Source organism: Heterocephalus glaber, unplaced genomic scaffold, assembly GCF_053883595.1.
Source record: "Heterocephalus glaber isolate CG9 unplaced genomic scaffold, H.glaber_assembly_v1.0 deba00001733, whole genome shotgun sequence".
Classification (NCBI taxonomy): domain Eukaryota; kingdom Metazoa; phylum Chordata; class Mammalia; order Rodentia; family Bathyergidae; genus Heterocephalus; species Heterocephalus glaber.
Genome location: NW_028258444.1, coordinates 18,665,372 through 18,945,715, shown reverse-complemented (window position 1 = coordinate 18,945,715; position 280,344 = coordinate 18,665,372). Strand labels below are relative to the sequence as shown.

The window sequence follows — 280,344 nt, the reverse complement described above, 5'->3', positions numbered from 1 at the left end:
GGACACCCCCAAGACCACATAAACATACCTGTTACCAGGCTGGGTCTGAGAGGTTCCCAAAGCTGAAATAAGGAATTTAACCCTTTTTTGCGGGGGTGAGGGGTTGAAACAGGGTTTCACTATGTAGTTCAGGCTGGCCTTGAACTCACTATGTAGCCCAGGTGGGCCTCAAACTCATGATGATCCTCCTGCCTCAGGCTACTGCATGCTGGGATTACAGGCATGCATGACCACTGCCTTTAACCCACCTTTTTGTAGCAGGTTTGCTGACTTCTGTCACAGAAAAAGAATTTTCAGGACATATCAGTAAGAAGCACAAGATGGGTTTATTAGAGATTTAAGATGTACTCAAGAATGAAATGTGGGCACCCAGAGAAATGAGATATCTTACAGTTTGGAACTGGGAATATTTGTACCTCTCTTTAAAAGGGTGGGAAGCCTGGAAAAAGATGGCCCACCTTGCCCCAGAAGCGTACTAGTCTGTTCTGCTGGTATGGGTGTGTGTGTGTGTGTGTGTGTGTGTGTGTGTGTGTGTGTTTAAATAGGTAATTTGAACATTCTTTGGAGCTGGGTGTGGTGGCACATGCCTGTGATTCCAGCACTTGTTAGGCTGAGGCAGGAGGATCACCTGAGTTCAATGCCACCCTTGGCTACATAGTGAATTCAAGGCTAGCTTAAACTAACTACATAATGAGATCCTGTCTCAAAAAAAAAAACATTTCTCTGGATTTGCTCAATCTGCTCCTTTATTTTAGGATCAGGTTTCTGCTCTTTCTCAAGCCAATTTATGAACTTTTAGTATTCCTGAAGAGTTTTGGGTGTGATGGGTCTGGTAGAGAAGTATCTCCTCAACAGTTCCAACCAGGGAGGTTCACTTGAGATTCAGGCAGCCCGAAGAAGAGACAGAGTGGTGAAAATAACTGAGTTTGCCTTTATTCTTAGCGGCTCAGCTCAGCCGTGGACTCATGGCTGTCCTCAGGCCCCTGGCCGGCTCATGCTCACAGCAGCCCTCAGCCACTTAGTCTCCCTTGGCCCTCATGGCAGTCAACATTTATACCAAAATACACAAAGGTGGCCCTGTGCCAGGAATGATCTTGGCTATATGTTATCACACTGGCAGACATCAACCTTGGCTACAGAAGTTATTTACCCTGGGGCACTGGGAGATGCATCTGCACTGAAACCTTGCACTTAAAGTCCACTGCCAATCACCCTACTACACAGTCTGAGCCAAAATGTAGCCATTTAGGCTTCATTTCTCCCTACAGAAAGAAGCCTAAATTCAGCTAAAGGAATGTTGATGTGAATCCCCTTGGATAACTTTGGGTGGGTCCCAGAGGTTTGCAGTCTTCTTAAAAGTATAATTTGTAGGGGCCAGGGATTTAGCTTAGTGGTTTTGCCGCCTGCTGCCCAAGCATAAGGACCTGAGTTCGAGCCCGTGTACCAAAAAAAAAAAGTACAATTTGTAGTTATGATTTCCTTGTCTCCTTTCTACCTTTTTTTTTGTTTCTTCTATCCTACCTCATATCCAGCCCGACATCATAATATGATAATATGCCTCTTTCTTTAGGGCCCACATGCTGCTCTCTCTGCATGTGTACTTTTAAATATTCTGCCTAACAAACTTCTTTAAGCTGACATATCTTGGAAATTATTTTTCTGTGATGGGAGTCAGCAAACCTACAGCCTAGCCCAGGCATAGAGTGAGTTAAGGTCCTTGTCTCCTCTTTGGGGGACCCCCTGAAACACCATCTTGGGACATTTCCAGCCAACAGAGAATTCTTCAGTAATCATAAAAGGGCCTCTGGACAAAGTAGAAGGTGGAGCACTGTCAGGAAAACATATTCTCTGAGTAAAGATTAAGCCAAAGGTGTGCCTGTAAAACCAGGTGTGAAAACATCGGAAAGATGGAAGACAGTACCTCAAAGAACATCTCAGACAGACAGAAGCACTCCTAAGGGTCTTCATGGCATTTGTTCAGACCACACTGTTGAACAATAGGGCTTCTAAGGATTTTAAGGATATTAGTCTGCTGCAGCCTCACTGGAGGAACCAAGATAGAGAAGGCTTTGTCTTAAAGAGACTTAGCAGTGTAATTTTTGTCTAATGGAATGACCCTACAACTAGATTCACAGGAAAATCCACAGAATTTTAAAGATGACTATATTAGTGAAAGGAGTGGAAACTGTACAAAATCAAGACTCCTGAACTTCTCTGTGCAGGAAGTGGGCTGAGAGTGTTCAGTTGCAAATACAAGTTATTTCCTATGGAAAAGAAAAGGTGACTCTGGGAGACAAAACCAAGAGGCCTGCTTGGGATGGTGGTGCGTGCTGTAATCCTAGGACTCTAGGAGACAGAGGCAGAAAAATTGTAAGCTCGAGCCCAGCCTGGGCAATTTAGCAGCTTGGTAAGACCCTGTCCCCCCAAAAAATTTTTTAAAGAGCTGAGTGACACAGTGTGTGATGGGTCCAAGAGAAAGATTCCAGATTCTTGTGTACATCAAGATAAGAATTGCAGGAATAGGCTCGGGGATTTAGCTCAGTGGTGCCACCACCTGCCTCAATAGCACAAGGTCCTGTGTTTGATCCCCGGTACCAAAAAGAAAAAAAAAAAAATTGCAGGAACACACTCCATGGTAAAAGGAAAAGCAGCTACATTTACTGAAGTTACTGGGGAATGTGTATTCAGGACATGCGGGTTTGTACCACCAGAAATAAAAAGGTAGTGCTCCCCGTACCAAAAAAACCCAAAAGGTAGCGTGAATGGGAAAAAAGTGGTGCTAAGGTTATGTCCGAGGCACAAGCACCACCTGCTACCCTGGGGCTGTTCTCCAGGATTCATAAACTTCACATCAATCACAATTAGAGATATAAACTTTAAGGAAAGGAAGACATTTTGTTGGGCACTTTATTGGAAAGGGGTGGGAGAGGACAAGACAGACAGCAACCCTGAGAAGTAGGGTTCTGGAAAGATGGGGGAACCGAGGGCCTTCACCCTCAGCCCTTTTTATTAGGGTGCAGCAAGACCCTCCCCCTCAGAGTGTGTGACAATTGGCTATTTTAGGCCCTCAGGTCCCACCCCAGGTACAGTCCTCTATGTGCAAATTGCTAGTGAGTTTCATTTGGTTTTCCTTTGTCCTGTCAGGAGAATTTATGGGTTTGTTAAGAGGACTTTGCATTCCAGGTTGAGTTAGCAATTAAGTAATTAAAAGGATATATATATATATATATGAGAAGCGCTATCTTATAAGTGGCTGCCCCTTGTCTCCTTTGTAAGGCGGGGAGGGGCAGCTAGGCTAACTTGGTTTGGGTACCTGCCTGGCTAATCAGTTTTTTCTGGTCTTGTTCATTGTTTCCCCAATGAAGTTTTAACTCTCTCTGGTCTGGATTAGCCAGAAAGCCCAATGAGATCTTTTCCTCTTTACAGACTCCTTTCCCCTACACCAGGACAGCAAGGGAATAGGAAGAAAAAGATAAATCAGGCTTTTGGATTTAAAAGATGTGCACCCCACCCCAGGTGCCTCTCATTGGCTCTCTCTGAATCTGAGCCAAAGAAATCATTGACAGAGGGCCAGGGATTTAGCTCAGTGGTTCTCCTGCCTGCCTCCCAAGTGCCAGGTCCAGAGTTCGATCCCCAGTACCAAAAAAAAAGAGAGAGAGAGAGAGAGAAATGATTGACAGGGTGCTGAGTCATCTCGGGGACATCCAGTACACACGACTCCCCACAATCCACTCTGTAATTACGTGCATGATATCCAATCCCTACGTATGACCCTTTAATGAAGTTCGAGTGGAGGAAAAGGTTACTGTAGGTCAGGCCACCGGATCTAACACACATGTGCTCTGGCCTGGAGCATTACAGATTTCTTGGGTCTCTGTTATTATTTCTGCTTCTCTTAGGACAAGGGGAGGAGGATTGCCCCTGGGGTGTTGCCCAAATTCAGGTGGATGGAGGGGGAGTGGATTGGCCCCGCAGCCCCAGATGTGCTACCTGTACTATGAGGATACAGCTCAGTGCAAAGGCCCTGGGATTCCCCAGTGGCAGGTGGGGGTAAAGTTAGGGGCCATGGATCATTGCCAGGGAGCAGTTTGGGCCCTAACTGAAGAACTGGCAACATGTGCCCAGCTAGAGTTCAAACCGCTGTAATTAGGGAGTGCACTGGGCCTCTCATTCCCTCCCTTGGAGCTGGAGAATCTACTGGAGTTGTCCCATCATCTAGCTCTATGTGATGAGAGCAAGCATAAAAACTTCCCTTAAGTTCTGATGTCTTCAGATTGAACATGGCCTTACTCAAACCAACCGGAGGAAGTGTGATTTAGAGGTGACCTCAAGCCTGAGGCTGATGCTATAATGGGATCAGACTTTGGGGGTTCTTGAGAGGAAGCAAGTATATTTTGCCAGAGGCCAGAAGGCAGACCGGAGCAATTTTAAATGACCACAAAGTCTTTGACCAATAGGAGGTGATGAAAGTAATATTGTGTGAATCTCAAGGGTTTTCTGGCCTAGCAATCCTAGCAATCAGAAGTGCTGGGGGCCTCTGACTGGCCCTGTCTGGTTCAGGAGCTCTCCCCTGGGCCAATCGCTGTGGTACTGGGGTGAAATGCATGGACCTGACTAGGCACGGGTTAAGCATTCATCATCAGAGCCTCACTCCTTGTCCCAGGGAGTGGGGTGGTGAGGGACATTTCCTCAAAGGAAAGTCAGAGTACAGTTCCCAGAAAAAGGTGGATGCTAGGAAGCTGAAACAACACATGTGCACCAGCAAGACAGAGACCCTGTCCTCAAGGAAGCTGAGTGCTATAGAGATGACAAGAAGTACCCGGAAGGTGGAAAGTGCTACGGTAGTGCAGTTGGATGGGGAAGATGTTCAGAAAGGCTACCCAGAGACCCCAGGCGGAGGCTTAAAGGGTGAGCAGATTTAAGCTGGGTGTAGTGGTGAAAGCCTGTAACAGCCATGAGCCCTAACTTCTCAGGAAGTTTTGGTGTCCCCCTCCCATTGTTAGCCCACCTCCCTCGCTTCCTTGCCCCATCTCTTAGCAACCACTAATTGATATCCTGCCTCCAGAAATTTGTCTTTTTGAATATTTCATATAAATGGAATCATGCAACATGTAGTTTTTGGTAACTGGTTTGTGTTACTTAGCATAATGTTTTCAAGAGTCATCCATATTGTAGCATGTAGTGTCACTGTTTCATGCCTTTTTGTTGCCAAATAATATTCTACTATATGCATATATCACATTTTATTTATCATTTGATAAACCTTTGTGTTTTTTCACTTTTTTCTGTGTGAATAATGCTGCTATAAGCATTCTTGTACAATTTGTGTGTGTGTGGATGTTTTGGCTTCTCTTGAAATTCTGTTCTCATGCCAGGATAGACTTGTTGGATCATACATACTGTGTTCAACTTTTTTTTTTTTTTAATTTTTTTTTTGGTACTGGGGATCGAACTCGGGACCTTGCACTTGCGAGGCAGGCGCAGGAACCACTGAGCTAAATCCCCGGCACAACTTTTTATATTTTTAAAAAAACTTTATTTCAATGTAATACTAGTAGACAGTAATAAAAAAAAAATTTTTTTAAAACAGTCATATGACTCCTATGTAACTTTTTGAAGTATAACCAAATTATTTCCCAAAAGGGCCACACCATTTTAGATTTCTACCAGCAGTGTATGAGGATTCCAATTTCTTCACACCCTGGCCAACTTGTGATTGTCTTTTTATTGTCGCCAACTCTGAAGATGTGAAGCGGTAACTCTCTGTGGTTTTGCTTTTAGATCCCTGACAATTCATGTTTCCTATCTTTTCATTTGCATAAGTAACTTTTTTTTCACAGATTACTTTTTGGTTACAAAGGGGAAATTTATAACATTACAGCAGAAAAAAAAAACTGGTAGATTTGACATTAATCATAAATTAAAGTTCACATCCCAAGGCACAAATTGACACTATGAGCCTTCTGAGCAAACTACTTATAAAATAGCTTCATTAAAAAATGCAAAGCCTGGGGCCGGGGATTTAGCTCATAGTGGTTCCGCCGCCTGCCTCGAAAGCACAAGGACCTGAGTTCAATCCCAGTACCAAAAAAAAAAAAAAGTAAAGCCCGAGTCTCATCATGAGGAAACATTATATAAAATTGAATTAAATGATATTCTGCAAACTAACTAGTTTGTATTCCTCAAAGGGTTTATGAAATGTAGGCTTCTAAACTACATCCAAAGGCAGCTATACCAACTGCTATGTTTGAGTAACATTAAAATCTTAATTTGTTTAATGTTGATTATATATACACAAATATATATATATATTTTTTGGTACCAGGGATCGAACTCGGGTCCTTGCACTTGTGCAGCAGGCAGCGAAACCACTTAGCTAAATCCCTGGCCCCACATATACATTTTATGTTTGCTTATCTATAGGAAAAAATCCCAGATGGACATACATGAAAATGTTAATTATGGTTATCTCCAGTTAGTGGGTAAGACTAAGTCATTTCTTTGGCCTACCTAGATTTACTAATTTTTCTATACTGCAAAAATACATAACTTGTATAATAAAAATACTGCAAAAGGAAGTTCAAAAGGTAAACAATAGGCCAGGGATTTAGCTCAGTGATTCTGCCACCTGCCTTGAAAGCGCAAGGTTCCAAGTTCAATCCCTTGTACGAAAGGAAAAAAAAAAAAGGTAAACAATAAAGAAAAAAAAGGAAGAAAGAAGAGAGGGAGGGAAGGAGAAAAGGAAAACTACAAAACTGGCAATTAGTGGGCCAGGGATTTAGCTCAGTGGCACTGCGCCTGCCTCGCAAGTACAAGGTCCTGAGTTTGATCCTTGGTATGGAAAAAAAAAGAGAGAGAAAAAAAAAACTAGCAATTAGTGGATCATCCTCTTGGTGCATTAGTGTCCTCTCCTGAATATTACTATCTTTTTTCCCTTTTGTAAAACTGTATATTTAATTTATTTTAAAATTAATTTAATTTAATTTTTGAGACAGGGTCTTAGTAGACCAAAACCTCTGAGTTCAAGAGATCCTCCTGCTTTAGCCTCATGAGCTGGGACTACAGATGCATCCTCCTGCACCTGGATAAACTGTACTTTGAGAACATATTTCTTCTTTGTATTTAGGAAAAGTATCCATTCATTTAGGTGGCATTTATTTAGTTGCCAGGCACTATGCCAGATGCCGGGGATATGAAGACTGGACAGGGTCATGCTCTTCAGTGAGTTCACAATAAACAAAAAACTTCAATATTGTGTAATAAAAGTAATGACAGAGCCAGACATGGTGGTGCAGGCCTGTAATCACAGAACTCAGGAGGCTGAGGCAGGAGGATTACTGCAAGTTCAAGGCCAGCCTGGGCTACATAAGCAAAACTCTGTCTCCTAGAGGTTTTTTGGGGGGGAGGGGTGGTTTTTTGAGGCAGGGTTTCCCTTTGTAATTCAGGCTGGGCCTGAACTCACTATGTAGCCCAGGCTAGTCTCAAACTCTCAGTGATCCTCCTGCCTCAGCCTCCCAAGTGCTGGGATTACAGGCATGTGCCACCATGCCTGGGTAGCCTGTCTCAAAAAGACAAACAAATAGGAGATTTGTTTAGTGAGATTTAGCTCAGTGGCACCGCACCTGCCTTGCAAGCACAAGGTCCTGAGTTCAATCCCCGGTACCAGAAAAAAATAAAATAAAATAAAACTGTAGAAAGTACTAACAGGTACATATCTAGGTAGAAGGAGTGTGCTATGGTTTGGCTATGATTTGTGTCCCCCAAAGGTTCATGCTCCAGCAGGTGGCTCTCCAGTGTGGTGGACTTCAGGTAGAAGGACCAGTTAAGAGGTGAGACCTAGTTAAAGGTAATTATGTCAGGGGCACCACCCTCAGAAGGGACTAATACAAGGCCCCCACTTTGATCCCTGGTACCAAAAAAAAAGAGCTGTCTCAAGGAGGAGCCGGAAGTATCATAGTGCCAGATTTAGTGACTAGGTAGATGAGGACACATTGTGATTTTGGTACCAGGGATCAAACTCGGGTCCTTGTCCTTGTGGGGCAGGCAGCAGAACCACTGAGCTAAATCCCTGGCTCCATGTGATGTTTTTGTTTGTTTGTTTGTTTTTGGTACCAGGGATCGAACTCCGGTCCTTGCGCTTGCGCAGCAGGCGGCGAAACCACTGAGCTAAATCCCGGGCCCCCCATGTGATGTTTTAACAAGCCTGCCTATCCAGTGGATGGCACTTGGTAGCAGCATTCACTGACTTTTGATCATACCCCTTAAAGACATCTCATAAATAGGCTCAAAAACATTCATAAAAGGACTGGGGATGTAGCTCAGCAGTGCCACACGTACCTGGCAACCACAAGGTCCTGAAGTCAATCCTCAATACAAAATAAATAAATAAATAAATAAAACAAAAAAAAAATCCATAAAAATTCACAGAGATTAAATCTTTGATGAATTAAGAACTTAATTAAATGGAGCACTTAATCATTTGGTGACATGGTTCCTAATATCTTCTTTATAATAACTTGTACTGGGTTCTTATCTCTATATACATTATAGAATGTTTGGAAAATACATGTTTGAAGAAGGAAACAAAAGCACAGTCAGAGAATAAATTCAGGAAAGACTAAAAACACAAGGAGAGAGATATAGAAATCAGGGTATGAACCACACACACACTCCTCACTTTTCTCACTATCCCCCCAATTTGTCCTGATTTGGCTGTATCTGTAACTGTGAGCTGATCGATATTCACCATTTACATTCTCAGGACTTTGACCACTGAATCATGCTATATACAGAGATTACTTTTCCTTTTCTAACACTTTGCTTCCCTAGAAGTTAATTGCTCAGTTGTTTGTTCATTTGCTCAATTTTCTATGATTTCATTCATGACTCAGTACTTAACTCTCCCATAAGTGAATGCATAGCCCCTCCACGTGCTCAGACCTCTCCACATGCTCAGGTGTCTATCAATTCCATTGCACTGATGTAGGGAGACCAGGCCACAGCAAAGTGGCTGGAGCACTTGGACACAGCTACCAACTGAGGAGACTTATTAACCACAGGGACAGAACAGCAGCACCTGAGGCTGACACAGGATCAAGCCAAGCCCTGCATCCGGTACCACTCCTCTGATACCAGAACACAGCAAACCTGGGACCTGATAGCAACCATCTAGCAGGAGATCAAGTGGGACCACCTGGCTCAGTTCTCAAAGAAGACACAAAGGACAGCAGCAACTGACTTTGGGCCACTGCCCTCTTCCTCTTGCAGTGGTCTGTTCTGCTTGCTTCTCTTTTTCCTTCCAAGCACCCTTTTCTCCTTGAGCGCTTCTTTTGGGCTTCTCCTTTTTCTTTTTCTTTTTTTTTTTTTGGTACTGGGGATCGAACTTGGGTCCTTGCACTTGCGCAGCAGGTGGTGAAACCACTGAGCTAAATCCCCGGCCCCTTTTTCTTTTCATTTCTGCCCTAAAATAAATGCTAATCTTTCACGTTCATGAATAGCCTAGACCAGTTCACTAGTCGGGACAAATAAGAACCTGGAAAACACTGCTGCCCCCACTCAGTAACACTAACACCCCCTCTCTCTGCTGGAGTCTCGTCTGCTCTGACCTGCACTGGTCACCCTGAAGATCTGCTGAGGAATTGTCCAGGCCGCTTCCTTCATCTCCATCCTGGGGATCCCTTCATCACTCTCCTCTGCCAGCAACCTGCTTTTTAGATTCCATGAACCTCCTCTCTCAGTTGTCTACCTCATTTCAATGGAGCACATTCTCCAGTCGCTTCCTAAGAAAGAGCTTATGGAAGATGATGTCTGTGGCTCCTTGCATGTCTGGAAATATATTCAGTCTGTCTTCACACTTAATCATTTGGTTGTGTGTACAATGAAAGATTGAAAATCATTTCAGAATTTTCAGGGTACTGTCCCTTTGTCTTTCAGCTGCCAGTGTGACTGGTAAGAAATCCATATGACTTCTGATCCTTGGTATAAAATCTGGTGGGTTGTCGGGGTTTTTTGGTAATTTTTTTTTTTTTTTTTTTGGTACCGGGGATCGAACTCGGGACCTTGCACTTGCAAGGCAGGCACTGGAACCACTGAGCTAAATCCCCAGCCTGGTAATTTTTTTTTTTTGAAACAAGGTCTCACTATGTAGTACAGCCTGGCCTCAAACTCACAGAAATCCTCCTACCTCAGCCTCTCCAGTGCTGGGATCACAGGCATATATTACCACACCTGGCCTGATGGGTAGTTCTTTGAGATATAATTTGATCATTCTTTTTACCTTCCTTTTTCTGGAACTCCTATTGCTTGAATGTCTGGTCTCCAACACTGGCCTCTGTCTTCTGTATACTATTTTCCATCTTTTGCTATTTTTGTTCTACTTTATGGAAGACTGCCTCTATCTTACCTAAATGTTCTATGTAGTGTGTTTTGTTTTGTTTTGTTTTGTTTTGTTGGTACCAGGGATTGAAAGGACCTTGTGCTTTCCAGGCAGGTACAGCTACACTGAGCTACATCCCTGGCCCCTGTAATGTTTAATTCATATACAATTTTTGTTGGAAATTAAACCCATGTCCTCATACATGCTAAGCATGTACTCTATCACTGAGCTACACCCCAGCCTGTTAAAATTTTAATGTCCAAGAGGTTTTTAATTGTTACTTTTTAAATGTTCTTTTATTCCCCAGGATTATGTTATGAAAGTTTCCAAACATAGAAAAGTTGTATGTTTCCAAACATATAGAAACATAGAGCCAGGAGTGGTGGTGCGCACCTGGTAATCCCAGTACACTGAAAGACTGAGGCAGAAGGATCACAAGTTCAAGCTCAGCCTATGGACAACTTAGTGACTTAGTGAAAACCTGTCTCAAAAAATTAAAAGAGGGCTGGGGATGTAGCTCAGTACAATGGCCCAGGGATCAATACTCAGTATTGCCAAAAGAAAAAAAAAGTAAATACCCATTTAACCATCATCTACCAGTGTGATGGTGAACCTTTTAGAGCTTTCAGTGATACAAACAGCCTGCTCCAGCACGTGTGCCATAGGTTTGCCACACTATTCTTTTGTATAGCATGTTTCACAGATGCAATATCTGTTGGGAAAATATTAATTTTTTAGAGTTTTTGCTTTTGTTGTTGTTATTTTGGGGTTTTTTGTTTTGTTTTTGAGACAGTATCTCCCTATATAGTTCAGAATGGCCTTGAACTCACTATGTAGCACAGGCTGGCCTCAAACTCACGGCAATCCTCCTGCCCCAGAGTGCTGAGATTACAGGTGTGCACCACCACACCTGGCTTTGATTTGCTTATTTCTGAATTCTGGGGGCTCTACTTTAGAGACAATCCTCAAATGCGTGCTGATCTAGCGTCAGCTGCTCCACTTTACAGATGATACAATAGGAAACACATTCCCATCTCGGTAGTCTTCCTGCCAAAAACCAAACCTGGATTGGACTAAACCTCTAGAGCTAAACAACAGCTTATATTTAACAGAAAGTAAATAAATTCATTCAATGATTCCCATGATCCAAAATATAGGAAACTCTAGAGGATAAAATATCTGTTTTCTTCAACAAAGAAGTGTGTTTATTCATTTATTTACTTTTACAGTACTGAGAATTAAACCCAGGGCCTATGCCCTGAACTACATCCCCAGCCCTTCCTTCTTCGTTTTGTTTGTTTGTTTGTTTGTTTGTTTGAGACAGGGTCTCACTATGTAGTTCAGGCTAACCTTGAACTCACTGTGTACCCCAGGCTGGCCTCCAACTGGTGGCCATCCTCCTGCCTCAGCCTAACAAGTGCTGGGAATACACTCCATTTATCCAAGCATGGTGGTGACACCTGTAATCCCAGCAGTAGGAAGGCTAAGGTAAGAGGCTGGCCAGGCTGGCTGCATAATGAGTTTAAGGCCAGGATGAACTAGATAGTGAGATCCCCATCTCAAAAAAAAAAAAAAGATTGGGCATGGTGGCAAACACCTGTAATCCCAGCCCTAGGCAGGCTGAGGCAGGAGGTTGGTCAGGAGTTCAAGGCCAGGCTAGACTACATAGCAAGACCCTGTCTCAAAAAACAAACAAAAAAAAGAAAGAAAGAAAGGGAGGGAGGGAGGGAGAGAGAGAGGGAGAGAGAAAGAAGAAAGAAAGAAAGAGAAAGAAAAGAAAGAAAGAAAGGAAGGAAGGAAGGAAGGAAGAAAAAAAGGATACATTCCATTTGGCATGGATTCATATGGTTTATGTCACTGAACAGGGGCTGAGGAGGTTCCCACGGAGATATGGAACCTAAACCTACCCTACTAGTAGAATTAAATTGGAGGTTCTCTGACTCTCTGACTTGAGGGGAAAGAAATTTCAAGCCACATAAATTGGAGGCATAATGCAATTTATTAGACAGCAAGTTAAAAGTGCACATTCAGAGAACTAGAGTGCCAACCTTCAACAGAGAGAGGCCCTTATAATCTGGAACTGGATGTTTTTACGGGGTCTTGGGGGTGTCTTCAAGATGTGTGATCTGGAATGTGTATTCCTATTCTGTGACATTACGCATCTGGTGGACTGTGTTAAAATACAAACCATTAAGATGTGTTTGAAGTTGAGCTAGGTTGCCCATTAATGTTGCTGCTTCCTTGAAGATATATGAGTTCTGTGATAGGAAGTGCAATTTACAGGTGAAAAGCATAGGCCCAGAGCCCAATTTGTAGGCTGATTGTGTCTTTAAGAGCCTTAGGAATTTTCTTTCTTGAGTGAATTTCTTGGAAGGGAAAAAGGCTTATGTAACTGATGTGTCCTGCAGCTGTGGTTTTTCTTAAAAGTACAATTTAAAAATTCTGATTTTCCGTGTCTCCTTTCTATTTAACTTTGTTTCTTCTATCCTACCTCAGTTTCTAGTCATTCCATGCATAGTTATTACTCAATGCCCAGATGTAGGAATACCTTCCAGGAGTACGCTTCACCACTACCACGTGACTCACCTGGTATTGTAACCTGTATGTATACATCCAGAGTCAAACATGTCACAAACATGTCCTCTCACACCTAGCCCTGGAAATTCGTGGAAGTACAGGAGCACCAAGGTTTGAAAATACACAAAGTCAGAAACTGGTCTGAAGAAAATTTTCTAATCATCAGCCATGCAAAAATATAAACAAAGGATTCCATTTCATATTAACACCAGTCAAAACAAGCTTGTCCTTTGGGCAATATACTCATATACACAGCATATATAATTATAAATGCACCATGCATTCTTTTTTATAGGAATTGTACAAAATATCAGAATTTCTATGTTTAATTTTTTGATGACTCACCATGAATTACTGGTAATCAATGCATATAATGAAAAAATCCACCATTCATGGGCTGGGGATTTAGCTCAGTGGTTCCGCTGCCTGCCTCACAACCGCAAGGTCCCTATTTCGATCCCTGGTACCAAAAGAAAAAAAAAATCCACCATTCATAATGCAATTTTCTTCTTTTTTTTTTTCTGGCCTCAAACTCCCAGTGATTCTCCTGCCTCAGCCTCCGGTGTGCTGGATTATAGGTGTTCACTACCACACCTGGCTATATAACGCAATTTTCAAATAAACTGGCTTATGAATATTGTCACTTTGAAGAGTATGTGTAAGGTTAGGCCCTGCACAAGAAAAATTGAAATGTTCTAAAATCTTACAACTCAGATGAAAGTTGTCTGTTTGCTTGTTTGTGTTTCCAAATCTGGGAATTGAACCCAGGGCCTAGTATATGCTAGGCAAGCATTCTTCTACTGAGCTACACTTTGGTCCAATGAAAGAATTGGGGGTGGGGCACACTGTGTGGATCAGAGGGACACTTTGTCACTTAACTACCCCCCTCAGCCTTTTCTTTTTGTTGTGTTTTTTGTTTGTTTGCTTTGTTTTTTTGAGACAGGGTCTCACTATATAGTTCAGGCTGGCCTCAAACTCACAGCAATCTTCCTCCTTCAGCCTCCCAAGTACTGGGACTATAGGAATATGCCACTGTACCTATTTTGTTTTGTTTTGTTTCCCCCTGGGACAGGGTCTCACTAAGTTGTCCAGGTTGACCTCAAACTTGCAATCCTCCTGCCTCCGCCTTCCAAGTAGCTGGTATTACAGGCATGTGCCAGCACACCTAACCCAATGAAATAAATTTGATCCAGGTTTTTCCCTTTTTCAAGTATCAAATTTTTCATGACATTGCCAATAATAACTCATGAACCCGAAACTTTCTTTAAACTATTGAATTAAAAAAAGACAAGTTTTAGGAGCCAGGGATTTAGTTCAGCTGCCGCCTGCCTCACAAGCACAAGGTCCTCAGTTCAATCCCCAGTACGGAAAAAAAACAAAAACAAAACAAGTTTGATCCACCATGGTAAGACTAAATTGTCTTTCTAGTCTCTTTCTCTAAAGAGTATTATCAAACACAGAAGTAATCAAACAGCCAAAAAAAGTAAGAAAAAACTAATATTTAAGTATGACTGGCATTTAATTAATCAAACTACTGTATTGTTGGAACTGTTTTGTTCCATGTCAGTTTTTTTAAATTTGCAGTTGTGATTTGTCATCATAAATAAATATTCTTTCATACCTATTTTTATATTTCTATTTGTGTGTTTGAAGACATCCTTTTCTCACCCTGCCCCCAACCCTGGAAATTGCCTAAGGATTAGGTTCTGCAAAAGCTGGCTGACTGAAGGGAAGAGCAAGCTCTTGTGTTTCTATAGCTGTCTGAGGTGTTGGAGCTGGTTACTCAGACCCTCAGCCCAGAAGCTAAATATTGTCAGGTCCCCTGGGCTGATAGGTGGGTACAGGTTAGAAAATCACCTCTTTATACAGTCATTTCGGAGGCATTTTAGATTGCCAGTAACATTGCCAGCCCTGTACGAATCTTTGCTTCCAGAGGAACCCCCAATGATCAGGAGAAGCATGCTAATTGCCATTTGGGCCTGTGACACACCTATCTTTTTTCTGATGAAGTGTTTTGAGAAGTCAAGTCATGCCCATGTCCTTAATTAAATTACTTTTTTTTTTTTTTTTTTGGTACTGGGGATCAAACTCGGGACCTTGCACTTGCAAGGCACAGTGGCAGAACCACTCAGCTAAATCCCCGGCCCTGAAATTAAATTCCTTGCTGATACGTAAAGAAAAAATACAGGTATAGTGGTGCAGGTCTGTAATCCCAGTACCACAGGAGGCTAAGCCAAGAAGATATCAAGTTCAAGCAACTTAGCAAGATCCTGTCTCAAAAGAAAAAAAGAGGGATATAGCTCAGTGTAAAGGCCCTGAGTTCAATTCCCAGTATCACAAAAAAGAAAAATGAGCCAGGTGTGGTGGCACATACCTGAAAACACTCAGGAGGCAGAGGCAGGAGGATCACCATGAATTTGGGGCCAGCCTGGCTTACATAGTGAGTTCGAAGCCAGCCTGAACTACTTAGCAAGACCCTATCTCAAAAAAACAAAAAATAGAAACAAAAAAAGTGATTGCTTAAACAAAAAAGTGTTTAGAAAAGTGAGGTGATTCCAGCTCTTTGAGAACTGAGGGCAATCAAGTGTTTGTGCTAGTGTCATCTAGTGACAAAAAGGGGTAAGCTCAGCTCACCAAAATCAAAAACTGCAGTGAAACGCTGCTTTTTTTCCCCTTCCCTTTTGGGGAAGTTGTGCAGAATACTGTGGTTTATTCATTGCACTGTGACCTTTAGTCATTGACTTATGTCCTTGACTCTTATAAGAAAATAGTGAGGGCTGGGGATTTAGCTCAGTGGTTCTGCCACCTGCCTCACAAGCACAAGGTCCCGAGTTCAATCTCTGGTCCCCCCCCAAAAAAAGTGAAACTGTAGATTAAAGATGAAAGTGCAAGTAAGAGATAGGGTCTATTTAACCCCTGATGGCCTATCTATAAGATTTATGCTTTTTTTAAGCAAACATTTATTGGTACATTTTAGATATACACCATAACATTCATGATATGGAATTTGTACCTGTACATGATATATCTTGCTTTTTTCCCCTCCCCCTTCTACCCCGTTCCCTTCCTTATATACAAAAGTTTTGTTGCCATTTTTCCTTCTATTTTTTTTTCTTGTTCCTTCTTTCCTTTTCCCCCTCTCCCTCCTTTGTTCCCCTTCTCATTTGAACATTTTCTTCCAATTTCCCAATATCTATTATACATTATAGTCCTTATTTCCACTTTGTTTCTCACACCAGTCAAACAATGCAGTATTTACACATACATGTCCAATTTATTTCGCTTAAAAGTATGGTCTCAAGGTGCATTCATTTAGCTATAAATGTCTCAAGGTTATCCTTCTTTATGGCAGAGTAGTACAGTACTTGATTGTATAAAAAAAACCCCACATCTTTATCCATTCATCAGTTGATGGGCATTCCAGCTGTTTTCAAGATTTAGCTATTGTAAATTGTGTCACTATAAACATGGGTGTGCATATATTGCTGTGCTATGATGCTTTTAATTCTTTCAGGAAGATACCAAGGAGGTGAATAGCTAGGTCAAATGGAACCTCTAGTTTTAGCTTTTTGAGAAATCTCCACACTGATTTCCACATTGGTTGCACCAGTCTACACTCCCATTAGCAGTGTAGAAGGTTCTTTTTCCCCACAACCCCACCACTATTTGTTGTTGATTTCGTGATAACAGCTGTTCTTTCTGGAGTGAAATGAAATCTCAGGATTGTTTTAATTTGCATCTCTCAAATGATCAGTGATGCTGAACATTTTTTCATGTATTTATTTTTTGTCTCTATTTCATCTGAGAGGTATCTATCCATTTCAGATGCCCATTTTTGAGCTGGGTCTTTAAATGTGAGGGGTCTGAGTTTCTTTAGTTCTTTATATATTCTAGATAGTAGTCCTTTGTCTGAGGAACAGCTGCAAAATTTTTTTCCCACACTGTGGGTTGTCTCTTCAAGTCATGCTTTAGACCCTTGTAAATTTAGCAAATTGCTTGCCTTATGTAGCAAAAGGTCTCTTTAAGATGGGCTGGCCATGTGGGGAGGGGTCAGCACAACTCGCCCACCCCTTGCTAACCCTGTTGGAGATCCCAGGCCATGCTGGTTTCTAACCTGAACGTGCTGCCTAGACTGACTCCTCGGTTTCTCTCCTTACCAGTTTCCCCCCCTAATCTCTGGCTCAGCCCACATCTTACATACATCCATTCCAGAATGTCTCTTTCAGTTCAGCTTCTCTCTCCCTCCCATTTTAATTTTTTCCAAGCAGACCTGGCTTTAGTCATCTATTTGCATCCTCTATTTTTACCTAAGAAATACTGGTCGAGAGTCTTTATGCCTAGCATTACCGTAAGCACAGAAAATCGCAGGGTGAGAATAATGTTGCCAGCACTATCCGGAGCCAAATTGCCCGCGTTCAGATCCTATTACTATCCTCTCTGTGCCACTTTGGGCAACTTACTAACTTCGTTATGTCCCCAAGGAATTCATCTATATAAAAGGAATCTTAATGATGGTCCTTTCCTTACCAGGTTCGTTTGAGGATTAATTAATACATATAAAGGGCTTACAAGGGTGCCCGTAAGCACTCTTCAAGTAAGGTTCTTAGGGCATAGTCCTTCCTCCCAAGAACAGTCTGCAGTTACCACATCCACCTGTCCCTCTGCCAGGCAGGGCTGTCTCAGTCTTCTAGCGAAACAAGTGACCCACCCTTGAACCAGGTGCAAGTTCCTGTATCCTTGATTTACTAGATAACCACAAACAAGTCATTTCTCTTCTCCGGGTCTCATTTTACGCATTCAGGGAAGGGTGAGATCTAAATCGATTTCCAAGATCCCAACAAGCTACTTGTTCTGGTCCAGCGGCCCATTTCAAACCAAGCGTGGCAAGCCACTTAACCTCTCAGCGTTTGCCTCCTCCTCTTGAGAGGTGGATGATACCGCTAACTCCCTCCTAGAGTGGTGGTCAGGGTTCAACAAGATAACGCAGGCCAGGCCGTCAAGCATAATGTCAGGTACACAGCAGCGGTTCAAGCACAGATTTGCACGCCCACCCACCACAGTACAGTTACCCAACCTCCCTCGCCGCTTGGCGCAGGCGCGCTGGCGCTGCGACCGCCCCAGGTTCTCGGCTTCCGGTTCCGCCGGGACCCAAAGGCCGGACTGAGGCAAATGGCGGCGTGCGCGAAACTGGCCGGAGGGGACGGTGAGGAGGCCAGGAAAGAGGAGGAGCCGCAAGTTCTGGAACCTGGGGCTGCCCCGTTCGGAAATTTCCCTCATTATTCCCGCTTCCACCCTCCGGAACAACGGCTCCGCCTCCTGCCCCCGGAGCTCCTTCAGCGGCTCTTTCCTCCCAAGGGTTCTGAGACGAGGCCGATCTTGGGGCTCGACGTGGGGTGTAACTCCGGGGTGAGTGGTGGGAGAGGGATCCGAACCCGGGAACCCAGAGGTTGGCTGCCCCCACGCCCACTGTGGTTCTGGCCCAGGCGTGGCATTACACCATTAAAAGTTGCCAAAAATGGGCTTAAAGCACACTAATGGCCGATCCTGTGCTCGTACGTATCTATCTATCTATCTATCTATCTCTCAGTCTCTCACTATCATCTTCATTAGGAATTCTGAGGAAGAATCCTTCCGGACTGTGTCCCAAATTTCCACCCTCTCGGTCAGACCCCCGGGCAAGAATGGCCACCATATTTGTGTTTCCGGCACTTCATGGACTTGATGGCAAATGGGCCTCGGGGACACGTTTGGAATCGTAAAGTTGGGGTTGGTTTTACTGGGAGAGATGAGCCAAGGGTGACAGAATCATGCTTGGAATTAAGACTTAATGTGTGCCATCCATGTACAGTCCCGGATGGACCGTGGGCCAAGTGCACGTGTTTTTAAAAAGCAGTGCGCTGACAACGGAGAACAGCGGAGAGGAATGGGAAAGAGAAAACAGCATTCTGCAGACTTTGCCACTCTTTTTGCTACAAAGTACTTTTTAAGCATATAATGATTGTTGGCAAACTACATGCAAAATAAGAAAATGTCTCTCACTTATTTGTAGCCACAGGATTTCCTAAGGAAGAAGGCAGTCTTACCCTGTGATTGGAAATTCTTCAAAAAGTTTTGCCCTCATTAGCCCAGGCCTGGTGGCACTTGCCTGTAATTCCAGAACTCTGAGAGGCTGGCCCAGGAGGATCACACGTTCGAGCCCAGCCTGAGCAATTTTGCAACTTAGACTCTGTCTCAAAAAACAAAAACAAGGGCTGGGGATTTAGCTCAGTGCTTCTGGCACCTGCCTCACAACCACAAGGTCCCAAGTTCAATCCCTGGAACCGGAGGAAAAAACAAAAAGCTGGGGATATATCTCAGTGCAAAGACCCTGGGTTCGATATCCAGTAACACACAGACACCGGTGCACAAAAAGCACTCTCACTTCACATCCTCATCACTGCAGAGTAGGAGCTGGAGGGAGTGTGAAGAATTTTAGTGTGTTGATGGCCTTTAGCAGAAGAGCCTGGTGGAGGATTGAAGACCTGGAAGATCACAGCTAATAGGGGGAGGAGAACATTAGGATACAGCTTAAAGACTGGAATTAGCAGATGGGTAGGTGTCCAGGTGTACCCCCAAAACATTTCTCCACCTTGATGACAAAGGAAATCAGTAGGAGAAAGCAATGGAAAAGCTTTTGGGAGAAGAAGGTACTGGGGATTGAACTCCAGGGCATTCACACTGAGCTACAACCCAGCCCCTTTTTACTTTTTATTTTGAGGCAGGCTCTTGCTAAACTGCCCAGCCTGGGCTCAAATGTGGAATCCTCTTGCCTCAGCCTCCCATAGTGCAGGGATTACAGGCATGCACCGCCATGCCTAGGTGCGACTGTACATTCTAAGGAACTTTCTGTTTTTCCACTTGAAAAAATTATACCTGATAAAGCAAAAAAATTCAAAATACAAGCATATATAGTTGCTCTTCCATATCCTAGGGTTCTTTATCTGTGGGTTCAACTAACTGTGGGTTGAAACTGTTTGAAAAAAATTGTGACTGTATTGAACATGTATCAGCTTTTTTCTTGTCATTAGTCCCTAAACAATATAGTCAGTACTATTTACATAGCATTTACTTGGTAGTAGGTATTATAAATAATCTAGAGATATTATTAGATACATTAGAAAGTACAGCCGGGGGTTTAGCACAGTGGTTCCGGCGCCTGCCTTCCAAGCTCAGGGTCCCGAGTTTGATCCCTGGTACCAAAAAAAAAAAAAGAAGATTCATCAGAAAGTATATTAGGTACATACGGGTTATTTGCAAATACTACACCATTTTATTTAAGGGACTTGAGCATGCTTGGGTTTTGTTATTCTCAGGAGTTCTGAAACCAGTTCCTTGTGGATAACAAGGGATGACTAGTAAAAAATTTTAAGTCTCTATTCATTCCCAATTCTAAATCCTCCTTGTGCCCCAGTGTGGCACCAATGTATATGATTACTTAGGTTTCCATCCTGTGTATACCCAGCATGTATGTATATGTAAGTATTCTCCCTCTTAGTTTTACAAATAAGAGCACATAATTTTGGACCTTTTCATTTCATTGGAGAACGTTCATGTCACTATTTTTTTTTTTTTTTTTGGTACCAGGGATTGAACTCGGGTCCTTGCACTTGCGCAGCAGGCTGCGAAACCACTGGGCTCAATCCCCGGCCCGTGTCACTATTTATTTTTTTATGGTGTAGAGACTGAACCCAAGTCCTTGGGCATGGTAGCCAAACTTTGTGCCACCGATCTCTATCCCAGCCCTGTGGCATGTTTTTTAAACAGCTTCATAATATTATATTGTATAGATGTGCCATATTTTGTTTATGTTTTATTTTTTGAGACAGTGTTTCACTATGTAATCCAGGCTGGCCTAAAATTTTCATAAGTTTTCCTGCCACAGCCTCCCCGATCCTGGGATTACAGGAGTGTGCAGCCATGCCTGATTGATATGCTATAATTTATGAGTGCCTGTTTTTTTTTAATCTTTAAAAACTCAGGTGGGCCAGGGATTTAGCTCAGTGGTTCCGCCGCCTGCCCTGCAAGCGCAAGGACCAGAATACGATCCCCAGTACCAAAAAAAAGAAAAACTCTTAGGCCCTGCAAATCTGGATCTTGGCAAAATGAGCCCTCAAATCTGTCTTAAACTTCCAGGAGACTCCAGGATTAGAAAATATAGAATGTCAAAAATGAACAGATGTGGTATATGAGGGACTGTGTGATAAAATGACTAGTCAAATGTGGGAGCACACCCAAGGTCAGAGAGCAGTAGGAAAACAAGAAATACATGGAGAGGTAGGGAGAAAATTAAGCTGCATAGTATGGAGCCTTGCTACTCAGTGTGATTTTTTTTTTTTTTTTTTTAAACTACAACATTGTCATGAATTGGCATATCAGAAATACAGAAGACCGGGGATTTAGCTCAGTAGTTCCAGCACCTGCCATGGAGCGCAAGGTCCCAAGTTAGATCCCCAGTACCAAAAAAAAAGAAAAAAAGAAATACAGTCTCAACTCTCACCACTATCTACTCAATCAGCATCTGTACTGAAGATGATCCCAGGCCGGGGATTTGGCTCAGTGGTTCCACTGCCTGCCTCACAAGCATGAGGTCCTGAGTTCAATCCCCGGTACCAGGAAAAAAAAAAAAGAAAGAAATAGTGATTGTAACCTAAAGATGATCCCTAGGGGATTTATATGCCCAATTTGAGAAGCCTGGTATAGAAGAATGTCATGTCTTTCTGTGTACTGACCATGTGGCATTGGACAAGTGAGTCACTAGCCTCTGAATCAATTTTTAAAATACAGTTTGTTAAAAATAAATAAATAAAATAAAATAATAAAATAAAATACAGTTTGTTTTAACTATTCAACACATACAGAAAAATAAGCATATGTCTATGACATAATTATTATAAAGCAAATACTTTCACGAACACTGCCCAGGTCAAGAATAAAATACTTGTTAGTACTCCAATAGCCCCTCATATACCTTTTCCTTTTCAAAAAACCTCCTCTTCATCCAGAGGTAAAAACTGGCCATAGTGTTTTCTGCCTTTTTTAAATAGCTTACTATTTTTCTATCCTTAATGTGGTTTGATTTTACCTATTTTAGACTTCATATAAGTGGAAGCTTGGCATATATTTTCTATTATAGCTTGCTTTTTTTTTTTTAACCAGCAGTATACGTTTGTGAGAATAATCCATGTTGTTGCACTGAGTTTTCTTTTCTCTCTCTCTTTTTTTTTCCTTGAGACAGGTTCTCGCTATGTGGTTCAGGCTGGCCCCGAACTATCAAGCCCAGACTGGCCTCTCTAGATGATCCTCCTGCCTCAGCCTCCTGGGTACTGGGATTACAGAGTTAGTTTTAAGGGTCATAGGAATCAAAATAAAAAAGCATATGATGATGGTTAAGAGTCAAAAAGATGCTAAGATGATAAAAATCATAAATCATTGGATTTGGCTAAAAAGAAGTTCAGAAGTGACTTAATTAGCGATAGCTGTAGAAGTAGACTAAGTCTCAGAAGGAACTGGTAAAATATAAGATAATGAAATTGAAAGCCATAGGATAAAGGCTGATTGAAAACTTTTTGGAATCCAGACTTTCCCAGCTACAGGATAAGAAACAGATTTTCCTAAGTGGTGTAAAATTCCTCACCTACCTGTTGAGGGACACTGATTATGTTTCTGGATCACTTTCCTTCTCCCTTGAGTCTGAGGTACCCAGAAAAAGATAATGAGTTTACTAGCATATTACTTGGGCTGGAAAATAGTGCTTGAGGCTTCTTTGCTGAGTCAGGAAAATGTAGGGAAGATGCATTATAGCCTGTGGCCCCTGGAGGGCGCTGAAATTCTGCTCGTGAAAAACCACAATTCCCCTGGCTTAAAGTTTAGGAGTTTCACATTCCATAAAACCAAAGGTTAAGTGGCAGGCTCAGAGAATGTGAGATAGCTTTCTCTTCCATTCACTGGTTGAGAGCTCCAATGACAAAGCTCTTTTGGATTCCTCTAGGATCTGAGTGTGGCTCTATACAAACACTTCCTTTCCCTACATGATGGGAAGACCTGCTCAGATGCCTCCAGAGAACTCCGTTTCCTCTGCTGTGACATAGATCCAGGCCTGGTGAAACGAGCTGAAAAAGAATGTCCGTTTCCTGATGCCTTGACCTTTATCACCTTGGACTTCATGAATCACAGGACCCGGAAGGTTCTCTTGAGCTCTTTCTTAAACCAGTTTGAATGTTCAGTTTTTGACATTGGCTTCTGCATGTCGATAACTATGTGGATTCATCTGAATCATGGGGACCAAGGCTTGTGGGAATTCTTAGCCCATCTTTCCTCTCTCTGCTGCTACCTCCTTGTGGAGCCTCAGCCTTGGAAGTGTTACCGGGCAGCTGCAAGGCGTCTCCGAAAGCTGGGACTCCATGATTTTGACCACTTCCGCTCACTCGCCATCCAAGGTGACATGGCCAATCAAATTGTACAGATCTTGACCCAGGACCATGGCATGGAATTAGTGTGCTGCTTTGGCAATACCAGTTGGGACCGAAGCCTTTTGCTCTTCAAGGCAAAACATACCATAGAGAATTATCCAATCCCTGAATCACTGATAGAAGAAGAGAAAGAAAGGAACAGATTAAGATTCTGGAGGCAGTGAGATGACAGGGCAGGAAAACCAGGAAAGAGAAATTAAAATGGTTTTTTGTTTATTTGTTTGGTACCGGAGATTGAACCCCAGACCTTTCACTTGCAAGGCAGGTGGTGGAACCACTGATAAAATGGTGGTTTTTTTGGTACCGGGGATTGAACTTGGGTCCTTGGGCTTGCACAGCAGGCGGCGAAACCACTGAGTTAAATCCCCGGCCCGATAAAATGGTTTTATACTGAGAATTATGTTCACTGTCTTGCAACAGTCAGGTATCTTAAAAATATCACAGAAGCTTTTGGCAAAATATCCAAGGCTTGCAACAGAAAGAATACCTAGTCCCCATTGAGACAATCCCTGAGGAGGACGAATTGTTTTGTGGTGCTAGGGATTGGAACCCAGGGCCTTGGGCATGCTAAACACATGCTTTACTGTTGAGCCACATATCCAGCCTTTAGGAGTTATTTATTTTTGTTTTTGTCTTTTGAGACAGGGTCTTACTTTGTAGTGCAGGCTGGCCTTAAACTCACTATGTAACCCAGGCTGGCCTGAAACTCATGGGCATCCTCCTGCCTCACCTTCCCCAGAGCTGGGACTTCAGGTGTGCATCATCACACCTGGAACTTTAGGGGATATTATAAAGATGAAGGTAGCCTTAGAGTGTGTCAGCTCCCTAGGCTCCTTAAATCTGATCTTGTTTCCCCAGGTGTTTTCTGGACTTTGGGCCTACCTTTGGGCAAAACCTCACAGTCCAGTCTAAAATGAAGAGTCATGGACCAGGCTAAAGGAAGTGGTTACTAGGAAAAGCACCATCTTTCTAGAACACGTCAATTCTCTAATATGCCCAGGCTGGGCATAGCACTTAGAAATACTAGAAAAGATGTATTAAGTAGCATTTAAAAGATGTTTAAAAGCTTTAAATTATGAACCCATGGTGATGATTCAGGTCTGAGGTTTAGGAATCTATTTTGTTGCATTCTTTTATTGTGGTAAAAGATACATAACAAAACTTAACATTCTAACAATTTTTTTTTTTTTTGGTACCGGGGATCGAACTGTGATCCTTGCACTTGCAGGGCAGGCGGTGGAACCACTGAGCTAAATCCTCAGCCCCAATTCTAACAATTTTCAAGTGTACAGTTCTGTGGCATTAATTACATTCAGGTTGAGGATTCTGTGTTTGTTTGTTTGGTACCAGGGATCGAACTCGGGTCTTTGTGTTTGCAAGGCAGGCAACCGAACTACTGAGCTAAATCCCCAGTCTCTGAGGATTCTGTTTTAAACAGTTACCTTGGGATTCTGATGTAACCAGAAATGGGTAACACTTTGAATGCTTGGGGGGTTTTTTGGTTTCTGTCTAGGCTTCTACATATTTTTCCTGGGGTCAGTTCTTCCACTCATGCCTTTAACAACTGCTTACATACTAACGCTCCTAAATATATTGGTAGCCCTGGTCCATGATTCCAGACTAATTAATATTTTTCCTATCTTGAAATAATCCCCCTAAATAGTTCTTTGGCATATCAAATTCATCGTATCCCAAAAGCAAACTCATCCTCTTTCCAAACCTAATACTATTGGTGGCATTCATTGATTGCCCAAGCTAAAAAACTTGTGTTGACTCTTCCTTCATATCCCCCACATTGAAATAGTCGCAAATTCACCAAATTTATTCCATCTATGTGGCTGGTTTCTGTGTTAAGCCACCTACTTCCCCATTCCCTACCATGTAGCCACAGTTTATTCATCTGTACAACTCAAATAACAACTTTTCGTTTCCTATGCCCAAGTGAGATAAGAGACATGAAGGCATTTTGCAGAATATTTTGTTAAATAAAAGTAAGGCACTATTAACTTCTGATAACACCCTGTAAGCATGCTGCAGATATTTATGCCTATGAGACCAAAGGCTTATGGGGAAAAAAACTCATAGAAAACATGCATCTTACTATTCTGTGTTTTTCAGAAGTAGTGTTGAGAGGGAGGGATATGGAACTAATGGAGATGAAGCCAGTTTTTAATGGTCTCACAGTGATCACCAGTGATTACGGAGATGAACTTACCCATTCTCTGTAGACTTTACTTTAGGAAACCCTTTGCAACTTTATTTCCCTGCTAGGTGCTCTTTCCTATTACCCTTTGCCAAAGAAGGGCAAGGAAATGTCTATGGGACTGTGGTAGAAGGAGTAATAGAACCCTAAGATGTCTGTACCAATCCCTGAACGTTATCTTACGTAGCAGAAGGAACTGCAATCCTGCTAACACCTTGATTTTAGATTTCTGGCCTCCAGCACTGTAAGAGAATAAACTTGTGCTGATTTAAACCATGGAATCTGTCATGATTTGTTACAGCAATAAAAGGAAACTAATACAGGGACTCTGACTACAAGAAGGCTGGCTTTCAAGGCCAACTGACACCTGTCCCAAACAACTTAATGGCAGAAAATGGCCCCAGGGAGCTGGGCGTGGTGGTGCACTCCTGGAATCCCAGCACTTGGGAGTCTGAGGCAGGAGGATGGCTTTGAGTTTGAGGCCAGCCTGGACTACATGGTGAGACCCTGTCTCAACAAAACAAACAAAACAAAAAAGGCCCCTCTGCATGGTTAGTTGAAACTTAAACCACAAAAAGATTTGGGAGATGCTTGTTCTCTAGTAACTGACTCGTTCCCTAGTAACTGACTATTGACTGAGCAATTACCTGACTTGTTAGGACAAACTGTTGTATTTCAAATCTGCAGCAGTTTAGAAGAAAATGTGTAATTAGTACTCATAAAGATGAAGACCTGGTACCAAGAAGACAGTGATTGCATAGGGGTGTATGAGAGCCCTTGGAGATGGTGAGAATACCTTCAGCTGCAAGAAAAGATCATCTTATTTATCCTCAAATCAGCCTAACTTAAGAGTCAACCGCAAGCGTGATGAGCCTTCTTGATGAATAAGAAATAGAGAATGACCCTGGGTATACTTTAACATTTAAAAAAATATATTCTATGTAATCTAGAATCTCTAAAATACTATCATTTCAACATGCAGTCAATATAAAAATGAGATACTTTTTTGTATACTAAGTCTTCAAAGTCTCTCCATTGGACCAGCTATATACTTCAGATATTCATTAGCTATATGTAGCTAATCCATACAATTTCATGGCAAATTAAGTATTATGAGTCAGGTGCCATGGTGCATGCCTGTAATCCCAGCTACTTGGAAGGCTAAGGCAGGAAGATCCACGTTCCAAGCCGGCCTGGACAATTTAGCAAGACCCTATCTCAGAATTTTTTAAAAAGCTCGGGATCTAGTTCAGTGATGGTGTTCAATTCCCAGAACCACCAAAGTAAAGAATTGTAGCCAGGCACAATGGCACACACTTGTAATACTAGCTACATGGGAGGCTGAGGCAGGAGGATGACAAGTTCCAAGCCAGCAACTCAGGAAGACTGTCTCAAAAATGTGATTATAAAAAGGGCTGGGGATATAGCTCAGTTAAGGCCATGAGTTCAATTCCCAGTACCATCACCACCACCACCAAAAAAAAGTACTGTGTCTAATTTCTTTGATAGGCTTAGCATGCTTTTAGCTGCTACCAGAGTAGGAGAGAAAAGTAGATTAACCCCAGGGGCTGGGGATTTAGCTCAGTGCCGCCATGCCTGCCTTGCAAGTGCAAGGTCTTGAGTTCAATCCCCAGTACCAGGGGAAAAAAACCAACCCAGACTTCTAAAGATTAAATGCCATTCATTCAGCAAATAGGTTAAAGTTGAGAGGAGAGGCACACACAAGATAACAAGTGATCATAAGAGGTTTGGAAAAGGAAAAGTCTATTGGCATGGAAGACTATGGAGGATGTCACACAAGTTTGTCTGCAAGAAATATAGTGTGGAACAACAGACAGGAAAGAGCATTCTCTGGAGAAAAGGACACACAGGCCCTAGTGTTTCCACATTTAGACAGATGGGCTGGTGTGGGTTGTGGCTGTCATTCTGGACAGGAAGTAATGGTGATCTTTGGCACTTAATTGGATTCGGGGTGGAATATTTATAAGTAAAGAGAAAACATACTAGAAAATAAAAGCAATTTTAAAAATTGAAATACTTCACAAAACATTTAAAACCATAAAGGAAAAAAATAATTTGACTAAGGTAAAAAGGAAAGAAATGTCCAATAAAGTTGCATGACAAACTACTAACTAGGAAAACTTTGCAGTGCATATGACAAAGAGCTAACTTTATTATAAAATACTCAAAAAATCTATCAGAGAAGACATTCATAGAAAGTAATGGCAGATAAGCACCTGAAAACTTGTTTAATCTTGTTAATTACATGCAAATAAAAACAATGATTGAGGCTAGAGAATCACCATGAGTTCAAGACAACACTGAACTACAATGAGACCTTGCCTCAAAAAAATTTTTTTGTCTTAATCATTTAGATCTCTATAATAGTCACAGATTTTTTTAAACAGTGTTGATGAAAATGTAGAAAAATCTTCCACTAAGAATCTGACAAGTCACTTTAGCTGATTCCCCCTTACTCCAGTATTTCCTCTGCTTGACTATAAATTCCCACTTGTCCTTGTATTCAGAATAGAACCTAATTCTGTACTTAGTTCTCTTTTCTTCCATTGCACTAGTTCTTGAATAAAATCTGTTTTATCGCTTAAAAAAGTTAGTATGACCATTTTGGAAGGCAATTTTCCAGTATTTATAAAAATGAATATTGAATATTGTACATTCCCAGAAATTTCATCATTAGAGATCTGTCCTGCAGATGTACTCACACACATATCCAAGGATATATGTGCAGGGTTAATCCATTACATTGAGTTGGTTAAAGTGAAAACCTGGAAACAACCTAAATGGTCATCAGTAGGAAATAATGTGGGACAATTGAAATGAATTACTATGCAGTCGTTAAAGAGAACAAAGTAAATCTAAATATGCTAATATGAAAAAGTCTCCAAGTGTTTTGTTTGGGGGTTTTTTGGGGGGAAGGGTACAGGGGATCAAACTCGGGACTGTGCACTTGCGAGGCAGGCGCAGGAACGAACCACTGAGCTAAATCCCTGGCCCAAGATACTTTAAGTGTAAGAAGTAGGGTCCAGAGTACTATGCATAGTAAGATCCTGCTTTTCTATCTTTTTAAAAGAATATAGGGCCGGGGATTTAGCTCAGTGGTTTCGCCACCTGCTGTATAAGTGCAAGGACCCGAGTTCGATCCGCGGTACCAAAAAACAGAAATAAAAGAATATACACATATAAGGTAATAAAACAGAAAGAAAAAAGTACCAGTATAAGCATATTTAATCACATAGAAAAATTAAGCAAAAGATTAAAATGGCTCATTGCTGAGCTGGGAAATGCACCAAATAATTGCTTCTGTGCTAATTTTTAATCATACATACTACTTTTTAAGAACTAATTGTAGGGCTAGGGATTTAGCTCAGTGGTGCTGCTGTCTGCCTTGGAAGTACAAGGTCCCAAGTTCAATCCCCAGTACCAAAAAAAGAAAAAACTAATTGTAAGGGCCAGGGATGTCGCTCTGGCACTGCGCCTGCCTGGCAAGCACAAGGTCATTCGTTCAATCCCTGGTATGGAAAAAAAAAAAAACTAACTGTAAATAATTTTAATTAAATAGTATCTTTCTAAAAATAACTTTTTCTTGTATCAGGAATCGAACTCAGGACCTTGCGCTTGCAGGGCAGGCATGGTGCCACTGAGCTAAATCCTCAGCCCTGTCTAGAAATAACTTTTTTTTTTTTGGTACCAGGGATCGAACTCGGGTCCTTCCGCTTTCAAGGCAGGCGGTGGAACCACTGAGCTAAATCCCCAGCCCTAGAAATGACTTTATAAAATAACTCATCCTCTACTGCCCCACCCATCTATCTGCCTATTTTTTTTCCCTGGTGGCATGGCCAAAATTCCTGGAAGAGTTTTGTTTTTTGGGTTTGTTTTGTTTGTTTTTGTTTTTTGAGACAGGGTCTTGCTCTGTAGTTGAGGCTGTCCTTAAGCTCACTATGTACCCAAGGCTGGCCTCGAACTCGCAGTAATCCTCCTGCCTCAGCCACCCAAGTGCTGGGATTACAGGCCTGCGCCACCATGCCCAGCTTCTGGAAGAGTTTTAAACACTTCCTGTCTCTATGCTTGCTTTGGTCTTTCTCAGTGTGCATGTCTGTAATCCTAGCACTTGGGAGGCTGGGGCAGGAAGATTGCCTCGAGTTTGAGGCCACCCTGGGCTACATAGTGAGTTCAAGGCCAGTCTGAAGTACATGCATAGACCCTGTCTCAAAAAAAAAAAAAAAAAGAAATTCTGGTTTTGCCAAAGTCCTCATTAACATGTGGCAGTAGGTAGCAAGGATGTCTCTGTCCTGATTCAACTGACCTCAGCAACAGTAGGAACTACTTGGTCTTTTTTTTTTCCTTTGTCGGGCCCTGGTGCCAGTGCCATCCCGTTTTCCATCTCTGGAGACCCCTATCTAATGTTGGTATTCCTTGAGATTCTGTTCCAGCCCTTCTCCTCTTGCATGATCTTTTCCATCCCATGGCTTCAGTGATCCCCAATGTTTTGATGACTCACAAATCTCTTTAGTACAGATCCTGCCTCTGAGCTTCAGAATTATTTATCCAGCAGCCTACAAGAGTGCTTCCCAGCCTTTTCTATATCATGGCACACACAGAAAATGATGGGAAGCCGGGTGTGATGGTGCACGCCTGTAATCTCCACACTTGGGAGGCTGAAGCAAAAGAATCACCAAGAGTTCGAAGCCCACCTGGGCTGCATAGTGAGTTCAAGGCCAGCCTAGACTACAAAGTGAGACCTTGTCTCAAAAAAGCAAACTGGAAATTATGGGGGGTTTTTTGTTTAGGTTTTGGTTTTTAGTTTTTGAGACAGGGGTCTCACTGTGTAGTTAAGGCTGGCCTTGAGCTATGTAGCCCATGCTGGCCTCCAACTCACAGTAATCTTCCTGCCTCAGCCTCCCCAATGCTGGGATTACAGGTATGCACCACCATGCCTGACCATAGAAAATGATGAGGTTTTTCTACATTGAATGATGCAATCCAGCATATGCAAGACTGCTTTGTCTTCAGGAGACTTGGCTACCCTAAGAATTCAGAAGATCAATATATAGCACATCTACAACCTCTTCCTGAGGCAAAATAGTTGAGAAGCTCTGACCTCTTGGTTGGGAGTAGACATATCATCTCCTAAACTTCCTCTTCTCCAGTGTTTCTGGTTTAGTCAGTTGCCTTGCCACCTGCAAATTACCCATTCCAGAGGTCTTGGTTTAGCTGTCTTGCTTCCCTCTACTTCTAATACCAATGTCTGTTGACTCTACTGCTATTTACTTCTTGAAGTTATCTCCTATACATCACCTCTTTGGTGTTCTTAGACCAGATCACATCATTTCTCATTTTTCTCCTCAATTACTATAGAAACTTTCTGTGTGGTGTCTCTGATTTCAATCTTGCTTTCTCTTTTGCACACTGCAACCATAGTGATCTTTCTAAAATGCAAATCTGATTATGTCACCCCCTGCTTAAAACAACTCAAAGGCACTGGTTGTTTTTAGGATAAAGTGTGATCTTTGCAGTGCTTACCTGTCCAATTTCATTGCATCTCCTACCCTCTAAGAATTTCTTTATTACTTACCTAGTTCTGTATGCATAGCAAGTGGCATACAGTAAAGGCTTAATAAAAATATTTTTGAATACAGGCATGAAGAAAAAAGAAGCTCAAGGACTTGAGCAGGTCCATTCTATGTCAGGTAAGAAGTTTCAAAGCACATTATTGGTGTCCTGTCAGAATCCAAGGAATGTGATTGTCCCATGTAGAATTAAGCAGCGGTAGCAAAGATCTACACCTATTCAGTAAATGAACCAAATATTAACCAGCTCCTTCCCTTATTTCTACCCCCAGTACTAGGAACTGAACTCAGGGGCCCTGAACTACATTCCAGCCCTTTGTATTTTTTTATTTTGAGACAGGATCTTGCTAAGTTGCCCAGGCTAATCAGCTCCTTTCTTCCTCTTACCAAGCAGGAAGGATATCAAAATTGTGCTTGGGAGTCAATCCAACCTAGAGAAGAGCCAGATTAAAATGTTAGAGAGACCATTTGCCAGCTCCTGATCTAAGGAGTGGCTAAATAGCTGTGTCAACCCCAAGGGGTAAAGTGCCTTAACACTGAATGAATAACCACACAGTACTTGAACCCAAGAACCCCATTTCAAATTGCTGATGTGAGCAGTGAGGGGGTAGTTCTCTGAGATCATCTAGAGTTAGACCACACCACTGATCTGGTTTATTACCAACAGCTTACAGCTCCAGACACCTAAGAAGCCTAGCTTGTTTTATAACAACTTGAGGAAAGGACAATATTTGATTAGTATATAACACGAGTAGAGAACCAACTTTGGAATTCTAATTTTTAATAAGTGAATAACAGCACTGAGAATGAAAATGTTTTAAACGTCATGGAAGACAAAAGAATTATGGAGCAGTCAATAGTAGCTAATCGTTTACCTCCTGTCACCGAGAATGAAGTTTGTGACGCATAGATGTACTAGTTACTTTTCTCTCATTGCTGAGACAAAATACCCAACACCCAAGTTAAAGGAGGAAAGGTTTATTTGGCTTACAGTTTATAGAAGTTTCAGTCCATAATTGCCTGGCTCCAAGCCAGGGTGGCAGAGGAGCAACAATTCATGGCAGCTGAAGACAGCAAAAAGCTATAAGAGACCTTAACAGCATCTTTCTGCCCCTTTTATCTCATCCAGACTACTGGGATGAAGGTGGTGCCAAACCAATCACTCACATGTTCAGTAATCACATGCCCTTAATCCCAGCATCACACAGTCCAGATTGAGCCACCTCTGAAAAAGAAAGCTCCACCTCATCCACATGCAGCTTTGAGAGAACATCTAAACACAAGCCATAACATTCCGCCCTTGGCCCTCCAAAGACTCATGCACATCCCTTTATGCAAAAAAGCATTTAGTCCATCTCCAGGAGTTGCCAAAGTCCTAACAGGTTTCAGCCTTGCTGAAAAGTCTAAGTCCTAAGTCTCCTCCGAGATGTTTTTTTTTTTTTTGGTACCAGGGATCAAACTCAGGACCTTGTGCTTGTGATCAGGCATGGAGCCACTGAGCTAAATCCCTGGCCCTCCTCTGAGATTTATGGGAAATTCTTAGCTGCAAGCCCCTGTACAAATGAAAAGAAAGTTAAACACTTCCAACATTCAATGGCACAAGATAGACATTTCCATTCCAAAAATTACAGACAGCAGTATACAAAGGAATGGGAACAAAGCAAATCCAAAATCCAGCAGGGCAAACATTAAATCCCACAGTTCCACTTCCACTATCCCTGGCTATCTGGGGCAAGTTATGAACTCCAAAGGGCTTGGGTGGCTCTGCCCCTGCGGCACTGTTGATGGTTGTAGCTCCCAAGAAAGCCCCACCTCATCTGCATGAGGCTTTGGGGGGACATCTAAACACAAGCCATAACAATAGAGAATCTACAAAATTTGAACACCTAAACTATCAAGTGTGTAAAACCCTGTAAGGAGGGAAATTACTTCCTCTGAAAAGTGCAGATGTTCAAGCTGTGATCATTAAACAAGGGCATACATCTGAATGAATAGTAAAAGTCATGTCGATGTTCTGTTTCCAAAAATTCAGTTATTTGTAAGCATCCAAAAATAGTTTTAATTGCCTGACAGACTTAAGGTTTTTCTCTCAAAGACTTAGAAAGGACTATGTCCAATTTTTGTTATCCCAGGACTAGTCCACTGATCCCTATTTAATAAATATTGGATGGGCCAGGGATTTAGCTCAGTGGTTTCGCCACCTGCTGCACAAGCTGCAAGGACCCCAATTCAATCCCTGGTACCAAAAATAAATAAATAAATAAATAAATAAATAAATAAATAAATAAATATTGGATGACTGAGTAAGAGTCAATGCTGTAAGGTCCCAAAGATGCCATTATATATCATCAAAAAATAAGGTGAAAATGTTTGTCCATAAAAAGATTTGCACAAGAATATCTATAGCAGTTTTATTCACAATAGCCCCAGCCAGGTATGGTGGCATACGCTTGTATTCCCAGCACCCAGGAGGCTAAGGCCAGCCTGGACTATATAGTGAGACCCTGTCTCACAAAAAAGAATAAATAAATAAAGCTCCAATCTGGAAACACCCAAATATCTATCAACTGGAGAGTAAATAAGTTGTGATACAATCATACAATGAAATATCACATAATAAAAAAATAGACTACTAAGCCAGGCATAGTGGTACAAATTTTTGTAAAATAAAATTTTTTTAAAGCAAAAAATTGAGCTGGGCATAGAGGCACACAGCTGTAATCCCAGCATTCTGAAAGATCCAATTTCAAGCCCAGCCTGTACAACTTAGCAAGACACTTCCTCAAACTACAAAAATTCAGAAAAGAGATAGCGATGTAGCTCAGTGTGAAGGTTCTGGGTTCATTCTGTACTGGAAAAAAAAATTTTTTTTGAGAGTTGGCAAGAGTAAATGTCATACCATCTTTTAGGCTCCAACAACTGTCCTCAGACACTGTTTTTATCAAGTTATCCCTGGGCTCAAGAACCCAAAATAACTTTTCTCCTCTGTCAAATCTGTATCATTCTGATCTCCATACAAAACCTTCTGCATTAACTTGTCACTTTCCACCCTACTAATTTAACCTGAACACTGGCCCATGCTGACAATTTGCTCTTTTCTGATTCTCCTCTGTCTTTATCTTGCCTGAATCCTGCTCAAATTTCTTCACATCCCACTTTAAATAAAAAGCCTCTTTCAGAGAGGAACTCTTCATCCTAACCAGTGTGACCATCCAATGTTCCCTCACTGTGTATGTTCCTTCATTGGACTATATTGGATGCTTTAAGTCACATCCTGTGTATACCTACAAGAGAAGCAATTTTAATAAAATAAGCAGACAAGTGTCTAGGTCTCCTTTGTATTTCCTTGTAGAACTTAGTTCAGAACCTGCATATGTGGGCCAATCAGTACAATTTGAGTTGTGAAGATTATAATACATCCCGACAAACAGATGTTTAAAGACCAATGAGAATGGTATTGAGAGGGCTCAGAAGTCTCTGCAGGGGCCTGGGTGGGTTGTTGAGCTTGTTTCCTCTTCACACAGATGGCTAGAACTGGTCTCCCCAGAGATAGCAAGTGGCCAAAATGCTATATTCTTTTTTGTATACTGCCTACCCCTCTTTTAAACCAATGAAGAATAAAAGGGGCAACACTGCTCTCTGACAGGCAGCGCCTGTTCCTAGCGCCCAGTTCTCCAGGAAAGATCGTGGAAGAAGAAAGCAGGAGCATTCAAGGCCAAGGAGGGACTTAAGTGTAAACCCATGGACTTACACTCAACACATACGCAGAAAGACAAATTACAAACACCAACGCTCACAACCAAATATACACGTGCAAGTCTAGCCCCACAGAAGCGGACGCGCACGCCCGTGGGCTCGGGTATTACCTAGTTTGCTCTGGACGCCCCGCTCACCCACCCCCTTGAACCAGCCCGGAGTCCCCTACCAAGACATTGGTAAGGTTTACCAAGCCGGGCTGCGGAGACTGTTTCTCCATTGGGGGTGGGGAGGCCCTTCCTACCCGGGCGGAAGCGGCGCGCGCCAGCCCGGCAGACTTAGCTCTCGTCCTGGGACCATCTGGCGGGGAGCTGGGAGGAGCGTGCAGCCAGAATGGATGAGGATTGGTTGTGCTGGAGGAGGAAGGCGGGGTCTTGGCGAGGGGCGGGACTCACTGGCCCCTTTAAAGCCTTGACATCAAGAGGCGGCTCCGGTTCCCCCCTTTCTCTGCCCCCCGCCCCCGAGCCGCGGCCATGGACCCGGCAGATCTGGCTTGCCCTGGCCCAGCTCAACACCTGATTTCGGTGAGTTCCAGGCCTACTTGGGATTTAAAGGGCCGTAAGGTGGTAGGGGGCTCTGTAAGCTCCGGTCGAGGGGCTGGGGAGTGTGCAGAGTACGGCTCTTCTGGCAACCTTGGGTCGTAGGGGGCGCCACGGCTTCCTGCCCTCCTCTCGCCGCCTGCCCCTCCCTCCCGCCGCACTGTCCCAGGGGGTCAGGCTGCGACTCTGTCCACCCTACCCCACCCCCTCCCGCCCCCTGCGCCATCCTCGCGCACACTCCGTGGCCCCGGAAGGGAAACTTTCCGGATTGGGGGATGTTCCGGTGGCCGGCCTCCCTCCCTCTCTGAAAGCATTGACCTTGTCCCAGCTGCGCATCCCACCCCACCCGAATCCCACAGTCTGGTGTTGCGCCGCGGTGCAGGGTTGGGGGGCGCTCTCCCCCAAGCGCAGGCGCAGAAACGAGCCTGGGGCTGCTCTTCTCACTCCTTCAGTCCCTGTGGCCTAGGGCGGTAGGGCGTGGGGGAGGCGCGAGGAGGCGGGGAGACCCAGTCTCTGGGAACAGCCCTTCTGAGGCTTTGAGGGGCTGCGAGAAGAAGATAGAAGCCTGGCCGAGTGCACCCTGAAGAGAGGCTGAGGGAGAGAGAGGGGTTGGGCAGGGAGTAGGGACCGGGCAGTGCCTGCGGAAAAGGTTCTCCGTGTCCTGACTGCGGTGCCAGAAGAATGCAGAGAATCTGTCTGTACCCGCCACTCCCCTGGTTTAGCCTTCCTAGGAAAGCGGCTGTTGTACCCTAGCTTCTCTTTATGCTAGACCGAAAGTCGCTCAGTCTCTCCAGTCCTGGCACTGCCCCAAGGGCACAGAGAGCCCTTTCCTCCCATAGGCCTGATTTTCCAGGCGGCTCAGTCCTGGATCAACTGAGCCCGCCCAGCAGCTGCTTTTTAAAGGCCTGCCTTCCTGAGGGGCCAGGGAGCTTAAAGGCGTCCCCTCTGTTCCCTCCTTGCCGCTCCGCCCCTCCGCCATGGGTCCTCCTGTCTAAGCGCACTTGTCAGCCAGAGGAAGTAGTTGGAAGAAGAGACCAGGAACAAGGGTGGTCCTTGGGGAACAGTGGAGAGAGGAGTCCATATCTAACCACTGTGTGGTCAGTACTTTTGTGGAAAATGAATGTAACCCACCTGCCTTGTCGCAGACTTATCCTGAAGACATCTTCCCGGTTGGCTCTCAGAGACCCCTTGTGTGGCCAGAAGAGCAACAAAATTCACTTCTCAAATTGGCCTCTTCCCAAACACACACTTCTAAGAACAAACTGGGATCACTGGGTTCTTAGCCTAGAGAAACCCCATCTTCCTGTCTGAAGAGAGTATTCCTATATAGTTCAAATTTGTTCTCAAAATCAGGTCCATGTGTGAGGTGGCTTCAGCCTTCCAACGTCCTTCTCCACTCATGCCTCTGAAGAGAGAGAACCTAGAGAGGTGACGTCGTGGGCTGCAGAGGAGTAGGTACTTCATGGCAGGCAGGTAGAAACCTATGCCCTGAGAGTTAGAAACTCAGCCCTGATCTTCCTAGTCTGCTGTGTGACCTTAGCCAAGATAGTTTGCCTCTCGGAGGCTCAGTCTCTTTCCCCTTTAAAATTTAGTGGGACTAGAAAGGTCTAAAATTCCCTTTCACTTTTTTATATTGGATGGTTCCACTGGTGGGTCACTAGAAGGGAGAACGGTCCTTTGGCAGGGTGGCTCCATGTAGAGAGCTAAGGAGGTAGTTGTCACAGTTACTTAGGATTAAAGAAGCAGACTCCCTCATCCTGCCTGGCTGTTCTCAAAACAGTCATTGTTCTGCACACTCCTGGTGCCTTGGGATATGAACTCCTGCTGGCATGGGTTTGGCCCACCCATCAAGACCTCTGGTGAGACATCCTGGCTGGGCCACTCTTTGAGTTGGGCCTTTGGGGAGGGGTTGAGAATAGAGGAGGCAGCCAAGGGCCAGCAGGATTCCCAGGAGACAGCTTGCATCCCAGCTGTTGGGACTTGTTTTAGGTTCTGGGCCAGGGAGCACAGCGTACTCAGCTACTCTGTGGGAAGAGGGCAAGGAGGGCCCCACTGCTGTTTCCCATCCCACTCCCTGGCCCTTCCTACCTGGCTCTGGACTCAGAACCCCAGCCCCTAGGCAGGGAGCTAAGGAATCATCCCACTGCCCTCATCCAGCCAAGGAGCATCGAAGAGAAGCTGTCCTGACCCCACCTTTCCCAGCCTCTTTGTTCCTGGGGATAGGACTTTCTCAAAGTCAATCTCTCCAGGTTGAGACTTGCTCCCCAGCCCAAGAGGCAAAAGGCCTCCTGTTCTTCTTGTTTGTTTTCATCTTTGGTCTCCCAGGTAAAGAGGAATGTTAAAGGAGAAGTGGTGGTTAAAGAGGCCCTGGGACTGGCTGGGTATGAGGCACATTCTCCTGCACTGCTTTTCCCTCTGCCTACTCTCCTGGGCCTGGGAACCCTCTGCCCAGGACACTGTTGGTGAAGTTGCCACAGGAGGCATTTATGTTAGACCCCAAAGAAACCTTCCTCACTGCTGTGCGCCCTTGGAATGGATAATGAAAGCTCCCACGGAGGTCATTTTCCCAGAAAGTGGCTCATAGTGGAATCCCTGTCGGTGAAGGATGCAGCTGTTGCTAGGCAGAGACTGCTGTTCCTTCTTGGGGTGTGGCTGTAGGCTAGCCAGCCAGAGGCTCCGTTAGAAGTAGGAGGAGAAAGGACTCTTGCCTCATAGTCAGAGTGGGGTTACTGGCATTCTGGGGTGACCAGAGCTGCCTCTCTCAGAACAAATGTCCATTCTCACTCCTGCTTCCCCCAGTCTCTTCCCCAAGTCACTGTTACTACCACAATCTGCTTTGACAGCCCTCATCCGAACCTGGCAGGCGACTCCAGCCTGTCTGGCTACACTAATGGATGATTGGATTTTCTATACTTGGAGTTTGGGATTTCTGATTGAACATGCAAATTTATGTAAATCGACCTGAGATCTGCCACCACATCAAAACAGCACAGAGCTTCCACAGGCTGGAAGAAATCCTAGAGACACTCTAGTCCAATGCCCTTACATTAAAAGTGGGGAAACTTGGGCCGGGGATTTAGCTCAGTGGTTACAGCGCCTGCCTTGAAAGCTCAAGGTCCCGAGTTCGATCCCTGGTGACAAAAAAAAAAAAAAAAAAAAAAAAAAAAAATGGGGAAACTGAAGTCCAGAGCGGGAAGTGATTCATATGGTGGTATCAGAGGCAGGACTGTTGACTCTGGTCTGTTAAGTTTTATGTTAGCATTCTGCCTTTATTTTTCATTCATGTGGGACCCTGGTTGTATTTAAAGCAGAGAAGGCCAGTTGTTGAACCTAGATTCCAGAGAGGGGCCCTAGAGGGTTAGAGTATTATCCCAAGGTCTCCCAGGAATGCTAGTCTGATTTCTATAATGCTGAAGAAAACTTCAAATCTCCCTTAATATTTCCCCTTTGACACCATCCTGGAGGATAAGGTCATTAGTTACTGTCTGGATTGGTAAGGGTTTCCTTGGAGTTTAGATTGTATCTGCCACAGTGCTCAGCGCATGGTAGTCTGGGGGTGAATATGAAATACCTCCATCTTTACCATTCCCTCCTAGTTTGAGTCTCTGCTTTTCCCTCTGTGGCTACAGTGGGAAAAGATCTTTGATCTTCTATGACTTTGCCCTTCCCACCCTGCCCATTTAGAGTAAATAGGTCAAGTGGGCCTTCTATGCAAGTTTCTACAAGGACCAGAGAGGTCTTGGTGTAGGGAGCCCCTCATTATTTTAGGACTGGTGCCAAGGATGAGTGGGGGCTATAGAGATGAGCTTGGGGTTCAAGAACAGTCTCCCCGACCCCCCTCTTTTTCAGGGCTGATTGTTAAATTTAGGGCATAATGCATGATAGGCAAGCCACTGAGCTACATCCCCACTTCTTGACCTGTTCTTGGTCTGATCCCTCTGCCCAGCTGCCAGATATCCCCCACTCCCTCTTCACAGACTCTGCCTGTAGCTTGGGGCTGTTTGAACCCTCACTTACCCTCTGGTGCCAGAGTGTACTGTAGAGATGGTGGAGATGCTTAGGCAGCCTTTGGCCTGCTGTGCTGTACCCTGGGAAGCTGATGCAAAGGCTCAAGAACAGAAGCAGAAGCACTGACTCTCAGCCAGAGCTACGTACCAGACCCTGCTACTACAGCCTGGGGAGGGCCTTGGGACATGTATCTGGTGTCTTTCCTCATCTTCTCCCCAAACTCAGGTCTGGAATGAATACCCCTATATTCAGCATCTTCCCAAAACACAGCTGGTGTGGAGCAGGCACCCCTAGTTCCCCCCTGCTCAGCAGCCCTTGGCAGCTAGGTCCTTAGCTCCATGTGAGGTGAGATCCTTTTCCCTGGGCCTCAGTTTCCCAGCCAGTGCTCATGGATTAATAATACATCATCATTGGGGTGTGGCACCTGCTCCATAATTACTGTTTTCCCAGCTCTGGGAGTTACACAGATGAAAGAGCCCTGTGGAGGCCAGGCTGTTATTAAGGTGAATTATCATTGCTGTTATTACTGATTTCTAAAAACCCAGCTGCTGAGAGGAACCCAGTCAGGCACACCACCCTGAACTGTGTGCTGGTCCTTGAACTCTGCGAGTTCTCTAATACTCACTAAGCTTTAAAAAATAAGTAGAAATAAATATAATTATAGCAATTTAAAAAGCAGGGAAGACCCCGTTCTGCTGTTCCTGCTGTTGACTGCAGGGCTTGACTGGGAGGTGTTTCTGAGAACCTGAATTTGTTTCTGCCCCTGACCTTCTGGGTAGAAGATTGATGATGTTTTTCCTAGAAAGGACTGTGAGGAACCCTGTAACTTCTGGGGTCTGGGCTTGGAGTTCTCAGCAGTTGAGTTCCCAGGGGCTGATTCACCTCATTCCCAGCTAGCTTGATGTGGGGGCCATAATTGGACCTTTTGTGCAGGGATCTGCACAACCCCAGAACCTGTATACAGCAGCTCCAGGCACTTCCAGGAGTCATTCACCCACCTTACCCCCAACTATCCCAAACTCTTCTCTTGCCCACCCTCCTACCTCTGCCTCCGTCCTGATCAGACTTTTCCCCCTTCCTGGGAGTCTAGAATGGACCCAGCTCTTATGTAGGCAGAAGTAGCCCTGACTACCTTCTGAATAGTGATGCTAGTGTCCCAAAATCACAGCCTGGAGGTACAGGGCCTCTCTCCTAGCCTTGGGGAGGAAAGAGGGTGAAGGCAGTGGCATCCTGTGATGAGTCCCCAAATTTATCCAGCCAGACCTCTTTACCTGTTCCCTTGTCCGGTAGCTTGGTCCCTACCTCGTCATACAAGAAGAGGATGGATGACCACAGCTGGGAGGAACTTTAGAAAGTGAAGGGGTCTCTCTTGGCCTTTTAAATTATTTATTTATTTATTTATTTACTTTTGTTTTTTGAGAAAGGGTCTCACTATGTGTTTCAGGCTGGCCTTGAACTCACTATGTAGCCCAGGCTGGCCTCAAACTCATGCCCCTGCTTCGGTCTTCATGCCCAACTTTGTGCTTTTTTTTTTTTTTTTGGTACCGGGGATCGAACTCAGGTCCTTGGGCTTGTGCAGCAGGCGGCGAAACCACTGAGCTAAATCCCCGGCCCTGTGCTTTTTTTTTGAGGCAGGGTCTCACTGTCTGGTTCACGCTGGCCTTGAGTTTACTATGTAGCTCAGGTTTGCACCAATCCTATCTCAGTCTCTGGAGTGCTGGGATCACAGGTGTGTGCCACCACACCCAGCTTGTGCTTTTTTTTTTTTTAAGAGCACTAATCTCATTCATGATAGCACCACCCCCACAATCTAATCACCTCTCAAAGACCCTGACCTCCAAATTAAATCACCTTAGGAGTTAAGATTTCAGTGTATAAATGAGGGGCATTTGACACTAGACCCCATTTGACCCCAGCGCATTCGCGGAATTCATTCACCTTCCTATGCTGGTTTTCAGTCAGATGCCAGGATTTAGACCCCCAACCAGCCTCTGTGGTCGGGCCATTCATTCAGCCAGCAGATATTTTTAGAACTTACTGCGTGTCAGGAGCTGTGCTAGTCTCTGAGGATATACAGGTGATCAGGAAAGCCCACATTTATCAATAGTTACAGAATTATAGCTGTGATAAGGGTTGCAAAGAAAAGAAACGTGGAATCTTGATTTGATCATTGTACATTGTAAGCATGTACTGAAGTATATAATACTGTGCCACATAAGTCTGTTCAAATTTGTGTCAATTAAAAAAGAAAAGAAAGTCACATGCCAAAAGAGCAATATTTGGTGCGTTAGAGGGGGCACGTCCTGAAGAACATGGGATGGGCCACTACAGAAGGCAGGAGCTGGGCCAAGACTGCCAGTTTAGTACCATGTGACTAGAGTGCTGGGTTTCTCTACTTAAGTGGCTTTTCTTCTCCTTACTCCCCCAGTCCGTGGGATGTACTGAGCCCCTTGAATCTTACTGTGTCCAACACAGAGATTCCCTCCTGTGTCCTTTCCACCCAACCCTGTTGCCTTCTGTTTTCCCAATTCTGGGCCCATGTTTCCTAAAGCTGAAACTTGCTTTCCACTACAGGCTGAGGGGGAGTTGGGGGGTGTCTGCTTCACATTTCCTCTGTAGACAGCACCTCACTTCCTGTGGTCCCACCCCCCCCAGAAGGCCAAAGCTCTTGGCTTTGCTGTTCCTTCCTCTCTCCTCCTCTCCCTTCCCCCACTGCTTTCCTAGGAAGCCTGCAGACCTTAGAAAAAGGCTACATCAAAGCTCCTTGCCCCCCCCACCCTCCTCCAGGAGGGGACCTAACTTCTCAGCTGCAATCCTTTTCTACCCATATCATTCTTCTTTTATATGCCATAAGGGTAGAAAGGCACAGAGTGGGCACACCCCATTTTACAGATAGTAAAACTGAGGCCAAGGGAGGTCTAGACTTTTTTCAGCTTCACGTAGGGTCATGCTGAGTCAGAACTGGAGCCCAGAAAGCCTGACACCCATGTGTAGGCACAAATGAGAGCAGAGCCCAATGGGAGTTTGTGGGTAATAGAGCCAAACAAGCAGTTTAGAAGGTGAGCTAAAAAAAAAAAAAAAAAAAGGGTGAGCTTTGGGCTACAGCTAGATGGCACCAACTGGGTCAGCACTGCAGCTGCCTGGGTGCAGAAGGTGTCTGGGTGGACAGAGCCTGTTTGTAGAAAGAGGCTAAAGTGTGAACCCAGGAGTGGAGGGGGTTACTGAGCAGGGGAGTGGGAGTCTGGGAAGATATCTGCCCAGCTGTGCTGGGGCTATGGGTGCCATCTGAGAGCCCATGGGCCCTGTGGCCTCCCAGGCCCTTTCATCGCCTCCTGTAGCCTCACTGCCTCAGGGCTGCCTGTGGGACCTGGCATATGTCTCAGATTGTGCCCTGAGTGTTCAGTAGATGGTGACTCCCTTCTTTGGCCTAGTGATAGGAGAAGACTTAGGAACTGACCTGGGCCAGAGGAGCAGGAAACCCTCACCTTCAGGTGCCCTTAGATACAGCTGCACTGAGTCATTCTGTTTATATATACATGCGAGGTTTTTCCTCCACTCCCTGCTTCCTGTAACGATTTCCTTTCTTTTCACTTGTGTCTAAATCCAGCCTGTCTATAAGGGCTCAGTTCACCACACATTCTGAAAGATCATTCCAGCTGTAGCTTAATATTTCTCTCCTGATTTTTAAATTCTCTAGAAGACTTTGCTGGTGGAACCTCCTTTGCAGTGCAACTATTTACCTATATGTCTTTTTAAAATTTTTTATCATTTTATTTTTGAGGCAAAGTCTCACTCTACCCCAGGCTGGCCTCAGCCTCTCCAAGTGCTGGGATCACAGACATGCATAATCATGCCCTGCTGTGTCTTTTTTTAACTGACAAATAAAAATTGTGTGCATTTATAGTATACAGTATATTGGGGTGTTCTGTTTTGTTTTATTGGTACTAGGGATTGAACCCAGGGCCTTCATACTAAGCTACATACCCAGCTCTTTTTTTGGTTTTATTTTTTATTTTGAGATGGGGTCTCACTAACTCACTAAGTAGCCCAGGCTGGTTTCAAGTTTGTGCATGATGTTTTGATATATGCATAGATTGTGGAATGGCTAAATCAAGATAATTAACATGTATTACTGCATATTATTTTGTGATGAGAACACTTAACATCTATTTTCTTAGCTGACTTCAAGTACTGTATATAATATTTTTAACTATATCTACCATGATATGTAGTAGATCTCTTGAAAGCCCAGGGACATAGCTCAGTGGTAGAGCACTTGCTAGCGTGCATGAGGCTCTGGGTTCAATCCCGAGTACCACAGAAAAAGAAAATAAAAAATAATAGATCTCTTAAACTTACTCCTTCTGGGAGGAGGTTTGGGGGGGGCGGATAAAATAAAATTTAATTTAAAATTTTTTTTTAACTTTTAAATGAATAAAAAAACCTTACTCCTCCTAACTGAAATTTTGTATCCTTTGATTAATACCTCTCCCACCTTCAAACCCTAGCCTCTGGTACCTCCCAGTTTCCTGTCTGCTTCTATGAGTTCCGTTTTTTTCAGATTCCACATAAGTGAGTTCATACAGTGCAGTGCTGCCTTGGTTCCTGAACTTCATTTGTTTTACCACTTTGGAGAAGATGGCCGTGGTCATGTTCATGTAAGGAAGATGGCCGCAGTTGTGTTTGTCACCTGATGTGGAGTTTGTGAATGGAAGTAAAATTTTGTTGAATGCTTTTTTGGGAACCGAATTGTTTGTGAACAGAAGGATTCGTGAACAGAGGTATCACACTGTATTTTGTCTTGGTGTATCTCACCTAGTTCACTTAATGTCCTCCAGGTTCATCAGTGTGGTGGTAAATGACAAGATTTCCTTAATTTTATTTTATTTATTTATTTTTTTGCTTCCTTCCTTTTAATTCTAAATAGTGGGCCCGGGATTTAGCTCAGTGCCACTGCACCTGTCTCTCAAGCTCAAGGTCCCAAGTTTGATCCCCAGTACCAAAAAAAAAACAAAACTAAAAATAAAGTCTGAATAGTATTCCACTGTGTATATGTGCCACTTTTTCTTTATGTATTCATCTATTAGACTGATTCCAGGGCTGGGGATTTAGCTCAGTGGTTCCGTCACCTGCCTCGCAAGTGCAATGACCCGGGTTCAATCCCCAGTACCACAGAAAAACCAAAAATGACTGATTCCATATCTCAGCTCTTGTGAATAAAGCTGTAATTAATACAGGATATCTCTCTAGCACACTGATTTCCTTTCTTTTGGCTGTATACCCAGCAGCAGAAGAACTGTTAGGTCATATGGTAAATGTATTTTTAATTTTTTGAGGACCTTCTATACTGTTTCCAGGAATGGTTGTACTAATTTACATTCCCACAAGCAGTGTGCAAGAGTTCCCTTTTCTTCACATCCTGACCAACATTTGTTATCTTTTATCTTTTGGGGGGGGTACTGGGGATCAAACTCGGGACCTTGCACTTGCCAGGCAGGTGGCATCCCTGGTGCAACATTCATCCTTAACATTCTTTATTGAAGAGACTGTCTTTTTCTCCATTGTGTGTTTTTGACATTTTTGTCAAAGTCCAGTTGTCCATAAATGTGTTTATTTATTTCTGGGCTCTCTATTCTGTTTCGTTGGTTTAGTGTCTGTTTTTATGCCAATATCATGCCGTTTTGATCACTGTAGTTTTGGAATAGATTTTTCACATCAGGTTGTGTGATGCCTCCAGATTTGTTCTTTTTGCATCAAGATTGTTTTGTCTATTAAAAGTCTTCCATGGTGTCAAGCAAATTTATGATTTTTTTTTCTATTTCTTTAAGGAATGTCATTGGTATTTTGATAAGGATTACATTGAATCTATGGATTACTTTGGGTAGTGTGGACATTTTAACAATACTAATTTAAACCATGAGCACAGCATATTTTTATTATTTATTTATATCTTCATGTTCTTTCACCAGTGTTTTGTAGTTTTCAATGTAGAGATCTTTTATCTTATTGGTTAAATTTATTATTGAGTATTTTACTTTTTTTTTCCCCCTGGTACCAGGGCTCAAACTCAAGACCTTGAACTTGCAAGGCAGGCATGGAGCCACTGAGCTAATTCCTGGCCCACGTATTTTACTATTTTATAGTTATTATAAATGGAATTTTTTCTTAACTTTTTTCTGATAATTCATGATAACTCCATAGAAGTGCTACTGATTTTTGTACCTGCATGTTTTATGTGCCCTACTAGACTGAAAGCTTTGAAATTTCACAGGAACTGACCCATCTCTGAATTAATTGCCTTTCCCAATAGGTAATTTTGTGCCCCATAATGACTGATCTGTCCAGAAATGTCTGTTTCTACCACAATAGGTTAATCTTCTTTCTTTCTTTCTTTCTTTCCTTCTTTCTTTCTTTCTTTTTTTTTGCCTTTTGAGATAGGGACTTGCTATGTATTTCAGGCTGGCCTTGAACTTACTATGTAGCCTAGGCTAGCCTCGAACTAATGATGATCCTCCTGCCTCAGCTTCCGAAGTGCTGTAATTTCAGGCCCACACCACTATCCCCAGTTTTAGGTTAGTCCTATTTGCCAGAGGGAGTCACTGAGGCCTGGGGGTGGGTTGAGAGCTTTGAAAAGGCCATCTCAATATCAGGGACAAATCTTAAAAATGTCCCTTGGTCACCCTCAGTATGTTTGTCATGTGGGTCCCCACAGCCATTTGACTTGGGGATATTTGGAGGTCTTTAAAAGGAACCTAGGGCTGGGAATTTAGCTCAGTGGTTCTGCTGCCAGCCTCGCCAACACAGGGTCCCAAGTTCGAGCCCCGGTATAAAATGAAATGAAATGAAATGAAATGAAATAAAAATAAATATACCTGTTGGGCTGGGGATTTAGCTCAGTGGTGACACACCTGCCTGGCAAGCACGAAGTCCTGAGGTTTGATCCCCGGTACCAAAAAAAAAAAAAAATTAAAAGGAACCAGTTAGGTCCATTGTACATTCTTTTTATTTTTTGTCTTTTTGAGGCAGAGTCTTGCTGTGTAGTCTAGGCTGGGCTTGAACTTGGGACTCTCCTCCTGCTTCAGCCTCCTGAATGCTGGGATTACAGAAGATGTGCATTACCACACCTGGCCCAATGTACATTCTTGCTTGTTTTTTCTTTCTGGTCTAGTTCTGCCAGCAATGAAAGGAGATCACCAATCCCTGCAGGTCAAGGGAAAGGATTTTCAGGTTCTTGGGGCCACAGTGGCACGAGAATACTATATCCTGGTAGAGGATGTGGAAGATCTGGACATACAGAAATGCCTTTCCTCCCCAGTGAGCCCCCCTCACTGAGCATAGGAATTTCATCCTCCTCACAAGGGACTGTTGGAGCACAGGGCGCATTACATTTTGAAATACATAGCCTGCAGGAGTCACTTTAAGAAGAGAGAGCAAGCCAGGCACAATGACACACACGTATATACCCAGCTACTCGGGAGGCTGAGGAAGGAGAATTGCAAGTTCAAGGCCAGCTCAGGAAACTTAGTGACCTCCCTGTCTCAAAATTAAAATTTTTTAAAGGGGTAGAGGGATCGATACCGGCTGCGTCAGTCGAGGAAAGCTTCTCAGAAGACTTGGTCTTGGGCAGTTCATGTTGAGGGCATTAATCTGTCCTCAAAACCATAAGAAGTCATGAGAAAGACACAGATTTAGTCTTAGAAGATTACTCTGATGAAGCTCCTTGGAAAAGTGGTTTTGTCAGGGAAAATACATGACATAAGCCTGTGCCAGAAAGTAGGAAAGAAGCCATTTTAAAAAGACACAGGAAGCTGGGGATTTAGCTCAGTGGTGCTGCCACCTGCCTCACAAGTGTAAGGTCCCAAGTTCAATCTCCAGTACCAAAAAAAAAAAAATGACATAGGAGCCCATCTGAAAGGATTCTCAATGGCCAAAGCTGGAGTGTGAGCATTAATAATAATGAGGTTATAACCCAAAGAATAAAATAAATATTAGTCCATAGTAATAGAAGTTACAGATAAATAAATGGGGATGAAGGGGTAATTCTTCCTTGCAGAAAACTTCCAATTAATAAATGTAGAAGGAACAAGGGAAACTGAAGATTATCATTGCCATAGTAATCCTGCAAGTGACATCTACTGAATCTTAAAATCAGTAGGTGAAAACTTAAGGGGAAATAAGACAGTTGCAAAACCTCAAAAGTATTGCCTTCCAAAATATATATTAATGACAACAGAAAAAATAGTAACTGCACAGTAGAGAACTCACAAGTAAACACCACATAGCCACATGATCAAGGTTAAAACATGACTGTAACAAGACATCTGGACCTGTGTACCCCCATATAGTGCACTGAGAAAGGCACCCTGGTGGTATTCATCCCAAACCATGATCTCAGGCTGATCAAAGAGAACTTCAAACCCAGGTTGGGGAACTTTTTCCAAAATGCTGATCAGTCCCTTCAAAAGTGCCCAGGTCATAGAAGAGGAAGAAAGATTCAAGAGACAGTCACGAATTGTAGAAGACTAAGCATACCTGGTAATAAGTGCAATGTGGGATCCTGAATTGGATCTGAGAACAGAACATCATTAGGACAACTGGTAAGATCTGAATAAATTCCATGGTTTCATCTTCTAAATGTGGAAGTGAGAACATGCTACTGTGTCTATTAAAGTATGTAAATAGACATAAAGTAATACATGTGCACACAGAAGAGGAAGTGGAAGAGTGTTGAGGAGAGCCTAGGAAACCAGGAAAAAGCTGTCTAGGAGGAAGGGATCACCCTCAAGAAGTGAACCTACAACCCACAGAATGGGGGACAATATTTGCAAATCATACATGTATCCAGAATATGTGAAGAATTCTTATAACTGGGTAATAAAGAAAACACCCCAATTAAAAATTGTCAAAAAAACTCAAGACAGTTCTCCAAGGGAGATAGACAGATAGCCAGTAAGCACACAAAGGGTGTTCAGTATCATGTCACCAGGGAAATACAAATTTAAACCACAGTGAAATACCATGTTACACTTAGAAAGTTGCCTCGAATCAGAAAACTGGATAAAAAGTGGCAAGAATGTAAAGTTAGAATTCTCATATACTGCTAGTGAGATTATGAGGCTGCAGCCTGGCAGTTCCTCTCTCTTAAATCTGGTTGTATGCAAAGTAAAAATGAGGCACAAAAGACCACCTATGCTGAGCACAGTGATGTTTGTCCTAATTGCTACTCTGGAAGTTGAGGCAGGAGGATCTCAAGTTCAAGCTTAGCCTGGACTACATAGCAAGACCTTGTCTCAGAAAAACAACAAAACAAACAAAAATTAAAGCTATACCTCAGCAGTAGAATGCTCCTGGTTTGGTTTTGTTTTGTTTTTTGGTACCAGGGATCAAACTCGGGACCTTGTGCTTGCAAGGCAGGCAGAGGAACCACTGAGCTAAATCCCCAGCCCCAGAATGCTCCTGGTTCGATCCCCAGTAACCCCTGCCCCCAAGAGACCACCTATTATATCATTCCCTTCATATAAAATATGAACTAGAGAAAGAAATTTATATAGAGAGAAAATAGTGGCTGCCTAGGGCTAGGCAGAGGGGGTGTTGCTAAAGGGAGGGGCAATAAAGGTAAATAAAAATGTTCTAAAATTGACTGATGCTGATTGCACATATCTCTGAATATACTAAAAACCACTGAACTGGACACTAAGTAGGTGAACTCTATGCCATGTGGGTTGTGATTCAAAACTTGAAAAAAGCATGGGGGAAGTGATTACCAGAGGCACTTACACATGGGAAGGCAGTGAAGACTGAAAAGCACTGTTTAGATCTAGGCTTGTGGTTAACGCTAAGTTGGATGGGGCTGAGGAAGGAATGAGAAGGTAGCTTTTTTTTTCTTTCTGAGAAGTTTGGCTTTGAAGGACTGTCTGGAGAAATGTCAAGAGAAGATCATTTTGTTTGTTTGTTTGTTTGTTTTTGAGACAGGGTCTTGCTATGTAGTTCAGGTGGGCCTTGACCTCACTATGCAGTCCAGGCTGGCCTCAAACTTGCTGCAATCCTCCTGCCTCAGCCTCCCAAATGCTGGGATTACACTTGTATGCTAACACACCTGGTGAGAAGATTGTTTTTGTTTTTGTTTTTTTCTGGTACTGGGGATCAAACTCAGGACCTTGAGCTTGCCAGGCAGACACCGGCACCACTGAGCTAAATCTCCTGAGAGAAGATTGTTGTTTTTGTTTTGCTACGGGGAAAGAACTCAGGACCTTGGGAAAGAACTCAGGACCTTGCGCTTGCGCTTGCGGTGCCACTGAGCTAAATCCCTGGTCCAGAAGATTGTTTTTTTAAAATGAAAGATAGGCATGGGCATGGTGGTGCACACCAGTAATCTCAGCACTCTGTGCATTCCAGGTTAGCCTGGGCTACAAAGCAAGAGACCCTGTTCAAAAAAAAAAAAATTTTTTTTTTAAAAATGAAAGATGCCCAAGAAAAACGAGAGAGAAAGAAAGAAAGAGAAAAAGAAAGAAAGAAAGAATAGCTAGATGCCTGAGAAATTTTAAAGATGAATGAGAGGGGGCTGGAGGCATAGCTCACTAACACCATGCCTTCCTGGCAAGCGCAAGGTCCTGAGGTCAATCCCCGGTACTGGGAAAAAAAAAAAGATGAATGAAAGGGCTAGAGTCTAGCCCAGTGGCAAAGCACATGCTTAGTGTGTTTGATCCCCAGAACACACACACGAAAAAAAGCCCAGTGTGATAGCCCACACCCACTCAGGAAGCTGAAGCAAAAGGATGGCAAGTTTGAGGCCAGTTTGGACAACTTAGTGAGACTTCCTCTCATAGAGTGGAAAGGGCTGGGCCGAGCTCCTCAGGAGTGCTAGGCCTCGGGCTCAGTTCCCAGCACTGGAGGGGTGGGAATGGGAAAGGCCCTTTAGAAGGTCAGTAGCAAAGACAGAAATGGGTTCTGGCTGGGGCAGGGAGACTGACCTGGGCTGAGGAGAGGCCGCCAAGGAGATGAGCTGGGAGGATTCGGAGGTGGCTGGGAAGTGGTGGCAGGAGATCTTAGGGGATTTCCCTCTGCTGGCTTTAACCTTTGGAGAGAACGGGAGGCTAGGAAATACCATAGGCCAGAAGTTTAAGGAGAGCAGAGAGGGAACAATTCATCAGTCCTGGCCGTGAGAGCAACCCCAACAGTGAGCCTCAGGGCGAAGCCTGGCAGGGCTGTCATGTGGCTGGGATGGCTTTCCTTTGGTAGGGGCGGAGCGAGTAGGGACTAGTGTAACAGAAGCCTGGGGACGTGGGCCCTTCCCATTCCCGTTTCCTGTGGAAAGGAGCATTGACCTAGAATGCTCCAATCGAGGGATCGCATCCAGTGCAGTGGCCACTAGCTACACGTGGCCATCTAAAATTACATGCCAAGCTCAGTTCTTGGGTCGGACGAGCCATATTTCAAGTACCCAGTAGCCACATGGGACTAGTAGCTGCTACAGCAGACAGCACAAGCAAAAACTCATCACAGAAGCTCTGTGGCAGCACAGCCCTAGAAAGGTGATGCTCTGACTTCTTGATCTGAGGAGCCCTCTGTACTCAAACATCAAGACCCTGAAGAGCTTTTGTTTACGATATGTGTGTTCATGGTGGGGGTGCTGGGGATTGAACCCAGGGCCTCATGCATGCTAGGCAAGCACTCTGCTGCTGAGCCAATCCCCAACCTTCTCTGTTTTTATTTTGAGACAGGCTCTCTTTGAGTTGCCCAGACTAGCCTCGAACTTGCAATCTTCCTGCCTTGGTCTCCTGAGCAGCTGGAATTACAGACACATAACACCATTCCTGGCTCTCCGTGTTCTACCTATTTGTATTTACTGTAGTATAAATAGGAACTGAGGGTTTTAAATGTTTATTTCATTCGTTTTGAAAAACAATAAATCCATTACATGTTAACTTATTTTATGGAAAATAATTATGTAGGGCCGGGGATTTATCTCAGCGGTTTCGCCTCGTGCTGCACAAGCACAAGGACCTGAGTTTGATCCCCAGTACCAAAAAGAAAGAAAAGAAAATAATTATGTATTTTCTAAGACAAAAAAGTCGCTGTTCTTTTAAGACAGGGTCTTACTGTGTAGCCCAGGCTGATCTTGAACTCACTATGGACTCCAGGTTGGCCTCAAACTCATGTCAATCCTCCTGCCTCAGCCTTCTGAGCACTGGGATTACAGGTGTGCGTCACCACACCTAGCATTGTTCTGCTTTTTTTTTTTTTAAGCAAAACATTTATTGATACATTTTAGATGTACATTATGATCACATTCATCATAGAGAAGTTGTACTTGTACATGATATATCTTCTTTTTTCCCATTCCTCCCTCCCTTCAACTCCTCTTCCCCTCATTATTTATAAAAGCTTTATTTCCATTTTTTCTTTCTATCTTTTTTTCTTGTCCCTTCTTTCCTTTCCCCCTCCCCCTCCCTTGTTCTCCTTCTCATTTGAACATTTCTTGAACATTTCCCAATATCTATTGTGAATTTTGGTACTTTTTTCCACTTTTGGTTTCTCACACCAGTGAAACAATGCAGTATTAACACATAATGTATCCGATTTATTTCACTTAAAAGTATGGTCTCAAGGTGCATCCATTTAGCTATAAATGTCTCAAGGTTATCCTTTATGGGGCAGAGTAGTACAGTACTTGATTAGTAGTACAGTACTTGATTGTATAAAAAAATCCCCATATCTTTATCCATTCATCAGTTGATGGACATTCTGGCTGTTTTCAAGATTTAGCTATTATAAATTGTATCACTGTAAACATGGGTGTGCATATATCACTGTGATATGATGCCTTTAATTCTTTCAGGAAGATACTAAGGAGGGGAATAGCTAGGTCAAATGGAACCTCTAGTTTTAGCTTTTTGAGAAATCTCCACACCGATTTCCACATTGGTTGCACCAGTCTACACTCCCATCAGCAGTGTAGAGGGTTCCTTTTCCCCTACAGCCCCTCCAGCATTTGTTACTGATTGAATTCTTGATAACAGCCATTCTTTCTAGAGTGAGATGGAATCTTTTGTTTTAATTTGCATCTCTCGAATGACCAATGATGTTGAACATTCTTTCATGTATTTATATGCCATTTCTACTTCATCTGAGAAGTGTCTGTTCATTTCAGATGCCCATTTTTGGATTGGGTCTTTAAATTTGGGGGGTCTGATATTTTATTTTTTTATATATTCTTTTTTTTTGGTACTGGGGATCGAACTCAGGACCTTGCACTTTCGAGGCAGGTGGCAGAACCACTTAGCTAAATCCCCGACCCTATATATTCTAGATATTAGTTCTTTGTCTGAGGAACAGCTGGAAAAATCTTTTTCCCATACTGTGGATTGTCTCTTCACTCTGTTGGTGGTTTCTTTTGCTGTGCAAAGCTTTTTAATAAGATGAGGTCCCAGTTGTTGATTCTTCATTGTATTTGCTGTGCAATCAGTTCATAAAGTCTTTGCCTACATCAGTGTCTTTAAAAGTCCTATCTATTCTATCTTCCAGCATATTTAGTGTTTCTGTTTTAATATTTAGATCTTTTGGGCCGGGGATTTAGCTCAGTGGTTCCGCTGCCTGCCTTGAAAGCGCAAGGACAGGAATTCGATCCCCAGTACCAAAAATATATATATATTTAGATCTTTTTCCATTTTGATTTGAGTTTAGTGCATGGTGAAAGATATGGGTCTAGTTTTAATCTTCAGCAAGTGGAAATCCAGTTTTCCCAGCAACATTTATTAAAGAGGCTTTCTTCCAGTGAAGGTGTTTGGCTCCTTTGTCAAAGATTAGGTGGCTAAGTGTACTTAGAGTTGTTTCTGCATCTTCTAATCTGTTCTGTTGATCCTGGGGTCTCTTTTTTTGCCAGTACCATGCTGTTTTTACCACAGTAGCTTTGTAATATAATTTTAAGTCAGGGATTGTGATACCCACTGCCTTGCCTTTGTTGCCCAGCATTGCTTTTGCTATTCTAGGTCTCTTCTGGTTCCAAATGAATTTTAGGAATGTTTTCTCTAAATCTGTGAAATATACTATTGGTATTTTGATTGGGATTACATTAAATCTGTTAACAGTTTTGGAAAGTATGGCCATTTTCATTATATAGGTTGTTCCTACCCAAGAACAAGGAATATCGTTCCATTTTCTGATATCCTCTTTGATCTCCTTTTTCAGACTACTCTAGTTTTCCATATAAAGATCTTTTACTTCCTTCATTAGATTGATTCCTAGGTATTTCATTGTTCTTCATTTTTGTAAATGTCTTGTGTCTGCCTTAGTAGAAGACAGTGGGGTTCTCATATTTGCTCCTTGATTTAGTCTGTTATGATCTCACACAATATAGTCTCATATGCTCATGAGAGAATGAGAGTAATAAAGGCAGACAGTGTTTTGACCTTACGGACTCCTTAAGGTCACTCTTTGAGAACCACCATTCTAGAACAGTCTCTACTTGCTGCAAAGCACTTGTTCCAGAGAGACTGAGTGATTTGCCTGAAGTCACATAGCAAGTAAGTACATTGCAGCGTTAGGCTACACTCCAAGATGGGACTGTGGCTTCTGGCCTGAGGCTGGGACTGTGGCTTCTGGCCTGAAGCTTGTCCCATTCCCTTGGCTGGTCTAGGATGGACTGGCCTTTTGGGAGTGAGGCCTAGGCTGCTAGTTGCAGAGCCCCTGGTGTGTGGTCCTATAAATAAACCCATTGTGTCTGAATCCCTGGCCCCTACCCACAGTAACTGCTATTTTTGTTGTCGCTTGTGCTGCAGACAGGGAAGAGGAGGCCTGGAGGGAGCAGGGGTGAGGAAGGTTGAAATCTGGGAGCCTTTGGGTTGATCACTGCACTGCCCTTCCTCCTGCCCCGCCTGGAAGGGCAGGGCCTGATTCTGTTCCAGTTCATTCTGAAGCCTCTACCCCATGGTGTGGAGGTTCTGGGAGTGCCTGCGAAGGGCTTGTTGCAGGGGATACAGTGGCACCTTCTCCCAGGACGGATGCCTCAGGATGGCTGCTACATCTCCTTGGGTGCCAGTTGTCAGGAGGAGAGAAGGGAATTCCTGTGTACCCCCTTTCCCTATTGGGAAGGAGACCAGTTGGAATTCCTAGGGCTGAAAGACGCTTTAACCAGGGATTAAGTGACCACTCTGATCGGAGTGCCCTGAGAGCCAGTCCTCAGTCCTCACCTCACCCCCCACCCCACGGCAGCACAGAGTTGTCCTGGCTGGGAAGGGGCTGTGCGATGTGGGCAAGAGGTTGCTGTTTACAAGTGGACTCTTGGGTGTGACTGGCTGGGACCATGAAAGGGATTCCAGGAGACAGCTGGGAGGAGCGCAGAGGGGACCAGTTGATGTTAGGGTGACTCTGTTACTCCGGTGCACTTCCCCATGTCCACCTCTTGCAGCTGCCCATCCCTCCCTCTGGCCCCTGCCACTCTCCCTGGAGAATTCTGGAGGGGACAGCTGGGGAGTGAGGGGTTCCTCAGACCAGAAGGCCTTGATGGGGGGCTGGGGCACCAGGGCTTAAGACCAGGCTCTTTGCCACCTCTGTGGCCGCTGCTCCCAGGCTGGACTCTGAGTTCAAGGAGGGGCTTTGTCTGTGCCCTGGGTGGAGGGGGTTGGCAACTGCAGGATCTGTCCTTTCTTCCACTGACTTAAAGGCCAGAATGGCCAGATCTCTTTTGAGGCCCTAAATGTTCCTGTCTCTTCCTGGCTTTAAAGGGGGAGGCAGGGCTGGGGCTGGGGGTGTAGCTCAGGGGCAAATCCCCAATACACCAAAAAGGGGGCAAGGAATGAAGCAGGGCCCTATGTGACTAAGCCAGAGATAGCAGTCACCCAGATCCACTTGGCAATGTCCCCAGGTTAACACCCAGAGACTCCTGAGCAGCAGTTTTCCTTTCCCTGTCCCTAGCTGCCCAACACCCAACACCTCTCCCACCCCACCCCGCCCTCTAAAGAGAGCAGCCCAAGAGCACTCTATCTTCCTCCCTCCCCTTGCCTCTCTACCCTCAGCTCTGAAGTCTCCCTCTGAATCAGGCCTCTGTGTGTAGGGAGGGGCCTCCTACTTGAAGTTTTGGCAGGAAAAGCTCCCAGCTCAAGTTTGACTTCCCAACCCTTGCAGCCTGGACTCATCATGTGTTCCAGACCCACATCCTGGGTGCATCGTGGGACTACATGGAGGAAGGTTTGAAAGCAGGGCCATCCTGACAGACTTGTCAGGGTCTCCCAGACTCCGCTCCGGGTAGGGGTGAGCGCAGAGCTGTGCATGCTAGGTCATGGATCCTGAGGGAGGAGGGGGTGATTTGTTCCCAGGGGAACACTGACATGGACAACCACAGGAAAACTGACTTAGGCTGGCCCTTTCTCCCAAGATATAGACAAAAGACCCAGATTTCCAAGGGCCAAGTTCCTGGTTAGGCTCTGGTTTAGAGCTAGAGGTCATTTCGTGTCTCTGCATCCTGGTATTCCCTGGAAGAGGGTAAAAACACAAGTTTCTTTGAAAAACTTACTTTCTTTCTTTCTTTCGTTTTCTTCCTTCCTTCCTTCCTTTCTTCCCTCTGTCCCTCCTTCCTTCCATCTTTCCTTCCTCCCTTTCTGTCTCTTGGAGTCTCTAATTTGCCCTGGCTGGTCACAAACTCACCATCCTCCTGCCTCAGCCTCCTGCTTAGCTAGGATTACAGGTTTATGCAGCTGTCCATGGGTTTTATTAGAAATCTGAAACTCAGACTCTGAATCCCGCTCATAGAAGTGCACTCCTCCCAGTACAAGGTTTAAATTTGAGTCTGTCTTTGGTGACTCCTCACTGGTCTAGGCTGCAGCCTCCTGCCTCTGCTTATGGGAGCCCTGCAGACATGGAGAAGGCCCTCCGTCCTGAGTAGGCCCAGAGTATGGCACAAAGGCAAAAAGGGTTCTTCCACAGGGGGCTGAGTCACAGCCTTCCTTCATCCAGCATTTCCGGAGCCTCTGCTCGGCTCCAGCTGCGGCTTACAGAGCTGTGCCTGACATTGATGTCACCCTCAGGAGGGTCTCCCACAGATCACAGCAGGACCTGGCTGCCCTGCTCTGCAGTCTGTAGGGGTTCAGATTTGGAGGGTGGCAGTGGTTGGCTTGTGTCTCCGACCTCCTTAGGATGTAAAACAGCATGCACATGCACAAAGTCCATAGCCAGTCCTCATAGTATGGCCTCGCTCCTGACCTGGGGTGTTTTTTAAATTGTTTTAGAGAAGATACTGTACTAAACCACCTTCATCCTTTGCTTACATTTTGTCTTTGCATGAAGAACACAAAACCCTAGCTTTCGCTTTATCCTTCTCTGGATCCTAGACACTGCCCTATTTATCCTGTTCCCTTCCTTAGCCTTCCTTAGCCTTCCCAGCTTTCTCACCCTTCACAGTGCACACATGCACACACCAGGCCCTGGAGAAATAATGGTGCAAGGCTGGGGGGAAAGCTACTGATCACTGGGGCCAGGCCTCTCCTGGGACCATGGGAGTTCCAGCTGGAGCAGGAGGGAGCTGTGTAGGGACCAGAGTTGAGGCGTTAGGGTGAAACTAGTCAGATGGTGGAGGTAACCTAAGGCCTTTTATTAACTTAACTCCTGTTTGTGTCTGGAAAGGAGAATATTTCTTCAATTTCTTTTCCTTTTATTCCAGGCCTATACATTTCTAAATATATCAAACATGATAGCGTCATGAACAAACTAAGTTATACTCAATACATTTGTAATGCTGTTAAAACAACAAAGGATTGCTGGGCATAGAAGCATGGTGGCGTGGTCACGCATACTGTAATCCCAGCACTTGGGAGGCTGAAGCAGGAGGATCGCCACTTTAGGGGCCAACCTGGACTACATAGCAAGACCCTGTCTCCAAAAAAAAAAAAAAAATCAAAGATTTTAAGATGGGTGTAGTGGGCCAGGAATTTAGCTCAGTGGTGCCGCTGCCTGCCTCACAAGCACAAGGTCCCAAGTTCAATCCCTGGTACCAAAAAAAAAAAAAAAAAAGGATGGGTGTAATGACACACACCTGAAATCCTAGCTCTCAGGAGGGTGAGTCAGGAAGATTGCCAGGAGTTCAGGGCCAGCCTGAACTACATAGCAAGACCTAGCTCAAAAAAAAAAAGAAAAACAAAAGAACAAAGGATTTTAGATTGTTGTGGAGTGTTAAAAATAAGTATCACACAGTTTTTTCTTTTCTGTGTTTTCAGAAGCCCCTTTCCCACTGTGGTACACACACACACACACACACACACACTCAGAAGAAAAAGTTTTCTCCTCTTTGCCTGTGACTCTGGCCTCAAAGCCTCCAGCCGATTCCTTTCTCAGGTAAAGACAGCACAGGCACTAGGGGAGGTACAGGAGGCCTCCGGGGGCAAGGCCAGGCCAGCAGCACCTGAGGGATGACTCTGAGTCTACTCTCTCATTTCGTCCTCCACTTACCCTTTGGACCAAGTATTCTTACCCTATTTTACAAGCAGAAAAAAGAGAGATTCTCAGGCTGGGGATTTAGCTCAGTGGGTCCACCGCCTGCCTCGAAAGCGCAAGGACCCGAGTTCAATCCTTGATAACAAAAAAAAAAAGAGAGAGAGAGAGATGTTCTCTAGAGTCAGGATTTTAAGTCAGATTCATTAACTCCAAAGCTCTAGGAATCTGTACACCAGGTTCTGTCTACTGGGGCCCTGGGTCTGTGTGATGCTTACGTGTTAGTTGTTCCATGGAGCTGATGGTGCACCTTGATTATTTGGGGGCACTTTTGTTGCTGTTGTTCTTGTTGTTTTGCTTGTTGTTTGTCTTCATAGGTTATTTATTGTTTTGTTGTGTTGTGTTTTGTTATGATGCTGGAGATCAAACCCAGGACTTTGCACATGCTAGGCAAGCACTGTACCACTGAGCTACACCCCATTTCAACTAGGATGTCTGTCCAGTGTCCAGTGTGCACCAGCTGTATGATTTGGGCAATAGCCTTTGCCTCCAGAGCCTGCTTCCTCTTTAGGCCAGTGCCCTCCTCCCAAGTCATTAGGAGAATCAGGTCCAGTGATGCAGAAGAAAGTTCCAGCCCTATGCAGCACACAGGATACACTAAGTGTATGCCAGCGTGACTTCCTGTTCCCCAGTTTCCTCATCTGAAACATAGGACTGGATTATAGCATTTCCCTCCCTCTGTGGTCATGAGGGTTCAAGAAGGCAGCATGTGTTTGGAAGGCGGTGAAGCACCAAGTGTGACCGTTAGACTCACCTGTATAATGGCTCTTTCCTCTGCCCTGAGTGCTCTTCCTACCTGGATCTCACCTAGACTTCTCTTTGCTCTCTGCCTGGTCGCCATCTCTCAGTGCCTTGTCATGCCCAGTGTTGTTTATCATCTGCCCTCAGCCAGGAAAGTGGCAGCTTCATAAAGGCAGGGCTTTGGGGCTTGTCCTTCCCCATGCCCAGCGCCTGGCACACAGCAGAAGCAGAACAGATGCTTGAGGAGTACATGGCTGACATCATCTCCCTGTTTCTCCACAGGCAAGGTGACCATTCCGGCTGCTAGAGTGAGCATCCCAGTCTGAGTAGGGGACTGAGACAGGTGAGGGGCTCTACGGTTTGTGCATGCTGATGACAGAGAGAGGGGGTGCGTGGGAGAGGCATCCTTGGGCCCTACTGTGGAGAACAGGAGCATGGTTCAGGTACCAGAGATGAGCTGCCAGGTCCCCCCTGTGTGGTCCTAAAGCTCTAAGCCACTTTGTTGAGGCTTCAGGGGGGCAAGGAAGAGGCAGTGGAGTAGTCAGGGGTGCGTGGGTTGTCCAGCCTTTTACAATAAGGGTTTCCCTTTTGCTGGAAACCTCTGCAGTATTTGTACAGAAGGAAGTGACCACTTTGCTCTAGCAGAGAAGTGGGAACTCAAATAGAAGATAAAGACATATCAGTTGCAGAAAGTAACAATGGCACGCATCTGGTGGGGCAGAAGGATGGCAAGCGCAATGCAGTGAGGACCCCACTGTGTCTATGTGATCAGTGACAGACTAGTCACTTTCTCATTGGTCTGGCTCCTACATGCCAGGAATACACCAAGAGTGTGGGTCTGCACAGGGAAATGAGTACAATGTCCCTGTCCTTGGGGGTGGGCAGCCTGATGGAGGAGACCATTACAGAACTGCAGGAGAGCTGGAGTGTGGGCCCTGAGGAGTGAACAGGAAGGGAGGGTGGTGCCAGTGGCCCCTGAAGAGAGGCCAGTGTGAACAAGAAGGCTGGCACGCAGGGACCTCGATGGTGGTGTGCCCCCCGTCCCGCACCCGTCCGGGTGTCTAGGACAGCTGAAGCTAGAAGAGGGGAGTGTTGGAAGCACACAGGACACAGCCCACTGTCCAGTGTGGGAGGAGGAGATAAGAGCCAGGGAGAGGGGCAAGTGAAATGAGAGCCAGCACTGGGGTGGGCCCTGTGCCTTTGCAGCGTCACAGTGACACTCTGCAGCCTACTTCTCAGGGTGTTGCCCACAGGTGTTCACGTGTGACTCACAGTGACCTGTCAGGAAAGAAGGTCCATTTTCAGAATTGGGAAGCCAGCAGTCAGTTAGTTGACCAAGTGAGTGAACAAGCTAAGCAAGCTTTCACGTGTTTCCCAGCTCCCCCTGCAGAGCCAGTGAGAGCCTTTTGGCTCTGAAGCTAGGATTTGTCTGCGGGCCATTGCCTTACGCATGCCTGCCCCAGGCAAGGGACCACTGACCTTCAGGACAAAATCCTAGTCATCTTGCTACCTTAGATCGCTATTATTGTTACTAGTAGGAATCACGGTCATGTGTTTTTGAATAGGGTGTTTTGTTTTGCTTTGCAGTGCTGGGGATTGAACCCAGGGCCTTTGTGCTGAGCTACATCTGCAGACTTTTCTCTTTTTTTGATTCAGTGTCTCACTAAGTTACTAAGTTGCCCAGGCTGAGCTTGAATTTGCAGTCTTCCTTCCCCAGCCTCCCAGAATGCTGGGATTACAGGAGGGTTTGTTTTTTTGGTTTTTGTTTTCAAATCCCTTTTACAGATCTAATTTTTGTTTGCCAGCACTGAATGAGACTAGGAGATACTGGCGTTATTTCGTAAATGGGGACAGTGCAAACATGTACTAAAAAAAGTTTTAAATTAAAAAAAAAAAAAATAGTTTTTCATGTATTTCTAGTCTGGTCACCTCAAGAACACAGATACATATGTTCTTGCGTACATAATAATACAAGTATAGGGCCAGGTATTTAACTCAGTGGTTCCACCACCTGCCTCACAAGCGCAAAGTCCCAAGTTTGGTCCCTGGTACCCCCCCCCAAAAATTAATAATAATAATAATAATACAGGTGTAGATATGTCTTGCAAGTTGCACTTAGCAACCAAACATACTTCTCTCTAAACAAGGTATATCATGATGTTTTTTAAAAACTGAGTAATCATTTGTACCATACCATTTTTACTGCCTTTAACACTCTCCATTTTATGACTATGTACACTTTTCCTAAAGATTATTTTCCCTAGACACCCAGTGGAGCGGATTCAGACAGAATAGGATATTATGACTACCTTCTGTTTGCATGTAGTCTTTTCTTACCTGTAAAGATGAAAAGGCATGTCCTAGTCAGAGAAAATATAAATGTTTTCTATATAAAACCCTATACAAAAATGTAATTGTAAAATAAAAATGTTGCACTTTGAAAAAAAAGTTGGGGAGTTAGATCCCTGGTACCAAACAAAAAAAAAGTTGGGGCCACTGCAGCACAGGGAGGGTGATTTGCTGGCCAATTTCAGGCTGACCCCTGCAGAGTTCAGGGTCTAGCTGCCCTGTGACAGGGCGTGTGCAAATGTGGGGGTTTATAAATGAACAGGCTCTGTTCCCACCATGGGAAGAGTGAGCCAGAGACTGAGTCCAGCCCTGAGTGTTACAGTGTCCGTGGCCCATGATCACACCAGTCTAAACTCTGAGCACACTGAAGAGCCTCGTCTCTGTCCTCTCTCCTCCTCTGCCCTGGCGTAGCCTGTTGGGACTTCTCTCTTTCAGTCCCAGGACCTGATGGCAGAGGCCATGGACCAGACACCTGGGGGTCCTGGATACCCAGTGCCGGGAGAAGGTGCTGATGGCAGCATGGAGCCTGGGAGCTGCCAGGAGCTTCTGCATCGACTGCGGGAGCTGGAGGTGTGTGTGGCAGGACGCAGGGCTTTGGGTGGGGGTGGGCCATCCTCCCAGCCCCTCGGCTAGGAGGAGACTGAGCATTCCTTTAGCACAGCTCTTCCAGGAAGCCTTCTGCTTGCTCTTAGCCCTCTAGACTGAGGACAAGAAGCATGCACAGGGTATGCTGTCCTAACCCTAAATAGCTCTCTTCTCCCCTTCATGCTCTTACTGACTCTAGGGAAGAGGTGGTAACAGAGGCCACAGGAGGAAGGGGTTAGATGACCTAGGGCCCAGGCATTGAAGGACAAGGCAGGGATTGTCAAACAAAAGCCCTTTGCCACATTCTTAAGACCCTGTCCTCAGCCAGGTGTGGTGGCACCTACCTGTAATCTCAGCACTTGGGAGGCTGAGGCAGGATGATTGCCATGAGTTTGAAGCCAGCCTGGACTACACAGTGAGACCCTGTCTCAAAAAACTAAAAAAAAAAAAAAAAAAAAACCCAAAAAACACTTAAAGAAAAAAAGACTGTCTTCTCTCCAGCTTCCTGTGCCCAAGGAAAAAAATAAAGGTGCTTTTTGGTGCCTCCCATTGGTGTCCTCCCGGCCACTGTGTCTCTCCAGCCCCCAGCCTCACTGCCTGAGGTTGAGGTTTATAGGAAACCTGTTCATCTCAGCTCTGCACTCGGACTGCCCTTGGTCCCTGTCTGCAGATGGCCTCTGACGGGCTGTAGTGAATAGACTCCTTGCCTCCTCTTCCCCAGAAGGAATTTGCCCTGGAGGAAGAATGGTCCCAAAGCCTTCCTCTTACCCTCATCCTCCTTCACCCCCGCAGGCAGAGAACTCGGCACTTGCCCAGGCCAATGAGAACCAGAGGGAGACTTACGAGCGCTGTCTGGACGAGGTCTGTGGGGTCTGTAGCAGGACTGCACAAGGGAGGGGAGGGGGACATTGCTTGTCAGCTTAGCCTTTGACTTTCTGTCCCCAGGTTGCCAACCACGTGGTGCAGGCACTGCTGAACCAGAAGGTGAGTGGCCACAGGAGACGCTGTCACCCTAAACCCAGCCACCCTGGGGAGAGGCCCTGGGTACAGTCAGGAAGGCCCTTCCTGAGGACCCCACCGAGGAAGTAAACCGTGCAGCAAACAGAAAACGTGCCATCCCTGTGCTCATTTCCCTCTCCCTCTCCCTGCCCTCCTCCCCTTCTCTTCCTCACCTCCCGGGGGACGGCACAGGACCTGCGGGAAGAGTGCATCAAGCTGAAAAAGAGAGTGTTTGACCTGGAACGGCAGAACCAGATGCTGAGTGCCCTGTTCCAGCAGAAACTCCAGCTCACGGCGGCGGGCTCCCTGCCCCAGGTAGGCACACACTCTTCTTCCTCCCTCAGTGCGCTTCCTGGCCCCCGGGTCATCACACTCTGCCTGCCTCAGGAAGGAGGCCGTCAGCTGCACCCCCTCCGTGCTGCGGGGCTGTGGCCATGCCGGGAAGGCCTGCCCAGCCTCATAGGGTTGCACTTTACTTGGGTTGAAGAAGACGTGAGTCCTCACAAATGTGGCTGTTCCGTCACCTCCCAGGTGGCCACCCAGCTGGATAGCATCCTTTGTTGTTGACAGAGCTTTCAAGTGCTCCTGCCCTGTGTGGGGCAATGGATGGAGGCTGCAAATGCAATTATTTCAGGCTCCCAAGAGCCTCTTTGGCCACTGCCATGGCCTCTTCCTGGCCAGGGCCAGGGGTGGGGCCTTGCACACAGCAGCCCAGGGCTTGGTGTCACAGAAAGATCAAGAAAGATGCTTCATCCCCATAACTCTGTGGGCACAGAGACCCACACACACCCACCAAGGGCACACATGCGTGTTCACAGATGCATGTCTCTGCTGCTAGCCCTGACACACACCTTCCCCAGGAGCAGCAGGAGGCTCCTGGGACTGAGGTAAGATGTCACTTGAGGATACTCTGTCAGGACTCCCAAAGACGGGGTGAGGCACAGGGGTGGGAGGATCAGAAGCAGTTCTGGGTGGCCAAAGGGAACAGCAAGCTGGGGTCAGCAGGCCCCTCCTCCCATTTTGACAAGAAGAAAAGCGCTTTCTGTGGGAGGAGAGGTGTTGGCTCTCTGTCTGAATTTGTGTCTGTTGGATGCAAACCAGGCAGCTCTTGGCCCACAAGCCCTGAGCAGAGAATCCCTCTGCTCACTGGGAGGCATGACCCTTGCAGAGGAGCCCCTCTTACCCAGACAGTGCAAACTGGGTCCCAGTTGGTAGTGTACATAGCAGACACCTCTCTTCTTGCTGGAGGGTCACATGGGATCCTCTGAGGCCTAGGCACACCATTCCAGCTCACCATTTCTCAGTGACTACTGGTGACAGAGGAGAGAGCAGCCTTAAGTCATTTATTTTTTTACCTAAATGAATTTTGGGATGCCTTGGTATTTGGGACCACAGATTTACCTTCCCCAGGAGTAACATGATGTAATGGAAAGAGCATGAGTCTTGGCCTCAGATAAACTAGGGTTAGAGTGCTGGCTTAGCCACTTCTTAGCTAAGTGCAGCCTTGGGTGAATTGCCTAACTTTACAAACTATAGGGTTGTGGTTTTCTTATAAATGGAGAAAAAATACTTATATTGCAGATTGTTGTAAGGATTAAATCAGATAATATATAGGTTCAGCCGTCATAGTCAATAAATGGCAGCGATTTATCATTATTAATGTGGTTCCCAATCTGTGCCATGCTGGGATGAAAGCTCCTTGAGTAAATGCTAATTCTTATTGTAAGCAGTGCCTTTGCCAACATGTGTGGAATTGGACTGAATTGCAGGGCCCTTGGGGCTGTGGTTTGTGCAGGTTGACCTAATGCTGGGAGGCTGGGACTGCTGAGAGCCACGTCTACCGACAGCCATGCCACAGAGCCACATGCGACAGTGCTGTCTGTCCAGGCGCTGGGGAAACAAGCCCTCGGGTTCCTGTAAGGAGATGACAGTGATTCCCTTTGGAAAGAACTGCATAGGCAAGGCTCCATGGGCAGGGAAGCCTAAGGAGCACCAAGCTGTTTGGCTTGGCTTGGTGGGATCAAGAGATCCATGATCACTGTCCAGTGAGTGACAAAAGCTGAAGACGGCACCAAGAGGAAGAATTGGTACTGGCAAGAGAGAACCTGAAGGCCAGGCTTTAGGTTTCACAGAGAAATCCAGAGTTATTTATGGGGGCGATGGCAGGGTTGGAAGCTTTTGAGCACAGAGGTGCTTTAGAAAAAAGGAAAGGGGGCTAGGGCTGTAGCTCAGTGGTAGAGTGCCTACTGTGTGTGAGGCACTGGGTTCAAACTCCAGTACAACAGAAAGCAAAAGAAAAAGATGCTTTAGGCTGCCTCGTGTGTGGAAGGTGGAAAGGCCCCCAAAGCAGGTCAAGGCGATCGACGAGAATGCCAAGCAGCGTCTAGGACATTTCTTTCTTTCTTTCTTTCTTTCTTTTTTTTGGTACCGGGGATGGAACTCGGGTCCTTGCGCTTGCACAGCAGGCAGCGAAACCACTGAGCCAAATCCCCGGCCCAAGCAGCATCTAGACCAGAAGCAGGCATGCTCATGTAGAAGGAGCTGGCTACAGATGGCCAGAGGTGAGGCCAAGAGACACTGCAGAGACAGGTTTATAGTTGTGGTGAGTGAGGGCAAGGGAACGAGTAAAGTGATAATACTGGGAGAAGGAAATCACTTTCTCAACAACCAGAAATTGCCTGTGATTAAACCCTACTTTTACACTCCTCAGAGTAGACCTTTCACATGAGACCGGTTTGGGGAGGCCAAAATGATGGCTGTCCGCCATCTCTTCCCTAAGACCCTCTGGACATCAGTCTCAGGCTTCCTTGGATCACAGGCGGTCAGGACAGAAAGGGACCTTCATGGTGGTCCCCTTTGTAGTAGGACAGGAGGCCTTTCAGTAAACAAAGTGGTGCTGGAGCCAAGGAGGTGCCCCACATTACAGCTGCACTGCCCACGGCCCCAGGGTCCTCCCTTCCTCAGTCCGGTCCCTCCTCAACACTCTGGGCTTGTGCTGTGGTCTCCTGAGGCTCTTCTTTCTCACCAGCATGTGGAGTAGTTGCAAGAGCCAAACCATGGGGCAGAAGACATTCCTGGAGGGCACACCTGGGCGGGATGGCCTGGCTTCACGAGGGGCCAGACAGCAACCCCACTAACTCTCCTTTTCCTCTGCAGCTCCCGCTCACTCCACTCCAGCCGCCCTCAGAGCCACCGGCCTCCCCCTCCCTGGGTACCGCTGAGGGACCGTCCACCTCACTGCCTCTGGGGCACTGTGCTGGGCAGAGAGAGGTAGGAGGGCTGGGCACAGTGCTCTGCGGCCTTGCTGGCCAGGGGCCAGTCAGCTGGTGCTCCAGTGCTGGTTCCTGTTGAGCCTCACGGGAACTGCTGCTTCCCACATAGAGACTCCTGTCCAGCCCTCAGCTGTCAGCCTCATACCGGGAAAAACAGATCCCCACCCCTGGCTGCTGGCCTTGGAGCAAATGCATTAGTAATGCAGTGAGAGCCACAGTTAACACTTGCCGAACTCTTACTTCATGCCAGGCATTGTGCGGGGCACTCTGGGGCTCTTTCATCTTATTTTATGAGGTTCAGTTTCATTACTGTCTCATTTTACAGATGGCATCGTGAGACTTAGAGGTCAAATCACTTACCAAAAGTCAGGTAGCTCGGTGGAACTGGGACCTGAACATACACAGTCTGACCCAGAGTGGATGTGGTTAAGCACTGTCCCATCCTCGAGAAGGGGCTCAGTAGTGGCAGGGAAGGGACTGCAGAGTCATCTCCAGTCCCCTCCTCCCGCTGGGGACCAGGTCAGCAGGGAAGGCCCGGGTTTGTCTTCCGTGCCTGACTTGGGTCTTGGCCACGTCATGTACCTTCTTGGCACACTGTTCTTTCCAGGGCCTGAAAAGTGAACAGGCCTCCCCTCTGGGGCAAGCAGAGAGGTCGGAGTTGTAGCTGGTCAGCCGTGCCAATCCAGACAGCTGTGGAGATAACCAAGAAGGAGACATAGGGTGCCCACCCTGTCCCAAGTGTACCAGAGACAAGAGCTGGGCACACTAGGGCTCAGCAACCCTTGAGGAAGCTGAGCCCTCATAGCCTAAGAGCTGTGAATTCCTTTTGGAGACACAGACGCACACAGCCAGGTCAGCCCTGGTCCTAGCTGGTGCTCAGTTGTGCCCAACCCAGGACCTGCACCTGGAGTCGGATGCCAGCTGCACACGGTCTCCTCCTCATCTCTCTTCTCCCCCACCCAGGTGTGTTGGGAGCAGCAGCTGCGGCCAGGAGGCCCAGGCCCCCCAGCTGCCCCACCCCCAGCACTGGACGCCCTGTCCCCCTTCCTTCGGAAGAAAGCCCAGATTCTGGAGGTGCTTCGAGCCCTGGAAGAGACGGACCCCTTGCTCCTGTGCTCACCTGCCACCCCCTGGCGGCCTCCAGGCCAGGGTCCTGGCTCCCCTGAACCCATCAATGGCGAGCTATGTGGCCCTCCCAAGCCTGAACCCTCACCGTGGGCCCCCTACCTGCTAGTTGGCCCTGGTAGTCTGGGAGGCCTGGTGCACTGGGAGCACGTTTTGGGGGGTCCAGGGGAGGAAGGGAGTGCTAGGCGCCCTTATAGGGCCCCACTGCAGGCCCAGGGCACCAACCCCAACCCACATTGTGCACCAGGCAGCAGCTCCTCCTCCTCTTCTGATGAGGCAGGTGACCCCAATGAAGCACCCAGCCCCGACACCCTGCTGGGTGCCCTGGCCCGAAAGCAGTTGAACCTGGGCCAGCTCCTTGAGGACACAGAGACTTATCTACAGGCCTTCCTGGCCGGGGCTGCAGGCCCACTCAATGGGGACCACCCAGGGCCCAGGCAGCCGTCCTCCCCAGACCAGGGGCCCCTGCAGCTGTCCAAGTGTAAAGGCCTCCCAAAGTCAGCTTGGGGTGGGGGTACCCCAGAGGCCCACAGACTGGGCTTTGGTGCTACCTCAGAGGGCCAGGGGCCCCTCCCCTTCCTCAGCATGTTTGTGGGTACAGAGGATGCCCCGTTGGGCTCGCAGCCTGGCCACCCCCACTCCTCATCTCAGGTGAAAAGCAAGCTCCAAATGGGGCCCCCTTCTCCTGGGGAAGCCCAGGGACCCCTGCTGCCCTCCCCTGCCAAAAGTCTCAAGTTCCTCAAGCTGCCTCCAGCCTCAGAAAAAGTCCCCAGTCCAGGTGGCCCCCAGCTCAGCCCCCAACTCCCCCGAAACTCAAGAATCCCCTGTCGCAACAGTGGCTCCGATGGCAGCCCCTCCCCACTGCTGGCCCGCAGAGGTCTGGGTGGAGGAGAGCTGTCCCCAGAGGGGGCACAGGGTCTGCCCACCAGCCCTTCACCCTGCTCCACTGTCCTGGACTCTGTACAGCTCAGACCTCCCCAGTCAGCCTTTTCCACAACACCGTCCCCAGGGCCAGTGGTGTCTCCCTGCTATGAGAACATCCTGGACCTCTCCCGGAGCACCTTTAAAGGGTCCTCCCCAGAGCCACCCCCCTCCCCACTGCAGGTGCCCACTTACCCACAGCTGTCTCTGGAGGTCCCACAGGCCCCTGAGGTCCTCAGAAGCCCTAGAGTTCCCCCCACCCCTTGCCTCTCAGAATCCTGCCCCTATGGGGCCCCCCAGGAGAAAGGTTCTGATAAGGCAGGCTCAGAGTCTCCCCACCCTGGCCGCAGGACCCCAGGCAGCTCATCCAGGAAGCCTGGCCAGGGATCAGGGCGGCGACCTGGGGATCCTGGCTTCACAGCCCTGCGGGACAGACTGGCAGCCCTGGGGAAGCTAAAAACAGGCCCTGAGGGGCCCTTGGGTCCAGAGAAAAGTGGGGTGCCAGCCAGGCCTGGCACGGAGAAGGCCCGGGGGCCAGGGAGGTCAGGAGAGAGCACTGGAGACACGGTTCCCCCCACCACTCAACCCCTTGAGCAGCCAGAGGCTAAGGGGCCTCTTCAGGGGGTAGTGGCCTTAGGCACAAGCAGCCTGAAGCAGCAGGAACCTGGACTTGGGGATCCTGGGGCCCGAGTCTACTCCTCCCACTCCATGGGTGCCCGTGTGGATCTAGAGCCTGTCTCACCTAGGAGCTGCCTCACCAAAGTGGAGCTGGCCAAGAGTCGGCTGGCAGGAGCCCTGTGTCCCCAGGTGCCCCGCACCCCTGCAAAAGTGCCCACCTCAGCCCCTAGCCTTGGCAAACCCAGCAAAAGTCCTCACAGCAGCCCTACAAAGCTGCCTTCCAAGTCACCCACCAAGGTGGTACCCCGACCTGGCCCTCCCCCAGTCCCCAAGGAGCCCCCCAAGCCTGACAAGGGGAAGGGCTCGTCTTGGGCAGACTGTAGCAGTGTCACAGGCCAGCCCACATCCCCGATACCAGGCCCTCCCAACCCAAGCCAGGTCCCTGAGGGCTTGGCCCCACACTCGGCCATCGAGGAGAAGGTGATGAAGGGCATTGAGGAGAATGTGCTGCGGCTCCAGGGGCAGGAACGGGCGCTGGGCTCCGAAGCCAAGCACCGCAGCACCAGCAGCATTGCTAGCTGGTTTGGCCTTAAGAAGAGTAAGCTGCCAGCCCTGAACCGCCGCACAGAGGCCACGAAAAGCAAGGATGGGCCCAGTGGGGGCTCACCCCTCCGGAAGGAGGGCAAGGTGGAAGCCCGAAAGCTGGAGCCTGAGAGCCTCAACATCTCCAAGCTGATGGCTAAGGCAGAAGACCTACGCCGGGCGCTGGAAGAGGAGAAGGCCTACCTGAGCAGAGGAACCCGCCCACGGCCTGGGGGCTCAGCTACAGGGCCCAGCCAGGGTCTGGGACAGGTGCAGGGCCAGCTGGTTGGCATGTACCAAGGTGCGGACACCTTCATGCAACAGCTGCTCAACAGGTGAGGGCTCAGAACCAGTCAGCAGGTGCCCAGTAGACTGGGCACAGAGCTGCTTCTGCACTGGGACTTCCTTTCTGGAAGCTTGGGCTTCCCAGAGGTCAGAGCGGATAGAAGGTCTCCAAAACATCTACAGGTTATCGACTTTGCCTGTAGGAAAGATCAGAGCTTGAATCAGCTTTACTCCCTCTGTCACTGGCTGGCTGTCATTAGCCTTGCCCAGCCCAGCTGCCTTTTGAGAAGAGTTAATAGTCCCTGTTTCACGGGATTGTCTTGTGTCAGCTGAGGTGGCCTAAGGTAACTCAATATGGTAGTTAAGTGAATGCTAGATCTTAACTATGGGCTGGTGAGGGTCTTCTCCGGGAAGGGACAAGGAGTACCCTTTTCCCATCTTTCAGCACCTGCCGTAAGGGGAGCCATGTTTTGGAGGAAGAACCCACTTATCTTGGGGTTGCTCTTTCCAGCCCCATGAGGCAGAAAATCCAAAGGAATTGGGCCCTGGGTTGGGCACGAGGTTTGGACAGCAAGTGCGATCAGAGGGGAGGCAGGGTGTGTTGGGAACAGGCGAGGCTGTGACCTGGTCTGCTGGTGAACCAGAGCCCGCTGACCCTGGGTCTTTGGAGGAGGTCTCTCACCTTCTCCCCTGCCGTTGCCAGTGTCAGGAAGTGGTGGTGGGAGTGGCTGTCACCGCCATGTCCCACTCCCCCAGGTGCCTGGCAGTGAGTGCACCATTGAAGGGTGCAAGGCTGGTGCATTCGCCCGTTTCTCATTTCTGTACTAAAATACCCAAGGTAGGCTACTTTATTTTATTAATTTTTTTTGGTACTGGGATTGAACTCCAGACCTTGCACTTTCGAAGCAGGTGCCTGAACCACTGAGCTAAATCCCCAGCCCCAGGCTACTTTGTAAAGGAATGAGGTTTATCTTGGCACATGGCTCTAGAAGTGCAACCTCTAGGGGCCACATCTGGTGATGGCCTCCCTTCCTGCTGCAGTCAGTCCTGAGGTGGCACAGGGTGTTATATACTAAGAAACAAGGAGTCTGCGTGTACAGGTGGCGCTGCTGGTATTTCTCCCTTTTGTTTTGTTTTGTGAGGCAGGAGCTTGCTATGTAGCGAGCAATCCTCCTGCTTTAGCCTCCCGAGTGCTGGGGTTATAGGTGTGCACTACCTCTTCTTGATAAAGAATTCAGTCTTGGGGGCTCTACCCTAATGACCATATCCAATCTTAGTCACCCCCAGGGGTTCATTCTAAGCACCATAGTCAGGTTTACTGCACAGTGATGATGGAATTGAACCACCCGAAGCCTTGAGCAATACTCGGACCCTAGCAGCTGACATATTTCCTGAGCACCGACCTCCCTCACCTCCATCTGCACTATCGTCCCCAGGGTGGATGGTAAGGAGCTGCCACCAAAGAGCTGGCGGGAGGCCAAGCCTGAGTATGGGGATTTCCAGCCAGTGTCCTCGGACCCCAAGAGCCCCTGGCCAGCCTGTGGCCCCCGAAATGGCCTGGTGGGCCCACCTCAGGGCTGCAGAAAATCACCTGGAAAGGTAAGTTCTTGGGACAGGAGCCCAGTAGAAGGGTTTGGCTCTCTGGAGGGCTCCCCTTCCCCAGGATCCAGAAGCCACAGGATGCTGTGTGGGACCGGGGAGGGGAGAGCAGCTTCCTGAGGGCCCAGTGCTTCTGTTCATGATCCCATACTCAACTCCCCAGGGCACAGTGGTGGGGGCTTTGGAGGGATGGAAATGGACATCCAGGTCTTCTGTACCCACACAGCCCAGCAGCGAACCGGGGAGGCAGGAAGAGATGCCCTTGGAGGACAGCCTGGCCGAGCCAGTGCCCACCTCACACTTCACAGGTCTGCAGGGTCGGCCTGAAGACGAGAACTGCCCCTCATCCCTCCCTCGTTACTCTTGCCTGTCACCACGGCAGGTGCCAGGCTCTGAGTGCCATCTTGGTGTCCAGCTCTGGGCACTGATGCTGCACAAGAAGAACCCCCTCCCTCCCCTCAAGGATACCTGGCTCCCAGGCCAGGATGAGGGGAGTAGCTGGGCAGGTTGTGTGGGATGTGGTTGTGGGACCAAGAGAGACTCTTAGGCTTGGGGGCCCTGGACTGTGCTGTGCCTTCACCTCATACCCACCATGTGTCCTCTCCCTAGCCTGTGGCTCCTTGACTCGAACCCTGGACAGTGGCATTGGAACCTTCCCACCCCCAGACCACGGCAGCAGTGGAACCCCCAGCAAGAATCTTCCCAAGGCCAAGCCACCACGGCTGGAGCCTCCACCAGGGTTGCCCCCAGCCCGGCCCCCAGCCCTTACCAAAGTTCCCCGTCGCGCCCATACCCTGGAGAGGGAGGTACCAGGCATAGAGGAGCTGCTGGTGAGCGGGCGGCATCCCAGCATGCCAGCCTTCCCCGCACTGCTCACCTCTACTCCCAGCCACCGAGGCCATCCACCCTGTCCTGATGGTGAGTGTCCTGTCCTTGGGGAGGGGTCCCCAGGAGTGGGCTCCAGGCTGGGCCGCTCCACCCACTGCCCTTTGTTCCTGGGCAGATCCCTGTGAAGATCCAGGCCCTTCCCCTCCCGTCCAGCTGGCCAAGAACTGGACGTTCCCCAACACCAGGGCGGCCAGCAGCTCCTCTGACCCTTTCCTGTGCCCACCCCAACAACTGGAGGAGCTGCCCAGGACCCCCATGGTGAGCCTTGAAGAAAGGGGAAAAAGGGAAAAGAACCAGGGAGCAGGAGGGCTGGACGTGGGTTTCTTGGGTGAGGTGTAGCCTGTGTCGTGCTTAGCCCTGGAGGCCCAGCCCTGGGATCCCCCTCTGGGCAGCCCGCCGGCCCCTCTTGAGGAGAGGACTTCTGTCACCCCCTGGCACCATGGTAGCCCTGGATGTAGTCACACATGCAGCACCCTCCCTCTGGAGTTTGCCCCACCTCCGTGGACCCCAGCGGCACCCTCAGCCTGGGCCGAGAGGTGGGAGCAGTGGCCTCCCAGCAGTCCCTTCTTTCCAGGCCCTGCCTGTGGACCAGAAGCGGAGCCTGGAGCCCAGCCGCCCACCCGCTGCACCCCAAGGCCCAGGATTTGGGGGCAGTCGCACCCCCAGCACGTCGGACGTGGGCGAGGAGGGCAGAACGGCCAGTGGGGGTGCTCCAGGGCTGGAGGCCTCCGAGTCCCTCAGCGACTCACTCTATGATTCGCTCTCCTCCTGTGGGAGTCAGGGCTGAGGGGCAGCACGCACCACGACCCCCTCGGAGGCTGGGGGCACAGACTGGCCTGTTCTCTTCGTGTCCCGCCCCTCCGTGCCAGCGGGGCCTTCGTTGGAGGGACCAGGGAAGCAGCTGGATACAAAGATGACGGGAGTCCCTGGCACACCCCACTGCCCGCCGCTGCTGTGGATGGGATGACTGCACTCAGCTCAGGGAGGGATCCCATCCTTGGTCCTTCGCTCACCCGGAGTAAGGCTCTTCCTCTAAGGGACTTGGGGGTCAGGGCCATGTGTCCCAGCCCCCCCAGCTCCCGCATCAGGCTGAGCCATCTTGTGGTGCTGGGCTTCCTGCCCACCAGCTGTGCCATCTCTGCCCAACTTGGCTGCTCCCCTGTCCCAGAGCCCCCATGGGGCCATTCTGGAGGCCCCATGTTGGCAGACTTTGAGGGTGAGGGGGCAAGTTGCCTTCTCTCTCTGCCCTGGTCCTCCCTGCTGTCTGAATGGTGCTGCCCTCCCCTGCCCCATGTCTTTGGGGTGTGTTGTCTGTCTTTTTTTGGTTTTTAGTATTTTTGTTTTGTTTTTTTATATAAAAGCGCCTGGCCCAGTCCCTACCCCCCAACCTGAACTGCGGTTAATTTATCTGGCTGCTCTGCTTCTGCCGTAACCCTAATAAAACATGGGGGCCCCTCCCTACTCTGCCTTGGCTTGTTGTGTGTAAGGACATGGGTAGACAGGTGAGTGGGTACTTCGTGGATGCCAGGTTGAGGGGCCCCTGCCCTTGTGAGGCAGCCCCCCACACACACACCAGGGGAGCTGGCTAGAGCCACCCTCAGGCATAACTGAAGGCTAGGGAAATGAGGCCTGCTTAGGCCTGAAACTGTACTGTCCCTGGGGGTAGGAAGATTTCCCCCGGGCTACCCTGGGTGGGCAGAAGGCTGGGCAGTCCCTTGGGGTGGGAGGAGGAGCGAATGACTGAGGGCATCATTCAGGCTCCTAGGTATGGGAAGGGGTACACAAGCCAGTTCAGAGCTTCTGGGCCTAGAGGCCAGGTAGAGATAACTGTGGTCACTTGTGGTCACACAACTTGCTGCCACCTTCTAATCTCTCAGATTGAGGGAAGAGGATCAGAGGAAAGCCCAGTTTGTACCTTAGATTCCAACAAGAGCACAGCTCTAAAAACTGTCAGTTTAGGAAGGGGGCAGCAGAAATGAGGCCCTGGGGAAGGGTCCGGGCTTCCAAGAGCTATTTCAGATTCCCTGTGGACTTCCCATTGGGCATGAAGCTAGGCAAGGACCCACAAGTGAGCCAGGGCAACCAGGTCATTGACATTGGCCAGCCAATGAGGAAAACACTGACTTTGGTCCCAAGCAACCTAATGGAGCCGACACTGGCCACCTCCCCACAATAGCTTTGAAGGCTGCCTGGCAGCACACACACTTGGAACAGTGAACTTGTAGCTGGGACTCTGGACAGTTTGTGTGTGGGAGGTGGGAATCTTGTAGGAGACGTGCCCTGTTATGTTGGCACTACAGGTTTCAGAGCTGATGGCCAGGGATGTAACTCAGTGGTGCTGATACCTGCCTCACAAGCACAAGGCCCTGAGTTCGATCCCCAGTACAAAACAAAAAAACAACAACAAAAAACAGCTGGGGTCAGAGCTGCCTGGGCAGGGACCATTGCCAGGCACTTTCCAAACTCAGTAGTAGGGCTGGGGATGAGCTCAGTGGTAGAGCACTTAGCTCACATCCTCACTCCCCTGGATTCAATCCCTAGCACCGAAGGGAAAAACAGCAAAATCTCAGTTGTACTACTGGACGCTAGTCTCGAACTCTGACAAACCAAAGAAGGTGGAGGGTAGGGAGGGGGACAGTGCCTCCCTTAACACCAGCTCCTTTAGCAGTGTCTCTCCAGGCTTCCTCATTAAAACAAACACCAGGGGCAGGGATTTAGCTCAGTGGCACCGCACCTGCCTTGCAAGCACAAGGTCATGAGATCGATCCTCGGTACCAAAAAAGCCCCTGCCACACCGGCCTGCAGTTCCTACCCCCACCATAGCCTGGCCAGGCAGGCCCTGTCACTGTCCCCAAATGAAGACTGCAAAGGTGGGGCCTGTGCCGTGCCAGAGCCTGGTGGGAGTGGGGCCTTACCGGGCTTGTAGCTTTGCTCTCTTCTGCCTACACTTCTGCCTGCACTACTGTGAATCAGTCCTAGTAGGCAGGGCTGTAGAGCACCAGACGAAATCAAAAGTCTTTGCCAGTCTGGTTTCATTCAGAAAGCTGCAGCTCCTCTCCAGACTCATTTTTCTCTTTATAGCAAGTCAGGTTAGGCCAACTAGCCATCAGCCAGACTTTCTCCTCAGCATTCTGCTCTTCCTACCAGCTCTGTCCTCTCTTTTAACTAAAGGAATCACTGAAATTAACTTCGAGAAGGATCAAGTCTGATGTCTTTTTTTTTTTTAAGTGAGGATCCTTTTTTTCTTTTTTTTCCTCCTCCTATTCCCAGGCTCCTCTCCCACTGTCTCTGCTTTTATAAGCATAAGAGTAATGTCACCAAAATGCAACTTTCTGCCTCTTTGCATGTGAGTTCAGAGAAGTCTGCATCCTCCTGCCAACTATTTCTTGGCTTGTTCCCTGGGACAGTGTGGGCTGATCGGAGAAAGGTCACTTGTCAGGCACCAGGCAAGGCAGGTAGCACTTGCCACACCTGGTGCCTCCTTCCAAGTACTGAGGTTACAGGTGTGTGCCACCATACACAGCTTGAGTGAACATTTCTTGAGCATGATCTTGGAATGAGGAAGAACTTTTAAAAATTATATACAGGGCAACCCATTTGGATCCCTGCCTGTGTCTGAAGAGCTATTCCTATTTGCCATTTCTATTCCCCAATAAAATTTCCTACTTTTTTTTTTGGTACCAGGAATTGAACTTGGGACCTTGTGCTTGTGCAGCAGGTGCTGAAACCACTGAGCTAAATCCCTTGCCAAAATTTCCTACTCAAAAAAATAAAATAAAATAAAATAAAATAACATACAGCTGGGTTTGGTGTCACTTGCTTGTAATCCCAGCACTTGGGAGGCTGAGGCAGGAGGATCACAGCAAGTTTGAGACCATCCTGGGCTAGTGAGTTCAAGGCCAACCTGAACTACATAGTGAAACCTTGTCTCAAAAAAACAAAACAAGAGCCAGGGATTTAGCTCAGTGGCACCTGGCCTGCCTTGCAAGCACAAGGTCCTGGATTCAATCCCCAGTACCAAAAAAATAAAAACATAAAAATTCACATAGACTTTGATTAAACAAGACTATTCTATAGTTAATATTCTACTCTTTCTCCTTAGCGCTTAATAATGAATCTTGGACAGGAGGCTGAGAAAGGACTACCAGCCTGAACAATCTAGTGAGACCTTGTCTCAAAAAACAAACATAATAATAATAATTATAATATATCTTGGAGATGTTTCCACAGGTCATGACTCTCCGTAATTGTGCATGCCATTCCATTGTATGGGTGTGTGACATATTTATTTGTTTTTCTATGACAACACGTCAGTGACCATCACATATGTATCTTTGGCTATTTGTGTATTTGCATAAGATAAATTCCTAGAAATGGAATTTCTGGATATAGAGTATGCTTAATTTACATTTTTATAAAAATTACGTTCGGGGATTTAGCTCAGTGGTTCCGTCGCCTGCCTTGAAAGCGCAAGGACCTGAGTTCGATCCCCAGTACCAAAAAAATAAATAAATAAATAAAAATAAAAATTAATAAACCACTCCAGCCAACATATACGTATATCTCCCCACACCTTCCACTTCATTAAGTATTATCAAACTTTGTAATTTGTACCCAATCTGGTAAGAGGAAACAATCACCTAGTGCCTGACAGCCTGCTGTAGGAACTGCAGCTTGTACTCGTGGCAGTGAGAACAGACTGAAAGAGCAAGTGCGGAGCTGGACAGAAGCCACTTGTCTCGGTGAGAGATGCCATGACCTGGCCAGCTGGGAACGAGAGAGACAGTGGGATGCTGTGTGATCAGTGGGACTACAGGAGGAGCCAGCTGCCACCTTACAGGCTTTGGAACAACTGGAAGGTGGAGGTGTGGCCAGGCTGTATGGGAAACTGGGCAGAACAGACTTGGGACAGGAGTGTCAGGAGTTCAGAGTCAGACGTGTTAAATTTGAGATGCTGTTGGACAACATCCAAGGGAAAACATGGAGTACACAGTTGGTTACCGAAGTCCAGAGTTTAGAGAAGAGTCCTGGGCTAGAGACGCAGCGTAGTAAGTCATCAGCAGGTGGATGCTGTTTAAAGCCGGAGGAACACATGAGGTCACCAAAGGAGGGAGAGGAGGGAAGATCCTCCACTCTGGCAGTCAGAGGCAATGGAGACCCGGAAGGTGGCAGCAAGAGAATGTGGGATCCTGGATGTAAATCAAGGAAACATTTCAAGGAGGAATCAGTAAATCAGCCATCAAATGCTGCAGATGTGTCTGGTGAAACAAGGACTGAAAATTGCCTCTCACATTTACCATAGGGTCGGTGGTGACCCGAACAAGAACAATGATGGGGAAAAAAAAGAAAAATGATGAAAAGTGGGGCTCCAGAACATTCAAAATCACAACAGAAGGGAGATGACACCAGCAAGGCATTGAAAGAAACAGGACAAAGTGGAGGGATTGGGGGACAGGGCCAGACTCTCACAGCAAGCAAAGCCCAGTGAGAAGGCAAGAGAGGGTGGAGAGCAGGTGGAGGTGTTTGTGGTCTGAGTAGCAGAGGAGACTTTCTCATCCGTACAGCTGACTAAAATGAGGCAGAGGCGAAAGGTGCCAAAGAGACAGAGCCTCTGGTGCTGGAGGATCAACTGCAGGAAGCCACAGGCACCAGCAGCAACGCAGGCATGAAAGGAGAGGATGAAGGGAGATGATCTCTGACAGATGGAGGTCAGTCATGCAGAAGATGAGGGAATAGGGCGGAGGGCAGCTGGGGACTGAAGAGAGCAAAAGCCAACAGGAATCAGGTTGCAGTTGTGGACACGTGGAGACCAGGCTGGTAGCACTGCGGCACTCGCTTGCTTGCTTGCTTGCTTGCTTTTTTCTTTCTTTTCTGTAACAGGGATCAAACTAAGGGCTTTACACTTGCCGTGCAGGTGTGGTGCCACTGAGCTACATCCCCGGCCCACTGGGGCCTTTTCTAAGGCAGAACTTCCAGGAGTTACTTTAAAATATCAAATATAAGGGCCAGTGATGTAGCTCAGTGGTGCTGCGCCTGCCTCGAAAGCACAAGGTCCTGACTGAGTTCAATCCCCAGTGCTGCAAAAAAAAAAAACGGAAAAAAGGCAAATAGAAGTTTACCACATAGATTCTGTTTTTTTATTCTTTAAACTACAAATAAATACATACATACATACATAAATACATAAATTCAATTTCTAAGTAGTTGGGGAAACTGCCATCAGACGGTGCAAGGAAGCAGCACCTATGTGAGACGTTGGCTGGGCTGCACCGCCACCCTGTGGTGGGAAAGGGACATGCAGGGTGCTCTCCCTTCACTTATGTCCAAAGCACGAGATGCTGATGCTGGCCACCATCTCCCCACATACAGCACAGGCCTTTGACCAAGTGCAGAGAGTATTGATTACATGGCCTTGGACATAAACTCTCCCCTGTACCATCTGATTTCCCCGGAACTAGCCCTTCTAGGCCTGCCCACCAACCTGAAATCATGGGGGACACTTTTCCTCCAAGCCAGCCTCAGGTAGAGGGAGCTGGCCAGGCAGCAGAAAGGGCTCTGGGCCTGGTTTCCCTCTCTCTTCCCTACTCTTCTGAAGCCAGGACGTTTTGCAGCTCAGCTTCCTCTCCATGCCATGCTTCTCCTTTCATCCCTTCATTTCCCTATCCAATTGTGTTTGCTTCTACAGCAAGCACTCACCTGAGCCAGACACCAGGGGCCAGAGGTGAACACGTTCCCCAGTATCAGTGAGTGACACTGTTCTGGGCTGGGAGAGTGAAGGAGGGCACTGCAGTGCTGCAAGGGAGATGTGCGGGTGAGCAAGGCCCTGGCAGGGGCTTCTCTCAATAGGCACATAGGCTCAGTGAGCGTCCTAGACAGATTAAAAAGATTTCTGTGTGCTCCTTTATGAGGCTGCTCCTGGGGCTCCCAAGAGAACCTCAGTTCCTTGGTTTTTTGTTTTGTTTTTTCCCCCAGTGCTAGGAATCAAACTCAGGATATTGTACTTGCTAGGCAGGTGTGGCACCACTGAGCTATATCCCCAACATAGTTCCTTGGTTTTTTGAAAACTGTGAAATACCCAGGCATGGTGGCGCACACCTGTAATCCCAGCACTCAAGAGGCTGAGACAGGAGGATTGCCATGCATTCAAGGCCAGAATGGGTTACATAGTGAGTTCAAGGCCAGCCTGAACTACAAAATGAGACCATCTAAAAAAAAAAATCATAAATAATCTCTAGGGAGTCATCTATATTGCTGCATTCATTCCTTACAGTCAGAGTGTTCTGGGGCCAGGGATTTAGCTCAGTGGTGCTGCACTTGCCTGGCAAGCATAAGGTCCTGAGTTCAATTCCTGGTATGAGGAAAAACAAAACAAAAAAGTACAGTGTTCTGTTCTGAATTACACAATTTGTTTATTCACCTATTGATTTTGCAGTACCAGGCATTGAACTCAGGACCTTGTGTTTACAAGGCAGGCATGGCACCACTGAGCTAAATCCCTGGCTGTTTATTCACCTATTGAAGGATGGTTTCCAGTTTTACACTATTACAAATAAAACTTCTCAGAATGTTGATGTACAGCTTCTGTATGAAAACACATCTTTATTTCTCTAGGATAAATACCCAGTAGTGCAATTGCTGGGTTGAATGGTTGATGAATGTTGAATTTTATAAGAAACTGGCAAAGTGTTTTTGCCTTCTATCAGCGATATATGAAAGACTCAGGCGCTCTGCACTCTTACCAGTGTTCAGCTTTAGCACTACAGTGGACCCTTGACTTACAAACTCGATCAGTTCCCTAGGGCTAGTTGTAACTAAGTCAATACAGCTGAGATCTGGATGTTTACCTGGGTACACACTATAGATAACAAGAAGCAGGTGAATCTTCCATTAACCTAATTAGCCCAAGTTGTTCGTATGTCATGCTGTCAAAACTTGAGGGTCCACTGTATTTGGCATGTGTGTGGCACTGGGGGTTGAGCACAGGGCCTTTGCACTGAGCTCTATCCAAGCCTGTTTTCATTTTGAGTTTGTTATTTGTATTTTTTTTGGCAAAGAGTTCAATAAAGTAACTGACTTGTTATTGTGGCTCTAAAATGTGCCAAATCCATCCCCCATGCTTCTTCTATCCTAACTTTTTAGATTCATAACCTGGTGGCTCCGGGAATCAGAATTGGTGTCCCACAGCACAGATGTCAACATGTCCAATTCCAAAACTATCATCCCACTGCCAGTCCTGGCCCTCCCCCGTGACAGAACTAACACTTAGGGATTTTGTTATGTGCTAAGCACTCTTCTACATTCTTTACATATATCAATTGATTTAATCTTCACAGTAGTTCTAGGTGGCCATTACATCTACCATTACTACCTCCATCTGACACATGGAAAAATGTGGCCCAGGGAGGTTGATATGGCCATCCAGGCCACCCGAGAGCCACCTTTGATCTCTTGTCTCTCTCACCTCCCCACATATAATTAATCAGCTAGGCCTGGAGATTTTGCCTCTGGAATACTTCAATCCATTGTCTTTTCTCTCTTATTCTGTGACTACCACTCTATTTCAGATCTTATCTCTTGCCTAATCATCAAGCTTTTTAAATCTTCTTCTTCTTGTTTGCTTGCTTGCTTGCTTGCTTTTGTTTTGTTTGAGACAGGGTCTTAGTATGTAGTTCAGGCTAGCCTTGTACTCACTCTGTGGCCCAAGCTGGCCTCGAACTCGAGGCAGTCCTCCTCCCTCATCCTCCTGAGTGCTGGAATTATAGACATTTGCCACCACACCTGGCTAACCTTCTATTTTAGAAGATTTTAAGCATTCTGGGCCGAGACTGAGCCCAGTGGTAGAGCATTTACCTAGCATACATGAGGCCATTTAGTCCCCAGGACCACAAGGAAAAAATTCAAATGTGAAAGTAGAGAATAGTATAATGAGTATGTTCTTTACCTGGTTACTATCACTATAAACTCATGACTTCATTTTATCTAAGCCTTCCACTTCAGTCTCTGCCACCACCCAGCTGCATTATTTTGAAGCAAATCTCTGCCATGATGTGTTATGCTTCAGTTGCGCTACATCTTCAGCCCTTCTTGAATTTTATTTTCAGACAAGCTCTTGGTAAATTGCCCAGGCTGGTATAGAACTTGTGATCCTCCTGCCTCAGCTTCCCGAGTAGCTGAGATTCCAGGCATGCATCCCTATGCCTGGTTTATTTCCTTTTTGTGTGTGTGGTGCTGGGAATAAAACCTAGGGTCCCACACATGCTAGACAAGTGTTTTCACCCTGAGCTGTACTCCCTATCCCTTCCTTTTCTCTTTTTTAAAAACACAATAAACAGGCCGGGGATTTAGCTCAGTGGTGCCGCTGCCTGCCCCGCAACCACAAGGACCCCAGTTCGATCCCTGGTACCAAAAGAAAACAGTAGGTCAGGGATTCAGGAGCGGATTCACCTGGTGCTTCTGGTTTAGTCTCAGGAGATGTCAGTTCCCTGAAGTTCAGTCCTGGAGTATCTGGTCCTGGTTGGGGCTCAGATCCTCTCTTGGAGGCTCTCACAGCCTTGCACAGCCTGGGAACCTGTGCCCAATTGCTGCCACAGCCGGCATCCACACAGCCAAGCAGGAAAATGCAAGCATTTCTCCAGGATTCCTGCAACCACACAGGCCAGCCTGTTCCAACATGGAAGAAAAGTCACAAGAGTGCAAATGGGGTATACTTGGTGTTTTGAATTGGTGTTCCAATTGCCCCAATTGTGCCTGTCTGTCTCTGTCTCTTTCTCTCTCCTCTCCTGCCCACCTTTTTTAATAGTTGATTTATATGAATCAAGATCCAAACAAAATCTACTTTATTGTAGTTCTTGATATGGCTTATAAGTGTTTTTTAATCTCTAGGTTCCTTTTCTTCTTGTTTATGGTTTTGTTATTTGCCATTTTTTTCTTTGCCACTAAAAAAAAGAAAGAAAGAAAGAGAAAGCAAGTTGTTTGTCCTTTTATTAATTTATTTAAAGTAAAACCCTGGATTGTAGGTAACTTGTCCCATGAGTGTTCTGCATGAGAAGCAAACATTTCTAATCAACTTTAACTAGATAAGTGAGTGATGTTTTGCAATACAGTGTCTGGGCAATGTTGGGCGTGAGCCCAAACATCACAAAGTGGTGCTCTCCCCTCCCCCTCTCCCAAGGATTCTGTTGAGCCAATAGAGAGCAGTGATTCCCTTAGTAATACTGAAAATCAACCTACACAGTAACCCTCTTCTCTCTTGTCTTGTTGGGAGCAATGTTACATAGTTCTAGGGAAAAGTTATTTGGTTGGCCTGGTTCTCTTGCCTGCAGCCCAGCTACAGAATGACTCCAGTTTGGCCTCCGGTCACAGCTGAGACTTCGGTGATCCAGCGGTGCTGTGATTCTCCAGGGCAAGAAACATCCTGGGAGAACAAACATCTGCTCAGTTCCTCATTGTTCTTGGACTGATTAACATCTTGTTTGCCGGAGATGTACTGAACTCTCTGCAAGCCTTCCGTTACACCTTGTTTATCCCAATGTGAACTGTTGAACTCTCTGTAAGTCCTTTGTTGCATTTGTTTCTCCAGATGTACTGAATTCTCTGCAAATCATTTGTTACAAGGTAATGAATAAAAGGTGTGGTGGGCTGGGGGCTTTGTCTTTGCTGCCCAGAGAGAGCAGCACTGATCAGACCCAAAGCTCAGCTTCTTCTCAGTCTCATTTGTCTACTTTTTCTGTAATTCGCTGTGTGCTGCCGTGGCTCGCAGGAGACCAGAACTCACTGCAGAAGTTCTGGTAACGTCTCCTTCCCCTGTTCCCTACATTGTCTCCTTCATACCAGCCATGGTTTTCAAAGGTAAGTGCACGTTAATTTATTTTTCTTTATATTTTGTATTATATTACATATTATAATCATTTTTATATGAACGTTTTTGGGGTGGTGGAATGAATCATTTGAGTTTTCATTTTTTCTTCTTTTTTTTTTTTCTTTTTGAGACAGGGTTTCCCAATGTAGTTCAGGCTGCCCTTGAACTCATTATGTAGTTCAGGCTGGTCTCAAATTTGCGGTAATCCTGCTGCCTCAGCCCCTGAATGCTGGGATTACTGGTGTGCACCACCCAGCCCAGCACGACTTTCCATTATTTCTTATGGGGAAATTTGCTTTGATATACAAGTGCTTTGGATTATAAGCATGTTTCCAGAATTAATTATGCTAGCAAACCAAGGTTTTACTTTATTTATTTATTTAGGTACCAGGGATCGAACTCCGGTCCTTGTGCTTGTGCAGCAGGCAGCGAAACCACTGAGCTAAATCCCCGGCCCTTATATTTATTTATTTATTGTACTAGGGATTGAATCCAGGGGCACTCTACCACTGAGTAACACCCCCCAGCCCCTTTAAAAAAATTTTTTTATTTAGATCATTTGTTCTCACTGATTACTAATCATACTATAGAGAAAGCAATATTAAAATATATCATCCTTAGTAAACTAATCTGCATTTGGAAAGTGTGATTATTACAAGTAAAATATAGTATTTAGAGCTTTCATTTTAAAATACAGGGGCTGGGATTTAGCTCTCGCACCGCACCTGCCTCGAAGCCTGCCTCGAAATCGCAAGGTCCTGAGTTCGACCTCTGGTACCAAAAAGAAACAACAAACAAACAAAATTTTTTTTTCAGTACTGGGGATCAAACTTAGCACCTTGTGCTTTCGAAGCAGGAGCAGTGCCCCTGAGCTAAATCCCTGGCCTAAAAATACAAATTTTATGAAAATTTTAAGCATTTGTAGAATGGCAATTATAAAAGTTAATGTTGAAAAAATTCTTTTTGGATTATATATCTTAAAATATTGTGAAAAAAAATTTTTTTTTTTTTGGTATCAGGGATCGAATTCGGGTCCTTGCACTTGCGAGGCAGGCGATGGAACCACTGGGCTAAATCCCCGGCCCGAAAAAATACTTTTTATGTGAAAAATACTTTTTATTCTGAAAACAGTGTCAGGAAAGAATACCTGAATTTCTTTCAAACCGCTACTTCTAGTTTCTAATTGCTGTTTTGGTAATAACAAGAAAACACATTTACAATTTAACACTGCAATTAGATGTCAAGTAAGGACAGAATAAATTGCATATCATTAGGTTGAATATTATATACTTTTAAAAACACAAGATTCTTTTATTTAGTCTTTAAAAAAAAATTTTTTTTTATGTGTGTAGTACTGAGGATTGAACCCAGAACCTCATGCATGCCAGGCAAGTACTTTACCACCGAGCAATATCCCCAGCTCATTTACTCTTTTGATAAATTGAACTATACACATAAGCCTTGTAAGATTCTAAAATGATTTGGAAACATTTTTCATCTACCCCTGAAAATACATTCTAATGCCTTTACCAACAGTCCCTGTAACCAAATTAGTGTTTTGTGGCCTTAATGTATTAGTTACTTTTCTCTTGTTGCTGAGACAAAATACCTGACATCCAAAGTTGGAAGGGAAGAGGTTTATTAGGCTTACAGTTCATAGAGGCTTCAGTCCATAATCAGCTGTCTCTAAGGCTGGAATGGGAAACAGGCACTGCAGGGGAGAAACAACATGGTGCACAACGCAGCAAAGGTAACAAAAGGGTTGACCGGCATCTTTCGGCCCCTTTTGTCTTATTCAGACTACTTAGGGTAGGTAGCACTCACACCCTTAATCCTCGTGCTTTTGAGCCTTGCATTGCATCATGAATCAGTTCCAGCTTCACACACTCTAGATCAAGCCTATGCCCACATGAGACTTTGGGGGGGCATCTAGACCCAAACCATAACAATAGTTTATACCATTTAATATATTTGAAGGTGTAATAAAGTAGTTCCAACTTTCCTTTTTTTTCCATTTGTTTATCTGAAATCACAGTTCTGCACAGTGGACATGTTTTCTCTCTGTTAAACCACAAGGTAATGCACTCTTCACAAAATATATGCTGGCAGATGAGTAGAACTGGCTTCCAAAATTCATATTGAACAAATATCCACATCCGAACATTGTCTCTTTCTGGCAGCTACTCCATAACTTGGTCGTGTAAAAAACGTACATAAAACCTGTCCGAAAGTTCTCAAATGTCAAAAAAAAGTCCAACGGTTTTAGTAAGAGGTAGAGTAAAGCCAGCAATATCCCAAAGACTCCATCTAGTTACATTACCCAACTCCTCATAACTTAGAAGTTAATGAAACCAAACTCATATGGGAACAAAATTTGGTAATAAGACATAATTCTTCTAGAAGCATTTAAAAGGCACAATGAAAGAAGGCACCAATAAAATAAGTCATTTTAAGCCCACAAAGAGGAATTTCAGAATGAAGTAGTAATTCCAATAATCCAAAGTACTTCTCAGAAGCTCAAATGATCCAGTGTACGATTCAAGAAAATTAAGATGTGATAAAGTGACTGAGAATGAAAGGTATAGTATAAAAGAACAGAAGGTTCGGCTAGAATACCAGTAACCCAGTGCACTGAATCTTTGAGCACCTTTCTCTTACAAAAATCTGATTTACAATGCTTTTGTTTGCATACATAAAAGTTGTTAGGGCCGAGGATTTAGCTCAGTGGTTCTGCCACAAAAGCGCAAGGTTGTGAGTTCCATTCCCAGTATCAAAAAAAAAGTTGTTAGCAGCCCAGTTCCAAGAGAAATCCCTGTATGCTGCATAACATCCTACACAGTGACCCTCCTTCTTGTCTCCCTCATACCAGCCATGGCTTTCAAAGGTAAGTGCAAGTTAATTTATTTTTCTTTATATTTTGTATTTTCTTTATTATTTTGTATTATGTTACATATTATAATCATTTTTATATGAATGCTTTTGGGGTGGTGGAATGAATCATCTGAGTTTCCATTATTTCTTCTTTTTTTTTTCTTTTTGAGACAGGGTTTCCCTGTGTAGTTCAGGCTGGCCTCAAGTTTGCAGCAGTCCTGCTGCCTCAGCCCCTGAATGCTGGGATTACTGGTGTGCACCACCCAGCCCAGCACGACTTTCCATTATTTCTTATGGGGAAATTTGCTTTGATATACAAGTGCTTTGGATTATAAGCACTTCTCAAGTGGTTGCAAAAGAGCCTTCCATATATTTTTATTCTCAGTATCAAACTTGTTACACACTGAGAAGGAGCTACTTCCACGCCCTCCAGACTCTGCGAGGCTGCCATGGTGCACTGTGGGAGCCACTCCAGAAACAATTGTGCACACATCCATGAGAGTGGCTGTGGACACCTGACCCTGTATTTCTGCAGCTTGGATTTTCAACATATTCTTTAGGTATGGAGTTTATCTGGATAGGAACATTTCCAGAATGAAGATAAGACCCTTCTCCCGCTAATCTTGTTGCATGGACACACTGGGAGGTTGATGCATCCTCACCACTTGCAGTTCCCGGAGAACTGTGCAGTTGATAACAATTGGCTTGCGTGGGCCTTGAATTCTTCTTTAATCCAGATTTCTTTGCTTCAGGGCTCTGTCTCCTCTCATGACTGCACACAGACAGAGGCCGTGCACGCAGCGCCAAGTCCTTCTGCCACAGCCCCATCCTCCAGCTTCTGCAGCTCCAGCCTGGTTGGCCTAGGAATTGTTTTAAAATTTGAGAAGAGGTCTTGCGAGCTGGGCTCAGACTTGCACTCCTCTCGCCTCAGCTTCCCAGGGAGCTGCGATTACAAACGTGTTGCTGCTACTTTCCTTCTCTGTCTGTTCCCTTTTCTCTCTTTCAATCCCCTCCTTTCTTTTCTTTTCTACCAGTGCTGGTGATTGAGCTTAGGGCTTCATACATGCTAGGCCAAGTCCTCTACAACTGATCTAGACCCATAGCCTTAAAACTCTTCTTAAATTGATAAATTTGTATTTATTGTGTACAACATGATGTTTTAAAGTATATATACATAGACTGCAAACTGACATTTGCATTACATCACATATTTGTTTTGTTTTGTTGTGCTGGAGATTGACCTCAGGGTCTGTCATGCTGTGTAAGTCTGTTACCACTGAGCCACACCTCCAGCTCCTCTATTTGTTGTTTTTTTGTTTTGTTTTATGAGACAAGGTCTTGCTATGTAGTTCAGGCTGGCCTTGAATTCATGAAGATCCTCTTGCCTCAGTCTCTTGAGTGCTGGGACAGGTATTTGTACCACCATACCAGCTTTTTTCCTTTTCTTTCTTTCTTTTTTTTTTTTTTGGTACCGGGGATCGAACTTGGGACCTTGCGCTTGCGAGGCAGGCGCCGGAACCACTGAGCTAAATCCCTGGCCCCTTTTTTTTGAGACACTCTCTCACTATGTACAGCAGTTCAGGCTGAACTTGAACTCACTGTGTGGCTCAGGCTGCCTCAAACACACAGAAATCCTCCTGAGTGCTGGAATTACAGGCGTGTAATTCCACATGCCCAGAAGGAGACAGACTGATGGAAAAGGAAAAAGTTTATTCCAAGTTAGCTCTGAAGAAGATGGAGGGACTATTATTACAAATCTCCATCTCACCTTGGTCAGGTATGCAAGATCTTTTATTGTAAGTAAGTGAGGGAAGGAATCTAAGGAGACAGTAGACAAGGATAAGTCGTTTCATCTTTGGTCATTCTCAGTTCCCTACCACCCTTATCAAAACAGGAATTTGACCTCCAGGGCTGGCATCTGCACATCCCTTTCACACTGATATCACTTGTTTCGTGACAGGGCGTCATGAGCTGAGGAGAAGCATGAAGAAGCTTACAGAAACACATTATCTTTTTTAAAAGTTCTAGTTTTCTTTTTTTTTCTTGGTACTGGGATCAAACTCAGGACCTTGCGCTTTCGAGGCAGGTGTCGGCACCACTGAGCTAAATCCCCAGGCCAAAACTCCTAGTTTTTAAAGATTCATTTTACCCTCTCAATTACAATATGGCATTAATGGCCGTTGATTTCCATCACCTAGCTTTGTTATTTCATCAGAGATTTATAAAAGTGATAAATTAACCCCATAATTATTCCATTCATTTTTTTATTACCATACTTATTATTATCCTGAAGTAGTTAGCACAGAAAAGAAAGGGTAAATGTTTCTTTCTCTATATTAGAAATATTTAGGGATGGCCAGTTTCTAGCATCCTCCAAAGGTCACCAATTAGATATTTTTAAAATATAATCACAGGGCCAGGGATTTAGCCCAGTGGTGCCACCGCCTGCCCTGCAAGCACAAGGACCCAAGTTTGATCCCCAGTACCAAAAAAAAAAAGTTAAGTAAAATTTAATCACAGATTATAAAACATTTGATTCCAATTTGTTGCAGTTATAATTGTTATTGATGCTCACATTATCCCATCTCTAGCCAGGAGCAACCTCTAAGGCAGCCCCAGGCTCCTCTTGAACCATCCCAAGTCCCTGACAGTTTGCTTTCTGGCTATTACTATGTTCCAGGCTCATTTTATACATTTCCTGCAGATTCTCAGCACTATTTCTCCAAGGCGCTCTGGTTCCTTTTAGTAGGACCTGACAGACTGTAGTCTGGCATTATCAAGTAATTGCCTTTCTCCTGGCTCCTTCCCTATTTTTTTTTTTTTTTTGGTACCGGGGATTGAACTCGGTTCCTTGCACTTGCGCAGCAGGCGGCAAAACCACTGAGCTAAATCCCCCGGCCAGCCCTCCTTCCCTATTCTGCAGTCACCAGTGTGTATGACCCAAATCTCATCACTCCCTTGCCCGAGGTCCTTCAAGGCCCTGTGTCACCCTTAGCACCACATCCCTCAGTAGCTGTTCACCAACTGACCCCTCCTTCCATTTCCTATTAGTCTCAACCCAGCAAAACTTAGCATTTGCAAATTTGTGTCCCCCACTCTGGGTCATGCTCCTTGTTTCAGGCTAATTCCTCAGCCAGAAACCTCCAGTCCCACTGCCTTCCCTAATTTCATCTCTTTGACCCAACTTTATCGTAGCTCAGGTATCATCTGCAGAGTGCTTTTTGTGGCCCACTAGGCCAGGATGCACCCTCTGTGCTGTTATCTCAGGCTACTGTCCTTGACCCCTGCTCACTTGTAGCTACCAAGCAGGAACTTTGTCAACCATCTTGTCCCCACCACACGATCACTGTGTTAGGTGGGAGAAGATACTGGCTCTTTTCCACTGTGGAGTAGGGTGAAGCTGTTACCCTCTTCAGCAGGTAATTGGTGAGGGAAGAGCGCTGACTCTGCTACACTGGATGAGTATCTGAGATGGGGGAGATTTTGCTCAAACCTTTTCCTTCTCCACTGCAGTTACAGCCACAGGCACTATATAGGTCAGGATGGAAAGGATGACACCAATTCAGGACCCACCTAGGCAAATGATGAGGAGCAGGGGCCTGGAGACTGATTAGATTCTTCCTGGATAGAGATCTGCTGCTGCTGCTTGCCGTGAAGGAACTGGTCTTATGTAGTAAATCTTAGGTTCTGGAACAGTATCTTCTTAGGTTATTGGGACTACTAAACAAAGTCAATCTCACTTTGCACAGTGCGACATTTATAAGCATTCAAAACATGTGCCTTGTGCCTGCCCCAAGAACAAGGATAAAACTGGGCTTTAAAGTCTTTTAATACAAGCCTTCCCTCAAAGTCAACAAAAGAGAAAAAACAGCTAAAGTTATACTTTCCAAGTTGAGGGGAAAATGGTTCTCCTTGGTTGGCACAGGGACATGTAGAGGTCGAACAGGTCAACTCGGAGAAACCTGGAAAACCAGTCAGAAGAACAAATCCCAACAGGAAGGTCTTTGTCTGTAATGATCCTGGCAACTGGAAGGCAAATGTGCCAGAGCTGAATCACCTGATAGTAGGGCTGACTGGCTTATAGTCTCACATGTAAACTCTACAAGGACGATTTTTATTCACTGATGCACCTAAAATAGAGCCTGGCCATAGTTGAAAAACATTTGCAGAACAAGTGGTATGATCTGCCTTTCTTCCACCGGCATCCCCAAATTCCAAATCTGACCACACCCCTGAGCCACCTGCATGTGCCGCTACAGAAGACAACCTGGAGTGGTGGTGACTATGGTGCGTGTGCCACAGGAGGCTGCATCATTCAACCCTCTCAAAGTTTCGCCATCACTGCCCTAGAGTAAAGGTGGGGAGACTGGAAGGCGGCTCGGGGCGGTACGGAACGGAGAACAAGCCCAACCTTTCCATGTACTGGGGCGGAGTGGGGACCTTGTTTCTGTCTACGTCTAGAGCAGACCCAGATTCCAGTCCCACTCGCAGCCCACTAGCAAGCCCCATACCCAGCGGTGTCCTTGATTGATCACACACAAACATCAGGAAAGGTTAAGGAATTTTCTTTATTTTTTACAAATTAAGTCTATGTAGATATATATTTTTGAATCAAAAACACCTTTGTCTTCACAGTATGAGTTAGAGAATGCAGCCTGAGCTGAAACCAAGGAACTAGAAAAGAAAGTGGAAATTACAGTGATACTTGTATTAAAAACCTGTTAGGCATTTACTTTTAAAGTACTTTCTTTGTATGTTGTCATTCTTGGCACTGTTTCTAAAGAAAAACTCCATTATTCCAAGCAAAAAAGCACAAGAGGTGGAGTTTGGCTTCAAGAGGTGGATTTCAGATTCTCAGGCTTGGCAAAGAATCACCAAATTTAAGAAGAGTTGCTAATGGGGGAAGTCCCTTTAGTAAGGTCTCAAGCCAGAGGACAGAGGCAGCAGCTAAGCCAAAGAGCAGCATCCTCAGGGTAAGTGAGCCATTCTGGGTGGTGTGCCACTCCAGGAAGTTTCATGGGATGGCTTAGCAACACAGCACGCTACAATCAGCAGCCACTGTGTCAAACTGTGCGCTGGATGTGAACAGGGAGATTCACAAATAGCATCCCGCTGATAATGCACTTTCAATGGCTTGGCCCCCTTGCATTAAAACCCATGAGTAGCCAGGGCCATGACCACTTTTGATGCTGCCCTTCTGTGTAAGCTGACTGTGGCAGCCCACAGGAAAGGAACTGGTGATCCACCATTAGGACTGCTCATCCACACCTATAACCATAAAGCTGCAGGGAACTGGAACTCTTGCAAGTTTGGTCACCTGACTCCTACCTGCAGATTTCTGGAAACAGGTGAGCAGACCAAAAATTAAAGTGCATCTATAAAATGAACATTTATCTACTCCCCTGAACCTCTGGCCTAACACTCCCAAAGTGTCCAGGGAAAAGTGCACTGAAGGGCTCTTAAGATGCTGCCTCCCAAATCATCAGAGCACTGTTTTACTTATCTGTACTAGGACACTCAGTTGAGGGGATCTGTCCTCCACTGACCCCCAAAGTCTTTAGATTTGTCTGGCAGGATTCAGAGACTCAACCATTCCCCTTCCTTATCCTTCCTCTCTTGGGACCTTTAGTCACAGCCACCTGGTGGAGGCCATTCAGTAATTAAGGTGACAACCAATTTTTAAAACAAGAATACAGAAAGGGTCAATTTGGGAATTCTGTGTTGTCTTGTCTTGCCATATATACTCAGCCTTTTCATAAATGCCTGATGAGACTTAAAGTCTTCCCTTTCTGCTGAAATCCTCCCACCCTGTGGATGGAAAGCAGACAGATTCCCTGAGGGTCAGGCAGGGGTGGGAAAGAGAATGCACAGAAGCCTACATTCCCTTTGTGATGGCAAGGCAGAAGGCATTTGCCTGACAAGCTTGTAAAGCTCAGAGGAAGCAAAGCATCCATCAAAGGGGCTCTTTGCTTTCTTTGTAGGGCTGTTAGCTCAAATATGAGCCTGAGTTAACTACAGGGCCAGCGAAACTCTTCCTAGTAGAAAACACACTGCCCAGAGTCTATAGGAACTGTGTGCAAACCAAACAATGTTGAGGAAGGGTGAGCTGAGGTGGCTCTAGCAAACAATTTGGGGTCCGCTGGGTGAGGTTCGGTGGGAACATGGACTCCTGGAGTTTTCTCTCTCTGCTGGCCCCACTCCTCACTGAGGTGGCCTGGCTGCCAGAGCACAACAAGAGCCTATAGATGGGCTGACAAATGGGAGGAAGAACCCCAGGAATACGAAGCCAAACTCCAAACTATATTCTGCTAATCAGTTTTTTGATCAAAAAATTCGAAATAGAGAAAACCACAAAGTACAAAAGCTTTTCTGATGCCTTTCATTATCATAGAACACGCCACCTTGTAATGTGTGCAAAGAGGAAAGGAGGGGTGGAGGGAGAGAAGCCAAATTGAGAAAGGCTGGATGTTCATCTCACTTCTTCTCTTTCTTCTTGTCCTGTAAATGGAGAAAAATCACCCAATTATTTCCTTGCATCTGATATGTAAGCTCAAACTCCTAAATGATACTCTGGTTAGGGTCTAGAACCTGGTCATCAACAATGAGAAATGCCCTCAGCTCAGCAAGAACTGAACCTCAACCAGCTTCCACGGGTGGCCCTTCCCCAAAGCAGCTGACAGACTGAGGAGAAAAAAAAGATTAAGCAGTTGTCCCAGCCTCACGTCAGGAGGACCTGCTTGGGCTGCCTGACCACCTTTGGCTACTCGGTCACCACAGCTCAGATCCCAGAAGTCTCATAGCCAAACTAAGGGCATGGCCACCAACTTTCCATCAGAACCGGGAAGTGATCCATGGCGGAGGGTGAGCACGAATCCTCAGCATAAACTGACATTTAGAAACAGTCCCGTCCAGGGGATGTGTCAGTCTTAGGCAGAAAGAGCTGTGCTGCTCCAATGGAAACTAGGGCACCTGCTTGGTCCTCGGTCCAACTGCGGCACAGCCCAGACAGAAGCACCAATCCTATCTGGTCAGCTGCCTCTCCTACCACTGTGCTGCCTCAAGTTCCAGAACAGTCTGTCAAGAATTTAAACCCTGTGGCTTCATTCTTCCCCCACTCCTAGGCTGTTTGATATAAAATGTTTCTTTGTTGCCTTCTATTTATTTATTTTTGCCTTTCTGTTCTTTCATTTTTTGGTGCTGAGGACTGAACCCAGGGCCTCACACTTGCTAGACAAGCATTTTACCACTACCTAAATTCCCAACCCCTAGAACGTTTGGGAAAAAAATTAAGACTAACAAATGAGTAAAATTGGTCTACTTCTCCTCTGTACAGTGGCACATGCCTATAATCCTAACAACTTGGGAGGCTTACAAGTTCAAGGTCAGCCTGGAGAATTTAGAAGACCCTGTCTCAAAATAAAAAGGGTGGGGATGCAGCTCAGTGGTAGAGCAATTCCCTAGCATGCACAACATCCTGTGTTTAATACTCAGTACTGAGGGGGGAAAAAAATCTTTAAAAGTTGACTTGTCAGTATTATATGACATCTTCTTCAGTATTTTTCTTTTTATTTTTTGGAATATGGGAGATTAAAGCCAGGGTCCAGCCCTTTTTTATTTTTTGAGACAGGTTCCTGCTAAGTTCCCCCAGGCTGGCTTGAACTTTTGATCCCCCTGCTTCAGCCTCCCAGAATGCTGGAATTACAGGCATGCACCACCACACCTAGTTTACAGTTATCTTTCTGAGTCCTATATAGCCTTTAAATTCTTCATATAGTATATTGTTTCTTAGTGCTACTGAAGCTCTTTTCCCTTTGATACTAACCTCAGGGATTAGTTAAGAGGAAAAAGAATTTAAAAGGATTGTTTTATTTTTATTTTTTAAATTTATTATTATTATTATTATTATTTTGCAGTACTGGGGATTGAACTCAGGACCTTGTGCTTGCCAGGTAGGCACGACACTACTGAGCTACATCCCCGGCATGTTTTTGGTTTTAAAGACAGGTTCTTACTATATAGTTCAAGTTGGCCTTGAACTCACTATGTAACCCAGGTTGGCCTTGAACTTGTGGTGATCCTCCTGCCTCAGTCTCCCAAGTGCTGGGATTATAGGCATGTGTCACCCTAAAAGGATTTTTACTTGTTGCTTTTTCTCCACCAGGTAAAGACTTCTGGTTTGCCTCTTGCACAGCAGGCTGCCTTACCCTAGGTTTTAAATCTGAATTGTACACTGAGCTGAAGAGCCATTCTCTCAGCTGTGGGCTACAGGCTGACTAACCTTTTCATTCATTGCCAGGATCATCATGAGTTTTCTGAAGAGAGTAACGAAATCTAAGAAGAGATCAACACAGTGCCTGAAAGAGAACAGACCCAGTTACAAACTCCATTTCCTACTTTCTTTTAACCACAAGTCCACAAAGCAGCAGACCACAACCCCCACACTCACCCACAAGTCAGCACCTCTAACACTGCACCCTAACTAAGGAAGTAAAACTCTGGTGTCTGGGATCCATTTCAACTCAGCATACAGAATCAAGACACTGGGCTTGCAACTATGCAGAGATCCCAGTTGGAACCTGAACTACAAATTAATTATGAGACTTCGAGAGGATCACTATACTTAAAAACTGTGTACATCGGGCCAGGGATTTAGCTCAGTGGTTTCGCCGCCTGCTGCGCAAGCGCAAGGACCCGAGTTTGATCCCTGGTACCAAAAACAAAAAAACTGTGTACATCTTATTCACACTGTTAAAGATTTAAAGAATACAGAAACCATAAAAAGTAAAAGGAGAGGGCTGGGGATTTAGCTCAGTAGCACAGCGCCTGTCTGGCAAGTGTGAGTTTGATCTCCGGTACCAAAAAACAAAAAGGAAAAGGAAAAAGACTCCTTTGAGCCAGGCATGGTGGGACATGCCTATGATCCCAGTGCTGGAGTGGCTGAGGCAGGATTACTGGGAGTTCCAGGCCAGCCTAGGCTACAAGGCCAGCCTGAACTATATAGCAAGATCCTGTCTCAAAAAAACAAAAAACAAAAATACTCCGAGGATTTAGCTCAGTGGCACCTCGCCTGTCTCGTAAGTGCAAGGTTGAGTTCGATCCCCAGTACAAAAAACCAAAAAGACCGCCACCCCCATACACACAAAAGACTCCTTTGCAACAATCCCTCCTAGAACTAGCTATTATTGTACCTATGGAGAACTGAGGCTGGGGTGGGGTGGTGAAGCTCAGCAGGAGGGCAGTTGCTCAATTTGCATGGGTCGTGGGTTTATTCCTCAGAACCATTATGGAAGAAATAAAAATAAAACTATGGAAAATAAATATATATTATACATTTTGGAAAATATGCTATCTTTTGGGAATTGAGGGAGACTATGCCACTGAATCATAGTATCAAAACCATGCTATCACATCCACTCCTGAAGCCTGGCCATAGAAGTTCAGCCATGGCATGGAATAGCACACTTAGGGCCCGGGATTTAGCTCAGTGGTTCCGCTGCCTGCCTTGCAAGTGCAAGGACCCGAGTTGTTCGATCCCTGGTACCAAAAAAAAAAAAAAAAAAAAGAATAGCACACACACTTCAACATTTCTCAGTACAGACCAGTTCTCACACTCACCAGATATAATCCTTATCTCCATGTTCAGCTTTTTCAATAATGAGTTGAGTATCAAAAAGGACAAAGCCACACATGACCACCAGTCCCATATACAGGTTTGCCTAACAGAAGAATGAGAAAAAGTTACCATATGGTAGTTGTAGTACAGGAAAAAAAACCCCAGTTATATTTTCCGTCTTTTGGCCACTTGAAAGTACACACAATGGACAATAAAGATGACCATATTATTTCCCAAGACACTTTTAGTTTGTGTTCCTTTCTGAGACAGGGTCTCACTATGTAGTTCAGACTGGCCTTGTAGGTAGCCGAGGCTGGCCTCAAACTCTCAGCAATCCTCCTGCCTCGGCCTCCCAAGTGCTGGGACTACAGGTGTGCACTACCACACTCTTTGAGGTCACCGGAAGACTGTCCACGATTTTCACAAGTCAGTGCTGGACTGGCAAAGGAACTGAACAAATCATCCTCTCCTGAGCTGTACTTCCAGTTCCGCCAGAGGCTCTGTCTGGAGGAGTGGGTAGGTAAGCCTTGGAGTACACTGCCCAAAGGTGAGTATCATGGAGAAGTCTTAACCTGTCTTGCTTTAGGTTGAGTGAGAAAAAGGCACTGTGAGGCAAGTGGTTGCTGGAAAGGTCTGTGCAAAATCTTACCTGGAAAAGCCAAACAGATCCAAAAAAAAGGTTCCCAAGAGAAGACAAGACCATCAGGCTCATGGCTGACATCAAGATACCTGTTAAGACATGGCAAGAAGTTATCTTGAGAGACGCTGAAGCGAAGTAAGACAAGCTCATTACTGCCATTTCTTACTTTACCCCAAAATGAAGGCTTTCTGAACGAAATAATGGAAACAAAGCTTGTATACACAGGGAGGAGAGGGGCTTGAGGGAGGATAAAATAAAATAAAATTTATTTTTAAAAAAATGAAGGCTTTCTACCATCAACGTAATAGTCACAAGGGAGTTAACATAGGGAAGGAGTGAGAATTCTGGCTAGAGCAGACCCCACTGTTTCCAGTCCACACCTACCTCCCAGAAAGAGGTAGCTCCGGCGCCTAGCATAGAGTGCACTCAGGGTGAAGCAGGTGAAGATCATTGCTGTGCCCATGAAAGCGGTGGGAAGGATGCTGTTAAAGAGAAAGACCACTTGAGGACTACAGATATGTGACCTCTATTTAGAAGGTATATTTATAAAGGTAAAGAGACAAACACTACTGCTGAAAACAGTTACCTAGGATTGACAGCAATGCACAACTCCAGAGCAGGGCCCAGGCCAACTCCTAGAAAACAAAACCCCCAGAACACAATATTACCATCAACTCTTCAAGAAGAGTTGATCATCCAAAAGCTGATCATTAATAACACAGGTACACTCATGCTTCTACAAAAATCTGTTTTAAATTATTTATGTAAATGAAAATAATTGAATCTCTCTCCTCTTCCTTAATCAATAAAGAGGCTGGGTGTGGTGGCCCACACCTGAAGTCCCAGCAGTTGGGAGTCTGAGGCAGGAAGATTTCAGTGAGTTCAAGGCCACCCTGAATTACATAGCAAGATCCTGTCTCACAAAAACAAAACAAACAAACAAAAAACTGTAAAGAGAATTTATACCCAAATTAGTTATTTATAGACATGGCTACAAAAATGTCCTCTTAGTTGGATGTGGATTACACCAAGAAAAACAGAAACTAGAAAAAAAATGAAGTATCAAATATTGAAATCAAGTATTTTTGAGCTGGAATGATATGCAACTATAATGTGGACCAGATCAGGAATCAGAATAAAAGTTGCCAGGCCAGTAACCCTGCAGTAAGACAGGACTGACTCCCTTTGAAAGACAGGTTCTGCAAAGGGACACCTGCCAACAGAAAGGCAACCTGCTCTGACCCAGTATTTCTCCTACCCTGCCCATTTCCTCTCTCCTGATAATTCCATCCTTTAATGCCTTCAAAAACTAGCTAATCTAAAAATCTTAATCCCCAAGTCCCTTCCTTTCTAAAATTTCAACACTATATAGATCAGATCACACTGTCACTCAGAACAAGCTGTACCAATTCAAATGTCATTTTGTAAGTATTTTTATTAGGTAGCTTGAGTCCTGCTTCCTTTAATGATAAGTCTAGAAGAGTGCCACTTGTAAGAATTAGCATATTGTCTCTCCAGTGCAACGAATCTCAATGTATCGCTTTAACAGAACAGAAACTCCTGATACACTGGTCAGTATGGGGCCAACTAAGCAGATTCTCAGGCCTAGTTCAGTCCTGAGCACACATTGCCTATTTTTGGATACAAAAATAGAAATCACAAAAAGCTTACCCTAGAAATGGCAAACAAGGATAATAATAAATAAGGCAAAACATACTCAAGCACAAGTATCACTGGATAGTACACAAAGCTAGAGAGACCTGAAGAGAAAGTCTTTTAAAGGAATTCTACAAATGGAATGGGCAAATAAGAAAGTATGCCCGTTGGGGTAAATCAGAATAAATACAAATCTCAGGCTTTTGTCTAAACAGATACCAAAAGCACAGTCCTCCCCTCCCTTCAAAATTACATCGAGGGGGCCAAGGATTTAGCTCAGTGGTGCCTCCGCCTGCCGGGCAAGCAAGTGCAAGGTCCTGAGTTCGATCCCCAGAACAACAAAAAAAATTAAATGGACACTTTAGCATACCTGTTAAATGGACACTTTAACATACCTGTAAGGAAAGCAAATCCAGCAAGAAGTCCCAATCTTTTCTGCTCAGTCTCACGGCTATGAGGTGTTGCCATCAGCCAAATCATCAACCCCAGGGAGCCCAAGGCAGACAGTAGACCAGCCTGTCAGAGGCGATCAATAATTAAGTAACTGAAAATTTTCAGGAGACCTTGTTAAGTTCAAATAGTCATTTGAATTTTCTAATATTTGCTTCTAACTTGGAAGCAGGGAAAAAGGCAGTGTTTTCTCAAGGGTGCAGAGAGAAACCAGACGTTTTGAAGGTCAGGACCATGGTGATAATGAAGGCTGTTCTGGTTTGGGCAGTCCATTAACTAAGTACAACTACAAGTCAACTACAACTAGTGAGTCTTGCCCAAGAAATAGAAGATGAATCAAACTGACAAGTGCTTGAAGCACATTCCATTTGCAGAAGTAGAAATGACTTCCTTTAAATTACTGAAAGAAAAAAAGTGCCAGGTCACAGTGGCACATGCCTGTAATACCAACTATTAGGAAGGCTGAGGCCCGGGGAACTTAGAGAGACCCTGTCTCAAAATAAAGAACAAAATGAACAGAATGTAGCTCAGGGCAAAGGCCCTGTTTTCAATACCCAGTACTGAGAGGAAGAAAAAAAAAAAGAAAAACAAAGCATACATATACACATACAGAACAAGAGGTAGAAAAAACCTGAAAACTACTATTTACTTCTGGATGATGCAATAAGTGAGGTTTGTTTGTTTTGGTTGAGACAAGGTCTAGATGGCCTCAAACTCTGAGCAATCTTCCTGCCTCAGCCTCCCAAGTGCTGGGATTATAGGTGTAGGCCACCATGCCCAGCCGAAGGTTTTTTTTGATACTTTTTTCTTATCACTAGTCTGTTTCTGAATTTTCCATAATAAATGTGGTAACTTTTGTAATAAAGAAAAAATTTTTTTTGTTTTTTGAGACAGAGTCTCCATACGCAGTTCAGTTGTCCTTAAACTCATGGCATTCCTCCTGCCTCAGCTCACTGAATACAGTTGTGAGCTACTCTGCCTAGCTACAAAAACATTTTTTTTCAGCCAGGCATGGTAATACATTCCTGTAATTCCAGCACTCCAGGAGGATCACCACAAATTCCAGGCCAGCCTCAGGTACATAGTGAGTTCAAGGCTAGCCTGGACCACACAAGGAGACCCCATCTCAAAAAATAAAAAATCAAGCCAAACCAAACCAATTTTTTTTTTTCATACCAGGGATCGAACTTGGGACCTTGCGCTTGTGCAGCAGGCGCCAGAACCACTGAGCTAAATCCTCGGCCCTCAAACCAATTTTTTAACATTTCTTTTTTAATAAAGAAATTTGGGAAGAAAAAGTAAAAAAATTCGTATGTGTTACATATAGGTACCAGCTCTGCAAGATGAATGTAATCATTATGTACTGCAAACATGTACTAATAAAATAATCTAAAAAATAAAATAAACATAGGAAAAGCTACAGGCATTACAAAAAAAAAAATCATTAAGGATAGATACAGACACTGAAGTTCCTGCCCTCCTTTGTTTTTTTTTCCTTTTTTTTTTTTTTTTTTGGTACCAGGAATTGAACCCAGGGTCTCGTGGTTGCTAGATAGGCACCGAACCACTGAGCTACATCCCCAGCCTCCTGCCTTCCTTTGAAGCAGTCACATTATAAAGTCAGAGTGGACAATGAATTGGTGAGTGCTGGTCATTGCTCCTGAAAGAAATATAAGGTTAGGTTCCTGAAAGCCTCTAGTCACACTTTTGCAAAAAAAGATTAATATATAAACTTGAATTATGAGTCTTTCTGTTTAAGGATCCCTTATTTATCATAAATTGCTGATTCATTAATGTTGAACTCAGAGCCAACAGTACTATAGCTACTGCCTGAACAAAGTAACATATTTTTTTTTCTCCCTAAGATGTATCACAATTTTAGACAGCACTACACAAGCACTTTAGCACTATGCTGTTTCCACTTCAAACAGCAAAATCATTCAAAAAAGGACACAAAAATGGGCTGAAAGTGTAGCTCAGTAGTTCCACATGTGAGGCCCTCAGGCTAATCTTTACACCAAATAACAATACCCCCCTCCTGCTGCAACCCAAAATACACAGTGGTAGCATTAATAGGTGCCAGGACCCTTTGAAAGGGACACTTGATTACAGTATGAGAACTAAAACAAGAAGGCAGTGTTCTTTCCTGGCCTCCACCAGAAACATGGGATTATGGGCGAATCAAAATTTTCACCACTCTGTGCACATCTGCAAAAAAAATGCTACAAGTATTGATGTGGGAGTTACAAATTTTGGCAAGTAGGTGAGTTCCCAAATACAGCTCGATGAATAAGGAAGATTAGCTACTTTACATTACTTTAAAAAAACAAAATCCACAACCAGAAACCAAAAGGGCTAACCTTGTTTAGAATTAAAAAATCAAAGAAAGTGTTGCCCTTTGAGCGTCTGGAGTTAATTCTTCACACAATCCTTGCCAAGAGATGTTTGAGCAGGACAGTTTTCTGCAGTGGCAAAGGCCAACACAAACACATCCCTCTATATATGCTAGCTAAAAAGGACATTGTAAAAAGAGACAAAACTTAGTTACTGAGAACTCCAAACTTTTTATTCTTCAAACTGTGCCTTCTATTCCTGCTGGCCAAACCCAAACACTCCCACAACATAGGAAAATAGGAAGCTAAACAGAGAATAAAAGGGTCAAATCCATTAAGGTTTCAATTCTGCTTCTTCTGATAACCATACAATTGGTGTTTTGTATCCAACTACTCCGCAGTCATTTAGGCAACAAAGAGAGAAACTACAGAGGTGCTGCCATGTGGAAGAATCTTCTCATTCAAGCATATCATGTTTCCATGGATGGGGAGGGAGTGTCTTGTACGTCAGCAGTGGCAAGGTTAAAACATTTTGTTTTTGGGGCCGGGGATTTAGCTCAGTGGTTTCCCACTTGCAGCGCAAGGACCCGAGTTCAGTTCGATCCCTGGTACCAAAAAAACAAACAAACAAAAAAACCATTTTGTTTTCTATACCTAAAGAGGCACAGCTGCCAGTAAATGTAAATGACTTTCCCTGTTTTGATTTAATGGCCAGCTGAGTTCACATCTCAAACTACTGATAAGAATTAAGAAAGGTTACAGGATTGGACCACCCTACCGAGCTGGTTTCTTCCTGACGCAGTTTGTACCATGCCATCACAGCAACCAGAGAGAAACCCATTCTTACCTGAATGAAATGAGTGACTACATGGACATAGGCTCCTGCAGCTGCCAGAAACATACACAAGGCAAAACTGGCATAGACCTTCTTCAGGTGCTGCTGTGTTGAAGGGGTTCTAGGAAAGAATATTTATAACATCCATCACTCCTGGACCAATCTCATCTGTAAACTAAGAATTATTTCTCTTCCTTAGGGGGGAATATGTTAAAGTTATATTACAAATAGTTCTGAGATATTTTAAGAAGAGTATATTATAATAAAAAAGAATGTTGTGAAAATAGTTTAAGAGAATCTTAAATTCTAGGAAAGGGCCAAAGCCCAAATTTATGAACAATCAGTACCCAAACAAGAATAAATGACACCCGCCCCCCCATACCAGGGATCAAACTCAGGACCTTGCTCTTGTGAGGCAGGTGCAGCACCACTGAGCTAAATCCCCCGCCCATAAATGATGTTTTGATCACACAGCAGCCCTTAAAATTTGGGAATTTTTATCAGGTTCTCTGGAGTCTAGCCAAGTTCATTTGTTAATTTATACATATACAAATTGATAAACTATGAAAAGAAACCAGAAATGACAGAAAATGCAGTCACAAACCAGTCAAATTTAAAACACTTACATATGAGAAAATTTTAGAAGTGCATCAAAGTTGATCTTCCGATCAAATATGTTCATGGTTCCAGAGTCCGTGGGACAGAGCCTCTGCTCTGTAGAATCAAGAATAAAGAAAAGTTATTATAAAGACACTACAATGCATGAAACAGCACAACCAACCTTCTTATTAAAAATAGCAACATTTAAGTTCAGAAAAATAAAAAGTTATCTAAAATCCCACAGCCTTAACAACCATTTTCATTTTTATCTATGTCCTAGAATACATTTACAGTCACTGTGAACCATTTTAAAGATGACAAAGGAAAAAAACCTCTTGTTTTCACTCAATTCTTTCAGAAGGTAATTTGCCCCTTAAGATAGTAAGAGAGGGGGCTGGGGCTGCTTGGTAAGCAAGGTCCTGAGTTCAATTCCCAGTATGGGGGGGGGGATAGTAAGAGAAATTCTCAACTAGCAATCTAGTTAAAGAAACCCATAAATCAATTTCATGTCATTCTTTTAAAATGCTACAGTACCTGGCATGGTGGCGCACACCTGTAATCCCAGCACTCAAGAGGCTGAGGCAGGAGGACCACTGTGAGTTTGAGGCCAGCCTGGGCTACACAGCGAGTTCAAGGCCAGCCTGAGCTACATAGTAAGACCCTTAAAAAAAAAGTAAGTAAGTAAAGCTGTACTAAGACTGTCATTCTACACTTGACCTTAGCCAAACGGCCGAGAAGTGACAGGACTGTCCTTTTAAATATGCACACGCAGGAATTTTCCACTTAACACATTCTAAAACTAAATTGAAAGGAATTCACAATTTTATTTTTTTTCGAGACAGGGTCTCACTATGTAGTTCAGGCTGGCCTTCAACCTGCTATGTAGCCAGGCTGGGATCAAACTCTTAGTGATCCTCCTGCTCAGCCTTCTGAGTGCTGGGATTACAGGCACGGGCCACCACATCTAGCTGGAATTCACAATTTTAAAAGGAAGAAAATTCTATACCCCTATGAAGAGAAATTTGGGCAAAAAGGGTTTGTTTAGTTTTGGTTTAGTTTGATTAGAACAGTTCAAGGTTTCTTCTATATTCTTCACCAAGATGTCCTAAGTGTAATATTTTACCATATTTGCTTTATCATTCATATCTACCTAGTACCTATACTTTAAAAAATTGTCAGGAAAGGTTTTTGCTTTTTGTTTTTTGGGGTTTTTATTTTGGTACTGGGGACCTTGCGCTTGCGAGGCAGGCACAATGCCACTGAGCTAAACCCCTGGCCACCTGCTTTTTTTCTTGGTACTGGGGATCGAACTCAGGACCTTGCGCTTGCAAGGCAGGTGTCGGAACCACTGAGCTAAATCCCCGGCCCTGCTTTTTGTTTTTTTAAGACAGGGTCTCACTCTGTAATTCAGGCTGGCCTCAAATTGCCTCATGGTAATCCTCCTGCCTCACCCTCCCAAATGCTAGCAGGCATACATGCATGGCTAGGAAGGGCATTTTAAGTGAACCATACCTCAGTTATATTATAACACCATTAAGTCACGCATTTAAGTTTTGCTCCCTCTCTCACCTTGCATGCAATCCTAAATAAGCAATATGATCAAGAGCTTTCACCTTTCCTAAATATAAATCCCTAAATTATTAGACCTAGGATATCCATCTATTTCAAATTAATAAAAAAGGGGGGAGAGGAAAAATAGGATTCACACACAAAAGATAAAACTGTTTGGCTGTGCCCAGTGGCACACATCTGTAATTCTAGCACTTGGGAGGCTGAGGCAAGAGGATCACCATGATTTCAAGGCCATCCTGGACTACACAGTGAGACCCTCTCTCAAAAACAATGAACAAAGGGGCCAGGGATTTAGCTCAGTGGTTCCGCTGCCTGCCTTGCAAGCTCAAGGACCCGAGTTCAATCCCCAGTACCAAAAAGAAAAACAAACAAACAAACAAAACACACAAAAAAACCACCAAAAAGAGAAGCTGTCTGAAAGGCTAACTACTAATGCCCATTCTAATCAGCACATACCCCAATGCTCACTCAGCATGATTAATCTAAGCAATTAATTATACAATCATGAAATCAATTTCCTGAGGAAACTTGGAGCAGTGTTAAGAGACAACTCTTAGAATTCATAAGCATCACTACCAGTTTTCTTGAGGCACTCCTCCCTCAAGGAAACAATCACGATGGCTGGCTGGCTTTCTCCCATCTCCTTTCTCTCACCACTATCCTACTCACCTTACTTTTGTTATTTCTGTTCCTAAGGATGGATACAGTTGAAAGGCTGAAGAACCTACTAAAGTGGCTGGTCTGTCTAAGTCATCCAGCTCTGGGCTCTCTTGATCTAGATGGTGCAATTATTGCAGGCTGTTGCAAAGTCAAGTACAGCCTTCCTAAACCATGATGAATGCATCCTCTAGAGAGCACACTTACAGGACGGCAGAATTCAGGACCTGGAAAGTCGTTGTTTAAGGCATCCATTAACACCCCTAATGACATCCCTAGACAGAACTTGCAACAATACTGAAGCAACGTGCAAAGTCAACCTTACCAGTACTCACAACAGCAACCGAGAAGTATCTATTGCTTCCAATTTCAAGAATCAAAAGGAGAGAGAACCTCAAATACCCAGAGGACTGTTAGAAAGGGCAATACTCATGTAACCAGACTCCTCTGAGTGGAGAGGACATCAGCAGAAACTACTCTTTTCCAGTTTGCCCTTTGATATTTCCCAGGGATACTGACTCCCTCTTTCTGGGACTCTTTCTTTAAAACTTTATTATTTTTTATTAGCATATTTGCAGGACATAATGATTACATTCATTGTGGATTCTCCTTCAAGTGTTGTGTGGGTGAGCAGGAAGATGTCAAATAATAAACCCATTTTTTTTATATTACTACCTTTTCCAAAATTTAAGAGATATGTGTAAGTACTAAATTTTAGAGATGCAAAAGTTCACTGCAATTTTAATAGCATTATGAAGAAAAAAGAAATGTAAGAAAGTATATATTCAATATATATGACATAATGTATATGACATAATTTATTTTAGAAATGTTAAAAACTGGGCCAGGGATTTAGCTCAGTGGTTCCACCACCTGCCTCAAAAGCACAAGATCCCAAGTTTGATCCCCGGTATCAAAAAAAAAAAAAAAAAGAAATGTTAAAAACTGAGGGAAAAATAAGTTTTAGAATCGAGAAATTAAAAGAAGCAAGCTATATCATGTACTGGTACAAATTCCCTATGATGAATGTTATCATTATGTATATCTAAAATGTACCAATAAATGTTTTGCTTAAAAAAAAAAATCAAAGTATAACAGTTTGATCTAGGGTCGTTCCAAACAGACAATAACTAATGTATAAACAAGTACCAAGATATAATGTTTATGCAAGTTTTACCAGATAGAATAAACTTACCAGGTTTCTACCTTAGCCTCAATTGGTCATGCTCAGAAACTAACAAGACACCTATATTTTCAAAAGCCAATATGCAAACTCAGTTGAACAAGATTAAATTGCACTCGTAACTCAAAAATAGCAGCTCTCATATCAAAAGTATTTTCAGTCACAAGAACAGCTGGCTCTTAACAGAGCTTCAAGTATTCAAAACCATTAAGTAACTCAGCTATCCTAAAAGGAGGATCCCACAGTTAAGTGAAAATCTTTGCTTAAAAAAGTATAAATCTGGCATGGTGGCATATTCCTGTTTAAAAAAAAAAAAGCATATTAAAATTACATTATATCACGCTTATTTTTAAAGTAAAGAAAAAAATTACAAGTTGCTCCAGAATTCAACATAGTGGCTCTAACATACATGTGAACCTGTAACAAAATCATCAACAATTCTGGTCTATCTCACCCTAAACCACAAATCCTACAGAAATCTAGATATTGGATCCTCTCCCTCCCCTCAGTTCTATAAATACTCAGTTCTAAAATAGGGAGGGGATTATTTACATAAAATAAAACCTGGACAGAGCCTCCTGAAGTCATGGGAAATTTGTCTAATGCTGCATCAGCAAACATGAAACAAATGTTCAGGCATTAATGATAACCAAATTTCTTTAATTTGGTTCAGGGCCTCATTTTATGCCTTCATCCTTAGGAGAGCAGGAACCCTAAATATTGTCAGAATCTGTCAAAATTTTTCTTCTGTGGCCAGCCTCAGCAGAGGTACTCAAAATTATAAAACAAAAAGCTGGGCCGGGGATTTAGCTCAGTGGTTCTGCTGCCTGCCTCAAAAGTGCAAGATCCCGAGTTCAATTCCCGGTACCAAAAAACAAAAACAATAAAACCAGAAACTGTCATGTATTCAGTATTCATTTTAAGTAGTCTTGAAAAATAACTTGCTGAGGGATGGGGATATAACTCAGTGGTATAACATTTGCCTAGTATGCATGAGGACTTGGGTTCAACCCCCTAACACAAAAGAAAGAAGGTGGGGGAGGGAAGCCCAGGGGAGAGGAGAGGGGAGAGGAGAGGGGAGAGGAGGGAAAGGGAGAGGAGGAGGGAGAGGAGAGAGGGAGGCAGGGAAGGGGCAGGGAAGGGAGGGAAGGAGCCAGCCAGCCTGCCTGGTGGCTGGCCAGCCCCATGAATGCTGAAGCCTGCACAGAAGCTGCCTCAATGTATACGATTTAACATTACCAGCAAGTCAAAGAAAATAGGTTCACTTTTAAATATTAGATTGTGAACTGCTGTTTTTTTCCTCCTATTGTATTAATTCAACCATTTGAACTCTGTGCCCACATACCCAGCAGGTAACAAATTGAAACTTATAAGAAAAATTCTATATGGTTTTTAAAAAAGGGGACAATGGGGCTGGGGATTTAGCTCAGTGGTTTCGCCACCTGCTGCACAAGCGCAAGGACCCGAGTTCGATCCCCAGTACAAAAATTTTTTTAAAAAGGGGACAATGACTGTCATTTTTCAGTAACTCTTACATACTTCATAGTTTTCACTCTATAACCACTACTGTAATGTGTGAGGCTCTGGGTTCAATCTCCAGCAACAAAACGAACCAAGGATCACCTCCTGCTTTCCTCCTTTTTTAATCCTGGCTGTCATTTCCTTAGTTGTGTGACAAAAAGCAAGCTTCTGGCACTAATCCCCACTGTGCTTCAGTTTCATCATTTATAAAGTTCAGTAGTAATATACTGTATTTACTTCATAGGGCTGAGGATTAAGATAATACAATGAAGTATTTAGAATAGGGCTTTTTACATAGCACAAGCATACATTTTAACCAAAAAGTCTAGCTTTTAAAATTAGGCCGCACATGGTGGCACATACCTATAATCCAGCCCGTAGGAGGCTGAGGCAGGAGGAGCACCAAGAGGGCAGCTGGGACTACTTAATGGTAGTGTAGTTTGAAGCCAGCCTGAACTACATAGCGAGATCCTGGTTCAAGCTACCAAAAATAAATATGTAAATAAATAAAATTTGAAAAAATAATTTAAAAATAAAATTAATTTATCTTTGCAGTGCTGGGGGTTAAATGTACAGAGTCTTCCATATGCTTTTAAACTCCAGCCCCAAAAGTCTAGTTTTAGAAGACATTTACCCTAGGTTTGATTTACACGTCATGTCAATTAATTTTTGGCTTTAGCTTTTTTTTTGGTACCAGGGATTGCACTCGGGTCCTTACGCTTGCAAGGCAGGTGGCAGAACCACTGAGCTAAATCCCCAGCCCTCATGTCAATTAATTTTTAAAAACTACTCAATCATAATTCACAACTACTTATATTGTGAAGGTTTAATACTTCCCTAAATGAGAGCAAAGTTAAACTGGGGGTGGTCTAAGAAAATTATAAGCTGAAATATAAAGGACCTTGATAAATCTTATTACTGGATAAAACTATTTTTGTTTAAATGGTATATTTCTGTGGTACATTTGCACTGCTCCTCCTGTCCCACAAGGCTACAAGGTGTTTTGAGACAGCCTAAAAACCACTAAGTGATAATATGATGTGGTGAAGACTTTGATGAAGTAAATGGTCATTAGCTTGACTCTTCCTGCCACTCCCAGGAGGCAGTTCAGCTCAGTTTCAGGACAATCCAAGAAACTGCATTTCAACTAGGGCAGGGCTTTAACTCCCAGATCAAGACCCTAAAATGTTCTAGCCTCTCCCTTAAATTCGACCAAAATCCCTGGATTAGCTAACACTGAATCCACCTCTGAGTAGCTGGAGCTGGAAGCTTACTACCTTCAAAATAATTATTTTTTATCAAATTTTGACACTACCGAATTTCACTCTAACCACAACTGTCTGACAGAACTGAATCTTAAAAAGGTCCCAATGGGCAAAGGTTTAGCTCAGTGGTTCCATCGCCTGCCCCAAAAGAGCAAAGACCCCAAGTTCGATCCCCATGCCAAAAAAAAGGCCCCCCGATGTCCTAAATACTTAATCCTTTTCCAGTATAAACCTGTAATCCCCCAATAATACTATATTTAGCCCAAATAAGAACAAGCATAAATTAGGAGCATAACCACTTCACCCTCACCCTTGAAACTTTTTTCTTTTTTTTCCAAGGTTTTTGGATTCTAGTTAATTGTGCGGGGACTTCATACTGTGAGAATAGAGCTTGCATCTGACTCATTCTGCCTACTCCCCAGATTTAATCACAACAGTGTCTAGAGAAAATCTACACCCGTTATCAGATCAAGAGTACTGCAACCTCAATTCAACATTTTTCAGCTGGCTCAGAATGGAACCTACCTTTTGGGGGTCACTCCAGTGGCCCCCAAAAAAGCCAATCCAGGCCCGGGAATTTAGCTCAGTGGTGGGCACAAGGTCCTGAGTTCGATCCCTGATACCGAAAAACAAACAAACAAAAAAGCCAATCCAATCCAGTAGCCTTTCTCTCTTCATGTTTTTTTTTTTTTTTTTTGGTACCGGGGATCAAACTCAGGACCTTGCGCTTGCTAGGCAGGTGCCCAAACTACTGAGCTAAATCCCCAGCCCTCTCTCTTCATCCTGAACACTGTCTTTGGAAAATGTGTATGACACAGTAACTATAAAGAGCTCTATGCAATTTGGGTAAAACTCTGGGAACTAAACTGGGTGAAGTGGAAGAAACCTGTACCAGATTCTACAGCCAAGTCAAAGTAGCAAAGGAAAATTTAGAAGACAACATTCAGACTCATTTTATGCGTTCATAAGGAGAGTCAATGATTTCCCTAAATGGTATTAAAACTCCTGGGTGGTTTATGAAATTCTTCAGGCCAGCAGTAGTGGCTTCTATAATAATACCACTGACTACATTTACACAAAATCTTGTAACTTTAAAAATGCTTTTATTTCATTTATTTTTTTGGTACCGGGGATTGAACTCGGGACCTTGTGCTGGCGAGGCAGGTGGTGGAACCACTGAGCTAAATCCTCGGCCCTAAAAATGCTTTTATATATCACTTCTCAGGCTTTTGGCTAAGATCAAGTGTAAAAATGTTTTTGTTTTGTTTTTTTTTGTTGGTACCAGGGAATTGAACTTGGGCCCTTGCACTTGTGCAGTAGGCGGCGAAACCACTGAGCTAAATCCCCAGCCCCTTAAAAATGTTTTTATACGTATTATTTCCTTTGGTTTTCACACATCGATCCATGAGGAGAGAACAAGAATTAATCCTGTATTACCGATTGTTTAAAGAGCTTAAAATGGCAAAGTATCCAGGCTCACTGTTGCACAGCTATATAATTCCAGCTACTTACAAGGCTGAGGCAAGGGGATCAAGAGTTCAAGGCCAGCCTAAACAATTTATCAAGACCCTGACTCAAAAAACCCAATAAATAAATAAATAGGGCTGAGGATATAGCACAGTGTTAGAGCACTTGCCTAGCATGTGCCAGTCTTGGGTTCAAATGCCAGCATGGGAACATTAGAAAGCTTTCACTAACGCAGTTCCAGCCACAGATCGAGAGAAATCTTAAAACAAAACTCCCGAAACATGCTGATTCTAATTATATTCTTTTGTAATTTTCAGCATTTCTACAAAGAGCATGAACTGTATCTATAACGAAGGAGAGGGGACTGAAGATGCTATGTATTAAGATTAATTTGGAGCAGGGATTTAGCTCAGTGGTTCCACCGCCTGCCTCCAAACACAAAGTCCCAAGTTCCATCTCTGGTACCAAAAGAAAAAAAGATTAATTTTACCTTTTCCTTTAAAACAAAAACAATCTGAGCTGGGCGTGGCGGTGCAACATGCAGGAGACAAGTAACTAGAAAAATCCATTTGCCATTAACCTTTAACCTTAAAATCCTCGTCTGTGTTTCGGGTACAGTCAGCTCTTCTACTGGGTTACACAGTCACAAGATGACTATTGCTAGAGCAGAGTCTCAAGTTCAAAGTGGTTTTTGTTGTTCGGTCACTGGAAGGCTGATGAGGACAGGCAATGAAACCTGGCTGGCACGTGATAACCAATTCCACACTCAGTAAATATATAAAATGCCAAATCCTACTTTTTACCACAACTCCAGCCAGTGAGCCCAAGAAAAATAAAAATAAAAACCGCCCAATGATGCCCTTCCTAAGCAGACTTTCAGACGCCCACAGGGTTCAAGATCACGCAATTCAGGCCACATCACCTGTCCAAAGGTAACCAGGAAAGCAGAGCAGGGCTGCACTGTGGGGTGGAAAACCAGGCTGAGCCCGTATCTTCTACCTCTTGCTTTTGCCTCTGGCTTCCAGGTAACTAAGGGTCCGCGCGTGTCACAAAGGAGCGGAGTGTGAACCATCCGGGCCGCCGTGACTAGGCCGCCTGCGGGACCAAGCCCCAGATCGAGCCCCGGACCCCGACTGCTCCTTTAGAGGCAGCCAAACCACAGAAGCTGGTTTCGCTTTCCTTTCCCTCAGGAGGGTCAGAGGCCGGGCCTCGAACCACCAGCAGTCGAGACGAAACCTGGCGTCTGCAGTCAGCAGAAGAGTAGGCAGAAACGGATTGGGGGGGCGGGGGGAGCCTAGGATTAGGCCTCCGCTAGGTCTCTGGCGCAAGAATCCTGCCGCGACGCTTCCAAGACCACGCAAACTCCCCCACACCCCGACTAATACTAGTGCGCATGCGCAACATTAGTTCCCTAGCTTCCCTCCCCGCCCAGTTTTCCCAGGTCTTGATACCGAGCTGGGCCCGGTGGTCTCTGGCTGTAAAATCTGCACCAAAACGGAAGCTACTCCCACTCTTACACAGACAATAACTACTAGCTCCATCTCCATTTCTTACTCCTGGTTTGCCCACTGCGCACTTCAGACGTACCTTCTCAACCCTGCTTTGAGGAGCCTCCCAGCTCTTGAAATACCGGATGTGCTCTGACTTCCAGGGTCCGCTTCAGACTCTATGTAGAATCGGCCCCCTCATAAAAGGCCCGCCCCCGTACCACGCTTAAAACCAGTGTTCATTGGCCGTTGACTGCACTTCTGCTTTTCCATTGGCTGTACATGCATAAACAGCAGTTGCTTACTTCAGAGTCATTAGCTAATAGCTTGTCGATCAAAACTGGCCACCAACCGGCGTCGTAGCAATTGGTTTCCGCCTTCTTCCCACTTAGTAAGGAATGGCAGTCCACCGCTCCCTCTAGAGGAAAAAGTAAAAAGGGGCAGACCCCGCCCAAGGAATCTGAAGTACTGTACCCCCGCGCTGCAATCTCCCAAGATTCTTTAGGTTCTCAAGCAATATTAAAGAGGGGAAAAAAATAAATATAAAGAGGGGAAGCGATGTACGAACATATGGAAAAGCTCCCTCCCTGGTGCCTATGTGCCTTGCATCTAGTGGAGCTTAAACTTCAGAGCACCTCTGAGGATTCAGCAAGTCTGCAGAACACGAGAGGAAACGGTCGCTCCAGCCAGCCTCAGATGCATGGACCCCAACCTGGAAGTCACCCTCTAAGGCCCAGTGGTGGTCCTGAGGCCGCAGGGTGGGCGGGCGGGCTCCCAGGACACCTGTTTCCCTCCTGAGTACTCTTTTCTTTCTTACTTACTTTCTTTTTTTCTTTTTCTTTTGAGACAGGGTCTCCCTATATAGTTCAGGCTAGCCTTGAACTCACTGTGTAGCCCAGGCTGGGCTCAAACTTGCGGTGATCTTCCTGCCTCTGCTCCTGAGTGGTGGGATTACAGGTGTGTGCCCACCACGCCCTGCTAGAATTCACTTTTTTTTTTTCTTTTTCAGGTACTGGGAATTGAACTCAGGACCTTGTACTTGCCAGGCAGACAAGGCACTTCTGAGCTAAATCCCCGGCCCTAGATCACTTTTGAAGTGTGCATTTCAGTGGTTTTTAGTATATGGTATTTACAAGATTGTGCAGCTATCACCACTATTTAATTCCAGAACATTTTCATGACCTTCTCCCCAAATACCCCTATATTCATTACTGGATTGATTATTTCCCCAACCCCGAGAACTACTAATTTACCTCTGTCTATAGTTTTGTCTATTCACCCATCAATGGACATTTGAGTTCTTGCCATTTTTTGACTATTATCAATAATGCTGCTGTTGCTGGGTGTGGTAGTACACACCTGTAATCCCAGTATGTGGGAGGCTGAGGCAGGAGGATTGGTGTGAGTTCGAGGCCAGTTTGGGCTACATAGTGAGACTGTGTCTCAAAAAACAAACAAAATAATAATAATGCTGCTGTGAACACTGACATACATGTTTTGTGTAGACATAGGCTTTTATTCTTAGGCATATAGTTACACCATGGTTTGTGTGAGGTTTATCCTCTTCGAAACTCATGCTGGGGTTTAATCCCTAGAGTGAGGTATTAAGGTGGCATTTAGAGGTGGGGCCTTTGGGATGTGATTAGGATTAGATAAAGACATTCGGGTGGAGCCCTACTTGACTCTCAGCAGCTCTATAACAAGAGAGACCAAAGGTGCACACACTCACACATGAGCATTCTTTGTCTCTTATCATATGATGCCCTGCATTGCCTTGGCACTCTGGCAGTAAAATGGCCATATAAGATGTGGACCATTGAACCTCTAGAGGTGTGAGCTAAATAAACCTTTTTTAAAAAATACAATTTCCAGCCTCAGGTATCTTGTTACAATATTGCAAAAAGTACTAAAACAACCTACAAGTGGAATTTCTGGATCATAAGTTACCTTTACATTTAACTTTCCAGTACCAGGGATCTAACTCAGGACCTTGCACTTTCGAGGCAGGAGCGGTGCCACTGAGCTAAATCCCCGCCCTAGATTTAACTTTTTAAGGAATTGCCAAACTCTTCCAAAGTAGCAGCACCATTTCACTTTCTCACCACAGTGTATGAAGGCTCTAATTTTTCTACACTCTTGGAGAGCTGTGTCTACCTCTTTTATCACAGATGACACTATCACGAACATTTAATAGTCCTCATTTAATAGTTTATACCTAAATGTGATGTTGGGAAGTGAAGCCTGGTTGGAGGAGGTAAGATCCTGTCTCAAAATAAAACATAAAAAGGGCTGGAGATTTATCTCAGTGGCGCTGTGCCTGCCTGGAAAGTACAAGGTCCTGAGTTTGATCCCCGGTTCTGGAAAAAACAAAAAACAAAACCACCACAACAAAACATTTTAAAAGGGCTGGGGATGTAAACAAAGTGTGGTGGCACACATCTGTAATTCTAGCACTTAGGAAACTGAGACAGGCCAGTCTGAGCTACATGGTCAGTTAAAGACCTACATAGCGAGACTATCTTAAAAGCAAAAAACAAAAAAAAGGACTAAGGATGTACCTCAGTGCAAAGACCCTAGGTGCAATTCCCAGTACAGCAAGAAAAGAAGAAAAGAAGGAAGGAAGGAAGGAAAGAAAAGATTCCCAAACTATCTTCTAAATTGAGTATACCACCAGGGCTGGAGATGTAGCTCAGTGGTAGAGTGCTTGGCTAGCCTGTGTCAGGCCCTGAGTTTGATCCCTGGCACCACAAAAAAATACAAAAACAAAGTAATATCCAAGTTTGCGTTCTTATCAACAATGAATGAAAGTTCCCTTTGCTCCCCATTTTTACCAGCATTTGGTAAAAAATCATTGTCCTTTTTAAAGTCCTGATGACCATTATGGCCAACTTCTTGTGTACTTATTTTCTGTCTTCTTTGGTGAGGTGTCAATGCCTTTGGCCTATTTTTATTTTTTTTTTTTGTATTGGGGATCGAACTCGGGTTCTTGCGCTTGTGCAGCGGGCAGCGAAACCACTGAGCTAAATCCCCAGCCCTTTTGGCCTATTTTTTAATCAAGTGGTTTTATTTTCTTGTTGTTGAATTTTAATTTTGGATAACAGTCCTTTATCAGATGTCTTTTAGAAATATTTTCTCCCAATCTATGGTTTGTCTTTTCATTCTTTTCACAATATCTTTTTATTTTGTTTTTCCAGTACTGGCTATCAAACTCAGGACCTTGTGCTTGCAAGGCAGGCACAGCGCCACTGAACTAAATCTTCAGCCCAACAATCTTTTGCAGAGCAGAACTTTTTTTTTTGGTACGGGGGATTGAACTTGGGTCCTTGTGCTTGCGCAGCAGGCAGTGAAACCACTGAGCTAAATCCCCGGCCCAAGAACATTTTTAATTTTAATGAAGTTCTTCTTTTTGACTTGACTTTCGATGATAATACTTCCCAACATATTATATATTGATTTTTATATTCCAGACACTGTTCAAGATGCTTCATATGTAGCAATGTGATGGCATAATCTGAGTCCCTGACCCTGAAGTCAAAGAATGAATTTGAAGACAAAGGAGGTAGACAGGAGGGATGACTATTAAAAAGAGAAACATAATAGTCAGTAGTCAGCAGGGGATCTGACAGTGGGTTGCCATGAGGGCTCTATGTCTAGGAGCCTTCTTTGTTTTGTTTTGTTTGAACTAGGGTCTCACTATGAAGTTCAGGCTGTCTTTGAACTCACTATGTAGCCCAGGCTGGCCTCCAACTCACAGTGATCCTTCTGCCGCAGACTCCTGTGCTGGGATTCCAGGTGAGTACCACCATGCCTGGCTGTCTAGGAGTTTTTGTTTTGCTTTGTTTTTTGTACTGGGAATCGAACTCAGGGCCTCCTGTTTGCCAGGCAGGTACGGTGCCATTGAGCTAAATCCCCAGCCCTGTCTAGGAGTTTTTATAGCAAAAAAATGACCAGGGCCCAGACCACTTTGAGTCAAATTATGGGGCTAGGAGGAGTTGAGGTGTGTAGTAAGTGCATGGCTGCAGGTGCCTCTTGGCCTCTATCCTATCCAAGTGGTTCATTAAAAGAAGGACTGGAGATTTAGCTCAGGGGCAGCATGCCTGTCTTGAAAGTGCAAGGTTGTGAATTTGATCCCTTGTACCAGTGGGGGGAAAAAGTGAGAAGGAAAAGATTTTTCACAATAGCCAGGAGCAGAAGTTGCCGTAGTGCCCATCCATCACCTTGTTGTTACATCCTGGACTTAATTGTCCACCTGGTTCTTGTTGGTTCCTGCTTATCTGACCAAGGCCTGGTTATCGTGACTCTACCCTGGTCCAGCGCCTCTCTAGTTGCCTGCTACCTTCTACCTAATTTGCCTGTCTATAATAATAATTTATTTAATCCTTGCAATCAGCTCTGGGAGGTAGAAACAATGATTACATTTCAAATGGGACACTAAGGGTTAAATAGTTTGCCCAATATTACAGTTTGAATTTGAACTCTGGATACCTTGTACTGAAGCTCATGCTCTCAATCATTACCAATACTATTAATTGTACCTCTACTTTTTTTTTTTTTGAGATAGGGTCTCACTATGTAGTTCAAGCTGGCCTTTAACTCACTATGTAGCCTAGGCTGGCCTCGAACTCATGGTGATCCTCCTGCCTCAGCCTCATGAGTGCTGGGACTACAGGCATGTGCCACCATACCCCACTAATCGTACCTCCTATGGTAAAATTGGCATCTATCAGTAATATAATTTAAACTTAAATTTAAAATTTAAAATTAAGTTTAATGTAATTGTAAAGTTTTGTGATTTTAAAAGATAAAATCTTCCAAAAAAAAATGGCAACTGGACTTGACTTTAAGAGTTCTGAGGGCCAGGGATGTAGCTCAGCGGCACAGCACCTGCCCTGCAAGGATGAGGTCCTGGGTTCGATTCCGGATACCAAAAAAGAAAAGTGAAGAAGAAGAAGAACAAGGAAAAAAAGGTTCTGGGGGCAGAGTAAGAGGGTAGGGAAGAGGGAGGCAGAAAGACAGTGATACAGTCTGCATTCCAGAAGTTAGGGAGCGGGGTGTGGCCGAGGAGGTTGAATTCTCAACCTAGGGCAAGGATGGAGAGGGTAAAATGCAAGGTGGTGGGGCTTAGGGGTCCTAGTCTTAAATTTATTTTATTTTATTTTTTTGGTACCAGGGATTGAACTCAGGACATTGTGTTTGCAAGGCAGGTGTGGTTCCACTCAGCCAATCCCTGGCCCATTTTGTCTGATTTTTTCACCCTTTTATTTTTTTTTTCCGTACCAGGGATGGAACTCAGGACCTCGCGCCTGCAAGGCAGGTGCCGGAACCACTGAGCTAAATCCCCAGCCCCTGTCTTATTTTTTGAGATAGAGTCTCACAATGGAAAAGAGGCTGACCTCGAACTTGTGGCAATCCTCCTGCCTCAGGGGGTCCCCCATCCCCCTGAGTGCTGGAATTACAGGTGTGTGCCACAACTGGCCTCAGTTTAACCTTAGGGAGGACAGTGTGGTTCCCCAACAGGTGAGAATAAATATGGCTTCTCTGAGGTCATTTCTGTTTCTCATCCCTGTTCTTGTCTACCTGTACAGTCCTCTTTCTGCTTCTTCCTTCTCATCTCAAATCCACTGACCTTGTTTTACCTGGTGGGAATGAGAACAAATAACTAATAGAAAATGTGGAGAATGTTTAGTGTTCTAATTAAGATGTGGAAAGAGCCATTTTGCTTCCCAGCTCTGATTTGCATATCCGTAACATCTGAAGGGCTGAAGTGAAAAGAATTGAGCTTTCTTTTTTCTGATCCCAGTATTATGGGTTGTCATTATCAAAGACTGCTGGAAGAAAAAAATGAAAGCTATAGATCTTACTATATTTTTAATATCAACTAAGCCTCTTTTTAACTTTCCAGAGAGTAGAATAACAATAACAATAAAATTAGAAAAATACACTATTTCTTGTTTTGTTTTGTTGAGACAGGTCTTGCTATGTAGTTCAGGCTGGCCTTGAATTTATGGCGATCCTCTTGCCTCATCATCTTAAGTGCTGGGATTACAGGCATGTGCTACTATGCCCAGAAAAAAATGCTCTATTCTCTTCAAAAGAATTTTCCATTTGTTATTTTACTTTATACACATAACAACTCAGCAGAGAAGGTAATGCAGATATCATCAGGCTCATTTTACAGATGAAAAACATGAAACACAGATTGTTAGTCTCTCTTAAGAGCTTTCACAGATGCTTCGTTCTTCTAAGTACTGTAATTATTCTTTCCCTGTCATGATAGAGCTTCAGTATTGCTAAGCACTCTAATTCTCATTCTCTGTCTGTCTGTCTGTCTGTCTCTCTGGTGTTGCTGCAGATGTTATGTTAGGCAAGCACTCTACCACTGAGCTACATCCCTATTCATTCCTTTTTAATTTAATTTTTAAAATTTTGAGACAGTCTTGCCTTTGCCCAACAACAAGCAAAGGACCGAGGCATCCTACCAAGAGCCATGTGAGGCATCTTAAAAGCAGTCAAGACTTCAGATGAACTGGAGCCCCAGCCAATATCACTGATATATAGATATAGATATAGATATAGATATAGATTGATACACTGATATATTGTTTGTTTATTTGTTTGTTTTGGGTACTCGGGATCAAACTCAGGACCTTGGGCTTGCAAGGCAGGCAGCAGCACCACTGAGCTAAATCCTCTGCCTTGTTTTGGTTTTTTTGTTTTGTTTTTTGAGACATGGTCTCGCTATGTAGTTCAGGCTGGTCTTGAACTCACAGCAGTCCTCCTGCCACAGCCTCCCTAGTGCTGGCATTATAGGTGTGCACCGCCACACTTGTTGGGAATACTGCACCTCTGTTATAGCCTTATGAAAAGCCCTGAGCCAGAAGCACTCACCTAAGCCTCCCCAGATTTCTGACCCTCAGAAACTGTGTAAGATAATTTGTTTTGTTTCGTTTTTTAATTTCATGCCTTGACTAATTCCAGCTGATAAAGTGACAGTTTGATAGTTTCATAGCTTGAGCATATTAGAAGTACTAACCACTGGAGTAAAGAGGAGAACTAAATGACAAGGAGCTAGGCATGGGACTCATTAGTGTTTGTTTTCTCAGTACTGGGCATTGAACCCTGGAGCACCCTATCATGGAGCTACATCCCAGACCTTTTTAAAATTTTGTTTTGAGACAGGGTCTTGGTAAATTGCTCAAATTTATAATCCCCCTGGCTCAACCTCCAGAGTAGCTGGGATTACAGGAGTGGATCACCATGCCCAGCCTCCATTAATGTTTTATTTATTTTTTACTTGTTTATTTATTCTTGGCACCAGGGATAGAACTAAGGACCTTTTGCTTGCCATGGAGGCGCTGTGCTGCTGAGCTACATCCCCGGCCCTCTATTAGTATTTTAAAACAGTCATTCAAGCTACTCTGTGGTAAATGGGAACAAGAGTGGCAGCAGAGAAAGGAGTTAAACTACTGGAATGACTACAAGGTCTTGCACTCAGATGGCGATTTGTGCAGATGGACCCGAGTGAATAGACACTGGGTCTGGGGAGGAGTCAGAGGAAAAACCTTACTTGGGTCTGAAAGGCCTTTTTTCAGGTCACCAGTGCTTCTAGTGCTAAATCCAAAACTCCATTGTCCTTTTCCTAATCTTTTTCTTCCTTGGAACTACTGCTTTCTTTTGCTTCCCTGGCATAGCACTACTTGGCTCTCCTTCAGCCCTTTGAACTGTTCCTCTTGATTGCCTAGTATCTATCAGCAGCGATACAGTCTTCCTTTTTCCCAGAGCTAATCTTGAGTTGTTCTCAACTCTTTTCTTTCTTCAACAAGTATCTGTCAAGTCTCTAATATGCACCAGATTGTATGTTAAAGATTAGAGATACATTTGTGCAAATATATATGGGCCCAGTCTATGGAATTTTCACTTAAGTGGTAAAAACAGACATCAAACAAATAATCATGTAAGTGAATACATTCAAGGAGAGTAGCTTTTACCCTCTCAGTACAAATATCTCTCTGCCTTTAATTATGTATAGTTTTAATTAGATATGGTGGAAATATAAGTGTATATATATTAAACTATAATTTTATGAGTTTTGACATAAAACCATCATCATAATCAAAACAATGATCATGCCTGCTCCCCACTAGATTTTCTCATGCCTCTTTTTTTTTTTTTTGGTACCAGAGATTGAACTCGGGTCCTCGCACTTGAAAGGCAGATGGCAGAACCACTGAGCTAAATCCCTGGCCCTCTCATGCCTCTTAATAGCCTTGCCTGCCTTCATCCTCTACATTCCTAAACAATCACAGATCTGCTCCTTATCACTATAGATTAGTTTAATTTTTCTAGAATTTTATGTAAATAGAATCATACAGTATATACTCCATTTATTTGTTTGTTTTTTGAGACAGGGTCTTGCTATATAGTTCAGGCTGGATTTAAACTCACTATGTAGCCCAGGATGGCCTTGAACTCTTGGCAGTCCTCCTGCCTCAGCCTCCTGAGTGGTGGGATTACAAGCGTGTGCCACCTCGCCCATCTGTATGTACTCTTTTTTTGTTTGGTCTCTTTTATCCAGCATAATTATCTCAAGATTCACTTGAGTTACAGAATTGTAGTCCATTCCTTTTAATTCCTGAGAAGTATTCTATTACATGGATTACCATTATTTGTTTATCCATTCACCTGTTGATGGACTTTGGGATTGTTTCCAGCTTTTCAATTACAAATAATGTTCCTAAGAATATTGGTATACAAGTCTTTGTGTATTTTATTCGGGGTAAATATCAAGGAATGAATGGCTGGATCATATGGTAGGTGCATATTTAACTTTTTAAGTAACTGGTGAACTGTTTTCCAATGTTGGTGTACCATTTTATACTCTCAACAAGCAGATTCCAAGAGGTCCAGTTTCTCCACATCTTCATTAACAGTTAATATAATCAGACTGAAAAATTTAGGTGTGTAGTGATACCTCATTGTGGTTTTAATTTGCATTTCCCTAATCACTAATGATGTTGGATACAGTATTTTTTTCATGTGCAACAAAAATGGTCATTTGTATATCTTCTTTTGTGGGTGATTCCTTCAAAATTTTTGCCTTTTGTTTTTTCAGTGTGGAGGGTTAAACTCATGGCTTTGTGCATGGTAGGCAAGTACTCTACTGTTGAGCTACAACCTCAGCCCTCTCATTTTTAAACCAATTACTCAGGACTCAGGACCTTGCACTTTCGAGGCAGGCAGCAGAACCACTGATGTAAATCCCCAGCCCACCCTCTCATTTAAAAAGAAAAATAGAGCTCTTTGTTTTTTTATTATTGAGTTTCAAGAGTCCTTCATATATTCTGGATATAAATCCTATGCCAAATATGTGATCTGCAATATTTTTTCCTAGCTTGTGTCTTGCTTTTAGTTTTCTTAACAGTGCATTTCAGAGAATATTAGTTTTTGCTAGGGATGTAGCTCAATGATAGACGATGTATTTAGCACTCAAGAAGGTTTGGGCTGTAGCTCAGAGGCAAAGCACTTGGCCAGCACTCAAGAGACTCCAGGTTCAATCCCCAGCACTCACCAAACAAACAAAACACGTGGAGTATTAGCTTTTAATTCTGATGAGAGAGTGCTCATGAATTTGTTCTTTTGTAGATTGTACATTTAGAATCAGAGCTAAGACATTTTGCCTAACCCACGTCACAGAAGAGAGCACACTGCAGCTTGAAGGAGCCAATTAAGGGCCAGAACTAGTAAACCAGTCAGAAAACAGGCACTGGGCAAGGGATGTAGGTGCAGAGGAAGAAACCTAGTTGCAGATAATAGGACAGGGGGTGGATTTTCAGATAAGCAGTGCAGTCCATACAGTTGATTAGCATTCAGCATCTATTCCACTACTTTCTAGTGTCCTATCCTATGCTGCAGAGGTGAAAAAGCTAAGGATTATATTTCTCAGAATAATTTGAAGTCAATAATATGAATTTGGGTGAGATTTAGAATGCAGAAGTGAGATAAAGGTCATCATCCTGCTACTTTGACTATTTCACAAGCAAGATTCTGAAGATGTAGCACATTTATTTATTTTGCTTTGCTGATTTATTTATTTATATATTTCCTCTTTCCAAATGATGGTGACAGAAATCAGATGGATCCCCACCCTACCCACTCCAAGATGTAGCATATTATATAGCAGTGATCCTGTGATGTCTCTAGCTTTGCAAATATTAAGAGCTTGTTGCATCAGAGTGTAGCAATGGCAATGTCCTAATATAGCTTTCAGATCCCTGGATCACAGCCACAGTCTTTGTTCTTAAACCCACTCATTACTGGAGACCTCCAGGTGCCTCACCCTCCCTGACTTTGGCAGAGGTAGCAGCTTCCTTGGCAGAGGACAGCTACTATGCTCTGGTGGGCATTCCTGGAGCTTCAGCTCAGGCTGGCCACTCTAAACCTTTCTGAAAGGTTTTATAAACACTTGGTGTTTTCTTGTGAGCTAAAAGCACTTGGAGGGGGTTCTGTTTCCTGTACAGATTGAGTGAAACAAGCAGTAAGGATGTATCTGGGGGAAACAATAAAGAAGAAAAGGTCTTCCTTCACATGGGAAGAATGTGACAATGTGGGTAGTCATTTATTTGTTCCATGAGCACGTAACCATGTGAAATCAGTGCTACAGCTAGATGCCAGGAATATCTGCCCTGAAGGAAATTACACAATCTGATGATTTCATATGTTAGGATACTATGGGCTTACCGAGATGTTGTCCATTAGACTTGGTAGGGAAATCATGATTTTATATACAGTATTCTGAAATGACCTTTAAATTTAGTTTTAATGGGTATTAGGAATCAGCCAGCAAAGTAGAAGAGCATTTTATCTGCAAAACGGAAAATTATTAAGGAAGAAAATCTCTGTTCACATTTCCCAGGAAAGAGTCCAAAGAAGAGCTGTTCCTAAAAGCCTAAGGGAGGGAGCAGAGATAACCCAGGGGCAGCAGAGGAGGGAGGGGGACTCCAAGAGGGCATCTTTAAGCTAGCTCCAAGTCTTCAGTCTTCATTACTCCTTCACTTCTCAGGCCAGAATCAGAATGACATGAAGTTTTGAAACTGAAGCCTGGGGTCAGTGCCAGGTTACTTGTTAGATGGCCTTGGTCATGTCACTTAACTTCTTTTAGTCTGTTCACTCGCACATAAAATTAAGATAATAATATCTCCCTCCTATGATGTTGTAAAGATCAAACCAGATAAAGGGTATAAAAAATTATAGCACACATTATAAAAATTCTAGTTGCTATTGTTATCTAACAGGTAACTAAATCTGGTTGATTCTATCTTAAGTACGTGCCTTTCCTTAACTTTACTTCCACTCATACTCCTGCCCTGACTTGCTTCAGGCTCTTATCTTCTCCACATCATTCCTGTAAACCTCTCTGGATTCTTGAATGCTCCTGAAGAAATCTTTCTGAAGAGCATACTATCCATGGAATAAAGGGCAAACTCCTCCGCTGAGCATAAGGCTCCTCTTGAACATGACTCAACCTGCCTGTGTAGTTTTAGCTTCTGTCCTCCACTGCACACCCTACATGTCAGCCTCACTGAATTTCTTACCACTGCTCAAATATCTCACACTTTTTCATAGCTTTCCATTTCCCCTACACAGAATGCTTTAACTTTTCCCAATCACACTTCATTCCATCTCTGTTTGCACAATGTTCTCCTTTCTATCTGGTTCATCTATTCAACCTTCAGCCCTGGCTCAAGTGTCATCAACTCCCCAGAGCTTTCCTTTTCTAGTTCATTCTCTTAGTAGAAGTTTCTATTCATCTTTCTATTACAACACTTATCACACTGTTTTATAAACATTAGTTGGAGAACCTACTAGGTTTCTATTAGATTGTGAGCACCTGAAAAAAAAAACCACTTGTTCATTGCTGGATTTTCCTTAAACCAAGCACATTTTCCCAGCTGAATCAAAGGGTTCATTTGAAAGATTAGAGACAGATAGGGTAGGAAAAATAGACTGAAGAGGTGTTAAAGTTTGATAATGATATACGTATCCCTGAATACAAAATTAAGAAGTTTTAGTTTTATCCTGTAAAAAGTAAGAAAGCACTGAAGATAGGTAAGCAGAGAGTTAACAGTGAAAGCAATAATCTAATAGGCCTCAGAAACTAGAATATGTAAATCTAGTGGTTAAGTTTGAGCAAATAAAAGAAAAAATTAAAAAACTGAGGACTAAGTGACCTCACAAGGCAAATACATTGCTGTTTGCTATCCTATGAGTTTCCTCTTTCTGCTAAATGTTACTTGAGCATCCATGACAGATGACTGGTGTATTGTTTTCTGTCTTGAATTCTCAATTTTTGTTCAGTAAAAATCTATAGTCACCGGGAGTGGTGGTGCATGTCTGTCATTCCAGCTCTCTGGAGGCTGAGGCAGGAAGATCGCTGTTTGCTAGGCTACACAGTGAGTTCAAAGCTAGCCTGTACTACATAGTGAGACCCTGTCTCAAAAAAAAAAAAAAAAAAAAAAAGGCTTTGACTCTGCCCTGGAAGAGTCTGCAACTAGAGCTGTGAAAGTGTGTGTTTTGGGTGGTGGAAGAGGAAAAGAGAAGATGTGAATGGGTTGATTTGTTCAATGGAGTAAAAGAAACTGAGCTTCATAGGAAAGGGTTTCAATGACCTGGAAAGATAGGGACTCCACGTTTTGATAGCAAACAACAGAAATTCAATTCAGAAGATTTAGAAAAAGGAACTTAGTAGTTTTAGTAGCATTTCTATGCTGATGACTTCCAAGTTGACACTGCCAGCCCTGATCTCCAGATTCGTATATATCCAGTTGTCTCATAAGTAACTCCTGCTGGATGTTTAAGAAACAAACCAAATTCATGTTCCTGATCTTCTCCTTACAACTTCCCCTCAACAAACCACTTCCTCCCATAATCTTCTTCCATTCCAACTAATGAAAAGTCCACCCCTTCAGCTGCTCAGGTTAACTACTTTGGTGCTATCTTTCATTTACCCTCCATGTTCAAACTGTCAAGAGATTATTAACTTTCAAATCTGTCCAGACTCTGACCATTTCTATCTACCTGTACAGCTACCATCTTGGTGCAAACCGTAATCTTCTCTTACTGGATTATTGAAACAGCCTGCTAACTGGTCTCCCTGCCTCCAACTCTGTTCAGTTTGTTTTCACTGCAAGAAACAGAGTGAGTCTGTTAGAAATCATAAGTTAGATTTGGCGCTTCTCTGCCCCAAATCATCCAGTGGCTACCTATTCTACTCAGAGAAAAACTAAAGTCTACAATAATCTACAATGGACTACACGATATGATTTCTGGTTACCTTTCTGACTTCATTTTTCACTACTCTTTCCCTTGCTCATTGCACTCTGCCTCTTGGCTTTTCCTCTCACATGTCAAACATGTATAAACTGGCTCTTTCCTCTCTCTAGATAATTCTTCCTCAAATACCCATATGGCCTTCAGATCTTTACCCAAATGTAATCTTATTAACAAGGCTTTTCTAAATCCTCCTGTTAAAAATCTTAACCTGGGCCAGGAATTTAGCTCAGTGGTTCTGGCCTGTCATTAGAATTGTCTCTATTTCCTACTTGTTCTTTTCCTCTGCATTGACTTCATTCTCCTGCAGGTGTGATGGGCAAGACCACCAAAAGCAGCTGTAGGTTTACATCCTAACAATTCAGCAGCTCAAATGGACAGAGTGCCTCTTTCTTGATTGTCCCAGTGAAAGCCTTGCAAATGAATCTTAAGAGTTTGGGCTTGGGTCAAATGACAATCCCTAAATCAGTCTCTGAAGGTAGATGAATAAAATGTTGTAACTGGCCACACCTGGGTCTTGGGCCTCCTAGACTAATGGTAAAGTCCAGCTCTACTTGGAGCAGGAAGAGTGGTGTTCCCTAAAATAAAATGGGGTGCTATCAGAAGGACGGAGACTAGGCCTGAAGAAATAGAAGAGGTCCACCACGTCATTAGTGATACCCCACCAGCAGATGTTCCCAGAACAACATTGTTCTCCTGCCCCTCCATTTCCACACCAGCCAGAGGGCCCTCACAGTTGATAAGGGCCTTTCCTCCTACATGTCTTTCACCTGTCTCTGCCAGTTAAGGTCTTCCTTACCCTTCAATCTCCAGTTCAAATCCATTTCGCTCATGATGACTGTGCACAGATGTAGTCTCTCTCCTTCGTCTGAGTGTCCTAGTCTTTTGTAGCCAGCTTTGCACACTGTGCCCTATACTTTATTTGTACACTGGCGCCTCATGCCCTCCAACAACCGTGGCATTCGATGCCAACCCAGGACGCCAGGGTGCGCTAGGCATCAGGCGCGAGGCTGCCGAGGGCGGGAGACTTTGTGATTGGCAGGAGCGGGCGTCAATCGGCCGCAGGCGGGGCGGGGCGGGGCGGAGCGGGGCGCCCGGGAGGCCCGTGGCGGGAGGCGGGGCCTGCATGAATGGGGCGCGCGGCTCGCAGCCTGCAGTCTGCTGTTAGCTGTAGTTGGGGCCGGGAGTGGGTGGGAGGAAGCGAGGTGCCGGGGGGAAGGGAAAGAGCGCGGGGGGCGGGGAGGGGTAGCGCCCGGGCGGCGCGCCGAGAGCAGTGAGGCTGCGGGTGTGAGGCGAAGCTGGTCGCCGCGGTTCCCGACGTTTCCTTCGGTGTTGCTGTCCGCCGCGTCGCCTCTAGCCTCGCTGCGCCTTCCCCGCGGGGGACTCCGAGGAACCCCCGGCGCCCCCGACGGCGCAGAGGCGTAGTGACTGGGGAGCCAGGGTCGACGGAGGAGCCGGGTCGAGCGGCCGAGCCCTAGGCACCTCGGGCGTGCAGGTGGGGGGCTAAGGCCCCCCCCCTCCCCGAGGGGCCCCCAGCTGCGATGGGCAACTTGGAGAGCTCCGAGGGGGGCCCGGGCGACCCGCCCTCCGTTCCGCTGCTGCTGCCGCCCGGCAAGATGCCGATGCCTGAGCCCTGTGAGCTGGAAGAGAGGTTCGCCCTGGTGCTGGTGAGAGCTGAGCCCAGCCCCTTCCCCTCCTACCGTCTCCTGGGTCCCGACACCCCTAGTGGGGTTTTGTGCGGGGCCTTGTCCTGCCCGCCCCAGCTGCCAGGGCCCCCGCCAGATACCGGGCTTCAGTGTCTTCCCCGAACCTCTGAGCGGTCGCTGGCCGGCCTGGACAGCCGGTCGGGACCCCAGGACAACGTCTCCTCCGCTGGGCTCTTGGAGGAGGAGGAGGAGGGGTCCTCAGCCCGGGACAACCCAGGGATCCAGACTTCTCCCTCCTCCCTTCCACCCTGCCGTCTGTCTCCCCACTGCCTCGTCAGAATTCCCATTCCGGAGCCTCGTTGCGAATTCAGAAGCTGGGGCCGGCCTGCTCCTCAGCCTAGGTCAGGCTTGTCTGTGGGGAGACCGCCCCTCGTGTTAACATGGAGGCTTCCCAGAGTGTGGGTCCCGCGCTCAGCCCAGACCAGATGTTTGGGGGAAGATGGGGGCCGGGCAGGGGCTGGCAGCTCTTGAAGGGGGCGGAATAAAGAGTGATGCCATTCTACTTAAACTTTCAAGACGGCCTGCAGGCATCCTCCTGCTAAGTTATAGTGGATTTGCCTAAAAGGCTGAACATGTGGATAAGCCATTTCACTAGGGTATTTTTTCCAACTGAAACAGTATACAAACGATCCCGCCTCCTTTTTCCCCCTCTTTTCATGTTAACCCCTAGTGACTGGTTTTTGTTCTTTTGCCTGTAGTCTTTCTGTGGGTTCTAAAATGGTCTGTAGTATGGATGGGTTTTTAGAGCTGACTTTGATGTGGGAATTGGATATTGATGTCAGTGCTTCTGTGAATTGAAAGGTTCTGAGCTGGTATCACTGGGATGGACACTAGGATTTGTTGGGGCTGAACTTGAAGTTTTGGAGAAAGAAAGTGAACGTTTGCTGACAGAAAAATTTTTGAGAAACTTGGGGAAGTTGTTCTTCGTTCCCAAGAGAACGAAAAGGCAATAATAATTCTTGTTATTGTTGGTATGGCCTGAAGGGCTGACTTTGCCTTTGCTCATGAGGAGGGATAAGTTATGGATTTAGTAGCCTTATTGGATTTCATCTGCCTTGGAAGAGGGAGATTAGATCTGTTGGCAGCTGTGGAGCTGTCTAGAGATCCTGGGCTCTGTGATGGTGGAGAGCCTGACATCAATCCACTGGCACAAGAGCCAGCTCAGAGAGGGGCCATAGTGAAGTTCCAAGGGGAAGCTGTGCCATTGGTACCCCTGCCTGCCAGCTCTTTGAAGGACCAAAGGGATCTGGGCCACACATCCTGTGGCCCTTTGCATTTCTCCCATCCTCCTCAGGGGGATGGGGTGAGTCAGTGATTACTAATGTGCTGTGAGCATCTCAGAGGCTGAGAAGAGACTGGGACTTAATGAAGTGGAGAACAAGAGCTCAACTGTTGGAGAAAAGAATGGGAGAGAATCTACCCTCCAGTGGGGGTGTGAAAACCCCTAGTGAGCTGGCACCAGTTGGCTATCGGAACTAGAGAGAAGGATGTGCTGAGGTGGATTGGATGGGAGGCTGTCTGAAGTAGGGGCCCCAAGGCTTTTGTGAGAGCTCAGAACCAGAACCCATCATGTCTTCACTGGAGCTTGGTAGGCCAGTTTGTTTAGTTAACAAATTGATGGCTTAACATTCACAAAATGCACGTGGTGTCCTGTTTACTATCCAGAGCACCCAGAGAGCCCAGGTCAAGTATGGAACTGGACCACCCACTTGCAATTCTTTCCTTCTGCATAAATTTTTGATTTGTTTCCTTGTGGCTTTTGTTTTGGTCTTATTTCTGTGTCCCTGAGCTGCTGCTGATGGAGGGTTGAAATAGGGCAGGCTGGGGCTAGTTGGCTGGTTTAGAAGAGGAGAGGAGTTAACTTCAATTTTCTAACACAGAAATCATGTTTTCTTGGAGATTTGAGTTCTATATGTACTGTTTTTGTGTACAGCCCAGGCTGGCCTCGAACCTTGATCTCCTGCCTCAGTCTCCCAAATGCTGTGCCATTATGCCTGCCTTTCTGGGGACTCTAAAAGGTGTCTGTTTCCACTGCTCCTGAAAGGTGCCCTTTCTACCATTTTTTGGGAGCAGTATCAATTGAGCTAGACGTTTGACCTTGGCACAGACTCAAGTGTATTTCCTGAAGAGTCAGGAGAAACATAGTATAGTAGAAAAAGTGAGTACCCTTTTTTTTTCTTCCGGCTGTACTGGGGATTGAACTCAGGACCTTGGGCTTGTGAGGCAGGTGTGGCACCACTGAACTAAATCCCCTGCCCCAGGTACTCTTGTCTTTAATCTCTTTGAGCTTAGATTCCATCTTCTATAAAATAGGGCTTATAATTCCTGACCCTGTGAGATTATGAGAACTAGATGTATTAAAGCACTTGGCACCTAGTAGGCACTTAATATAGATTAATTTTATTTTTTTCAGTACTGGGGATTGAATCCAGGGGTATTCTACTTGAGTTACATCCAGAGCCCTTTTTATTTTGAGACATTTCACTGAGTTGCCCAGGCTGGCCTCAAATTTGTGATCTTCCAGTTTCTGTCTCCCCGAGTGATTACAAGTGTGTGCCACCATGGCTGGCTTATTTTCTTGATGATATGAAACCCGTATTTCTCACTTTTTTCTTTACTAGTTTGCCAGCTTCCCTGTAAGTAGTTGGACTTATGAAAAAGCTGTTTGGAGAATTTGTTGAAGTAACATAATGGTGTCCTGGTTGAACATACAGTATGAACTTTTAAGTCAAGAGTAGGTTCAAATACTGCCTTCTTCACAGTCTCCAGTTAGAAAAATGTTTGATCTTAAATAAGTTACTACTTAATTCCTTTGGGTTCCAGTTTCTTCTTCTTTTATTTTTGTTTTGTTTTGTTTTTTGAGACAGAGTCTCATGTAGCTCACACTGGCCTTGACTTTACTATGTAACCAGTGATACTCCTGCCTCAGCCTCCCAAGTGCAAGGATTACGGGGATGTGCCACCATGCCCTGCTCTTTAGTTTCCTCTTATAAATGGAGATAAGAATACCATTTGCTGGGGCCGGGGATTTAGCTCAGTGGTTCCGCTGCCTGCCTCGCAAGGGCAAGGACCTGAGTTCGATCCCCCGTACCAAAAAAAAAAAGAATACCATTTGCCACATGAGGTTATTGTGTGGATTTAATGAAACTGGAAGTCAGATACTTGGCAGTCTGACTTCTTCTATATGCTGTAGGTAACTTTCAAGTTTATATCTCTCGGTGACTCAGATCTTTTTTTATTTTTTTCGGTACTGGGGATTGAACTCAGGACCTTGCACTTGCAGGGCAGGCACAGCTCCACAAGCTAAATCTCGGGCCCACGATGACTCAGATCTGAGATCACTTGTATTGCCAAAAGTGGTTTTCAGTTCAGAAATCTGATGGAGCCAGTTACCCCAGTCTGCCTGCTGCTGGCAGATGGAGGGCTTCCCCAGCCCGTTTATCTGTGGAAACCCCCCTGTGAAGCACCCTGGCTGGGGAAGTTGTATCAGTGCTGAGTCAAGATCACAGGCTCCCTGCTTTCTGGTACAGACGTATGATCTGACCCACAGCCTGTCAGCCAGGGTTGGAAGGCTCCAGGCCTGAAGCCATTTGGTTTCTTCAAGACACTGATCCCCAGAGTCCTAAGCCCACCTAGTGCCTTAAAGGAGGACTTCCCTACTGGTGTGTTGCAGATGGGTCACTTATGCCTTGGATACTGATCCTAAGGGCAGCTGAGGTCCCTGTTTGGTCCTGAGTGTCCCCTCATGTGAACCCTGTTGTAAACCTGTTACGTTACACTGCTTTTGGAGATCCTTTCTTGCCCACTTTGTCTGAGCAGCAATTCTCATTCTGTTGCGTAGTAAGAAATTTGGGATTGGGGGAGCTATTATTGTTCTTTATTATTACCAGAATAAAAGCCAGTCTCTGGTCTGATGAAGTCTGATCTGTTTGGTTCCAACTAGATTACTACCCAAGTTCAGTTACTCAGCCAGTATTCTGGCCGGTGTTGGACTTGGTTAGAGAAAAAAGGCAGAGAGCTCTGGGGCCTGTGAAAGGATAGCCCTCTGTCTTTGGTGTGTTGGCACCCTGATTTTTCTCTTTATTGAGTTATGCAGACCCCAAACTGGGTCCGAACAATTCTGACACCAGAAAAGTTGCTGGCTGTCCTTAGGACCAGGCTCCTGTCCATGAGGTGGAGTCATGTGACAGGGCTGTCCCTGCTGCACTTCCTCCTCTCACATTTTCCTGGTGAGGACTTTGGTTTTGCCTTAAGTGTAGCAGCTAAGTTGCCCTAGGTGGTAGTTACTGTATTTGAGAGGCTTTGAGGGGCCTCCTTTGACACAGAAAGGGGCTGCTGGGAAAACTTGGACTAAATATCAGTTTCCAAACAACCATGGTAGAATTTTTTCCCTAGTCCTGGGAATTGTGGTGAATTAGTTCAGGCTGGAATAGAACTTGGGGGAAGGAAAGAGCTTTGACAGTAGCTGGTCAGAAGACCTCTTTTCTGTTCAGAGACCCCAACACTGAGAGGACCCCAGGCCACAGAGAAGAGTCTTGTTCTCTTGACCTTCATCTGGCCCAGTGTTAGCCTGGGGAAGGAGTGTGTGTGCCAGGATGGATATAAGTGGACACACTGCCATTTAGGAATATTTTCCTTGCCCAGAGGGAGATTCAGCTCCCCCGCCCTGCCCCCTGAAATTAAACCCAGGCACTTTGCTGAGCTACATCTCAGCCCTTTTAAAATTTCTTCTTCTTTTTTTTTTTTTTTGGTACCGGGGATCGAGCTCGGGACCTTGTGCTTTCGAGGCAGGTGCCAAAACCACTGAGCTAAATCCCCGGGCCTTTTAGTTTCTTCTTTTGGGACAGGGTCTCAATAAGTTGCCTGGGTTCAGTGTCAATTTAGATTCCTCCTGCCTCAGCCTCCCAGAGTGTTGGGATTACAGGCATGCACCACACTCCCAGATGAAATTAAGATTTTTTTCTCTTAAGTAATACTCATTCCCTAAAGAAAGTATTGGACAGTTCACAAAGAAGAGATTGAAATTTTTGTGTTTGAGGGGTTTTTTTAAAGGTTTTTTTGAGGTAGGATCTCACCATGTTGTCCAGCCTTGAACTCACTATGTACCCCAGGCAGGTGTTGAACACAAAGTAACCCTTCTGCCTCAGCCTCCTAAGTCCTGGGATTACAGGAGTGTGCCATGCCTGAGGAGATTGAAGATTTAAATGGAAGAAAAACAACCATATTTTTTCTCTAGTTCCTTTACCAAATACAGCCAGTGTGGTTTTTTTGTTTGTTTGTTTGTTCTGTTTTTTTGAAACAGGTTCTTGCTCTATAATTCAGAATTCAGGATTGCTTCGAACTCACTATGAAGCTCAGGCTGGGCTCAAACTTGGGGCAATCCTCCTGCTTCAGCCTTCTAAGTGCTGGGATTACCAGCATGTGCCACCACACCTGGCTGCCAGTGTGTTTTAAAACTTTAAATTTTTTTTCATCTGGTGGTATTCAGTATATATGAGGTGTCAGTGAGAAGCCGGGTGTGGTGGCTCATGCCTGTAATCCTACCACTCGGGAGGCTGAGGTAGGAGCATTGCCTTGAGTGTGAGGCCAACCTGAACGATGTAGCAGGACCCTGTCTCATAAAAGAAAGAAATTGTTAGTGAATGTTTAAATTTAAAAACAAGAGTTGAAGAAAAAAGAGTTGGCATACAAAGTCTTCAATATTCAGTTTTCCTTAGGGTGATTATGAAAATAATGCATGATTATTAAAAAAATTTGGAAATAAGAAATTAAAGTTATGTTTAGCTATAAGTAAGAAATGAAAATCACCTGTAATCTCACTATGTACTAACATTTTGACATAAATTTTTTTTAACAATTAGGATCATGCTGTGCCTGTTGTTTTGGAAACAGATTTTCTTTACAATTTTAAGCATTTTTAAGTGTTCTTCAGTCTTATGATTTTATGGCTGCATGCCACTACACGTAGCATAGTATTTTATTGTGTTACCTTGCAGGTTTTTGTCATCCCTTAGTCTCCTAAATAGCTGGGATTACAAGCATCTGCTACTATGCCTGGCTCACTTTTTTACTTTGGTTTGTTTTTGCAGTTGTAAATAACACTGTAATGAACATCCTGTGCATAAATATTTGTTAGCATCTTCGATTATTACCTTAGATAAATTGCTAGAAGTAGAATTATTGAGTCCAAGATGATATGCTTTTTAAAGGCCTTTGAGATACATACCTTTTGAAAAAGTTGTATCAGTTATCCTTTTTTTTTTTCAGGTACTGGGGATCGAACTTAGGACCTTGTATTTGCAAGGCAGGTGCGGAACCCCTGAGCTAAATCCCTGGCATATCTTTTCCCTGGATAGTATATGAGTGTCTTCTTTTTCTCTCTTAGCTAACCATTTCTGGATAGTTTAACTTTTTAATAATCTTTGCTAATTTTATTAATAAGATTAATTTCTCTGAGTATTTCATCATAAGCATTTTGGCCATCCTTTGTTTGTGTCCTTTGCTCTTTGTTGAGGATATATATTTTTTCCACCCTTTTTCATTATGAAATATTTTTCACAGATGTTAGTTTTTTCAGTGCTGGGGATTGAACCCAGAGCTATGTGTGTGCTTGGCAAGTACTCTACCACTGAGCTATACCCTAGACCTATTTTTCACATAAGAAAGCACATAAATATTATGTAAGGATAAAATACTAAAATGAACATCAGTGCATCCACTGTAAAGTTTTTGGAATTGTTTCCTGTCTCTCATTTTCTTCATGAAACAGCTCTCTAACTTAGGACTTGTTGCAGCTGTGTTCAGCAGCTGGGACAGTTCAGGTGGTAGCCAAACCAATGCTTTATAAAGCACCTGTCTCTGGGGACACAATTGCTACAGCTGCTGAGAACAGGAACTGGTCTTGGTGGAAATAACTAATCTTCAATGAAGTGAAAAAAGAAGCCAAGGTGGAGAGGAAATGAAACCACAGATCCTCTCCTGCCCACTGAAGGCTGGGCAGAGCCAGGGCCCTGGATCTGTGGTCAAGCCCACAGTATCTGCCCAGAGCTGACTGTGTGAGCATAGCAGTCAGCAGTGCTAGGTGCCTGAAGCCAGCCTGTCATCTGGTCTCCTAGGGCAGTCACCTCTGTTCTGGGGAAACATTTCTCCTGTGTATGCTGAGCTGCAGTGGTGCCAGGGAGAGGCCAAGGATTCATTCCAGTTTGGAAATGACATTAGAGAAGGGAAAAGACCTTTTTCTTTGTGGATAAGAGAGGGTCCTGTTGTCATACAGCCTCCCACTCTTCTGATACTTGCTGGGTAATTCAGGACTCCCTCTTTGAATAGCAACAGATGGGAATTTAGGGTTTTAAGGTTTTTGTCCATGAAGAAGAGGAGGGAATTTCAGAATACAATTGAACTGGGCAGCTGGAATTCCTGAGTTCCCAATGAGGTAGGAGATTTGGGTGTTGCATATTGGCTGAGGAAGTAGGTGTGACCTTTAGTTGCAAAATCCCAGGACACACGCACAGAACAGTTCCCAGAGCCCAGCATGAGCCCAATCAGAGAGTGCCTCTCCTGAGAACTTGAGGTGGTTTTCAGCAGGACAGCCTAGACCTGACGTCAGCTAGAGTGAGAGATACAAAAAGGGCAGTCACCATTGACCTCTCCTGCTGCCGTGTCCTCTAATCATGGCCAGTAAAATCTTGCTACCGAATGTGCTTGTCTTGACCAATTTTTCGTTCAGGACAAAAAGAACCTAGAAATCACTTCTAAAAGGAGACTCCAAAGTGCAAGGTCCTGAGTTCGATTCCCAGTACCACCCCCCCCCCAAAAGACTCCAGCACCCCAAACCAAGTAAGAGTATCAAACCTGCCTCACTGGCCTAGAGATACTCGTCTTTGTTACTTACCCACCTCTCTACTTTCTTTTTCCTCTGCTGTGTGTGTGTTTCATGCTGGGGATTGAATTTAGGGTCAGTGCATGTTAAGATGCTAAGCACACACTCTACTACTGAGCACACTGCCAGCTCCTTTCCAGGTTCCCGTACCGTACCCTTTCTGTCTTAAGTCACCTCACAGCCAAGGCGTGGATTGGCAGTTTGTGTGCTGGCCAGGGGAGGAACTGGAGAGGGGTTTTTTTGGTGGAGGGGACAGTGTCTTTCGACATGTAGCTTTAGTAATCTTTGTACTCTTAATTTAGAAAGTACTTTGAGGTCATTCAAAGGTGTCTTAAATAATATGCAGACCCATGCAGGGCTCACAGAATTACTTACATGGCAGATTTTTGTTTGTTTTACTTTTTGAGACAAGGTCTCATTATGCAGTCCAGTCTGGTCTTGAACTCACTGTGTAGTCCAGGTGGGCCTAAAATTTGTGACAATTGTTCTGCCTCAGACTCCCAAATGCTGGGTTACAGCTGTGTACCACCACTCCCAGCTTACAGGGCAGGCTTTGCCAGTAAAGGAAAGGTTTAGGCTGTTGTATACCAGTGATGGTTTTACTCTCATTCTCATTTCTCCTCCATCTCTTTAACCACATTTCTACCCTCTCTTAGGGTTATTGACCAAGGCTGGAGTGGAGCCAGTAGTCTTGCCTCTGGATCCTTAATACACATCAACAGAAATAGATGTTCTCTTTTTTCCTTATTGGCTCATCTCTGCTTAAATCCAGAATGGAGAATACTATGACCCTCTTCTATTTGCCCAGCCCCTCTCTGAATACGATCTGGGTGTGAGCCTGGGGTTTAGGTTCTTTTTTTTTTTTGTACCAGGGATCAAACTTGGGACCTAGTGCTTGCAAAGCAGGCAGCAGAACCCTTGAGCTAAATCCCTGGCCCAGGGGTTTAGGTTCTTTAAGGAATAGTCTGTTTTTAAAACTACTTATAGTTTAGAGCACTTTCTGCTCTGTTTTTACCAGCTTCCTTGCAGGGATCTGGGCAGCTAGTCCCTAGATCTTCCCAGAATTTCCCATGAAACCATAACAAAACAAAACAAAACCTACTTTGGGAGAGAGTAGCTGATTTGAGATCCACTGGCTCAGACTTTGTTTGAAAGAGAGACCATTAGTGTTTTGGGGGGGGGGGTTGGCACTGGGGATCGAACTTGGGACCTTGCACTTACAAGGCAGGTGGTGGAACCACTGAGCTAAATCCCTGGCCCGAGAGACCATTAGTTTTGGAATCAAAACACCTAGGTTCTGATCCAGTTTTTTTTTGTTGTTGTTACTGGGAATCGAACTCTGGTCCTTTCTCTTTTGAGGCAGGTGTCAGAACCACTGAGCTAAATGTTCCAGTTTTTTAGCCTTACTTTCCCAGCTGAATGACTGTGGGCCAATCTTGTAACCTTTTTTAGCCACTTTTGTTTTAGGGGGATTATACCTACTCTACAGAATTTTGAGAATACTTAAAGAAGGTAACAGTGAAATGGCTTTGTAATCTACAGTGTCTACAAATAAGTGTTTATTGTACATACACTACCCACACAACTTTTATTTCCATGAGTTGTAGTGATTTTCTTTCTTTTTTTTTTTTTTCCGTGGTACCGGGGATCAAACCCGGGTCCTTGTGCTTGCGAGGCAGGGAGGCAGGCGGTGGAACCACTGAGCTAAATCCCCCCCAGCCGGCCCAGTTGTAGTGATTTTCACTTGAGGGAGCTATTGTCTGGGGAGGGTGTGGGAACCAAGTGAGGATGTTTTGGTTATCACACTGACTAGGAGTGCAGCACAGGGTGCCTTGGCACTTGGCACCAGGGATGTTAAACTCTGCAGTGTTGGAGTCAGTCCTGCACAGTGAAGAAGCATCTGCCCCAAATGCTGGTAGCACCCCTCCCAGAGTTGCCTCACTCGTCTCTGCCTCCATTGTCCCATCCTCTCCCAGTTGGGGATGAGACTCCCAGAGGAGCAAAAGTGAAAGCAGAGTCATGATTTGTGGGATTTCTTGGTTTTCCCACTTCCTGTTCACCTCAGAAAAGAGGTGAACCTTTTTATTATTTCTGCCTGTAGTTTTAGTGCCTGATTCCTTCTATACTGTGCCCTCTACCCTAAAACTCATCAAGGAAAACACTTTGGGGAATACATACTACACCCACTCCTTTGTAGTTTTTCTTGCTGACAAAAGTTTTTATAAGTTGGGAACTTTTTTTTTTAATGGTACCAGGGATCGAACTCGGGACCTTGCACTTGCGAGGCAGGTGCCGGTACCACTGAGCTAAATCCCCTGCAGGAACTCTTTTAATAGTGCTTTTGGAAGGCAGCTATGCTCATCACTATACCACCAACAAACTTAATAGTGCTTTTGAATCTTGGATAACAGATCCCTTTGAAAATCTAGTCAAACCTGTGGCTTTCCCCCATGACTGTGTGTACACATACAGTATTTTGGAGGGCAGGCATGATGCCACTGAGCTAAACCCCCGGCCCTTAATGCCCATTCTTAGATCTGCTGGGGAAAGTCCTGGCTTTGAGCTTGGAGAAGTGGAAAGGTGAAGAAACTCCTGCAGAAGCTTTGGTTATCAGTGTAGGTAAAACGATGTCTTCTTGGGTGGTTCCAACAAAAGGGGCTTTTTGAAACTTGGCTGATTTCCATTAATAGGGAGATAATCAGGCCTCTGGACACTATTATTTTACTTTGATTAAGGATCAGTTGTGGAGGGGTAGATGTCAGAGCTCTAGCCCTGAACCTCTGGGAACATTCATCTAGAGGTGATAGGATATGTTTTCTTTCTTTCTTTCTTTTCTTTTTTTTTTTTTTTTTTGTACCGGGGATTGAACTTGGGTCCTTGCACTTGCAAGGCAGGCGGCGGAACCACTGAGCTAAATCCCTGGCCCTATAGGATATGTTTTGACAAGTCCTAGGGAACCAGTGGCCCCTGGTAGTGGAGACCAAAGGTCACATCCTGGATGCAGAGGAGATGCCTGGCTAGAGCAGCAGCCTTCTCCTGCATGTCTAAGGTCCTTCAGAAACATCCAGGTATTTGGCTCCCCAGGATGTGCCTGAGAGAGGACTGGGAACATCTGTATCTCTAGCAATTATTTCTATGCTTAAATCTTGTTTTCTATCTTACAAAAAAAGAAATTGTGGTAAATTTTTTGAAGAAAAATTCAGATCTTTTGGGAGGGCCTTATATTATAAAAAAACTTTATTTTGAGACAATACTAACTTGTTTTTCTGGGTGGAGTCTTCCACCTTTCAAGAATGGCTCAGTTCTAATACCCATTGCATGCCAGGATTTAATTTATAGAGGTTATTAATATTTGTTGGATATATGCTACATGCTTTTTCGGGGGTTATCTTATTTAATTTGACAAGTTTAACTTGTCAGGTTTAACTTGACAAGTGAGGTGTTTGTTTCACTTCTGTTTTACAGGTGATCAAACCAGGGCTCAGAGGGCCTAACTAAGATCTTGGCTTAAATGTAACAGATTTAGAGAGGGCTTAAACAAAACACTCTGGTTAAGAGTATTTTTTCCATGCTAAAAAGACTGCTAGAAAAAATAGTTTCTGAGAGATGCTTAAGCTTTGATTCTTTTTAATATGGAGATTTCAAATGCATATGAGCATTTCTGTGACAGTACAGTAAAACAGGTAATAGTTTTGGGTTACTCAAAAATATTAAAAGCCAGGCCGGGGATGTAGTCCAGTGGCACCATGCCTGTCTCGCAAGCATAAAGTCCTGAGTTCGATCCCGGGTATCAAAAAATAAAAATTAAAAGCCAACTGGGTGTGATGGTGCATGCCTTTAATTCCAGCACTTGGGAAGCTGCAGCAAGAAAACCGCCATGAGATAGAGGCCAGCCTGAACCTCATAGTGAGTTCAAGGCCACCCTGAACTACACAGTGAGACCCTGTCTAAAACAAAGCACAACACAACACACTGGTTACCTCAGGATGCAGGGAGGGAACCCTGATGGAACAGAAGATTCAAAGAGAATTTATTTATTTATTTATTTATTTTTGGTACTGGGGATCGAACTTGGGACCTTGAGCTTGGGAGGCAGGCAGCAGAACCACTGAGCTAAATCCCTGGCCCTATTTTTGGTTTTTTGAGACAGGGCCTTGCTTAGTCTCTAAATTGCCCTGGCTGGACTCCAACTTTTTATCATCCTGCCTTAGTATCCCAGAGTGCTGGAATTGTAGGCCTGTGCCACCACACTTGGCTTGAACTTGTGTATTTGTTCTGTGTGTGTGTGTGTGTGTGTGTTGCTGGGGATTGACCTCAGGACCTTGTGAATGCTAGGCAAGTGCTCTACCACCAACTGAGCTACATCTCTAGTCCTTTCTGGTTTTTGAGACAGGGTCTTGCTAAGCTGCCCAGGCTGGCCTTGAACTTGTGGTCCTCTAGTCTCAGCCTCCCCAATAGCTGGGATTATAGGTGTATGCCACCGCACCTAACCTCATTTAATCTTCCTTTAATTTAAAAGAAAAGGAAGAATAAAAATGAGGGGGACTCAACTTTCAGTACGAAGAAAAGAGAAAGCGTTCTCATCTTTGCACTGAGCCAAAAAAAGGAAAAGGACACCAGTGAGGTTAGCAGCTGACCACAGCCCATTGCTTCCCCTTTGCAGAGTGTGGCACTCGTTTTCACAGCACAAAGAATCTCCCCTGTGGGTGGTTTTGGTTTGGTTTTTTTTGTACTGAGCTACATCCCCAGCCCTTATTTATTTATTTATTTTTTGGTACCGGGGATCAAACTCAGGACCTTGTGCTTTCAAGGCAGGCGGCAGAACCACTGAGCTAAATCCCAGCCCATTTTTCATTATTTTTTATTTTTATTTTTTGGTACTGGGGATCAAACTCAGGTCCTTGCGCTTGGGCAGCAGGCGGCGAAACCCCTGAGCTAAATCCCTGGCCCGCCAGCCCATTTTTTAATATTTTTGTTTTGAGGTGAGGACTCATTAAGTCCCTAAATTTCCCAGGCTGGGCGTGAACTTGTGATCATCCTACCTCAGCCTTCCAGAGTGGATTACAGGCCTGCACCACTAGTCCTGGCTTGTAGTTTAAGTTTTTGAATGGAGAGGCCCCCAAGATACAGGCAGGTTATATATTTTTAACCTCTTTATTCTTCATGTCAATGAAAGCCGCACCTTCAGCTTTGGCAGAGCTGCAGCAGTGAGGTTGGCAAAAGGGATGAGCCTGAGCTCTGGGCCTCACTGCACCTGAGCTTCCCCAAGTCAGCTTAGCAGCTCTGATGCCCATGAAAATGATATTTTCTATATTATCGCCTAGGAATAAGGATAGCTAATAATTTTAGTAGCTAACATTTATTGAATGGTAATGTTATGCCAAGTATCTTGCAAAGTACTTTATCTGAATTATCGCATTAAACCATCACAATTCCTATGAAGTGGTTTCTTTTCTTCAAAGTGATTTTTGAATCCGGGGACTCATGTATGCCAAGCATGCACTCTGCCACTGAGTCACATTCCTAGCCTGAGTCGGAAGCAGTTGTTATTATTTACATTTTCTGGATGAGGAAACTGAGATCCAGGAACATTAAATAGTTCATCTCGGATTATACAGCTAGCAAATGGTAAAGTCAGGATTTAAATCCAAGCAGTCTGACTCCACAGCCCACATTCTTAACCACAATCTCTTCTTTCCAGGGTTGACGCCCCCTTGCTGTCAGTATTGTTTTGGAGAGGATTGAGTGGATTATGGAGAACATGGGGCAAGTTCACCCGGAAAAATCTTCTTTTGCTGAGATGTGTAGTGGAAAGTTTTGGGCTTTGGAGTTAGTCAGACCTGAACTAGACTTCTAGCCATCTCACAAAGATCCCTGCTAGTCAGCAAGTATACTTTGACTTACTGAATGTCAGTGATACCATTGGATATGCAGTGGTGAAGAAACCAACAACACCTCTGTCTTTGTGGAATTTAGAGGAAAAGACAAATACAAGTTAGGATATATCCTTGGGAGGCAAAGAAGATATTAAGAGAATCCATAACCAAGAAGCCTTTAAATTGGAAAGTCTTGGGTCTTTTCTTCATTTTCCTCCCTTTACTGATTTTTTAAGGAACAGGTCTTAGGTGCCTGCTTTATACACAGTTCTTTACCAAATGCTTTGGAATATACCAAAGAAATAGAATACTGAGTTGGAGAAACATAATATATACTTAGAACTCTATTTTGAACTAGAAAATTAAAACCAAGTATATGTCCTCAGGTTGTTGTTACTTTATCCCTAATAGGGAATACTGTTTATCTTGCCTGCCCATGTGTTTCTGTGAAGACGGTGAGGTCACGGGCTGGTAGCCTGCCACACTGCTGTAAGCATGGAAGGATTAGGGCAGGGAAGGATCAGCCCAGGGTAGGATTGTAAGTCAGGGTTTAAAGGTGACTGGGGTAGATCAGGAGAGAGGAGGTTGTTCCATATGTCAGTAGGGTGGAGGCAGGTTGAAGAGGAATGAACAAGCTACAGGAGGAGCAGCCAGGAAGCCTGCCTGTTGATAGACAAGCCTGGTTTCAGGTAGGAAGATGGGCGTGGGTCAGGATGGATGGTCAGTCTGGAGTTCCTGGTTGATAGAAAAGGCTGTAAGGCCTTCCTGCCTGGGCTTTCGTTGGGGAATAGAGATTAAGCTGTTAAGTGGACACTGGCCATTCATGAATTTGCTCATTAAAGTTAGGTGACTGAAATATGTGAGAAATAATTATTTAATCTTTAGAGTTTAGGGAATCAAATAACTTAAGTAAAACTGGATAGAAAATGGGCCCACATGTTATCCATAAATTGCAGAAGTCCCCCAATGCAGATCCTTCTATTTTTGGTTACCAAGTTTTGAGCTGATTCTTTCCTTTGCCAAATCTATCTTGCCTTTCTTGAGGGTAAAATATTATTTTGTACTTAGTAATTTATATTATCAACAATGCTTTGTTCATGGTAGGTGCTGAATACATACACATATTTATTTTGGGTTTTTGTTGGTTTGTTTTTGCTTTTGTCTCACTATGTAGTTCAGACTGGCCTTGAACTCACAGCAATCCTCCAGCCTCAGCCTCCTGAGTGCTGGGACTGCAGGTGTGTACTACCGTACCTGGGTGTTGCCTTGCATAGTAGGACTGACCAGTGTTTCTGCCTGCTGGTGCACACTGTATATTGAGGAAGGGTGTCCTCTCCCAGCTAATCACCCAGGCCAGGCACCTGGGAGTCACTCTAGGCTGTTGTGCATCTGTCTGTATTGCCACTTCTCTAGTTGTCCTTAGCCTTTGTCTGGTTTGTTGTAATGGACCCTTTGCTCTTGCAGAATTCTCCCTACTTGTCATTCTAACCTTATGCAAAGATACGGAGAAGGCATTTTCTAGGAAGAGAGAATAACCTGTGCAGTGTTCAGGTGGAAAAAAGCCTTGAAGACCAGATTGGCCGATGAGGATGCTGAAGAGAGGTCTGAGAAGGTATCAGAGAGTTGAGTGGGGCCCAGATCATGTGGCACCTTGCCAGCCTTGGGAAGAAGTTTGGAAATTAGTTGCATGGGGAGTTTTAGGCTTCTTGGTGTTGAGTTCACTGTGGTTGCTGTGGAATCTTGGAATCTGTCTCATTTAGGGCAACAGATTGCCTGAGTGAAAGCCCGGCTCCTCATTAGGCTCTGCCAGCAGAGTGATGGTACCCTTGGTCTTTCAGGTTTGACTGGTGCTCAGTCCTTACTCCTGTACCCACCCTCAGGCCAGACAAGAAAGGACAGTGCCTGTTGTAGGCTGGCCTCAGTGTTTGGCATGCCTACTGGTAACCTGAGCCTATAATTTGGTGGGTTGGCCGGTTACAAAAATAAAAAATGTGACCTATAACTAAAGATGAGTGGATTCAGTGAAGAGGGAACTTTTAATTTGCAGAGGTCCTGAGCTGTACTTTTTGTTTTGTTTTTTTGAGACAGGGTCTCACTATGTAGTTCAGGCTGGCCTTGAACTCACTGTGGAGCCCAGGCTGGCCCCAAACTCGTGGCTCCTCCTGCCTCAGCCTCCTGAGTGCTGTGATTACAGGCATGCACCACCATGCCCAGCATAAGCTGTACTTAACTAGAGGAGAAACGGGTCTCCTCCCCAGACACTGCTCCATATTCTGCTTTAATACCTGCTCTGGGGCGGATAAGGGTTCTTGGGTCTTGGGGAGAGATGTGGGCACTTTAGGGAAGTATTTTGAGGGGATACTGGGGCCTAACAACAGGTTTGATAGGACTTCCAGGGAAGTAGACTTTATTCAGTCTTGCTCCTCATGTAGTCCACTGGGATGGAAATAGTTTTAAAATGTTTGATTGCATCTCATTTATTCAGTAACTATTGTTTATATTTTAGACATTAGGGATCCCACAGAGATAGTCTCATAGAATTCACATTGTTGGAGAGAACAGAAAACAAACATATAGGTATGTATTATGATGTTAAGCAGTGATCAGTGCCGGGTAGAAAATGAGATGATAGAGCAATGAGGATAATATTTTAAATGACGTGAGTCAGGAGGTTTAGGGGCTGAGGTATAAGAGAAAAGCAGACTAGTAAAGAAAGGGCTTTTCTCTGCATTCTAGTGGCCAGCACCTGAGTGTATTTCTGAGGAAGGGGGTCCCAGTGGCAGTGCGGCCAGTCTGGGCAAGGACCAGAGGCAGTGTTCCTGTAGGGCCCCAGGCAGAGCCTGTGGTTGCTTCTTTCCAGCCCCAGTTGTCAGAACTGTCTGCAGGGCTGGGCAGGGTGCTGATTAACTGTAAATAGAAACTTGTCTGTCCGAGGCTTGTCAAGCCTGATTTTGTCCAGATTTCCTGAATTTACTGTGTACTGTGGGCTAGAGGAGGAATATGAAGCTGGGCCTGGGAAACAGCTTCTGAGAGTGCAAGGGTTCCTCCTGCCTGTGTCCAGATGCTCAGCCGGGCCTTTGGCAAGAGTTTTGGGGTTCAGTGTTCTGAATTTGAATCCTGACTGCTGATTATTAGCTCTGTGCCCTTAGGGCCAGTTCTTTAATTTCCTTAAACCTCAGTTTCTTTATCTGTATAATCAGCATGGTGGAACTTACCTTCTGGGAATTTGGTGAGGATGAGATAATATATATAAAGGATTCAGGGCAATGTCTGGCATAGTGAGTACTCAATAAATATTAAGTAGAAATATTCTAAGGTCATTAACCTCTCAAATTAGGGATCTGATATCAAGGAGCCAAATGAGAATATTCAAGAAATAAGAATTGTTGATGGGTAAAGATTGGTTCCTTGGAACTCCAAGTTGTGTAATCACTGAACTGTACACAATACATTGGTTGCTTTGCTTTCCTGTTCTATGATATTGACTTAGTCACAACTTCTCCATGGGCCCTATGGACACCCCGGCCCCGGAACTGGGTTATCCTTGGCTCCTGTTGATCTGTTTTAGTTCATTTTGTCTCTGGTGTGGCCATGGAAGGACCCAACTTTTTTTTTTTTTGGTACTGGGGATCGAACTCAGGACCTTGCTCTTGCCAGGCAGGTGCAGTGCTACTGAGCTAAATCCCCGACCTGGAAGAGCCCAACTTTAAGAACATTATGAATGAAGGGGTTTTACCAAGGCCAGAACAGCCACCGTGGGCCTGCTAAAGCCCGTATCTATGCCCCTGTATAGGACTGTATTGAATTCTGAATTGGTGGAGCCACTGCTGTGTGGGCTCATTTTCTTAGATTGGAGATCATCTACTCCTTTCCCCTCAGCATGAGCCTTGGAGCGCCCCCAAGTTTTAGAATGGATCGATATCTAACTAGGAAAGAGCATCTTTGTGTGAATCTTCTGTGTCTAGAGTATACGTTGGCCCCTTGCTTTGGGCAGGCTTTTTGTTTGTGATTGTGGTTATTTTGTTTTTACTTACTGTTCAGCAGAATCAGCATCACCAGAGCACTAATTATCCTCAGGCTCTTGGCAGACAGGGCACTTTGTGAATTCTGCTCCCTTGTGAAGTGCTTATGTCTACAGATTATTTTCTGTTGCAGCTGGCATGAGTTCAGGTTGATTGTCCCATAGCAGCTATTAATTGCTCCCTTTGGGCTTGTTTAATTACTGCTGGCATGGTAGGTGACTGAGGGACTAAGAATCTCTCGTGCTTTTACAGGGCAGCAGGTCCTGGTGAGCTACTAAAGCATTTATCTGTCATTTCCCCAGAAGATCCTTGTTAAAAGTTGTGAGCTGAGAGCTAACCAGCTAGAAAGTGTCGAGTGGTGTTCAGCCTCTCAGTTGATTCCTTCCAAGAACTGTAAAGAAACTGTCTAGGATTTGTTGCCTCCAGAGGCTCAGGAAAATGTCAGGATGGTGTCATAACAGTGTCAAAGTACTGCCAGCTACTTCCAAGGTCTTGGAGACACAGAGCTTACTCTGGTCTTTCTCTGTGACAGGTAAAGATTCTCCTTGTTACCCTGTGGGGCCTCTGAGACAGTGAATCAAGAATGGGTGGGCCGGGGATTTAGCTCAGTGGTTTCACCACCTGCTGCGCAAGTGCAAGGACCCAAGTTCGATCCCCAGTACCAAAAAAAAGAATGGCTAAAGTGTCACCTTCTCTGCCTGGGGACAGGGAGATGGTGAAGATACCAGTTCTCAAAGCCTTAGCAGGTGCAGCCTAACACTCATTCACTCAAAAATCATTTATCGAGCGCTCAGAATTACATTAAGTGTTAGTGAACTAAAGATGACTAAGGCAGTATATGCCCTTAGAAGTTTAGGCTAGAGGAGGAGACAAACACAAATATATCATTATAATATATAGCTGGACATATGTAATGGTATAGATATTCTGGAAGCATCAGAAGCACACCGAGGAGAGGTGGGGCTTGGGGATACTGCCAACAGGAGGAAATCTCTACAGGCCAAAATGCTAATTAGAGTTGGACAGAAGTGTGGGAAGAGAAAGCATCTGGGTACAGGGAACAGCATCGGCAGAACTGTCACAATGAGACAGCGTGCTGTGCTCTGAGAACCTTCATGGTGCTGTAGAAGTGTAATGTGCGAGGCAGAGAGCAGTGGAAGGTGAGGCTGAAGTGGTGAGGCTTTGAATGACACAAGGAAGAGACTATACTTAATGTTTTTCATAGGTAGTATGGTCCGATTTTGAGTTGTGGTTAGGTCACTTCCATGAGTCTGGGAATGAGAATTGGAGGTAGGCAACCAGATGGAAGGCTTTGGTGTGTGATGATGATGATGGGAGCCTGAACTGGGGCCCATGTGCATGGTGATCATGGGACAGAGTCAATAAATAGTTTAAAGGTTAAATCTTTAAGAGTTGATAACTGATTAGATTTGACATTAGGTACATGGAAATGAGGGAGAAGGGAGGAAATTCAAAATTGTACCTTATGGGCATGTTAACACATGTCTGTAATCCCAGCACTCTGGAGGCTGAGCCAGGAGGATCCCTGCGAGTTGAGGGCCAGTCTGGTCTACATAATGAGTTCAAGGCCAGCCTGAATTATGTAATGAGACCATGTCTCAAAAAGAAAAACAAAACAACAAAAAAATGATACTCAAATTTCTAGCTTGTTAGATTAAATTAGTGAGAATGAGGTGCCATCTGCTGAGGGAACACAGGGGAAGAAATACCTGGGAAGGTAAAGCGACAGGGCCTAAGACACATGTGGTTGCCAGAGCCTGTGGATGTTTGAGCAGAATGTTTAAAGTTGAACCTCAAATGAGAGGTCTGGGATCATTTGAGAGGCAGCAGTGGACTGGTCAAGTAAAATCTGAAGCTTTTCTGTGCATCTCCACAGGCATTCTCAGGCCTTTCTCTGTATTCCTACAGACAACACAACCCTTAAGTGACTGAGACAGCTCTGAGAACTTATGTAATATGAGGAGCAAAGTGGAGTTGTTAAGGAGAGTAGTTAGTTGGAGGCAACAAAAGTAGAGATTTGTGGCAGAAACAGATCCAGGTTTGCAGATAGCAAGTTTAACCAGAGGAAGTCAGAGACAGCTGGGGAAGTGAGAGGTTTGAAGTAAGCCAGGAGCGCCAGAAATAACGTGGCAAAACCTCCAAATCTCTTCACAGATTAGAAAATGTGATTCCAAAAAGTTTAGTAGAATTGTCCCAGATCACTCAGCTGCTCAAATAGCAGGGCAGCTTAGTCAGTGACTCTTGTATCTCCCCAAAGTCTAGGGCCAGCTTTACAGTGAACCCCCTAGGTGGCTGTTGATGTCTCATTCATACCTTTTGAAGGGGCTGTAACTGCTGTAACCTAGAGAATGATTCAATTACATGAGATAATGGAATTATATCCTACATATGTTAACCTGTACTGTTCAGCTGCATATATATACTCTCTTGCATTTTGTATACCGAACATTATATTTTATGAGTGTGCAGAGAAGTTCACTTGAGTCTGATGGGACTCCTGGTTGTTCCAGTTACCATTTTTAGAGCCTTTCTGTGCCAGGCACTGTGCAAGAACATTTTCATTCGTTCAACCCTTCACCTAGAGATTATAAATAAGAGGTAGTTATAATAGCCCCTCTCCCCCATGGTACAGGGATTGAACTACACTGAGCTACATCCCCAGCCCTTTAAAAAAGTTTTTTCCCCCTTTTAAATTTTGAGATAGGGTCCTACCAAGTCACTGAGTTGCCTAGGCTAGGCACAAACTTCTGATCCTTCTGCCTCAACCTCCTGGAGGGCTGGGCATGGTGACACACTCTTATAATTCTAGCACTCAGGAGGCTGAGGCAGGAGGACTGCCTTGAGTTTGAGGCCAACCTGAGTTACATACTGAGTTCAAGGCTAGTTTAAACTACATAGGGAGACCTTGTTTCAAAAAACAAACAAAGTGGGCCAGGGATCTAGCTCAGTGGCACCGCCACTGGTAAGCACAAGGTTCTGAGTTTGATCCCCAGTACGGGGGGTGGGGGGGTGGGTGTCATATATATGTATGTATTCAAGGATGAACGACCAGGATTCTTACCAGGATTTTTAATTTTTAAAAATTTTATTTATTTATTTATTTTGGTTTTTTGAGACAGGGTCTCACGATGTAGCACAGGCTGGCGTTGAACTCATAGTGATCCTCCTGCCTCAGCCTCCTGAGTGCTGGATCACAGGTGTGTCCCACCACACCCAGCCAGGATCATCTCTTGATTCCAAAGCTGATGCTGTTATCTACAGCTCATTGGAAAGTTTAAAATGCCACTCAGATGTAAGGAATTAGTTATCACATGGTGTCCAAGAAGACAATTTAGGTATCTCTGTGCTCTTCATAGACTCCCTCTTATTCAGAGGCTTATATACACATACCTCATTCAGCTGGCTTCACCCAGTCATGCTGGACAGGGAAGCGTTGTTTAGGGACTAAAACTGTTCAATAACTCCAGCTGGATCTTTCCAAGTTAGAAGTGGAGATTTCTTTTTTTGGCTGTACTGAGGATTTAACCCAGGGAGCACTGAGCTGCATTCTGAGTGCTCCCCCTTTAACTGGTTTAATTAACTAATTAGAAATGTGATCCTTCCATATAGCCCAGGCCATCCTCCAACTGTCATTCTTCCTGCCTTAGCATCCCAAGGATACAGGCATGTATCACCATGCCTGGCTGGAGTTTTTCTTTGATAAAAGATAGCAAGAGGGCCAGGGATTTAGCTCAGTGGTTCCACTGCCTGCCTTGAAAGCACAAGGTTCTGAGTTCGATCCCTGGTACCGAAAAAGAGATAGCAAGAAGCTGGACTTAGTGGTGGGTGCCTGTAATCCTAGTGCTCTGGGAGGCTGAGGCTGGAAGATTGCAATTTCAAGCCCAGTCTGAACAATTTAGTGATTTAGCAAGACCCTGTCTCAAGATAAAAAATTAAAAAGGGCTACAGATACAGCTCAGTGCAAAAACCCTGGATACAGTTTCTGGTATCACACAGTAAAAAAAGTTAGCAAAATATGGTAGAAAAGCCTTTCTGTTGGAGGCCATGTACTTAGGCTTAAATCTGAGTTCTAGCTGGGGATTTAGCTCAGTGGTTCTGCTGCCTGCCTCGAAAGCGGAAGGACCTGAGTTCGATCCCCGGTACCAAAAAAAAAAAATATCTGAGTTTTACTACTTTCTGTGTGACCTGAAGCCAGTTGGTCTTGGATTCTCAATTCCCTTGCCAGTTAAATAGGCATAATAACATTTATCTCTAGTGGTTGCTAAGAGAGGGGAGATAATTTGAGAAAAGGGCTTGGCATATAAGAGATGCTCAGTAATGTTTTCTTCTCCATTCCTGGCCCCTGAGTGGATACAGCACTTAGGGTTCCAGACATCTCAAGAAGCAGAGAAGATTCAGGATCTCTTTAGGTAACAGGGAGGAAGCTTTCAGAAGACTAAAGACATCAAAAGAGATGTTCTTTTCTACCTGGATAATCAAATGAAATATTAAAAAGCTGAGCCAACACAAAAAACGGCTTTGAGGTGTGGGTAGCCATGATCTCTATGTCAAGCTCTGGCCTTAAAGGCATGGGGGGCAACAGTGTTGGGGGACAGCCTGTGGGCCAAGAGCATCTGGAGGCCATTATGGTTCTTCCCAGAAGAGGATAGAGGCTCTGAGAACATAACCCCATTTGAAAGCCACTGAAAAACAAGGAGAGACAGAGGACTTGCTTTCTCCTCACCCAGCATGATGGGTGACAGAGCCTCAGTTTACTATTTCCATAAAGCAGAAGCCTTGTCACTCCCACATGTGTCTGGGAGGAGGAAAGGATTCATTAAGTTTATGGTTGGATGCTAAGCTCCCAGGTTTGTAATGAGACTCCTGGAAAGCCAGAGCTGAGCCCGGGCCAGTGTACAGTGAGGTGGCGTGCTGCCCCTAGATGGCCTCTGCTGTCCACTTGGGCAGCCTTTCAGCTTTTTCTGTATGCCAGGCATCCTTGCCTAGGAACAAGTATGTCCCAGGTCAAGTCAATAGCCTCACAGAACTTACAGTCTTAATTCGAGAAATAATACAAAAGGGGAACGGTGAATAAAAGTATATGGGAGGGCCAGGGATTTAGCTCAGTGGCGCTGCACCTGCCTTGCAAGTGCAAGGGCCTGAGTTTGATCACCAGTAATGGAAAAAAAAAAAAATATGGAAGAAATAATTCTTTCATGAAATTTTTAAATTAAAGGCTCTTGCACAGTGTGTGGCTCAGGGTAGATGTTTCAACTTCCCCTCCTTTGTAAATATACAAGAATTAACCCAAGGCTAACTAGGATGCCCACCTGGCACAGTATGTGGTGCGTAGACGACACTAATGCTATTGAAAGGATGGTTGAGTGTGGTTGTTTATAGGAGGTCAGGGTGGTAGACCCTGCAGATGTTCAAAGGAGGAGTGTGGAGAGGTCTGGGTTTGAGGGGAGGTTTCTTGAAGAAAAACCAGAGTATTTGATCTGAAGAGAATAGGGGGAAGGTTTCTTGAGAAGGCTACCATTGTTCTGGGTGGTCTGAAGGATGTGTATAATATAGGAAGGGCTAATGCAGTTCCTTGTGTTAGAGGAGGTGCTGTGTGGAGTTAAAAGTTTGGGCTTTGGTGTCAGGCCTGGATTCCAACCCCAGTTCTGCCATGTACTTGTTATGTGATCCTGGAAAAGTTCCAGTCTTTCATGTTTCCTGACTTGTAAAATAGGGATAATGGCCCTACTGCACAAAGAATTAGATGAGGTAATCCATATAGAGTGCTTGTCACAGTCCTGTCAATAAATGTTACCTTTTATCATTTACTTTTTTTTTTTTGTACCAGAGATCGAACTCAGGACCTTGCACTTGCCAGGCAGGTGTGGTGCCACTGAGCTACATCCCCGGCCCTCATAATTACTTTTTTTTTTTTTTTGAGACAGAGTCTCACTGTGTAGTCCAAGCTGACCTTGAACTTGCAGTGCTCCTCTTGCCCCAACCTTATTACTATTTTCATTATTGTTATCCTGCGTATGCCCACTTGCTTACTTTATAAAGCTCATAACAGCCGGGGATTTAGCTCAGCACTTGTGCCACCTGCCTCGAAAGCACAAGGACCTGAGTTCGATCCCTGGTACCAAAAAAAAACCCCCAAAAAGCAAATAAAGCTCATAATAGCCTTTGTCATCTGGCTGTTTCTTGCCCATGCACACTTTCATTCCATTGTAGAAGATCACTTTACAAAGTCCTGGGTTTGGGGTGAGGATTTAGGTCAGTGGCTCTTCGCCTGCCTCGAAGGCACAGGGTCCTGAGTTTGATCCCCAGTACCAAAAAAAAAAGTAAACACAGTCCTGGGTTTGTGCTTCCTCATACTTGTAAATACTGTCTTCTTGCTACAGAATCACCATCTTCCCTTCTGTTGTCTTTGTCTGACTCCTTTCTGCTTAAAATTTAAAGCTAAATCCTGAAACATTCCTTCCAGGAAGCCTTACTTAGCTCTTTGGACTAATTAAATGTTACTTCACTGGGAAGCCACAGGACAGTCCCTCCTCTTTCACAGAAGTACTGTCCTCCGCCACACCCCTGTTTGCTTGTCTACTTTGCCTCAGAATATACACTTTCTGAAGGTAGTGTTCATGCCATGTTATTTTGATATCCCCAGATTTTATCTTAGCGCTTGGTGTATAGTTGTTTCCCAGCTACATGTTGAATAAAAAACCTAAACAAAGATAGCTCACATTTATATGTGACATTTGTACTATAGTAGGTTCTGATTTAAATCCTTTACATATGTTAACCTGATCATCATAACCTTATGAGGTAGGGTAGGCACTATTCCTACCTCCATTTTTCAGACGAGGACACGAAGGCTCACAGATATTCATTTACTCTCCCAGGGCCACACAGCTAGTAAGTAGTAGAACCAGAATTCAGACCTGGGCAGTGAGGCTCCACAGTCCTTGCTTTAACTACCATGTTGTGCCCTTAGGATATCACTGAGATTTGTGTTAAGGATGTTCGACTAATGTCTAATATAAAGAAACATTAAGTAAGTCACAACTTAGTGATCACATCTTAAAGGAATTAGTCACTATATCAAGACCCTGAAAGAGCTGGGAGTGGTGGTGCATGCCTGTCAGGAAGCTGAGGCAGGAGGATTGCAGTTTGAGCCCAGCCTGGGCAACTTAGTGACTTAGCAAGATCCTGTGTCAAAATAAAGAAAAAAGAAAAAACATTGAGTCCTGGGGGTCTAGCTCTGTGTGAAGGCCCTGGCTTCAATCCCCAGTAAAGAAGAAGAACAAGGAGGAGGGGTGGGGGGAAGAGGGAGGAAGGGGAGGAGGATTTGCTAAAGAGGGTAGGGTTTCGTCTATTCTGAATTGGAGGAGGAACGTGATTGCCAATTGGAAAAAAGGTGATCTCTCCTTGGTATAATGGAGTAGACAAAGGACAGAAGAAAAAAGGAAGAAAGAAGTATTTGTGTCAGGAAATTAAATTTACTCAATCTTTATTGGAAACCTACTCTAGTGGTAAACAGGTGACCACTGTGCTCAAGAGTCTATGGTCCAGGGCCTGGGATTTAGCTCAGTGGTTTCACCGCCTGCTGTGCAAGCACAAGGACCCGAGTTCAATCCCCAGTACCAAAAAAAAAAAAAAAAAAAAAAAAAAGAGTCTGTGGTTCAGTGGGTTAAAAAGATGAATCTGAGCTGGGTGTGATGGCACACAGCTGTAATCCCAACACTCAAGAGGCCGAGGCAGGAGGATCACCAAGAGTTTGAGGCCCACCTGAGCTACACAGTGAGTTCAAGGCCAGCCTGAACTACATAGCGAGACCCTGTGTCAAATAAAACAAAAAAATCTGGTTTAAAGAGAAGGGCAGAGGGCCGGGGATTTAGCTCAGTGGTTTTGCTACCTGCTGCGCAAGTGCAAAGACCCAAGTTTGATCCCTGGTACCAAAAAAAAAAAAAAAAAAAAAAAGGAAGGGCAGAGAAGTGCCATTAGATTATGGCATGAAATGAGGACTGAATTGAGACTCAAAATGAACAGTTGGAATTTGGTGAGAGAAAAGCTGTGTATAAAGAAAGTTACTTGGGGTATAGCGCAAAAGGTAGATTATAGGTGAAAGAGCAAGAACAGTGGTGAGAATTTATAGACTATCCTGTCTGTCCTCAAATAACCAAGGAACAGAACAAGGAACTTAGTGGTGGGAAAGGTAGTAGCAGCATCAGTGTTGTTGTTTTTTTTTTGGTACCAGGGATCAAACTTGGGTCCTTGCGCGTTCGAGGCAGGTGGCGGAACCACTAAACTAAATCCCCGGCCCTGCATCAGTTATTTATTAAGCACCTACACACAATTCAAAGGATAAGGCAGGACCCCTGCCCTCAAGACATTAATGTTCTAATTGTAAATAAAGGAAACACACATGAAAAGACACTTGTATGGAATATATTCAGTTTGTGCTACCAATGATTAGGCATTTTCTTCCTTGTTATTTCACCCATGTAGACTTCATTTCCAAGGTCACCTCCTTGCCCAAAACAGTTGGGTGAAGTTTTAGCCTTTGCTTTCCAGGCAGCTGGAAGCAGAAGGGGAAAAGGAGGGCATACTTCTTTCCTTTAATGATATTTCTCAGATAATTGTACTTATTACTTTTGTTCACATCCCAAAGGAATCTGAGAAATATATTGTAGGCTGTTGAGCATTCAAGTGAATATTACCAAGGAAGATGAGAAGAGGTTGGGGGACAGCAAGCTGGTCTGCCACATCATTATTCACATGCAGCTGTGCATGGAGCTAAGAAAAGGGGCTGAAAGGCAGGTGTGATAGTACATGCCTGTAATTTAGGCACTCCGGAAGGCTGAGGCAGGAGGATCACAAATTTGAACCTACCCTGAGAAATTTAGCAACTTAGCAGGACCCTGTTTCAAAAGAAGAAGGACAGGAGTTCTTTCAGTGTTCAGGCCCTCAGTTCAGTCCCCAGTACCAGCCCCCCCAAGGGTGTAGAGGGGCAACTGATTATTTTAGGTTGTCAGGTAGTAAAAGATAGGGATTCAAAAGATTGGGTACCGGGAGGGATTTAGCTCAGTGGCATCTTGCCTGCCTTGAAAGCTCAAGGTCCTGAGTTTGATCCTCGTTATCAGGGGGAAAAAAAAAGAATGGGGAAACTTTGGTCAACAAGAAGATCCTAGGGTTAGGGGGCTGGGGATTTAGCTCAGTGGTTCCGCTGCCTGCCTCGCAAGTGCAAGGTCCCAAGTTTGATCCCCGGTACCAAAAAAAAAGATCCTACGATTAGGAAATGGGAAGAGTGGCTGTCCCAGGAAAGAGTCCAGAGTAGAAGGTGAGGGTATTCAGAGGTGCTAGGACCAACTTACGGAGAATCTTATCTTGGAAGCTCTTAGAAATACTAAGAACAACAGGCCAGGTGGAGGAGTTCAGTACTGTATAAATGATAAGGAGTCACAATGTTTCTGAACCAAGGAAAAACATGCTTTAGCTTATGTGTTTGGATGGTTGGACGCCCCACCCGTGTGTGGGGCGGGCAGGGGGGAGGGGTAGGCAGTGTTGGGAGTAGAGAGGCCAGTTAGAAGGTTATCCCCGAGGGCCAGGGTAAACAACGAAGACCCATCCAGGCAGAAACAGTGGAAGAAGGAGACTCACCAGGCCTCAATGAGCAAGGGGTATGGTATGGGGAAACAGAGGGACATGATCTCAGAAATATATTCTGTCCTCTGGGCTCCCCGGGCTGGATGACAGCCTCATGAAGAGAGGAAGGACCTTGGTTGGCTGTAGGGAGAATGCGAAGCTCTGCTCCAAGACTCCTTGGGTTTGGAATACCAGCTGCCCCCAGCAGAATAGTTTCCATTCTGCGTAACTGGGGAGTGTGTGGGTCTGGCTAACCGCGAGGAGGGGCTGGGGAGCCAACAGACAGATCAAGTTGCTGTGGCAGTGGCTTTGTAGCTAGGGCCTGGGGGCTCAGTTGAGCAATGCTGCCAGCAGTTCTCCTACCTGAGATTGTATACTTCTTGACTGGCAGGGCAGAAGAGTGGCCCGAGCTAGGGTCTAGGAGCCTGCAGAAGGTACCTGATGTCAGGTGTGGGGCCAACAGTGTGCCAGAGGATAGAGCTAAGGGCTATACTGGCACTGGGGAGATGGCCAGCTTCCTTGCCTTTTCAGCATTCCACAGTGGGATCCTCCAGAGTGAACAGGGACCTCAGGGGTATAATTGTACTTGGAAAAAGCTATCTTTTTGTTTGAGTGATGCTAGACTTCAAAGACCTTGCCCTCACCCTTCAGAGGTCTGACTTCTGTGGTATGAATTGCAGAGCTCAGCCAGAGACATCTGGTGAATCCATTTCTTTTTCCTCTAGGCTGTTTAGGGACTTGGCCAGTAACTGCTCAGCAAATCATTTCTGGTTATAGAGTCATCAGTGACCACAGGAGCACGTTCTCCAGACATGGTTCCGAGCCTGGCAGCTTGTCCCCAAAATGATAGTGTCAGTTAAACTAAAGCACAAAGCAGACCTAAGCCACTGTTGACACGTAAGTCAGAGAGCACCCACTTTTCTGAGGCCTTTTGTATACAGAATCCCAGAAATTTCCCCTAGAGAAAACTGTGTCTGGCTAGAGTTGGACTGTCCCCCTGTGTTCCTGTCACAGGTCTAACCTGGAAGAGACAAGCAGTGAAGAGCTGCAGCAGAAGCTGTGGACAGGCAGAGGCCTTGCGTCCAGTGAAGTCATGGCCGCCTTCCACCCTGTTTTACTTTAGCACACTGCTGTGCAAGGGACTGGAGTGTTTACCCAAGTCCAGGGTGGAAGGGTGCTGCCTCTCCTTCCAGCCAAGTGTATTTGACTGTTCCTGTGATTTCCCTTTTGTCGCAGGATAGTTCTTTGTCCAGAACTTTTTGCAGTTGACTCAGGCTCATTCTGGGCTGTCTCTCCCAACTTATTATTGCCTCCAAACTGTACTCTAACTGTCCAAACTCTAGAGAGAAGGATGGGAGGGAGGCAGGCATGGAGAGCAATCCCGATCTTCATCTCCCTAGCGTGACAATGAAGCCAAGCATTTGGGTCCATGGGAGCTGCAGCGGGATCTGGCCATTAATTCATTGTCTCCTCCCCTGCGCTGTTCCAGCCAGTCACAGGACTCAGGAAAAGTGTGGGTGTTTGGAGGGGCTGCTATACTTAACTACGTCTGGGCCTTTTTAAATTTTAGCTCTTGGACCTTTGATCAAACTTGGATTTTTTGGGTTTCCTTTTGACAGAGTTACAGTTGCGGGGCGGGGGGTGAGGGTGGCAGTTAGGAGGAGCTGTGCTGAACTGAGATAAACAGTGACGTGGAGGTGGCAGCAGTGTAGGCTGTGGGTTGGGCTGGCCAGTGGGCCTGCTGTCTGGGCGGGCTGGGTGGAGGACTCCCACCCTGCACACTAGCCAGCTGGCTTGTGTTAAAGCACTGGCTGAAAATAACTCTCATTGTCTGGGAGCTGCTACTGTGGCAGGGTGGGCTGTGGCTGCCAAGAGGCCAAGGCAGCAGGAGCTGGTGCCTCCTACCTTCTGAAGCTCTTGCCCTTTGGGAGTAGTGCCCACTGCCCACACCCAGAGACACGTGGAAGGCAGGCAGGGCTGTTCCCTTTTGTCGGCTGGTGATGGGCCTTTGTGCCATGTGTTGCCCAATTTGTCACTTGGTTGGGGCAGATTTGTTGGTTGCAGGGGAGTCCTAGTAGGACACAGTGTTACAGCTCCTTCTACAGCAGCCACTTAGACTCCCAGAGTTTGTGCCTCTCACCACTTTTCACTTCTGCTTATCTATCCAATAGACTGATCTGCAGGTGCCAGGAAGGACTTGGTGGCAGCTATGGCCAGGGGCTCAGCAGTATGTTGAAAAGCATGTGGTACTCCCGATAGTGCCTCATTTTCCCATGGGGCAGTCGAGATTCAGCTCCCCAGAGCCCCATCCCCATGGGCTAAGCACAGGGCCACACTTGGGAGACAGTTCCAGCCATGGAAACTTTATGGGAGGTAGTTCTGAGAAAGAAAATGTCAATAAAATCACCAACTCATTTTCTGTACTTGCCCAAAATAACAGCCCTTGCTGGACTTCCCTAAAGTTTCCAAAAATCCCTTTCCCAGGAATATTTCAGACATCTCTCTGCCAGTCCCTCAGAGGGGCTGTACCATTTTTATCTGTCTTCCTAGTTTTATTTTGATCCACTGGACCAACAGAAACAGTTGAACAGGGACATTTTGGTGGCTCCTATTTATGTTTGTTGGGTTTTCCCCAGACCTGGCCCAAGAAGACAAGCAGAGTAGGGGTGAGTCCCAGAGCAGGGCCCACAGCTTTGAAGGAAACTCCAAACTCCACTGGCATTTCCCTTCCCCTGCAGTGGGGAGGAAACAAGGAGGGGCTGTAAGGGCTAGGGGTACGGGGCAGGAAGGGGAAGGGAACTCCCTCCCTCTCTGTGTCTTCACTGGGCCAGTAGAACCGGAGATGGAGAGTAAGGACACTTTGCTGACATGGAACCCACAGAACAGGCAATCTGCTTGGCTGTGAACTGGCAGTAAACCAAAGCAGTCTTGCTGGAGGAGCATCAAATCCATGCCTTTTGGCTTCTTCCTGTTGTGGATTTTTCTTATTAGACTTCTTGCTGATTCCCTGTGACTTAGGAATCAACTATAGTTGCTTTCAGTTTGAGTTCATCTTCCTCTCCTCTCATCTTATATTGTGACTTGTCTCCCTTACACCCTACCTCAGGTCTCCCTCTCCTCCAATCCCAAGTTCAGTGTTGTTAAAATTGCCTCCTAGTCTTGGTGGGATCAAAGAAGGGGTAAAGGATTCCTCTGAAGTTAGTGTTGAGAAGGAGGGGCGGGAGCAGGGATAGAGAACCTAGAAGAAGGCAAGTTGCTGGGATGTCAGACATTTCATAGGCTTTTCAGGAAAAGGGAGAAGAAAACTGTTTCAACACCTACAATGTTTCAGACACATAGACATAAAGTGTTTATCATTTGATCCTTTTAAAGCCCTGTGAAGTAGTGAGATTATCCCCAGCTTATGTAGTAGTTTACCAAGGTTTGATTGTTCTGAAGAGCCCAAAGTTGATCTTGGGCCTCTGACTTTACATTCTGTGCCCTGTACTCTCCAAGAAAGCTGGTAAGCAAGGGTCTCACTGAGCAGAAGTTTGGCTCAGCTTGTGCTTCTGAGAGCATACAGTCTCTGTGGAACCATTGAAGAACAATGTTGGAGAAACAAACCTTTGACTGAGCCCAGAACCATGTCAGGTTTGTTCCCTAGTTGTCTGCTGGTTGTCTTCCTAAGGGCAGAACAGCTTCCTCAGGACACTGGAGCCCTGCTGAACTCGTGAGTATTATCAGGGTGGGCAGGAGCCTTGATGCCCTTGTCTGGCAGGAAGTGAACTGCCCTGGTCCTGCCATCTTGGCTGGTGGCTCCCACCATAGTCATTGACCTGCTTCTTGTGAGAGGCTGGAAGTGGGGATTTCCCTTACCAATCCCCCCCTCTTCAGCCTGGGGAAGCAGAGAAGGCTGGGACCACTGTCCAGAAAGTGCCACCCAAAGCTCTAGACAGGAGGATATGGGCCTTCGTGTTTTTTTCACATGCACGAATTCTGGGAGTCTTAAGTGGCTTTGTAGGAGAAGCTATAACACTGTGTTCCCACCCTGTGTTCCTATTAGGGTCCCCTCACTGACCAACTAAAGAATCTGCTCCAAGCCATTGACCCCAGGGGTTCATCTTTTCCAAAGATGTAGTTTGACCAGGTCCCTGGAGTGTTTCATGTTCTTAGGCTAGCATTCCCAAAGGAGGTGACTTTGCTCAGTCTTTTTTTTTTTTAATTAAATTCTTTTATTGGTACATTGTAGGTATACAACACAATTACATTTCTCATTGGGAATTGTACCTTTACATAATGCATCTTGGTTCTTATTTTTTCCCCATTCCTAGCCCTCCCTTCATGCCCTCCACCCTTCCCTATTTACAAAGACTTTATTTCCATTTTTTCCATTTCTCATCATTTTTCCTTTCCCTTCTTTCCTTTCCCCTGCCCCTCCCACTACTCCTACCCCTTTAGACCTTTTCTTCCTATTTTACATTATTGATTATTCATTCTAATCATTGGTACATTTTAGGTATACAATATAATGACATTCATCATTGGAAATTTGCACCTTTACATAGTCTCTCTTGGTTCTTATTTTTCACCCTTGCCCAGCCCTCCCTTCAACCCCTCCATTCCTCCCTATTTACAAAGATTTTGTTCCTAGTTTTCCATTTTCTCATATTAATCCCACTTCCTTCCGCTTTGCCCCTTTTCTTCCTATTTCACATTACCTATTATACAGTTAGTCCTTATTTACACTTTCAGTTTCTCACACCAGAGAAACTATTCGGTATTTATACATGTGTGTCCTATTTATTTCACTTCAGAGTATCGCCTCAATGTGCATCCACTTAGCTATAAATGTCTCTAATTTCTCATTTTTGATGGCTGAGTAGTACTCCATTTTATTAAAAAAACCACATTTTCTTTATCCAGTTTCCAGTTGATGGGCATTTGGGCTGTTTCCAAGTTTTATCTATTACAAACTGTGCTGCTATGAACATGGGCACACATATATCACTGTGGTATGATTCTTTTAATTCTTTGGGGAAGATCCCCAGCAGTGGAATAGCGGGGTCAAATGGGACCTCCAGTCCTAGTTCTTTGAGGTATCTCCATACTGATTTCCACAGTGGTTGCACCAGTCTACACTCCCACCAGCAGTGGAGCAGGGTTCCTCTTTCCCCACAGCCCCGCCAGCATTTGTTATTGGTTGATTTCATGATAGCAGCCATTCTTTCTGGAGTGAAGTGGAATCTCAGCGTTGTTTTCATTTGCATCTCTCGAATGACCAGTGATGTTGAACATTTTTTCATGTATTTATTTGCTATTTTTACTTCTTTGTCTGAGGAATGTCCGTTCATTTCAGATGCCCATTTTTGGATTGGGTCTTTAAATTTGGGAGGTCTGATCTTTTTAAGTTCTTTATAGATTCGAGATAGTAGACCTTTGAGGAAGAGCGGGTGAGGATTTTTTCCCACATTGTGGGTTGTCTCTTCACACTGCTGGTGGTTTCTCTTGCTGTGCAGAAGCCTTTTGATAAGAAGAGATCTCACTTGTTGATTGTTTGTGCTAGTTCACGGGCAACTGAGGTTTTGTTCATAAAATCTTTTCCTACACCGATGTCTTCAAGGGTTCTACCTAACCTCTGTTCCAACTGGTTCAGAGTTTCTGTTTTAATATTTAGATCTTTAATCCATTTTGATTTTAGTTTAGTGCATGGTGAGAGATATAGATCTAGTTTTAATCTTTGGCAAGTTGAAACCCAATTTTTCCAGCACCATTTATTAAAGAGGCTATCTTTCCTCCAGTGAGGGTATTTGGCTCCTTTGTCAAAGATGAGATGGCTGAGTGTGTCTGGCATTGTTTCTGCATCTTCTAATCTGTTCCACTGGTCCTCAGGTCTGTTTCTTTGCCAGTATCATGGTGTTTTTATCACAGTAGCTTTGTAGTAGAGTTGCAGGTTGGGGATTGTGATACCCCCTGCCATGTCTCTGTTACCTAGAATTGCTTTTGCTATTCTGGGTCTCTTCTTGTTCCAAATGAATTTTTGCATTGTTTTCTCAAGGTCCATGAAGTATGCTGCTGGGATCTCAATTGGAATTGCATTAAATCTATATAGCAGTTTTGGAAGAATGGCCATTTTCACTATATTAATCCTTCCTACCCAGGAGCAGGGATGTCTGTCCATTTTCTGATATCATCTTCAGTCTCTCTTTTCAGAGTGCCATAGTTTTCAGAGAAGAGGTCTTTGATTTCTTTCGTTAGGTTGATTCCTAGGTATTTCAGTTTTTTGGATGCTACTGTGAAAGGAATTGTTTGCCCTATTTCCCTCTCAGTGAGTCTGTCATTTGTGTAGAGGAAAGCTATTGATTTTTGTGTGCTGACCTTGTAACCAGCTACTTGACTGAATTTGGTTATTAAGTCTAGAAGACTTTTGGTGGAGTTCTGTGGGTCTTCTATATAGAGTATCATGTCATCTGCAAATAATGACAGTTTGACTTTTTCATTACCTATCTTTATTCCTTTTATTTCTTTCTCTTATCTAATTGCTGTGGCTAATGTTTCCAGAACTATATTGAACAAGAGTGGTGATAGTGGACATCGTTGTCTTGTTCCTGATTTTAGTGTGAAGGATTTCAGTTTTTGACCATTTAGTATGATATTGGCTGTTGGTTTTTCATAGATGGCTTCTATCAGTTTGAGGTAGAGACCATCTATTCCAACTTTTTGTAGGGTTTTTATCATAAATGCATGTTGGATTTTGTCAAATGCTTTTTCTGCATCTATGGAGATAATCATACGGTTTTTGTCCTTGGCTGTATTGATATAGTGTATTACATTGATTGATTTTCATATATTGAACCATCCCTGCATCCCTGGGATGAATCCCACTTGATCAGGATGTATGATCTTCTTGATGATCTTCTGCATTCTGTTTGCCATTATCTTATCAAGGATTTTTGCATCTATGTTCATTAGTGAGATTGGCCTATAGTTCTCTTTTTCAGTTGGGTCTTTCTCTGCTTTGGGGATCAAGGTGATGCTTGCTTCCAGGAATGAATTTGGGAGTATTGATTCCCTTTCAATTTCATTAAAGAGTTTAAACAGTAGTGGCAGCAGTTCCTCTCTAAATGTCTTGTAGAATTCAGCAGTGAAGCCATCAGGGCCCAGGCTTTTCTTAGTTGATAAGTTTTTAATTACATTTTCAATTTCATTGGTTGATATTGGTTTGTTCAGAATTTTTAGGTCTTCTTCGTTCAACTTTGGTAATTCATATGTACCTAGGAATCTGTCCATTTCTTCTGTGTTGTCCATCTTATTGGCGTATAGGTTCTGGAAGTAGGTATTGATGATCCTCTAGATTTCTGCTGGGTCTGTTGTAATTTCACCCTTTTCATTCCTAACTGCATGGATTTGGGCCTTTCCTTTTTCTGACAAGGTTGGCTAAGGGTTTGTCAATTTTGTTGATTCTTTCAAAGAACCAACTCTTGGCTTCATTGATTTTTTTGTATCATTCTCTTAGTCTCCATTGCATTGATTTCTCCTCTGATCTTTATAATTTCCTCCCTTGTATGAGCTTTGGGGTTGTCCTGCTCTTCTTTTTCTAGAAGCTTGAGGTTCAGCATCAGGTTGCTTAATTGGGCTCGTTCTCTTTTCCTAATATGCGTATTCACTGCTATGAATTTCCCTCGTAAGACTGCTTTCATTGTGTCCCATAGATTCTGATATATTGTATTGTCGTTGTCATTTAATTGAAGGAACTGTCTGATTTCTTCTTTAATTTCCTCTGTGACCCATTGGTTATTCAGAAGTGTGTTGTTCAATTTCCATGTGTTTATGAAATTTTTTGAGTTTCTTTTGCTATGGATCTCCAATTTGATCGCACTATGGTCTGATAATATACAGGGGATAACTTCAATTCCTTTCCACTTACTTAAACATGTTCTATGTGTGAGTATGTGGTCTATTTTGGAGAATGACCCATGTGCAGCTGAGAAGAATGTGTATTCTGATTTTGTGGGGTGGGAGACTCTGTAAACATCTGTTAAGTTCATTTGTTCAAGAGTTCGATTGAGTTCTAGTATTTCATTACTTGTTTTTAGTCTAGTTGATCTATCTATTTGTGACAGTGGGGTGTTGAGGTCCCCCACTATAATTTTATTAGTGCATATATGACTTTTCATGTCTGTTAGTATTTGTTTTATATAGTTGGGCGCACTAGTGTTTGGAGCATAGATATTTATGATTGTCATCTCTTCCTCTTGGGTTCTTCCCTTTACAAGGATGTAGTGTCCTTCTTTGTCTCTCTTAATCAGTGTTGGTTTGAAATCTACTTGATCTGCAAAGAGGATAGCTACTCCTGCTTTTTTTCGGGTTCCTGTCGCATGGAGTATTGTTTTCCACCCTTTAACTTTCAGTCTATGAGTTTCCTTTTGAATTAAGTGTGTTTCTTGTATGCGGTGTATTGTTGGACTTTGCTTCTTGACCCATTCTGCCAGTCTGTTTCTTTTGATTGGTGAATTGAGACCATTAACATTGATGGTTATAACTGAAACGTATTGACTTGTCATTGCCATGACTTTTTCTTTTTGTTGGGTTCTCCCCCTTTACATTTAATTTCTTGTCATGCCAGATGGGTTCATTCTGCTTTGCTTCCTGGGGTTGTGATCCTCAATGTCTGTTCCTAGGATATTGTGTAAAATTCTTTGGAGTGCTGGTTTGGTATTCACAAAGTTCCTAAGGTACTCTTTGTCATGAAAGTATCTTATTTCTCCATCCATTTTGAAAGATAATTTTTCAGGGTACATCAATCTGGGTTGGAGGCTGTTTTCTTTTAGGGCTTGGAATATGTCACTCCAAGCTCTTCTTGCCTTGATGGTTTGTGTTGAGAAGTCTGCTGTGATTCTGATGGGCTTTTCTTTGTATGTGATTTGTTTCTTTTCTCTAACTGCTTGTAGAAGTTTGTTCTTCTGTTATGTTTCTGGAATCTTAACAATTATATGTCTATGTGTAGATTTTTCTTTTGATCAAGGCTATTTGGAGTCCTATATGCCTCACTTATCTGTATGTCAAGCTCTTTTCCCCTGCTTGAGAAGTTTTCTGCCATTATTTCTGTGAAGAGATTTTTTTATGTCATCTGCCCTCTCTCCCGTTTCTTCATTGAGCCCAATCAGTCTTATGTTATTCTTCTTTGCATCATCTAGCAGCTGCTGGATTGATTTCTCATGTTCCCTTATAATTTTGAAGCAATTTTTCTTTTCCTGGTCACTAATTGCAATCTTACCTTCTGTATCTGAAACTCTGTCCTCACATTGGCTCATTCTGCTGTGTAGACTTTCAGTGGAGTTTTTCATGTCTTGGAAATCTATTTGCATCTGTTTTATGGATTCCATTTGTTTCCTATGTTGGGATTCCATCATGTTCCTGAGCTCCTCTCTAGATTTATTAATCATGTCTTGCACTAGGGGCACAATTTCTCCTTTTATCTGAGAAATTATTTCTGATTTCATTTTTTCCAGATCCTCTTTTGTTGCCAGTTCAGTGGGTCCAGGTGGTTGAGTATCAGAGTGTTCCATCTCATTTCCCTTTGGGGTTGCTGTAGGTGATCTGGAAGTCTGGTTTTGAGACTTATTTACGTGTTTTCTCATTTCGACTGGGGCAGGGGGCTATTGGCGCCTGCACGGATTACCTCCTCTGAGCTGGGAGAGGTGGGACAGGGGCCAGGAGCAGCGGTAGGGATGGTGACCCAAAGGCCCTTTCCTGTGGGCTGGGAGCAGCAGGAGGGATGGTGGCTGGGAAGCCCCTTCCTCTGGACCAGGAGCAGTGGGATGGTGGCTCAGAAGCCCCTACCTCTGGGCCGGGAGTGGTGGGAGGGATGGTGTCCCGGAAGCCCCTTCCTCTGGACCAGGAGCAGTGGGATGGTGGCTCAGAAGCCCCTACCTCTGGGCTGGGAGCAGTGGGAGGGATGGTGACCAGGAATCCCCTTCCTCTGCTCAGTCTTAAAGCCCTGAGAGAAGCAAGCATTTCCTCACAAGTTCACCTGGTGGGAAAGTGTGAGGCTGCAGCCCCTGACTGGTTGGCACAGGGAGGAAGTTAGTATAGATGATGTGAAATCTGTCACAGTAGTGTAGTGACAGGCTGTACTCTTCCCCTCCCAGCAGTGTTCATCCAGGGGAGGCAATAGCAAACTATTTTCATGGCACAGAGTTGAGAGAAACGATCAAATGACAGCAACATGCTCAGGATGTGCAGAGCCATGACCAATCCTGATGACTATTTCTGCTCAGTTCTGTCTTGGGTTTAGCTGGTTAGGCTGGAAACCTGCCCTGGGCCTGCCTTTGACCTTTAGGTCTCTGTTTGTTAAGGCCTCCTGCTCCCATCTTGCTGTCCACACCATCATGTTGAAATCAGCTCTTAGCAATTCAGTTCCAGAGAGAACATTCCAAGCTTGCACTAGCCCATCCTGCCAATCAGTACTGCATTAGTTGTGGGAAGGACTTGATTAGCCTTTGTTTCTTGTGGAAGTTGAAGTAGATTTGTGAGGCAGTGGAAGCCATGGGGAGAGATTTGGTGTGGTAGACTCCTCCTCTTCTTTCCTTCTCTTACCTAAACGCACTTCTCTAGGTTTAAATACTTCCATTTGTAAACTCCAATTAGAGTCCTCAACCCTGATGGCTTTTTGAGCCATAGTGATCCTGTTTCCAGCCAGTAGATAGGACCAAAGCTAACTAGGGTCTCAGCGTAGGATCACCAACAACTTACTCTCCACTGTTGAGAGGAGGAGACTATAAGCATAGACATGGTCCCGTAGGGATAAAATCAACATGCAGCTTGTTTAATAGAATGTGTGAGATACGCAGTGTGACAGAAATAAATAATTTGTAAGAATTTCCTTTTGATTCCTTAAAAAAATGAACCCTCTCATTCTTCTCTGGAATAAAGCCGGGCCTTTGTGATTGATTCTTTGGGGACCTTGGATACACATAGTTCTTGTCCCCTGAGATGAGGGGGTGGTCATGTGGTCTGATCAAAGTGTCAGACTGCCTTTAAAGGCAAGGGCTAGGATTCAGAGCAAAGGCTGAGGGACTGTTGAGGGAAGGGACAGGCATGGCTGCAGGGCAAGCAGGGGGAGAGGGTGGGCTCCAGCAGAGCAGGCTGTGTACAGATGCCTTAGGCCTCTGTCACTCACACTTTACTTTGTCTATTCATTCAACAAACAGTACTGAACAAAATAAAATGGTTCCTGGACTGTCATTCAGTATCTTATGTTAGAGTGTGTGAATGAGGGGTCAGTATACTGCTTTGTTTTTTTTTTTTTTTGGGATACTGGGGATTGAACTCAGGTCCTTGCACTTTCAGGGCAGGCGGCGGAAGCACTGAGCTAAATCCCTGGCAGTGCTTTGTCTTAATTGGGAGGGTTGTCATAAGTAATTTTCTACTAATACTTTTCTTTTTTGGAGCCAGGGTCTCTCTATGGAGCTCTGGCTGGCATTGAACTCACTGTGTAGTCCAGGCTGGCCTCGAACTTGTGGCGATGCTCCTGCCTCAGCAGGAGGCACTCTGCCTCAGTGGGATTACAGGCCTGTGCTGCCACGCCCAGCTCTACTAATATTTAAAGTCCTAAACTTTTGTAAATATTTTCCTAAAAAAATAGTAGAGCAGTTCTCTTTACACAAATGCTGAATCCTGACTTAGGTAAGAGGTAGAGTGGCAGCTGCTACGCAGACTGAGGGTGGCTCAGGACTCAGAACAGGAAAGTCACCCCTCTCTCAGGTCATGGCAGAAAAACAGATTGAAAGTTGCTGCTTTAAACTGGGGGCTTTCAGGCCTGGCGTGGTGGCGCACACCTGTACTCCAAGCACTTGGGAGGCTGTGGCAGGGGATTGCTGAGAGTTTGAGGCCACCCTGGGCTACATAGTGAGTTCAAGACCAGCCTGAATTGCATAGCAAGACCCTGTCTCAAAAAATAATAATAATTATAAACAAACAAACTGGGGGCTTTCAAAGTTTTGACCTCTCTAATGTTAAGTATATTAAAGAAACCAAAGCTTCATTAAATGTTTCATTAAATGTTTATGCTTTCTACTTGTTCATTTTCATTGAAATGAAGTTCATTTTGACTCACCAAATTGATTCCATGACTTGTATGGTATGAAAAACACTGCTTGACCACACTTGACTAATACGTATAACAGGGAGGCAAGAGGACTGTCCTACCTCTCTGGGGCTGCAACAGAGTCAAGGTGAAGTGTGATGGCACAGCAGGGATGGTGGAGACAGTGTAGCTTTGTATGTTTCAGCCTGTTAACTCAGCTTCTCTCCTCAGAGCTCCATGAACCTGCCTCCCGACAAGGCACGGCTCCTGAGGCAGTATGACAATGAGAAGAAGTGGGATCTGATTTGTGACCAGGTACTGGCTTAAAAGAGGAGGGACATTGTGAGAGGGCTGGTTATTGGGCTAGACAAGGAAACACCAAAGATACCAACTGAATCTCTGCAGGAACCCTAGCCTGGCTTGCCCTCATTCTGTGCTTTCTGTTCCAAAGGGACTCTTCATAGCAGAGACAGAGCTGGTAGGCTGAACTCCTGCAAATGGCTGTCTTCACTTCTTCCAGTGGGCAGTTTATGCAGGCTGGGCTGTGGAGCAGGTTGCTGGTTTCCCCAGGAAAGCCTGTTCCTATGGTTCCTCAGGGTCAGAGCTGTGCCTGGCAGGGTCTACCAAAGGACCCTTCTCTGTCACTCTGCTCCAGACCTGGCAAATAGCAAGATGCTTCTCATAATCTATAGGCCTCTAGGAATGAGACCCCCCTAGTTTCCTAATCTTTCGTTTTCAAATGTGAAAATAGTCAAGGACTGCTGCTCTCCCTACATGAATAGTGTTTAGAACTCAAAGAGAACTATCATTTTGCTCAGGTCTTCTAACACCTACCACCTGGCTCTTTCTGCTATACACATGGTCCTGAGTCTTTGAACTCAAATATGCTTGTTTGCAAGGCTGACATCAAGGCTGCATCACTTGGTAGGTATGGAGGCGCCTGGCACAGAGTGTGGGCAGTTTGTTACCCTGTACTTTGCCATGAACAAATTTAATTCTTTTCAAGCTGAAGAAAATCGTAATAATGTTTATTGAGTACTGATTTTATATCAAGTACTCTACACATACTGAAATATCTCATTCAATCCTTACAAAAACCCTCTAAGGAAGGCACCATGGCACTTTAGAGATGAAGAACCCAGGGGTCAGTAATCTGCCTAGTGCTGGTGATTGATGGAGCCAACTTGGGCTCAGGCAAGCAGGTGCCAGACCTGTGCCAACTGTTCACTCCTGCTGCCTCCCTAGTCATGCTGCTTGACCTAAGTTAAGGGTATGATTCAGAGGACCTAATCCAAGTTCCTTCTCTAATGAAGGCCTGTTACCTTGGGTTCTGCACTGAGATGGATTGGTTAGTACCTGCTTGGGGTTTGGAGAGCAGCAGCCCTTTGGTACTGGGATTTTTCTAGTTGATGGTCTCTCAGTCCTTTCTATGCCATACAGTTTCAGTTTTCTCAAACCTCTCTTTTTCTCTCATTTGTTTTCAGGTCCTATTTCCTAACATTATATCATTTTCCTGAATTCTTTCCAGCTCTTTGGATATCTCAGTTATGGACTCTTTTAGAACCAGAATACCTGGGTTTGTTTTCCAAAGTTTCTTCTTGGGTCAGATGGGGAGTTGGGCTGAAGTAGAGAGGACCTAGATTGTGCTCTTTGTAGAAGGATTGAGAGGTGACTTTGGTGAGAGCAGCCTTCAGCATTTGTGGTTGCTTTGGATTGGTGGAGCCTGGGGCCTGGGTAAGGAGCAGAAAGTGCTTTGGCACCCCTAGCTGTGTTAATGCTGCAAAACCAGCCCAGATCCAGCTGTAGGGTTTGGAACTATGAAAGCTGGATTCTGCAAGACCAAGGTTCCCTCCTCTTGGTTTTTCTGACTCCATCTGTTGGCCGGGCAGAGAAAGCATTTCCCAGTCATTTGTTTTGGATATTATTCATAGCTCTGTAATCCCCACATCTTAGCAAGCAGGAGGCTCTTAGAGTAATTTTTGACATAGAAAAGCATTTTAGGCTAAGGAAACACTAATTGGAGGAGGAAAAGATGGCAACAAGTGGAAACACCTGGGGGGATAAGTCAAAGAAGGAAATGTAGGGTTTGGGCAGTGCTAAGGGTTAGGTGACAGCTGAAAGGCTGAGTCCCCTGTTCAGCACCTTCCTTGGTGCCCTCCTCAGATTGTGTGTTATACATATGCATGTTTTTCTTACAGGAACGATTCCAGGTGAAGAATCCTCCCCACACTTATATCCAGAAACTCCAGAGCTTCTTGGACCCCAGTGTAACTCGGAAGGTAAAGTATGAAGCAGTGAGGCTGTGTCTTACTGCCCTTCATAGTATTGTGGGGTTTGGGCACAAACCCTATGGCTTAGGACTGGGGCATCTGCTTTTAAGCAGTGAGAGTTGGATTTTCAGACTCTGAGGCCAGGGTCTTGGAATGGGTGCCTAGTACTAGAGGGAAAATCTGTAACTCCACTCTTGTACTCCCTTCCTTTCTTTTTCTGCCCCTTTATTTTGTGCTGTAAGTTGGACATGGTAGTAGGGGGCTCCATTGGTGACAGAAGATTCCATGTTTTCAGAAGTTCAGGAGGAGAGTTCAGGAGTCAACCAAAGTACTGAGGGAGCTGGAGATCTCACTTCGCACCAACCACATTGGGTGAGTTGGGTTTGACCTCTCTACCTGGCCCCAGGCACCGCCGGCTACGAAGGATCTGGTGTCCTCTGTGGATGATTTTCCTGTTTATCCTTCCTGCCGTGGAGCACAGTTGCCCCTTGAATGGCTTCTGGTTCCCCAGAACTCCAGATTGTGCCATTTCTGGCTTTTCTTCCCCTCAGCTCTGCCAGCTCTTCTGGCAAACTTGGGGCCTCTCCTGGGGTCCTCAGACTGTGGCTTCTATTAGAGGACGTTCTCACAGCAGCTAAGCCTAGAGTCTGCCTGTGGCCTGGGGTTGAGCCAAGTGAGGTCTGGAGAAGGCTGGGAGTGGGGGAAACATGCTGCGTTGGGTAGGGCTGAGACCTTGTTGTTGTTGAGCAACTATTTTGACTCCCTGATACCCAGAAGGTTATTGCTTTTTTGGGAAAAAGCAATCTTAGTTCATGAGCAGAAGAAGCTTCCCGAAGCACCAGGAAAGATGTCAGGAGCTAAACATCTTGTGTAGCCACAGATCCTGGTGCTGCCAGCTCAGCAGCCCCCCTCACACACACCCCAGGATCTATGTGAGTCTTTCCTTCCAGTCTCTGAGTGGGAAACTAGGAATTGCTGAAAACAGAGGGCTAGTGCACTGAGGTACAGTAAGAAGACAGTGCCTCAGTTTGATGAAACTAATCAGCAAGAATTGGGAGGAGAGAAAGACAGAGACAGAATGTGTTTGTACACACATGCAGAAAGGACAGCAAAGGAAGGAACTCTGGTGGAGAACTGCAGGCAGAGTTTCCTACCTGGCCAGCGTGTGGCATGAATAGGAGCACCTCAGTGAGTGAGAAGTGGGTCCCGGTAGCAGGCGGAGTGGATGTTTTCTGGGAAGGTGCCAACCCCATGTCCTGGAACTTCCTGAGAGTAGGGTGGAAGGAGCCAAATGACATCATCAGCCTTTCCTCTCTTGTCATGGCAGCAGCCCTCTTATCTACCCCCCCGGCTGAGCCTGCTTGGGCTTACTTAGAGGGAGGGGACACCTGTGTATAGCCAGCTGCAGTAGCCGTCAGAAGGGAAACAGTGCGAGAGAGAACAGGAAAGATCAGTTCCTGGGCTTGGAAGCTGTGTGGTAGTGGGCAGAGTATGGGTTCCATATCTCATCTATGAACCAGCTATGGAAAGCCAGGCCTCCACCTCGGTGAATCCTTCACCAAGAGGAAAACCAGGAGGACTCCTCTTGTTAGCCTGGCTGTGGAGGTGAGAGTGACACCAAAGGGAGCCCTGAGCACTACCTGCCACCCACATTACTCCAGAGGGCCTTCCCTCTCTCTCAGGCCCTGAGATCTTTGTGTCCTGCTGAGGTCAGAGTGAGGGTAGCAGTCTGCTCCTCTTGGGAGGGGACCAGAACAATGTGTGACAGTCCCCACTGCCCTCTTTTTACCTGGTGCCTGCCCCTCTGGCATCTGACCAGGAGCTTGGGCCTGAGCAGCATGGTTCCCAGGCCTTGGGGCCTCTTGGAAGTTGGCACACAAGTTAGAAGTCTGGACCTAGGCATTGGTTCCCAGAGAATAGCTTAGTACTGGGATTTTAGGAGCTCCTGCCCTCTGACCTGAGGCTTCTCCAGTTAGTTATGTGGGAGAGCCAGGATCCTTCTGAGCCACAAGTTTATCTGGCTGGCATGCAGGGGCTGCAGGGTGGGAGGAGGCAAAGGCTAGGTGAAGAGAGAGGAGGATTGTGCTTTGGTCAGAGCCTGACTGGCCCAGAGCCTGCAGCAGTATGTGTGCAGGGCAGCAAATGGGAACTCAAGCTCTGGGATGGGGCCGGCTGGGAAGTGGGATTTCAGAGCCCCTCCTATTCCTCTTCCTCCCTGGTTTGTATTGCTTTCTCTGCCCTGCCTAAGTGCCCTTTAACCTCTCCTCAAAGTGTCAAGATCCCGAAAATAGCAGTGTAGACTCAGACAGGAAATGAGAAGGGGGTGGGGAGCTGGAGAGCAGACAGACAGGAAATGGGAGGGCTGTAGGCCCCCAGAGAGGAAGCTAACTCCAGGCAGCTCCGGTGTCAGTCAGCTTTAGCCATAGTCTGCTGCCAAATCTCAGCTGGGCCTGGAGCTCCAGCCCCAGCCTCTCTCTGGAGCTTGGGGTGTAGCTGGCCAAGCTGATGTTCCAGCTGTGGGGGAAAAGCAGCACTGCAGGGGGTTGCGTACAGCTGGCTCATGCAGACCCCCAGACATCCCAGGGGAATAGAGGACTTCTGAAAGTAAAGGTTTCATCCTGAGGGTTTATGTGTCTCTGCAGTGGATGAACCTGTTGTATGACAGTCTCCCTGGATTCACTGTTGACTTTCATTCTAGAGGTATCGGCCCAAAAGGAGTAAAGGCAGAGGGCGAAAATATTCTGGGATGTTGTCCTTCGAGGGCCCTATTGTCCACCTGCCTGCCTTTTTGGCTGAGGAAACCCATATCCCCAGTGTAACTCTGAGTGGTCATGGAATTCTGGAGTGCCTTGAGCTCCTCATCATTCCGCAAGCCTTTTCCGGTTCTGCCAGACTCACTCTGACTAAACACATCCCTCTTTGCTCACTGCTTTCCAAAACTGCTGCCCTTGAGCTCAGTGAAGAGCCCTTTAGCCCAGTAAGCCTCTGTCCTGGAGCTCTCTTTGCTCCTTCCTGCCTTTATCTTGACCGACACTTCAGTCAAGCTGGGGACTTGCTGGCTCTGTGAAGCACAGCTCTGTACATGGGTCTGTGGTAAATGCTCTGGATGCCTCCACAGTAAACATTGAGCAAGGACAGTGTGCCTAGCCTTGTGCTATACCTGAGGGATACAGAAAATGATCGAGCTAGGGCCCTATCCTGTATGGAGAAACTACCTGGCTGCTTGTTTGACTGAAGCATGTTCAGGATAAAGCAAGTGGTATTGGAAGGACCTGCCCCTGGCTACCTTGCCTGCATCCTGGCTCATGGATTTTGGTCTTTAGAATTTTCCCAGCTTGGTACTAGATTCCAGAAGGATCCAGGAGGGAGTGTTATTGGGTCACCCTCCATGCACGTTAGCAGACCTCTTCTCCTGTTTTCTCCTGTATCTGCAGGTGGGTGAGGGAGTTTCTGAATGACGAAAACAAAGGCCTGGATGTGCTGGTGGATTACCTGTCCTTTGCGCAGTGTTCCGTCATGTGAGTACCCCTCAGGGCTAAAAGAAGGGACTCATTGGATGATCCCATTCTACTTAAAAGAAAGGTTAAACCTCAAGAAGTGAAGATGGGGACAGGCATCCCAGGACATAGCCCAGGAGTGATATGAAATGGACAAGAAAGCCAAGGGGATCTTTGGGGATCAGTGAAGACTGACCAGTGAGCTACAATAGAAGTTGTGTTTTGGGGAGCAAGAAAAGAGTGATATGGAAGGGAAGCTTGGGATCAAAACCCAAAGGATCCAATACCAGGACAGCGCAAGCAATCCAAGAAAATGTCCTGGCTCCCGGGAGAGATCCTTGGTGGGATCCGTCCATTTCTGCAGAACTGAGTCTTCATGAAGCAACTCTGGGTCCCCCAAATGTGAAAGCTTTACTCCAGGTCATTACTGAACCTGTGACCTTTGACCTGGCCTGACAGGTGAAGCATTTGGGAGCCCTGGGTGGGCTGGAGGCTTGGAGGCAGCCAGAAGCAAGTTAGCACAGGGAAGGTGGTGTGGTGTAGTGCAGAGAACACGGGGTTTCAAGTAGACAAAGCTGAGTTTGAGCCTCAGCTGTATCTAGTACTGCCTGTGTCAAACACATTTATCCCCTTCTGTAAGAGATCATCTTCATTCCATGGTTGTAAGGATTAATTCATGTGTGTAAACCACTTAGTATTTGGAACATACTACGTTTACACTATGGTAGAAGCTTTATTGCTGATTTTATTATTCAAAGTGGTATGCTTTATCATAATTTCCTGAACATGTGGAAATGACGGTGATAATAAACAAGGTGGCAAACACATTCAGACTTAGCCCTAGATACATTTACCCTAGGGAGAACTATCATCCCAGTTGGCTTATGTTTCTCTGTGGTTTCCCCCACACTGAGAGTCCCATGTTTTAGGAAACCCCTCAGACCTGAACTTTGGCCCTTGCCTAGACTTTCTCCCTGTCTTGGCCCCTATGGCCATTCTCCTTTGTCTGTCGGGTCATTGGTCTCCTCTCCTGAGGGGCATGAACTGATGCCTGTCATGGATTTGGCTCCCTGTCACTTTTTCCGAGTGATCCTGTTAAAGTCAAGTGTGACCCATTCCACGTTCCCATACCTGTAGAAGTCACACCTTGTGATCTTTGTACCCCTTTAAATATTCTTTTTATAGAAATAAATGAAAAAGGGCCAGGGATTTAGCTCAGTGGTTCCGGCGCCTGCCTTGCAAGCATAAGGTCCGGAGTTCAATCCTCAGTACCAAACAAAAAAAGAAAAATAAATGAAAAGTATTTGCTGAAGTGTTTTTTTTTAAATTCAGAACTTTTATAGTAAAAGGATGTAAGGTAATTTTTCCTAATAAGCCTATCTTATTTGAAAAAGCAAACAAAACCCAGCTGCTTTAAACCAAGAATACTCTGGAACCTCAGTACTAGTGTTCACTGCAGTAAATCATTTTAAAAAGAAAGACTCAGGGAAAAAGAGTGTGTCTGTATTCTGGGAAAAGTTGCGAGAAAGGGGGTGAGGCCAGTAGAGTTTGAGTGAAGGCATTTATTTGAAAGCCACATGTGCCAGTGCTCAGGAGTACTGTTATCAATGGTGGGAAGCCGCCAGCAAGCTGACTCCCTGAGAGACAGAGTCCTCTGCTGTCTACTGGAGAGTCCCATTTACCACATTCTGATTGTCAGGACTCTGACGCCTCCTCCACTTCCTGTGAAATGTTCGGGCATTGCAGATACTATTTCCTGTCCCAGAAAGCCCCAGTCTCTGTGCCTTTGACCCAGGGCCATGAACAGGGAGCAGGATGCCCTGTGGGGAGAGGAACCTATGGGAGATGCCCCCAGTCTTTAGTGGCCCACAGGGGCAGAGGACAGTGAGTGAGATTGCTTCACAGCTTCTGAAGGGGTAACACCCAGTGGGGATATGTAAGAAAAGGCCCTGTGAGTGTGTGGTCTTGCTTGTGATCTGCCCTGGCCACACTCACGAATTGCCAATGGTGGGAGAGAGATGATTCCAGAAGCAGGAATTGAGAAACTGTCCCCACTACTAGCAGGTCCCCAGTCTCAACCTGTGAATTCTTCCCTCGGGGAAGTGGAAGCCCAAGAAGCCGTTAACCTAGAAGCACCTCCTAGAAAACCTCATCTTAAGACCCAGTGCTGGGCCTAGGGTAGCTCAGTGGTAGAGTCCTTGTCCAACATGCTTTAGGTCCTGGGTTCCATCCCCAGAACCAAACAAAATTCAGTGCTAGCATAGAGTAGTAGTGCCCCTCCTAAACGTAAAAGAGCACCCCGTTCTGGGCTTGCTGGAATCCTAGCTCCCCACTATTCAGCCCTACCCAAATCAGAACAAATGGGGCTCTATCAGGACACTGAGAGGCCTGTTGGCCACTGCTGTTGGCCAGCTAGCAAGACCCATAGTTGGTGCATTGCCTACCGCTTCCTTCTTAGGGCGGATTCTCCTGTGGAGCCATAGCTTGAGATGCCCCATCCAAGGTTCAGTTTGCAGGAAGACAGCCCCTACTGCCTTAGGCTCCTGGAGGTGCCTGGCCATTAGGGAACAGAGATCTAGCATCTCATCTCCTCAGATTCCCCCTCTTCCTAGAGCTTCCTGAGGCTCCTCTGCCCCTGTCCTATGTCGGTGCTTTCCTGACCAGGATTGGGTATCCGCTGCCCAATTCTGTTCTCTCTTCTTGCTGCCCTTGCTTTTTGTTACCCTGGAGGCCTGAAGGGTGGGAGGTGGTCTCACCAGAGGGCTTGGCTCGGAACTCCTTCTATGTATGTGCCTTTGTGTCCGCATATGTGTCCTTTCATGCTCCAGGTTTGACTTTGAGGGTCTGGAGAGTGGTGATGATGGTGCATTTGACAAGCTCCGGTCCTGGAGCAGGTCAATCGAGGACCTGCAGCCACCCAGCGCCCTTTCAGCCCCCTTCACCAACAGCCTCGCTCGCTCTGCGCGCCAGTCTGTGCTCCGGTATGTGTGCACTCACTCTGCCTGCCTGCCTCCCACCCCAGCCCCAGCCCCAGCCCAGGTCTCAGTAACCGCGGTGAGTGCTCATGCTCCTCCCTCCACTCTTGCTTCCAGGCTCAGCTCTCTTGCCTTCTGCCTGCCAGTCTGTCTCTGGTCTGTCCTCTCTGTCTCCTTGATTCTGCCCAGCAGTCTGTCCTGGGTAAGTATGTGGTCCTCAGCTGTGCCGCCCCATCTGGGGTTCCAGCTCTCGTCCTCCTCCGTTCCTCACTCTCTCAGCCATTCTTCCCCAGCTACTCAGGCAGGGCTTGGGCTTCACTGGCTGAACCAGCTCCTGCCTTCATGTCTGTTTCCCTCTAGCACTTGACCTTCCCATCAGCTGCTCAGAGGCCAGCTCCCATCCACCCACCTGCTTCTTCCCTTTCCTTCTTCCTTCAGGCCTTTTCTCTCCAAGGCTGCTGCGTTCATTTGTTTGTGGTGTCTCAAGAGGCAGACAGATGGACAGGATGATTCGCAGAGCTCCTGCTGCCTTTGGAGGCTGTCCTTTGGGCCACGTAGCCCCTTCCTTGCCCTCTCTCTTGTGGCTGTGCTTTTCTCCTACTCCTCTGTGTTTTGTCCCTCAGACATTGCTCATCATTCTAGTCATTCAGAAGCATATGTGCTTACTCTTTTTTTTTTTTTTGTCTCCGTGAAACATCATTAAGGTGTTGGAGGGGTGATACAAAGTCAGGAGTAGCTGCCTGGCCTTCCTAAAGCTTTGGGAATCTGTTTTGCTTTTGGGGGTCATAGAAATGGGATGAGAGCCAAGTTGCTTCTACCCCACAAAATCTGTAGAAAATGCAGCCACTAGAAGTGGGGAGAGGGCAGGCTCAGATGAGTATCTCTCTGGGCATATTTCCAGGACTCAAAAGGCCTCGAATACTACCATGTGTATTTTGAAGACTCTCTGGGGTTAAAGTGGTTTTTGGGCATGGGTTATAAAGCTGAGATCCTGGGAAGTTGGTGACAAAGATCTGTCCCAGGGAAGTAAACACAGGCTGACTGCCCTGCCTCCTGTGTCCTGTCTCTTGGCTCTTGGTACAAGATCCTCCTCCCCCCATTTCTGCCACTGCTGAGGGGCCACCTGCTGTCTGGGTGATGGTGAGCGCTCCGAGACCATTCAGCAGTGACCTCAGTCCCCACCTGACTGCCTGGCCCTCTCCCCCAGGTATAGCACTCTCCCTGGCCGCAGGGCCCTGAAGAACTCCCGCCTGGTGAGCCAGAAGGATGATGTCCATGTCTGCATCCTTTGTCTCCGAGCCATCATGAACTACCAGGTAAGGGTCTGCACCAGCTGTGGGCGCTCTGCCTCTTCTGCCTTATTTGCCGAAGCAGGAGAGCTAGCAGGCACCAGTTTGCGAGATAGGTTTGCTAGATGGCCTTCAGCCAAGGAAATCATCTGGGTTCTCTCTTCCCCATCATCAGGGTCCCCTCCTTTTGTCCTTTTTTCTGCAGTATGGCTTCAATCTGGTCATGTCCCACCCCCATGCTGTCAATGAGATTGCACTTAGTCTCAACAACAAGAATCCTAGGTGAGTTCCCCACCCTGCTCCAGGCTCTGGAGCTCTGAGCCCCATTTGTTCCTGACAAGTCCTTCCTGGCCTTGGGGTCCTGTAGCCAGGGTCAGAACCTTGGTTTGCCTCCCTCCCCTCTGCCGGGAAAATGTCCCTGGCTTCCCTCTGGTCTGCACAACAGTGAAGGAGCAAGTCTTCCTCCCTCTCTTGTGAGTCTTCCTCCCTGCCTTCTTTCTAAACCCATCCCTGCCCTTTGCCACCAAGGCATTCTCCAAAGGACTGCCAGCCGTGGACATGGCCTGTGTGGTAGCCAGGATGGGGAGCTGGGATGCTAATCTTCCTTCTTTACCCCTTAGGACCAAAGCCTTGGTCTTGGAGCTCCTGGCAGCTGTGTGTTTGGTGCGGGGAGGTCATGAAATCATCCTTGCTGCCTTTGATAATTTCAAAGAGGTCAGTCTCCTGCCTGCATGTGTGTGTGTTTTTAGCAGGGGAGAAGATGGGGAGCCAGTAGGTAAGCACCATTAGCTATAATCTCCACTGATTTTTAACATCCTACTGCTTGGCTAAGCATGCTGCTCCCCAGAGCAGTACTAGCACTAAAGTAAGACTGGAGGGGCTGGGGATTTAGCTCATGGCATTGCATCTGTCTCGCAAGCACAAGGTCTTGAGTTCGATCCCCAGTACTGGGGGAAAAAAAAAAGTAAAACTAGAACTTCAGTCTTACTAGATCTCATGCCAGGAAACCCCTTGATTGGCTAAGAATGCTGTAGGCTGTGATGAGTGGTCCTAACCTCACCATCAGAATCACCTGAGGGGCTTGCTGTGCCCCACTGCATACCCACTTGAGCCTGGGCATCTACATTGAGACTCCCCAGTAGTTCTCCTTCAGTGAACATATGGGTGGAACCCAGAGCAGAAAGATGTCTCCGCCATTGGTGAGGAGAAAAGGAGCTCCTATGTGGAATTTCCCAAGCTCTTGGGCCTGGTTTGGTAACCCTAGTCTGCTTGAACATGGGATTCCTCGACATCCAGCCACAGCTGTGGTTCCACCCCTTCCTTCTCTCTGGATCTCTTCCCTGACATCCATTGTTCAAGCCAGGAAATGGCTCTTCCTCCCTGAAGCCCAGGGACTCACAGGAGCCTCTGGACCCCTCAACAGAGGGCTTTCCTGCACACTGGCTCCTCCTCTGTGTCCCCTGGGACCTCAGCCTCCTGCCTCAACCCTGGCCTGACTCCCTTTTCGCCTTCCTTCTGTAACTTGGCAGCACCAGAGCCCTGTGTTTCTAATTGACCTGGCCTCAGAGACACCTAAAGCCTAGCTTGAGGGCACAACTCAGAGTTGGGACCAGATACCCATGGCCAGATTCCAGGTCCCAGGTTTTCTGTCCAGAATAGGGAGGTGAAGGGGACATAAAGAGGATTAAGATGTGTTGCCAGGCGTGGTGGTACGTGCCTGTAATCCCAGGACTTGAGAGGGTGAGGCAGGAGGATCACCACAAGTTCAAGGCCAGGCCAGTCAGGTCTACATAATGAGTTCAAGGCCAGCCTGAACTCATTATGAGTGAGATCCTGTCACACACACACACACACAAAAAAGATATATTATGATATATACCAACTTCCCATGTAGAATGTAATCATTATGTATTGCAAACAATGTACTAATAAATTTTTTTTTTAAATATAGTGTCCAAAATGGCCCATTCCCTAGATAGAATTATGGTTAAACTTGGTCTGAACAGGTGCCTTTGACATGGTGTTCCTGGGAGCCAGTCCTTGGGAACTTGGGTTCTTGCCCGGGGATTTAGCTCGGTGGTTCTGCCGCCTGCCTTGCAAGTGCAAGGTCCCGAGTTTGATCCCCGGTACCAAAAAAAAAAGGAAATTACAGGAACTTGGGTTCTGTGTGAGGTATACATCCTCTTGCTGAGAAAGTTTGCTCGTTCAGGTGTGTAAGGAGCTGCACCGATTTGAGAAGCTGATGGAGTATTTCCGGAATGAGGATAGCAACATTGACTTCATGGTGAGGAAGTAGGCCTGGGGTAGGTGCATACCCAGTAAGGCTGCAGTTCCCTAAGTATGGGGCCATGCTGATGTGTGTTGTGATGCCCCGCTTCCCCAGGTGGCCTGCATGCAGTTCATCAACATTGTGGTGCATTCTGTGGAGGACATGAACTTCCGGGTCCACCTGCAGTATGAGTTCACCAAGCTGGGGCTGGAGGAGTTCCTGCAGGTAAGCTGGCCAGTGTCTGTGAGGTGAGGCATTTTGGGAATCAACTTAGACACATCACAAAGAGTGTTTCTTTTACAAGAGCCTAGTCCTGGATGCTTCTGGAACATGCCTGTCTTCTGCGGCTTGGGACTCAGGTCCATCAGTAGAGGTGTCCCCCTCTAAGATGGCTGATAGCTCCTTGCAGACTGATGCTGATGAAGCCAGCAGCAGGAAGTCCCTGGGTTGTGTGCTCTAGAAAGTGGTAGTGAAGGGTAACCACAACTAAGATTTCCCAGGACACTCCCCAGATCCTTCTGGCTCCCCCAATTACTACTCTCTGCTTTTCTTCCAGAAGTCAAGGCACACAGAGAGTGAGAAGCTGCAGGTGCAGATCCAGGCCTACCTGGACAACGTGTTTGATGTGGGGGGTTTGTTGGAGGATGCTGAGACCAAGAATGTAGCCCTGGAAAAGGTGGAGGAGCTGGAGGAGCACGTATCTCACGTAGGTGGCCTCTGCTTGCTGGAGCTGCTATGGAGGGTGGGGACAGCTGAGTTCCAAAATCTTGAGCTGACCCACTTGGCTCCAGATTGAACCCCAGGAAGGCTTTAGAACCCACTGGGGCTCTCTACAGTGTGCTCTGGCTTGAGCCACTGACTACCCGTTGGAACACACATTGACCTCCAGGGCTGGGCTTGAGGTGACCATAGGCTTGGGACAGACTGCTGTCATCTGCCTGGTATCTTGCTTTTCACATGGTGTCAGACCCTGGGCCCACAGGCATGATTTAGGGAAGCTACCTGACCAGGGTGCCTTTGGGGCCTTGTTGGGGGTTTGGGCCCAGGTCTGACCAGGCTTCTGGCTATGCTGAGTGCCCAGGTTTTAGGGATAGTACTGAATCTGCCCTGCCCTCCCCTTCCTGCAGCTCACAGAGAAGCTTCTAGACCTGGAGAATGAGAACATGATGAGGGTGGCAGAGCTAGAAAAGCAGCTGCTCCAGCGGGAGAAGGAGCTGGAGAACATCAAGGTACCAGATAATCCAGGGGAGAGGCCCTGACTGTCCAGGGGCTCCAGTGCCCCAAGACCTTGCTTCTCCCTCTTGAGTCATGTCAAGGAAAGATACGTGTGTGTGTGTGTGCGTGTGTGTGGTGTGCATGTGCGTGCACATGCATGCACCTGTGGTACAAGGCCTTCTCACTGAGCTGCAGTATCCCCAGCCTTTAAACAAAAATTTTTTTTTAAATTTTGAGACAGGATCTCTAATTTGCCCAAGTGCTAGGCTCAAACTTATAATCCTCCTGCATAAGCCCCTCAAAGCTCTAGGATTACAGGTGTGTGTCACCACCCCCAAATTCAAGGAAAGATCTTGATTTATCCTTGAGGCACTCAGATAAGGGCAAGCTGATGATTTCACCCTATTGTTTAGTTGGGGAATGAAATTGAAGCCAGAGTGGACCAGATATATACAGAAGAGGGTGGAAAAGGATGAGGCATCCAGTCCAGGCTACCGCCTCCCTCTCACGCTGCTGCTTTTCCCTCCATGGGGTCCCCCGTCCCTGCTTACTGAGCAAGGGCAGGGTAGCCTAGGTGCTGTGGCTATTTATGAGGCTGTCTGCCAGGCATCCTAAGTCAGGAGGGCAGGTACTCCTCATATTTCAGTCTCTGTCCCCATACCTACCTTTTCTTTGAGAGGAACACAGGCTGCCTCCACCAGGCCCAGTCTGTATCTTCCCAGCCCCTGCTAAATACAGTATCGGGAGCCGTGGAGAACACAGAGATGGCTAAGCCAGGGCCTGTCCAAGGGGCTTCCAAGGGCTGGGGATTTAGCTCAGTGGTTCCGCTGCCTGCCTCCCAAGGGGCTTCCAAGTGAGCAACAATACAAGACCAAAAGAAATAACAGCGATGAGGCCTTGTGGACAGAGCAGCTGTGTCAGACTGGCAGTGGCCAAAGTTTCACAATCATCCTTTTGGACCTTGAGAACAAGTGTAGAGGGAAGCACTCCTCAGGGTGCCAGGGAAGGCAGGCCAGCTCTTCTGCTCACTGCTTGTTCTGCTGCACTAGCTCCCCCGCTCCCCACCTGGAATTCTGCTCCCAGTACCCTCAAAAAGACCCAAGTTGAGTGTCCCTTGGGTAGGAATTCTCACTCCTTGGAATAAGGACTACTATGCCGGTAGGTCACTCTTTCCTCAGTGGCACTGTCTGCTTGATAGGAGACGTATGAGAACACAAGCCACCAGGTGCACACCCTGCGGAGGCTCATTAAGGAGAAGGAAGAGGCCTTCCAGCGCCGATGCCATCTGGAGCCAAGTATCAGAGGCCTGGAGTCCATGGCGGGAGAGGCCCTGGCCAGAGTAGGCCCTGCAGAACCAAGTGAGGGTGGACCGCCCTCTGATCTGGACCTGCTGGCTCCAGGCCCACCCGCTGAGGAGGCCCTTCCTCTGCCTCCACCCCCAGCTCCTCCCTTGCCGCCACCCCCTCCCCCATTACCAGGTAATCAGGACTCCTGGCCTTGAGGGGCAGCCTCACTGTGGGGCCAAAACCCTAGTAAGGGATCAGCTGGGAAATAGCATCATTTGAGGGCTGGAAGAATATCAAGTCAGGGTTAGAGGGCTGAGGGAGGGCCCAGATCCAAGGAGCTCAGGTTGCTAGTGCAGGGTAAGAGGGCAGCTGTGGCCTGCTCCTCACTGCTTTCAAGACAACAGAGAAGAGGTGTAGCTCTTGGTAAGTCAGGACTCCTGGAGGAAGCTTGAGCAGAGCTCACAAACCCTGAGGGTCTTGAAAGATGAGGAACAGGCAGAGGGGTAGGTGGCCTGGGCAGAGTCTTGTGATTGGGTTTCTGTGCCATTTTTTTCTTCCCCTAGACAAATGTCCCCCAGCTCCACCTCTCCCTGGTGCTGTTCCCTCTGTGGTCTTGACAGTGGGCCTGTCTGGTGAGTGTCTCCAGGGCTCTGGGAAGGGCTGGTGGGACCAGGGGAATGTGTCCTTGGTCCTTGCCTCACTGCTCCTCTTTTCAAACCAGCCATTCGAATTAAGAAACCTATCAAGACCAAGTTCCGGCTACCAGTCTTCAACTGGACAGCACTGAAACCCAATCAGATCAGTGGCACTGTCTTTAGTGAACTCGATGATGAGAAGATCTTGGAGGTGACAGGGTCTGGGGCCCAGAAAGGTGGGCTTGGGGGGTAGGAACCAAGTTGTCCTTTTAGCCAGATTCTCTGGACTGGGAAAAAGCCCAGTGTCAGCTTCATGAGTCAAAGTTGGCACCATGTTGGGCCTAACACGAGTGAGTCCTCTCATAGTACAAAGCTGTAGCACTTTGCCTTCTTGTCTGCACCTGGTAGGACCTGGACCTAGACAAATTCGAGGAATTGTTTAAGACAAAAGCGCAGGGCCCTGCCCTTGACCTCATCTGCTCCAAGAACAAGACAGCGCAAAAGGCTGCCAGCAAGGTGACCCTGTTGGAAGCCAACCGTGCGAAGAACCTGGCCATCACTCTACGCAAGGCTGGCCGCTCAGCTGAAGAGATCTGCAGAGCCGTCCACATGTGAGGCTCCCACTGACCTAGCCTTGGTCCCCAGCCAGTTGGCAGCCCAGTTCTCCACCCAGAAGTCTGGCTTTTCCTGAATTCTAGTGCCGACAGAATTCCCTCACACCCTTCAGCCATCCACTGGCATGACCAGAACTGAATGCCAAGCAGGCATTGTGTGAGGTGCTAGAAATTCGTCCCAGACCTTATCCAAGGAGCCCCTAGATCAGTGAGGCTGGTGCAGCAACACTGAGTGATATCACCAAGATGGCAGAGTGCAGGAAGTGAGAGCCCCAGAACTGAGGTCGGTGATCAGAGTGGGCTTCCCAGAACAGGTACATCTCAACCAGGCCTGAAGGAAATGAACATTAGCCCAGTTCAGGGCCTGGAAGGAGTATGTTGCTTTGGATACTGAAAATGGAATCTGGCTTTAGTGTAGGGAGGGGAGTAGAAGAGACAGGGCGGAGAGGTGGGCAGAAGTTTTACAGTCCCTGCTTAGGTCCTTGGACCTCAGCATTGTTGAAGAGGAAAGACATCAGAGTAGCATGGAGAGTTTCTCAGGACCATGGCTGGCACTGTGGCAGATAAGACAATGGTATGCTACCTCTGGCTGTGCCCCACAGTCCCCCAGCCCCAGATGTTCTTTCTCCTGCACAGGTTTGACCTACAGACACTACCCGTGGACTTTGTGGAGTGCCTGATGCGATTTCTGCCCACGGAGGCTGAGGTGAAGCTGCTGCGGCAGTATGAGCGTGAACGGCAACCCCTGGAAGAACTGGCGGCTGAGGACCGCTTCATGCTGCTCTTCAGCAAGGTGGAACGGCTGACCCAGCGAATGGCTGGCATGGCCTTCCTGGGCAACTTTCAGGACAACCTGCAGATGCTCACACCGGTACACTCCTCGCCTAAATCCCTCACCTGAACTGTGGTTCTGAGGGTGTCCCTCCACCCCCCCTGCCTGACCCCCTCCCCTTCCCTGCCGATCCTTCCGCCCCCTCCCTGACTTCAGTGAATCTGCCAGCCTGGGCTGACTCAAATGTGTTCATCTCTTCTAGCAACTCAATGCCATCATTGCAGCCTCTGCCTCTGTCAAGTCCTCACAGAAGCTGAAGCAGATGCTGGAGGTGGGGAGAGGAGGGAATGGGGTGCTAGTGGTTCCCAGGTCCTGGGTGGGAGCCTTGGGGCATTGCCTGACCTCCCTCCCATGTATCTTTTGGACAGATCATACTTGCTCTGGGAAACTATATGAATAGCAGCAAGCGAGGAGCTGTGTATGGCTTCAAGCTCCAGAGCTTGGATCTGGTAAGATGGCGGCATGGGCAGGACCCCTGGGGGCAGTAGTGGTAAAGCCAGCATGTTTAGCTCTGTGGCACTGCCCCTCCCTCCCTCCCACCCAGCTGCTGGACACAAAGTCCACTGACCGGAAGATGACACTGCTGCATTTCATTGCCTTGACGGTGAAGGAAAAATACCCAGACCTGGCCAACTTCTGGCACGAGCTGCACTTTGTAGAGAAAGCTGCAGCAGGTGAGGAGACCTTGGGTGGGTGTATATCCTTGGCTGTCCTCATGTCCAGCCCAGGACAATCCCAAGAAACTCTGAGGAGAGGGAACACTTGGGTCCATTTGTTTCATCTTCTATTTCAAAGCTTTCCACTAGAGCCATGAGCAGGAGCAGCCCTGGAGGGAGTAGGTCCAGCCCAGGCCTTCTCAGCTCTTCCCAGCTAGGTGCCATGGGACCAGGAAAGGAAGGCAGTAACTCTTTACTCCCCAACTCCTTCAAGCTCACTTAGAGAGACTGCATTTCCTATGTGTGGAAAGTTATTAGGAAAACCATAAAGCCCTTTATAGACATAAAGTAGCTGTTATTTCTGCCCTAGCCTTAAAAACTGGGACAGGCCTTAGGCAGCTCCACTTTGGATACCAGCAGCCTCTGTGGCTTCCTTTCTTTTGCTACCTTGTTCTTTGGGGCCAAGAGCTCACAGCCTCCACTCCTTTCCCCTGCTGCTGTGGAGCCTCAGCTGGCCTCGTACTTCACTTCCACACGGTGTGACAACCTGCTGAGGGAGAGGGCATGTTTGCTGTATCCCTGGGCTGGGAAGTGGGCACGTTGGGCAGGCCTCAGCCAGGCCTCTGGTGGCCACAGTGTCCCTGGAGAACGTGCTGCTAGATGTAAAGGAGCTGGGCCGGGGCATGGAGCTGATTCGGCGGGAATGCAGCATTCATGACAACAGCGTCCTTCGAAGCTTCCTCAGCACCAATGAAGGCAAACTGGACAAGCTCCAGCGTGATGCCAAGACAGCTGAGGCAAGCAAGGGATTGCTGGAGGTGGGAGTAGCGGGGGAGCAACCTGGGCCAACTACCAGACCTCTCAAGTTGGGCTTGCCTCGGGTTCTTTATCAGGCAGCAGACCAGCTCTCTGAGGATAAAGATTTTGGGGGTGGCGGTAGCCACCTTTGGAGACATACTCTTCAGAGACTTGGGGACCCCACATTCTCTGCAGCTCCCAGGGCCTTGGATGGTTGGTTTCCTCTCTTCAGCCTTGGGCTCTGTTTTCTGTGGGCCTTCTGTCTCCTGGTGTGAGAGCTGACCCCTTCTCCTCCCCTTTTCCCAGGAAGCCTACAATGCAGTTGTGTGCTACTTTGGCGAGAGTCCCAAGACCACACCTCCTTCTGTTTTCTTCCCAGTATTTGTCCGATTCATTCGTTCCTACAAGGTAAGGTGGAGAGAGTTCAAGAGGAGTTTCTCTGACAGAAAACTGGCTGCGGGAGAGAAGTCTTAGGCTTCAAGTCTGGGCCTTTTCCAATTCCTTTGAGTCCTGGGGAAACAGCAATGGATGCTGGTGACAGGCCTCTTAGCTATGAACTGGTGGGCAGGGTGGGGGCCCAGGCCCTTCCTGTCATTGTTAGTGGGAGGAAGTGCCCCTCCAGAGGGTGGCCACCTGGGGTTAGCTGGTCCCATTGCCACCCACTCTTTATCCTCAATGTCAGTCCCTCCCCTCCCAGCCTGTGTGAGCCTCACCCCCCACCTATGGTTCTTAGGAAGCAGAACAAGAGAATGAAGCCCGCAAGAAGCAGGAGGAGGTAATGCGGGAGAAGCAGCTGGCTCAGGAAGCCAAGAAGCTGGATGCCAAGGTGGGTGGACCAGTAGCTGGCCTAGAGGGAGCAGAGAGCTAGAGAGGAAGTGGAACACTGGAACAGAGAGGCCCCAAGAGGACTTAAGGGCTTGAGTTCAGAGGAGCAAGGCGTAGGGCTCTGGGAGGGGGATTCCTAGCAGTGTGCAAATGAACGTCCAGGTTGAGGCATCAGGTTAGTGATGATTTCTTCCCACTTCAAAGACTCCATCTCAGCGGAACAAATGGCAACAGCAGGAGCTAATTGCAGAGTTGAGGCGGCGCCAGGCTAAGGAGCACCGGCCTGTTTACGAGGGGAAGGATGGTACCATTGAGGACATCATCACAGGTACAGATGGCCCTTTGCCCTCTCTGGGACCTGGCCACTGGGGCCAGCCCACAATCCCTTTGGGCCCGACTCCCACCCAACCCACCATGAGGCCTGACCACTGTCTCTCTCCTGGGCCACAGTGCTGAAGAGTGTCCCTTTCACGGCCCGTACTGCCAAACGGGGCTCACGCTTCTTCTGTGATGCAGCCCACCATGATGAATCAAACTGTTAACCCCCAAGGCTGGGGGCCTGACAGGTACCAGGCACCACAGCTGCCCCTCTGCATGCCCACTCCCCCAGAGTCCTGCTGGAGCTCACAGGCACCTCCCCTGGACAACTAGGAACCATCCCCTGGCAGCCTCCCAGTGATGGGGACACATCCTTCTGCATGCCCCATGCTCTGAGAAGCATGGCTTAAGCCCTGCATGTGCCGCTTGGGAAGTGGTATTTCTCTCACTAACGCTCTCATGGCTTCTACTAAGAGTCGGGCTAGGGAGTTGCCAGGCCAGGGTTGGGGGCTGTTTTAGCACAGCGAAGGCCAGGCCTATGGTTTTGATCACGAGTGTCCTGAGTCCTTGCCTTCCTCAGAGTTCCTTCTAAGAGCTCTGGCTGGCAGTAGCTGATGCCAGTAGGCAGTAAGTAGTCAGATGGTCCTTATCTCTGCCTCCTGACATTCAGGGTCTCTCCTCAGCTTTGGGTCTTCCCATGTCTACCCTGTCTCCTTAGCCTCTAGGTCCCCATCACACCACTACCACCAACACACTGCATGGCTGGCTCTGCTCTGCCCTGCTGTGGGGCCACCCATGAAGGCACAGTCCTGCTCAGCTGCCCTATCTTCCCCACAGGCCTCCACTACCAGCCCATTGTTGTTCGCCACCAAGCCAGGAGTGCTGCACCACCCAGTGGCCCCCCTCGGGCTCCAGGGCCCCACTGAGACTCTTGGATGCAGAAGCGCTTCAACCCTCAGTCCTGCAAGTCTGGCCAGTGGACCTGAAGCCAGGGGCCCAGTAGAAGGCTATGGTGTGCGCTCAGGTGTGCCACCCCAGCTCTCAGGCTGGGTCTTAACCTGTGCCACTGTGAGCACTACTATAGGGGCTTGGCACTTTCCTTCTGCCTCCAGTACTGCACTTTGCCCCCATAGTCAACATCATTTCCTGAAGGGTCACCAAGGACCAGCTGAGGGCTTGGGAAAAATATTTCCAGCTTTAACCTACACAGGGGCACCTAGGCCTCTCTCATAAAGCCCTGAGGGATGAAAGGAGAAAGCCCCTCTTTCTGCTTCTCCCTTCCTTGCTCTGGTCTAGAAGTATTCAGGCTTCAGGGGCCCTAGCACCCTGCCCACCTTGGATCATCTCTTACCAGGAGGGAGGCCCTTCTCTGCCTGGCCCCCGCCTGCACCCGGGTGATAAGGGTAGAAGAGGTGCCCAGCCCACCGTCCTTCCCCTGGCTCCAGTCTAGGTGGATGCTGGCCTTGCTGTGGTGGGGTGAAGAGCAAAGGCTGTCTGCACTGGCCCCAAGACCACTAGAGAAGGGTGTGCCAACAACCTCAGCTCCTTTCCTTAGCTAGTGGGTTTTTCTGGCAGAGGGCAGGAAGTATGATCCTCACAGACGATTTGTTAGTTCGCTGCCAGTTTCTTCTCAGTCCCTGGAAAGGGAATGCTGGGGCCACCTCTCTTTGTACATGTACTACTTCCCTTTTCTCTTGTATATAAACCCCAGACCTTCCCTCTCTTCTCAACAAAAGCTTGAAGCACCAGGCCGTCTCCTCTTTCTGGACTTGGGGAGTGGGGAATAGAAACCTCTGTCTGGGGTAGGGCAAAGCTGGATGGGTGGTCTCCGACCACACAAAGGGAGACACGAGCGCCCTCTCCTGGGCATCTGTTTGCCTGTTCAGGCCCCAGCCTGCCCCAGTAGCAAACGAAGACAAAAGTCACCGGTCATGTTATAAATATTATTTAAAAAACAAAAAAACATGTACATTGGCTCCTAGGGCTAGAGGAAGCAGTGGTGGAGCCCCAGGGCAGGCAGGAGCAGGCACTGATGCTAGAGGAAGAGGACCCTGCCCTCCACCACCTAGCCAGTCTCTTCCCTGGAGACCCCTGCACTCACACTGTACCCACTGGCATCACCCACCCCACATGACGCAGACACCCATCTCTGGTCTGAGGCTGAGGGAAGGACTGCACGAGTTGTCCAGGAAGCGAGGGACCCTTGAACACCAAAGCAAACCTTGAGAGGTGCCAACAGTGGTGTGTTGAGGGTAAAGTTACTTTAGGAAAAGTAGACACAGACCAGATGAAGGAAGGAGTCTGAGGCACAGGGAGGGTGGCCCAGGAGCCACTGCCTCACACAGGCCGGGTCCAAGGCAGAGAGCAGCTTGTTGGGTCACTGGTGGTCGTCCAGCTGCTGTAGAAGCGTCCGCCGCCGCCTCTCCAGCTCTCCCTCACTCAGCTCACTTTCTGATGTGTCCCAGCCTGTCTGTTGAACAAAGGCACGGCTCACCCCCAAGTTCCCTGGACAGAGCACTGCCTGGTCAGCACTGGGCCCCACCTCGAACCTTCTCCTTCTTGACTCCGAAGCCTGGGGAGCGGTTAGGGAGCTCCACGTGCCGAAGCTCCCTGTCCTGTTCTTGCTCTCTCTCTTCACTCTCCTTGCCAGCTTTCTCCTCAGGGTCAGTTTCACTCTCAGGACTGTTCTGCAAGAGTCCAAGGCCCACCTCAGCTCCTGTGCAGGACAGCTGAGAGGTGGGTGAACAGAGACCACAAAATAGCATGACCTTGGACAGAGTTCATTCCCTACTCACCGACTTGTGTCTTCTCTTCCTAGTTTTCTTTTTTGGTTTCTTGACTTTCCGAAGGCCATGATCTGGAGATAGAAAAATCCCGACTAAGTCTCAAAGGGAAAAAGGAGAGCTCATCCTCTTCCCTGCCACAGCCCTCAATTCATTCTTTTTTTTTTTTTTTGGTACCAGGGATCGAACTCCAGTCCTTGCGCGTGCGCAGCAGGCAGCAAAACTACTGAGCTAAATCCCTGGCCCCCTCAGTTCATTCTTGGCAGATAAGAGCTCATGGTCTGAGAAAGGCTCAGTCCAGTTTCCCTTCTTTCTCCCAGTTTCCTGCCTGGGCAAGGACAGGGAGTTCCTAATGTCCCAGGTCAGCCTTCCCAATCCAGTTTTCCCTGCAGCTCCCAGATTCCCATCAAGTAACTGCTCACCTGATGCAAGGAGAAGGTGGGAGGATGGGGAGCCCCGTCCTCCAAGGGCAGCACCCCCACTTTCGACTGAATCAAGTGAAGATGAGGGCTCAGAGCCAGACTCTGAGGGGTTCCGCCGCTTCCGCTTAGGGGGTCGGAGGGATGGTGGGGGCAGCTCCTCCTCTTCCGACTCGGAGCCCTGGGTAGGTCAGCACGTACCAGTCAGTATAGAAGTTCTCTGACCTTCAGACCCCTTGTCTGGCAATTGGGGGACAGAATAGAGGGGATAGAGAGGAAGACCAGAGCCAAAGGAATCCTCAAATCTCCCTCCAAGGGTAATAATACAAGGGGAAAACCAAGTGCTCATTTCCCCAGGACCATCCAGCTTCCCTCCTACTCTTTCTCCCCGCCAACTCACTGAAGGTGAGTGAGAATGCTTGTGATGGTGCTTCTTGCCTTTCCTGCCATGCTTTCGGCCTTTGGTGTGGAGGTGCTGGCATTCAGTCTGCTGGAGACAAGGATGAGAGGTGAGGGCATCAACTTTATCCTCAGGGAGAGCCCTGTCTCCCTGAGTCAAGCTAGAGCCTCCTGCCTATCCTCCCTAGGTGAAGGAGGGCCCTGGGGTGAGAAGCCATTGAGGACTCTGTTAAGCTAGTCTAGAAGTTTCCGGTGCCTGGGATGAATCTTGAAGGCAAGAAGCTTGCTCACCTCCAACACCTGCAGGAACTCCCGGAAGAGCCGGATCCGTTCCGACTCCAGGGTGATCTGCTCAAAGGCTGAGTCACACACAAAGCGCTCACGGACCTTGAACGGGGAGAGCACTGCTGATGAGACCGGGTCCCGACGGGCCCAGGTTGGACACCGCCACAAGCACAGGGCAGGGCTGGGGCAGTGGAAGGAAGGGAACCGGAGCTGGCCCAGGGCTGTCTGTGACTGGGGTGGGCCCGCAGTGGTGAAGCTCCGCTGCCCTCAGGCTTGAGGGTGACGGGCGCCAAGCTGCACTCCTGACCTCTTCCCATGCAGTGCCCAGCTCCAGAGCAGGCACAGCCTGCCTCAGCATGCTTCGAAAGGCAGCTTCCCTGCGCCGCATCCTTCGTGCCTCCTCCTTTTCCCGCTCCCTCTCCCGTGCCTCTGCTTTCTCCAGCAGCTGAGGGCAGAAGGGATACAGGACAGGATCACCTAAAAGGGTGGGTACCTAGGACCTGTTCCCACACACTGAGAGGTAAGAAGTTGGGGTCTGGACTTTGCCATCATCCCCCAAACCCAAGTTACAGTCAATGGGGCAGTGAACAAGCAGGAAAGCAATATGGCACTGGGATAAGTTAGAGAATCAGCCCCACCCCACCCAGCCCCTCACACTATTGAAGGTCAGCTTGATGTTGCCTGCGTCCAGCGCAGCAGCCCTCTTGTCAAAGCTTATGACGTGGGCGAAGTCCTCAAAGGCTGTGTTCACCTCCACACAGAAGCCCCGGTCCTGTGGGCATAGCAGTGCATAAAGCAGAGAGCAGCACGGCCTGATGAGGCCCACGGCTGATAGGCAGAGAAGTCACACAAGGCTGACACCTCAGGAACCACACTGTCCCAAGTTCTCATCTGACAAGCCCATGCCTACCCCTGGTCTGGATGTCACATGGAGCTTAAGGGGTTGAGAGGGGTCCCCACATCTGCTGACTGACATCTGAGTTTCTCACAGTTAGCTCTTTGTTCCTTTGGCTTAAAGCTCTGGCCCCAGCTGGGCCTTCCTGTTGCTCAGGGAAGCTTCCATGCATTCTGTATCAACATCTGCTGGTCCCTACCCTCTGGCTCTATTTACTGAGTGCTCACTAAGTAGCAGATAACCTGCTGAATGCTTCACACACACTTAACCCTCCTAGTTCTCATTTAAGAGCAGGCCCACCAGGCAAGGAGACACATGCCTGTAATCTCAGCATTGGGAGGCTGAAGCAGGAGGATTGCTGTGAGTTTGAGGCCATCCTGGGTTACATAGTGAGACCCTGTCTCAGAAAACCAGGAAAAACAAAAAAGGTCCTAGCATTCTAGTTTTACATCTGCCTAAGGTCTCAGAGCTAAACTTATGCCTGGGCAAAAATTCTACCCCAGGTCTAACTCCAAAGCATGTACTTTCAAGCACTACTCCTAGACACATCACGTAGTCCAAAGGAGAAATGGAGGTCGTCGGGTGCAATGCCCCAGCCATATTCAAAATGTGTCCCACTCTAAACATGACGGCCAGTCTCCATGCTTCTCATCTAAGCCTCACAGCATCCCCTTGAGGCGGAGGTTTAGGAGAGTGATCTCACAGGGCCCTGGACGAGACAAGTGGTTAAGTGGAGCTACTGGGATTTCAAGTCAGCGGGGGCACAGGCAAGATTCCCTCTCCCTATACACAGCTGAAGCTTCCTCCAGCCTTCCTGCTGATCCCTCGAGAACACCTGCCCTCTGTGAAATGGGGGCTTCAACCTTACCCTCTTCACACTGGCACCTTCCATCAAGCCTCATTCTGCCACAAACACCTGTTCTCACCTTCTCAAGCTAACTACCTCTGCTGCTGCTTCTTAGTTTTAAAGTTTCTTGAAGCACAAAGGAAAAAACATTTGTTGAGAGGCTATTATAAACATGACACTTTCCAAGTGTAAATTCTCACAGCCTTGCAAATGGACTGTCCCCAATTTACAGAAGAGAAAACTGAGGCTCAGAAACACAATAATTTAAAGAAGTCTCAGAGCCAATAAACAGCCAGGAATTACTTGATTCTAAAATGTGTGCAGCCCCAAAACCACTACCTTCATGGTCCCCCTCTCCCAAAAGTTGCCCATGTTCTAACAACCAAATCCAAGGGCTCCTGCTTAGTCTTCACTCATCTGGTCTTTAGTACTTCTGCTGTTTTAATTCTTCCACACACCCCTGAGTCCTCTTCTGTCACTTTTCATGTATGTACATGTTCCTGAGAACAGTATTTTTCCACTATTGATCTATATTCTCCCTAGCAATCTTAATTGTTCCCCTCTGCTGATTTTCAGACCTGTACTACATTATGTCCCAAATACTTCGATAGATCACAAGAGAATACATTTCTCACAAGCCCCACAGAGGGCCCTGTGTTACCCTATAGATGAGAGGTACCACCAGTCTACCTGACTGGACAGCCAAAGACTTCCAGGCTTGTCTGTCCTGCAAAGGCAGAAGCCCAAAAGGAGGAACAGGAAACAACTGTCTCAGACAGCTGCTTTCTCAGGTGGGGCAGGGGGACAGGAATCTGCAGGCCAGGTGGTGGTACAGCCCACTCTGTGACTAAAAGTTAACCATCCGATAAAATTCAGCTATCTTGGGATTAGGTATTTCTCGTTTATATACTTACCCTGTTTAAAAGATACTTGCTTTATTCCTCTCTGCCGTAGGAGGGTTGCTTTTGAGAATAATTGTGCAAGTGGAATTAGCATCTCCTGTTTAGTCCTGACCTATGGTCTCCATCATCCACTGCCCTGCCCGCTACACATCACTCCTTCCTTTTCCCTCAACTTCACAAAACAATCTGACAACTATTTAATAACTATCCCATAGGTTTTAAAGGTTTTTTTTCAAAAGAAAGTTTTCAGTAAAACTCTTAGCACCTCACTGCATAAGAGATGTAGGCACCTCCAAGTGAAAATAGGAATCGTAAAATCCCCTCCCACTGAACCCCTACCCTGTGCTTATCTCTAGGCACCTGTGGCTTCTCAAACACAGCTCGCTCTCCTTACCTGCCATCCCCACTGCCCCTCTTGACTGCAGCAGCCACCTGACTGGTCTCCTTGCTTAGCCTCTTCCAGCCCCCTAGACCTCTGCTGCTCTCATTTTTGGACCAAGTAGCCCCAGTAATCGGAGAGGTCCAGGGATGAGTCAGGGTGACCAAAGCTCAAAGCATATTTCAGTTACCTGCCACTCTCACATTTATTATCTTGAGTCTTCAAGAACTGTCCACCTACAACCAACCAAAAGACTCAAATATACCGCAGCCTGAGAGGCACTACCACACAATATGGCCAATGTTTTTTTTTTTTCTTTCGTAGTAGCTTTTCAAAGATGATCTTATCACTTATAAAATGCAAATTTCTCTTTTGTTGTTTGTTTGAAATGGTCTCACTATGTGTTCAGGCTGGCCTCAAACTCACAGCAATTTTCCTGCCTCAGCCTCCCAAGTGCTGGGACTACAGGCGTGTACCACCATGCCTGGACCAAGTTTATTTTAGCTCTCAAGACACCACACTTCACGGGGTATACAGCTCCAGAGAAATAGAAAACATCTTCCCTAATGGTAATTTGTAAAATGTTAAATGCATATTATACAGGCAGGTGATACGGCATTACAATCCAACTTCAGGGCTGGGAATTTAGCTCAGTGGCACCATGCCTGTCTCGAAAGCACAAGGCCCTGAGTTTGATCCCTGGTACAAAAAAACTAAAAACTAGAAACTAAAAAAACTCCCAACCAGTACAGTCCAACTTCAAAGAAACATTATACATTTATACATGGGACCTTCCTAACTTTATTCCCAGGTCCCTCTCAACTCAGGCACCAAGTTATGTTCCTCTGTAAGTGTCCTTTGGTGGAATACTCACATTTTTTGGATGAGGAAACTAAGGCTCAAAAAGGTTAAGTGGCCTGTGTGAGGTCATACAACTAGTAAGGGGTTAATCTGGACTTTTACCCTATGCAGTCTGCAAGTCCTGCTCCTAACCACTCTAGTAGACTATTTCCTCAAATACATTAGAACGTTCTTCACTTCCATAAGGAAATGCAGTTTCTCCCTGTTTTGGTTTTTGTTTTTTTCCTTTTGGAACACAAGGCTTTCACTTGCTTACTCATCTTTTCTAACTCTTAGTTTTTTGAGACAGGGTCTCACTATGTAGTTCAGGCTGGCCTTGAACTTACTCTGCAGCCCAGGCTGGCATTAAACTCACTGTGATCCTCCAGCCTCAGCCTCCCAAGTCCTGGGATTCACAGGTGTGCACCACCACACCCAGCTTATCTTTTCTAACTTTGATAGACAGGAACACTGAGAACTATTTCTCCAATGTAAGAAATCTGACAGTGCACACAGGATAGTAAATGGCAGCTGACACTCTTAATACTAAGAAAGCAATAAGAAGTGTTGAGAAAAGAATGACACATCCTTTCAGGGGCAGTGGCACCTTAGGGTGAGTCTAGAGAATACCTTCAAAACTAGCCCAAAGTGGGCCAGGGATTTAGTTCAGTGGATCCAGCATCTGCCTCAAAAGCGCAAGGTCACGAATTCGATCCCCAGTACCAAAAAAAACTAGCCCGAAGCTGCCAGATAATTAGACAAAACCTGAAAAATCAGATTTTTATATGAATTCCAAATTTTTCCAAAACTATATAGGCCAGAAAGAACATCTGTGGGCTATCAGCTTACAAATAGCTTTATTTCTTGCTCCTCAAACCTCCCATAACCTTTGTACCTTGCAATTTCTGTTTGCTTCTGTGGTACCCTTATGCCTAGAACATTTCACCCCCACTCCACCTACTCCTAAACGGGAAGTTCAAATATAAATCCTTCTGACTCCTGTCTATAATAACACTTGCCCCCATGCACTCCTACTGGTCTATGCACTCCTATGAGCAGAAATTGTGCCTTATTACTGTGTCCCCAGGAGTGCATGTTAAAAATACAATTGGTATCTGCTGAGCAAGCGGCCATCTCCTGCAAAATGGGAACAGGACATATCAGGGAGTCTTGTCTAGGGAGCATGGCTCTCACCCAGCCAGCATCCATCCATAACCCTGGGTCCTCCTCACCTTAAGAATGTCCTTTATGATCTTCTTCTCATCATGGAATCGAGCCTTCAACTCCTCCACATAGAACTTGAACAAGTCCAGAGGGGTGGAGCCTGCAGGGAGGGAGGGAGGGGGGCCTGGCGGGCGGCAGCTTCCCAAGGCCTGGGGTAGGATCGAGGACAGGACCAGGGTGTGGGGGTGCAGAGGTTGGCAGGGCAGGAAGCCAGACCAGAGAAAGGGAGCCTGGCTGCCTTACCCGGCTGGCCCAGCATGTTGGCAAACCGGACATCAGTGCTGACTGCTGGGTACAGCTCCATCCAGGTGGACATGGAGTGCAGCTGCCCTGTTTCATGCAGCTCATCCAGGAAGGTCTGAGCAGGGAGAGGCAAGTGATGGGGAGAGTGAGACAAGAGAGGGAGGTAGAGCTAGAGACTGGGGCAGAAGAGAGGGAATGGCGGGAGGATAGGCAGGGACAATCCAGACAGAAAATGCAGGCAAGGGAGGGAGATGAGATGCGGAGGAAGAGAACACTACAAAGGGAGAAAATGTAAATGGAACAAAAAATAAGAATGAGCCAGTCTGGGAGGCAAAAAAGCAGAAACCTGCCAGCAGCACAGTCTTCTACGACTTGGCTTCAACTTCCTGACATGATCAGCTAAGATACCCCACACTGCCACCACTACTGCCACTCCCAAGCTGGGAGATAAGGAAATATACATGGCTCAGCTACCACACTGTGCCTACGCATCTGGTCTGCCTACAGAACAGACCAAGCTGAGTAGACACAGCAGCAGTTCTGCAGGCAGAGAGGCCTTGTGGAGCTTGGACTGGGCTAGGGAGAGGGCAGGCAGCCAAACCCAGAGGCAAGGCACAGGTGCAGACTGTGGTCTGAGTAGGACAGGGCCAACCTCTGATCCCCAAGTATAGTGAAAATACCTGGAAGGCCTCCCGGTTCTTGCGTTGCTGACGACGCTCCCGAAGCCGGGACCGTTCCCGCTCTTCCTCCTCCTCCCTCTCCAAAGCTCGGATGTGCTCCTCAAAGCAGATCAGAGCATCCTCCTTGTCCATGTCTACATGGTAGGGAGAGGGTTGGGCACCATAAACAAGGCACCCTCTTAAGATTCCAGCACCCTTTGTTGTCTGAAGGATGCTGTCCCTGTAGTGCTGGGGACACCCAAGTTAGTGGGGAAAAGGAGCGGGCTCTGTGGAAGCAGCTGCTGCAACACTGGTTCTTGAGTAGGGGGTCATTAATTGCACTAGAAAAAAGTAGCAAGTATTCAGCTGTGGTAAATTCAGTGACTAAAAGCTGGCACATGAAACCAGTTATCTTGGAATCTGAGGTTTTATATCTTAAGAAATTAGAAGTCAGTCAGGTTTTGATGCAACTTCAGAAGGTCAATTTCTCGAATCAGTGACCACAAGCCACCAATTTTAGCATATATGACCAGTTAAAGCCTGTGGTGCTTTGACCATTTAAGACCATAATCATATAAACTATAAATATCATCAGCATTATCTCTAGGACTTCCGATTCCTATCCCCGAGGTCTTCCTCCAAGAACACATATGTCCAGGTTGACAGGAACTCAGAAAGGGTGTCCTGAAACATTCTGGGACCCCCAGAGTCTGTAACAGTGACAAGTCTGTAGGATGGGCAGGAGGTGCAGGAGAGTGTTGTGAAGTAGGCTCTGAGGGGCCAGTTGGGAGTAGGGACCCAGGCTTACTCTGCAGCTGATGATCTTGAGCAAAGCTGGGGTTATCCATGAGGTACTGCTGGGCCTGGGACCATGTAGTTTGGAAGTTAACACTACTCATCCCATCCAGGATGCTCTTCAGAGCCTGGATATTGCGGCGCCGAAGCTGCTTGGCCTGTTCCTGAGAAGCCATGGGATCAGGGTGAGGGGGAGCAGGCCAGAGCTACCCAAGTGGGACTGGCAGAGAGGATACGGGGAAAGGGGATAGCTAGAGAACCCTAGGAGGAGGGCCAGATTCAAGATTTTCATGTCCCAGAGGAGAGGAGGCACAAGTCACACACTAGCCTCTGAAGATTCCCCTGGGCCAGAGGCCCAGGGCAGAAATGGGGAGATGTACAAGTGCCATACCAGGTTCCAAGTCAGGAGCTTGGACACTGGGGATCGGAGAAATGAATGGCCAGGGTCCATAAGGAAGCAAAGACAAAGACAGTCTAGGATAAGATGGGCTAAAGGATCCAGCCCACTGACCATTACCTTCTCCTTCTTGGCCAGGAAGAAGAGGACATCATCATAAACCTCTTTTCGGTCCCTCTCTGGGACCACAGCCCAGACCTCCAGTTCCCCAAAGGTCTGTTCTGCCCGCCTGTGGAGCATATGGGCTGTGAGTAGGCAGGCAGAGAACAGACCCCTGAGCTGCTGTGTTTTCAGGATTCCCAGGCCCCAGCCCAGCCCAGCCCAGCCCCCTGACCGGTAGCGGGTGGTGGAGGTCATGCGTTCATGCTGCTCCAGGAAATGCTGCAGGGTCTGCTTGGCTTCCTTGGCCCTCAGCCGGGCCTCCTCCTTCTCCTCCTTCTCCCGCTGTGCCTTATAGGCATTGAATGCTTGCTTTTTCTCACTGAGTTTGGGCAAGGCACTAGGGTAGAAAGGATAGGTACGGGTGGGACAGAGGAGTCAGCCTAAACCACCTGCACAGCTCACCAAGGAGGGTCCCAGGACACTGGGGAAAGGCCGCACAGGGCTGAGTGGAGGGTCCATGCATGGGCTCTGCACACGTCTGTGATGTGGGTAGGAGAGGCAGTGTGGGGAACAGATGCAGCCCCAAGACACGGCTAACACTGGGTCCTCTTGCTTTGGGGTCTCAAGTTGCCATCAGATCTCTGCCCTATTCATCAGACCTTTCTTTCCCCCAATTAATGCAATTCAATCCAAAAAACATTTATTGAATGTCACATGTCAGATAACTTCCATTTCTTACCCTGGAGGCCTTTCAGTTTCTCCTCCCCTGTATCCCATGACAGTCTACTACTTTCCTAACTTCAGCCCCCATGACCCTGAGTGTTGAGCTGGGGTTTCTCAGGGTGGCCCAGGTGCTCTGATGAACAAGGCCTGGCTGCATCTGCCCAGGCCTACCTGTAACGAGGGTCAGTGACCACCATCTTCATGGCCTGTTCCCATGAGGCATTGGAGGGGACAGCCTGGAATGTAGCAGGCCGGAGTCAGAAGGCCTGCCCACCTCCAGCCCCCTCCATGCCTTTCCTGGGAGCCCCACCCTCAGCACCTTATCCCTCAGCAGCTCCTTGAATGCCTGCTTGGCCTTCTCCCGGTTGCTCCAGCTGAGGCCAGACCTCTCTGGTTCTGGCTTGGATTCTTCCTCCTCCTGCTGTTGTAGGTGATGTTGTCCAGCAGAACTGGGGGCAGATGGGACTCAGGCACAGGGCTCCCAGGCAGCACTGCTTTTCAGTGGCCTGCACTTTAAGCAACACATCACCCCTTCCTTGCTTTCCAGGGTGGCCTCTTTCTGCTCTCCAAAGGCCATGCCTAGATCTACATGCCCTTTCCGAGAGGCTGGCAGAGGATGAGGGTTGAGCCAGGCTAAAAGCCTGAGGCCCACATGTGGAATGTCAAGGGGGCAGCCCTCACCTGCTGGGGCCCTCCTCCACCTGCTGCAGGAAACCCTGCTCCAGGGGCTGGGAAGCCTCTGACACATCACAATCTTCACTTCCATCTGGCTCTGTGGACCCTGGGGTGGGGCCGGGAGGTACAGGTGGGGGCTCAGGCTGTGGCTGAGGAGGCTGTGGCTGAGGAGGCTGTGGCTGTAGTGCCTGAGGCTGCTGTTTCCTGCAGGCAAGCCAGAGGATAGTGTTAAGGGTAGAGGAGGGACAGAGAAGGGCAAGGAGTGGCTAGTTTCCCTAGCCAAAGCAGATGACCCCATGAAGTGACTGAGAACTGACTCTTCCCACTATGGAGGTGAGGCTAATGGAGAGATCACCCACTCCCACCCCCCAAGTATGGACGGGGATAGGTGGGTAAGTCACTCACCCTGCAGCCTCTTGTTTGACTAGAGCTGCAATGGGAAAAGACAAGACAGTCACAGGGTAGCAAAGAACCCCCTTTTCTGGGCCCAACTCCCCTTCCCCCCTCCTCCCAGGACTCCTCACCCTCCAGGTCATCCAGATCCTTTGGCCGGGTCCAGCGGGATTCCTGACTCTGGTTGTTATAGTAGTAAGGTTTGCCTGTGTCCGACTTGTACTCTTTCCAGGGACTCTGGGACAGCAGCAGCTGCAAGAGGATGAATCAAAAGACATCAGTAGGCTGGGGAGCTCTCCAGCCATAATCAGAGGAGCAAAGGGGACCCAGTGAATAGAGGACACAGTAGCCTTTAGCTACCACCTCACTGGGCTTGAATGGGGGAAGGTGACTTCCTGAGGTCCTAGGAAAACACTTCCAGGTAGTATAGGGGTGGGATCAGGAATCTTGGGATCAGAGGAACCACAGTGAGCATAGTTAGAGACTCAGGGGAGGTCAAGAACTTAGAAGGGTCAGGACAGCTGAAAGGAAGGGCCAGAAAGCCCCGCTCAGGACCTCTGCCTTGGACTTGAGCACGCTGGGCTTCTCCCACACGGACTGCTTGTCGTCAGCATTGTAGTAGTAGATGCGCCCATCAGGGGCCACATGCTCACTCCATAGGGCCCTCTGGGAGGGGGGGTGCACAGAACCGGTGGTCAAGGTCCTTTCCCAAAGTCTCTCCTCACCCCAAAGATTCTACCATCAGCCCCCCACTTTCAGCCTTTCTGCCCAGAGACCCGAGCTAAAAGACTCACCGGAGGACCTGTCCCAGCCACAGCAGCTAGGAAAGAAGCCAAAGAAAACATATTAAGTCTTTATTCCAACCCCCATCTTAACCCCACCTAGTCCTCCCTTATTCCAACCCCAATAAATATCCCCCTAGTCCCATCAACATCCCAGGCTCCCTAGCATCCCAACAGGCATGATCCAGAGTGGGCTCCAGTCCATGGTCCCCTCTCCCCTGTACCCCCCAACCTCCGAGCCTGGGGGAAGCAGACCCCCCAGAAGACTCACAGCTGGCGGTGTCCGCACCCGGAGCCGTCTGCCGAAGAAAGAGGAGGGGGAAGGGTTGGGGCCAAGCCCAGTGGCCCCCAAGACCCAGGCCATGGGGGATGGAGAAGCAGGCCAGGCCAGGATTCATGTATCCTGCTCCCAAGAATCTTTGCTCCCTAACAGGCCCCCTCCCCCCCTGCCAGGGCCATGGCTCTCAGATCCCAGGGGACTCATACAGTAGCTCCTTCCTTCATTTTCCAAAAGTCAGATTATGTTGAGTCAACTCCTGAGGCCCATCTCCTCACAGTGCATGGCAGATTCTATATCCCACTCAGACTCTACTATACTGAACAGCCACATAAGAAAGCACAGCAAGATCCCTGGGTGCCACTGCCTCCTCGGGAGGCAAAGAGGATGTGAAAAAGGGACCATATTATTGTGTCTACAGTCCATGGCCCTTTGAGGGGAAGGAGTATCTGGCATGAGTGTGCTCCTTAAGGGTGCTGGATACAGCATGGGGAATAACAAGAAAGAACACATATTCAGGGATGAGAAGGAAATGAATTGCTGAGTAAATGACTGGTGAGAAAGATTCAAGTGTGGGGGGTGCTACAGGAACCAGGGTGGATATCAGAAGAGGGAAAGAATGGAGTCCACATTCCTGCACTCCAAGTTATACCCACAGGACTCCAGGGCAGAGCCTGCTTCTTGTCAGCTCCTAGTGCTTACCGCTGCGGTAACAGGCACTGCTGGCATCAGCATTCCTGGCATCATCGGAGGTACCATTCCTGGTATCTGTGAATATAAAAACCAGTCACTGAGATGAAGGCAGGGTCCTGTCAGTCTGAGTCCCCTGAGAGTCCTGAGAGATCCTGCTGGAGCCATGACTCTCACCTGGGTACCTCCTCAGAAGAGTCCCAGGCTCTGGACTCTCGCTTTGCCTGAGTTGTCTCAGTCACTCAGTGGACAAATCCATTAGCCTGGCCCAAAACTCCCTTCCCTCCCCAGTTTCTGAAGCCCAGATTCCCACTCTCACCTCCACCCTCAGCAAAACCTGCCAAGGTTTCCTGAAGCCCTGTGGAGGGAGACAATTACCTGTGTGAGTGGTGGTGGCGCCCCCATTGGTGGAAGCATTGGGGGCAGGATCCCAGGCGGCATTGGGGGGATGGCTGGTGGTCTCTGACTCATGGGGGGGAGCCCCATCGGAGGAAAGGGTGGGGGGATCCCTGGAGGGGGCATCTGGAAGTGAGGAAAGGAAGAGATTGAACAGAGAAGACACTGCCTTATTAGGTGGGGGCAGAGAAGACCTGTCAGGAAACAGCCACTTGTTGCCCACCCGGCCCTCCACCCTGGCTTGGAGGCATTTCCAAGGCTTTCATTTGAGAAGCAAAGACACAAAACTGCCTTCCTCCTTGCCATCGAGAAAGACGGACAACAGGGCATTCTCTGGGCCTAACAGGTAAGCAAACAGCTTAAGAGGTGGGGAGGGTGAGGGAAAGGGAAGTGAAACAGCACCAGACTGTGGGGAGGCTGTGCCCTTTGGCACTCCTGCCCAAGAGGCCTCTCAGGTCAAGGGGCAGAAGGCAGGCGTCCCCTAGTCTCTGCCTCCCATCCCTTTCTCTCCAACTCATGATCACCAATGCTATTCCAGCCCAAATTCTGTGGCTTTGTAAAAGAGCACAGGTAAAGGAGTAGTGAAAGAGAAAGACAGCCCCACCCTGCTCTCACTCTAATGGGGTCTTTTTCCTTCCACTTCTACCTCCAGTCCCATTGTGTCCCAAGAACAAAAAAGACAAAGGGGGAACTGGCAGCTTTATGGACTAGAGCTTAATAACATCTCTCCCCACCCCAACGCCCAAACAAAACCACCCCTCTTCTAAGGGGCATCACCATGCTGGCAAGGCAGCAGTGGCAAGGGCTGGGGAGTTGGGGGTGCAGGCTGGAAAAGCCAAGCCCAGGGAAACACACAAAACTTACGAAGGGTGGTGGCATCATGGGGGGCCCCGGTGGGAAGGGGGCAGGCGCTGCTGGGGGCCGGGGACCAGAATCGGGAACCGACTGTTGAGGGAGAGAAAAGTCATAGGACCCAGGATGGGCACAGAGATGGGCTTTTGTGGAAGGGAAGCAGAAAGGGTAAGGATGAAAAAGGAGCACAAAGTTGAGAGTGGGTCTCGGAGCCCAAGTTTCCTTCCCACCGCAAGCTCTGAGCCCTCTCTGTGCCAGCCCCAAGCCGGCTGGCTGAGACCTTCAATGCCATCTCTATTTTGGAAGCTTCCATTTTGCCACAGAAAAGATACAGAAGGTTCTACTACAAGCATAGACCAGCTCTTCCCAGATTCTAACCCATTCTCCTGCCTGTGGGTAAGGCTATGCCTCTCTTAAGCCAGTTGGAAGTGGCCTCTTTTCCTATTTCCCTACTTCAATTAACTTAATTATATAAACTGAATTCAAAGCTCTCTAAACACAAATAGCTGCAGCCCTTTATAGCCTCCCTAACTCTGCTCTCTTCACTACCATGTCCTTCCCCTAACTAGCCTCATCTTTAGCCACCTACTTTCTTTGATATCATCCACCAATTTCATCTGACTACCCTACCTCCAACCCCTTTTTGGTGGCCACTTCTCAAATCCTTTACATCCTTTTTGATGGAGGCTTTGAACAGCCTAAGTATCCTTGTCCCATATCTATGGCTGATCACATCCCATCCTTAAAGAAGCCTTCCTGAGCCCATTCAAAGTAGCTCTTTCCAACTTATTCTCTATATGACCCCCTTTAGTTTTCTCGTGTACACAAGTTTGTTGTTCTATTTCTTGGATGTGTTTTCCCCATTAGAACACAGTAACATTCCCTGACAGCAGGGATCATTATCTGAGTTGTTAAAAGCTAGATTCCTGGTGCCTGCCATGGTTCCTGGCACATAATAGGTACCCAATAAATACTGAATGAAAGAATAAAGGAAAAAATCTCTATATAGAATCTTACAATTCTATAAAGTGATCCTATACATATAGCCCCACATGTCCAAAATGATGTATGTAGGTTTTCATTTCATAATTCTTTATGAAAAGATTAGAATCAGCCTAAATATCCATCTATAAGGAACTATAAGAGTATTCACAAACATAAATGGAATGCTATGTGAGCATAAAGGAGAGTGAAGATGTTCACTGTCTTGATATCGACCAGCAGCAAAGGTTTATCACTTGTATAAACATCAGCAACAAAAGATGACAAACAGCGGCAGAAGGGAGAAAATGTGGGAGAGTATTCATTGTATGGCCTTTTGTAGCTTTTGAATATGCTACCATAGACTATATTATCTGTTAAAAGAAAATTTAAGTGCACTGAAGCTTTGAAGTACAACTAAAAGGCCTTGCTCTTCTTTCCCTTTGCCTGAAAGTTGGGGGCATGGTAGAGGAGCTCTGGGGAAAGGTGGTAGCTGGCTACACAGAAGCCACTTCACCACTGTCCAATTGCCCTACTTCCGCAGTTAACCCTTTACTAAGAAGGCTCACCATTTAAAACCATTTTCTAGCCAGGCATGGTGCACACCTGTAATTCCAGCACTTGGGAGGCTGAGGCAGGAGGATCACTGCAGCAAGTTCAAGGCCAGCCTGCCCTACATAGTGAGACCCTGTCTAACAACAACAAAAAAGTTTCCTGGGCTGGGGATTTAGCTCAGTGGTTTCACCGCCTGCTGGGCAAGCGCAAGGACCCGAGTTCGATCTCTGGTACCAAAAAAAAAAAGTTTCCTAACTTTGTAGTGTTAGTAATATCTGTTCTTTACCTTGTCATAAGAAGAGAATGTCTGAGCTACACTAGTAAAACCTGACTCACCCTTTCTCAGTGTTCATCTCTCTATTCAGATCTGCTCCTGCCCTCCTAAACTTTCCTCAGCATGGGATGTCAAAAGCCATCAACAATGGGGGGGATCCAATTTTCTGTGTCATATTCTCTCACCTCAAGCTGTCTTACGAATATTAACCTCCCAGAGAGGCATCTTTGGGTCTAACTGGGCCCAGGATTGCCATCTCCAAACCACCCATTCAGCTGTCTAAGACAGACACCTAGGAGTTACTCTCCATACCTCCTTCAACAATACATCACGAAGTCTGGTTAATTTTACCTCCAAAAGACTTCTTACATCTACTTCTTTCCATTTCCTCTTCTACTCCATCACGATCCCTCTTGTCCAAGCCACCATATATTTTCATCTGATCTACTGCAGTGGCCTCCCAACTGTTCTCCCCACATCCACCTCAAAGTGTAGCCAAACAAGCTCTTCAAAATGTACCGCAGACTCTCCTGTTTAAAACTCTTCAATGACTTCCCACTGTTCTTATGGTAAACACCAAACCCTTGACCAGGACCTGAAGGCTACGGAGGTCTGCTGCCCACCACCCTGCCAGCCTCACCCCTGCCCAGCTCCCAGTCTGTGCCCCAGCCACACTCCTCTCAGCTCTCCCACCTCAGGCATCCACCTGTGCTGGGACAACCCTGCCCCCTGGACTACACACCCTGCATCCACCAAGGCCCTGCCCTGGAAAGCCTCTCCCAACCCACTGTCTGGGTCAGACCCCTCCTTTACATGGTCATGCGACACCTATACCTTCTCTTCAGCAATTATCCACTAGGGTTTTAGTTATCTGTGCAAATTTAATTGTACTAGCACCTTATGTGGCACTAGTAAGAAACAAATGCTCCTCATTAAATTATAATAGCCCACTGATTTTAAGATGCATCCTGACTGCAGGATTGTTAAAATGAATCTTTGAATTGAGGAAATACAGTGTCTGCAGCCCCCACTAAACTGAAAGCCCTAAAGGCCTGGAGTAGGTGCTTAAAAAAAAAAAAACAAGGGCCAAGGATTTAGCTCAGTGGTTTTGGCACCTGCCTCGCAAGTTCGATCCCTGGTACCAAAAAAAACCCCCCAAAAAACAAAAACCTGTTAACAGCAGGGGATCACTGGGAAGGCTCAGTGGTATTCAGGGAACACAGAATGTCAGAGCTGCAGGGCAGTCTGGCAACCAACACAGTTCCCTCCCTTCATATGAGAAAGACAATAGTAATGTCCAAGGTCCCACAGCTGGTTAGGGACAAAGCCAGGACTGGACCCAATCTGCCCTCCAGCCTGAGTCCCTTAAAAACACAGTTCCTCCTACAAGAAGGTCTGTTTTTCACACTCACCTTCCCTACAACTCCAGTGGTCAAATCAGGAAGGATCCAACACTTTCTTGCTTGAGAACCAAGGGTGGTTCCCTATTGCTACCCTACAAAATCTCTCATCTAACTAAGTCTTTTAATAAAGCCTATCTCGCAATCTTGGCTCAATAGATTGAGTCCCTAGACAGGCCCTGCACACCAAGTACTGTGATAAAATGCAGTCTCATCCCTAACCTTATTAGATTTTTGCATAATGAAACACCCTAAAAGACCACATGTATGTATGCCTCTGTATCTTTGTTTAAATTCTCTGAATACAGGCTAAGACAGAAAAAGGCAGCTTGGCAGAGGTCTTTCTTGCTTGGGGAAAGGGAACTGGAATCAAGTACTGACATGGGAAAACCATTTTCAATTTGGGATGGAGACCTCTCGCCAGGATTTAGACATTAGTCTGTTTTGGTGAGTTATCCACAGAAAATAAAGCAATGGAATGAATGTAAATTTCTATGGAACTTCCAAAGGCTTCTCTTCCTGGAGCTTCCTCTATGCTATGTGTGTCCTTTCTTTCCTGAAACACCTATCCCTTTCCCACCTGCTGCAATGCCTATGGAACTATGGGTCTCCTTACAATTCTGGATTAGAATATGAAGAAATAACTAATTCAAGAGAGGGTCAGAGGGATGGGAACTGAAAAAGAAGCAGATTCTGTGTCACCCTGGAACAAAAATACATTTAGGGGTTGGGGAGAGACAATGAAAGGGCACTTGATCATCATTTGTTCACCTGGGCCCTGGAAAGACCCTACCACCACCACCACCACCACCAAGATACAATCAATTCTAGGCCTTCACATCTAAGGGGCATCTCAGAACCGAGCATTCAGATAAAGGGCAAAAGGAGAAAAAGACAATAATGGAGAGATAGAAGGAAGACAATGAAAAGACAGAATAACAACAGTTAATAGGTAATGTTTACTGAGCACTACTAGGAGCCAAATACCATGCCAAATACTCATTTAATCCTAGCAACCATTTTAGAGGTTATTATGCCCATTTTATAGACAAAGAAGCTGGAGTTCTGAGAGATTAAGTTACTTACTTGACCAAGGTTCCAAGAGATTAAATGGCAGAGGCAGGTTTGGAATCCAAGCAGTCTGATGCCAGAAGCTGTGCTTTCACTCCACAAAGCTGCTTCCCAGCAAGGAAGATGGTACCACAGATGGTATTTCTTACACTTAGATGCATTCCCCTGTTTTCTTTTCACCCTAAAGTTCTGAAATGCTCAGAGAGCCAGGAGATCCCAAGGTCTGCCCGGTCTGACTCACTCCCACTCCCTGAAGGGCTGTGCTGGGAAACAAAGGCCAGGAGGCACACCTCTCAGGAGGTAGCCATCATCAAAAAGGAACAGCTGAGGGTTAGGGCTGTGATGAATTGCTTGCCTAGCAAGAATAAGGGCCTGGATTCCATTCCCAGCACCGAGAAAGATGAGAGAGAGAGAGAGAGAGACAGAGACAGAGACAGAGACAGAAACAGACAGACAGAGAGAGAGAGAGAGAGAGAGAGAGAGGAGAGAGAGAGCCAAAGAGAAGAGCTGATTACTATGAAGTCTATCTACCTGCTACCGTTCTTCAGCTGCCCCCAAACACCACCTGCCTCTCCCTCCCTGTTCCCCAAAATCTTCCTAGTCCACAGGCACCACTGTTCCTCTTATTCCCAAAGAGCCTGGAGCCTTTCCAGAAAATATCTTCTCATTGTTTCTATGATCTTCCATCACCCATCACTTCCTCACTCTAAGGAACAGAACGTTACTTCTGGTCCTCATCTTTCTTGACTCAAGGCTCAAATCTTCTACCGTCCCTCCCACAGGATGCTGAGAGCTGGCCTAGGCAATGCAGACTTTGTCTCCCCTCCCCCACATCCCTGGGGATTTTCCTCCAGCCCGGCTAAAGGCCTCGCTTGCATCTTCAGGCTTCCCCAGGTCGTAGAACCACTCGCCATAATTTTCTCTTCAAAAAACGCCCCATGTTGAGGCTGGAAGACACCTAGAATATCATTTTCATCAATTTTCCTTTTTAAAATTTAAGTCAATAAGAAATCCAAGGCCCTACGAAGGTAGTGACTTGTCCAAGGTCACAGAGTTGGTAGTTCGTTGATGGCGGAGTCAAGGTTGGAACCTACGGGACTACTTTTCTACTTCTTGGACTCCTCAGCACTGGGGTGAGGGCCAAGAAGCCCTTCCTCAGAAGCCCCTTCCTCACCTCAGGAGACAAGGTCTCGCAAATGCGAGGAAAAGGAGGAAGTCCCCTAGTAGTCCAAAGGGGCGTCCAGAGCTTCCAAAGACAACAAGCACTGCGTCTGGGGGATGGGCACGGGGCGCGAGAAATACCCCAGAAAGGAAAATGTGGTCCCCACCTCCCCCTTGTCCCGCGGTCTGCCTCTCCTGCCTCTCTTCTTTCTCGACTTTTCTCCATAAACCCACCCTTCATTTCTTCTTCCTCCCTCCGACTCACCCGGTCCCAGCAACTCCCGTCCCCCTCAGCCTCTGGCCTCATACCCCAGTAGACACCAAGCTCCATCATGGCCTCCCCCACCCCTTCTCCCCCAGATCACCGCCCCATCCCCCTCCTGGGCTCCCCTTCCTCTCCCCCTCCATTCCCTGCGGCATCCCCGGGGTCCCGGGTACCCCCGGTGGCCTCCCCGGCACCCCGCCCCCAGCCCGGGCCGCAGGGGGCGCTGTGGGACCTCCCCGGGCCCTTCCACCCCCGCACGGGGACGTTACCATGCCAGAGCCTCCGAGCAGCTGGGCCGGCTCGGCCCACTCGCCAGTAAAAGCTGTTCTGATTGGCCAGGTGGCAGCCGAGAGGGCGGGGCCAGTGGGGGGTCGCACCTCTTCGTGGCCGGGACTCCCGTGTCTCCCGCCGACGAGCGGGGCTCGCAACCGGGCCGGTGTGCCCGGACCCGGCTCCGCCCCCCGGCGCGGACAGCCAAACCCCGCCCCCACGCCACCGGGTCCGGGGCCCGCCCCCCGAGGGCGGGGCGCGCGAGCACTCGCCTCTTATTGACGCCGGACGGGTGCTGGGCTGAGCTGAGACTCGCCGAGCGCTGTCCCCGGTCCTCGCATTCCGCGGCTCCTGTTCCCCAGCTCGCTGCCCACGCTATACCTAAGGCCGCCGCGTCCCAGACAAGAACCGAGGATGGGACGAGGCGTTCGTTCTGTATAACAGGCACGTTTGCACTTAACAAAGCATTTTAAAATTTACCACTCTAAAATTAACGCAAGAACTTATTGACCATTTGTTCCAGGCATGAGACAAAAAAAAAAAAATCCCTGCCCTCAGATTGTACAGGTGCTTCTCACTTAACTCTGAAGTTACTTTTTAAATTTGCACCCACCAAGCAGTGAACTGAAGACGGCTGGCACCTGGTCTTTTATAGGAATAAAAAAAAAGTGAGGTAAATTATGTTGTGCAGATAAGGGACAAGATAGTTTGTAACCCAAAACTATTTAACGAATAAAGCCGAAGGTCTCTGGCTTGCAATTGACAAGGCTCCAAGCAAGTGATGCAGAAAGGAATTGAGCTCCTTCTATCCAAAGCCTGTTTCCTTTATTCATCAACACTTAACCTAAGCCTGTATTCTTTGCCAGATTCCTTAGACCCAGAGAACTCTGAGGCAGGTCCCTGGTTGCAAGGAATTTGGAGTCTAGCAGAGGAGAGGTAAGAAAACCAATCGAAAGTAGAAGTCCTGAATTAAAGGTGACAAATGGGAGGAAAAGGAAGTGGGATTAATTGTTAGAGGCCACTACAGAAACTTCAGTGGTTTTAAATCACAACAATATCTAGATAGCCTCAAATGAGAGCCCAGTTGTGTGGTTTACAAGCTTTATCATTGAGAACTCTAGACGTAGCAGAAGTGGTTCAGAGGTTCCATAAAGTGTTCTCTGTTATTTGAAACAGGGACTTTCTATGTTCCCCAAGCTGGCCTCAAAATTGGCTCAAGCAGTCCTGCCTCAGCCTCCAGAGTAGCTAGGACTCTTAGTGAGTGCCACCACACCAGACACCAGACCTCCAAAAAACTTTTTTGGTACCGGGGATCGAACTCGGGTCCTTAGCTTTCGAGGCAGGCGGTGGAACCACTGAGCTAAATCCCTGGCCCCTCCATAAACTTTTATAATTACATTTTAAGGAGGTGTGTGTGTCCATGTCCTCACACTCTACCACTGATCTATACCCCAACCCTATTTCTTGGCTTTTCTGTGTGTGAAGTATTAGAACACAGACACATATGTTAAAGTCAAATAACTGTATGAGATATGGTAAGATAAACAGCAGACTCCTGCCCCCATTAACTTCCGCTCCCCAAAGAGAACCATTCTCAGCTCTTTCAGCTGTCCCTTTTGGCACTGACTTTAGTTATCTCTGGACCTCTTCCAGTTCTCTCTCTCCCCACAGGCTGAGTAACCCAAGGGGACATTCCATCCAGAGCCTATTTACCCCCTTATAGACCATATTCTGCGTACTAGGACCCTGGAATTCGCTGCCTAGTTTGCTTCTAGGACCACACCAGCTCCTGCTTGAATCACTCTTCCTCAGGGAGACCTTGCTGATGTTTGGGCATCCCTGGACTTGAGGAGTAGTCACAAGGTAACTGTTTACAGAGAGAAGCTCAGGCATAAGCTGGGTGTCCACAGGCCTGCGTATGAGGTTCTCTCGATGCAGGACAAAGCCAAGAGCAAAAGGGAAGAGGTTCAAGCAAGAGTCAGGGTCCTGGGACTGCCATTTCTACTATAGAATTCTAGAGAGTCCAAAAGGTCTAATTTAGAACCTAGCTTTCCAAGTCCTTATGAAAGTAGATTTTTGTAAACTTAGGAATTTAGAACATACTTTATTTAATAGTTTGTTAGCTTAATTCATAACACTGAAATATTTAGTATGTGAGTCTTCTTCTGGAGACTTGCCTCAGCCCCCACAAATAATAAGGACAGATTTGAGCATTTAGTTCTTTTCCCTCTCCCCGTCCCCACCACTTGTATATAGTTTCTAACTCCCATCTTCCAAATTTAATTTTGTAATAGTGTGTGTGTGTTGCTAGAGTTAAACCCAGGGCCTTGTGTATAGCAGGCAGGTGGTCTACCACTGACTTATACACCGTGCCAGGAAGTAATTTTGGACCATCCCACTGATGATCTCCTTCCTCCAATTTTCTCTGTCCTTTTTTAGAACTCCTAAAATTTGGATGATAGACCTACTGGACTAGTACTTCTAATTTCTTATTTTTCTCTCCAACTTTCTACCTTTTTATGTTATTTTTTGAGAGACTTCCTCAACCTTATCTTTCTATTCTTTTGAGTTTTTCGATATTTTAAAGATTGTATTTTGCCGGGGATTTAGCTCAGTGGTTCTGTTGCCTGCCTCACAAGCACAAGGTCCCGAGTTCAATCCCTGGTACAAAAAAAAAAAAAAGATTGTATTGCTCTTGCTTTATCTTTATAGCACCTTATTTTGGGCTTTTTTGTTTTTTGTACTGGGGATCGAACTCGGGTCCTTGCGCTTGCACACCAGGCGGTGAAACCACTGAGCTAAATCTCCGGCCTTATAGCATCTTATTTTGTTTCAGGTTGCATTAGCTTTTTATCTTGGAAGCTACTACTGGAAATTTTGTTTTAATTTTTCTTCTTTCTGCATAATGTTTGCTCCAAATTTCTTTTTATACTGTTTTGGTCTCTGTCTTTCATGTTAAATTCTCTTCTTAGAGTTCTCATAATCTTTGGTTGTCCACTCACACTTAAGGGTGGGGCACCAAAAAAGCTGATTAGAAGCATCTACGGCCCCTCCCCAAGTACTTGAGTGGCTTTTTCAATCATGAGCTCCTGTGGACAGTGACCTGGCAGTGAGCCTCTGGCGTCAGCATCTGGTGTCTCTCTTGGTGGAGGATGCCCATCTCTGGCAAGCAGAACCAATACTTTTTGCCACACGGGTGCCCTGCTATTGCCTTGGCAGCTATCTTTCCCTGGTCTGAGTCAGTAACTGCTCATCCATCTGCTTTCCAGCTTTCTAAAACATTTTGCTTTTTTCTCCTCTCCTGTTTCCTTTCCCTTGTGGATTTATGCCTTTAAAAAGTCTTTGCTATAGTTTTAGTGGGTTTTCAGTAGAACAAATTTAGATGCATATGTTCAATTCTACCATTTTTACCCAGAAACCTTAATTATAGTGTAAACTGTTTTGTTGGGGTTTTTTTTTTTTTTTTTTTGGTACCGGGGTTCGAACTTGGGTCCTTGCGCTTGCGCAGCAGGCAGCAAAACCACTGAGCTAAATCCCCGGCCTGTAAACTGTTTTTAAATAGCAACTTAAAACTACATACTTGTATATGTCCTACATATAAAATTCCTGGGTTCATCAAACCAGGCTTCTAACACTGAAAGAGTTTATAATACAAAGATGTCATGAAATTGAACTTAAAATGTAAATGTATCCTAATAAGTAAGATTTATTTGTTTCAATAAGGTTCTGCATAAAGGTTTGCTTGAAAAGAAGGATTAGCTGCTTTTTTTAAAAAAAAGTTTGTAAACTGGATGTGGTGGCCTACACCTGTAATCCCAGCACTTGAGAGGCTGAGGCAGAAGGGTCACCATAAGTTCAAGGGCAGCCTGCACTACAATGAGACCCTGTCTCAAAACTAACAAGTAAATAAACAATTTAAAAATATGAAAAAGTTTGTAACCATCTTTACTGGGCTAGAGATCACCAAAGTGTGGCATTTGGACTGTAATGAAGGTACTGCAGCTGCCCGCTAAATTGCCCGTCGGAGAGGGCTCAGAAGGACGAATGACTGGGAGGAATCCAGCCAAGGGACAAAGGTAGGAGAAAAGACTCTCCACCTAAGAGAGGAAGAAGAGTTATACCCTCTAATGCCCTCCTGACTAGCCCCTTGCACTGTCTTCCCAGAGTCCCTGCAGTTTTGGGCATCATATTTTTTAAAAATAAGCTTTATTAGCTGGCGTAGTGGCACAAGGCTGTAGTTCCAGCACTTGGGAGGCTCAGACAGGAGTTTGAGGCCAGCCTGGGCTATAGCATCTGTGACAAGTTACTGAGTGGTCACAGCACTGCTGAGGAATAAGCCAACAATATTTAACTCCTTATGTATTAAATGGTAAGTTTTAGAAGACAGAATAATTTTATGTATATGTATTTGCATTTATATGTTCATTTATTTGTTCAACAAGTGTTCAGTAAGTGCCTAGTATATGCCAGGTATAGTTTTAGGTCCTGGGCATACAGTGATGTTCATTTATTTTGGGGTTTTTTTCTTTTTTCTTTTCATTAGTACATGTTTGCAGTGCACAACAGCCTCATTCATGGTGGGGAGCTGGAACATGTACATTACACATCTCAATTCTTTTTATATCCCCTTCACTTCCCCTCCCTCCATCTCTTGGTTCTTCTGTATCTCTTTGCTTATTTTTGTTTTGATTTTTTGAGACAGGGTCTCACCAAGTAGTTCAGGCTGGCTTGAAACGTGCAGTGATCCTACTGCCTCAGCCTCCTGAGTGCTGAGATTACAGGTGTGCACCACCACACCTGGCTTCTTGTGTATCTTTTTATGCCAGCTGCATTTAGTTCAACTCTAAGAATTACCAAAGTTCTAACAGTTCCAGCATTGCTGAAAAGTCCAACTCCAAAGTTTTCTCTGAGTCTGAAGGCAAACTCTTAGCTCTGAGGCCCTGATTAGTTCTTTGGACAACCAGTCCACCTCCTCCAACAGGATCCTCTTTTCTCAAGGAAGCTGAATCTGCTGATTGTATAGGTTGGCCTGTAATTACAGCACTCAGGAGGCTGAAGTAGGAGGATTGGCATGAGTTTGAGACCACCCTGGGCTACACTGTGAGTTCAAGGCCAGCCTGAACTTCATAGTGAGACCCCATCTAGAGAGAAAGAGAGAGAGGGGCGGGTAGAGAAGAGGAGGAGAACAAGGAGGAGGGCGGGGGAGAGAGGAAATGGGGAGGAGGAAGAAGAGGAGGAGGAGGAGGGAAAAAGGAAGAGAAAGGAAACAGGCCATTTGTTTTAAACAGATCTCTTGCCATGACTAATCACCTTCAGTAATTAACAGTGTCGACTAAGCCTCAATCCTTGGGGTAAACACAAATATATTCCTACACAGTTATTTGTTTGGTTTTTTTTTGGTACCAGGGATCGAACTCGGGTCCTTCCGCTTGTGAGGCAGGCAGCAGAACCACTGAGCTATATCCCCGGCCCCTCCTACACAGTTATTAATTGGCTCTTTTAAAATATTAAAAGTTCTCTTTGGGAAAGTATGTAAGTCAGGTTTTCTTCATTATAACAAAATACCGAGACAGTTAGCTTAGAAGAGGTTGACACTGGCTGACAGTTTGGGGAATTCAGTCCATGACTGAATAGCCGCATTGCTGGGGAGCGGGGGCATAGATGGAAGGAGTGTGCAGTGAAACAAATCTGTTCATATCCTAAGCCAGGGAGCAAAGAGGAACAAAGAAGGGGCTGGGACTGCACAGTTCCCTTTCAGGGCACACCCACAATGACAAAAGCACCTTGCACAAGAGGCCTATCTCACAAAAAGGCTCTATCTTCCCAGGGACCCAATCCTGGGACCACATCTTTGGCACATGAACCTCTGGGAGAAATTCAGGAAACTATGGCAAAAATTAACTTTTTCTAATTGCCTTTTCCTATTTTTAGCCATTAATGTTTAGTTTGGGAGCTTAACATAAAATGATTCTTCTTTTTTTTTTTGGTACTGGGGATTGAACTCAGGACCTTGCGCTTGCTAGGCAGGCGGTGGAACCTGGTCCACATGAAATGACTCTTAAAAAGCAACAGGTCAGGCGGGGGAGTAGCTCAGTGGCTCTGCCACCTGCCTCGCAAGTGCAAGGACCCAAGTTAGATCCCTGGTACCAAAAAAAAAAAGCAACAGGTCAAGTAAATATAATACTGAGTAATGGATAAAAAGCTAGATAACCAGTCAGATTAATGGCAAGAAGTCCAATGTTAAAATCAAACTGGTGACGTCACTAGGAAAAGAGGGTCAGGTGGAACTTGGTATGTGGCAGTTATGGAGGAATTGCGGCTGGGTGGAAGGTACCCAGGAGCCACCCTGGGGCCCTTAACCTCCAAAGCAGACAACACTGTGTGTATAGGCCTGTGTACTAGAAACAAGGGCACAGTCATCCAGAATGGAGAAGGGCGACGCCCCACAGCTGCTGACTCCTGCCTCCGTGACGGCCACCATCTCGAGGGTTGAGACTGCCCAGCTCACTCGGGCTCAGGAGGTATCCTGTGCGACGAGAGAAGTACCCTTGTATTGGGGGCCAACACAGAGGCTGGGAAGTGACCTCGTGTTTAAACAAGATTTTATTTCTGGGCCCTTGGGTGGGGGCATCCTGGGATACTCTGCAAGCTGGTTTTTCAGACAGATACAAGTTCAGATTAGCTAAGTATGTCTTATACTTGGCTTCTACGGGGTGGGCTCAGTCCTGCCACTCTGGGAAGGGAGCAGCCCTATAACAGGTAAGTGGGCCGAAACTCCAGGATGTCCCATAGTGCTAGGTGTGAAGGGGGCAGGAAGGTGCCCAGATTTCTTGATTTGAGGTCTATTCTTGGCCAACTGCCACAATCCCCTAAATTTAGTCCTGAGAGCGCTCAGGAGTAACGGCCAAAGGTTTGGCTCACTCTGTACATAATGGGCCTCTACTGCATTTTTAACTTGAGCCTCTGATCCTCAAAGTTTCTTGTTCTGAATTCTGAAATACTTACTGTGGAGTTTTAGTGTCAATGAACTTTTTTCTTTTTGCTTTTTGAGACAGGGACTCACCATGTAGTTCAGGGCGGCCTTAAACTCACTATGTAGCCCAGGCTGGCCTCAAACTTACAGCGATCCTTTTGTCAGGTAGTTCCTTTAGAAATGGCTCAAAAGTATTACAGGTCCTTCTTGTCTGGAACAAAGAACTGGATGAGATAAGCCAAAAGCGGTGCAGTTTATTTGAAAATGAGGGGTGAAGGAGTAAGGGAAGAACTAGTTCTTCAGAGCAAACTTGGGCTAAACAAAGAAAAGAGAAAAAGGACAAAAGTAAAAGTACATCCTGGGTCTGGGAGACCAAGATGGACTACTGTGAAGTCACGATAGTGGGAACTCTCAAGAAGTTCTACATATGGGGTCCTGGTGCTGCCCTGGGATCTTGTAATTGACAGGTCCTGCTTAATTCCCCAGGCATCTTTGCCTTACCCTACCTCCTATATCAATCATACTGCCTCAACCTCCAGAGTGCTGGGATTACAGGCATGCAGCACCATGCCCAGCTTAGTGTCACTAATTTAATAATCAAAATGATAATAAGAGCTAATACTGGGCTGGGGATGTAGCTTAACAGTGCCACACCTGCCTGGCAAGTGCAAGGTCCTGAGTTCAATTCCTGGTACCAAAAAAAAAAAAAAAAGAATTAATGTTTTTGCTATATGCCAGGCACTGTTCTATGCACTTTACAAGAATTATTTCATTTAATCCTTACAAATACCCTGTGAGCCAGGCGTGGTGGCACACACCTATAATCCCAGCACTCAGGGGGGCTGAGGCAGGATTGCCAGGAGTTAGATTACATACTGAGTTCAAGGCCAGCCTGAACAAGGCAGCAAGACCTTGACTTAAAAAACAAGAAACAAATACCCTGTGCTATAAGTCCTATAATGATCTCTACTTTGACAAACAAAACAGAAAAACCTCAAACCCAGAGAGGTTAATAAGTGACTTGTCCAAGCATCTGGTTCCACAGTCTACACTGCTAAGCAATGCAATATGCTGCCTCCCACATAGGATATTTCTACCCAGCTCTCAGACATCTTGAACAATGTCAACAGTGTCATCAACAGCCTCCAGGAAGAATCAGGATATGATTTAAAAGAAAAGACAAAATCTTACCAGATGGAGCAAAAGGTCAAGAAGAGATTCATCTTACTAGAAAAAATTTCTTCCTTCTCCAAAGATGCTAAGACTAAAGAAAAGCATCTGTATGAAATCCTCTGCTGGTTGGGTGACTGGGGTGAGTCTGCATGCCGGGTGCAGCCCTCAGGGTGGGTGCCTTCCCCTAAGACGCTGGTCCCTGCTCACTCAGTCTCCTCCTTTCTCTACCTGGGTCAGCATTTGCTGGGAGGGGAGTGTGAGTGGTCAGAGGGACAGCAAAGGACACACTGCAATACACTTTTCCAGGTGAAACTTTCCCCTACTCATCACAGCATGTGGTCTCACTCCACAGGGGCAAACATGTAACAGGTCCATTAGGATATCTCATCTTTTTAGCAGGATAGAAACTGAATTCAAACCCATATTAGCCATTTTGTAGAGGAGCCAGTGTGATACTCGAAACGCTGAATGACCTTACTGCACAGGCACTAATGCCAGCCACACGCAACTGGCACTACTGTTCAGGGGTGGAGCATGGGCTCACAGCCCCAAAACTAAGTACTACCCCTGCTCAGATCCAAGTCCTAACAGTCTGTTTGCAGTGAGGTGTGCTGGATCCTGAAGTGTCGGAGGAAGTGGGGATGTACCCTACCTGCTCACCCTGCCGGTGCCCAATGAGTTCTCAGTGCAGTAGTCCTTCGGCTCCCCTCAAGAGCTAAGACAGCTGTTGACTCTTCTCAGTTTAACTGTCCAGATGTTGGGTACAGAGCTGTAATAAGACAGACACTTCCTTGACTGTGTAACACAGCAGTCGATGTCTAATGTGTATTTATATGTGGCAGGCCTCATATTAATGATTTCACATGTATTATCTCATTTAATCCACACCCAAAGCTTTTACAGGGAAGGAAACTACAAGTCCCCAGCAAGTTCTGAAATTCTGGAGAAATGTTTGCTGTGGATTTTTAGTATCACTGAATGAATAATCAAAATGAAAATCAACTAATGTTCAGGGGAATAAGTGACCTGCCCAATATCACATAGCTAGTGTGAGATAAAACCAATCTTGACCTCAAAGCTACTATAACCCCTGAGCTAAAGAGCTGTTTGGAGCTCCCTAGAAGACAGACTGCCCTTAGCTTGCACTTCTCACTCCTTGTCCAGGTGACAGTCTGACCTACGAGATCAGGAACAGGAAGAGTGAGGATGAAGAGGAAGCCCTGAATGAATGGATTGAAGTAATAGAGAAAGTGTTACCTCTTTCCCTCATCACCACCAAAGAAGGCATACAGTCTCTCGTTTCCCTTTGCTCCACTCTCACTGAAGAACAAAAGAAAAGGTCACAAAGTAGGTTCCTGGAGGACCTGGGAGGGTGTGGGGTGGGGCTAGAGTAGACTGCCTCTTAGGGGAAGACAGTATGGACTGGGTCTGGAAGGGGTTTTCCAACTCTCCCTCATAGCAAGTACAGCCAGGCATAGTGACGCACACTTCTCATCCCAGCACTCCAGAGTCTGAGTCAGGAGGATCACGAGTTCAAGGCTAGCCTGGGCTACATAGTGAGACCCTGTCTCAAAAAACAAAAGTACAAAAGAAAGTAGAGTTGGGAGCCAAAGTGAGGGCCAGGGTGTTGACCCCAAACTGAGCACTGAGCAGCTCTGAGCTGGCCCTCAGGGTGGAGATAGAGTAGGTGTAGACATGTGCCCAGAGGTGCTTTCTGGAGCTGGGCCTTGTGTGGGTTGTGGGAAGAAGGCCCAAAGGCCAGGAAGGCTGGAGTCTATGGCCAGAGCCTGAGGAACATCCTTTCTCGCTCCAAGCCTATCTGCTGCACCAGAAGGTTTGGTGAGGCTCAAACAGAGGCCCCTCTGTACTCTTCCTGATCATGGCTACTCCCAAGGTAGTCAGTCAACAACATGGCTGAACCTTGGAATTTTACTTCTATCAACACTATAAGTGACCTGAGATTATCTAATTCCCGCATTTTATAGATGAGAACATTGATGGTTAGAGAAGAGAAAGGTACAAGAAAACTCCTGGCAAAGCCAGGCCCCACATTAAGGTTAGTTTTACTCAAGAGCATGGGTTTTGCAGTCATACAAATTTGATTTCCATCTCTTCCAATTTCTGGCTGTGTAACTTTTTGCAAGTCCCTTCATTTCTCTGAGCCTCGGTTTCCTCATACATAAAATGGCAAGGAGCCAGGCATGGTGGTACATGCTTGTAATCCTAGCACTCTGGAAGGCTGAGGCAGGAGGATAGCAACCCTGTGTCAAAAAAAAGAGGAGGGCTGGGAATTTAGCTCAGTGGTTCTGCCACCTGCCTTGAAAGCCCAAGGTCCCGAGTTCAATCCGAGAGGGGGGGAGGAGAGAGAGAATGCCTACTTGTAGGGTTCAGGGAGGCTTCCACAAGGTATGAAGTGTCTGATGCCTTGCTTGGAACATGCTCAGGATTTAATAAACAGTAGCTGCTGGGCATGGTGGTACACACCTATAATCCCATCACTTGGGAGGCTGAGGTAGGAAGATTAAATACTATGATGTAGATGCTCTGATTATCCCCATTTTTCAGATGAGGAAACTGAGGCACTGAGAAGTTAAGAAATTTGCCAAGACAAGTACCCAATGATAAATGGAAATGTATTATATACCTAAAATGTACCAATAAAAGAATTTAAAAAGGAAAAGAAAAAAAAGAAATTTGCCAAGGCAAGTGGGAAAAATGAGGTTCAAGCCCAAGTTCTGGTCCCAGAATCTAAATTCTGTGGTACTTACTGGGCTATAGGGCAAAACTAGCTAGATACTAGCTGGACCTCAGTATCATTTAATTTCCAGATCTCCTCCCTCATCCAAATTTAGCCACTGTGGTTTTCTGCCAGTAATATTCATTGACCAGATGTGCCAAGATAACCCCCCCACCCCTGCCCTATGAATTATAGGTCCAGTGGCAGAGATCTGTGATTGTGATCAGCCCTTGAAGCCCTGAGGTCTGTCAGAGAGGTTAAACACAGCACACACAATCTGTGCTTAGTACATTTTCCTGGGGAAAGGGTCCGCTGCTTTCATCAGAATATCAGTGAAGCCTACGACACTCCTCCCAAATGGAAAAAGATGGTAGTCTTTGTTGTGGTAGTGGTGGTGGTACTGGGGATTGAAACCACAGCCTTCACCCTGAGCTACATCCCCCTTAGTGAGACAGGGTCTTACTGAGTTGTTGAGTTGCCAAGGCTGGGCTCAAACTTTTGATCCTCCTGCCTCAGCCACCAGAGAGGTGAGACTGCGTGTACCACCATGCCTGGTCAAGATCCTTGGCTGACCCGCCCGCCCGCCCGCCTGCCTCCCTGCCTCCCTGCCTCCCTGCCTTCCTTCCGTACTGTGGGACTGAACCCAGGGCCACTTCACCACTGGCAGTCATCTCCAACACCTTTTTATTTGACTTTTTTTCTAAAAACAAGTTTTATTTAAATAAGGACTTAAATACATTACATAATTTAGTTCTTTGAGACAGGGTCTTGCTAAGTTGCCTAGGCAGGACTTGAATTTACAGTCCTCCTGTCTGTCTCCACAAGAGCTGGGATTACAAGCATGTGCTATCACACCCAGCTAACATTAGTAATTTGTTTTGTTTTGTTTTGCTACTGGGGATCGAACTCAAACATTAGTAATTTTTAAAAAGAAAACAGGTGAACAGCTGTCGGACTGTGATAGATCTCTATATGCACAGCCAAACAGATACTGAGGTTGAGAAATGGTACAATTAGAAAAATAATAATTCTCCTCCAGGAAAACATGAGGGTCAGGAGCACAGTTGTTTTTTTTGTCTGAGGCAGGGTCTTGCTATGTAGCCCAGGCTGGCCTCAAACTCATGGGAATCCTCCTGCCTCAGCTTCCAGAGTGCTGGGACTACAGGGGTGCACCACCACGCCCAACCAGGAGTATACTGAACTGAGGCAAGTTGTAGTGACCTCTCTGGACTCTGCAGGTGCTGTGGAGCTGGCAGACCCGAGGGCAAGCACTGCAAGCTCAGGCTCAGCAGAGTTCTCTGGGACAGACAGCCTGAGCTCCTTATTTTTGCCCAACCCCAAAGGGGTTAGATGAGAATTTTGGCCAGGTAGTGTTTGGAGAATCAGTATAACTCTTGGGATCCATGGGAATTTGTTGCTTTTTTTCCTCTCCACCTCTCCCAGTGCCCAAACACATCTTCTGGCAGGGCTGGTGGGAGAAAAGCCCACAAAAAATCTTCACCCCACCTTCAGCCACCGAGCCCAGAACAGATGCTCCAGGACAAGCATGCCACCTGTGTGAAAGTCTCTGAGGTGAAGTCCATGCTGCAGGAGCTCCTGGACTCCACCATGTTCAACAAGGGGGAGGTCAAAGCCATCAGGTACATGTCCACTGTGGTAGAGAATCTCAACAAGGCCTTGATCCTCCAGCACAAGGAGAACAGGAGCCTGGAAACCAAATACAAGTGCTTGCAAATAGAGATGGTCAAAGAGCCCAGCAGCCAGAGGCTGCACTTCCAGAAGTCCATCCAAGACCTTGGGAGCCAGAGAGATGCTCTCCTAAAGCAGGTAGCAATCTAGGGGGAAATGCCATGACCTCGTCCTGACAAAGCATGCCCTAGGGTTCCAGCTGAAGACAATTCGGATTGCTAGAGGTCCAGCTGGAGACCCAGCTGAGGTGTTGCACGTCTTCCCAGCACCCACTGAGATAAGGACCCTTTCACGGACAGGAGCAGTCATGGAGGAAGTCCAACAGGACCCCAGGGAGGAGGAACAGTTGTTTTCACCACTTTCCTCAAGTCCCATGGCCATGGCCTGGGACAGTGGGGTGACACCTTCAGCATCCCAGCCTCTTTCCACCATGAGCATGCATTCCAGCATCACAGATGTTTTTAAGGACACTGAGATCCTTGAGCCTGTGTTATCACCCTCAGAAGGTTACAAGTTTCCTACAAAATCACAAAGACTGGTGGCAGAAAGCCCAGTCCACAAAGATAAAGAACAAGGGGACCACTTCCCAGAGAAGGAAAGGGTCTGAATTAAGCCACATTTCATGAAGCACCTGTCCCCAGGGAGCTCCGAGGAGGTGCCCTTGGAGAGCCAGGTGGAGCACTAGGAAGAGGAACTCAGCTGGCAGAAGCAGAGGCAACAGTGGCTTCAGGAGGAGGTGATGTGGCTGCAGCGGCAGAGGAAATGAGTCCTGCTGGAGCAGGAGCACCAGGAGAAGCTGCAGCAGTGGCAAATGGAGGCAGCCACAAGGTGGCAGCAGCAGACACACACCTGGCCAGAAGAGGAACGACAGAGCCTAAGGAGGGAGCTGGGGGAGCTGAGGGAAGACACTGAGAGGCCGATCTTCACAACCACCAATCAGTGGAGGAACTTGGAGAAGGCAGAGCCACCCCCAAGCCAGGCCCAATCTGCTTGCCAAGGCAGGAGGCCATACTGGCCCAGGTCCTCCCATACCCAGCAGCCCAGCTCAGGAAACCAGAGGACCATGAGTTCAACTGAGTGTACCCAGATCCCACAGGCCAACCGTGTTCCCACCGAGCCCAAGAAATCTGCCTCCTTTCCTGTCACTGGGACATTCATCTGAAGGGTGACCCAGCCCTCTCTGCAGAGGCCCCTGGTCACTTCTAAGGAGAAGATGTACCACATGGACATGGAGGCTCAGAGGAAGAACCTCCAGCTCCTGAGTGGGGAGTCAAAGCTGGAGCTGCCGAATTACCTGCACAGCAAGGCCTTGGAGCTCACCACCACCACCATGGAGCCGAGTGCACACAGGCTACCGTACCTGTGCCAGAAGTATGTTATCTACAGACACTTTCAGAGCCTCCGGTAGGTGCCCTGGCAGTCACCTGGCACTCACCACAGCCTCTGCAATATACCAAAACCCAGTGGGAGAGGAGGGCTACAGACAAAGGGCGCTAGGGAGAACTACTCAGGCCTGGACCAGGCCTCCTGAAGCCTCCTTCAAGCAAAAGCCACCTGGCTTCATTCCCTTGGGCAACCTTAGAAGCTGTGGCAAGCAGGGCATTTACATGTTTTTCTCCTTGTAGGGGGCTTTCTCTCTGAGCCTGCTTCCCCATTTCTTGCTTGCTTCCTATCACCCTGTCTATACCCCACCTAGTATGTGCACGGCCTGCCCCCCCCCCCGCCCCTTTGCTTGACTTTCTCTTGTTTCCAGCCTACCCTTGAGGCTCCTCACATGGTACAACTTCCCACTTCTCTGCTCCCTATTTTCTCCAGCCCTCACCAACTTTCATTTCTCTTCTTGCCTCAAGGAATTACAGAAAACAGTCATCTCTGGAAGGAGGAGGTGGCCCCTCTGCCCCCTAAATTGCTTCTCCTCTCTTCCCAGACAAGCAGTGATCAACCACAAGCAAGTCATGGGAGAAACAACGGCCTCCTACAAGGCCCAGAGCCTTGTTGTCTTCCTGGAAAACATCGACTGCCAGCAGAAGCTCAGGCTGCAGGCCTGGTCAGACAAACAGAAGGACCTGGAGAAGCAGCGCAGGGAGTGTTTAAGCAGCATGGTGACCATGTTCCCCAAGGTGGGCCTCCTACCCAGCCACCTGCTGGGGCACTGGGGGAGGGGTGTCATCCCAGCCAGTAGGAAGGGCCAAGGAAATGAGCCAGCAGGGCTGTGGGGTGGGGCTGGGGCAGGGAATGCAGATAGGAAATGAGAGCACGTTAAAGCCTCTGACCCAGGAAGAGGTGAAGGCAGGATATGGCCTGAATGTAAAGGAGAGAGCAAGCAAGAAGGGGACCCTTCAAAATGAGCTGTGGAAGAGAAGACTCTTCAGGGAGGCTGAGTAGTTAGATCCTATACTCCTGGGGTTCTCTGCCTGCCCTGATCAGTTCTGGTTACTCTGTAGGCTTGGGACACAGCTATTGTCTTCAACCCCTCTCTGGAGAGTCACTCTTTCCCTCTGGAGTTGCTCCTTTGCTTTCTAGATTCTGGGTCTCTTTTTTTGTTTGTTTTTTGAGACAGTCTATGTAGTCCAGGTTGGCCTTGAACGCACTAAGTAGCCCAGTCTGGCCTTGAATTTGTGGTAGTCCTCCAGCCTCAGCCTCCTGAGTGCTGGGATTACAACGGGGGTGCATCACCACGCCCAGCCTCTATGTCTCTTCTTTCCTGGTTCATGTTCTTGTTTTAGTGGAGCACTTCCTCCAGTCACTTCCAGACAAAAAGGTGCACAGGAATAAGTCACTGAGACCCGCTGTCCGAAAGTACCTTCACTTAATAACTTGCCCTAACTCCTAATTAGTAGGTTGCCTACCCACGGAGGTGTAGGTTAGATTCTATCTTCCCTTCCAACTTTGCAGGCATTGTTAGGTTCTGATGCTTCTACGTTCTAATGCTGTTAAGAGTACAAAGTCATTCTGAGTTGTGATCCTTTGGGTTTGGCCTATTTTTACTCTCTGAGAGCAGATAGAGTCTCTCTGGGTCTTCACTGTTCTATAATTTCATAATAATGTGCTTGATCTGGACCCATGTTTGTCCACTTTATTGGGCACTTAGCCATTTCAGTTTAGAAACATATGTCCTTTAGTTCTGCAACCTTTTCTCAAATTCTACATTAGATCAACAGCTCTCCGAGTGTGGTTTGCTGACCCATGGAAATCCTGAGTCTAACCTTTTCAGGGGCTCTGTGAGGTCAAAACTATGTATTTATTTATAATAAATCTTACTGTGTATACATGATATTACAAGATGGATATACATGGTAAAATTGTTACTATAGTGAAAAATTAACATATCCATCATCTCACATAACTATCCCTACACACACACACAATAGCAGTTATAATCTACCCATTTGGCAAAAATCCTGAATACAAGCTGGGCATGGTGGTGTACACCTACCGTCCCAGCACTTGGGAGGCTGAGGCAGGAGGATTGCCTTGCGTTTAAGGCCAACCTGGGCTACATAGTGAGTTACACAGTGAGACCCCGTCTCTAAACAACAACAACAGAAATCCTGAGTACAATTCACTGTTATTAACTATAGTCCTCATGTCCCACTTTAGGTCTCTAGACTTGTTCATCCTTCACAATTTGCTACTTTGTATCCTTTTACATCTCCCCATTTCCTGCCCTATATCCTAGGCCTGGCAACCATTGTTATTTTCTATCTCTATGTAGTTGTCTTTTGTTTTTCGATCTATATACAAATACTATATGAGCACATACTATTTGTGTGTGTGTGTGTATGTGTGTGGTACCGGGGATCGGACTCAGGACCTTGTGCTTGCGAGGCAGGCAGCAGAACCACTGAGCTAAATCCCCGGCCCTGATCACATACTATTCTTGTGCCTGGCTTATTTCACTTAGCATAATGTCCTCCAGGTCCATGAATGTTGTGCCAAGTGGCAGGCTCTCTTTTTGGGGGGTCTCAGGAATGTGGCTCAGTGGAACATACCCCATCTGTGGGCTCAATCCCCAGAACCATACACACAAAAAAGAATACTTCTCTTGTAAGACTGAATATTCTGTTTTGTGCACATGCACATGTGCGCACACACACACACACACACCCCTAGGCTGTTTCTGTAACTTGGCTCTTGTGATTGGTGCTTCAGTGAACACAAGAATGCCAAGATCTTTATGGAACTGGTGATTTCATTTTCCTTGGGTACATACCCAGAAGGGGGATGGCTGAATCATATATTAATGCTATTTTTAACTTCTTTAGGAGCTTCCACACTATTTTCCATAACGGCAGCTCCAATCCACATTCCCACCAACGGCGTACAAGGTTCCCTTTTCTCTTACACACCTGCCGCTGACCCATTATTGCCAACACACCCCATGCCATGCGGTGGCCTAAACACTCTCATTTGATTACTTTCTCTCAGGGATCACTGACTCCCTGGCCCATGGCCCATGGGTTAGGTACCCCTGGTCTACAACAACAAAATTAGAGTCTCATTCTCTCACTCTTTGTGCAAGGGCCTCATCCTCATCTTCCCATATCCTTGCTGAGAACTCACATCCTTTCCCTCTCCAACTAAAAACTGACACCAGGAAAAATCACATTTTTTCAAACCCATCCTTTTTCCTTGCAGTATTCAATAAGGTAACCATCCAAACTGTTCTCGCATTCACATATCAAGTGTACCTTGAATGAATCCCAAGGTGGTTCAGTTTTGCCACTGTATTCCCCATTCAGGGATAGGCTCAGCAACCAAATGCAATTAGAAAGTAACCCCCTGGCCTGGGGATGCACCTCAGTGGTAGTGTGCTTGGTGAGCATACATGAGCCCCTAGATACTGGAGACTGAACTGAGGGCCTTTGCTCTGGGCTACATCCTCACCCCCGTTTGATTCTGAGCCAGGGTTTCACTAAGTTGCCCAGGCTGGATTCAAATTTGAGATCCTCCTTCCCCAGCTTTCTATAGACCTAGGATTACAGGTGTGTGCTCTGGTTTGCTTGAAATTTCTGACATTTAAAATGGATCCAAAATAATACAGACTTTTTTTCCTATACTAAGTATTGTTATAGCTTACATCTAGATGTCCCCTCAAAGCCTCACGCACTCATAGGTGGTGCTTTTTGGAGGTGGCTAGAGCTAGGGTGTGTGATGCTAGGACTAAGAATGTGATGCTGGGATTGATTCATGTTGTGATGCTAGGATTAAGGCTGCCCAACCCTGGGTGTGACTGCTACCCACTGCAAGAATGGGTAGCTTGGATAGGATATAAGGGACAGAAAGAGGGTTACTGCTGGTCACTCGCTGCTTGCTGCTTCTCTGCTTTGCTGCCTTGTGCCCACCATGAACTGTTTTTCCTTTGTGACGCCCCTCTGCCACTCCACCCTGCCTTGGAGCCAGCCAACTATGAACTAAAACCTCTACAAACTATGAACCAAAAATAAACCTCTCCTCCTTTAACTTTGAGTGTTGGGTATTTTGTATCAGTAATAAGAAAAGTAAGACAAGTTTCAAACCCAGGAGTGCTCTACCATTGAGCTACATCCTAGCCCTTTATATTTTTTATTTTGAGACAATCTCACTAAGTTGCTGAGATTTTAGGCATGTGCTATCACACCCAGCTAGTGCAGGAATTTTTTTAAAAAATCAAAACCCATGGGCCAAGGAGATAATAGTTAAGTTTGGGACAATGGAATGAAAAACTTCTATCTATTGTCCTTATGAACTCTTTATTATATACAGTCATGCACCACATAACAATGTTTCTGTCAATAATGGACCAAATATATGACAACTGTCCCATAAGATTAGAATGGAGCGGAAAAATTCCTATCCCCTAGTGACATCATAGCTATCATAATGTCCCAGCATGTTGTGTTACTCACAAAACTACTGAGCTGCCAGCCATACAAACTACAGCATGTAAAATTATTTACCATACATAAAATTATTTACAGTGCATAATACTTGATAACTGTATTGGTTTATGTATTTACTAAGCTATATTTTTTATCATTACTTCAGAGTATACTCCTACTTATAAAAGCTGACTATAAAGCAGTGTGCCATGTTAAGCCCACAGCATCATACATCCTGTTTCTATCATTTCTCCTGATTGCATCAAGAGGCCTTGCCAGTTACACCATCTAGGCTGATGAGTATATTCACTCTATGTTTGCATGATGATGAAGTTGTCTCGTGATGCACTTCTCAGAATATGTCCTGTTGTTAAGAAACATATAACTATCTATAGATTTAGCTTCTCTGACATCTTAGTTTGCTCATCACTATTTTGCCTACTTTCCAGATTTTCTATGACAAAAGAGAAAACAGAAATTAACCCCCAAAATAAAAATTCATACTCCTTGGGAATATTAATAACTTTGTCCCTATAACACAAGCATTGAATTTACATACACACCCATCTCTTACATGGCAGGAATAGCCCTTTGCACTACTCATGAGGGTTGGACCAGTCCTTATTAGATTCTTCATTTGCAGATTCTTCAGTACAACTGTGTGGAATAAGCAGCCTTTCACTCCAGATCGGAGGCTCAGGTTTGAAAAAGGAGGCTAGTTCAGTTTCTTCTGCTTTTCCCCCAGCTCCCAGGGACAGAGAAGCAGCAAGAACTAAGGTGCTCCACAACGGATGGCTGGGAGCTTGGAGGGATTGGAGAGTCCTCCAGCAGTGACTCAGCTGCTGGGATGTGCCCTGGGGTTGGGTAGGAAGTTTCTCTCCCAAGTACTATTTTTTGTGGTTTTGAGACAGGACTCACTATGCAGTTTAGGTTGGTCTTATACTCGCTATGTAGCCCAGGCTGGCCTCAAACTCACAGCAATCCTCCTGCGTCAGCCTCCCAAGTGCTAGGATTACAGGCATGTGCCACCATGCCTGGCCTTTAGTACTGTATTGAGCAGCCAAGTCCTGAATGTGGGGAGACAGTGTGCTATGGGATTGAGTCCAAGTGCTGGCATCAGGCTGTGGGAAGAGCTTCAGCCTTGGAAGTTCTCTCAACTCAGTACATAGTACCTGTATTTGTCCTGATAATCTGCTGTTGCTGACCTGACTTGCTAAGTTAGTTTGCAGGTTGAGAAAGAATGAGACCATATAACAATTCTTTGAGAGGTCATCCTCCAGCTTCTTGACCAGCACCACGAGTTGGGTATGGGTGAAAACCTACACTGTGCCCTTCAGATACTGCTTGGCTCCTTGCCATGACCCCTGCAAGTGTCTCACAGGTTCCAGCTGACTCGGCTTCCTTTAGTTTTCTTTCTTTTGCTTCACCGATTGCCCAGATTCTTCATAAAAAAGGAGAAAACAGGAACTAGCTCATCAAAGAAGAATCGAAGGAGTTTCTAGGAGAGGTCTGACACCCCAGGTCCCAGGAGTTTCTAACTGGAAGAATGCCTTGGGCCCTACACTCTCTGCTCAGCCCTGAGCCCACCAGGGGACTAACAGCCAGGCGAGGTCTCTTCCTGGCCTACAGAAGGATAACTTCTTGTTTCCCTGATGCCACTTTGCTGGTTCCTTTAGCTCCGCCTGGAGTGGAACATTCACCTGAACATCCCTGTGGTCATCTCCTCAAAGCCAAAGAAATGCAAGTCACCCTCGGCCTTACCCCGCTGGATCCACTCCAGCAGTCCCACCTGCAAGCAGTCTTTTCCACCCAGTCAACGGGAATGTGTGCCCCTGTGGACACCCAGGTAGGTGCAGAGGAGCTGAGAGAGCAGCCAGGTAGACGAGTGGGAAGCAGGAAGCACAGACTAAGATCATTCCATGGGCTGCCAGGTCCCTGCCCAACCCTGATACATAGGCCAGGGTGGGATGTGTGGCAGTATGTCCTGCAGGGGGTTAGTTAGCCTATTTCAAACTATGTTGCTGAAAGACTCTAAGGGCCCACAGCCAAAACTTAAGCTTTTTTGGGGGGGGTACCGGGGATCGAACTCGGGTCCTTGCGCTTACTCAGCAGGCGGCGAAACCACTAAGCTAAATCCCCGGCCCTAAACTTAAGCATTTTTATCCTGAGCATCAACCTGGCAGCTGCCATTGGTTTGTCCATATAAATAAGCCTGATCCTTCCCATTGCATGACCCCCAGGCTCAGAGACACCATGAGCTCAGGGATTCAGCCCAAGGGGACGTACCTGGAAGCACACGGTACTCTGGGAGCCTCTTCTAGAAGTTTCTCAGCTGGAAGTGCACCAGGGAAGTGGGCAAGTTGGGGAGAGGACAGGTAACAAACTATTTGAGAAGAAAAGAAAACAAAGCCTAGTACCCTGGGCCCTGTGGCCCTGGAGAGCCTGTGGCTTCTCAGTCTAACCCTTGGTCTCTTTTGGTATTCTCTGCACCCTCCAACCCCAGCCAACAAGGGAACCAGACAGAGGCCATCTAGAAGACTGATGTGGCCTCCTCTAGTCACCCAATAGAAAAAAAAGACCCCTGCCAGCTTGTCGTGGGACCAGGTAGGGGGACACCCAGATATGCCCTGGCTGTTGGCACTGGATGAGCATTCCTCCTACCACGGAAACTTGACATCCCTTGAGGCCTGGTAAGGTGCAAGGCCAGGTGCTTAACCTGGGATTCCCCAAGACCTAAAGGGCAGGCACACTATCCCTCTCCAACAGCCCAGGCAATTTCTCCAGTCCTTAGCAATGGCCTCAGTTACTGTATCATATCAGACAAGAGATGCTAACCTGCCTCATCCATTCAGTGGCCATCAGCTCAGGTCCCAGGACAACACTTCAGTTCTCTCAAAGGACTTTCCATAGTGCTGAGATCACCACAGGGGTTTTGCCTTCACACTTGTTTCCCAGGCTGCACATGAATTTCTGAAGAGGTCTATCTTTCCCTCGGGACAGCCAGGTGGAGGACTGGAGACACTGAGGGAGATCATGAATCATGAGACAAACCTGAGACTTGGACCTGGGTTTATCTTTCTGGTTTTCATTTACAAACTGCCTTTAGGAATTGTTTCTGTGAGCTGCAGCTGAAAAAAGGGCCACAGCACTCAGTAGGTCAGCAGGAGGCTTCTCTACTTCAAACAGATTCAGCTCTCCTTTGCCTTTCTTGATTTAAAGATGTCACTATTGCAAACCAAGGCTATTTCAAAGGATCTTTTTTTCTTTTTTTTTCTAATTGAAGTCAGGGCCTTCACACTGAGCTACATCCCCAGCCTTATTTATTTATGATTGTGGTAATGGGAATTGAACTCAGGGCCTTTGGACTCAGCCCTTTAAAAATCTGAGACACAGTCTCAGTAAGTTGCTTAAACTGGGCTCAAGCTTGTGCTCTCCTTGCCTCAACCTCCCTGAGTGCTGGGATTACAGGCAGGTGCTACCACACCCAGCTTCAAGGGACCTTTCCAGGTCTCTCTCTGCTTCTTGTGGTCTTGACTCGGACTCAATTAAATATCTCTGGCAGAGACAGGGATCTGCTAACCCAATCAGAACCAAGAGCTATAAGATGCTAGTGCTGCCCCATCCTCCCAGTGGAGACTTGGGTGAGACAGGCTGTCAGAGCAGCAACAGAGAAGGCCAGGCCCTGGCTGTACCTCTATCTGAAATTGGCCTGAACACCCTGCTGGACTCAGTACAACAGCCCACTTAGTGCCAATAGCCATACAAGGGGGTATGTGTATGTGTTGTTAGTTGATTTGGCTATAACAGAATTGAGAATAACCAGAAAAATGTGACAGGAGAGCTTGAAAACTTGAGTCACCGGGGCGGGGGGTCCACCAGCTGAGGTCCTCCCCCTCTGTAAGCTCCTCCTGTGTCTCTTCTCTGCAACCCTGCTCAGCCTCCATCAGAATCTGGGGGCCTTCCCTTTGTTTTTCTTCCCAAACAGCAATGTGTGCAGTGTGTGCCCTCCACTTGACCTCAAGCACTCATGACATTCAGATAATGAAGAAAGGGGTTCACATTGAATAGAACCCAACAGCAACAGCCTTACTTCCATTCTTTTATTGCCTGCTCTCTTTGGTAAAACATGCAAAATTCTAAGATTCCTGCGTGTCTCAAGCAGAGCTGTTCCACCCACACCCAGGCCTCCAGTGAAATCTCAGCTGCAGGCTGAAGCACTTATCAAAATATTGTTCCCAGCAAAGACAGCTTCCCCTTTCTACAGGAATTTAGATGAATACAATTTTCTTCACCCCCTTTCCACCTCTATACAAGTTTACTCAGTTTATCACACTACCAGGTGTAGAGACAGCCCTGCTTCTTCTGTCTCCCACACCTGTACTCCATGTGTGTCAGGCTGCTTCTTAATTCTTTGTTTCAAGCATTTCCTATGTTCTTCAGGCATTGTTAATCATAGTAGGAGGGTCTGCTAGTCTAATAGAAGTTCTTGGCTACTGCCCAGGCCGCTGCCACCTCCAAGGTGGTGGTCACACTCCTTTCTGTGAATGCTCTGTCCATGTGACCTCCTGGAGACACACGTTGCTTTCACTCCCAAAAGAGCATCTTCCTTTGCCACCTGCTCCTGGTCTACCATGAATCCTCACACCCACTGCTTCGTGGGCTCCCGTCACTTACCTCTCTGTGGTCCTGCTGAGCTTACTAACTGCTCTGGCCATGCTGCCTGGTTCATAGCGTTTATAGTCTTTAGAATAGGGACCAATCTCATGGTGATGGCACCATCCTGGCCTGCCTGCCACTGGTAGCCTGAATTATCTCCAGGCCTGCAAGGGTGTCCTCTTGGCAGTGGGGAAGGGCTACTCATCTTCTTCTGGTTTGGGACATGAAGACTGTGTCCTGCAAAACCCAGCAGCCCCCTTTCTCCAAGATCTTTTCCTGCTGTCCTTAAGCATTGGCCCTGGGCTCTCTGACTGGTAGGATAGCTGTGTGTGTGTCTTGTCTGCAGCTGGAGATGAATCTTGGCCTCTACTCCAACTTCCCTGCATTCCCCTTGGTCAGGTCTATTCCTCACAGCTAACATGCTGGTCCCCATGAGCCCACTGAGATGCCCAAGAACACAGACTCACACAGATATCCCCCAGGAAGGAGACAGACAAGAGAGCTTTTCACTTGTCTGGGAAAGAGATTAACTGCTGGGGATTTAGCTCAGTGGCGCTGCGGCTGCCTGGCAAGCACAAAGTCCTGAGTTCAATTTGTGGTACTGAAAAAAAGTGTAATAAATAAAATGGAATAAAAAACTAAAATAGTCCTACATATTAGGCCTGGGGATGTAGCTCAGTGGCACCATGCCTGCCTGGCAAGCGCAAGGTACTGAGTTTGATCCCTGGTACTGCAACAACAACAAAAAAAAGAGAGAGAGATTAACTGTGGTGGGGAGAAAGAAGCATGAATAGGTAGGAAGGAGCAAAGAAGAATGAGGGAGAAGAGGAAGTGTCCTGTGAAAGACAAGAGGCAGATCATAAGAGAAGCAGAGCCTCTGGGATTTGACAGAAATCTGTCAAGCAGCTCCACAGATAAAGTCTCTGAACTTACCCTCAGGAAGTCCTCAGGTAGGCTGGATGGATACTTCTATCCCAGGGCCTTGTCTCAACTGCTCCCCTACCTCTAACTGTATTAACTCTTTCAGTGCCTCCGTGACCGAGGAAGGAATGCCAGGAACACACAGAGGAGCCAACTGAGCTTGTCTGCAAAAAGTTGAGCCAGTCACTCCCCGGAACCCTGCAAAGTCAGAAGGAGCTAAACAGAAACAGCTCCAGTCCCCACTCCATCCCTCAGCTAGTGATTCTCAAACTTCAGGATAACTAAAAATCACACGGGACTTGTTCCAAATGCAGATTCCCAGCTGGTGCTCTTAAACAAACACTGGGTGTTTCTAAATCATCCGAGAACTTTGAGAAACATTTTTTCTCCTTTGGTCCCCAAACTGTACATTTTTAATAAAACAGAGATTACATCTATTCGCTGAAACCCATACTTCCTTAACTCATTTTGGGAACCTAGTCCATAACCACCTTGACATGGAGCTGGGCACTAGAGGACCCTCCAAGCGTTGCCTCTGTTCTTGTGGAGCTTGTGTGTGTACACACCAAACACTTTTTATAACCAGAGATGAATTTTGGCCTCTACTCTAACTGCCTGGCCCTCCCCTTGCTCAGGTCCATTCAGGGAAGCCAACAAACTCAAAGAGCCATCATCAGTGCCTTGCCACACAGTCAGGGTAATTCTTCATTTAATGAAAAACATGGACAAATGACTAACTGGCTACCAGTGATTATCATGACAGCTCAGAAGAACAAAAGGAGATGTCAATCCAAGTCAGGGCCAAGTGAAATGTGTGTGTATCTCTGGGTCCTGGCAACAAAGGTGGAAGAAATCAAGACATGGAGGCTCCAAATCCAGATGGTTTGGGCTGAAGAAGCTGTGTCTGGCAGTTATATGTCAGTTCAGTGAAGACACTGCTTTGATGAGCCCATTTGTGGCACCGTTCGTGCCCTCCTTCCCAGTCTCTGGCACACAGCTCCCTGGCTCATCCCTACTCAGTCTCCCCGACCCCTTCCTCTACTCACCCAGCACACCTGGCCTAGGGACCAGACATAAGAAATAGGAAATGGCCCTGTCCTTAGAGAAAATGTATCCAGGTTCTTTCTCAGAAATGGTGCCCATCTTTGCTTCTGGCCTTAGGGTGGGACTCCAGAAAGAAGTAGGAAATGAACATCTGGTGCTATGGATGATGTCAGGAGGAGGATTTGATTTCTTCATAGCACAAGGATGTCTGGCCCAGGGAGGAAGGTGAAGGCATTCTGATCCAGGTCACACCCAGAGGCCAGCTGTGGCAGTGAAGGGCTATTTCCAGCTTCTCAGGTCTCAGGCTCACTCTTTTGGGGAGGTCTCATCGCACTCATTCAACATATGCTTTTACATTAAAGGTAGTACTTTAAATAATTTTAAAGGATTTTTATAACTATGCTTTGGAAATTAACCAGCTATGAGTAAGTTATTTAATGTGTAGTTGGCTGTGACTTCTCTGGAATTATTATGCAGAGAGATGAAATTTAACAAGTTTTATAAATGTAATGAGTATATTAAATTTGACAGTGAACAGAAGTAGCAAAATGTTTTATAAACATTTTATATATACTTTATTTAGTATTTTGGCACCAATAGTATTTTTAAAGGTTTCATATATTTTCATAGGCTCTTGGCACTGTGCTTAAAGTGTCTAGTGGCTAACCCTGCTCTAGTGATGAGGACTTTGACTTTCTGGGTGTCTTCTAGCAAGTTCTCTGGCAAACAAGCAAATGTCTGACACATTCTTCTTTTGCTTTGCCAACAATTTCATCTCCTTGAAGGCAAAGAAGCCCTGGGTGGGCCAACCTATGAAGCTAAGAAGGCTGGAAAACAAGGATATATGAATATATATCTCCCAGATTATATCACCTACGGACATTATAGCCATCTTAATTTGTATAAATACAACCTGTGATATTGGCCCAATGACAAAATTTTCTAACATTTTTCAGAATGTATTCCCATTGTTAAGTAAATATATAATATATAAATATATATGGTGTTTTTCTAGCTGTGAGGTTTATTGATACTATGGGAGGCTGACTTGAAAAAGTCAGAAACAAGTAGCTCAGTGGTTCTGCCGCCTGCCTCGCAAGTGCAAGGTCCTGAGTTCGATGCCCGGTACCCCCCGCCCCCCAAAAAAGGATGAGCATAGTTTCATGACCAAAGGTGTTCTTTTTTCAAAAAGAGGCGATGTGCGTGGCAACAATCAGTTGGGGACTGTGAGGTAGCTATCTAATACTCTGAAGAATCTAGCCTAGTGAAAAAGGTGAATAACACCATGAGTAAATGGGGGAATTTGAGTCGAGTAGTAGTGCATACCTGTGATTCCGGATACTCAGGAAGCTGAGGTAGGACTATCGCAAGTTTAAGGAAAGAGAGAAAAAGAGGGGAGAGGGAGGAAGAAAGGAAGAAAAGAAAAGATGAAAATGTTAGAAATAGGGCCAGGGATTTAGCGCAGTGGTTCTGCTGCCTGCCTTGCAAGTGCAAGGTCCCGAGTTCGATCCCCAGTACCAAAAAAAAGAACACACCTAAGAATATTACAATGGAACTGCTGAAACCAAAGATAAGAGAACTTCTTGAAAACATCCAGAAAGGAAAAGAAGCTCCATGGAAATAAGACATAAAGCAGCCCTTTCATTAGAAATTTTTCCAGCCAGCTTGTTTCTGAGGTCCAGACATTTTCCTGCCTTACCCAGCCTCTTTCTAGGAAATTTCTCTGTTTGGAGGCTGATATTGGTTAAGGCAGGCTTCTGTTACCTGCAAAAGCAGTGACTGGCTGGAAGGTAACAGTGATTAGGCTGAGCAGCCTCCCACAGGGTATGGGCTCTCCAGTTCTCTACAGGTCCTAGTCCTCTCTCCAGATTCTCCTGCCTCAGCTTCCCCAGTGCTGGGATCACAGTCAGCCACTGCCATGCCCATCTTAGCCATCCCTCTTGTTCCACATACCATGAGGCCCCAAACTGGCTAGTGGCTTCATGGCCCATCATAGACTATTTATTGGGACTACTGTCCCTCAAGGCAGGCCCTGGGATCTGCCTGTTGCCCCAGATTCTTGCCCAGGAGCTGACTACCCCAGCACAACCAAAGCCTGAGTACCGCTGACAAACTGGACCAAGCTCTGCTGAGGCAAGCTCACTGCCACGCAAGGCAGGATCTATAAGAGGTGGGCAGCTATCCAGCCAGGGTCACCAGGAAGTCAAGAAGATTCAGGTTTTCTTTCCCATCACACCGCTGAGTCCCTGGGTGGGATCCTGCTGCCTCACTGTTTGGAAGACGTCCTTTACTGCAAGAGCCACCAGGAGGCAGCAAAGTGCTTGTTTAAAGTGCTCCGGAGGGCTAGTTAAAAGAGAGGCAGATTACAGAACCAGGGTGGATATGTGGGAAGCTGGTAGGGTCCATCTGAGAAGGTACAGAGCCCCACAATATGGGCAACTGTGGCAAAGGAAGGATAAGAAGTCAAGGGATTTCTGACCTACCATTTGGACATCGAGATGTTGCAGATGATTTGTAATGCCTCAGCCTTGAGCCATTTTCTCCTCACTTGACTACCTACTTCCAGCAGGGTCTTCAGCTCTGCAGGAGAGATCTGTCCTTGCAAATAATTCTCTTTTTTTTTGTTGTTTTTTTGAGACACAGACTCACTATGTAGTCCAGACTGGCCTCGAATTTGCCACGATCCTCCTGCCTCAGCCTCACAAGTGCTAGAATTATAGACATGTGCCATCACACCCAGTTCTATGCAAAATTTTTTATTCTTGGAGCCGGGGATCGAACTTGGGTCCTTGCACTTGCAAGGCAGGCGGTGGAACCACTGAGCTAAATCCCTGGCCCACAAATAATTCTTTAGGCAGCTGTTTTTTTTAGGAACCCTGCCAGAAGGGCCATCTTGTAGACTTCCTCAAACATCATGCTGTCATTCATTCATTCAACAAATTTCTACTAGGCACCTAGCACTAAGCAATGTTCTAGGTGTTAGGAAGATAGTACCAAATAAAATTGTTTTTTAAAAAAGTTATTTCATGAAGCTTACATTCTGTGTGGAGGGAAGGAGATAAGAAACAAAAATTAGTGAAATACAGTTTGGTAAAAGGTGCTGTGGAGAAACAGATTTCAACAGAGGTATAAAGCAGAATGTAGAGGTTGAAGTGTAACATGGAGATCGCCACAGGCCTGAGTAGACTTGAAGAAGGTGAGGAAGCAAGGCTGGGGAGGCTCGTGTGAGGTGCAGACCCCACCCCCATGAGGGAGCACACAGTATGCTTGGCACGCCGAAGGACTGGCAAAGTGTCCAGTGTGGCTGTTGTGGGTGAGTGAGGGCAGAATGCGGGGAGTGGGGCTGGAGCAGTAACTCGGGGGTAGCTCACATCAGGCCTTGGAAGGACTTGTTTTGGAGTCTGAACAAAATGGGAACCATTATTCAATGTGGAGCAGACATCACATAATCTAACCTTTGCTCCAGCACAATGATGAGCACAGACAGAAGGTAGGAGAGGCAGCAGGGAAACCAGTTAGAAGCTACTGCAATTCCCATCCCATTTCCTGAAAACTTAGTCAAGGAGCTCACCACAATGGCTCCCCTGATCTGCCCTGAGACTTCCCTTCCTGGGGTCTCTCTTGCCCTCTGCTCATGCAGCTCTTTCAGCACCCCATCTCGCCTGTGTTCTCGGGTTTGGCCAAGCCTGTCCTTGACCCCACAAGATCAGAGCCCCAGTCGCCTTCACAGCTGTAGTTGCTCCCTCCAACCCTCAGCACTGTGCGCACAGCAGAAACCAAGCCAAATGTCTGAGGAATAAGTGATTCAGCCCCTCCGCAGTTGGGCTGCCTTGCTCTTGTCTCTAGGGTCCTCTTGGGCTATGTTTCTGCTCGGAGAGCCACATCTCACTGTATTAAACAACCATCATGATCACCCTAATGCAGTCTGTTAGCCACACTTCGCACTCCCTGGGTACAGCCACATTTACACGGCACAAGCTTGTCACTGGCCTGCAAAAGCAGCCTGTCAGAGGCACAAAACACTGTCTACCAAGGCTACTGGCCTCTCTGGAGGTTCCTGAGAGCAAATTAAGTAATTGTTCATTTACTGACTCCTTAAGCGTTTATTGAGCACCTACTATGGTGCCATGCCCTATACTAAGCAGTGAGGACACAAAAGTAAATAAAATGAATTTCCAATAAGCTTACTGCAAAGCACTAAAATAGCTGCAAAAACACAGCTATGTTCTTGTACTCCTGAGAACTCGCAATCTAGCCATCCATCCACCCATTCATTGGCAGCTGTTTGCTGAGTGTGCTAAGTGCTGGATTTGAGATGACCCTGGAGCACAATCTCTCTTCCCATTCGTGGGGACGGAGTAAAATAGTGGGGAGCTGGCATAAAAAATGGGTACAGGGGAGGGCCAGGGATTTAGCTCAGTGGTTCCACCGCCTGCATCATCGCGAGCACAAGGTCCTGAGTTCGATCCCTGGCACCAAAAAAAAAAAAAAAAAAAAAGTGGGTACAGGGCAATGTTTCGAGACAAGTACTAAGTGAAATGGAAAATGGGCAGAAAATGCTCTTTGCAGGAAGGGCCTGGAAGTTCTTCAGGGCTAAGTGGGATTTCAATAAAATGCTGGAGGAGGGGTAGAACCACCACAGGTGCCAGAGTAGCAAATGACTTTACCGTCCCCTGTGGCTTCAGACATAGTTATATGAAGATGACTCCTAAATCCCCAATTCCAATCTCGCCCCTCAGTCACAGAACTATGTATGCAAACATCCAGCTGAACAGCTCAGTTGTCCGCTGGCCTCTCCAATTCAATCCATCTACATGAAGCTCAGTGTCTTTCCAACTCAGCCCCAAGCCTCTGTGCTCTCCTATCTCTCAATGCATAACCACTCACCTCCATCCACTATCCAAGCGGCCAATCAGGGTATCAGTTCTCATTCTCTGTCTCTCTCATGACAGGTTCTTGCTATGTAGTTCAGGCTGGGCTCTCAGTGATCCTCCTGCCTCAGCCTCCCGAGTGCTGGGATTACAAGCATGCTTCACCATGCCCAGCTTCTCTTGCACCTGTATATGTAATCTATTGTCAGCCCTATCAGTCTACTTATGTCTTCTCAGTAACTAATTCAGGTCACTGACTGGTGTTCCTGTCTCTAGTTTTACTCTTATAATCAATGCTCCATACTAGGCCAGTGCAATCTAAAATGCAGACTCCATATCACAGCTACTTAAGAACTCTTGGTTGGGTGTGGTGACACATGTCTGTAATCCCAACACTCTGGGAAGCAGAGGCAGGAGGACCAGAAGTCTGAGCGCAGTCTGGGTAATACAGTGACTTAGCAAGACCCGCTCTCAAAATAAAAACTAGAAAAGGGTTAGATATATAGCTGAGTGCAGTGCTTGCTTCAGCAACGCATATACTAAAATTGGAACAATACAGAGATTAGCGTGGCCCCTGAGCAAGGATGACAGGCAAATTTGAGAAATACAGCTCAGTGCAAAAATCCTGTGTTCAATTCCCAATGCCACACCCACACGCAGACACCCACCCACACACACAAAAAACTTCCTTAAGGGCACTTTGTTTTTCTTAGGATAAAGTCTAATCATGGCATATAAAGACTTTTCTGGCAGTTCTTTAGCCTGGCTGTATGATATCTCATTATATGGATGATGTAACATAATTTATTAGTCCTCTAGTGACAGGTATTTGATTTCTAAACATTTTGCTACAATGTGATAATTTTATAATAGTATATTTTGAATGTGTGTGCATATTGGATTTGAAATTATATGCATTTGTAATTTTGACAAGTATTGGCAATTTACAGTTCCCCCAGCAATATGAGAGGGCTTATTTCCCCACAACCATGCCAAGGGTATACTGTCAAACGTCTGAATTTTTTACCAATCTGTAGGTAAAAAATTATATATCTAAATGCGGTTTCAATTTTCTTGTGAGAGTGGTATTTTTTCATATTTTCAGAGCCATTAATCTTTCCTTTTCTGTTAATAAACCCATTTTCTTATTGAATTTTTGTTCTTCTTCATATTGATTTGAAGAGGTTTTGTATGTATTAAGCAAATTAGTCCCTTTGTCTATGATATGAGTTGAAAATATTTCCCCTGGTTTGCCATTTGTCTTTATTTTATTTTTGCTCTCAGAGATTATAGATTTTTATGTTGACAGAATGTCTTTTTTACATGCTTTGAGAAATGTTGTGCCATTCTGAAAAAACACTTTCTCCACTATGACACTGCAAATTTGTGGATTTACTTTCACACTTAAACACAATTGACTGATATGGATTTTAGTGTAAGAACTGAGATACCATCTTATTTTTTTCCAACTGGCTCCACAATTGTCTCAATACTATTTATTGTCGAGTCCACCTTTTCCCTGCTGACAATGCTATCTTTATATTAAAATTTTTAATGTCTTGGATCTATTTCTGGACTATTTTGCTCTCTTGATGAAATTGCCAATGTATGTGCTAGTAAAATCCTCTGGATTTTACTATTTTAATTATTGTACCTTTTAATGGTTTACTATCTGGTAGAGCTGTTTCCCTCTCAATAACCTTTTCTCCAAAATGCTTATGACTATTCTTGATGCACAAATTTTCATACAAACTTTACATTCCAGTTGTCTGTGGTATTTTACTGGATTGTGTTAAATTTACATATTAATTTATGGAGACCTGACATCTTTATGATAGTGATTCTTTCTCTCTCAAGACAGAGTAAGCCTTCTCATTTATTCAAGCCTCTTTTCATGTCCTTCGGAAGCATTTTAGTTTTGGGCACTTAGATTTAGCACATTTAAGGTTAAGATTACTACTGGTTGGTTTACTCTGTTGTTACTGTTGTAAATGATACATTTTATTCTCATATATACACACACACACACACACACACACACACACACACACACACACACACACATATATGTATTTTTTTCGGTACCAGGGGATTGAATTCAGGACCTTGCACTTTTGAGGCAGGCAGAAGAACCACTGAGCTAAATCTCCAGCTCTCCTATATTTTTACTGGCTATTCATTTTAAAAATGTTAATCTGTTTTTGTTAAAAAACCAGTGCTTCGGTTGATGTTCTTGGAATATCCAGGCAGGCTATCATCCTTATCTAATCCCCCAGAAGGAGCATGAGGCCCTGGGCAAAGATCCAGGGGGAACCTTGAGTGTGGCCTCCATCACAAGCCACATCCACACCGGGGAAAGAGCACCAGACCCAGAGACTACTCTGAACCAGGGAAGGTTGACAGGAGACTGGATGACTGGTGACACGGCTAGCTTTTGCTTTCTCTCACTTCTCTGTCTTTGCTGACTCCTCCTCCTCCTCCTCCTCCTCCACCTACCTTCAATGCTGCAGTGTCTCGTGCCTTGGTCAAGGGCCTCCCTCAATCCCATCTGTACTCTCCCTGGGCATTTGCATTGCCATCTCCTCGATAATGACTTTCCAATCTGAATGTACAGTCTAGGCCTCTTCCCTGACCCAACTAGAGTACCCATCTCTTCAACGCCAGCCGTGGGGTGCACACCTCTAATCCCAACACTTGGGAGGCTGAGGCAGGAGCATCACTGCCAAGTTCAAGGCCGGCCTGAACTATGTAGTGAGACTCTGTCTCAAAAACAAGCAAACAAATAAAAATTTTATGGGCGCCTCAAACTTGACATATCTAAAATAGAACTTTTTGTTTCTGCCTCTATACAATCTTGTTTCTCCCACAGACTTTTTGCCTAAGTTTACTTAAGATCCTTATTCAACAAATATGTATTAAGCATCTACTTTAAGAGTGAACAAAATAGACAAAAAGCACAGACCTAAGAGCTTCTATTGCTGGAGGACATACAATAAACAGAAAAAAAATTACATTATACATTAGAAGATAGTAAAGGCTAAGAAGAAAAACAAAGCTGGGAAGGAGTACAAAGTGCACGGATAAGAGCTGAAATTCTTTAAAGAGCAGCAAGAGAGGTAGCAAAGACTGGACTATCAGCTTTTACCTGATGAAGATGGACATTTTGAACAGAGGTGAGGCATGAGCCGATTTCCATTTTAATAGGAATACCCTGGTTGCTGTATATAAACTTGAAGAGCAACAGTATGGATGAAAACTGGGAGACCAGTTAGGGAGTGGTTATTTACTTGTTTTTTGGTGGTACCAGAAATTGAACTCAGGACCTTGTGCTTGCCAGGAAGGCACAGTGCCACTGAGCTACATCCCTGCCCTTTTTTTGTTTTGTTTTTTGAGACAGGGTCTCACTAGGTAGCCCAGGCTGGCCTCAAACTCGAGGCCATCCTCCTGTTTTGGCCTTCCAAGTACTAGGATTACAAGCATGCACCATCACACCTGGCTCTGTTTGCTTGTTTCTGTAAGACAAGATCTCACTTGCAGTCCTCCTTCATCAGCCTACTGAATGCTGGGATTACAGGTGTGTGCAATCTTGCCAGGCTGGTAGCTCTTAAGAGATAATGGAGGAATAGGACACACACACATGTGTAAATACCGAATCGTTTCTCTAGTGTGAGAAACTGAAAGTGTAAATAAAAATTAAAATGATTAAAACGAATAATTGATAATTTGAAATAGGAAAAGGTCCAAAGGTGTAGGGGTGGTAGGAGGGGTAGGGGAAAGGAAAGAAGGGAAAGGAAAAATTGTGAGAAAAGAAAAAAATGGAAAGGAAATCTATGTAAATAGGGAAGGGTGGAGGGGGTGAAGGGCACACAGGTAATGAGGAAAAAAATAAGAACCAAGATACATCATGTACAGGTACAAGCACTCAATGATAAATGTAAACGTACTGTACACCTAAAATATACCAATAAAAGAATTTAAAAAAGAGATAATGGAGGATGGGGACTTGTACCAGAAAATGATGGAAATGGTCCAATTCTGGTTATATTCCACTCAAGTTTAAGCCAAAATCTAGGTCTTACCTTCGATTCTCCTCTTTCCTTCATATCCCATATGTAATGGATCAGCAAGTCCTTGTTTCTACCTCCAAAATATATAGCAGGTCAAAGTCACTGTTTCTATCTTCACCATCTCCACAACCCAGCTAAGAAACCGGATTTTACCCCTCACCAGGATTGCTGCAGTAGCCTTTTATCTGATCTCTCTGCTGTCTCTCATCCCACACCGATGATCCATTCTTCACAAACCAGAAGAATCCATTTAAAAAATTATGTCATAGTGTTCTAGTAGGCTGGGGATGTAGCTCAGTGGTGCTGTGCTTGCCTGTAAGCGCAAGGTCCTGAGTTCAAACCCTGGTTCCATAAAAACAAACATAGCTTCTTAGTTATTTTCTTGTTGCTGAGACACAAAACCTCTAACTGTTGGCTCAGAGGTTTCAATCTATCATCTTGGCTGGCTCCAAGGTAGAGCAGCATGGCAGAGGAGACACAGCTCCTGATGTCAGCCGGAAGCAGAGAGATCAAGGGAGGAGGAGGGAAGATAGATCCTTCTAGACCATGCCCCTACCTCCTCCAACCAGCCTTCCCCTCCCAACTTCACATTTGGATATAAACTCATCAGCGGGCTAATCTACTTATAAGTATCATGCCGCCATGATCCAATCACTTCCGCATAGCCCTACCTATGACTGTATGAGGTTTTGGAGGGGCAACTAGATATAAACCATAACACATGAGATGCTCTCGTTGGTAATCCTTAAGAGCTTTTCAATGCACTAAGAATAAAGGCCATTGGGCACACCTGTAATCTTAGCACACTGGGAGGCTGAGCCAGGAGGTTCACAAATTCAAGTCCCCTCTAGGCTATTTAGTGAGATGTTATTTCAAAATAAAAAGGGCTGGGGGATGTAGCTCAGTAGTAGAACACCCCTGAGTTTGGAAAAAAAGAAGAAAAAAGAAAAGGGACAAAATTCATATTGTGAACTAGAGGCTGACATGATCTGCTCTAGATATTTTTCTTTTTTTCAGTTTTTTGAGACAGGGTCTTCCTGTGTAGTCCAGGCTGACCTTGAACTCGTGGTAATCCTCTTCAGCCTCCCAAGTGCTGAGATCACAGGTGTGCGCCACCATGCCTGAGACTTGTTTTCATCTCCTTCCCTCATTTTCTTGATCACCGTGCTCCAGCCAAATTGTGCTCCCTCCTTTTCCTCAAACTTTTTCCTCCTTCAGACCCAATCTGCCCCTCTGACTGGGTCATTTACCCCAGCTTGCTGCATGACTGATCCCTTACCAATCATCAAATCTCAGTTTATCACTTCTCTTTTTTTTTTTTTTTTGGTACCGGGGATTGAACTCGGGACCTTGTGCTTTTGAGGCAGGCGCCGGAACCACTGAGCTAAATCCCCGGTCCCAGTTTATCACTTCTTTAAAGAAGACCATCCTATCAATTCTCATCTAGTACAGATACCATTCTATCTAAACTACACCATATCTAGCATAACCCACCACACTGTGTACCAGGAAACTTAATAGTCTTTCATGGGAGATAAAAGGAGTACATACTCACTGTATATGTTATACTCAGTAAAGGAGATGGAGAATTCAGGCAGAGAGCTACCACACACTGTCAAGATGAAGGGTCAATGAATCCTTGAATCCTCCCGGATGTCTAGGTGTCTTTTGTTGTTTGTTTGTGGTGCTGAGGGTTAAACTCTGGGCCTGATGAGTGCTAGGCAAGCACTCTGCATCTCAGCTACATCCCCAACAGCCTGAGGTGCTTATACTTTTGTGTCCCTCAGGCAACCCTAAAAGAAATAGAACTTTTTTTGTTTTTTGACAGGGTCTTGTTCGGTGATTTAGGCTGGCCTTGAACTTCCAGAGATCCTCCTGCCTCAGACTCCCCAGTGTAGCTCGGGCATGGGCCACCACACTGGCCAGAACGCCTTTTTAAAGTACAGCCTTTCGAACTTTCTCAAGCAACTCTCTCAGCCCCAGACTCCCAACTTTTTCTGTTTATTACAGGCTCGTTCTTCCACCCCAAGATTCTCTCCAAGGCACTCTCTTCTGAAGATGCTTTCATTAGTTTCTCCCGGCGCCCAGAACTGCGCCCACCAGACCGCGTATGGCTGGGCTGAGGGAACCAGCTGGGCACAGAGCCTTCTCCCTGTGTCTACCTCCTTGGAAATGAGTCCCACGATCCTCCATCTGCTCCTTAGACATTCATCTCCCGGGCTAGAGCGAACCCAACATTTTCTTTTGGTGTCGGGTCTAGCATGAGGCCTTGACAGACTGGCTTCTCTAAAACCGCTGTTAGAATCAAACGACGTAGAATTGGTCCTGGGAAACCCTCGACGACTGCTACACTTTGTGCGAACTCCGAAGCCGAAATCCAGTCCGCAGCCCCAGTCCGCCCTCAGTCCCGCCCCTCTCAGTGTTGCCCGCCTCCGTTTCGCCCCAGACCTTGTATTTCCCTTTAATTGCTCCCTCGAGCCGAGTAATTTTCCTGGAGCTTTTACGATAATCGCTGACGGTTTTTTTTTTTTACTTTCGGCTCTTACCAAAATAGTCACACCTTCATGGCCATGGCCACGCCCCTTCACTCAAATTTTCAGAGCGAACCGGAAAAGATTGCCCAGACCCTAGTTCGTAACCCGGAAGTAGATGTACCCACGGAAGCTGGCCTTGGCCCTGCGGCTGCTGCTGTCGCCGGGGAGAAATTGTTGGAGCTGGCAGCCTAGGAATGGTGAGACCTCACGGTTCGCCTTTGAGGGTTCCGAGTAGAGTTGGGGGTGAAATGGAGTTTCCCAGAGAGCCGCGGGGGACTAGCCCCTACAAGCTTTGGGGCTCCGCCCCGGTAGCGCCCCGAAAATTTGCGCATGCGTGGGTCGGATCGTGCTAAAATGTGGCCCGAGGTGTTACGCATGCGCAAAGGTGGCATGGCGAAGGTGGGGTGAGAATGGCTTGAGGTTTGGCCCCCTTTCCCCGCCACCATCCCAAGGGGCTTAAACCGAGTCTACAGGAGCATTGAGGTTCCCTTAGTGCAGTTCTTTGAGGTGCAGAGCTAACTTCATCACCACAGCTACCCTGAGCCCCTGTGAAAGACCTGGTCTGTCCTCCACTTTTGCCTTGCTCCAGTGGGAGAAGGAGGGGCAGAGGGTCTGGAAGGAGGGCGCAGACTTTGCCTCAGCATGCCTGCGGGATCCGGCCCCATCACCCCTTCCTCAGAGGTCAAGACTCCCAGCTGTATCCTATGGAGCAACACGAGAGCACACCTGGGGCCAGGGCCACAGCCCAAGTTCTGAGCCATCCTAGTCAGAGAGGGCGGAGCCCGCGAGGCGATCGCCTCCAGCAAGTCTGGCATCTGAGTTCTCTTGGGCTTAGAATCGTCCCTGCAGTTAATAATCACAGTTCCCAGACCTCACTTTTTTTTTTTTTTTTAAGCTTCACAAGGTACTACTCATTTCATCAAAAGCTGTAAATGAAAGAAAATTGGTGTTCTAGATCCCTCTCCTTTTCCTTGCTGTGGCCTGGGAGAAGGGTAGTGTTGCTGCGCTGAGTGGGCAGTTGAAGGAAAAAAGTAAGCCAAGAATCCCTTGTCCTTGCTAATTTACAGTCAAGTGTTTAACCTAACACAAGTAGAATTAGAGGGCCCTGTGAACCTCCTAAAATAGTATGTATGTTTTTCTGGCTTCTCTAACCTTTATCATACTCTTAAAAAGTTACAAGGATACCGTTTTATAAACATAATAATGTCTTATGCCTCTTTCCACTCCTGTGTTTCCCGTAGCTTATGGGACCTGAACCAGTATAAGGAGGTGAGGCTGGCCAGTTGAAAACCTGAGTCTCAGGAAGCCTCATTTCTCCTTTGCAGAGTCTCCTCTCAGCCTCTAAGCCCACCTGGTCAGGATCTTTGGATGAGCCCGTGGGACCCTTCCTCCTAGCCCAGTGGTTTGGAACCAGTGGCTTTGGGACTGTAAGAGGATGGACAAAGGTAGTATGAGGCTGGGCCAGCTCCCTAAGGGCTTGGACACCAACCATCTGCTGATTCTGCCCAGTGCCTGGCACGTGTCTTCCATCCTAGCTGGGCATTTCCACCTCCCCCTGGTCTTGCACCATCCATGTACCTTTCAGCAGAGCCACAGTTGGCTGACTTGCAGTTGAGCTGCTGCTCTTTGGCATTTTGGCACTATGCATTTTGGTGGCAGAGGGAGCAGTATGCCTAGGGCCTGGTGTGTCAGTATCACCAGTCTGACCTGAGCACCATGTGCTGCATGACATGATCTTGCCACTGGGAGAACTGCATGGCATGGAAAGTCTGGGCCAAGCCTGAGCCCAGGTGGGATCCAGATGGCTGAGGAAATGTCATTTTAAAGAGTCATGTGTCAAGGAGGAAGGGGAGGGGCCAAGAGGGTTGGCGGGGAAGGGAGCTGTGGAGGAGCCCCATGTGCAGAGGCTCAGGGCTCAGAGAGCCACTTTTGAAACCTGAGTCTACCATTTCTCTTTTTCTAGATTCTCAGGGGCTGCTAGATTCATCCCTGATGGCATCAGGCACTGCCAGCCGCTCAGAGGATGAGGAGTCCCTGGCAGGGCAGAAGCGAGCCTCCTCCCAGGCCTTGGGTACCATTCCTAAACGGAGAAGCTCCTCCAGGTAGTCAGGGTTTGGAGGGACTGGGAAGAGGAGAAAGGCCTGTGGCAGTAGGTGCTGTATGACTTCACCTCTGTTCGAAATGGCTGCCTGAGCCACTCTGGGGCCTAAACAGAACCTTGTGCTTTTCTTGTCCCTGACAGTCCCTCCCCATGGCACTGAGGGCAGGGAGAGAGATCTTCAGTCTCTGATGTGAAATCTTTGTGTGCAGCTGTCAGTCATTTCAGAGGGCTGGAGTGTGGCAGTTCCATGCCACTGAGCGCAGCTCTGGTAGAAATTGAAAAAGAGCAGAACAGTTAGCTCCTGCTAGAGACTTCTTTGTTCTGGAGGATGCTAATTTGTGAGAGGGCACCAGGGAGGGGCAAAGATGGCTCACTTGGCAGGACCCTCCATAGGTTCATCAAGAGGAAGAAATTCGATGATGAGCTGGTGGAGAGCAGCCTGGCGAAGTCCTCTACTCGAGCAAAGGGGGCCAGTGGGGTGGAACCGGGGCGCTGTTCAGGGAGTGAACCATCCTCCAGTGAGAAGAAGAAGGTGAGGGACTGCATGAGGTTGGGGCGGCGGGGCTGGCAGTGCCAGATTTTGTGTTTCCCCAGAATCTTTGCCAGCTGCCAAGAGCTCTGCAGAGGAGGCTTGTGAGAGGGCCAGGCTGCCCCAACCCCCAGCCCAGATCCCTCTTCCTATCTCTTCCTGCTCTCCGTTCTTGCTGCTCCCCACCACCACTGCATCCTGTATCACATTCAGTGTGGGAGGCATGGAGCAAGCATCTATTCTGGGAGCAGACAGCCTGTTCCAAGCATTGCAGGATGTAAAAATAACCCCCAGGTGGCATTGCTTTGGCCCCAGACACTGTGTCAGCAAGAGTGTTTTCCTGGTATCCTCCCCACCCACCCTCCATTCTGGGGTTGGGGGTACTACCAGCAAAGAGAAGACCCCATATGGTCAAGGATTATGTAGAAATAATTTGTTGGGGTGGGTGGGATGGGTATTAGAAAGCCGAGTTCCCTGCCTAGCTTCCTACTATCAACTGGGGCTGCAGCTGCCTCACAGTGTGTGAAGCACTAGGCCAAAAGCCCCAACTGTTCTGTTGCCAGCTTTGAGCTCACTCCATCCTGTCCTGTATCCAGGTATCAAAAGCCCCCAGCACTCCTGTGCCTCCCAGCCCTGCCCCAGCTCCAGGACTCACCAAGCGTGTGAAGAAGAGCAAGCAGCCACTTCAGGTAACCAAGGATCTGGGCCGCTGGAAACCTGCAGATGATCTCCTGCTCATCAATGCTGTGTTGCAGGTAGTGTGCTTCCACCACAGGATTAGGATCCCCTTCTTCCCCCAGCCTCCAGTTCCTAGCTCCTAAACTAGCCCAGCAACACCCTATGGGTGGTATGAGACGGGTTCTCTTCAGCACTGAGGCTAGTGCATACCCACCTGGGACTTTGCAGACCAACGACCTGACGTCAGTCCACCTGGGTGTGAAGTTCAGCTGCCGCTTTACCCTCCGAGAAGTCCAGGAGCGCTGGTACGCTCTGCTGTATGATCCTGTTATCTCCAAGTAAGTGGGGCTGGCTCCAGCAGGGGCTAATGGAGCAGAAGGGCTGGTTTGTACCAGGGCACAGAGGAGGGGCCTGAGAGGCAGGGCTTCTGGGCCTTGCATCCTCTGGGATGATCCAGGGACCTGCTGGACTTCATGGGGAAGCTTCTTCCTGCCTCTAGCTTGCTGGTTTGGGCTGATGCCAGAAGCAGGGTAGTCTGAAAGCAGAGGAAAAGGCTGGGAGGAAAAGCCCACCTGAATACCAAGAGCCCCAGTTTTACCTCTGTGCATTACAGCTTTGGGCAGGCCACCTTCTGGCGTTTCTGCAGTGACCTCACAGTTTCTGCCTCATAAGAAGGGGGAGACAACAGAACACCACCAAGGCCCCTTCTAGCTTTAACAGCCAGAGTTCCAAATAAACTGCACACGTGCAACACACTTCCTCCTGTCTGTAAAACTTGGTTGGAGCCAGGCATGGTGGCACACGCTGTAATCCCATTACTTGGGAGGCTGAGGCAGGAGGATCATCTTGAGTTTCAGGCTAGCCTTGGCTCCATACTGAGTTCAAGGCCAGCCTGAACTACATAGTGAGACAATGTCTCAAAAAAGAAAAAGAAAAAAGTAAAAAGAAATGGGCCAGGGATTTAGCTCAGTGGCACCGCACCTGTCTTGGAAGCACAAGGTTCTGAGTCCGATCCCCAGTACCAAAAGAAAAAAAAAGAAATACATAAATAAATGAATTAAAAAAAGAAAAAGAAATTTAAAAAATAAAACTTGATTGGGTGCTGAATACCCATCTTCGACTCTTCCACAGCCCCTGGCACCACTTGAGTGGTAGCCATGGTGCTGATATACCATTATCTGGGCTGGCATCTGCTTGGGAAAGAGGCGGCGGTGGGCAGTACTAGTGAGTGGCAGCTTTAGCCAAGTAAGGAGAAGGGGCTGAGGAGGGAGCAACAGTTGGCCTCAGGATCTGCCTCCGGCAGAGCTTTGAGGAAACACGGCAGCCTCAGTGTTCTGGGTTATCTGTTCATTCATTTGGCAAGCCCATGAGGCAAGAGGTGCTACTGTAAGTCTTTGGCTTTTCCTTGTTTTGTTTTTTGGGGGGTTTGTTTCTTGGGACAGGGTCTCACTGTGTAGTTCCGGCTGGTCTCGAACTCACTATGGAGCCCTGGCTGACCTCTAACTCATGGCAGTTCTCCTGTCTTAGTCTCCCAAGTGTTGGGATTTGGCTTTTCCTTTTGAAGGCATGGCCTCTAGGTTCTGGGTCTCAAGTGCTTACAGGTTTGGTGGAAGTAGGAACCCCAGAGCTCCCTTCAGCTCTGCCCTCTCTCTCCAGGCTGGCCTGCCAGGCAATGAGGCAGCTACACCCAGAAGCCATTGCAGCCATCCAGAGCAAAGCCCTGTTCAGCAAGGCTGAGGAACAGCTGCTGAGCAAAGTAGGATCGGTAAGACCATAGGCTGGGTGCAAGGCTACAGTTAAGGATGGGTCAGGGTGTAAGCAGCCCCCACCATTGTCTGCATGTGTGCATGTGCAGATCCACACGCTGTCTTCAGGAGGAGCTGAGGCCCCTGGGTAACTAACTTCCTCCAACTCCTGGGGTTGAGAGGGGTTGCAGAACAGGAACCGAAGGGAAGGTGGAGGTGAGAGAGAAAATCCAGTCATGCTTAGCATGTCTCTTGCCTCCAGACCAGCCAGCCCACCTTGGAGACCTTCCAGGACTTGCTGCATAGACACCCCGGTGCCTTCTATTTGGCCCGCACTGCCAAGTCTCTGCAGGCCCATTGGCAGCTCATGAAGCAATATTATCTGCTGGAAGACCAGACAGGTAACATCCAGGAGGTGGCAGAACAAGTGGCTGTGTGTGCATGTGTATGGCACTCTGAGCACAGCTGCCCTTAAGTGCCCCGCAACAAATTTCTCAGTGTCCCCTGGTGTCCCCTGGTTTGTAAGAACCACTACTTTCAGAGCAGCTGAAGTGGTCTGTGACATCGTAAAGGTAGCCAGGATTGTCAGCCATCATGGTTCAAATAGTGAACCTGCTGCCTTGTGTTTTATTTTTTGTGTTTTCCTGATATTTTGTCATTACATAAATAATACATTAGTATGTTCTTTGTGGGTAGTATTCAAACAAGAGTAAAGTGTGAGTATCTCTACTCACCCTTTGTGTTGATTATCATCCTAGAGATAATAGGCTTTTTTTTCTTCTTTTCTTTTTTTTTCTGGAGACAGGATCTCACTGTGTAGTTCAGGCTGGCCTCCAATTTACAGTGATCCTCCTGCTTCAGCCTCCTGAGTGCTGGAATCACAGGCATGCACCACCACACCCAGCACTACTTTTTCTAAGCTTTTCTGCTCCTTCCTCCCTCCTTTCTTCCTTCTCCTTTCCTTTGCCCTCTTCTCCTCTGATCAGGCCAGCCATACTCTCAGGTGGCCTGCAGGCCATTTAAAAGTCCCCATTGATGTCACACCTAGTCTGCCTGTCTCTCTGCAAGGACTAAAATCCCTGCTGCCCCTCTTCCCTCACCAACAAACTCTCTCCTAGTGACAAGCGCTAGGAAAGCAATCTGAATGAACAGTAAGAACCCATCAATGAGCTTTATAATTTAGGCTCCACTTCCATAGTTCATGCATACTCGGCACACTTCCTGCCTAAAGGTCACTGCCCACTGCCTTCCCTCTCTTTTTTTGATTTGTTTCTTTGAGACAGGGTCTCCCTGTATAGTTCAGGCTGGTCTTGAACTCTCTATGTAGCCCAGATTGGCCTTGAACTCTCAGTGATTCTCCTCTGAGCCTCCTGAGATCTTGGGTTACAGACATGTGCCACTGTGCCAAGCCCTTTCTAAGTTGTCTTTTTTTTGGTACTGAGGATTAAACTCGGGATCTTGCGCTTGCAAGGCAGGGGGTGGAACCACTGAGCTAAATCCCCAGCCCTCTGAATCGTCTTTTATACTTTCCTGAAAATGCAGCTCTGTCTGTGCCCTTCACGTCACTACTAGGATCCTACCCGTTCTGGGTAGGAAAAGATACTCCTGCAGAATTGTGGAAGTGTGGTCCCTCCTCCAGTGGTCCAGGCGCAGCCCTTTTTATTCCTGCAGCTGAATTCTGCTTCTTCCCTAGACCCAGCTGTCACTGCATTCCTGCAGCAGAAATATACTGGATAAAGTTTGTTTTTACTGCTAAACCTAGCTCCTTTGTCACTATTTTGAATGTTATTTTGTTAACTGAAAGCCTTATCTTAAAGATTTTGTTTTTCTTCAAGAGTCTCTATGTGGGGATTTGATTTCTCCTTTGCTGTTCAGAGCTGGAAATCCCTGGGAACAGTCTGCATAGCTTAGCTGTCAAGTCAGCTGCACGTTAGCCTGAAGGGACTTCAGGCAGCCCTGGTGGTAGGGGCTTGGTGGGATGACAACCCCAGTGCCATCTCCCCACACATTCTCACCCAAGGGGCAGGTGACAAGGAACATTTGTGGCTCCTACACAGCCCCTCCCTTCCTGAGCTGACAGCTGCTCAGCTACTGTCTGCTACAGAGCACCTACTGCAGTCCTGGCTTAAAGCACACATTCAAATTTTGGGCACCTCAGTCCCTTTTATATTTTCATCAGAAAAAAATTGAAAAACTTGTGCTGGGGATGTATGCCAGTGGCAGAGCACTTGTGTAGCATGCAGGAATTCCTGGGTTCAACTCCTAGTAACTACACAAATTGAAAAACTTTCATGAAACAATGTTTATCCTGTATGTAGTAGATGACCTCTGATATTATCCTATTCCATTTTGTTCTTTAAAAAAATGAAGGTGGGGCCGGGGATTTAGCTCAGTGGTTTCATTACCTGCTGCGCAAGCGCAAGGACCCGAGTTTGATCCCCGGTACCAAAAAAAAAAAATGAAGGTAATTTCATGACCCATAAGCAGGTCATGACCACAGATTATAAACCACTGGTTTAGCTGGGTGTGATGGTGTACACCTGTAATCCCAACACTGTGGAGGCTGAAGCAAGAGGATTCCAAGTTTGAGCCCAGCCTGGCCAACTTAGTGACTTAGAGGGGTGCTCTCTCAAAAATTAAAAGGGCTCAGGATGTAGCTCAGCGTGAAGGACCTAGGTTCCAATTCCAGGACAGAAAACAAAACATTGGCCTGAGTGAGGCGCTCCCACCAGCACACCTTTCCACTGTTGTGTGCCTCTCGGCCTTCACACAGCGTGGCAGGAAAGGCTGGGGGAGCACATGATGTGTTGGAAGGAGCAGTGTGGATTTGGAATCAGTCCAGGGTCAAATAGCTTAATCCTCTCTTTTGTGTTCATTTCCATATCTATAAATGGATCTGAGTAAGAGTAGTGTCTTCCCTTCCTAGTTTAAGACTATACCTCAAAAGCCCTTCACACATCCAGAACCCCAGGCAGAAGTCAGTTTGCATTTCCTGCCCTGTCTAGAACCACCTCAGCCCTCAGCTACCTGGAGTAGAGAGCACTCCTGGCCCTTCCCTCGGGCTCTGTCCTTGAGCCTGTCTCCTTAGCTCAGCTCTGCTCCGAAGCTTGGGCTCCAGGTGGGGCCTCAGCACTCATTCTCCTCTGTCATTTGTTCAGTGCAGCCGCTGCCCAAGGGGGACCAAGTGCTGAATTTTTCCGACGCAGAGGACCTGATTGATGACAGTAAGCTCAAGTGAGTCGCTGGGGCTCCTGCTTCTGTGGTAGAGCATCCAGGCTGTCCAGCCTGACTCAGCAGCCTTCAGGCTCAGGTTGCAGCTGCTGTGCTTGCCCTCCCTGCTCCAGGGGCCACTTAGGCTCCTGCCTTGCTGTTATTCCCACCCTAGTCCTGGGGAAGGAGGCTAGCCCACCACTAATAAACAGCTTTCTGGGCCACTTGGCTAAAGGGGTCAGGGATGCCCTAATGAACCATGTGGCAAGTGAGCTGAAGGTGGACCTGCCGTGTCTTCTCTCTCACCCTCAGGGACATGCGGGATGAGGTGCTGGAGCATGGTAAGTGTCCCCTGGTGGGGACTGAGGGGACGGAAGCTCTAGAATCAGTACACAGTGCTGGTGGCCTTGGACTGTCCCTCGTTACCATCCCACCTTACCCCAGAGCTGACAGTGGCTGACCGGCGCCAGAAGCGAGAGATCCGACAGCTGGAGCAGGAACTGCATAAGTGGCAGGTGCTAGTGGACAGCATCACAGGTGAGGAAGCCAGGCGAGCAGAAAGGTCACTACAGCATCCCTCACTCCACCCTGAGCCCTTTCTTGCTGCCTGGCTGGGTGCACCCTCCTTTCTCAAGGCCCAGCTCCTTTTGCTCATAGGCTTTGCTCTGGTTCTCTGCCCTTCCATATCTTCTCTTTCCCCAGGCATGAGCTCTCCGGACTTCGACAACCAGACCCTGGCAGTGCTGCGGGGCCGCATGGTGCGGTACCTGATGCGCTCACGTGAGGTGAGCCAAGCCCTCCCATCCTTACCCTTCCTTGGGGTCCCTCCTCTGTCACTGTCCTCTGTCTAGTCCTTGATTTTTTTTTTTTTTTTTTTTGGACGGGGGATCGAACTTGGGACCTTGTGCTTGCGAAGCAGGCAGCAGAACCACTGAGCTAAATCCCCAGCCCCAGTCCTTGATTTTTGATCTTTCTCTCCCCTGTGTGGACCTTCATCCTCCAATCCTTAGGTCCCAGTCCTCACCTGCCCCATTTCCTTAGATCACCCTTGGCAGAGCAACCAAGGATAATCAGATTGATGTGGACCTGTCTCTGGAGGGTCCAGCCTGGAAGATCTCCCGGAAGCAAGGTACTCCACCACCCACCCACCCCTGCCACCCAGGAGGAAACAGTGTGCAGATGTCCCCTAGCCTCTTGCTGCCCTTGCCAGCCCTGGGAGCCCACATGGACCAGCCAAGGCAGGCTGAAGGAACCAGCCTTTCAAGACCTCTAACTTGGGCATCCCAGATGCCTTCAGGGCCCTGTCCCCAGGAAACAAAGATGGTACTTGAAGGCTGCTGGCTGTCTTTTGACCTTCCTCAACTCCATTATCTCTTTTTCCTTCTGCTTCCATAGGTGTCATCAAACTGAAGAACAATGGTGATTTCTTTATTGCCAATGAGGGCCGACGGCCCATCTACATTGATGGACGGCCTGTGCTGTGTGGCTCCAAGTGGCGCCTCAGCAACAATTCTGTGGTGGAGGTGAGCTGGGAAGGAGGTGGAAAGACCAGGCTGAGCCCAGGGCTGTGGTACCTGCTATGTGGGCCTGGCCCAGCCCACCTGTCCTGAGCCACCTTCCTCTTCCACCTAGATTGCCAGCCTGCGATTTGTCTTCCTCATCAACCAAGACCTCATTGCCCTCATCCGGGCAGAGGCTGCCAAGATCATACCACAGTGAGGAGTGGGAGCAGGAACCAGGGCTTTCTCTGGCCTTGGTTTCCACTGTCATTCCAGCCCCCTCGAGCTGGGAACTCAGGCTTCGAGCAAAACCTTTTGCTTAGAGTGGGTAGCAGGAGACCCAACTGCTGGCCCAGATTTGAGACTGAGGGAGGGTGGGGCTGGCCATTGGGAAACCAGGAGAGGCTGGGACCCTTATGTTTCCCTGCAGCCAGAGCCCCACCCCCTCCCTGTCCTCCCCAGTTACCACTGTCACTCCCGTCTCCAGCAGATTAGCTTCAGACTTCATTTTTGGGTTTGTTTTTGGGTTTTTTTGTAAATAAAAAGCACTACTACATTCCAAAGTAGTTTCTTTATTATGTTTTTAATATAAAAAATGTAAGGAAAGGTAGAGACAGGCACATGCAAAGGATGGCAGAACCCCTCCTTGTCCTCAGGCCTCTGACCCCAGCCTCGCTGAGGAGGGGCCCCAGGAGTAGGGACCTGTAGATTCCTAGCCCTGGGGCCTGTCTGAAGCTCCAGGCCACCTGTGAGAGTTGAGCCAACCCTGCCTTTGTTCTCAGGCTCCCTGTCCTGAGCCAGTGGGCAGCATGGAGTCCTGAGGGTGGCCAGAGGAGCAGAGGACAGCGTGTCTGCAGCATGGAGCTCGGGCTGGCAGTCAGACCCCTGTGCCTTCTTCCTGGGTCCACTGGACTGTCCCAGGGCCGTGGCAGCCAATAAGCACCATCTCTAGGCTATGGGGGTCCCAGGGCAAGGCCTGGCCCCCTGACCCTGGTGGGGGCTCTCCAGTGCTGGTAGCCTCAGCCTGGCTCACAGTCTCCAGGGGCCCAGGCCTAGCCCCTTCCTCAGGAGGAGGTGAGGCTGGGGTGCTGGGCTCAGAGCAGAGTTCTCCTGAGCCAGGGGGCTCTGAGTCTGAGGTGGAGGTCCATAAAGCTGTTGCTTGGGGCCAGGGGGAACTCTGAGATGCTGGGGGCCCCCAGGGCCAGGGTGCCATGAGTGGAGGGGGCCCTGGGCGAGGGTGGGGCCAGGTCCCACTTATGGCCGAGCCGGCTGGGGGCTGTAGGCAGTAGGAGGACGCCTCAGTGTCCACACGCAGAGGCTGTAGGAGCCCTGAGGTGCTGGTACGGCAGGGCCCCTCTCCTGATGCTCGAGGGTATAGGCCCTCTCCTTGGGGTGCCAGGACGAGGTGCACAGCCTGGCGCAGAGACTGCAGTCCCTCCCGCATCTGCAGCACCTGCTCAGACAGCTCCATCACCTTGGGGAAGGGAGGAGGCAGGCTCAGTGGCTCCACGTGCAGCTAAGGCAGTGCCTGACCCTTCCCTCCCAGCCCCTGCCGTGCCCCTCACCCACCGCCTGCCGAAGCTTGTCCAGTGTGTCTGTGTTCCTTGCCTCGCTGGGCCCAAGGGGGACGGTGAGTAGGCCACTCTCTGTGGACAGGATAAGGTTATCAGCTGAGGCTGGGAAGAGAAGACATGGGTTCCAGCCTCAGCGCCCAGTGAAGCAGACCACACTGACCTGGCAGAACCTGACTCCCAAGAATAACCTTCTGGCTCAAGAAGCATAGTTTTGCCCAAATGCCAAGGGCAGGAAAATCCCTCCAAGCAGCCTGGGGTCGCGCTGCCAGTGCTCTCCTCCCCCTCAGGAAGTTGTTCTCTGTGCTGTCCCTTGTTCTGTCCTCCAGGGAAACACATTCCTGGGGATTCTTCCCTGGGCTTCTGGACTGGGAGTTTCAACCGTGGTTCCTAGCACTCTATCTTTCCATTGAGCAAGGCATTGAGCTAAGAGCTTTGATTACATTATTTTACTTAACCTGCACAACCCCTTTTATAGAAAGGAAGCTGGAGCCAGAGAAGCCAAGTTCACAGTGCTAGAAAGCTCACAAAGCAGAGATCCAAACCAAGGTCCCAAGCTGGCCTTCACTACCAAACCCCCAACCAGCAATGTAGGGATGGTGAGGGTAAGAGGGCTTCTGGCCCCTGCCAGTTTCTCCAACACCAGGCTCAAAGATTTGGGACCGGGGATTCAGCTCAGTGGTTTCGCCGCCTACTGTGCAAGCACAAGGACCCGAGTTCAATCCCCGGTACCAAAAAAACACAAAAACAAAACAAAACAAACAAAGATCAACAGTGCCTGAGGTCTGTGGGACAAAGGGATGACCCCCAGCAACATACTCTATCCCTGAGCTCAGTACCTGGTCCAGGGGAAGGACTGCTGCTACATTCTGGGCCAGACTGGCCTACCCGGAAAGAGAACTTGGGCTGGTCAGAGCCACAGCCATCCTCAATGCCATCTACGACCCTGTGGACCCAACAAATCAACAAACAGGACAACAAATCAGTTGATATGCAGGCACTGCGGCGTTACAGGGGTCAGGACACTCATGTCCATACACAGAGACTGCAGCAGCCCCAAGTTGGCCAGGGGACCGGGGTCCTGAGAAAGCTAACACATGGTCCCTTCCCCTAGGAGCTTGCATATTAGCTGGAAGGCAAGCTCAAGCAATGTAGAATGGCAATAGCAGGGTATGATGCACACTAACAGGGAGTGAGGCAGCAGGAAGATGAAGAGTCAGGGAAGGCTTTCAGGAGGGGGCAGACTTCGGCCATGTGGGCTGGGAGGAGTTCAGGTGGAAGGATCAGTGCAAAGAGTGAGGTGTGTCCAGCTGGGGACCCTGCCTTGTCACCACCGCCCTGCCATGGGGGTCTGGGGCCTGCTTACCTGGGGCTCAGATCCAGGGGCGCATTCCATGACATGGGGGGCAGCCGCAGCTCCTCTAGTGTCCGTGGGTGAGCAGAAGAGCCAGCCTCAGGCTTCAAAGCCCCTGCCCTGGTTGGACGCCCTCGGCTACCTAGACGTGACCGGGGCGCAGTTCGACGTGGGGATAGTAGCTTGGCAGCTGAAGATGAAGAGGTGCAGCCAGGGGACAGGAGGGGGCTGGAGGGCTCATCTGCTGGGGCTGGTGAGGCTGTGGTGCCCTGCTCCCCATCCGTCTCCTTTTCCTCCAGTGTGGACATGAGAGTGTTGTCACCACTCAGGGAGCTGGTGTCTACCTGGGGTCAGCAGGGGGCATGGAATCAGCAGGTGTGGCCAGTCCTAGCCCACTCATCTCCCCCACCAAGGCATCATCCGTAGGACAGAGGAGCCATCTTTGTTAAACAGAATACCCAGTGCTGCCACTGTGCCCAGGAAGAGGCCCAGGAGTGACTTGCTTTGCTACTGTCACCATGAAGCTGCCAAGCCCAGGAGGCATTAGCTGGCCCTCAAAATTGTAGCCAAATGTGAACACATCACCCCCTACTTGGTCTTTCAGGTTCACAAAACAGAAAATGCAGTACTTAAAACTGGCTTGGAAGTAGTGACATCATCCAGGAAAACTCAGAAGCTCCTCAGACAGGCTTGTTTTTCCATGGTGGCGGGGGAGTGCCAAGCTGCAGGGCTCTCTTGAGAAGCAGCCCGGAAGGCTGGTTCCTGTCCCTGCCCTGCCTTGCCCCACCCACCCTCTCCCTGCAGCCTATGAGGATCAGCTGACACCAGCACACTCAGCATCCTTCACCTAAGACTTTGCTCTGGATGGGCCCAGGGTGTCTCAGACAGGCTGAGGGGGGTGGCTAAGGTCAGGCTGGGTTCTCAGCGTGTGGATGTGCAAAGCCAGAGAGAGCATGGGTCCCTGCCCCTGTGTGTATGAGCGCCTCTCACATCCGGCCGTGCCTCCCTAGCACTCCACCAACCCAAGCCTCCGCCCACTCACCAGGCACCCTCAGCCCCTCCACACGTGTACCCAGCACCCTCACCTCCGCAGGGCAACCCCCAGCACCCAGATTGTAACTGAGCTCCCCTCGCAGGCCACGGCTGAAGCGAGGGGCAAATTCGGGGTACAGTGCAAGGCTCTCATGCAGGCCGGCCAGCTGCAGACACTGTAGGACGCAGTAAGTCAGCCCTTTCACATCGGCATTGGCCTTTACCACCTGCTCCCGTCGGGGAAGCTCGCAGCCAATCAGATCACCCTTCCCTGGGGAGAGGAAGCAGAAGTCAGGTCAGCAAGCCCTGACCCTTAACCACTAAGACAGAGGAGGAGGGCCAGACAGAGGCCCCTGAGCTTGCCCTGTGGAGTCAGGCCTTTCCAAATGAGGCCCCACTATGAAGTCTTCCAGCCAAGACAGACAAAGGAGCCTGGGCCACACCTTGACCGTTGCCTGGCTCACTGCTCTCCCACACAGACTTGAGGCAAAGAGCCTGGGCCCCAGGCCCTCACCTGCAGGATCAAAACCCTTGGGTGAAACCTCAGCCTCTTAGCTCTGACAGATTGAACAGTCATGAGTTCTAGCGGTTCTCAGACAGACTGTTGATTAGAATTCCCTAGAAAGTTTCAAACAATCAGACCTCCAGTCCCCATCCCTACCTTTAATATCATGACATCTACAAGGGACCCCACAATCATGATTTTGAAGCTCCATGAGTGATCCAGGTGCAGCTTGTCTAGGGACTAGTATTTGGAAGCAAATTTAGTGCCCTGTGTGGCAGAGTGAAAACGTCAGGCAGCCAAGTTCCTTCTTCTTCCCAAGCCTGGCTGCCTTTTCTACCCAAGTGCTGCTGCATCTGCCTGAGTGGATGGGGTTTGCTTCATTGCACTTGCACATGCTAGGCAAGTACACTACCACTAAGCTAAAAAGCCAGCCTTTGATTCCTCCCAAGTAGTGGGGATTGCAGGTATGAGCCATCAAACCCTGCAAGGTTTTGCGGATTTCACCAGAAGGTGTCCATGGAGGGCCTCCCACCGCCAGGTTGAGCCTAACACCTGGCTGACAGCAACTGTAAAATGCCACCCATTATGGTCTGAAGCCCCATCTCAGAGATGTAGAATGATTAGGGGGGGAATGTGTGCCTTAGAATCAATGAAACAGTCCAGGCGTGGTGTCATACACTTGTAATCTCGCACTTTGGAGGCGGAGCTAGGAGGATCACTGAGTTTGAGGCTAGCCTGGGCTACGTAGTAAGACCCTGTTTGAAAAAAAAAAGAAAAGAACAAAATAATTACTGAGACAGGGTATCTGTGTCCAAGGATATGGTGAGGATCAAAAGTTAATGTAGGGGCCGGGGATTTAGCTCAGTGGTTTCACCACCTGCTGTGCAAGTGCAAGGACCCGAGTTCGATCCCGGTACCAAAAACAAAAAAAAAAGTTAATGTATGTCAAGGGCATGACCCAGAGATGACCGGCAGAAGCTCATTGCCTCCCCTCCCCTTCAGCTAGAGTCCCCTTTAGGTCATTCCCAGTAAGGATAGGAGTGAGATCTGGGCTCAGGAGGAACACGCTAAGGGCAGCTCAGCCCTCTCTGCCAGACCATCAGACCATCTGCATGACTCGTGTCCATATCCTGAAGGACAGAGACCACAGCTGCCGGCACCACACTCCAAGCGTGGAGGCAGAGTTCACTCAAACTTCAGTGCAGAATATGCCTTGTTAAACTTTATCTTCTTGGTTTCAGGCCATCTTTCTGGTTCAAGAGCTACTGGATCTCAACACGATTCTCTGAAGATGAACTCTCTCTCACTTGTGTCATCTGGAATAGGACAAGTGTGTTTCTTATCCTCAGCCAACAGATGACATAAATATGAGAACCAGGAAAAGACTGAAGATAAGTTTCAGGGACCAGAGACCAGTGCTGGCAAACCTATGGCACATGTGCCACAGCTGGCTGCTTGTTATCACTGAATGTTTTAAAAGGTTCACCGTCACTTCTGGCAACTGTCCCCAGGTTGGCCCTTGAACAGAGCCTTCAGGCTCAGCTCACTCGTTCCCTTCTTCCCTCCCAGGACTCCTCAACGCTCGGGTGAAGTCAATGCACAAAGGTGGGGGTCGGAATCAACACTGGTGAGCGTGAAGCCAGCTTCAGCCACTGGGAGCAGGCAGGACCCAGCTGGATGCTCAGCTAAGGAGGCAGGTGGGGAGAGGAGGGTGAGGGCAAAGTAGAAAAGCAGGTCAAGGCTGCAGTCCAGAACTGGGCATTTATTGGGCACCCGGAGCCTCCAAGTCAGTGGGGAAATAGTTCATGTAGAACATGTGGCCCCAGAGAGCTGGAGCAATGGCATCCTAGAACTGGGGACATTCTGGAGGCAAAGGCCTGGACCACATGCAAGGGGTATTCTTACAGCTCCATGGGAACTCTGAACCCCAAATGTGGCTCTCCTGAGACTTTTGGCCTGACCCGGTGAAGGGCTGTGCTGAGAGGTCCCAGCTTCTTTGGCTCTAAACTGAGTACCACCTGTTTATAACCACTCAACAATCCTGCTTTTCTACCATAAATACTCAAGAACTGCCAGCCTACATGAGTCCCATAACTCTTCCTTTGTCTTTATTCCTTTCTTTCCTTTTTTTTTTTTGCATGGTACCAGGGACTGAACCTAGGGCCTCACGCTTACCAGGCAAGCGCTCTACCACTGAGCTATAGCCCCAATGGTTTTTTGTTTTGTTTTGTTTTGTTTTTTGAGATGGAGTCTATGTTTGCTCAACTGGTCTTGAACTCATGGACTCAAGTAATTCTCCTGCCTCAGCCTCCCAAATGGCTAGGAGTACAGGTACATGACACTGTGCCTGGCCATAACTCTACTTCTGGATATAGGCCCAGAAGCTGAACTCATGAAAGTTGATAAGAAAGGTGTTGCCATCCTATCACCTCTCAAGTTCTAAGATCCCCAGTGGCATCTCCTCCCTATTCTTGTTGGAGGACCCTCCAACAGGAGGGAGCAAGGACAGCCACCCAGTCACTACCAAGCTATCTGGTACTATGACTTCACCTCCCTGGTTCTTTTCTGTGTTTCCAGCCTTCACTAAGGAATTCCAGCTAATTCGGAACCTCAGCCCCTCTGGGCTTCAGCTGAGCCCACAGCTGTAAGAGTCTCTTGACTTCCCGAGCAGGTCTCAAGGTCCTCCACCTTCTGGGGTCAGCCCTAGGAGCCTCCCACAGCCAGGGCAGTGCTCCCCTGTAGTGCTTTCCATGGACAGTCTCATGTTTCCCGTGCTTTCCTGCAGCTATGGGCAAGTCCAGCCCTCCCGAGAGCTTCTTTCTGCAGTCAGGACTCCCCCCGAGTGCCTGGGGACACCATCTAAGCATGAGATTTAGTCAGGCAATATAGGTTCCAACCCTGTCAGCCAATCCTTAGCTGTTCAATCTCCCTGACCTCAATAGTGGTTCTTGCCCTACTGGGTTCTGTGAGGTTTGAGGAAGACTTAGCATGTAAGGGACCTCAGGCTGCCAAGAGCCCTGTGCTCAGCACCATGACTGTGTCCTTTCCCCAAGGGCAATCTCTTTGTCTTGCTCTAGGGAGCTGATCCCTCACCTTCACCGCTCTCTTTTTCCAAGAACAGAAATATATACCCTGTGGGTACTGTTTTACCAGAACAAGTCTCCCCAGCCACTTGGAGGCTGAGTTCTGCCACCACCCATCCTGGGCTCTGGGCCTGCTCTGTGACAGCGGAAAGTCACATCTCACTGGCCCATGGAGCTCACAAAGAAGAGCTTTCATGCCCCCTCCTTCAGCCCTGCCTAGACATCTTTCCCGAACTTCCATTCTCAGCATCCAATTGCCCTCCTGACATGAAGTCCTGCTCCTTGGTGGGTGTGGTGGTGCACACCTGTGATCCCAGCACTCGGAAGGCTGAGGCAGGAGGATCACCATGAGTTCGAGGCCAGCCTGAACTATAAGGCAAGACCCTGCCCCCCCCCCACACACACATACTCCAAAAACGAAGTGCTGCTCTTCTGTCCTTTCTTGGGTCCCCTCCTTTTAAAGCCTGGCCCCTCCCTCACTTGGTCCCAGGAACACATGTGAGATAGTGGTTCCCCCCAACCTTGCTACCTTGGCATCACTGGGCCTTCTGGGAGCCCTGCCCAGGACTGTGGCTTCTCCCGACTCCATCCTGGCTGATCTTCCCCTGTGGCCTTGTATGTACCCACTTCCTGGGTTTTCTACAGATCAAGTTCCCGACCCCCTCCAACCCCATGCCCTTTCCCATCCATACAAACCCAGGATGGCGAGCACAGTGCCACCCTTGAGTACTTCCATGGAGCCAGAGCAGACAAAGTAGAGGGCCTGGAGAGCATCGCCTTGGTGGATGAGGTACTCGCCGGGCGTGCAGAAGGCCGGCCGCAGAGCTAGGGACAGCGCTCGCAGGCAGCCACGGCTTGCTGCCTCAAACAGTGGGAGCTGCAGGACCTCCTTGTGCAGGTGCATGGCTATGTCTGCACGAAGCTCATCTGGGAGGCTCTGAAGCAGCTGTAGGTGAACAGGTAGAGAACGCTGAAAGGGCAGCAGAGGAGGGCCCCTCCTGCCAGCTCCTCTCTACCATGGAGGCCTCGGGAGCAAAGGGAGGTATGGAAGGAGGCTCGAAGCCTCCTGCATGGCATCAAGCTCCACACAGGGTGCAGTCTGCAAGGTGGGGTGTTTCTGCTGCCCTCTAATCCTTAGCCCCCGCCAAAAGCCCCTTTCCTTCTGGCCTCAGGGCTGAAAGGGTCCTCCAAGCCTTCTTGGCTGCCCTCTATCCCGTGCTGCTGTCCTCACAAGGGATAATAAAAGCAGGGGGGACAAGATTTTACATTACTCTCCACCCATCCCACTCATGATCCTTTGAGCCGAGCGCAAACCCCTGGAGGGAGCAAAGGCCGGAAGGCCCAGCCCTGGAGCCCCACCACACCTCAGTGGTGTCGATGCCGTTGTTCACTGCCCAGGTGGCCTGGAAGTACTCGAGCATGCGCTGCTTCAGGGGCTTGGGGATGCGATGGATGCGGATGTAGTCACGAAGGTCTCGAGTACGGCTGTGATACAGGAAGCGGCGGGCGTACATGCGCTGGATGATGGCTGTCACATTCCCAAACACCACCGCATGCATCAGGGCTAAAGAGGGTGGCAAGAGGGGGTCACCAAGGGACTGGGGATTTAGCTCAGTGGTGCCGCGCCTGCCTCATAAGCACAAGGTCCTGAGTTTGATCCCCAGTACCAAAAAAAAAAAAAGAGGGTCACCTATAGACCTGGCTGGGCCTGACACCATGCTGGACACATCTGGCCTCTGGCCCCTCCCCACCCCGCACACACCTAGGCAGGGGACATGGGCCTCTCCAGGCCCTGGCCCCCTGTTCTGTGGACCACCTAAAGCAGAACTCTGGCCTGTGGGGCTCTGGGGGATGTGGGGAAGGAGGGCCGCCTGAGGCTGGAAGTCTAAGAGAGGACCCCCGGGAAGCCCTTGGGCCAGGCCTCACCACCAATGAGCATGGTGCAGATGGAAAAGATCTTCTCAGTGTCCGTGTTGGCAGACACATTGCCAAAGCCCACACTGGTGAGGCTGCTGAGTGCAAAGTAGAGGGAGGTGATGTAGGCACTGCGCAGTGACGGGCCACCCAGGAGCTCTAGCCCTGTTTTGTTGGCCTCGCCGCTGCTGCTGCAGTTGTCACTCTGGCCAGAGCTGTTCCCTTCAGCTGGGCTCCGGCTCACCAGGTAGTAGGGCGTCTCCAGTCGGCGGGCCAGCTCCTGCAGCCACCCTGAGGAGGGCGAGAGGGGTAGGCCTAAGCAGGCAAGGCCATAAGGTGGCTCTGGGGTGCAGGGTAGTGGACACGCACAGACCCACCCTCAAGGCTTCCCACCACTGTCCCCTCTTCTGCCAGCCCAGTACACCCCTCAGCCCTCAGTAAGACAAGCGCAGGAAGGAGGATGACGTTGCCATCTCGCAAGCTGGTTCCTATTGGTGCTGAGGGTGGAATAAAGAGAAGCACACTCTCTTCCCTTGTGGTGGCTGCTAATCTCAGAGAATGGGCCCAGCTAGAGAGCCGATATGGCAGGAGCTCACCGCATTCAGGCACAGCCTGGCCCCTAAGGCTGGGTGGCTGACGTCACTTCCTCTACCCTGTTCACCTAGACTGTTCTTTCTGTTTTTGTCTGAGCCTAGTCTCCTCCAGAAAGCTTCCCTCCCTACAACCACAGAGACCACCCAATCGCATGTCTGCACTCTCAGGTGCTCCCACATAGACTGTGCACAGGTCCCCTACACAGTCAAGACAAGGACACACATGCAAGCACCTTACAGACACACCCACTGCCACTTATACTGAAAAGAACTTCGTCTACTTGGGAGAAGGACAAAGGCACACAGGTGTTTGCAAACTGACACATGGGCAGGGATGGGGGGGACCCCCCCACACACACACAGGTGAATACACTCAGGCTAAAAGAGGGCAAGCACCTGTGCACGCATACACATACTTGCATACACACACAGGAAGGAGCCATACTTCTTGGCCGGGCTTTGGCAGGAGGGTTGTGGAAGCTCTAGGGTGCTTGATTGGGCCCGTACAGAGAAGGAAGAGGGGACCAACTGACTAATGGAGAATAGAGAGGCAGAGGGCAAGTGCCCGGCTCCTCGCTGCAGGCAGAACGATCTCTCTACATGTGCTGTGCCAAATCCACAGACCCTGTGCTACTCTTGCCCCAACACTGCACATAATCTTTGTGGTCCACACCCCTTCCTCCTATCCATACACCCTTTTCCTCAGCAACCTTGCTCATTGAGCACTAGGCTGGTCCTGTGGGCTCCAGTTCAGTTGGGCAGATAATTGCCTGGGGCAGGAGCTACATCCCAGAGGCACCACAGGAGGGGGCTCAAACCTAAGTGCTACGGGCCAGGCCTCAAGGGCTGCCAGAAAAGGGTGATGGTGGGGGCCATGTGTGCTTGGCCTCAAAGGAGAGGGAGGGTTTCATACAAAGAAACTAAGTGGGGGTCATTTCTGATGGAGAAAAAGGCATGAGTCAAACCTGGAGCTAGAGACTTTAGAAAAGTATAGGCAGCACCAAAGGCATCAAGTTCCAGCCTCAGAAATTTGCGCCAAGGTATGCACTCACCCTCCTGTTGTTCAAGATGTGCTATAAGGGTACAACAGATACACACAACTCCTCCCAGTCACTGTTTGGTTGGGGCTCTGAAGTGAAGCCAGGGATCACGGTAAGCAGTAGGGTGGGGTGGTGGGAAGCAGTGAGACAGAGATGGGGCAGGAGGCCTCTCCCTCTCAGTCTTGACCATGGGCACCAGCAGCCCTGGATCTGGTGGCAGGATGGTGCTTCCACATGAGGCAGGTCAAGCTGTTCTGGAGGCTGGTGGCTTTCACACTAAGAAATGCCCTGGGTTACCTCCCTCAGGCTTTGGCATATCTACTGGGCTAATGGGAATCTAGAAAAGGAGCTCTGCTCACGCCATAGGCAGCAAAAGAGGGGATCCCAGCAAAGAAGCCACAGTGGTGCCTTCTAGCAGAGAGAGCCAGCAGCACCCACCTGCTCAGCCAGCCTTACCTCCCCACAAGGACCTCTCTTCCTAGGGCTGAACTTTGGGAGGCCCACGTTTGGCATCAACCTAGCTGGAAGGCAGTTTCCCTGGGGAGGGAAGGGGGAGGTAACAATGTAAAGCACTTGGAAATGCTCCAAATGTGGGCCAGTTCCAGCTCCAAATACAATGAAACCACCCTGGAACTCAGGGGTCAAGGGTAAAAGAATTACCCGGAGACAGCTGGCCCCTGCACTCCCATGTTCACCACGGTGGGACCCAGAGCTTCTCTGAGAGCCAGAAATATTCGCTTTTATGTGTGTCTATGGTACTGGGGATTGAAACCAGGGCCTCTGGACTGAGCTACCTCCTTAGCCCTTTTTTATTTTGAGACAGGGTCTCACTAAGTCACTAAATTGAGCAAGCTGTGCTTGAACTTGTGATTCTCCCGCCTCAGTCTCCTGAGGTGCTGACATTATTGGCATGTACCATCACACTCAGCTCAGAAATATTCTTGATAGATCAGCAATTCCCACGAGGTGGCTGGAACAGAGGAGCCTCATGGATGCAAGACCTCGGGTGTCTAGGGCCTGTTGCAGAGGCTGGGGTCTGACCTGGGGATTTGCTGTCTGGGCCACTTCTAAGGCCAGAGACAGGGTCAGAGCATTTGCTGACCCGAGAGCAGCCTTCACCACAGTCTCCCTCTGGGATGGGCAGGCGCCAAGCATCTGACACTGTTGGGGTGCCCTGGTTTCCACGGACTCAGCAACTAGAGTGCTCTGGGAGTAACCAAGTGGGCCCTCTGGGCACACAGCAGCCGCTCACGCGCTTGGTGAGTGAGAGAGGGTTCTCAGGAGCCTTGGCATCCCTGGGGAGCTGATCAGAGCAGGGTTCTAAGACTGACCTGGACTCGGAACAGGTGACCCATCCAAGGAACAGACTGACATGGGAGGCCACCTGAGCAGCTGGAAACATGCTAAAGGTCAGCTACTGCAAAGCCAACTTTGGGCTGGAGGGTGGGAGAGGAAGAAGTATGCTCAGTTTCCGACCTGAGGAGCACTGAGAGCTAGGAATGATAGAAATGAATACATTTGGTAAAGGGCAAGGATGGAAGTGGTGATGTGGCCAAGGAAAAAGGAAACAAGGCAGGAGGAGTGATGTGAGGAAAGCCTGTCTGGAAGCCCTGGAACCCAGAAGGGCTTGGGTGGGCAGCCAAGGGCTGCACCTCACACAGCAGGAGGAGTGTGGCTGGCAGGGTCAGGTGCTATAAAGACTTCATGAAGGAGAGGGTTTGGCCCCATAAGGTCACTGTGACCTTCAAGGCCAACATTTTGGGTAGAGAGGTGGGGGTGGAAACCGCCGGCAAGAGTAAGACTGAGTGGGTGATGAGCCGAGCGAGGGAGGAGCTGTGGCAGTGGAGGTGAAATGAAGGAGAGCAGCGATGCAGGGAAGGCAGATAAGGCTGTGTTTAGGGTCAGGGAGAGCTGGACTCAGCTGGGAGTGGCGGCTGCAGGTGCTAAGAGTCCCAGGGGGTGGGAACAAGCTTCAGAGAGGGTGGCATGAGAGGAAGCCGTGAGGACAGTGGCTCCCTGCCTGTCCTTCCTAGGGGGGCAAGGGCTTAAAGAATGTGACAAACATCTGGCCACCAGGAAGACACGACGGGGGCCTGAGGCTCCCCAGGCACCACAGCCTGTCCAGACAGCAGGCCTGCCACGTGATGGTGGCCATCACACACGCCTGCACACCCCTTTACTGACGTGCACGTACAAGCTTGCACGCTCCCCTCGACTTGGCATCATCAGTCCTCTGCCCACCCCCAGCCCCCCACCGTCTCCAGTACCAATCTCAGGCAACTCCGATTCGCTGCTCTCGATCTCCCGCTGGCCAATGTAGAACCAGATGCAGGCCACCCAGTGGGCAAGCAGGGCAAACACAGCCATGAGCAGGGTCAGCACCACAGCGCTGTACTGTGAGTACCGGTCCAGCCGCGGCAGCAGGCGTAGCAGACGCAGGAGCCGCACAGTTTTCAGCAGGTGGGCCCCGAAGTACTGAGATGGAGAGGGAGGTCATCTCAGGCAGGCTCTGCCCATACCAGCCCAAAGCCCGTCCACCCAGTCTAGCCACACTGACCACGTTGACCTTGAAGGCATGTAGCAGGTCAAAGGGCAGCGCTGCAATGACATCCAGCAGGAACCAGGTGGTGACATAGTGGAGGCAAATGGACTTTGGGGCAAACACCACCTGGCCCGATTTGGACACGAATGTGGTGCGGAAATTCAGGACAATATCTGTGGAGAATTCGGGTGGGAGTTAGTGTGAGATGGGAAGCCACTCTTTACTACTGGGCACCAGCTCATTAGTGTCCCAGGCCTTCCATACATCGCCTGACCTACTTGTCATGGTAATTTTAGCAGGTGCACACTGTCATGCTTTTTTTTTTGGTACCAGGGACCGAACTCTGGACCTTGTGGTTGTGAAGCAGGAGGCGGTGGAACCACTGAGCTAAATCCCCAGCCCAGTCATGCTTCTTTCATGGAAGGAGAAACTGAAGCTTGGAGCGGCTGTGACTTGTGCAGGGTTCAATAACACATTAGAGCAGAGACACATTTGGAATCTAGGTCTGATTTCAAAGCTTATGGGTCACAAATGGGACAAACAGGGAGAGGAAGGGGGGCCCTGGCAGCCATGCAGACAATCCCCACTGAGACCTGAGGGTGCCTGGCCTGGGTGGGGCAGAGGACACAGATGCACATACCGAGGATGAAGAGGACCTCCACGGCCAGGTCACAGACGCTGGGGGGGCCACGGGCAGCGCTGGGCTCCCGGGCTGTGCTCACACACACACTGTAGGGCACAGTGACAGCCACGTAGAGTGTGGCGAGCAGGATGAAGCCATCCCAGGTGGCTCTCAGTGCCCCACAGTGCAGCAGGATGAAGGGTGACTTCCGGATAGCAGCAACTTTATACTCAGGCAAATTTGGCTTCTCTCCAAACACCCCCTGAGTCAGGCAGGGCAGGTCCAGCCAGGGAGGAATCGATAATGGCAAAGGTTGAGTTTGGATAATGTCTAGCACAGACGTTCATCTCCTTTTTCTCACTATATTCTCAATATCTGATATAGGCATTAGAGGTCCCCACTTTATAGACAGTAAAACTGAGGAGCAGGGAGATCTAGTGACCTAGCTGAGGTCACACGGCTGCTTAGGGCAGGAGTTAGGGTTAAGCTAAGGGAAGGCTTCTATCCCTTTGATGGATCAAACACGAGAGATTTCTCAGTCTCAACCCCGCATAGTGCTGGTGAGGCTTGGTGGTGGCTCCCTGGACACTCTGTCTGTGGTGGGCTCAGTTCCCTTCTCCTCCACCTGCTCCTACCTTGTGCCCAACCCAAACACACACCGTAGTGCTCAATCCACCTTATTGAGTTTGTGCTTGCCCTTGGGCTGCTTCTGCAAGTGCCCGGACAGGTGGTAGAGCACAGCCCGGCTCCGCCGCCGGTTGGCATTAAAGCCTTTGGATCCTGCCCGGCCATATCGGCGCCGGCCACCACCTGCAAAAGAGAAGGGACTCATGAAGATGGTGAGGGGTGTATAGCCACACCCCAACACAGGGTCCTGAAGGAAGGCGTCAGTTGCTGGGCCATGAATTGGTCAGCTCATTGATCATTTTATCTGTTCAGAGTTGGGGCTCAATATTCCTCACTTTCTGGGGTCACTTGTCAACTCCAGGAGGGAACAGTCCTAGAGGTGCGTATGGCCAATACTCCCAGAGCCTACTTCCAGGAGGAGGTTTGGTCTAAGGGAAGGGAGAAGAGGATGTTACAGAGAAAAGCCGAGGAGATGGAGTTTGGACGAGGGGCACGGGGAAGGGAGACAGAGCCAGTGAAGGCTATCAGCAGAGGTATGGGAGCTCAGAGAGACCCAGGATCCAGGTGCAGGGATCAGGGGGTGATGCTGAAGACTGACAAAACAGAGAAGCAGACCCAGGCCTGGGGTGGGAGCAAGAATGGAGGTACAGTACCCCCAGCATTCCCAGATGGCAAAGGGGGCTTGGAACAGCAGCTGATGTCAACTCAGACTTGCCCAAAGGCCTGCCCCAGCCCTTGGAGGAAATGAGAGGAAAGACCCAAGAACTTAAAAGAGAGCTTTGGCTGGGGCTTCCCGGTCAAGTGTGTTGCAGGGAGAAGAAACCAGGTGGGTCTGTGCTCTACCCTACTAGGTAGTGGGAAGCGGGGTGCTTCACTGGCTCTGGTGGAATGTTTGCTTTCAGTTTCTTAGTAAAGTTGATTTGAAAAGTTCAACTTTGTCTCAAATGGCCTATCTGGAAAAGAGTCCTGTCCCTGGGCATATAGAGATGAGAGCAGCACAGTCTCTCAGCCAGCCAGAAAGGGACTCAATGATGAGCACAACAGAGGAGGGGACCCACAAGCCCAATCTGGGTACCAAAATCCTACCCAGGCCTGAGGTACCCAATACCCAGCCACAGCCACCAAATCAATGCCCATGGGCACACCCACCTCTCTCCTTCCAGTTGTCGGGACCCCCTCGAGTCTTGGTGTCACTGATGTCCTTGTGAGAGACCAGGAAGAGGGCCACCTCCCCTTTCTCATTCTTTATGGGTATCACATCCAGGAGACACCAGAACGGGAGCCCTGAGCACAAAGACAGACTCAGCCCACCTCCCATGCTCAGCCCTGCCTAAGGTGAAAGAGGCCCTGGCTCCACTGATATTCTGGAAAAGACACAAGCAGGAACAGGGCTTCTTGGGGGGAGGGAGCAGCAGTCTGGGTCCCCGTAGGACAGGGTTCGATGGAGGGGGAGCAAGTGTGAGCAAACATGACTGTCAAGACAGGTGTCCTGCTGAGACAGGGATACTTTTCGGCTGGATGTGGGAACCCTAAGGCCGGAAATGCACAGAGGCTGAAGCTAGTGTGAGAAGAGGTGGTGAGGAGCCCAGGACAAGGGGGGGGGGTACAGCTTGGCAAGTGCAAGGTCCTGAGTTCGATCCCTAGTACCAAAAAAAGAGGTGGGGTGCACAAAGGGATGGAAGGGTGGAGGGGTACATGGAAAGACTGCAAGGGAAAGGAGGAGGGGCAGCGGATGGGGTAGGTTGCCTGCTGGGTGAGACTGTGAAGGTGAGGCAAGCTGGCAAGGTGGCTCCTCACCGCTCTTCCGGTACAGAATCAGTTCAGCCTTGAACTCCTTGTGCTCGTCCAGGGCCTTGCGGATCTGTTGTCGGACGAGCTCACTGGTGTCTGGCCCATAGAGGAAGGAGCAGGCACAGCCCCGCTGCATGACCTCAGCCCGGGAGAAGCCCGTGAGGTCACAGAAGCCATCAGAGCAGTAGACCACAGGGAAGAGCCCTGCCACCTGGGCGTTGCCCAGCACAAAGTTACTATCTGCAAGAGAGCACCTTTCAGAGGAGGAATGGGGTGAAGGGATGGGTATCTAACACCCCTGCTTGCCCAATGCCTTGCAACTGAAGGATGGGTTTTACAAACTCCAGGAATCCTGTGTATGTTCCAGGTGGGAGCTATTTATGAATGGGACTCAGTGTGCTGCCTGCGTCAGTGCCCTGAAAGGGGCTGCTGCTAGCCACACGTGTGTGCGTGCATTCTAGAATCAGGACATGTGAACAAACACAGGTCAGTGCAGCCCTGTGTAGGCACGGTGCCCTCGGGTCTGTTCTGAGCAGTTTGGGGTAAGGGGTAAGCTTGAGGGTGTCCAAGGGACTGCATCACTTGCTCTAGACTGGCCACAGCCCCACTGCTACTTCTGCCAGGTTCACCCACCAGCCAGGTAACCAGGCTCCTCCCACCGGAACCCTCCTGGATTAGGAGGCAACCCAGGTCACTGCCAATCTTGCCCTCTGAGTACCTGCCTGACCTGGCTCAGGACTTAGTAAATGGGATCAAGAGTGGGGGTGCAAGAATGGTGGCTGAAAACCAGAGCCTGAAGTCAGGCATGTATTGGGAGGGGGCGCTGAACCAGCAGGCTGCCCTAGCCAAGTACCCTGGCAAAGCAGATGGAGGAGCCTGGAGTGGGGAGAGCTCAGTGATGGGCTCTCACACCTTCTCAAGAACCGGAGACCAGGGAGCATGCTAAGCAGAGAGCTGGGAAGCCCAGCTGGGGGTGAGTGTGCAGGGAGGAGGAGGAAGAAGAGGAGGGAGAGGGATCTGGCTATCCTATTTCCTTGTGATCAGAGCCCTAGGAACCTGGGATCCAGAAACTCAGGCGCCTCCAAACTTCCCCAGTCCTGGTGAGAGTCTCCAAATTCATCTTCTTTCGCTCTGGAGGGCTCACCAAGGTGGGTGGGTTTAGGCTGTGAGATGGGCTTGGATACTGGTACTGGTACTCTCTTGAGTCCCACCTACTGTCTCCGTTTCCAAACGTTTCTAAATCTGTATTTTGAGCCCTCCCAGGCTGACTGGGAGTCGTGCTCCCCAGTCTCAATGAAACCAGCCAGTCCGAGGGTAGTCCTTGCAACAGAGCCAGATGCCAGGATACGGTGGGTCAGACTGACTAGGTCTGGGTTTGCGCCCCCAGGAACAGGGAGCATCCCGGGCCCCACACCCAGGGACATCTCCTTCAAGCCATGTTGCTTTGCGGGTTGCAGGGCTGACCATGAACCCTTTGGGGAAACGGCGCCTGGAAAGAAACGATGGTCCCAACTTCTGAGGGGCGAAAGGTGAGAACCAATGGGTGCCAAGTGTGGGATCAGGACCGGCAGGAGCCCTGGCAGGGGACCTCTCCTCCGGGAGTTGGGGGGGAGGGCCTGACTCACGCGTGCCGTCGAAGCGCGTGGCGATGGTGTCCAGGAAGGTGTTCTGCGGCGCCAGGAGCCCCCGCATGGCCGGCATCTTAGGCGGCCGGGGCCGCCCGCCCCATCCCTCCGGGGCGCGGGGACTCAGCGCCGGGGGAGGGCGCCCGATTCGGCCGCCCCCCGCCGGGCCCCGCGCCCCCTAGCGCAGCCGTGGGGAGGCAATGCCCAGCCAGGGCTTGCAGGCCCCGCCAGCCGCCGGTGCGAGAGCGGGCGTCCGCGCCGTCGGGGCCCGGAGCATGGCGCGCGGCCCCTCGCGCCCTCGCCACCCACGAATCCCTGGTTCCAGGCTCCGAAGCCGCGATGCTTTCGGCACTTCTTGCCTGCTCGGGCGGCGGCAGCGGCTCCCGCTTCTACTGTGGGGCAGCTCCCGCTTGGGGTCTGCTTGGAGCCGGATCCCCGCAGCTCCCTCCGTCTGTCGGGGAGAAGCGGCAGCCTCCCTCCCTACCTCCCGCGCCACCGCCTGCACTGGGGTAACCATGGAGACCGGGCACACCCAGTCAGGGCCGCCTCCTTAAAGGGACAGGCCTCTTGCCGAAGGATCCCCCTCCCCTCGGGACCTCAATGGGGGCAGGGGCAGTTGCTGTCCCCCTATAGCCCTGGCCGCCCCAGGCTGCCACCCGCCTCTGGGAGAACGACGCCGTGGCGTGGTAGGGTCGGGCTGACTCAGCCTCCGCCGCAGGGGCGAGGCTTCTTCGCTATAGCTTGGGGGCTCTCCGAGAGCTGCCTGGCAGCCTCGCCTCCCCCAAGAGGGACAGGAGGAGGGCTCTAGGCAAGGGGTGTTTGTAGAAGATGCAAACCATTTTCCCCGAGGAAAAAATGTCATGGAAAGGGGGACTGGCGACCAGGCGGCAGTGAAAGCCCAGTAGCAGGCGGTAGTGGGAGGTAGGAGACCCCAGAGGGGCTCCAACTGCACAGGGAAGGTTTTAAAAGATGGGAGGGGCTTCTGAGCACAGCCTCGGGCAGTCCAGCCTTTCTAGGCCTCAGCTTGACCCCCTGGAAGAAAGATGAAGGGGATGCCACTAAGAGATGCAGCTGCAGGCAGGACCTGTGAGGAAACTAGAGGGTGGGTAGCCTAAGGGGAAGGTCTAGACGCTCTACACGTGGCCCCGGAGTGGAGAGGGCGAACGGTGAAGCCCTAGGACTCTCGCCTCGTCCCCGATTTCTCTAGTCTGGGTCAGCTTTGCCGCTCCCAGGCAGCGCTGGAGGGTCAGGGCCGCCGGAGGTCAGACTCAGAGAGAAACTTTCTAACCTTGTGCGTGCGGGAGGTAAGGACGGGGCCCCGGCTCCCCGCCCCCCGCTTCAGTACCAGACCACTCGGCCCTGCGCTGGACGGGAAGCTGCCGGGGGGCTGCAGGAGCCCCAGGTCCCTCGAAGGGTGGGGAGCAGAGGTCGTCTCCCGTCCGTCTTCCACGCCGCGGCGGTGCCCGCGGCTTCGCCTGCCTGTGCCGCTCCTCCTCCCTCCCACGATTTGCCAGCGAGTGCGGCTGCCGCCCGCGCCCAGAGGAGCCGCCGGGGCCAAAACAGCAATTTGTTCCTCAAAGAGAGAAACGCAGAGCTGAGCACCCATCCCTCGAGGAGACACACCCACAGCCACCGGGCGTGGGAAAGGAGTGTGCCCCGCTCCACCTACCCCTCCTCAGGGAGGAAAGCCAAAGCACAGGGAAACTATTTAAATGAGCTGGTCCTTTGGGAAGAAAAGCGCTACCCTCCCCCAGTCTTCTGAATGCTAGAATGGGGCTCCTAGCAAAAAAGGGATCTGCAGATCAGCCCCCTGTCCTGGGCAGGCCGGGGCTGTAAAGTAACCCCTTCCCCCGTCCCCTACTCTGCTCCTCCGCCAGTCGGTCAAGCACTCAGTCACTCTGCTCCTCCGCCAGTCGGTCAAGCACTCAGTCACGCAGAGGAGCGTTTTCTGAGTCAGCTCCCTAAGACCTGGTGAGGCTGAAACCGCCCACCGGCTAGGGAATCAGGCTACCATGGTTTGAATGCTGCTGCTCTGCCACTTGCTGTCTGGGTGACTTTTAAAAAAGGCAAGATATTAACCTTTCTGTGCCTCGCCTCAGTTTTCTCCTTTGTAAAATAGAAATAGTAACTATGTCAGAGGACCGTCAGGGCTAAATAAGTGAACACGTATCAAGAACCTAGAATAGTGGGCATCACATCATGAAAAGATGATCTGAGTTTGAGTCTGACAGGAGCCATGTGAACAGCGTGGGTTTCTCCATTTCACAAAGGAGAAACCAAGGGGGAGGGGGTGATGCTCACAATAAACACAGTTGGTAAATGGCAGGGCCGGGGCTCCAAACCTGACACGGTCACCCAGTGCTGAGCTGGGATTCTGCTTCCCTCCACCATGGCTCCAGGAATCCCAGGTAGGCTACTGGGGGCCGTGTGACTTGCAGAGCACTGGACACCTGGGTCGTGCCTCAGGTCCTGGTCTGAGTTAGCCCCATAAGGTATTCTGATTTTCTGGCTCCACCTCACCTGCCTAGTTTTTGGCGTTAAGGCAAGCCAGACACTGGACTGAGCTCAGTGGGTAGGTGGAATGGCTGGGGTGCCCCTGAGAATTGCAGTAGCTTCCATTTATTGAGCATCAACTGTGTCAAGCACTGTGCTAAGTTCTTTACGTGGATTATTGCATTAATCTTCATAATAATTATGGGTAGTTACTACTATAACTGCCAACTTACAAGGAAAACAGTTAAGTACTTTGTCCAAGATGCACTGCCTCCAGTAGCAGCTCCAGGCATGTCTGTCTCGGTTTTGGTGCCTCCCTCGTCTCCAATTCCAAAAAATACACTGATATTTACTAAAAGTTATCTTTTTTTTTTTTTGGTGGCGGGGATTGAACTTGGGACCTTGTGCTTGCAAGGCAGGTGGTGGAAGCACTGAGTTAAATCCCCGGCCCTAAATGTTATCATTTTTTTCCAGAATTAAACAGCAGTTGGCTTTGGTCTTTAAATTCCTTTCCTCATTGCCCCTCAAAGAATTTGTGAATGTGTATGTGGGATGAGGGTGCAGCTGCCCAGTCTTTCCCTTTAGGTGACATGTTGAGGTCTAACTCCTGGGCACTCTCTTCACCTTTACCAGCCCCTCAGACTTTACTGCTTTGGCCTGGCATTTGTGTTTATATGGTTTTTCTCAACTATTAATTACTGACCTTCTTCCACCCACTTCCAAAATACATGTTACACATGAAGGGATAAAGACCTGCTATTAGGAGACTGTAGGATGGGAGCTAAAGAGGAATTGAAAATAGAATAGGGCCCTGGGAGGTGAGGGCCACCACCATCCTTGCTGTAATCTTCTCCTCTTCCCTTCCTTCAATTCTGAACTCTTTCTGGGCCATGACAGGAAGTCACAGGGGAGGGGAAGGCTGAGGGGGAGCCCAGTTCAGAGACAGCTCAAAGCCTTTGTCAACAAGAAACTCAAGAGGCTGCATTTTGGAGCTACTGTGGGAGGCCTGTGGGAGTATTATCTACAAAAAGGAACAAGGAGAGCGAGCAGAGAAGAACAGAGCAAGGAAAAAAAAAACCCGCTCATGACACAAAAGATAGAGAAAACCTCCTCCTAGCCACAAAGCGCAGGCGGAGCCAGGCACTGTGTGCAGGGAGTGGGAACAGGTGGCTGTCGAGGAATAGATCCCTGGGGCTCCTCCCTTCTTCCCACTCTCTCCACCCTTTCTGGAGGTCCCCAGGCCTGCTCAGAGCCTGGCTCTCTGCCAACAAAGCCAGGCTCTGTTTTAAGATTGTGTTGTGGGGAAAATCTTGGGCTTCAAGTCAAGATACTCTAGGTTCAAACTGCAGCTCCACCATTAACCGACCAGTGTCACCCTGGGTGGAATGAGAATAACGCATCTTGAAGTGCATTCTTTCATCTGTGACATGAACCTTACTTAGCAATTGTTATTACAAAGTCCCCTTGGCCTTGTGTGCTGGGACCAGGGAAATGAGCTCAGGATGAGGCCTCCCAGAAGATTCCTCATTCCCATCAAAACATTTGGGAATTCCTTAAGACTGTCAGTCTTTGGCCACCCCTTGGCTGTCTCATTCTCTAGCTAAAATGTGAGGGACTACAGTAAACTTTAAAACTTTAAACTTTAAAACTTCAAAAGGGAATCCTAGGACTGGGGATTTAGCTCAGTGGTTCCGCGGCCTGCCCTGAAAGCGCAAGGACCAGAGTTTGATCCCAGGCATCAAAACCATGTCCCCCCCCCCAAAACAAGGGAGTCCTGGGAGGTACACAGTTTTACTTACAGCTAGAGAGACTTACATATTGCATGGCTAGGAAGTAGAGAAACCAGGATGGAAACCCAGAGTTGACTAGGTTGATAGCATTTTGCTCCAGTGCCATGCTGCAGGAGTGCTGTCCTGTCCTTAGGTAAATAGCCTCTCAAAAGGGAACAAACACCCACTTAGATGGGTGGTCAGACAGTGACCTGAAGTGAGCACCCACTGTGAACAATCACCTGGACTTCACTTGGAGGGAGACAATGCCCTTGGCCACAGCACCTCAGTGAAAGCAGGAGCTGACAAGGGACAGGCTCCGGACACCGGACCTCTTAAGAAATCTTATTTTCTCAATCTGTGTGTTCTAGTAGAACCAGAAAACAGGTTTGTTTAAAGTCAAGTTGTAGAGAAAGCTTAACTGGGTTAATTTGGAGAGCCATAAAAGGAGACCTGCCTTTTTCTGGAGAAATCAGGAGTGGGTGGTTTTTGTTCCTGGTGTTTTGACAGCATCAAAGGGGCAGGCGGGCAGAACAGTCATGCTGGTGATGGTAGATGTTTCCTCACCCATAATCTGCTTCAGATAGGCTTTCCTCCTTGGTGTGGAGTATCAAGGGAGGTACAGTGCCCTCATCACCTGTATAGAAAGGTTCCTTGGCTTTTCCCCTAGAGAGCTATGGCTCTAGCATCACTCCTGCAGACTGGTGTTGTAGTAACTGTTGAGGTCAGCTCCATCAGCACCCAGCCTGCCCCACACAGCTCTGAAAGTGGGTGAGGCTTCCCAACAGGTATGGCAGAGACAAGAAAGAAGGGCATGGCGCCACCATGCTAAAGGGATATGCACTTCAGGAGAAAAGCTATAGATGGAAGAGGGTAACTATATTTTTGATTTCCTCTTTGAAAAATAAGGTCTGTTAAGGCTAGAGACTGAGGAAGCCTTTTTTCACATGATTTTTAACAGTGCAGAAGAGACAGAGAAGCAAAGGATAGGTAAGTGAATATTCACTTGTCACAGGGTTAGACACCCAGGGTACTGTTCTGCAGCATGTAGCCAGATACTCCTAAAGTAGTTCCTCTTGTCTCTACCACTCAGAATAGGTTCAAAGATGTGATGTCATTTGCCCAAGGTCAGCTGGTCACATAGAATTAAAATCTAAGTCCTGGGTTTTTCTACTGTACAAGCCCTGGCTACCAGGCAAGGCTTCTGTGGTTAAGGAAAAAACTAGAACCATTTAGGTTGGCCTCAGAACTTAGAGGAATTCTACTCCTAGGAGTGTATCTACAGATACACTCTCCCAAGTGAGGAATGATATGTGTACTGTTCATTACAGCAGAATTTGTAATAGCAAAAAACTAAAAATCTTCACTAGGGAATGGTTAAACTAATTAGGACAAATTAACACAGTGGAATACTATGCAGCCACGGAGAGAACAGACATGTCTATAACTATCAACATGGGAGGTCTATTCTTATGATATACCTGTACTAGCACAGGAAATGTCCAGAGGCACTTACAAGCAACTTAACAGTGGTCACCCCTGGGTAGGGGACAAACAGTCCAGAGTACTACAGAGGTGTACTTTTCACCATATCCTTTTAAACTGTTTAATTTCCTTTTAAAAACAATTATTTGCATATAATACTTTTTTTAAAAAACACACGAAAAGTTCTCAGCCTCATGAGGCCAGCCTGGACTACACAGCAAGACCTTGGGAAAACAAACAGGGCCAGGGATTTAGCTCAGTGGCACCATGCCTGCCTTGCAAGCACAAGGTCCTGAGTTCAATCCCTGGTAGCAAAGAAAAAAAGAAAGAAAAGAGAGAAGGGGGGGGAGCGAGCGAGCGAGCGAGCGAGAGAGCACAAGCTGTATGCATAAGATAATCTCCATTTATATAGAGAAAAACATGTATTTTCATGTTTGGGTTTAAAAATTTTCTGAAACAGTATGTAGGGAACTTGCCAGTGATTTCTTCTAGGGACCACAGGAAAAGCAGGGGAGGACTTTTTTCTTTTTTTGGTACTGGGGATTGAACTCGGGTCCTTGCGCTTGTGCAGCAGGCAGCTAAACCACTGAGCTAAATCCCTGGCCCCAGGGGAGGACTTTTTACTTTCTTCCATGTATTCTTTTTTTTTTTATACTGAGTATTGAACCAAAAGCCTATCACTGAGCCATACCCCTAGCCTGTATTATTAAAAAACTATGCTGATGAAGCTGGGGATTTAACTCAGTGGCACTGTACCTTCCTTGCAAGCACGAGGTCCTGAGTTCAACCCCCGGTACTGGGAAAAAAACAACCTCCCCCTCACCAAAAAAACAAAAAACCAAACTATGCTGTATTATAGGTTTTTATCAAGTTAAAATGTATTAGAAATGATTGTTTGTTTGGCAGAATATTAAGTATTATAGTTTTTAAATGGCTATTAATTAGGGGCCCAGGAAATATTTGTTCATAATAAAGCCATGTGTATCCATCCCCCCTAGTGCTGGGGATTGGACCCAGAGCCTTGTACATGCTAGGCAAACACTCTACCACTGAGCTACAATTTTACCTATGAAGTCGCTATAACTGACAGAGCTGAACAACTTTTAAGTCCCACTCATATCTCTAAACAAGATATCTGCAAGGTGAAATGGAAAAGTTAATGAAAAATGGTTAGGCAGTCTTCTTTGAGAATCAGTGTTAGCTTCCCAGGATATGGAACTTTCCTTCTCTTGGGAAGCCCAGAGCTATTGTGGGCTGCACTAATCAAACTTAACATAAATCTGTCTTCTCTTCATTGAAGAAAAGTCAAGTTTGAAGGCGGGTGTAGTGGTGCATACCTGTCCCAGGTACTGTATTCAGGAGACTGAGGGAGGAGGGTCACGTTTGAGCTTAGCCTAGGCAACTTAGCAAGACCCTGGTTTTTTTTTTTTTTTTTGGTACCGGGGATCGAACTCAGGTCCTTGTGCTTGCGAGGCAGACGACGGAACCACTGGGCTAAATCCCCAGCCCTGACCCTGTTTTTTTAAAAAAAGGGCCAGGGATCTAGCTCAGTGGTTCTGCCACCTGCCTCGCAAGCGCAAGGATCTGAGTTCGATCCCCAGTACCAAAAAAAAAGCCCCCAAATAGTTGCAGAGGTAGCTCAGTGGCAAAGTGCTTGCCTGACATTCAGTCCCCCGTGCTTTAAGAAAAAATGTCAAAGTGGCATGAGATCCTAAAATGAACTATTTGAACATATGATTTAAAAAAAAAAAAAGGGCTGGGGATTTAGCTCAGTAGTTCCAACGCCTGCCTCACAAGCCCAAGGTCCTGAGTTCGATCCCCAGTACCAAAAAAAAAAAAAAAAAAAAAAAAGCCTTGAGAAGGACATGAGTGACATACACCTGTAATTCCAGCATGAAGGAGGATCACGAGTTTGAGGCCATATAGGGTTCTACAGTAAATTCAAGGCCAGTCTGGACTACACAGTGAGACCCTATCTCAAACAAAATAAAACACCCAGAGATGTGGTTTTCAGGACTGCAAAAAGGAAGGAAAAAAGTTTAAAAACCTATATATTTGTGTGTATGACATTTATGCTTTGAAAAAGGTCAATAAGGATGTAGAAGGATGTATGCTAAATTATTGAGTCACATTATCCCCAAAGAGTGGGATAGGAAGATGAAAAATTCCTTTTACATTTTGGTATTATTTGGTACTTTAAATATTACTCTTGTAACTCAAAACAAAATAATGAAAAACCACATAATTTTCAGTTTTTATGGTCATAAAAACTTTAAATATTTTTCTATAAGAGGATTTTAATTTCTACTTCAAGGCAGTTTTGACAAATATGTGACTTCCTATTTGGCTGAGTGGTTAAACAGTCTTGCCTAGACACAGGGATAGACCTCTTAATTCTTTAAGGTCACTTCAATCTCTGGATTTCCTATAAAGTACAGTAAGCAAGTATCAGAAAAGCAGGGCCTTTTCCTGACACCTATGCAGGCTGATGGTGTTGGACAAATTCCCCAAAATCAGACAAATGGCTCCTTAGAAAATGGCTTTCCCAATATTCCTTGAGTACTGGTTTCTTTACCAAAAGACAGTGTCTTTTCTCTCTCTCTCTCTCTAATCAACCAGAGCCCTGGCAGCTCAGCTTAAGCCAAAGAGCCAGGGGAAGCCCTGCAGCAGCAGCTAAGTTCTGCACCACTGCCACTTACAGTCTGGACTGGGTAGAACACATGCTGGAGAAGGAAAGCTCTGTTATTAAACCACAGAAGATGGGGGCGGAGTGGGGTGGAGGGGTCTGGCACCAGTGCCACCTGCTACAAGCAGGAGCTCAATTATACTGTTACATTCACTACTTCTGTCAAGAGATGGGGGAGAGGAGTGCCAATCTAACTTTTGGTTGCCTGAGGGAATGGTTAGCAGCTGTGGTTTTTCTAAACTGGTAGGTTCTCCTTTGCAAAGTCACCATTCTCTACCCTACAAATCCTTTCCCACAATGAACAGCTGCATTTGCTCATGCTAGCTTTCACATTTTAATCTGGTCCTGAAGCTAAGCAGCAGCGGACAAATGACTCGGGAATCAGACACC

General features: G+C 47.0%; 8 protein-coding genes, 1 long non-coding RNA gene, 1 other non-coding gene and 1 pseudogene across 50 annotated transcripts; 7 read left to right on the top strand and 4 right to left on the bottom strand.

Moving 5' to 3' along the window:
• Positions 1-18,086: 18,086 nt before the first annotated feature.
• Positions 18,087-25,936, top strand: Bcdin3d (BCDIN3 domain containing RNA methyltransferase). The gene is made up of 2 exons (XM_004863011.4): positions 18,087-18,358; positions 22,980-25,936. The coding sequence occupies exons 1-2, from the start codon at positions 18,122-18,124 to the stop codon at positions 23,622-23,624; spliced, it is 882 nt and encodes a 293-aa protein (XP_004863068.1). The 5' UTR covers positions 18,087-18,121; the 3' UTR covers positions 23,625-25,936.
• A 9,461-nt stretch (positions 25,937-35,397) lies between these two features.
• On the top strand, positions 35,398-73,459 carry Nckap5l (NCK associated protein 5 like). 3 transcript variants are annotated; one of them, XM_021243043.2, is made up of 14 exons: positions 35,418-35,531; positions 44,116-44,212; positions 59,058-59,118; positions 61,560-61,694; positions 62,502-62,570; positions 62,655-62,693; positions 62,901-63,023; positions 65,865-65,978; positions 66,944-69,561; positions 70,948-71,110; positions 71,337-71,418; positions 71,720-72,028; positions 72,114-72,256; positions 72,573-73,459. In XM_021243043.2, exons 4-14 carry the CDS (start codon positions 61,572-61,574, stop codon positions 72,783-72,785), a joined length of 3,996 nt encoding a protein of 1,331 aa, XP_021098702.2. In that variant the 5' UTR covers positions 35,418-35,531; positions 44,116-44,212; positions 59,058-59,118; positions 61,560-61,571; the 3' UTR covers positions 72,786-73,459. The 3 variants fall into 3 exon arrangements, with proteins under 3 accessions (XP_004863069.2, XP_021098702.2, XP_087056213.1); XM_004863012.4 differs by lacking the exon at positions 44,116-44,212 and having other exon boundaries at positions 35,398-35,531; XM_087200087.1 differs by lacking the exons at positions 35,418-35,531; positions 44,116-44,212 and adding an exon at positions 44,312-44,335.
• Positions 73,460-82,186: 8,727 nt separating this feature from the next.
• On the top strand, positions 82,187-86,656 carry LOC101701887 (uncharacterized). 2 transcript variants are annotated; one of them, XR_015446958.1, is made up of 4 exons: positions 82,187-82,612; positions 82,758-82,846; positions 86,113-86,287; positions 86,480-86,656. It is a non-coding gene; the product is annotated as an uncharacterized LOC101701887 (long non-coding RNA). The 2 variants fall into 2 exon arrangements; XR_015446957.1 differs by lacking the exon at positions 82,187-82,612 and having other exon boundaries at positions 82,619-82,846.
• LOC101706950 (E3 ubiquitin-protein ligase RNFT1-like) lies at positions 84,720-86,555 on the bottom strand (annotated as a pseudogene).
• A 3,620-nt stretch (positions 86,657-90,276) lies between the features above and the next one.
• On the bottom strand, positions 90,277-111,161 carry Tmbim6 (transmembrane BAX inhibitor motif containing 6). Of its 3 annotated transcripts, none has more exons than XM_087200138.1 (10): positions 110,442-111,161; positions 101,881-101,968; positions 101,267-101,375; positions 98,032-98,152; positions 96,567-96,615; positions 96,365-96,462; positions 95,990-96,069; positions 95,343-95,443; positions 94,006-94,081; positions 90,277-92,225 (listed from the first exon to the last, which is right to left on the bottom strand). In XM_087200138.1, exons 2-10 carry the CDS (start codon positions 101,934-101,936, stop codon positions 92,202-92,204), a joined length of 714 nt encoding a protein of 237 aa, XP_087056264.1. In that variant the 5' UTR covers positions 101,937-101,968; positions 110,442-111,161; the 3' UTR covers positions 90,277-92,201. The 3 variants fall into 3 exon arrangements, with proteins under 3 accessions (XP_087056264.1, XP_004863073.1, XP_087056265.1); XM_004863016.3 differs by having other exon boundaries at positions 111,107-111,161; XM_087200139.1 differs by lacking the exon at positions 110,442-111,161 and adding an exon at positions 108,578-108,663.
• A 14,376-nt stretch (positions 111,162-125,537) lies between these two features.
• Positions 125,538-186,748, top strand: Fmnl3 (formin like 3). Of its 6 annotated transcripts, none has more exons than XM_021243047.2 (27): positions 125,540-125,999; positions 165,753-165,836; positions 167,720-167,800; positions 168,087-168,163; positions 171,226-171,309; positions 174,117-174,269; positions 175,471-175,579; positions 175,758-175,834; positions 176,173-176,266; positions 177,762-177,836; positions 177,936-178,046; positions 178,381-178,527; positions 178,949-179,050; positions 180,235-180,514; positions 180,886-180,954; positions 181,044-181,168; positions 181,366-181,568; positions 182,208-182,442; positions 182,606-182,674; positions 182,772-182,852; positions 182,948-183,077; positions 183,696-183,856; positions 184,164-184,265; positions 184,591-184,683; positions 184,887-185,010; positions 185,133-185,248; positions 185,838-186,748. In XM_021243047.2, exons 1-26 carry the CDS (start codon positions 125,874-125,876, stop codon positions 185,222-185,224), a joined length of 3,084 nt encoding a protein of 1,027 aa, XP_021098706.1. In that variant the 5' UTR covers positions 125,540-125,873; the 3' UTR covers positions 185,225-185,248; positions 185,838-186,748. The 6 variants fall into 6 exon arrangements, with proteins under 6 accessions (XP_004863076.1, XP_004863075.1, XP_021098706.1 ...); XM_004863017.4 differs by having other exon boundaries at positions 178,378-178,527; XM_004863018.4 differs by lacking the exon at positions 185,133-185,248 and having other exon boundaries at positions 125,539-125,999; positions 178,378-178,527; positions 185,838-186,150.
• Positions 186,749-186,929: 181 nt separating this feature from the next.
• On the bottom strand, positions 186,930-242,756 carry Prpf40b (pre-mRNA processing factor 40B). Of its 23 annotated transcripts, XM_087200099.1 has the most exons (28): positions 242,482-242,756; positions 240,939-241,268; positions 228,203-228,388; positions 227,654-227,750; positions 200,088-200,231; positions 199,722-199,787; positions 199,014-199,041; positions 198,755-198,780; positions 198,516-198,626; positions 198,092-198,212; positions 197,973-197,997; positions 197,574-197,771; positions 197,212-197,341; positions 197,064-197,128; positions 196,402-196,566; positions 196,188-196,296; positions 195,684-195,834; positions 194,897-195,030; positions 194,217-194,331; positions 193,982-194,073; positions 189,542-189,658; positions 189,194-189,331; positions 188,893-188,988; positions 188,603-188,692; positions 188,206-188,383; positions 187,796-187,857; positions 187,550-187,687; positions 186,930-187,470 (listed from the first exon to the last, which is right to left on the bottom strand). In XM_087200099.1, exons 5-28 carry the CDS (start codon positions 200,229-200,231, stop codon positions 187,378-187,380), a joined length of 2,592 nt encoding a protein of 863 aa, XP_087056225.1. In that variant the 5' UTR covers positions 227,654-227,750; positions 228,203-228,388; positions 240,939-241,268; positions 242,482-242,756; the 3' UTR covers positions 186,930-187,377. The 23 variants fall into 23 exon arrangements, 21 of the variants coding, with proteins under 21 accessions (XP_087056225.1, XP_087056217.1, XP_087056219.1 ...); XM_087200091.1 differs by lacking the exons at positions 227,654-227,750; positions 228,203-228,388 and adding an exon at positions 200,970-201,050; XM_087200093.1 differs by lacking the exons at positions 227,654-227,750; positions 228,203-228,388 and adding an exon at positions 200,970-201,050 and having other exon boundaries at positions 188,603-188,689.
• Fam186b (family with sequence similarity 186 member B) lies at positions 211,364-228,061 on the top strand. Its single transcript, XM_021243060.2, is given in 10 exon segments — positions 211,364-213,455; positions 214,994-215,219; positions 216,245-216,427; positions 219,261-219,307; positions 219,309-219,652; positions 219,654-220,910; positions 221,434-221,626; positions 227,044-227,213; positions 227,871-227,937; positions 227,939-228,061. Coding segments are annotated over 10 exon segments (2,706 nt in total). The 5' UTR covers positions 211,364-213,359.
• Positions 237,375-237,478, top strand: LOC147821518 (U6 spliceosomal RNA). Its single transcript, XR_015446983.1, has one exon. It is a non-coding gene; the product is annotated as a U6 spliceosomal RNA (small nuclear RNA).
• A 770-nt stretch (positions 242,757-243,526) lies between the features above and the next one.
• Mcrs1 (microspherule protein 1) lies at positions 243,527-253,785 on the top strand. 6 transcript variants are annotated; one of them, XM_013079004.3, is made up of 16 exons: positions 243,554-243,657; positions 244,356-244,491; positions 244,786-244,905; positions 245,424-245,562; positions 245,955-246,093; positions 246,687-246,845; positions 246,997-247,106; positions 248,425-248,533; positions 248,776-248,914; positions 251,672-251,747; positions 252,036-252,064; positions 252,168-252,260; positions 252,426-252,508; positions 252,765-252,852; positions 253,119-253,246; positions 253,356-253,785. In XM_013079004.3, exons 3-16 carry the CDS (start codon positions 244,896-244,898, stop codon positions 253,440-253,442), a joined length of 1,389 nt encoding a protein of 462 aa, XP_012934458.1. In that variant the 5' UTR covers positions 243,554-243,657; positions 244,356-244,491; positions 244,786-244,895; the 3' UTR covers positions 253,443-253,785. The 6 variants fall into 6 exon arrangements, 5 of the variants coding, with proteins under 5 accessions (XP_021098717.1, XP_012934458.1, XP_021098718.2 ...); XM_021243058.2 differs by lacking the exon at positions 244,356-244,491 and having other exon boundaries at positions 243,527-243,657; XM_087200134.1 differs by lacking the exon at positions 244,356-244,491 and having other exon boundaries at positions 243,585-243,657; positions 244,702-244,905.
• Kcnh3 (potassium voltage-gated channel subfamily H member 3) lies at positions 253,775-273,142 on the bottom strand. Of its 4 annotated transcripts, XM_004863026.4 has the most exons (16): positions 272,867-273,141; positions 271,522-272,553; positions 269,903-270,136; positions 269,255-269,389; positions 268,155-268,288; positions 267,497-267,740; positions 266,872-267,029; positions 266,582-266,789; positions 262,694-262,972; positions 262,132-262,331; positions 261,464-261,713; positions 257,233-257,450; positions 256,160-256,491; positions 255,633-255,739; positions 254,792-254,898; positions 253,775-254,696 (listed from the first exon to the last, which is right to left on the bottom strand). In XM_004863026.4, the coding sequence occupies exons 2-16, from the start codon at positions 271,595-271,597 to the stop codon at positions 254,100-254,102; spliced, it is 3,279 nt and encodes a 1,092-aa protein (XP_004863083.1). In that variant the 5' UTR covers positions 271,598-272,553; positions 272,867-273,141; the 3' UTR covers positions 253,775-254,099. The 4 variants fall into 4 exon arrangements, with proteins under 4 accessions (XP_004863083.1, XP_004863084.1, XP_021098705.1 ...); XM_004863027.4 differs by having other exon boundaries at positions 253,775-254,675; positions 271,522-273,142; XM_021243046.2 differs by having other exon boundaries at positions 253,775-254,675; positions 254,792-254,868; positions 271,522-273,141.
• Positions 273,143-280,344: the final 7,202 nt, after the last annotated feature.

What these genes read in the sequence shown, in the direction of transcription:
- Fmnl3 (XM_004863017.4), top strand. Translation starts at nt 125,874, where the DNA reads ATGGGCAACTTGGAGAGCTCCGAGGGGGGCCCGGGCGACCCGCCCTCC. An exon ending in ACCCCCTCCCCCATTACCAG is followed by an intron (nt 180,515 to 180,885) that starts GTAATCAGGACT and finishes TTCTTCCCCTAG; the next exon opens with ACAAATGTCCCCCAGCTCCA. An exon ending in TGTAGAGAAAGCTGCAGCAG is followed by an intron (nt 183,078 to 183,695) that starts GTGAGGAGACCT and finishes TGGTGGCCACAG; the next exon opens with TGTCCCTGGAGAACGTGCTG.
- Prpf40b (XM_087200091.1), bottom strand. Translation starts at nt 240,962, where the DNA reads ATGAAGGAAAGAGGAGAATCGAAG. An exon ending in GTCACTGACCCTCGTTACAG is followed by an intron (nt 196,567 to 197,063) that starts GTAGGCCTGGGC and finishes TTTCTACCCTAG; the next exon opens with TGCCTTGCCCAAACTCAGTG. An exon ending in TCATAAAGGACATTCTTAAG is followed by an intron (nt 189,659 to 193,981) that starts GTGAGGAGGACC and finishes CTATGCCCACAG; the next exon opens with GACCGGGGCTTCTGTGTGGA.
- Tmbim6 (XM_087200138.1), bottom strand. Translation starts at nt 101,936, where the DNA reads ATGAACATATTTGATCGGAAGATCAACTTTGATGCACTTCTAAAATTT. An exon ending in TAGTCACTCATTTCATTCAG is followed by an intron (nt 98,153 to 101,266) that starts GTAAGAATGGGT and finishes CGCCTCTGACAG; the next exon opens with GCTGGTCTACTGTCTGCCTT. An exon ending in TCCTGGCAATGAATGAAAAG is followed by an intron (nt 92,226 to 94,005) that starts GTTAGTCAGCCT and finishes CTCCATTTACAG; the next exon opens with GACAAGAAGAAAGAGAAGAA.
- Kcnh3 (XM_004863026.4), bottom strand. Translation starts at nt 271,597, where the DNA reads ATGCCGGCCATGCGGGGGCTCCTGGCGCCGCAGAACACCTTCCTGGAC. An exon ending in ATCGGAGTTGCCTGAGATTG is followed by an intron (nt 262,973 to 266,581) that starts GTACTGGAGACG and finishes CGCCCTCCTCAG; the next exon opens with GGTGGCTGCAGGAGCTGGCC. An exon ending in CACTGTGCTCGCCATCCTGG is followed by an intron (nt 257,451 to 261,463) that starts GTTTGTATGGAT and finishes TCCTCTCCCCAG; the next exon opens with GGAAGGGTGATCTGATTGGC.
- Bcdin3d (XM_004863011.4), top strand. Translation starts at nt 18,122, where the DNA reads ATGGCGGCGTGCGCGAAACTGGCCGGAGGGGACGGTGAGGAGGCCAGG. An exon ending in ACGTGGGGTGTAACTCCGGG is followed by an intron (nt 18,359 to 22,979) that starts GTGAGTGGTGGG and finishes GGATTCCTCTAG; the next exon opens with GATCTGAGTGTGGCTCTATA.
- Mcrs1 (XM_021243059.2), top strand. Translation starts at nt 243,576, where the DNA reads ATGTACCCACGGAAGCTGGCCTTGGCCCTGCGGCTGCTGCTGTCGCCG. An exon ending in TATGATCCTGTTATCTCCAA is followed by an intron (nt 247,107 to 248,424) that starts GTAAGTGGGGCT and finishes CTCTCTCTCCAG; the next exon opens with GCTGGCCTGCCAGGCAATGA. An exon ending in ATTGATGACAGTAAGCTCAA is followed by an intron (nt 251,748 to 252,035) that starts GTGAGTCGCTGG and finishes TCTCACCCTCAG; the next exon opens with GGACATGCGGGATGAGGTGC.
- Nckap5l (XM_004863012.4), top strand. Translation starts at nt 61,572, where the DNA reads ATGGCAGAGGCCATGGACCAGACACCTGGGGGTCCTGGATACCCAGTG. An exon ending in AGGCACTGCTGAACCAGAAG is followed by an intron (nt 62,694 to 62,900) that starts GTGAGTGGCCAC and finishes GGGACGGCACAG; the next exon opens with GACCTGCGGGAAGAGTGCAT. An exon ending in ATGCAACAGCTGCTCAACAG is followed by an intron (nt 69,562 to 70,947) that starts GTGAGGGCTCAG and finishes TATCGTCCCCAG; the next exon opens with GGTGGATGGTAAGGAGCTGC.